Genomic DNA, 243,793 nt, shown 5'->3' with positions numbered 1-243,793 from the left:
CTTATGTCGAAGAAATTGTAAGAACAGAACCGATGCTCCCGTTCGATCGAATTACCATCGTCCTCCAGAAGAGGGAAAGAGAGAGGGGTGTAATTGCTCGAACGGAGGATCCTCTCCTGATCCCGCAGGATGAAATTCGAATCGAGGAACGATCGTTTCTTCAACGTTGATCCCTCTTCGCTGGCCTTCTTCTCTGGTTGCTCCATCTTTCTCCGTTGCTGGCGAAACCACCGGTATCGAGCTATCTATCTTCTTCAGGTTCCAGCTCGGCTCGGTCAGATACACAATATCCCCGATACCTTATCGCCCACATGATTTCTGCCTCGTCTACGTCGAAGAAACACACGTACGTGTTCTTCTTTTTTTCTCTCTCTTTCCGTTTCCATGTGGCCGTACGCGTTCCATCCTTTTCCCACCGGTTAAATCGCTGGAACGTAGCGTGTCGCCTTCTCCGTCGGCTCTCGCTTACCATCTCAATAACACGAATGACTGAATGGCCCCGGAGCCTCGAAATCCCGACGAGATAACCTTTATTGTAATTACAATAAGGCATTATGCGCGCTCGAGATCCACGGGGGTCGGAGGTCACACTCCGGCTGAGGTCTTCACTCGTCCCTCTCCTTTGTCCCCCTTTCCATCTGTCTTCTTCTTTTCTTCCTTTCGGATCCACATGCTCGGATTCGATCGCCGGAAAGATCGCGACGGATCCGACTAATCGCTGGTAATCGATCGACGCTAGAAAAATGATGAAGGAGCGAAACCCACCGAAATCGTTTCACTTATCGCGACGATATCATCGGGAAGGAGTGGCTGCTCGTATGCGCGTATCGCGTTTCATGCCACGGCCATCTTTATATATGCAGACGGGCCACGCGTGGAAGGTCTGCGGTAGGCGACATGTTCACCGGACATGACTTATTGCCTACAAGCGCCACTGTAAATCTCAGCGTTACAACGTCTGCTTCTGCCAGCGAGGCGTAAGGGCGGCAACCGCACACCGGCACACACGGAGATCTTTTCAGAGACCCTGGGGTCCTGTGATCCTGTCCCCCCTCTACCGAACTACTGAAATTAAGCCCAGTTTCAATCAGATTTATCGGAAATTAATTTTAACGAAATTATTACTGTAGATGATCGGTATTTTTATTCCTCTTCTGAAATATTCGCTAGTGAGAAAAAGGTGTACGTGTATCGCGCCAGAGAAGTTCAGCTGGAGATGAGACTCACTCCGTCCTCGGATTAATTAATTAATTTTAACGAAATTATCACCGGTGATAAGAAGAACTGTAGTTGATCGTTATTTTTATTCCTCTTCCGGCGGATGAGTAGCAACGTTTGTGGGAAAGAAAAAGGAACCCCTGAGTGTGCCACAGATTTGACGAAAGTTCGGTTGAAATTACGCGTAAAATTACAGGCTCGACTTCCGGCGCTAGCGGAAACGATCGAAGACGTCGCCCCGTTCTTGAGAAGCAAATTGCAATCAACGATGATTGACAAGTGAAATCGATATAATTTGTAAGCGAATCGATACTCTTCCTTCCATTTTATATCGCTTGCTAATTTTTATTTATTTATGAGGTCTTTGAGGATCTTAAAATTGAAACTGTGGGTTACCCTAATCGTCGACTGATTTCAGGTCGCCTCACAATAGAATCCTAATTGAATTAGAAGATTCGTAGGATTTTCGAGGCGGGCCCAACAGGTTAACCCGCTATTTACTCGCAACCCTTCATTTCGAATGAAGATTCAGAAGCACCCTTCGTGATCCTGTTTGTTTGGCAAACGATAAAATGATTCCTTGCTCTGCTGTTTCTTTCACCTTGATAATTGTGTGTGAAATTTTTTAATTTAACAATGTATGCAGCAGGATTATTCGAGGAAGACACCACCATTTATCGTCTCATCATCTACTTTTATCTTATATACATACTTCCGCTTTCTTTCCTCGCTAATGAAGATTTATTACATTATCCCCAGCAACGCTTTTATTTGCCAGACAAGTTAATCTCGACGGTATCGCGGTAAAAACTGTAGGAAGATAGAATTTTTATTTCTTGCGGAGAGGAAACGGTGTTGAATCGCTGGATTACTTCATGAAATTACTGGAAGTAGAACGAAATTTCCCCGGAACTTTTCACTGCCGCTTCTACCGCTAAGAAGCTTTAGAATACTTAATTATTTTGTGAAAATCAATGACTCCTATCGAGGACCGAAGAGGATCGAGGAGATAAAAACGAAAAAAGGAGTCAGGTTGGAAGGAATCAGGAAATTCTTGAATCTTTAATTTTGACACACCTCGGGTATACCTGCCGTCAAATTGACATCCACCGTCACGAGAACCGGCAATTTCACAACGATTCGCACTCGCGAGGATTCGTCTTCACGTGCAACGGATGACCGTCCACGAAAAAGTTCCAAGAGAGACGGTCCGAGGAAAAGGTGTAGAAGAAAGAAGAAGAAATGTATGTCGCGTGACGGAAGAACCTGTGATCGCGGGCACACACATACGTGTATTTGCATTTCAACTATGTGAGATGATGCAGAAATCTACCAGAGGTATCGAACACGCTTAGTTTCTTTCATTAAAAAATTATTTTGCAGAGTACAATTGAATATACGGTATAATATTTATTACATTCAGTAAGCGCACATTTTTTAAAGAACAGACGTACCTTTTTACAAATAGAGGCTGTTGGTTCTGACAGCAACACTCTTGTAGCTAGTGCAAGAAATATCTTTTGTTTGCGCAATCCGCTAATGAATTTGACACGTTGCTACTCATACATGAGACATTGCCATAAAATATGATCGACGTATTGTGATTCGTGTCCGCATTCGCAGCCTGGATTTTCAATTATCTTGACTCGAGCCAAAGGAGAAGCAAGGTGGTAATCGACATGTATTGATAGTAGTGATAATTTCTCGTGATAGATTTTTCCCAGAGTGCCATGGTATTATTTCAGCAGAGTGGGACACAAGCAAAATATTGTAGTGGTATACAATTCTCTAATCCAATTAGGAATAAATAAAAATAAACAAATACTTTCAAATAAATTTATTTTCATTCAATATAATTATCGCAATATTTTAATTAATTAATTAATATTAACTACAATAATTAAATGCAAAATACTGATTTTCGATGTCTTCGACTCCAATGTTTTAAATCTAGCTTATGTCCTACTCTGCCGAAATAATACCAATAATTGCGTTCGCGTTTATCCTGGCCGACTTTTCGACCATGGATGGTCCAGGATCTACCGAAGCTTTGAAATGCATCCAAAAGTCGTTTAATCTGATTCGTATAACAGAGACAGGATCCGAAACGCGTTCATTGGTCTACCGATGCGTGTCCCACGCGAGCCGTGACGATTTTCGTGAATCGAGAGAACGGTGTACACACAGGTAGAACAACAGCATCTGAGGATGTAGCAATTACGTCTGGGACTGGTTGCCACAGATGGACGAGACCGCAGCCACGAAACGCCCCTTGCGTTACACATATGTTACAAGTTCCCTTCTGTCCCTCTTCCCTTTCCCTCTTCCCCCTCCTTACCTCTTTGCCGTTCATTCCTTCCTGACCGAATTAATGTTCCTACGGTCAGCACGAAAGACGTTCCTGTGGGAACAGAGAGACGCTGCTTTGTCGGCGTTCATCATCCTCCTTGGCGAACGACGCGACCGCTCGGTTGACGAACAGAGAGACTACGGAGAGAGACTGCAGAATGGAGAGGATCAACTTGGCGAACGCGCTAGAGTTAATGAAGACGAGTTTGGTAACGAGCAAGATGAAGTAGACGGGATTAGATTAACCCTTTTCCGAAGTTCAACGTCGAGGTACGTCGGTCGACGGTAAATATCGTTCCTCCTTGTTCAACGACCGCGAAATCAATTCTGAATCAAACGTAACAATACGAGATGATTATCTGAATTTCTGAAACGTTTCGTCCTGGCTGATTAAATAATTAAAGAGTATCCGTGATTTTCTTCAATTGCGGCACAATTTCATCCGAATGGTGAATTAAAAATAACGAGTGGAACGAATGTCGAAGACGATGCGCATTATGCAAAAATATAGCCTTATTACAAGGAAATTACCGTTTCCAAGTATTGGCAATTTGAACCGAAGGCAAAAGGAAGTTACCGGTCGAAGAGAAACGAAAAAACGAGGTAAGAAGAAACCGGAATGTTTTTTGTCTTTTCACAGAACGTTGCCCAAAATGTTACAATCTCTCACGCGAGCCATTCTTTACCAGGAACTACGTGAACGAAGTGATAAATAACTCTGCTACCAGCAGTTTTGTACATCTCCAAGAATGGTACCAGATGAGAAAAAGAAAAACAGTCGCTGCAACATGAATGTCAAAATTGTTTCCAGGTATAAATTCCCAATTGCATCCAATCTCGATTCAATTAGGATCAATTATAATAATCTAAATTGTCCGAGGTATCATAGATTGAAATTAATTTGAATATTCCTACTGCAATTCGTTCCAGTTTCCCCACTGTCGTGTACAGAAGATGATGGTTGGATAACGGTGACCCTGAAGACAGCGAGTAACCCCGTAGCCGTGAACCTTGCTTTCTCGTGTGCCGTTGACAATAGAAAAGTACGATCGTCTCGCGGGGTTCTGCACGCGATGACCTCCGCACTTCCTGAGGACACTCGAAGAGGAAACAACGTCCTAACGGGAGCGTGGCCCCGCTGCTTTCTGTTCGAAGCATTCTTCACCCTTTTGTTCCACCTAGTTTCGCCTAACTTAGAAGACCTAGACGAAATCGGACACGCGAAAGAGTAAAACGATAAAACCGCAAAGAACCGACGAGTTCGAAACCACTGCGGTTGATTATATCAACTTTCCTCTCCATTCAGAGGTGATCCAGACTCGAGCTACTGCTTGCGAGAATTCTGACGCCCCGCGGTCCATCTGGCGGAGCTCGGTGGAACTATCTCCGCTCGAAAACGCTGCCATTCATCCCCGGGGTCGATGAAAGGGATGAGACAACAGTCACGTGCATCCCGACCGGCACGATCGCGAGATTACAGGCCACTCTTTCAGGGCTGACTTCGATGTAAATCAATCTGCCAGAGTTCCCCGAGGGTCTCGTTTAAAATCGTCGGTTTGAAAAGTAAACGGACATCGATACGAGGTGTCGGACGTTCCTAAGAAAATTTATCTTCTTGTTGCTCTCGTGCGATAGCCAAGTACCGCGTTCTCGGAGTTCGGGAACAAAAAGGGAAGGAAACGAGGGAAGAAATGGCGAGACTACCGTTCGCTTGTGCATCGATCAGAAGACGACAAAATCGAGCCGCCTGCATTTATTGAAAATTACTCCTCGCGTGCGAGCTCTACGAAAATGAGGGTGAGGAGGTGTTCGATCCAGCGTCTAGCCCTCGCGATTATGCTACTATGCGGAGATGAGAAGATGACTAGCGGTTTGTCCCCAAAGTTTATTGTAACACTGACTTCGTACCATCTCCCTTTGTCTAAAAGTCTCATTTTTTTTTTTTTAGGCGACGCGATTATTATGTGACCGCATTGGTCAATAACGCGCGACTATCTAAAATGCGTACCCGCTCATCATCTTCTCATCTCTGCATAGTAATTACACGGCACTAACGAATTAAAATTGTATGAATTTAATAACAGAAGTCCCGAAAGTTATGGTATCCAATTTGAAAAATATTATTTCCAGATAAGACGTATCTCATGGTCGAATAACCATCGGAACGAGCATTCAACGAGACAGGATGAAAGGGAACACGAAATGTGATCACTTAACGTTGCAAGCCATCCAATTTTCCACTTTTAATTCGGACGATGGTCAACGTGTTTCGTCGCATGCCCTGAAGACTCGTGGTAGAAAGGGGAATGTTAACCACCAATTGTACCATTCTTCTTTTCGTTTCTACGTTTTCCGCCTTGATTAACAGCTTTTATGCACTGACCACGTTTATTGCGGTGGTCACTTCAAAGCGACGATTCGTCTGGAACGAATGATCAAAGTCCTCTAATTATTCTTCATATTTCTAATTATCGAATTCCTGTGCCGTTATAAAACAGATTATTTTTTGAAAATTGTGCCTCTTGTTTGGAAAATATTTCTGTGTTTCGAAAAGGAGCTAATACCAGAGATTAAGGGAACTAACGTGCCAAGTTTTGCACATTTGCCAAATTCGAAATTCGCGGAGGAAGAGGGCGATGCTTTAGGCGATCGTGTCTCCGTGGAAGAGTATCGGCATATGCGGCTCGCGTGCATCGATGCAACCGTAGGATCGCAGTAACAGGTGCAGATGCAGAGGAAACGATCGTTAGCCCGACAGCCCGCGGTGCATGTGCGCCTATTATAATTTCTCTCGTAATTAGTCTTCCTCTCTCTTCTTCTCTACGTTTCTCGTACGCGTATTCGGTCGTACCTATTATTTCTTTCGTCGCACGCATGGCCCGACGAACATGTGCCATTCCTCGTCGTTCGCGTTCCCCGACGCTATCTTCGCCGGCGATAACCAACGCGACCTTGAACTTCCATCCAAGATTGTCATTACGTTTCCTCGTGGCTCGCATAATGTTCCCGAATAATTAATCTCCGCAATTCTAACAATTCCCACACGCGTTTCTATTGCAACTCTGCTCCGAATCGCTGTTTACGATGCAACAAATTCGCTAGGCTGTTAACATCATTGATAGGCTGATTGTTTACGCTTGCAACTATTATCATTGCAGAGGTGGAATTTATCGGAAGCGAATATGGAAAACAATGAACGAAATCTACGATGCAGTAACTCGGTGAGAATCGTGGAATTTATGGATCTTGAACGATAAATCATTGGATCTATTAATGATTGCTACAATGGAAACGGGATAATTATGGGTTAATAGGAGATTCTGTACTTTTCTACTTTTTTTTTTTATTTTTTAAATTAACCCTCGAACGACGGTGGTCCAGTCAATGGTGACCCAGAAATTTCCACCATTGGTCACCGTTGATTACCGTGACAGAACGTGTTAAAGCATCGGAACGCGACGGGAACACCCAGGAATGATTAATGAGAACTGAGTAGATGTAAAATTCGATAACGTTTTTTTAAGTAAACGAATGACCATCGCGAAACGGTGCGATGTTGAAATTATGGAACAGATCCAAGACTCCGTGCTGCATATCCGAGAAACCGTCTTGCCAAGGGATTTCACCGAGGGTTGGCTGTTTGCGCCTCTCGACAAATAAGGGGAAGTCGTTATCCCCTAGATGGGAGGAGTAATTAACTGCTTCTACCTCCTTTCTGTCCGCTCCACCTCTCAGCCAGCATCCTTCCTTTCCGGCTTCGGCTTCTACTCGAAGGAGCAGACTTAAGGAGACCCGCTTAGGCTTTCACGGGGTCGTGTCTTCATTATTCACGCTAATCTGCTTTCGCCTCTTGCTTCTGCCGCCTCGATCTTCACCCCCTTACTCCTCCGCTCCGCGACTTCTCCCTTGGTTATAGTTTATAATTTATTAGCGACAATTATACTAATGGAAAACCCTTCCAGCCGGTCTTGAGAACTTACAAAAGTGTACGAATTCTTAGATCGAAAATAGCGAACTTAAATGAAATTTTGAAAAATTGTGATCGTGTAAGATTCGTGTTTCCAATTTTGATTAGAGACCATCTTCGAAAGGAACCCCACGGTGTTCGCCAAATTATGATGAATTGTTTTCTCCGTTAACCGGCAATGCCGACAAACAGCCGACCAGAGTACCCCCACTGAGATAATCTTTCAGCAATTTTGGACCACTGATTGATCATCAGAATCTATCAGAGGTTTCGTGTGAAAAAAAAATCGAAATCGAATTTCTATTCTACTTTAGGATGGAGAACAATTGAAGCTAAGGGATGAATACGTTTAAGTAATTAAAGGTACGAGTTAAATAAATTCTTCAGCGATTTTCTATGCTAAAAAAATAACGTTTAAGTTGATGCTTCTTTTACAAGAATATTTACTAACTGATAACTATTCACAAATATAACATGTACTTTTGTATGTAGTTACTACACCACAATGACACATTCGTTTAGTACCGATCGATGAAACGATCCAAAGACATGTGTTGCATCGGTAAATTTTTATGAAGTACAGTTGCATACGTTACGGTTAAATTACATAACATATGGGACATTTACAAAAAAATTGCTATATATGATATCGCGATCTGTACAAAATGTAGATATAAACGTAAGCTGCAATAGTAATTATAAAATGCCTGTAGAAGTGAACGTAAACGCGTTAATTGCTTACTAGATTACATGAATGCTCAAGTTAAGGTAGCGAGCCAATTATTGTTAATTAATCTCGTAATGAAAAATCACGGGAAAACACTAAAGGAAAATGCTCTCCTCTTCCTGTAAAGCAAACAAGATGAACAGTATCTAGCAATAAGAGGCGCCTTTCATTTATATTATACCATAAAACTGAAATGGGAGAAGCAGATTTTAAGTATAAAGTAAATCGTTACAAAATTTCTTGCGCGAGAAAGAATACACCCGCACGTGGAAAAATTAAACTGAAATATGAATATTATGAAACGTTATATATTCCTTGTATGCAACACATTCAGATATCTCCCTAAAGTACCATTTCTTGTACACCAACATAGCATACATTATAATATAAATGCACAATTTATGAATACAATGTTCATGCCGATTTACGCCTTTATTGTGGTAAGTTTAGCAAAAAGTTTTGACCCGGTGGCAAATAGGCTACTTGACGCGATCTAGATAGATTATGAGCGATGTCTTCTGCAGCCTCGATTCTTCTTAGCTCGACAAGACCATCACCAGCTTCGCCAAGGGATTTTGCTATTAAACTAGCTGCCTGTGCATCACCCTCTGCACTGATAATTGCTGCCTTTTTATGCTGTTCAGCCTTTTCTACCAAGAAACGTGCTTTCTCTGCTTCTTGTTGTGCTACCTGTTTCATTTCTACAGCCTGGGTGAACTCTTTTCCAAAGGTTAAATGAGTCTAAAATAAAATAATTACTCAGGATAAGTTACAAAGGATTGTATTAGAAATTGAAAGTAATTATAATATACTTACAATCGAGATATCGTCTAAAATCAGCCCGAACTGTTCAGCTCTTTCTGTTAAATCTTCCCTAACTTTCTGAGAGACAATCTCCCTCTGTGTAATTAATTCTCCTGCATCAAATTGGGCAACTACTGCTTTTAATACTTCATTAGTAATTGACGGCAATACTCTTTCATCATAATCTATACCGAGAATGGTATAGATTTTTGGCAGAGAATCTGGTATAGGTCTAAAGAGAATACGAAGTGTGATATTTACATTTTGCAGATCTTTACTTCCGGTAACAACTGGAACGTTTCTTGGTCTAGATCTGATATCAAATAAAATTGGTTTTTGCACCCATGGAATGAAAAAGTGTGTTCCTTCTCCTACAACTTGATTCTTTATACCAGTAAATCGATCAAAAATAACAGCTCTGTGACCTCCATCAACTGAAACATTAAATCACAAATAATTATAAGTCAAATTGAACTTTGATCCCTTAAACCTTCTATGATTAAAAAAATGATATACTAACCATTGTACAAGGCACTGTGAATAACACTTCCAGTCATAGCCATACCTAAGCCAAATGTACCCAGTCGATTTAGAAATTGTGCCATCTTTTAACTGGATATTTGAGAAAGAAAAATGATAATTAAAATGTATTCTGATGCGTTGTTATATTAACATAGATATAATTCTAACCTAGAAACTTAAACAACTGGAACTTGAATTTAAATCAAAGAAATCGCACACTTTATTTTTCCTAGATAACAAAATAGAAAGCTACTAAAAATACATAAGTGTAGAGTCAACATTAATATAAACAATTTAAATGTTTTAAACTTTTTGAAATGTCCGGCCGGTTGAAACCTCAACTGATTCTACGTACAAGACATGATTCTAGCAAAGTTAACAATCTGTAACATTAAACTAATAAAATAAAATTAGTATAATTTATACTGACACAATGATTCCTTACGTAATAAATTGTGTCTTTGAAATATTCACTTTTCTTCTCGCGTGGTGTACGAATATCGATAAAAGCAAAATGGAGGCCAACCCCAACAGTGACTATAGATAGAGGAAGAATGGACATATCACTGTACTCAAAAGGTCCTGGTTTTGGGGTTTCCAGAGACCCCGTATACAGAGTACCGTTGGTACGATAATTATGCCTGCTTATCAGTCCCTCTACTACCGCACCCCGGACCGACAGCAGTAAAGATCCAATTTTTACACCCATTAGTTTTATCTTTTTAGAAATCAGCCGAAATCAGCGAAATTATTAGAATAATTGTTTAAACTACTTGTATTTTAAACAGACTGTCATAAATTAAGAATTTTTTTGATTCGCTCTCAGCGTCACCTGTACAAAATCAGCAGAAACTACTCGACAACGTATCGACGGTCGGAAAACTGATTCACAAGCTGGCAATTTACCAACTATCGGGAAACCAAATGATAAGTTGGCAATTTACCGACTGTTGGAAGACTAATCAATAAGTTCGCAATTTTCTGACTGTCGTAGAATCCTTTGATAATTCGGCAACTTATCGATTGCTGGAAGAACAGCAGCAAGTCGGCAGCTTTCCGACTACCGGAATATTCATCGATAGTGGTAAACAATATCTTTACAAACCTGCATTCCTTACATCCCTGCAACCTTTACATCTCTAAAAATCTGTACACCTCTGCATTCCTTACATCCCTGCAACCCTTATGTCCGTGCATGCCTTAGATCCCTGCACCCCTTACGTCCCTGCACCCCTTACGTCCCTACATCCTTTACACCTCTACATCCTTTACACCTCTACATCCTTTACACCTCTACATCCTTTACACCTCTACATCCTTTACACCTCTACATCCTTTACACCTCTATATCCTTTACACCTCTACATCCTTTACACCTCTACATCCTTTACATCTCTACATCCCTTATATCCCGACATCTCTTATGAACCTCACCCGAGGTCGATAAATCGAGAGGAATTTAGTTTCCATTTTCAACACCAGAGGGCGCTGATTCGACGTCGAAACTTTAGTTCACATTTTTGCCGCTAGAGGGCCAAAATTTTTGCGTGATTTAGTTCCTTTTTCTGCCCCCAGAGGGCGCTGATCAGACATCGAAAATTTAGTTCACATTTTTGCCGCTAGAGGGCCAAAATTTTTGCGTGATTTAGTTCCTTTTTCTGCCCCCAGAGGGCGCTGATCAGACATCGAAAATTTAGTTCGCATTTTTGCCGCTAGAGGGCCAAAATTTTTGCATGATTTAGTTCCTTTTTTCACTTCCAGAGGGCGCTGATCAGACATCGAAAATTTAGTTCGCATTTTTGCCGCTAGAGGGCCAAAATTTTTGCATGATTTAGTTCCTTTTTTCACTTCCAGAGGGCGCTGACTCGACGTCGAAAATTTAGTTCACATTTTTGCCGCCAGAGGGCCAAAATTTTTGCGTGATTTAGTTCCTTTTTCTGCCCCCAGAGGGCGCTGATCAGACATCGAAAATTTAGTTCGCATTTTTGCCGCTAGAGGGCCAAAATGTTTGCGAGATATATATCTTTTTTTTGCCGCCAGAGGGCGCTGATCCGACGTGAAAATACATGTTAGGTGTTGGAATATATTTGGCTACAGAGGTGTAAGAGTTGCAGCGATGTAAAGGATGCATGCATATAAGGGTAGTGGGGCTATAAGGAATGCAGAGGTGTAAAGGATGCAGTGATGTTAAGGGTTGCTGCGACGTAAGGAGTGCAGAAATGTAAGGGATGCAGGGATGTAAGTGATACGTGGATGTAAGGGTTGTATGGATGTAAAGGATGCAGAAATGTAAGGGGTGTAGAAATATATGGTTAGGATCCGTAAGGCCCTCAAGGAGAAAAAGTATAATAAATAACTGGGAAGGATGAGCCGAGGCCTATGGAGAAAGATAAAGTAAGAAATAAAAGAATAGTAAGGCGAGGCACATAGGAGGGATAAAATCATTCAGTTCATCCCCCTTATTAGTGTATTCTGTGAACTAAGAAGATAAATACTGTGTATGTTTAAAAGGTAGATCCGCCCCCGTCGGCGGTCGCTATCAGACTGACAATGAGAAGGTTTCTCCTCGTTCTTGGTCGAATGGTTGACAAACATGCCTGATTAGCTGTAAGGTGCAAGAGTACCCGGAGCCCCCATTCTTTGATATCGAAACAATCTGCTATTACCATCAACGCGCGTTAGACTGTTGCAGTACGAAGTGTTTTATATTTTTATACTAGCAAAGAGCAGAAGGCGTTCGTTTTCGAGGCATGAATTCAAGACCGCAAAGGCACGTCCAGTTTTGTTAAATCTGTAGTCACTACCTCGCTGCAGCAGGAAATCAAAGAAAGAGTAACTTGGATATCACTCTTCAGGAAGTGAATTCAAATGTGTTTCGTATTCGATAAAAAATACAGCTTGTGAAATGTATATAAATGCTTTATTGTTACAAATAAATAGTTACAGTACAATATATAAATGTTGTTGCTTTAATTTCAATAGATTTTAAACATATTCACAATCCAAAACAAAAGGGTTTAAAGAAGAGATAAATATGTTCCATAAACAAATTTTATTCTTCGTCTCCACATGTAGTATGTTTAATTATTTATTTATATGACATTATGGAAATGTATTAGAGTGTATTAAAATGATTAAAAAGAAAAAAAATTAAACGCCCCCGGGTGGGCTCGAACCACCAACCTTTCGGTTAACAGCCGAACGCGCTAGCCCATTGCGCCACGGAGGCGTACGTGAGTCGCATTCTCTCGAACAGTCAAAAGTCGAGTAACAAAGTTTATTTTTTAAATATCCTAAATTTATTTAAAATTCCATTTAATAGTATAAAAAACATTCTAATTTTATTTTTTAAGAACCTCAAATATATTTAAAACCCCACCTGATTGTATAAAAAACATTAAAAGATTTATAATTATCAACTAGAGGTACAGATAGAGGTACGGTATTTAATATAATCAAAGATTACTGAAAATAAATCTATCTTTCTTTACTTCATTTCTTTACACCATCATTGTACATACATAAACCTAAGAAAAAAGTTCTCTTATTTGATAATAGTAATAAACACCTGCAGACTGCAGTTAACTTCCGCCAGATATGCTTTCTAAGATGAAGAGTCTAATCGAATGATTTAACGCTGATTCGTTTATAGCTGCGCAGCTGTGTGTAGCGGTGGAAGCACGGAATGATATGTGCCATTCATGGAACCGCACCGACCGACAATTTGACCCTGAAGATAGGTACCAAGAAAAACTGTTACGCTGGTTGGTGTATGCGCAACCATCAGTGGTACACGTTGCGATTGAACTATCAGGTGTTTGTAATTGTTCGTCAACCTGTGAAAAACAAGAATTATTATTATTTATATGTTACCACTATGTACCGTGTTATAAAAAATTTTTATATAATAAACGTACTTCATTGCGAACGATTCTGGTTGATTCTCTGGTACCATTACACCTCTCTCCTGATCCACGACTTTTTGATCTACAGTGACCACTATTCCCGAATCAGTATTAGCGATTTCCATTTCGTGTTCACCAACGAAGATCTTCACGTCCATCTTAGAATTCCTCACCAATTTTGTGGTAACAGCGAAACTCTTTTCTATGTGATTACCGACCAACAGTGTCCACGTGTCAGATGCATCGGATAAAATCGTGCCATTATCAAAGGTAAGGAGGACTTTCGGTAGGATGGTGCACATCTCTGTAAAAATCATTAAAATTGTTTTCAACGACATTTTAAGGTACCTTAATCCTTTGACTACGGCGGAATTTGAGACGTACCAGCCGTACCAAACGATAGGAATTTAGTCGCAAAATTTTTCATTAGGCATGCATTTTTGAGAAAGTAGATTGAAATAATCAAAACACTGAATTCCACTACATTAAACCAATATAAGAGTTCAAACTAGTTAAGCGCCCATAGGTGCCTACAGTATCGCAAACGCAAATTTACTAAGCGCCTTTGAGCGCCAATAGTAGTCAAAGAGTTAATCATTTCTTACGAAGTAATTAAAAGCTTACTGATTTGATTGTTGAGGTATTTGTACAAAGCTGGAGTAGAGAAATGGGTGTTAACCATCAACCCGTTCCAGACTGGATGACCCCATGGTAATTGGGTTAAATGGCGTTGTTCTTGATCGGGTGTGATCAATGCTACATTGAGGGAATCTGACAGGACTGGAAATTCTAAGACAAAGTTCAAGTTTCTAGAATCCAATTGGTGCAAGGAAACGATACTGTGCATGTCGTGAAGCAAATGTAATATGGCTGGTAGTTGTGCCTAAATAACGAACAACAATTATTACTTGTGTAGTTTATGTGAAGAAATAAAAGAAGAAATAAAAATCGATATCTACCTTCTTGGATGTTATTTCTACCAGATATTTCCTTAAAGTAGAATGCATTATGGCTTCGTGTACGCATTCCCAAGTCTTAGGAACATATGTACCCTCAGGATTTAATAACGGATTAGTGATATGTTTCACGCAGCTACCATTTAGTTTATCATTTTGCATTTGTTTCCTCTGCTCTTCGGACAGTTCACCTTTCACAAATATCATAAGGTCCATATCATCGTGCACGCATTTGTCGTCTTTCGTTTGTCCCATGCTGAGCTTCACCTTCGTATAAACTTCCTTCTTGAAACTATCAATTTTTAATATGTCTGATTCGATGACTGGATAATCCGTTTGTCCATCGATGCATATCTAAAGGAACAGTAGATGTTAGAAAAATATTACATATCACCAGAGCCCATAACTAAGCCGCGCAGGTTGGAAGATGGTGGGGGAACGGAGCGAGCTCTCCGCTAATCGCGTTCCACTTCGTTTGGGAGTATCGCCAATCAGGGCGAAGATGCGCACGAAAGAACGAAAACTGGTCTTTTCGTAGTTATGGACTGTGGTGACGGCAGGTCGTGTTAATAGAAGGAAAAATAGAACGAAGCGGTTTAATTTCATCCGGACTTCAGTTTCAAACCTTGAGAGCAGTCTTGTCTGGTCGTCCGCTGCGAGTGATTACAGCTTTCATAGTGTTGTTCACGTGTCCTTGATTCATTCTTATATTAAGATTCGCGTCCCATCGTATTCGTTCGTTGTTACTGGCTGGTTTAGCGTCCATGGTTCCACGAACGTCGATTCTCTGGCTATTTACAACGTGCATCTTATCAGTCTCGAAATTCTGAACGCTAATTTTGCCAGTTAAATCAACCTGGTTGTACAAGAAGAAACAATAAAGATAAAATAATATCCATACCTATGTTCTGTGTAATAATTACTTCTTTAACTTACAGCTGAAGTAGGATAGACGATACTTGGCTCAACTTTAATCAGATTCGAGCAGGTTGCATCCTGTGAGTTGATCATATTGTTTGTCATCACCTGACGGGTTGCCATCATCATTTGCATCATCATCGTTTGCACCTTCATATTCCTGCACCATAAACACGATTATCATTACCCTATCCCTTCATAGAATTTCTTTAAAATACCTACATGGTATTCTTGTTCCAGAATACTTCTTGCCATTCGCTGATGGGTGGAACAGGAGTGAGGTTGTTCTCGCAATGGTATACCACCATGGTGCACTGAAGACCAGTGTCCTGGGAATCCATAATGTTCTTGTACGTTTTCTTGTCGACATTGTTGGTAATGACTTCGTATTGTTGGCACTTGGGACAACTATTCACCAGAGCGTTTGTCTCGTCATCGGTGACTGTCACGAAGCTCTTCGCTGAAGTCAACATTCCAGCGATAGAGAATTCTGTGGTGGGCAATCTTGGCAGTGTTACTTTCACGCTGTTCGTTTCTGGGTAGTAAGAAACGCTCATGTCAATCGGTAGAACAAAATCGAGGGCCGCTGTTTTACGAACAGAGTGCCAAACATCGGCGATGGGGTTGTAGAGGGACATAGCGTGTTCACCGTGCTTCCAGGCTGTGTATTTCATTTGCAATTTCAAGTTGACAGCGCTCGATTGTTCCGATAAAACAGCGTGGACCTTTAGGGAATCGACCCAGGGCATTTTCGTGAACAAAACAGTTGGCATTCCGAGATCGGTGGGTACGTGCATCTCGAAATGAGTGTCGTAAGTAACCTGCTCCCAATTGAAGTTATCCAGATGCTTGTTGACCAGACTCTTCCAGTCTTTCAATGCGTCCAGCATCTTCTTCCAGTCCGCCTTGTCGGCATGGAAGGTTGTAACAACGTTGTTGTTCAATGTTAAGAGCATGCATATGTCGATGTTATTGTTAACAGGTACAGTAGTGGCTGCCTCGGACAACATTTTCTTCACGTTTTCGTTGGTAATTACGTCTACAGCTTGTCCGAGCACATCTTTCTTTATTTCTCTTATGATTTCGGATAAGCCTCCGACGTGCCAGTGGATCTATGATGAAGAAACGAAGATAAATAATGTACATAGGGTAAAGTAGGGTAAGTTCGCAAATGGGGCAAGAGCATATACCGATTATTTTTGTTATAATTTGAGCGAAATTTTCATAGATAATATGTAGTAATCTGTTAAGCGTTAATATGAGCCAGAGTAGCTGACATTTTGTACAATTTCCTATCAAACTAAAAAGAGTATAGCAGGATAAGATGGTCAAAAGTGCCCTTGAGGCGATTTTACTTCGCAATGCACGTTACCACCTTCACCATGCTATTGCTGTGTTATAATTAGAGCATTTAACTATGTATATCAGTGTCAAATAAAAATTATTTGGTTTACTGTCGTTCTCGAAATGTAAAACATGAAACACTGAAAGAAAATTTTATATCATTATTAAGGAAGTAATAATTAAAAAACAGCTTCTCAGAATCTGCATAATGAAACTCATAACGAACATTTAAAAATTCTTTGTTTCTTCTTTACAAGGAAAATTAAGGTCCTACTTAATATGAATTAAACAGTAATAACTGTGCAATGCGTTTGATACCGACAGATTGAAAATGCATAGGTTTAAATTCCAACTTTGCAAAAATCAATCTGCACTTGCTCCACTTTACCTTAATTATGATTAAATTAGAATAATGGAATCAAGATACTCACTCCCCATTTGTTAGTAGGTTTGCGACCAAAAATCGAGAACTGCTCGAACGAACCGATTTCCGGAAGTCCTGTCATTGTGTTGAGAATCAAAGAGGTCTTCCAAGCTTCGCCATACCCGAATTTCTCATCTACATAATCGAAATGGAGTTTGGTGGACAGTGGACCAGGCACGTGCCTCGTTCTTGTGAATTTTAACATTTTCTTAGCCATTTCACGAACTGGCATCAGACAAGGGTCCACCGATTCGGCGATTCCCTTGATGGTGCTCATATGGTAGTTGTACAGGTGTTCGTTCTTCTCGTGCACCATGAACCAGTACATGTTCATGAAACGCGCGGTGTAAGGGAAATGATGCATCAACACGTCGTAGGCAACGATTCTGAGCTCAACCGGAAGTTTGACATTGGCAAGGACCGGCCAGAGTAAATTGTGAGCGCGTTCCGGAAGATAGGTGATCACTTTCTTGACAGCGAAAATGGCTTGCAGACGAATTTGATAACCCTGACCGATTTGGACCTCGCCTTTCACGATCGGTTCCAAACGTTTCAAGATATCCTTTAGACAGACGTTCTTCATCGCCATCATGTACACCGTCTTCATCTCCTGCGATTGCTCATCTATGAAATTATCGTTAAACATTCGAAAGGTCCATCAACCTTCTATCGTTTGATGAAATAAGAAATGCAGCTACCTTCGATATGATCCATGAAATCATCCAACCATTTGTTCACAAGTGGATGCTTCACTTCGCCCTCTTCGTGCTTGAAGGTCTTGTGTATCAAGGTAGCAAAGCATAATATGCCAGCCTTTTTAACTTCAAGGGAGTCTGAAAGACGGAGGAGAGGTTCCATCTGCAAAAGCAGATCTTGGGAAGGATGCTTCACGTGCATTGGAAGAACAGCCAGCATCGCGATGGCTTTTTGGGCTGAGATCATGTTCCTACGGATTACGTTTCGCACGAAGTAGCAGGAAGCTGTGGTTCCTACGTTCGGCACTGCTCCCAGGAAAATGTTTCTGTAAAAAAATATTTATGTCAGGACGATATTGGATACATCAGTATAGATATTACGTACTTCATCGTGGTTTGTTTGCTACCGGTGGCATCCTGAAATTCACTGAATATTTGCTCAAAGGACTGCACGTTTAAGAATCTCATCAGATGCAAGATCCTGTTGATTGTTTGACCGTATTTCCAGTCTGCGGGTTTCTCTTTAATCTGATTCTCTTTTAAATAATCGGCAGCTTCGTCCAACATCTTTTTGACTTTGGGAACAATTTGGTCCGGGTTCACGACGTGTCTACCGTGAGTTACATCTGTGTCAGCTCCTGGGACGTACTCTGACTTGGGTTCAGAGTAGGTGAAATTATGAATAATTGAAGCTTCGTTTAAATTGTCTGACAGTAACTGAACGTTGCTCTCCGGAACAACATCCTCAAGGATGAACGTTTGACTGCAAGGAATAAGTGCTTATTTAAATATAAAATAATCACACATAAAATGGTTGCAAATTTGAAACCCTTCTATTACTTTGACATAATGAAATGACCCTCGGAGTGGGACTGGAACGGTATGTACTGAATGCTTCCATGAGCAATTAATTTTTTAATGAGGATCGCGTTGCCTTGGTTCTCGATTTCGAAGTTTCGTTTGCTGACACTGGTCGTGCCACTCTTTATGAAACAAAACAATTATTTTAACGTTAGTACAAATAATTTATCGAAAAACAATATTATAAATACCTCCTCTGGTAAATGGCATTTCTCCGTCTCGTCATGGCTATGCTTAAGATGAACGAAATTCGTGCAGTTCTCCGGCTCGTGCATCTTCGTGACCATGAAGACATTTTGCGCTGTATCCTCATCGTATTTCGGACTCACGCTGTAAGCTACCTGACAGCTGCCATGGATGGTGTTCTAGTGGTAACAACCAAAGAGAACATTAACCAAAATCCAAGGATGTTCCCATCAGTCGTTACCTACCTCCTTACTGATGAAACTGTGCGGCACCATCGGGCTGGTCATTTGGATGTTGACCAGATCCAACTGCATCGCGGATGCAATGGCCTTTTTGATGTTCACCGACCATGTGCTCTCGTTGTCCTTCACTTTTATACCTTGCAGCTGAAAATCATTTATATAAAAACGATCTTTCTAATTCATTCTCAAGATGACTTTCGATTTTAAGGTACTTACACGTGCGTTTTCGTCATAGACGATCATGAAAGGATTCTGGATATCTTTAGCAGCATCCGGAATGGGTGAAACACTGCTGACAGTGTCGAAGTGCATCACACGTCCATTGTACAGACCATGCTTCACATCGGTCATGGCGACGAGGTAAGCGTTCTTCAGGGTTGGATCATTGCTGTGCTTCACTGTAAGACGACACTCGATGCCGAATTGGGACGCGGAATCAGCCGGGTGCAAGGCACCCGCCTTCATGTCGGCATTGTACTTGTACACCACCGCTTTTCCACGAGGAAACTGGGCTGCAATGATTATTTAATGAAGTTGCTATCACAACAGCATTTTTGGGATCATCTAATGTTTCATTTATCCAATTACCTGGCACGGCGACAGCCGCCGCTATAATTCCCAATAGCACTGAAAAATAAGAGATTCTTTATCGTATTGTACATTTTGGATTTGAATTATAATTTTCGTTTTGAGAATGGAAGAAAGGCGAGACTGAATTTCCTTTCCTCTTGCCACTTACCGATTAGGGTATTCATCATGTAACCCCTTGAAGACAGACTGGTAGCTGTACGGACCAGCATCCTCCTTTTATAAGGCGAGCAACCGGGTAAATACCGGTAGAAGAAGAAAGTGCAAGTGTATCGATAACCCCTCACCAAAGGGTGTTATGAACTGGCTGTACCGGTGTAATCAATGCAAAAGATAACCCGTTCGACCATCGTCGCAAACTTACTTTTACTACGTGAATGGAATATAAAAATACCTGACAGCTTGCACTTTTCTCATCTTTTTTTAATAGCTGATAATTCGAAAGATTCGAAAGCATAATCGTGTTCTGTTCACTACGTTTTCATTCTTTTTCTCTTCGCTAATAAATTTAACAGCAGCGTACCGAATTTGCATAAAATACCGAGCGAAAGTGCATAGTAGTTTCAATGATGTTACAACGAGAGTATTATAACAAACGGTTCTGCGTATGAACTTTACTGCAATTCTCATTAAAATAATCTTCTTTTCGATAACACTGCAGTCCGATCAATTGTTCTATCGTTCGATCATGACCTTACAATATAATCAATAAGTCGGCTTTATTATTAATTTCTCTACAATAAAAAAGTGTGACAGAGTGATTGGAAACTTTCCTCGCGATTGCTTTTGTACATATAAATTATTGTGTTGCAAGCATTGTTGATTAACGGGTTTAATTAACTTTATCGTAAACGTTCAGAAAAAGCAACGAATCGGGAACGATTGCATGTTTACCATCATTCGCAACGATCAACGTTAATGTACAAACGCATCTTTGCAACGATAACATTATTCAACATAAACAAATTAAAGTTATTTATATATTACCTACATCCCATTCGCGTGGACGTCCATTGAAATTCGATCAAATCGAATTTTTTATTTTCACCGATAAAGGAAGTATAAGCAAATGTTATAAATTATTGCATCATTTTGTAAAACTGATAAACATATGAATATTTATAAGTCAAGGTTTACTAATTATACAAAAGTTAATTAATCGTCCAGCTGTATTTTCATTCAATAATTGAAAACAATAAGCTCGTTCTATAAATTACAATTAGAATCCAAAATGAGGAAATTACGTAGATACAATAATAAACATTGTATGTATATTTAGATTATTAAACTGAAAACAGGGTCCATCGACTATCATCCGAATATGTTTTTAACGTTAATTTGATAATGACAAGAATATTTGCTGGGTCAACATGCTGACCGTGTTTTTCAGTGATACTTAATCATTTATTAAATAAAATACACAGTAATTACTATAAATATATATAGAAATAAATTAATACTGTTTCCCCCGGAACATCATTGAGTATTTTTCATAAAATATTCTTTTAATTTTTCCAGCGCTTTGCTTCGATGAGAAATTTGATTCTTCACTTCTTTTGGTAATTCTGCATAAGTTTTGTCGTTGTCCAGGGGTTGGAAACAGGGGTCCCAACCAAAGTCTCGTGGTCCTCGAGGACTCACGATGGTTCCTTGAGTTCGACCCTGAAACAATATTACCGGATCTTCCGGTTCTCCATTGCAATAAGCGAAGGTGCAAACCGCCTCCGCTGATTTATCTTCCCAACCGTGTAACATTTGGTAAAGACCTTCTGGTCCTAGTTTTTCTAAGAACCATTTGATGTAAGGTCCAGGCAAACCTTTCATCGAATTAAAACACAAACATGTGTCTTCGATGATTATTGGGCCTTTTATTAAATTAGCTGCTGCTTTACATTTGTTTCGACAAATATCATCGATTTCTCCCTGATATTCTGGAAGATCAATCTTTTGGCTGGTGATTTCTCGTGGAAAATTCTTCCCCAAGATGGCCACGAATTCCTCCAGCTTCTTTGCGTTTCCGGTTACAAACACTATTGGTTTCGACATACTATAACAAAATTTGATTGTATTGTTAAAAAGTTAATAAATGTAGATTTGAGAATTCTTTAAGAATTTCTTCTAAAAATGGAATATCATTGAAGATCTCGCGCCATTTTCTTTGTAATGTAAGTTGGCAAGCCTGCTGCAGGCAGCAGCGTGTAAAGAACATGGAAGATGTTGACGTTTCCTCAAATAAAATCAATTAAATTATTCTTAAAAAATGTATATACACCCATTTTATTCTTATCAGCGCTGTATTTACCAGAACTAATTGGAAAACTTCAATGATCTTAATCAAAAATACCTTTCAATGATTTCAGCAAGCGGTAGGTTCACTTGCGGAACAACGTGTTTACTCGGCAGTGCTGCAAACTTTAAATTCCTATCCAACTTAAAAGGAAAATTATTTGTATAATTGTTTAAATTAAACTTAAGTCTTTATCTTTTTAATATCACTCTTCAAAATATAAAAATAAGGGAAGGGATTTCATGATGATCATGCAGAAGAATATGTTAGACTTTAAGTCCGTTGGAAAAATATTCTAACAATTATACTATAATTTATTAAGCTTTGTAGATATCATTATCAACTTTTGCTTCTTTTTTTCAAATAAATATATGATTTATAAAATTTTTCATTATTGTTTACTTTCATACGTTTTAAAGGGTCTTTCATGAATGACTATGGAATGACTCGGATGTTGTTTCTGCTGCAGCTACGTTCATTGGGGAGAGTGAAAGAATCTGCTCAAAAATGCCGAGTCAAGAGGTTGTAACTACGAAAGTAGTGGTTCACCCTTTGGTTTTACTAAGCGTGGTGGACCATTTTAATCGCATGGGAAAAATTGGTAATCAAAAAAGAGTTGTAGGTGTTCTTTTGGGATGCTGGAGAGCCAAAGGTGTCTTAGACGTGTCAAACAGTTTTGCAGGTTAGAATCACTATGCCACTTTCTATCGCTTCCTTTTCAAATTACTGTACTTTCCAGTACGAAATTCTTGAATTAAATAAAAACTTTGATTTAATCATTATTATTTCTTATTTACAGTGCCCTTTGATGAGGATGATAAGGATAAAAGTGTGTGGTTTCTTGATCATGATTACTTAGAAAATATGTATGGAATGTTTAAAAAAGTTAATGGTAAGCACTACTGAATCTGATAAACTGAATTAAATAAATGAAACTTGGTTTTAACATTTGATCTCATTTTAGCCCGTGAGAAAGTGGTAGGATGGTATCACACTGGACCTAAACTACATCAAAATGATGTTGCAATTAATGAACTCATTAGAAGATATTGTCCTAACTCAGTTTTGGTCATCATTGATGCCAAACCTAAGGACCTTGGTCTTCCAACAGAAGCATATCAAGCAGTCGAAGAAGTTCATGATGTAAGAATCATGGTTTGCCTAACATGCTATTGATTTTTGGATCCTGTATTATAATCATCATGGTATTGTTTATAGGATGGTTCACCAACATCAAAAACTTTTGAGCATATCCCTAGTGAAATTGGTGCGGAGGAAGCAGAGGAAGTAGGTGTAGAACATTTACTGAGGGATATTAAGGATACCACTGTTGGTACTTTAAGTCAGAGAATTACAAACCAGTTACTTGGTTTGAAAGGTCTACATGAACAAATTAGGGAAATTAGAGATTATTTGCTTCAAGTCGGTAGTGGTAAATTGCCCATAAATCATCAAATTGTATATCAACTTCAGGACATTTTTAACTTACTACCTGATATGACACAATCTAGTTTTGTCGATTCGCTGTACGTGAAAACAAACGATCAAATGTTAGTCGTATATCTCGCGGCGCTCGTTAGATCAATAGTGGCTTTACATAATTTGATTAATAATAAATTAACAAACCGTGATGCTGAAAAAAAGGAAACAGATAAGAAAGAGACGAAAAAAGATGAGAAGAAAGAAGAGGAGAAAAAGGATGAGAAAGAAAAGGCAAAAGCTAAAAGTCAGTGAATAAAGTGAAATTAAGACTTATTTGTGTGATTGAGACTGTTAATCTTGCAAAAGTTCACGAAACTTATAAAGTTTGTTTATACATGTACAAATGTATTTTGTGCTATCAGATGGTCTGCATTTCAAGTTAACACCAAAAAAAAAAAGAAATAAACACTGATAATCTTATTCTCAATGTGTTCCAACACAGTAAGAGTTTAAAAAAGGTACATTAGATGAAGGGTATGATAGTGGGAATGCAGTTACAATATTTCCATATATACCGCAGTTCACAAGAGTCCATAACTGCGACGCGCAGGTTGGAAGATGGTGGGGGAATGCAGCGAGCTCTCTGCTAATCGCTTTCCTCTTCGTTTAGGAGTATCGCCAATCAGGGCGAAGATGCGCACTGGAGATGCGCGAAGAACGAAAATTGGTCTTTTCGCAGTTATGGACTCTGGTGAACTGCGGTATATAAAGATCTATTTAGTAAACACATTACAGAATTATCACAAATTTTAGTGTAAAGTAATTTTTACATGGCATAACATAGTGATTGTGTTTACTGATAATCGTTCCCTCCTATCGTTAGGAATGAGCAACTGCTTCAAACTGCCCGTAACTTTTATATAATGTATCGTCATCGATAATAATTTGGTGATTTTTATCTAAATCAAGCATTGTTCAGTAATCATTCACGGTTCACTTGAATGTATCAAAATTTTCTAAAGAACATCGAGGATACCACATAAGATTCTCAATAACGTATACATTTTTAGATATTACAGACATATTTTCTAAAGAACTTAAGCTTTCATAAATAATACACTACGTTATTAATAAAAACAACAAAAAACTCGATCATTGAATTCATGATTTTATTTATTTTTCATTGCCACACGAAGGATCTATGAAAATCAAAATTAATTGCACCTTATTGATCGTGCATTTCTTTGTAATTTACGGATATTTGGGTGCAGTGGGAGCTTTTTTTAGTTAAGGGGAAGTTTAAGATGAGAAATCAATCGCCATTTGCTTTTGGTTTGGGGAGAATTTAGAGAAAACCCTAGGAGAGACGAGAAGAGCCTAATCTACGACCTCTTGTCTTCACCTAAGGAAGATATGTGCAAACAAGGCAAATGGCGAAATACTTCTTCCTCTACACTTCTGTTTAACTAAAAAAATCCTAAATTGCACATTAATTTGCAAACTTGTTCTAATCAATAGATCACTTGACTCATCTTCCATGAAGTACTTACAGAATGCCTTAGTTCTTCTTTCTAAAAAATGAATGGAGTAAGAAGAATTTAAGTATTACTTATTTAATAAATTAATTGTTGAAAACACTTAATCATCCATGTTTTTTCTTTTATACTACAGTGTACAAAATAAGACACATTTGACCCAATAAAGTCCATCGACGCGCACTTGTCTTCGCACCTTCGCTGTAAGCAATACCTACAAAGGGTTCTAAATTCGTGTCATTGTAATGCTGAAAGTACCAATTGAACGAATTGTCTTCGATGACTTCAGCATTTTCGTTTGAAGATCCGTCTTTCTCGATGTTCTTCTCTTCGTCTTTCACGTTTCGTTGAACAGCTTCAGCCACGGACTTCTGTTTCTCGTCTTCAGCCGAGAGACCGATACGTGGCGAAGGAACCTTCGTGATCGTTGGCCTACCTAATGGACGCAAATTTGGTACTGAAGAAGGTACCTGACCTCCTGGAACCAGAAACGCTGAAAGAGCTGATGCTTCTGTTTCTCGGGGCAACTGAGACGTCGAAGATTTCTTTTTATTCTCTAAGAAGGATGAATGAAAAGGTGATCGTTCTGTTACAACGCTACTAGAATCATCTGTATTTGTACCTATAGATTCGTTTCGAGGATCTATGGTGGAAGTTTCTTGCAATTCAACTGCCTCAGAGTCCCAAAACCTACTTTTCTCATTTTTCATCACATTTGTGGATGATTCTATAACCAAATCATCTTTCGTAGTCTCCAGCATGGTTCCAGGGGTGGTCCACACTATTCTACTCGCGACTTCTTGCGACTTCTCTTCCACTTTAATTGATTTTTTGTTCGCCTCTGAAGGGTCATCATCATGAATCTCTAAAGACGCTGTTGTTTCGTTCGCTTCTTGAGGAGATTCATCAGCTGCAGTGCTGGAATCTAACGTTCTCGTTGAATTTATGGAAGAAGTACTGTAGAAGAAAATTAAACCATAGTTACATGCCTTATAATCTCTAAAGAGTCATTTTCCATTCATTTACCTGCTTTTTTTAACTCCAGGCATTTGCCATCGAGAATCAGGCTGATTGGCTGCCACCGTGGACAATTCTTCCCTCTCTTTAATTTCCACCTTGGGTTTGTTTGTCCTAGGATGAGTCCTTTCAACCTTCACCACAGTACCATTTCCATTTTTCCATCGCTTCCGCTCCTCCTGCGTGATATTAGAATTCTGACCTCTCAAACTTTCATTTTTATTAACCTGTCTCTCGTAAGTTAATCTTGGATCAGGGATCGGCACGAAACCACCCTGTCCTCGAGGCAGAGGAACAAAACCACCCCTGTGGATCTCTGGTTCCGTGGGTGGAAACGTTCTATACCGTCCTCTTCCGGGTCTTTCGGAATTCTTCCTCTCCGATTTCCTCCCCGAATTTCCCCAAAGGTTAAAATTCAAACTAGGCAAAGGCACACCGAAGAAGGTGAAACCGGAACTGCTAGGGGAAGGAGGCATCAGAGGGTTCTTCTTTATTGGAATGGTACCGTTCGTTTGTAACTGAACTTTCTCTGTTGTTTGGGTCATTTGTACAATTTCTGGTGGTATAGTAATCGCGGTTTGCGTGGACGTTGATATATTCATCGTTTCTTCAGGATACTCGTCGAGGTAATCAAAATCCTGAGGGTTGGGAGGATTCTCCACGGATGGCTCTTTTAGGTTCAAGCGAAGGGGTACCATTTCTGTTGCTCCATATACTGAGAATGTTTTTATTAATTATTTTAAGTATTAAGAATGTACTGATTAAAGATTTTTTTACTTACTGGAAGAGGAAACAGGGTAAGGTGCAGAATCGATCAGCTCAGCCTCGCAGCCAGGGTGAATCGGATCGATCTGTCGTTCTCTTTGACAATCCTGGCGAGACAATCGAATTTCTTTGAACAAAGATCCATCGGCACACCTTGGACCCTCGGAGGATGCCTGCTGCAACCACCCTCGCAACCACAACATTCCGCAAGAGCACGAAAGTGGATTTCCTTTTTGCGAATAGAGTTAAAATTAATTAACTGAGTGTTACACTTACTTATTAATGAAACTTTGCCAGCTTGTAGAACGCGCCTATACCCCCTTTGGGGGGCAGACGGCTAATTGTTTAAAAGATATTAATAATTACAGTTAGTTACTCCTTACATACTGAAGTATGACAAACTCACACACACAACTCGCAATCTAGAGATCCACGGTTCAAATCCTTGGTTCCCAACACTGTTTTTTTTTTAATGATAATTTGTCTCTTTTTGAATAATTATTACCTAAAAATTATCATGAGAAAAAAAAACCGGAAACCCAGGATTTGAACCGAGGACCTTTAGATTGCGAGTCATGTCTTTAACCACGGAGCAGATCCGTGACTTGCGATTTAAAGGTCCTTGGTTCCCAAAAAAATTTTTTTTATGACAATTTTTATGTAATAGTTATTCAAAAAGAGACAAATTATCATTAAAAAAAAAAAGAAATGTTCGGAATCAAGGATTTGAACCGTGGATTTCTAGATTGCGAGTTGTATGTGTGAGTCTGTCATACTTCTCAATGTAAGTAGTAACTAACTTTAATTATTAATATCTTTTAAACAATTAGTCGTCTGCCCACAAAACGGGGTATAGGCGTGTTCAGCTCGACGAGCTCTACAAGCTGGCAAAGTTTCATTAATAAGTGAGTTTAACACTTGGGTAGTTCTCCTTATGAGAAAAATTAAGAAATGTTTCGTTCCTCCTGTTTTAAATTTTCTAAAAGAAAGTGAAATTGATTACCGTCGATGTCCAAAACAGCGATGTTCGATCGCAATCTTTTGAACGCCGTTTCCGATACGGAAGCCATTCGATTGCTTCTCAAACTGAGAACCCGAAGTCTTGGCATCTGATCGAAAGGCGAGCCTTGAATGGCGCAGATCCGATTGTTGTCCATCTGGGATAAAAACGAGGGAAACCCATATGTAAAACGATCCGCTATCTTCTTAATTAACGATGCAGCTGTACGAATAATTGCTCTGCTAGCATAACGAGTGGCCTCGCACCACGGTTCGTGGAGAAGTTTCACTCTCGACGAGAAAGTATTCCTCGTTATTACTAAATACCATCCCCCCCACCGCGGTCTGTTTCATTTTTTCGTTCCACGTTTGCGTTTAATGCGATCATTACGAAAAACAGACTTTTTATTCTTCCATTCGGTTTCATTTTCAAAAATAAAATAATTAATAAAATATCCATCAATCAAAATTTCGATTTCATTTACTTAACAACTCATTTAGCAATTATTTTACTCACTTTCAATTCAACCAACCACTCCATGGATGCCAAACTATTACTGGACACCCTGGACAGTCTATTGTTGCTCAAATCCAGAACCTCCAAGGAACGCAAGCTCTCGAGTCCCACGTAATCCAACGCTGGCAAGTGATTGTGACTCAGATTCAGGAAGAGAAGGTGAGGCACGTTAATGAATGCGTTGCTCGCAATTTCCTGGATCCGATTTTCCTGAATTTCCGCGCTTTGAAGTAATGGTAGCTCGGTGAAAGCCCCGCTAGGAATTATCTGTACATTTCCAAGAATCGTACACGTTTGACCATTTAAAAAATAAAAACTAACGAACAGAACTACCTGTAATCGGTTCTTTCCGAGTCGAATGGCTTGAAGTTCCGGTAGAGCTCTGATAGCATTCCTCTCGATGATTCTCAAGTCATTATTTTCGAGATCGATCAGCGTTAATCGTGGCAAACCATCGAACGCACCCTCCCGTAGCTCGCGGATACGATTCCTCACGAGTTTCAGTTCGAGCAAGGCCGACAAGCTGCTCAGCGTTTCCGGCGACAGGATGTTCAGCTTGTTGAAGCTCAGGTCTAGTACCTGAAGAGCTGTTAAGCCGTGCAACGATCCGGGTAACTCGGTCAAAGTGTTGTGCGACGCGTACAGTTCACGAAGGTCCCTGCAATTAACGTCGTTTCCTACATTTGACAACGCGTCGTTAACAGAAACAATGATTTCCGATCTGTCGTAATCGTGTCATCTAAAGAGATCGATAAACCTGGTACCCTTAATTCTCTGCTAAGCGACATTTAAACGACGACAATTTTATTTTCAGTTCTTGTAAATTTTCACAAAATCACCGACACGCCAGAATGGTAGAAGGGGACATTCAACGCGAGCCAGGGACTTTCTAGGTACCATTTTCTGGTGATGCAATCAAATAACAACGAGTGAAACTTCTTTTCTACTTGCGTGCTAATGTATGAAAAAGAGCTCTTCTTAAACTTTCAAAACAATATATTCAACGAATATTCCTTACCTGGTGTTGGAAAATGTCACGTGAGGTATCTGGGCAAGATTATTCCTACTGAGATCCAGCCTCTGCAATCTAACGTTTTCCTGAAAGATATCCGGTCGGAGAACCTCCAAACGATTGCCCCGCAGACTTAAATCCATCAACGATCTAAGTGGTTTGAAGCTTCTTCCATGAATAGTCACCAGTCTGTTGTACTTCAGATCCAATTGTTCCAATCTGGACAATCCATCGAACGCTCCATCCTCCAGAATTCGCAGAGAGTTATAACCAAAGTTCAATTTCCTCAGATTTGGTAAATCGGCCAGGCTACCCGGTGGTATCCTCTCGATTCCATTCGCGCTGAGATCCAACGATCTTAGAACGGGTAGATCAAGATCTTGAGAGGATAGAGCTGGTAGAACTACTATACGATTCATAGGCATGTATAAATGTTCTATGTTTCTTGGTAGACCAGGGACTATCTCCAACATTCGGTTCCAACCAACGTCCAACTCGTAGAGATTGTTCAAATGATGGAACGTTAGGGGATGAAGAACGGAGAGCGCGTTTCCGGAAAGGTTCACGTGCTCCAGGGCTGGAGTAGCCAGGAAGGAATCAGGTTCTATGAGACCAACCGCGTTTCCGCTTAGATCTAAGCGTCTCAGACTTGGGAGGTTGGCTAAGAGACGAGGTTCTACGTGGCGGAAGTAATTCTCTGATAGATCCAGGCCCTGGAATGGCGAAACCGAAAGGGTGAAACTGGGGCGTTTTCCCTTAAAAAGCATCGGAGTACTTACTTTCAATGCTGGCAAGTTCCAGAACGGCGCCTCCAATAAATTCGACAAAGAATTATTCTTCAATCTGAGTTCCCTAAGAGCGGGCATCGCGGTGAAGGTCTCCCTCTGCAGAAAGGCTACTCTGTTGTGATCAAGGTGAAGCCTCTCCAAAGTGAGATGACCCCTGAGCGCTCCGAATGGTATCTCCTCGATTTGATTGTAACTAACGTCGAGGAATTTCAACCTGGGCAGAGCTTCCATTATGGATCTCAGCTCAGCCACGTGACTGAGGTCGTTGTTAATCAACCACATCTCCTCCAGGCTGTTTCCAGGTCTGCGAGGGAAAAATTCCGGATGCACACGGTGTATTAGATTGTGATTAAGATCCAGGGTCTTCAAGGCTGGCATTCTTTGAAACGCTCCGGCGAACACCTCGGTGATATGATTCCTCGACAAATAGAGACGAGTCAGGACCGGTAGATCCATGAAGGCTCCTTCGTTCAGGCGATTGATACGATTTCGATCGAGCCGTATCATCGAAAGCGAAGGCAGATCCACGCAGGCTCGACCGATCATTCCAGCATCCACTATCGAGTTCCCGACCACAGAAATTTCCTTCAGTTCCGGGAGATCTATGAACGCTCGAGGATGAACCCAATGGACACCGCAGTCGGTGATATTAATCAATTCTAACCGAGGTAGCGCCCTGAAGAGACCCGCCTCCAGACGTATCAGACGTGGACTGCCAAACACATGAAGCTGTTCCAAACCGGGCAAATCCCGAAAATTTCTTGGCGCCAACTCCAGCAGAGCTGGGGAATTAATCTGCAGGTAACGAAGTTTCGGAAGCCCAGAGAATTTCGGCAGTTTCTTCATCACTCTGCTCTGCAAGGTAACAGCCTCGAGACCTTGAAGGTTCTCCAGGCTGTCTATCGGCAGGGAGCGTAAATCTGGTTCCACGATGAATAATTCTAACAGGGAATCGTGGAGACCTTCTAACCATCCGGGGGACACCCTTTCCAGACGATTATTCCGGAGCATCAGACGAAGAACGCGCAAAGTGGCGAAGACTTTGCCAGGTAGACTAGGTAGATTATTGTTCTCCAGGATCAATTCGTCTACAGGTCGATCCAGATAATGGCTCACTGCTTTTAAACCTTCGAGGACTTTTGGTAACTCGCTATGACTGCACCTAATAGAAGAGACTTGAAATCAGTGTTTGAGGTCTTTGACTTTTTTTGAAATTGGAGACACTTGCCATATTTGAATCTCCATGTCACGAGTGGAACATCTGCAAGGTAGAATCCTCTCCTGAGCAGGACAACCGTACTCTGAACTAAGCTGGCTGCTGGTACCAATTGGAAACAGTACCAGAAACCAGCTGGTCAAGAGGAGGCCTCCAACCCCCACTGATTCAACCATCGCGCATTTGGACCTTGGTCTAAGACCTCGAACACCTGTTCTCCATTTTCTGCAACAATTATTTCATCTACAAATTACACGTACGAGATGTGTTTCAATTTGTAAAGCATGTGTCAGTTTAATTATGAACGTGGGTATTAGATGTTGAAGTCCTTGCATATTATGGTGTTTCTTTGAGTAAACCATGAAGACACGTGTATCTACGTGATGGTTACACGTCACGGTCGTAGACGACAAAATTAATGCTTCGTACCGTAAGCTAAAGACCGCTAGGACAATTTTCCCCGTAATAATTACCGTCGCCTGAGGCTTCGAGGCTCGATGAAAGCTTCATGTATGAATTTCAAGTAACCGTATGAATTGTTGATTCATTTTGAAATTTTGAAACACGAAGTATCAGACGAAGCCAAGTGAAATGAATCAGCGAAGAAGAGGAAAGTCTTTTTTTACTCTATCAGATAGAACGAAAACAAAGGTGTTCCTCGGAGGATGGTGTCACGGGTGACCACGTGTGTTTCGTAACCCATCTTCCGTAAGTAAGAACAATCGGACTGGCCTGGAAATTCAGTCGAACATAAAGAATGTCGATATCCTGTAATCGTTAATGAAAGAAATTTAATAGAATCTTACGCGTGTATTGCTCTAAAGTGTACACGTTTAAGGGGACGCATCGAAATCAAGGAATACAGGTCGCTGCACTCACGTGACTGCATTTGCATCGCGTTGAACCAGTTTGCTCGATTGTTAGCAAATCGTTCAGTGAACTTTCAAATTGGCCTATTCGATTCTGTTCGAAATCAAAACGGATCTTTGCGTGATTCCAGACTATTCTATAAAAGGATCGACATAATCGTTTGTGCGTGCACATTTGTTAACTGCAGTTTTCACAATGTGCACAGGTGCAGCGATGTTTCTATTGTGTCCACCGTCGATCGTATTTAATTTCAATAAAAAACGATACACGTACTCTTTTCTATAAAATCTACCCCGAATTTAATTGCACGAAATTATGCAACTATGAATTTGCATTTGGGTTGGAAAGTAACACCTTCACTTCTATAAAATTTTATAAAACTTAGAATTCTATTTCACTAAATTGGAAAAATTTGTTGCAATATTTTTAGATTATTTTTCCATCCACCCTTGATGAGTAAAAGGGTTGATGATACTTTTTTATACAACAAAGTCACCAATACCTTCATGTGTTTTATGCCTCGTTGACAGTTTCCACTTAGTCTTGGATCAAAATGAAACACCACAATGTTTATCCACAAAAATCGAGCAACAATTCGTCACGCCAAGAATGTTGGTCGAAGGAAACGATAAAGAGACCGTGTTCTCGTTTACGAGCACTCACTGGCTAAATACACGAAGAAGTTTTATGGCAAAGCGTGCCGATGCGCAAAGTCGCGAGGGAAGAAGATGACTGTGGCGTGGGTGATGGCGAGCGGGACGAAAAAAGGATTGCGAAGTGCTGTGTCCAACCACCGTGAACACACGCTTCCAGGAAATTCTTCCCTTTCCACCGAATCTATCCGTTCAAATAAATCGGCGACGATGACAGATTTTTAACTCGAGAAATTCCTTTGGAACGCAAAATTTCTAGAAAAGGAGGTTTTTAATATATCAACCCTGGAATGGCGAGGGTTGAAGAACTCGTGGTATTTTTTTCGACTACTCTAATTCGATTACCCTAATTAAAGATTTTAAGTGAAATTAGTATTTCTAAGAATCAAAAGAAATGTTGGGAAACTATCAAAAATTGCAGGGCAAATATTTAACTATGATCCTAGACGAGGAATAAAAATCTAGTTTTGAAATCTATCGGTTCAAAAATAGTAAATTCAATGCGATAAAATATTTTAATTAGCTCTCAAAAGAACTAAAAAAACCTTAAAGACTAGCCAAAGACATATTAAAATAAATTAAGTGAATGGATAAGAAACAGCAATTTATGTTAAATGAATATGGACAAAATTGTTTAATTAAGAGTCTATGTAAAGGTTGAAATTCTTGAATATAGTTTACTCTAATATGTTGTATTAAACACATACAGTGTAACAACAAAAATCTTGGTTTTTAAGTATAAGATTAGTATGTGAATTACCAGACCTATGTGCAGGTGCATTTACCTCTATAGGATAAAAGTTGTATCGGATATAAACGCTTATATCCTCATGTAACATTTTTGGTATAATAAATTTAAATTAAAAAAACGGAGTATAATAATTGCACCCCCTACAATGTAAAATATTTTCACTTTGGAATCAAATTTCACCTGCACCACTGTTCTTCGACTTACATCGATGATGACGATTTCCATCATTTTTCCAAGAACGTGCAGTTAAATATGTTCCAGTCCAGATGACACGAGTTCCGTCTCTCGTTATCCGCTTTTTTCGAGATGCAGAAAACGCGCATTAGACAACGAACGGTACTAACAAAATGCCAACTTGTTACACCTCGGAAAGGCTAATTAAACCGCGAAGAGAAAAAAGAAGAAAACGCGTGTAATCGTTGCAAGATTATGAACCAACAAAGAGGAAAATTTTTAATCTTTAATTTATACATCAGCTTGTGTTATTTGGATCTTGTTGTTTCTCATAGCCAAGGCAAAATGTCAATAACAGGTTTCATAGTCAGGGCAAAGTACTGGATTAAAGATAAAAAAAAAAGTTTTATCAATTAATATTCATACCCAAAAGATTCTATAAATTTTGCATACACGTTTAATCATATGAATAATAAATGTCACCTTTCTCTACAAAAATAGTACCCAAATAACGGTATAAAAACGGGCGATTCAATCCATTGAAACAATAATTTTTCATATTACACCATACAGTGAAACAGGTTTCGAGTTTCTGTGATAGCGATGCAAACGAATAGAAATTTTCTCCGAAATTAAAATACCATCGCATGGATCTACACGTGTTCGTTACAGACAGATTCATCATTAAGTTGAAGGTCCTGCATTTATTCCCGCACATACACAAGACGGAGAGGAAATCTGTGTTGTAACTGGTTTTCAGAATCATTCTATACCACCATACTATAATATCCTAGAATAATGTCAGGCTATACCAGTTGTTTATCGACGCTGTGGCGTGAAAGGACCGATTGATTTTTCCATCGATCCACGACAAACGATCGCGATCTTTCTCTGCAATATTTCCATTCGAAAATTTCCATAAATCAATTTTAAATAATCGAAATTTTAAATAACTTTCAAAGCAAAGTGCCATTATTTCTCTTTATTGAAATTTTGTACTGTTCTAATTAAAGATGTGGTGTAAAAATATTCCTCAAATTTCGCGACGATGTTCGAGAAGCATTTTAAAAAATTACTATATGACGAACGAACGTTCTTGCCAGGAAACAATGGAAAATGGCAAGAGATCACCGAGGATACTTATCACGGGTAAGCGCATACACTTTCGAAAAATTGGATAGAATTTCTTTTTCTGAAACTACTTATATATTTCTGTTTTCTCAAGTTATTATCCTATTAACGATAAATAAACACGATCTTTTCCTAGTTACTTAACATGAGAATGTAATATTCATTATTTTCCTGGCTTAACTAAAAAACATATCTGTGATTATTCAATGAATAATTATCAGTTATTTAATCATCAATAGCACGTGTTTATATTGTAATGATCTTCTTGCAAGGTGGTCTTGGACAATTGGGTACCGAGTGCGCGAAACTCCTTCGAAAAAACTATGGAAACGAAAATGTGATACTTTCTGATATAATTAAACCGACCGAAGAAAGTCCATCCAATGGACCTTTCATTTTTGCGGATATTCTTGATTTCAAGGGTCTCCAAAAAATCGTGGTCAATTATAGAATCGATTGGCTGATCCACTTCAGTGCTCTACTTAGTGCTGTTGGTGAACAGAACGTTCCTCTTGCTGTGAGGGTCAACATAGAAGGTAAAATAGATTTTAATTAATTAATTAACAGGTTGACTATCATAGCGGATCATCCGAGTAAATTTTTTAATTTTCTTTCTGAAATCACTCTCGAGTGAAACGGAGTATTCTGACGAGTGAATTTGTCGTTAAAATAATTACGTCTTTACCGCCAGTCATGAAAGAAAGTGCGTTAGAGAAAGTGGCTTTCAGTTACCTTTGAAGAAAATGTTGCTGTGAAGACAGTATACAATGTAATTTAAGTAATTTTTTCATCAGGGATGCATAACGTTATTGAATTGGCAAGACAGTATAAATTAAGAATATTTATCCCATCGACGATCGGAGCATTTGGTCCAGATTCACCGAGGAATCCCACCCCTAATGTGACCATTCAACGACCACGAACAATTTATGGTGTTAGTAAAGTACACGCTGAGCTGTTAGGCGAATACTATCATCACAGATTCGGTCTTGATTTCCGGTGTCTCCGATTTCCGGGGGTAATTAGCAACGACCCACCGGGTGGTGGTACCACAGGTATTGTATCACGATTCCTTTAGTGAAATTTTACATCTTCTTGCATTGAAAAATGGAGGTCGTTCCATTGATGATTAGAATAACTGCATAATACCATCGTTCTTCAAGGACAATAGTATTAGTAAATTGTTGATCACGAGCCGTGAGATCGTTTCTTGCGTTTCCCTTAACTCCTGATCCGTAAATCTTCGAGTAACAGCGTGGACAATAAAATAAAAGTTGTATTTTCCTCTCCAGATTATGCAGTCGCTGTTTTCCACGAAGGTTTGCTTAATAAGAAATACGAGTGTTATTTGGAACCTTACACGAGATTGCCGATGATATACATAGAGGACTGTCTGTCCGCGCTTTTTCAATTTTTAAACGCACCAGACGAACAATTGCAGAGAAGAGTTTATAATGTTACTGCGATGAGCTTCACTCCTGAAGAATTGTTCAATGAACTGAAGAAATACGTTCCTGATCTGAAGATCACATACAAACCAGATGGGCGGCAGTATATTGGTCAGTTAATAATACACTATAAAAATATTAATTATGTATGAAATAATATCTTATTGTTTAATCTTTAGCTGATAATTGGCCACAAGTGTTCGATGACAGCGAGGCACGGCGAGATTGGGGATGGAAACACAAATACGATTTAGAAAAAGTTGTGGAATCAATGGTACGCGATGTTAAGACGAACTGTTTTAGTAGACGATCATTAAAAGAAGTCAATAGTTATGTATAATGCAGCAACGCCTAGGAAATAATTCATGTGAATTAGAAAAGTTACAAATATATTATTTATTTTATAATAAAATTATGATCAACAAATATTACGGCAATTAGGTTTTTATAATTTATTCATTTCACATATCTTCCTCCATTAATTCACTGATTTCCTCCATATTTAGATCATCTATTCTTTTAGGTACCGCTTTAGTTATTCTTGTTGGTGTCCCACCCCCTCTTTCTATACTTTTAAATGGTGTCCCACCCCCTCTTTCTATACTTTTAAATGGTGTCCCACCCGTTCTATCTATGCTTCTAGTTGGTGTGCTAAATCTCGATGACTGACTAGCACTCCATGAAGGTGTACCGATAGTTCTTTCCATTTTAGGCGTAGTACTTATTCCGCTTTGGGAAAATCTGTCCTTAGTTTCCGGCTCTGTATAAAGAATGTATTAAAATAATTTATTATATTTTTTAACAGTCAAATATTACGTTACCTGTAGAATCATTCTTAGTCAATATAGCACGACTTTCAGCGAAATATGCATTTGGATGCAGGATAGGTTTGTCTGGCAACTGGTTATGCATAATCTTAAAATAGGTCGCGCATGCGATAGTGTAATGACCAATATTGGCTAACTCGACGATTTCAGTAACGTCTGAAATACAATAGTAATCCTCAATCTTTATATCTTAAAAATAAAATGATATCCATACCTGCTACTGACATTCCATAACTCAACAGTTTGTTTTGCAATGATCCAGAGTCCATGTGTTTATATGGACATCCATGGTATTCACCAGCACCCACTGTAGAACATATAATTTTTGGACACCCAAGTGGAGTGTAGTTTGTCTGTTTGCCTTCTTTGCCATATGTATGCCTTAGTGCGTAAGCATATTGTTTATCAAATTTGTCTGCATCTACTTTCATTGAAAACGCTTTCCTCCAAAATTGCAAAGAATCATCCAATGTCACTCCAATACCTTTCAGAAATAAACCATATTGAATTCGTCCACTATTTTTGAGATGATGGTTAGCGTTGAGTGCTTCGTGTAATATTCTCATACACAAAGGATATGATATTTTTGATAACTGAAAATTATTTAACATTGTACAAATGTTAAACTATACAGGGCACACTAGTTACCTCGTCTAATTTGTCTATAGGTGTAGTGGCTGTGGACCAAACCACGCGTGTCATACCAGAAAAACAACTAGGCAAAGATTTAAGGAAAGATATTAACCTTTCATCATCATACATATTTGAAACACAAAATCTTGCTTGCTGTATAATATAAATATAGCCAAATGAATGAATATTCAAATATTTCTTTGTTACTTAGTGTAGTAGTAACTGAAAACTTACTTCCATACCCTCCATTAAATTTTTCCTAAAATATGAAACAAACAGAGATATCAAATCTGATTGTGGGATAAATGCTGTCCCTTTAGCAATATAAACTTTACGTGATCTAACTAGATCAACAACTTTTTGGAAGGGCACTTTATAAAATTCTGTTGTATCAATATTTGAATTCTTAAATGTAGATGAACGAAGTTCTTCCCGAATTTCGTCTTTTTCTTGTTGTGTAATCTTAACAAATCAAAAAATAAAAGAAAGAAAAATAAGTATAAACTCAATGAACACCTAACTTGTATTCTGCTTTATTGATTTTATTTCTTACTTGTTCACAGTCTATATTATGCATAGTAAGTAATTTTTCTACTCCTTCTTTATCTAATGAACTAAATCTCAACTTAAAAAAGTCAACTTCATGATTAATGAACCACATTTGACGATCTGAATCTTGGCAGCATGATAATCTCAATACAAAATGTGATATGTGATCCTTTTTCCTATACTGTAAATCTGTTTCTTCAGATGATTTGCATCCCTTTGCATATAAAAGATGCGCAAAATACTTAAGTCCATCTTTCATTAAAGCTGCATTTAAATGTTGTTTACGTTCATCCAATGTTTTAAACTCTTGTTTTAAGGCAATGCTTTCAAGATGCTGTAAAACTATAAAATACTATTATAACTTCAACAAATGGGTTAGCTATCCATAACGCAACAATTCAATCATTATGTTCCAAACTACTTACGCTTTAATCTCTCCATACCCAATTGCTGAAACTCTATGAATGGGATTTCCCCTGATGGAGGGAAATTATACATTTGCAAATCATGTTGATAAACATCTTGTAAATCCTTGATTTCAACATTAACTGTATAACGCCGTCTTTTAGTATATTCCATATTGTCTAAAATGAAATACAATTCCTCTTTTCCATATATTCCAAAATTTCACATTCATATGCAATACTTTTAAAGCAGTTTGTAGGAGAAGAATAAGAAAAACAATCATGGTTAATAAAACGAAAGAAATAAGTCATACTTACTTGATTAATTATGTTTTACTTGCTGTATGTGTTCACTCTTAGTGCTTCTGAAAACTTAAAACATTTGCTAAGCAGCCATTACTTCATTACCGGTTTCCCGCGCTTTTATTCCCGCCTTTTTTTTTAAAACATCGTTCGATATATTACGAGAAATGCGATAGATGCTACCACGCAAATACATTATAAATTATCGGAATTTCAAATGGTTGAAAATAAAAAAATACATTGTTCATTTATTAAACATTAGTATACGTTGTTTCATTTACACAGCAAAATTGCACAAGATTATGCATCAAAAAACATTGTATATTACTACATAAATAGATCATAGATTAGACTTTTTATTTAACGAAGTTATGTAGACATTTTTCACTTGTAAAGGAGCTAAATGACCATCTGTACTATCAAAATTTTGAACGAATAGTTCCTTTACTTGAAGATTAAAAAATTCCATCCTGTTTTTTGTTGGTGATATTTCTCTAAATTCACGAATAGTGATATCACTTTTATTAATAATTTGTTCGTCGATTAAACTAACATCCTTAGGGTACATCGAGTCTCCTGGTAAAACATGCACTTTTCCATCCTGCAACTCCACCTTCACCTAATAACACGCACAATTTGTTTAAATTATTCAGAATTCAGACAAGTGTATAGTATTACATACCGGCAAATTCAGAAGTACTCCTATTTTACTTCGATCGATAGCGAAATCTAACAAATTGTCTATACTTTCAAATTTCGCTATCCTTGCAATTTCATATTGTTGCGGAGGTGGCAACAAAATACCCGAAGAAAATAAGAAACTTCCTGGCACATCCCACTGAATTATACATAAAATATTAATGATATGCTCCAGATTATTTTATCGATCCGTTGATATAATAAAACTTTACTTTCGAATCCACCATTTCCGTCGCTTCTGGAACAGCGTTAGGCACGCTTGGTAAACAGGCTAAATAGAAAACTGTGTCGTATCGTCTTCTAGTATAATAAGTTGGTGTTAACCAATTGCTCCATTCGTAAAGAGCCCATAAATCTGGATAGCAATGAAAGTTTTCGCATAACGAGTAAAATTCTGTTGCATCGTTGTGCACCTTTGTTTGCCAATTGTCCAATTCATTCTCAGAAACTGATAGTATGAAAAATGTGCACGTTTAATGATTTATCAAATGTCCTTCGTTTTAGGAAAAATAAATGTACAAGAATTAATCAAATGATAAAATTACTTTTAACGTGTTGTGCCCAATCAGGGTAAGCATTATCTTCTCTTGATTGCTTGCAGATTAATACGCCACATTCTTCGAAGGTTTCACGAATTGCAGTAATGCGCAATGAAATTTCTCTTGGCAATTCGTTTGGTCCTGATTTAAAAATAGAAGGACGCATACTTGTGGTTGGTTTTAAAGACGTGAAACTATTAACATCGAAACCGAAGGCAGAGAAAAGATCGTGCCATTTCAAATCAGCGTCTGAGGGATCCACCACGCCACCAGGGAATACATAAGTATTTGGCATAAACTTGGAATTTTGATGACGTTTTAAACACAACAAATTGTAATTATACTGAAACTGAATGTTATTTTGTAAGTTTCTCTTGAATATTTTAGAAAAAGCTGAATGATTTTTCGTAGCAAATGAAATTTAAATTTTCGCGCGTTTTGTAGATTGCGATCGATGATACGATATTCGTAATATCATTAGAATCAATTAAGTTTAGGTGTTTGATGATTATTTTTATTTGCTATAAACAGTAATAAATGTTTATATGATTTTGGTATACATAACATATGTTGAATAAAAGGCATAAATTATGTGATACTTACATTTGAGGGTAAGGAGGAATTAATGTACTTTTGTGTATGACGAGCTGCTAAGATTAAACTAGCAGATTCTCTCCAAACTTTCATATTTATTATTAAGCAAACCTGTTTAATTTAAAATAATATTCACAAATTTGTATATATTAATTAAGGTTATGGTCCCATAAATAAAACTGTTCCTAACCTAATACAATTGTAACATTTGGTTTTTAACCTAACTAAATAAACTATATACGTAATAGGAATTGAATGTTGACGTGACATCAAATAACGATTATCGATAGCATTCGACTTTTGATAAGTTGAAAATTAAAAAAATTCAAAATTAATAATAAGTTTTTTAAAGTTATGTCTTTGTGGTAGGTATTTAACAAGCTTTATTGAACTAGGACAACTTTTTCAATTCTGTACATGAATTTACACTGAAAGTAATAGTGCAATGTTTGTCTAAAAGTAAGATACTATACATAGTTTATATACATAATTACAGTTATATTAATAAATTATGTGAGTGACACAATGTGAGAAGCTATGCCATGTAAAATATTTTAATTTATTGAAAAGTCTATGTCATGTTTCTTTTTTATTTTTATCCTCTTTACCAGTTGCTGCATTCATCAGTTCATATAACTGATACACTTGTTCATCTCTGAACTTATCAAGATCTTCTTGTTTTAAGTCTTGACCTAAAGGTTTAGCTGTATGTGGTCCTTTTATGCCAAGCTGTTTGGCAAGCATTACTGCATAATCCTATAGGGAAATAATAAATACTAAAGTTTAGATACAAAAAAGATCATGACCTTGTTAGAATTAACCTCATGCGGAAGTTGAATGAAAGTTAACCTAAACTTCCTAAAGAAAAGTTTCAACAAAATAACTAAAATTACTTACTGTCCACTCATTTAGAAATGTTAATGCTGCAACCTCGTCACAGTTTTTATGTCTTCTAAATTCATCACGAACATAACTATTTCCTAAAGGTTGAATTTCAACCGGTAAACCACGATGTAACCTCAAAATTGTTTTGTATAATATTCTAACGCGTTGTGTGTGAGAAAAAGTGGGCATAATTTATTAGTTGAAACTATGTACGCATATCAAAAAATTATTAGTATTTAATATTTTTTACTACGATAATTTATTTTCAAGTTCAATGCGGTACATTTGGATTCAGTAGTATCAGTACCAATCTTTGAGTACACCCTCGAGCAAGTTCGCAGACCCTCTAGAGGAAATGGTGGTCTAAGCCAGTGGAGGAGAAGGTGTCCCCTCCATTGAGTATGATACATATATGGTATGATACCTTGAGCCAGCAGGCATTATGCCTAATTCACAGAAGACACTTTTGTATTCTAGAAAGAACAAAATTTTCTCAAATAGGGTGAAAACAGAAGGGTAAAAGGTAACCAATGTTCCCAGAATACGTCACCCTCACAGATGACAGAGGCGCGAAATGCACCCCAATTAAACACCCCAATTTGAGGCGAAAAAGGGGTACGTAAACGTACCTCGCCTGCCCTTACAGGGAAATCATTAGATAGATAAATAAACAATAAGTCGCTAAAGCAAGTCGGTTCGTTAATTAATTAGTAAAATGAATAATGAGTTCGATTCGATAGTCGGTTGTCAAATCGGATTAGATCGGATCGGATAAACTACCTGCCTATCTATTGCTATATTTAAAACCATTCTTTTCAATATTAGCAAAATAAATGAAAAGAATGTTTCAATTTAAAAAGCGATTTCGGTATCAAAGTAATTAGTTCGAACAATTAAAGATATTCATGCTTATTACTTTGACTTTGAATTCTGCTCATCGCGAAATACCTTCTTCTACGTACAAAAAAGAGAAAATGTATTCTGTAATCAGAGGTTCATCTGACTTCTCTACATTTTTAACTGGAATTATGTACATGTAAACATTATTCACAAGAAAACCTTAGTCTGAACTAATAAATATAACACGGAAAAACAATTTGCACGATTATCATTGTATAAAAATGATACAATGATATTCGAGAGTCACTATATTCGTTCAGAAGATATAAATTACAACCAGCCTCCATGTCGTTTTGGACTACTCGTCCCACGACGTGGTGGGGACCGGAGGAACTATAAAGCATGCGACTCACTGATCGTTGACTTGCACCACTGCGCTCGCAATATCCCTCAGTGAACCATGGTTGATCCATGATTGACCTATTGATCAGTAGCTCGTCTCAGAAATGGCAATCCTCCCGTTGGTCAAAGCATCCTTCTGAAACAAAAGAAAATCACGATTCTTGTACGTGTTCAAATTCATATAAATATGCAATAAACAAATATTTATAACTCTGCAAATTTAAAAATTCGCATAAAACACAATAATACATTTGAAAAAGTATAGAAAAACATTTAGGGAACCTTGGAAAAGCACAGCAAGACACATAAGGAACTATTCCATTAAGTACACTAGTAAATCCGTATAAACATGCCAAAACGCACGGAGAACCATACCATAAAACACCATAAAGCTCATGCGTATACATTCTAAAACACATGGGGGACCACACCATAGGACATACTCATGCACTTGTATAAAAATGCTAAAACACTTGGAGACTACACCATAAAACCCACTAATAAATCCGTATAAATATTCCAAAATGCATGGAAAACACCATAGGCATACACAGTAACAATATGGTAACACATATATGACCATATGCACGAACACCCTGGTTGCGAACACGTACCTGTATTTGACAGGTAGAGTCGTACCCCTCGGCAGTTGTTATAAGACTGATTTGATTTGATCTTGATCGAGGACGAGCAGTTTACAAGGGTGCCTGATGAACCATGACGCTCCGCTTCACCGCCGTCACGGCAGGATACCTCCACTCTAATTTGATAATTATTTTATTAAAATTTATTTATAAAATTTATGAACTAAATTATTGTTACATCTATTAATATTTATTATTTTTTTACATTTTCGCGTGGATATACTGCAAAATTTTCTAATATTACTGTTATTAAAATTTATTTTACTACAATTTTTACTTTTGTAATAATTTATTGTTTAAATTATTACTATATCTATTAAAATTTATTACTCTTTCAGATTTGCGTTTAAATATATTGCAATATTCCTAAAAATTATTATTATTGAATACTGTTTCACTACAATTTCTAATTTCATACTAATTTATTATTTAAACTATTGCTATATCTATTGAAATTTATTATTTTTACACATTTTCGCATGGATATATTGCAAGTTTTTTTATTTAAATCATTATTATTGAAATGTATATATTTATATTAAAATTCATCATTTTCATATTTCTTATTATAAAGGGGGTAGGAATACGTTAAAAAACCGTTTTTCTATATAATTTAATTTGTGAAAGCATAATAAATATGTTATCGATCGATAACTATATCTGTACAAGAACAATAGACGCGTAACATTTCATACATTTTATCATCTGCAACGAATATAAAACTACAACTGTACAATTTATGAATAAATAACATCGCGATAGATTTTATTACAGTGAAATTTAATGTAAAGCTATTTAGGAAGGATTGTACTGTCCCGTACACGTTATCGTGTACGATTATTTCATTTTCATTTTCTACAGAAAATGTAGAAGAAAAGCCTTGTTACATCTTCGAAAACAGATGTTTGCTTGATTAGTCTAATTATACCCGGCATAAAAAAAAAGGAAAATAGAAGAAGAAATTTACCACTAAGTACTACGATAAGCGTGTCGTTGATCGACGCGATGTAACATGAATTATGATCGAGTGCTTTTTTTCTAAATCGCTTCGAAGGTATAAAAAAAAATGGACGTACGATTGAAGGTATTTCATGGTTTTGTGAATTCGAAGCAACTACGAACTGGAATTAACGTGAGAATTTTAAAATACTTTCTGTCGGTTAATCGTTCCCCTCAGTCATCTTATGTGATTACAGCAGCAATAGGCAATTTTGCCCACGAGGGGTAATGATGGATAGTCAATTACTCAACTTCTCAATTTGATATTTCTTAATTTTCAAATCTTCAAATTACCAAATTACCCACGAGCTTCTCAGTGAGCACTTTATCTGCCCATCACTGATTCATAATTGTTAACTAGACAACGATGATAGTTTAACGCTTACAGAGGGCACAGAGTGTCTGAATTTTAATTGGTCAAACACTAGGAACATATTCTTTGGATAAATAAAAAGAGAAAACAAAAAGAAAAAAAAAATGCTTTACTAGAAAAATCATATAAAGTATGAAAACGTCCTTAGAATAATGAGCAACGAAAGTGGTCAAAGTCTCGACATCCATAATAAATACGAAAATAAATAAATCGTCTTGTTAATAAACTAATTATAATGGAACGAAAGAATATCGTTTTTTTGACCATTGGCATTAAAATTCAGGCAACCTGTAGTTACACAGGTACAAATTCGTGTGACCAATAGATTTACAAATTTTCAACAATATTTAAACATATTTAAACAAATTTTCACGAAATTTTTCTATTATAATCACATCTATTCATCACTGTGTTTATAATCTAATTTCTAATGATTATCATTGAATATCTTTTTCTATCATTTTCTAATTAAAAGTATAAATATTTCAAGCAACTTCGACGTGACTAGGATGTTTTTCAAAATTATTAGAATTTTGGAATTCTGGAACGGTCAAATCTTAAAATCTTCGATTGATAAGGGTTCCAGTCCGTTTCTTTTTGGAAGGGGGGCAAGCTCACCCTGCGCCCTACCTAGTCACGCCGATATCAAACAACGAGAATAGAATATATTTTGATAAATTTTATACAAACATCAACATGTATAATCGTGTTTTAAAAGTAGATTGGCCACTCTGACATGTACCCCATTAATAACATACATATATATCTAAGAAATCTTTAGTAGTTTATACAAAGACGTAGAATGTTATTGCACCTAAAGAAATAGACTAATCATCCCTCTCATCACGAGCCACGTTTCTAACTATAAATAAAAATAAATTGCTTTCAGTACGAAGCCCGCGACAAGAGAATATTCTGATACGTTAATTGTATTTTACAAAAAGTAGTCTCGATCAGAGTTTCTCTGGTTAAATTAATAAATAATCGCTAGGTGTGATCTTGTATATAATATAGTAACCGTTTTGTTGCATTTCATTAGGATTCTAGCGAGGATCTAGAAACTGGATTCCCAGCTTTCTTCTTCTTCTACTTCTTCTTCTTCTTCTTCTTGTTCTTCTTCTTCTTCTTCTTCTTCTAAATTGCTAAGTAATAGGTATATTGCGTAAAAGGCGGGTCAAAAAATATATTATATCGTGTATACATATATACTTGGAACTGGAAGGGCGACTAGTCGGACCCTTTATCTTCATTAACTATGTTCCCGGCGATTTTGAAACGTGTTTGAATAAAATATATACGTCTCTATACAAATGTCATGGTTACGTGAACATTGGTGCTCCGTGTAAAAATATTGCTCTTGTTTTTTATTCTTTTGATTCGTCTGAAAATGCGCGAACTTATTCTCGATACGATTGCCTGGAAAGTCTTCTGATTTAATTGTTTTCAAACAGTCACCGATCTTTTCGTGTACTGCAATACTCTTATAAATGACTGTACGTGAACAGAAAAAATGCTACTTGTGAAATTTTGCGCGGAAACGAAGTTTGTCAGTCGTAATTGAAGCAGCCTTTCTTTTATTTCTCTTTGTCGCAACCTCGATGGAAATTTCTACATTAAATAAGAAAATACTTTATTCATTATTCTTTATCTATTGAAATTATCTCAAATTCTTTATAACTATGAAAAAAAAAAAATATTTCTTCTCTGTTGAAATTTTTCCAGAGATTTCCATCGTTGTCGCATCGATAACTTAATTCTTCTATATATAATATATGCGTGTATGTATCAGTCTCAAAAGTGGATTGAGCGAAAATCTACGGAATCAGTTCATCTCCATACTCGCACCGGTATATTTTCGCTTATTGCAACTGATATCGTATCGTGTTCATCACTGGTACTTATGATTTGTCTGTAGCTTCGTTTAATCGTCAACTTAATCGGCAGGATTTTAATCTTCACGTGAACAAAAAGTTTAACGATGCCTGAAGTTCCTCTCGAGGAACCGGGATATACCAGATCGTACTTGGAATCATGTTATCCTCTGATCAATCATGGCTGATCGATTAAACGCTCGACTTTCTGTACGACCATTTCGCATATTTTCCAAATATGCCCTCGGCGCGCCTGTAGAAGTGCACCACTGATTTCTGTCGCGAAATCATTAGCGGTTGGTGCTGTCAAAGTATCGAGACATCCTCCGAATGCCTCTGTTTCGACAGCATAGCGTTCCTCTCTTCCATTTGAATATTTCCAGGATCTTTACGTCCTTTTCCAGGATAATCGAAGCTGGCTGATACACCAGGTTGAATGTTCACGTATCTGTGCGCCTGTTCTTCGTTCTTCTGCAAATTTTGCAGTGCTATTCCCGACGACGAATTTTCCGAATTCATCAATAAAGGTTTCGTACTGTCCAGATCGGAGGTCGCGTCACCTAATAGCGAGTCTTGGTTCTGTTTATCGTCCTGGCAGTTTATGTCGAGCAGAGGAGGATTGGGCATCTCCGAAGGACTGGAGATCGACGTGGAGGATCGAGTAGTCTGAGCATTAGGTGGCCAGGGCAAAGAGAATTTCCGGAAGTTCTCTGTTAATTGCATATCGAGCTGTCCGGTGTGCTCCATCTGCACGCTGGCCAAAGGAACGTCTAAACACGGGGATATTATTCGGGGATTCGTGGCTAGGAAATCGACGATCTCGGGGGCGGTTGGCCTCTTCGTATGGTCCACCCTCCAGCAAGAATATATCATATTTTCTCTGTAACATGTAACTTTTCTATTATTATTCTGAAAATTTAGTATAAGATTTATCAATTAGTTATAGTGGAAATCAAGCCTACAGTTGGCACTTCACTCCTTTAGGAACAGCCAGCGAGTTTCCATTCTTCACATGAGTAAGCACCTCGTTGTTGCTCATCCCCTGGAATGGGAAACTGCCGAAAGTGATAATCTCATAAAGTAGAACACCATAGGACCAGACATCCGAGGCTGGAGTGAAGATTCCTAGACCTAGAGATTCTGGTGCCATCCATCTCACTGGCAACATACCTGGAAGAACATTATAAATTGTATATAGTGTGATCCGTTTACTACAGTTGCGAAAACTATACAATTTATAATTTCATACCTTTTCTATTAAATTTGTAATAATCGTTTTCGTACATCGGCCTGGTCATACCGAAGTCACCGAGCTTCACCACACGGTGAGCATTCACCAAACAGTTTCTAGAGGCAACGTCTCTGAAAAATGAAAAAGAAAAAATCGGTTAATAATATTAGAATCATTGAAATTATGAACGAGGAAGTTATTGATAATATGAAACATATTAAATTGATAGAAAGTATACAACACAAGTTCCTGCGTTATGCACCCTATCGTCCTATGTCTATAATTTGTCATAATTAGCGAAACTGAATTTAATGATATTAGAAAAAAGGCGAATTAGTTTCTCTAATTAATCCTCATGTGCCTTTCGTAAGTCTCACACCACACTCTTTTTCGGTCGACACTCACCGCACTCAAAGGCAAATTTAATGGCATTAATCGCTGTTATACTACTGACAACTCTTTTTGTCAAGCCGTCGATTTTTTTGGCAACACCTTGTATAATTTCAGAAAATCCGTTACTAATGTCCAGAATCGTTAATTACTAATGTATATCAAAGGATATGATATTCCTTTGTAATAAAATAAAAAATATTGTTCAACTTACCTATGAACATACTTCATTTGAGCCAGGTAACTGAGCGCCCTGGCCACGTCCAACGCCATCGCGGTCAATTTTTTATTCGAAATTTCGTCCGAATCTTCGTAACCATGATTATTAACAAGATGCCTTCGAGCGAGAAGATACGTCTTCAGATCACCATACAGCATAAATTCCATGACGGTTAACACAGGCTCGCCCTTGATACACACCCCCAACAATTTAATGATGTTCTTATGTTCGAATCTCTTCATTACTTCAACTTCGCTAAGGAAATCTAATTTCTCGTCGGTGGAACTTCCAACTTTCAGTGTTTTCACAGCCACAGCGAGCCACCCTTTTTCAGCGAAGTACGCCTCACCACCGTAGACGGTACCGAATGCACCCTCCCCTAATTTTCGGTTAATCACTACACTCTTTCGGGGTATTTCCCACTTGTCCAAATCAGAAGTGTCAGCGTGTGCGAAATCCAAGCCCAATGATTTGATGTACTTCTCGTGAAGACGTACTTTCTGTTCGTATCTGAACAAAATAAATTTAAAACATATTGAAATCGCATATAAAATCAAAGGATGGTACAATCATTGCGAAATGTACTCACTTTCTTTTAATGATGAAGAATCCAATGATCAAAATAACGCCGAGTAAACCGAAGCCTAGGAAATTAACTATAACAAAAGCGACTTCACAGGATACGTTCAAGAAATCAGCGAATCCGGCTATCACGCATCGTTGGGGTGGTTCTAAACCATCGTCGGGCATTGTCTTCGACAGCCACGTGAAGGCGGACACGTTCAAGTCCAATCTACCACCGACCACTTCGTGTTTCGTTTCTGATACATTTGGGTAGAAATTACCGACCAGTCGGGTTTCGTTGTTGACGAACTGGACAATATTGATCACCGAGTATCTTGAAGGACCACCGAAGAATTTGATCCTCCCTGACACCTGAAACCAGTGTTTTATTTTCCTGTATACGATAATAGATATCCTGTGATTTTCTTTTTATTGATCATCACAGTAGAAGTAGTAATGAATAGTCAGACTGTTGAATAGATTTTAATAAACGAGGCAGAGTTTGAAATCAATTTAATAAACAAAGATGTTAGGATAGGTTTTAATGAAGCTGGGTGATATTAAGGTAGATTCTGATAAGGAAGGACAAATTTAATTATCAAAGATGCTGTTTGGAACAAATTTTAATAAAAATAGGTGATGTTAGAGCAGTTTTTTCTTAAAATAAGTAAGGATAAAATAAAAATTAATTGAAGAATGATGTTGTGTGGATAGATTTTAATAAAGGTGGGTGATATAAGGATAAATTTAAATAAAGAAAGCTGAGGATAGGATAAATTTAATTATCAAAGATGTTCTAAGGGCAGATTTTAATAAAGATATTATAGTAACTGCTCCTTAAAATAAGTAAGGATAAAATAAAAATTAACTAAAGAATTATGAAATGTGGGTAGATTTTAATAAACGTAGGTAATATGATTCAATAAAAAAAGGCTAAGTTTAAAATAATTTTAATAAATGGAGATGTTGTTAGGATAGGTTTTAATGAAGGTAGGTATCATGAGGGTTAATTATGATAAGGAAGGCTCGGACACCGGATAATATTAATCATTAGGGATACTAAGCACTAATTTTTTAATTTCAAAGTCCGGTTTTGGTACATTTTTCTACGTACCCCATAGAAATCCGTCGCGCCAATGATGTCCGTCAATCTATTGATAGTCTGACTACTATGAAGATCAAAGACGTAGCTCTGATTCTCCTTAAGAAGCCTATCCATCGCGTAAGCGTACGTCCACATGGCATCGTAGGCGAAACCAGCGTAATTCGAAGGTGGTTGACGTTTCTTCTGACAATATTGCTCGTAACGATCGCGCCATTGTCTTACAGTTATTCCTTGTTGCATAATGTCGTCGTCCGGAGCGAAATACGCGTGCGACAGACCTAGGTGACCGTTTATAGCTTTGCTCATTTCGAACGTAGTACATGGCACCTGTTCCCCTTGTTGATTGTATTGATCGGTGTCGTACCATTCCGGGCGAAGCCAAAGAGGCAGGAACCAAACGTACCCCTTCAACGATTAAAAGTGAAATATATTTTTGTAATAAAATTAATTTTGCATTGAAATTGACACAAAATAAATTTTATATTAAGATTAATACAAAATAAATTTTATATTGAAATTTAATATCGTTATTTTTTTATTGGTACCTGAACAGCAGTCATTTCTAATCTGTACGCCTCGCACATCACTTGCCGAGCTACTTGATCATACACATCAGCGATGATGATTTTTGCCCTTTTCTGCTTCAAATCTTGCAGGTACTGTAAAGTAGAATGTTCCCTCATTAGGTCTGTCAAACGTATATCGTCGAGTTTTTAGCGACACGTGAGCATATGAAATTGACTCGCATTTGCATAAAGATAGAAATCATCATACTTTTTCACGGCCCACGTTGCATGCCTGACGTTTGTCTATCGATATTTATAGACTTTTCCTTTACTAGTTTACGCATGTTTCGTTGCATCCGTTATAAATAATGTTTACCACGTTGAGTGCTACGAGGATCATTAATGACACGTGCGAGAAATTTTATGTAAATGAATAATTACAAGAAATTGAAATAGAATTTATAAATAGCACTGTTATAGTAAGTGTGTAGAAGAACTAAGTAAAAATTAAAATTAAAAAATTATTAGTACAACAATGTTTAAATTTTTTTTAATCACCATGGAATTCAACGTGTCAATATTATTCAGAAAATTAAAAAATGAATTGCCTCCACATAGGGTAACCCATAACGTTACCCTATATTATTACAATCTATTTTCCATAATTCCCGAGTCTCTAATATCTATAATCTAAAACACCTCACGTGCAATTTATTCATCAAAATGAATAATTCATTGTTACAACGATTATTGACGTTGCACTTAATCAATAACGGTACACTGCTAATTAAGTAGACAATGCGTATTCGAAAGTGCAGAGATATGAAACCGACGTCAGTGAAACGAGTATCGATGGGAACATCATCAGTAATATCAACGTAACCCAAATTCATTTACCTTAGTCATCACATCAGCCTCCCGTTCTCTTGGGAATTTAGCATTCGCCACGAACACGATCCCATTGTCCCTTAACATGTCTTGCATGTAGGATATGTACTCCGTGTATTTCTGTCCGTCCTCCGTCAACGACGCCACTCGTCGCCATCCTAGTTTCTTCAACAGCTGCAGATAAACATGTTTGTACTGCTTGTTTTCGCCGATCGTACGGAAGAAGTACGGGTATTTCGTGCGATCGTTGAAGCTGGATCCTTCAGCGCTATAGCTGATGACGACCGTCTTGTAGTGCTTCGAAACTCCAACGAGTGGTTCCACGGTTTCCGAGCAAGCTGGTCCCAAGACACCGACCAATTTCTCGTACTGATTGTGAACTATGTAATCGATGAAGGACCTCATCACCATGTCCGATTTGCATTGACCGTCGCTAGCCAACAGGGTCAGATTGTAATCCCTGAGGACCGTGTTGTTCACGTTGATCGCTTCCTTCGCCATTCTGGCTGCGATCAGGATCGATTTACCAGAATAAAACGCCTCGTTCATGGGGAATATCCCACCCACGAAGAGAATATTTTTGTCGGCATTGTTCGGCATCCATACGTCCAGGGTGTAGTTCAAATTGTCCCTCAACCAATCGCACGCAATTTCCTCTTCGTCCATGCTTCCTGACAATTTGTTGTAACGATTGATCAGGTCCTCGTACATCTCGCCTGTGAACCTAGCGTGATTGATCGCCTCGAAGGCGAGCTTCGCGATGTACTCTAGCCTGGCCCAGACTAATTTCGTCAGCCTGTTGGATTCGTATTTGCAACCGACTTCGGTGGTTTTACTGCTGCAGCGGGGGAATTCGATGGTTGTGAAGTCGCGCTCGTTGGGTATCACGCTGCTCGGTGTCCAGTGCAAGATCACCAGAGATCTGGGGAATGAAAGGGGTATAGGTGAGGTGGAGCCTAGAGATTGGGGGAGCAGAAGGAGTCGTCGAGACTTGATGGGAGAATTTTAGAATTTTAGAATTTTAGAATTTTAGAATCTTAGAAGCTTAGAATCTTAGAATCTTAGAATCTTAAAATCTTAGAATCTTAGAATCTTAGAATCTTAGAATCTTAGAATCTTAGAATCGCAGGATCTTAGAATCTTAGAATTCAAGAATTTTAGAATCTTACAATTAGAATTTTAGAATCTTACAATTAGAATTTTAGAATCTTAGAATCTCAGAATTTTTGAATCTCAGAATCTTAGAATCTCAGAATCTCAGAATCTCAGAATCTCAGAATCTTAGAATCCTAGAATCTTAGAATCTTAGAATCTTAGAATCTTAGAATCTTAGAATCTTAAAAACTTAGAATCTTAGAATGTTAGAATCCAAGAATTTTAGAATTTTAGAATTTTAGAATTTTAGAATTTTAGAATCTTAGAATCTTAGAATCTTAGAATCTTAGAATCTTAGAATCTTAGAATCTTAGAATCTTAGAATCTTAGAATCTTAGAATCTTAGAATCTTAGAATCTTAGAATCTTAGAATCTTAGAATCTTAGAATCTTAGAATCACAGAGTCTTAGAATCTTTGAATTCTAAAACTTTAAAGTGGCCACTTTCCATTTTAAGAGGGAATATTATTCATAGATAAAAAATAGATTAAACTAATATACCTATTCGCATATGGCACCGTCGAGTATTCCCTGATCAACGTTTCAGTCAGATGCTTCAGGTTCGGTCCGACCCAAATTACTTTTACATATAAATTTAACTCGTCGATATGTTCTCTCACATAGTCAGTTACATTTGGATAACTGGTCAATAGCAGAGCACAAGGTTGACCCTGACATCGTTCCGGAACATACATTCCTTGCTGACAGTACGTTTCCTTGCAGTAATAAGTTCTGTTGACTGGATTCACGGTGAAATTCTTGATTTTATTTAACGTGATTTCATCGACATCGAATCGAGCCACTGTCTCTCGTCTGGCGAAGGTTATCCAACTGTCACCGAGCCTGGATAACGATTCGGGAACGAACCAACCGAAATGACCTGGCGGTGCAATGGAACCGCATTCCTTCACGTCGTTCGAGTTTAACAATGGCATCGTGTCCAACTGTGGCGGGACCCATACCTCCATGTTCACCATTGACATTGGGAGTCTAGTGCACCAAATTAGCAATTTATTTTCGTGCCTTCCTTTTTTATATTCTAACGAAAACGGTGTTGTTTGTAAAACCGCGTAAAAGTTAAATATAATTTTTGAATTTTGAAATTTAAAAATCATCTGTCAGTAGAAATATCATCAATTACAGAATATTTCAAATTTCCAGCCTTTAATCTTAAAAGATCTCGAGATACATTATATATCAATTTGTATGCAAATCCATCGAACTGTGATTCGCAACATCCACGTATAAAAAGAAACGTTGCTTCATACTTTTTCGAGCTGAATCTTATTTCATCGCGTAGCAATATCGTGTAATTAATATTAGATAGAATTTTAAAATTTTACATTCTCTGTCCAGTGAAAGAGACGCCATCGGTCAACCTCCTGAAAGTGTCGCTCGCATTGAATTCATCTTCGACTTCAAAGACGGACACTCCTGTGTAACCGAGCACTTCCGTCAAGAAGATTTTCATTATTATCGTGGATAGCCTCTGCGTCACTCTATCGGAAACCTCGAAATTAATGCTCAATGATTGTCCGTCCATCTGGACCACCCTCTTCGGATTGACCTCTGTTGAAATGAATCGTGCAAGTTTCAATTGATCTTTCCAAGATTGATTGACCTTTCTCGGTAAGGATGTAGGCAGAAGGTTTGTCTTTAATTAAGTGATGATTGATTTACCTTCGAGCTTCGTTAGGCAACGGTTCGACATTACGATATTTGCGATGATCAACAGGACCAACACACCAAATATAGACCCAGCTCTCAGCATCTTGATTTTCTTCTCCTGAAAGATAAACAAAAATTTGTTACTATCGAAGAAGAATCCCTTATTGAATTATTTTTAATACAAATATATATTCTCCTGCTAGCTGGCAAAGTTTTATTTCTTTTTATTCAAACAGAGTCAAGTGCACCTGTATCCTACAAACATTCACTCATTTTTCTGTAGAACGAAACCTGAGATAAGTCTGAGCCTTATCTGTTGTACCACTAATATGACACCTTCAGAAGCACAAGTTGACGTTCTTATCGTCAAATGGTACATGATATAAACTCTATCACCTAATTAGTAATAATATCTGAATTTCTTTTTTAATTATTATTTACAGAGATATCAATATCGATTGGAAGTCGTAGGTACCTAACGACCGTGCGTCGCCGACTCTCCGGAGGGATCCCTGGTACCAGCAGGTAAGCATGATGCAAAGAGTAAATTGACAAACAGAAAAGTTTCTAATTAGGGAATTGGATTTTGGTTTCAATGAAACTTTGTCGAATATAAAAATAGAACGGATGGTGAAATAAGAGTCATAAGGAGAAACTTTGTCGAAAGGAGATTTCCTCAGCCAGTTTAGACAGGTGGGGTGCGCGTCGACGGAGGAAGGTGACGACGACGACGTCGGGAAATATTTGCGCGCTAGCTAACGCGATTGTTTACAACGACGAACAGAAACAGCGCGACGACGAAGGTGACAAGAAGCAATGATCGCCGCGAGTTATTCTTAGCAAACGGCAGGCGCTTTGACTTTTCAACCCAAGTGTCTCGTGGGCGAATGAACTGCGCCGTTTCTGCTGATCACCTCGTGATCCGATTCCCTTGCTCACTTTTATTTTCGATCGAAGCTGGCCAGCTGCGGAATCGTATACTGGTTTCTTGCGAACGCGACTACGCTGACTAACGCGTCTTTCACAGAATCTGTGCATACTTATCGTCGCCAGTAACAAATTTATGTTTCACAATTACATTAAAGCGACACTTGCAAGGAAGGTTTTCTAGGTGTCCGCCTCCGATTGTTTTGATTTTTGGGAAAGATATTTTCGCCCGTTTTCATATTTAGGGGGTGAAACAACCACCTAAAGTTTCGGGTACAATAGGCTATCTCGAAAGCTAGATAGAAGAAAACTTTTGAAGGAAAAGTTTCATGGTTTTTTATGAACATATAACAGCTGGCCATAAATTTGGTAAAATATGATTTCTTTATAACAAAAAATTGGTTTATAACATTATTTTAAAAGCAATCACCACTTACATAATAACAAAAAAGAACATAAATCTTTTTCTGAATCCATTAATATATTATATACTACGTTTGCCTCTTAAATTTTGCATATTTTAATATTATATATGCATCGTGCACATACGCCGGGTCGCGGTCATACCAGATACAATAACGTACGGTTAATATCTTTCTTGTAACGATTTTTTCTTGCAAACAACATATTTGACCAGCTACATTTTATTTATTTCTTTCTCTTGTTTTTATCACACTACAATCTATATGTATATCAAATGACCAACGATGTTCTGTCGGCCGAGCATGAGTCATATCATGTAACTCAAAATCGATATTAACGCCATGAAAAAGTGATATTTATTACACACTTAACAAACAGTAGACAATTAATCATATGTATGTAACGTGTGTAAACGTTTTGTGTATGAAATAAAAATTAAGTTAATAACACTTATCATTTCTCTTTTATTTCATTTTATTTCTTAATTTATTTTTTCACTTTTTTCCCATTGTTTTATCACATCATTATAACGTGATAACATATGGTGTGTAATTAATGATATGCATTGATAACTTTTTTTTTATTATGATTAAGATACACAATATTGCACCTGACGCATATGTGCGTCCTTAGCAGTCAAAGGGTTAATTAACCCCTTGCCCTACAACATGGCGTTGCAGTCATGTGTCAAAATTGCTTGATACTTTCAGTGTGTTTGAATTTTGAGTTTTATTCTAATTATAATTTGCTTGGTCAGTCAAGGATGCATATTTCATTTTTCTTTATTTATTTTAAAATCAAAGCAACGAATAGTTAACTCTGACTGACGTAACTACCGAAAAAATCATTGGCGAAAGGGTTAATCTGCCCATCACTGCCTGAAGCGTAAAATGAGTGATTCAAAGAGCAAATTTCAATTTACAAACATCATCGTATAATAAAATCATTCTGAAATAGGTCAACGGGCTATCAAGATGAAAGTAAGTCGCCTGGCCGTGGAAACTAGCTAGTCATCGTCTGTTTTAGGCATTTGGCGTGGTATCATACAGTAAATTCGTCAGCGATGATGACGATAGTTCTTCTAGTTTGTGCGTCATTCAGCTGCGCTATCGTTCGGATAATCGAATCATTTACGTGTTGCGAATAATTGGTAGCGTCAGCAGGCGAGTTCACGGTTACTGACAGAGCAGTTCTATCGAGTTTTACATTCTCCCGAAAATCACCAGTTAATTATAGAGTTTAATCTTCGTGTCGTTTCATTGGTCGCAAAATTTCAGACCACAGAGAACTGATTGTTCGCGAACGTTCTTTTCTCTGGTCGTAATGTCATTTAATTCCGATGCTGGAAATGAAGTTCCTAGCATAGTTCTCACATCTTGGAACGAATAAATCTAGCTTACGGATAATGCTTCGCAAAATTTTAGAATCTCGGACTCTTAGAATTCTAGAATTTGAAAATGGTGAAATTTAATAAGCTATCTGAAAATTTGATAAGTGTGTGAAGAGCAGTTGCGAATCATTCGCCTCGCTAATCACGCCGATAAACCAAGTTTCACGACCTTATGCATCTCTGCTTGTCGTGTTTTACCTTTAATTGCGTATGTATTAAGGAATATTGATTTTCCTGTTCTAATAAATGTCCCCAACGGAGGTATCGTGGCGTGCAATGTTGCTCCATTTCGAGAAATTAAAACGTAAGAGCTTGAACTTAATTTATATAAATTGTAAATTTGAAAACTGTTTAATAATTAAGACGTAAGAGCTTGAACTTAATTTATATTAATTAAAACCAAATTCGGAAGTTGAAAAATTTGCAAATTTAAAAAGTGTTTCATTGTAAATTTGAAAAGTTTTCATAACTAAGACGTAAGAGCTTGAATTTAATTTATATTAATTAAAGCAAAATTTGGAAGTTGAAAAATTTGTAAATTTGAAAAGTTTTCATAACTAAGACGTAAGAGCTTGAATTTAATTTATATTAATTAAAGCAAAATTTGGAAGTTGAAAAATTTGCAAATTTGAAAAGTGTTTCATATTCAAACATTCGATCCAAAAAGCCTTGATCAATTTTGGTGAATGAGCTGTCCAAATTTTAATTCACAATCTCAAGGAGATTAATCGGAAAAGGAAGAGTCATCGTCAACATTCTCTGGAAATCATTTAGATCGTGGAATTCGTCGATGTAACGCACGCCACTGAACCCGATCGTGTATGTACATATTCCGAATAAGCTCGATAACCAGGCTGAACAGTGTACTTGACAGCGATACCGCAATTTATCGGAACTAGCACAGATATTTTCATCGGCGTTGCGTCACGCGTAGACCATTATGGAGGAATGAACGAGGAGAAACTGATCGTTCCGAGGTGGGCGACAAATGACGCATGAGAAGACATTGATCGCGATTTACTTCCAGCAATGAAACCTACCTGACCTACGACCTGTGTCATCGTCGATGAATAAAACATTACGGGAGACCAGTTGTCGATTAAAATAATTCGATTAACCTTTATCGGAACCGCCAGGACCTGCATCTTATTTTCGTTTTACTTTGAGATTTTCTTCTTCGCTATAAAAACACAGAATTTAATTAGCTTATCTGTCATCGTTGATAAGGATTTATTAACCCTTTTGCTATCATTGGCGAGGATTAACCATTTTGCTTTCATGGGCGCTCCAGAAATTCGTTCCCCACCCTGTGCTCTAAGCAAGGGGTGGCCAATTTCATTATACATATGATCAATTATTTTTTAAAAAATATTTTCTCTCTCGACGGCTGACGCGGTAGGCGAATTGTTGAATACTAAAGGAGCCATGGCCATTTGTTTCTATAAGTTGCGTTTGTGCCTTAAAACCGTCTCGAAAAATCGTTTCGCAATCGACTTTTTGGCCATTCCTGCTCTAAACTTCTTTAGTTTCCTAAATGCAACTTCCGCCACCACAGCAAATATTCGACATTGCTGAATACTATTGAATTTTTCGACGTAATTCCATGAATGGTTTCTTAAGATATATTTATACACGTGAGAATGAAAAGAATAAAATGTCGTGTCGTTCAATGTGGATACCGAAGTCGCCTCTTGTCCCGTCTATTTCTAGAGCGAAAGCAGATCTCGGAGAAAGAAGCAACATTCCGATGCTCTTATGCGAAGACATTCTCCTACGCAGAGAATAAATTAGGTACATCCATTATTACAATTTTAGCACGCACCTGTGTGATGCGAAATGTTGATTGAATCGATGAATTAATGAACTGAACTCCTAGAAATGTTACGTATTAATAATAGAAATGACATTACTAATCTCGGTTCTATATATTACAATATTTTTCCTCTATGCATTTTTGATAAATGATCAAATTTATTATACTTGGATCTCGAAAGTTAGAAAACAGGAAAGAAAGAAGGAAAGTGAAATTATTTTTCAACGCTCGGGAATTCTTTCTGTGTTGAAAACAACTTTGATAGAATCACAACATTCTGACTTGATTTTACGCGCGAGATGTTCCGAGAAAGCGGCATACACGCTGCCCTTACGCGATTACCGCGAAGAAACTCCGTCTGGAAGGAAAAAATTATTGGTACGTAGTAAATTATGGGCAAAGTTTACAAAGATATCGTGGAACTGTAAGTGAAAATCACATGTGTAACCGTGGAAGGTTCATCAGTGCCATTGGCCTTTTATTCCACGATGGCGCCAACCATCGCGTTCAGTATTCGTTTGGCCTTGCTTGCCTCGTTGATAGCGTGGAAAAACACACTCGTGCAAAAACACGCTCGATTGCATACGAATGAATTTACGCACGATGAACACGCGTGTTGAATTTGGCACCGTTTCGAATCGGAGATCATCCGTTTTGCTGTTAACACGTTATGGAGACGAACCGAGGGTGATTCCTGCACTGGAATCGAGGATAAATCAATTTTTTTATTTGTTATCAAATATTTGAAAAATTGGGGATGAAACCCTTTCATTTCATTGATTAAACAACCCTTCTGAATCCCCTTGAATTAACAACCCTCGTCTCTTTCAAGTAATACCAGAGAGGGTTGAAACATTTAATTAGAGGAAGATTTGGGAATTTAAATATTCTTTGATGTGGATCGATGATGGAGTATTTTTAGAATAAAGAAGTAATGAAAAATAAGAATTTTAACAAGAACATCATCTTCTATAAAATTACAATAATTAATCACAGTGTTCTGAACAATCTTCGTTATTGAATTCATAATTTGCCAAAAACCCTCGTCTCTTTGAAATAATACCAGAGAGGGTTGAAACATTTAATTAAGGACAGATTTTGGAATTTAAATATTCTTTGATGTAGATTGATGATGAAATATTTTTGCAATAAGAAAGTAATGAAAAATAAGAATTTTAACAAGAACATCCTCTTCTATAAAATTATAATAATTAATCACAGTGTTTTGAACAATCTTCATTATTGAATTCATAATTTGCCAAAAACCCTCGTCTCTTTGAAATAATACCAGAGAGGGTTGAAACATTTAATTAGGGGCAGATTTTGGAATTTAAATATTCTTTGATTAAGTATCTTTCGAATAAGGAAGTAGTAGAAAATGAGAATTCTCTTTTATGAAATTACAAAAATTAACCACAGTGTTTTGAACAATCTGCATTATTGAATTTCTGATGTGCTAAATTGTGTATCTTTTAACAAACAACGGTATCCATCAACTCAGCTTTCGATCGACGTCGCTGTTCAAATATAATGAAATCAAGATAAGGAAAGTGAGAAGAAGCAGAGGAAGGAAAGCAACTGCAAAACAGTCTTATCAATTGTTTTTCCCGACAACACGGAAATGCAATTCGTTACTGTTTATTGCGGCCGATAACCGGTGATATCGGTGATGAACAGAGACGAAATTTATTTCACCGATCGCTTGGAAACGATGACCCGTGTTAAATGGATAAGGCACTTGCGATCGAAAGCATTCGACCGCTTTGTTGCACGTTAATGACAGATGCCAATATCTACCTCGACACAATGACATGATAATGGTAATCTCTTCCATGTGAACGAGCAGATATCTGTTTAATCGAATCAGGGGTCAACCAGCCGTTCGGAGGCGGTTTGCATCATCAGGGGTTGCATGCGACACGAGCGACTAATAAATCGTCAATTGAATATTTTATAAAATAAAACGCCAATTTAATTTCCTATTGCCTGAAAAAATATTTTTATTTCCGCAGTATATGAATAGTAACATCTTTGGCAGCTACTGCAGGAAATATGGAACAATATAAAATTAGAAACTATTGAAAAACTCATTGCCAAAATCCCGAGAATACATCAACCCGTAACTAAAAGTAAGACAAAGTTGCATACTGTAATAAGAAAAAAACATTCGAAGGTAATCAATCTAAAAAAAATATAGCATGAAATTAAACTGAAAATTAACTTTATCTGTACGATATTACGAGCATGTCGACATACGATTTTGTTTACATTAAATCAATTGCGAAACGCCTGGTTACTTATCAATTGCCTTAATTTGGGTTAGTATATTTTAATCGAAACAAGCGAGATCCGCACAGTCCAATATTACTTAAAGAACATACATACTTATTTGATATCGAAGTATCGATGAACTGATTAACAGCAGTTTATAAGAAGCTATATTATCAATTCTTCGATTCAAAATACATTGCTGTTTAATCGTTTCAATTTATAATAAGAAAAATGATGTCGACTTGGAGGGCCCTGTATATTCGAAGTGATTGATACCTTATCGCTAAATGCAAAACCCTTTAATCCTTTCAATCACCACATTATAATACCGTTCTGAATAATCATTATTTAAAATCTGCATTCTACGATAATACAACGGTCATATTACAAGGCTTTTTGGTACGTTAGGTATCTCAGTGGAGATGACCATATATAGTCAGACGCATCAAGTGGAATTAACCCTTTGTCTACTATGAACGCACATATGCGTCAGATGAAAGCTGTTTATGCTATGAACGTACATATGCGTTGTATATCTTAATCATACTCAAATAAAAATGATCGATGCACGTTACTAATTACACACCATATATTATCAGATTATAATGATGTGATAAGACAATGGAAAAAAAAATGAAAAAATACACTGAGAAATGAAGTAAAATAAAAAAAGAAATATGATAAGTGTTATTGACTTAATTCTTATTTGGTACACACAGAACGTTCAAAACTAAAGTACTCGGCAATCAAAGGGTTAATTAATTTGGCAACCAAATCCACCGCAATATTTTAACAACAATTTACTAAAAATCCTCCGCATTTTAAAGATCAAAGGAGGATTATTATCGATCCCGATCAATCTTCCTATCTACTTACGATTCACATCAACAAAGTCAACGAACCGTTTTTCGTCTGGACCAAGCAACGATACTCTCTCTGTCCAGGGACGCCAGCAACACCCATTCTCCCGTTCCAGCTCAGCTGACGTAATTACACGAAAAATCCCGTGTCGTATAACGAAACAACATTATCGTCTGCCGGTGTATAGAGTACACTCCGACGATAAAACTACGCACGAAACGGCACGGAACGGTTGTCGTTCGTGCCGCTTTGACGTCACGATGACACTTGTTTGCCTGCACGGCAACCGTGTGTGTACATACACGAATCGATAACGATAAACAGCGAACGGTGTGTCTGCTGAAAATAGATCCGACGATTTGTCAATGAAGCAAAGTGGACACACGTTTCGACCACTGGTACTTTCGCGAATGTTGTTCCTTTTTCGTTGTTCAACATTATTCCACAACACCGTGAGACAATTCCGCGTGAATCGATTCGGTCGCGGACGCACGCGCGAGTTTTCGAACCGGGACCAACCACGGGACACTGTCAATAATCTTGGATTTCTTGCGATCGCATTCTACCAGCTCTCCTCCGCCTCGCGAAAAGCACCGCGGCCAAGGTTAACGCTGATAAATCGATGCGAACCAACCGGAGAAAGTACCGATGAAGAACGTTGTTTTTCGTTCGTCGAACGAGAAACAGAGATACTATACAGTCTGGAGGAGCGTTCGAGGGGCTCATTGACCGGTTAACCTTGCACGACACTTTGAAACCGGGAAAGCTAGACAGGTCGTTTGGAAATTTTTATTGATCTTGAAAATCAAGCTCTATCTATGTGTGGATGTGCAAATAAGGTCTCAACATTTTAACCTTTAGAGAGCCGAGATTTTTCCTTAAAAATGAGGAATTTTATTTGTACAAAAATATTTCGACCCCGTTTGAAATAGAATATCTTATTTAAAATTGGACCAAATGACTTGAGGTCTTTTGAGAAGCAATACAAATTAATTTACTATGATATGTGCTTTTGTTGTTTTAAATAATTACAACTTATCGAAATCGCGATAAAAAGGGTAAAAGGCAATTTTTCAACTTTTTTATCCGCGCCTGTTATGAAAATTTAAAATATGACATTTGTAAATTTAAGTATGTTACGTGCATGCTGAAAATTTCATCGAGACCGATCAATGCACTTAGAAGTTACAAGTAATTAAAATTTTCGAAAATCTTTCATTTGATGAAAGTTTTAGAATACACAATTTATTTGAATCTATAATACGAAAGACATGTTAAATTTTACGGGGTACATTTAACATGTTTACAACATGTTTTTGTTAAATAATGATGGTCCAAGTATTTTTTGTTTACGAAAAAAGGTAGTAGCAAAACACTTAGAAAGAACTGTGTCATAAATTAAGTTCATTATGACATCTGATTTCATCTGTGGAACACTGTTCAGTGATTAACGTTCCGAAGTTAAAATAATTAAGAAAGAAAAAGGAGGGATGATCTCTCAAGGCGCGTCTGACCATACAGGGCAATTTCTACTTAATTTGACTGTCGTGTGGAGATCACCAGTAGCCAGCACTACCAATTTAATATAATTAAATAACTAGAAGAAAAATTTACTTATAAGGCAGTATAGTATTAATAATGTAAAGTAGTGCAGCAATGTCAACATAATATAATTAAATAACTACAAAAAAAATTTACTTATAAGACAGTGTAGTATTAATAATGTAAAGTAGTGCAGCAATGTCAATATGTAAATACACTTTACTCCTCGTGTGTATTATAAAAAAAATGATTTATTATTCGAAATGAAAAATGTATCTGTTTTACTGTTTGTATTTTATTACGTGTATATCTACGTACAAGGTAAAATAATAAATCTTTGCGTTGCACGAATGGACGTAATCGTTTCTGAACTGTTTTTACGACAGCCTATCGATAAACAAGTTTCTGTTCCCGCAATCGAAATCGTACGATATTTAAATACAACTTAACACTTTGCGGACGAACGGTGTTTACGATAAGCGTGCTTTTACTAACCACGTCCATCGGCTCGAGTCTAGACGCCGGTTTACCACTTTTGACAAAAAATATATTGAACGACTAGGAGCAGAAGAATCCACTGTGTCATGTATAAATCTCGGGTCAAACGTCGTTTAATGGTTCAGCCTAGACTCGCAATCAGATGAAAGCATGAAATACTGAATAGTCTCTTGAAGAAATAAAATTGAAATGTCATCGTGATAATTGACACTTTTAACCCTTCGTTGCATGATAAATCAATGTGCGAAATGAAGTTGCAAGTTTGTCGACAATATAAGAATCATTATGTAAACAGTTATTTCTATTTCAAGGCAAATTAATTCAACATTCCTGTTCGAGCTATTCGTTACACACTTCCCTGAATTTTGGGTTCAATTACCCAAACTTTTTTTTTTTAACCAGATATACTTCACAGAGACTCGATAAGAGTGTTAAAATCCGTCGTCCACGATGGTATCGTACAATTTTAGCACGCTTACTTGTCGTTAACTATCCAAATAACTCCTTTCTATAGATTATCTCCAAAATGAAACGTGATTGTACAAGTGTCAAATAGAAAGATAACGAATATGTCAGTGGACTTTCGAAATTTATCCAATAGAATCCATAAGTGTATTTACAGGATCAGCTTACCTTGAGTATTAAAAAATTTCGGATAAAATAGAAAAACGCAAAGTTGCTAAAATCTTCGGGTGTCAGGAGTGAAATAATGTATTCAAGGAATGCCTCGTCAAACCGATATTTACAAATTCAGCTACCGAAAGGGGCGGTGCTAGTGATGTCACGATACGTTACGAAAATATTAATGAAAAGTAATAATAACCTTCTTGTTTGTCTGAAACGTTTTCAGCGATAAACGCCGACCCGTGCACGCGCGTTCTATATCGCCAGATAACTGTTTGCAGGGGAACACTGTCGCAAATGTATATATTAGAAGGTTAACGTTTTTTTTGTTCCAACTTATTGATCAGAGCCACCCACGCAGTCTGATAAGCTCTACTAAAAACCAGATAGAATCGTTTCGCCCTTTTACCGACCTTTATCTCGTTACTCGGTAAGTCACGCGTACATCCTCGCTATGGTAACGTGTTATTGTGACATTCCGATTAACCCTTTCCCAGAATATTTTCTTTTACTCACGGCTAGTTATTTGTAAGCATGTTTTATACAAATGAAAAAACGTTCGAATGTAATAAATAACTTTTCAACGAATCGAAGAATATCCTTTTGACGTTGAATTACGTCTATGGACTTCTGTTTGTGAAAAAATTATTTTGCTGTTCAGCTGAATAGGAAATTATGTATTATAGAGGTATTCAAAGCTGTACTGGTTTAAAAAATTGGTGATGACGGTATTTGGAGAGTGGATGGAGAGTGGATGGAGAGTGGATGGACAGCGGATGGGCAGCGGATGGAAAGTGTTCTACAGTATACCGATAAATAAAACTCTTTAACACAGGTTCGTCTAACTGTGCTACGAATAAAAAAGGAAATACGAGAAACTGAAACAATAACGAATTCCGATCGCGTTATTGCATTCCACGCAGTACGAGGTTTCAAAGAATCACATAGTGCGCAGTGTGGAAACAGAAATTTTTCTTGTTAAAAACACACACGCTGAAAGTTCCACGAAACTTCATAAAAATCTTCCAACAGCATGGACAAACAGTTGTCCGGTCGTAATCCGTCCGAGGAAAACAGTGGATATCTCCTCGGACAGGAAGAACGACGCAAGAGAAAATTGTCTTTCAAATCTCTGGTAATTAAAAGACGTATTTATACACTGCAATCACGACCCTCGGGAACAGAGAATGCTGCACTCACAAAGGTGCCCATCCACCATGGCAATGAAATCAAGGCTCTTCGAATAACTGCACCTTATTCAACGGAATTGCAGCGGCGAGCCGTCTGTCCTGTAAACAAGTTTCATATTCATGCTAATGTCACGTGGTATTCTGCGTGGCGACTATATATACCTTGTGTACTCTGCTCGATTTCCTACACGGTTGCCAGGAAAACAGGGAAAATACAATCTCGTTCGCAACTGCTTTACGAGGCATAGTTGCATTGAAATGTCGTGGGTGTTACCGGTGAACCACATTCGTCAGTGATGTTAATGGGAATTACCCGATGGCTATGTGAACATTTTATTGAATATTCAAAAGAAAAAACTGAGATCATCTGATGTTATTGGCAATATGTATTGGCGTAATTTGGATCTTCCTTTTGGGGGTAGGCCCGCCCTCCTAGTTACGTCAATGGTAATGTAATACATTAAAAAAAATGGAAATTAGTGAACTGCGTCTTCATTTTATTAGATAATCAAACGAGGAAAATTGAACAGAAATTCTACTTATCACTAATGTTATGTCAGTAGCATGACATAATAAATTAAAGACACTATCACGAGTGTCACTGATCGTTGCAATAAAATTTTATCAAATGGAAAATGAAGTTTCAAATATTTTCACTTCGACGTCATAGCTCTGGATCTCTAAAATCATTCCCATAGTTGATGCGTCATCGTTACATGATGATTGCTACGTAGTACGAAGATATTTCCGATCGTTTACGAAAAACAGCCTTGAATTCGGCCAACTCACCGTGATGCTAATTCAAAGCGCGTAAATATAATTAGAACCATTGCTTGCGAGATACGCGCTACACTTTACACGATTTACACACCTCTATATAACAGATCTGATTATTTTTCTCGAAGAATATAAAGAGCAGTTACGATACGATTTACGGGTGCGCGAGTTACATTATCGCTTGTGTAATTCATGTGCAAGTGCTTCGCAAATATATAGACTTAAGGTGGAAAGAAATGTCCTTTGATATTTACTTTTGGTCTTGGGAGACCAAGACCAGACCTCTGGGGAACTTAATACTAGAACAACCAAACCAGTCAAAATAATTGGTTTCAAGTTTCTTATTGTAATTTATAAATTTCATCGAGGTATTTTATTGAATTGTATGTTGGCTTTGTCGAAATAGAGAACGGATGTAAAAACAGGCATTTTTGGGCAAAGTATGATATATCCGACTTATTTTATTACATAAACTTTTCTCAGGTATTGTGCGCAATACCTAGGCATTATATAGAATGACAAATGCTGTTTAGGCAAAGTATTAAAAGAGAGTTTGCGAGATGTTAGCGTCAGCATGTTAGCGGTAGCATGGATTTATGATGGGGACTTGGATTGCGCGAGATCTTGAAAGAGGGTGAATGAGACTAAATAGCCCTGGTGACCCAGGATGGCTGATGACCACGTTGGGTCCCCCAACTATCAGATATCGAAGGATTGCTTGCTTGAATGAAGAGTGTTTAGAGAAGACAAGCGACCCGACTTCCATTTTGATAAAGAACGAGAACTTTGTTCCCAAGGGATCTGGCCATGGAAGAGGAAAGGACTGTGATGAACCCCATACTAAAGAGAGCATCTTCTAACATATATGAAAAAGAAAGAAACACAAAATAAGGGATAGGACTTTTTTATTAAGGAAAACAAGAGAAAATAAAATATAAACCTATTTGTTGCAACAAGGAAGGAAAAAATTGAATTTAGAAGAGCACTTAATTATGTTTTTCATTAAAAAGTAGAACTTAAAAAGAGAATCATGAAAAGAAAATACTAAGTGACATTAGAAACGCCATTAGCGAAAGTATTTTGGCACTGCATAGAATGCATACAACCCCTGCTTTTCATATTAAATTATGTTTTATTCTATTCAACTCTACATTATTTTGTGCATCAAACGTGGGTAGTTCTAGTGTTAAAAAAAGCCTAGGGAGAATCTGGGAAGAGCTTAACCTAGAACCCTCTGTCCCACACTTAAAGTGCCTAAGGAGAGCCTAGGAGGAGCCTAAGAATAAATCTGAAAGAATCTATGAATAACCTAATCTAGAACCTCCTGTCCACCTAGAAGAAGCCTCTATTGCCCGAAAGTGTACATACTCAACCCAATCTCGTTAAAAGACTTCTCGACCCAACTCCTGAGCACCCTTCCCTTCAGGTTCTCGGAGCGCGTGAACATGGATGCCAGACTATCTGACCGATCGCGAGGTGTCAAGGCCAGGCATAGACTATAGTTCTCAGTGCGCAGGTGGGTGGGTGTAAGTCATCGACCCGCTTCGTGCACACGTCTGCAATAAGCCAGACCCGTCTACTCGCCTGTTTGCTTCGATGCGCGTATCAGAGCTCGGATAGGAAGACAGGTCGAGGAGACGTCACAGAGGTAAACGTCCGTAGCAACTGGTTAAGGTGATCGCTCGATTATGGCGAACACCACCGTCGAAAACGATGCGAGTGACGCAATGGCGTCGCGAAGAAATATTTGGCATGCGTCGCGGAGAGCTCGCCTCTGCTTTGCTCGTGTAGCAACGATGCGGAATAAGGTAACGGGATAAATAGATGAATAAGATACGCAGTACAACGGCTCGACTATGGTAGTACACGTGGAGGTAAACATTATTTGCGTCGAAATGTTGGAGTACGAAGGCCGCGGACGGTTTCTGCTATTCGCACGAGCGAACGGAAGATTTATGCCCGCAAGCAGTAAACTCGCCGGACTCGATAAGCCGTCTGTCTCTCAGTTCCGAGCAAAAGACCGATAACAATGTGTTTGTCAGGAAAATGACTGTTTTTCTTCTTTTGTTTTATCACCGGCACCGATCGTCTGCTGCGGTATGCAGTCGTTTCATTGTACAGTATCGAGCAAAGCAATATGCTAACAAATGTTTTTCATTTGAATAAAAGAAGGGAATTCGACTGGCAACAATAACATCAAACCCAATACTTTTCATTGTTATTTATAGAAACGTGTTTTCTATCTCGAGAATAAAAGGAACTTGAACCTGTTACCTTTCGCTTTTTTAAATGGCCGCGGAACGTCGGTATTCGATGAATGTAAAATAACCGATCTACGATTTACAAAATATCTTCTTTCCTCGGATACGTTTATAAACAAAATTAAGGAGGTAAAGATGACGAATGATTTTCAGTGTAAGCGTGTTTAAAGGCAAAATGTCGATAATAAAGCGCGCAAAAAAGAAACGTCAAATGGAACGATAATTGCGATGGTCGGTACCAATTTAACGATCATCGTTTTGCGCCCGGTCACGTCACGTTAATGAACAATTCTGACGAACGCTCGTGCCAACTATAGTAACGACGCGTGGCTATAAAAAGTACGCTTCTTCGGCGTCGTAATCAGCCAGCTAAAACGCGTGCGACGTCCCTGACACGCGAGTCTCTCAATCTACGACGAAAGTGACTCTTCTACTAGTCTTGCGCGTGTAGATGTCCTATACGTATTCACGAATCGGATCTACGACCTGCAAGCCAGTTCGAGTTGCACCATCGAGGTACAGCTTGCACTTTCGACGCTTGAAAACAACGTGTTTAGCAGCTGATTTGAACTTCTGTGTCATTCGGTCATCGTGTCGTTCTTTACTTATGATTAGGGGTTGAAGGAATCTATCAACTATACTTTGAACTTTGAGATTAATACTAGAATTACCAACGTTTGATGTAGACTTATTTTTCAGTTGAAAATAATGTAGAAAATTAAATGGATAAATGATAAAACATAATTTATTGTGTACGATCATTCTTTATCCCGACAATAGCCAATATGGATTTTAACAAAAATACCTTCATAAAATTTATAATTCAAAATGAAAAATTCAAAACTCAATTTTGACTAATTTCGAAAAATACTCTAGTATTAATAGATTGATTATTATAGGATCATAACTGATTTTCATTTTATGGTAATACCTTAATAAAATTTATAATTTAAAATAAAAAACTCAAAACTCGATTTTGACTGGTTTGATAATTCTAATATTAATAATTTAACTAAATACTAAAAGTTCATTAATAATTGACGTTGCATAATTAATTTCTTGCAATTCATTTTATGGTAATTATTAGTTGACATCATTAATACTCAATAACAGACCGGTATACTTTCATGATATAAAAGTGGATCAAAATCGAAAGGGACCAAGGCCTTTTTCTTACCGAGTCGATCGAACACTGTCTGATCACATCACGCCCCTTTCTACTTTTATCCTCCAGTCTGATCCCATTTCCATCGAAAGCAATTCATTCTACGTAACATCTCCAATCTTACTCATTCTACTGTTATTGCATCAGGCTGGCTATGTAATCAGTAGATAGAGAATCTTTATGTAAATATATACAGAGTGGACCATTTAAATGTACCCCTTGAAATAGTATAATTTCGTCCTGTCATAGGACTGATTAATTACAGATATAAAATAAATTAAGCTCTTTTATTAGACACTTTTTCCAAAACAATACGTTAGCTTACATGTTTTCAAAATTGTCACGCATGAGAACGAGGGAAATACGTAATGTGTTCCCGCTTGCCAATTCCCGAGTATATATACCGGGAATGACAGAAGGGAAGGGAGCATGACTATTCGGGTGAACTTTACCCTGGATAAGTAAAGACAGATGACTAGTGTCATCGCAAATAGTATGATTTGCGTTTGGCCAGTGACAATGTTAGGGAACGGAGTCCACAGTCCTAAGGACTTTTTCTATGAAATCATAAATAGTCCATCCTGCATATTTTTTTCTTTAACCCTTTGTTTTATAATATCGAATCACACTCGTGACGCAATTTACAGTTTAAATGCATCACAATTGACTGGTATTTTTATTATGATTGAATTTTCAGTTTAATTATGATTAAAATTTGTCCAATCAAGGATTGTTGAATGCCACCTATGCTTGATATTTCAATTTTCCTTATTTGTTTTAAAATTCAAGAAATGAATAGTTAACCCTAACTGACGTAAACTACAAACAAAATTATAGAAGGGATTAAGTTAACTTGAAAGTATTTCATTTCGCATGTTTCATACATGACACGTGATTTTGCAATGCTTTTCATAGATCATAAATGCATAAACATCCGCAGTCAATGTAATCAGACAAGAATATTGCGATTCGGGAAAATAGTTTTCCGGAAAACAGATCGTTTAATGAAAAATGACTTGCGTTTTCCAGCTTATTTGCCAATCTAGATAAATAACGCGTATCAATGATACTGTGCTTATCTGTAGCACGAGAACCAACGAACCATATAGCAACAACAAGATTCGAGTATAAATTTTCATTCTGAACATGGTTGCGAGAGTATTGCAAGAATGAACGAAATAATAGGGAGATTTTAGTAGGTCATGTAACCTGTATATTTCAATGAGTCGAAAAACATTTTTGGACCGATGAAAGCGTTGAATAAAATCTACTGGTTGCGCAACCGAACATGTTCACAAAGGAAACATTATTCAGGGAACCCTCGAGAAATATCTCCTGCTAAATTCACTGACTTCTGATGGTTTACATAATGATTGAAAAATCTAGCAGATGTCAAACTCACCCCTTGTCAGGTTACGAGTTATCTACCCTCGGTTGTTAAATATCACATTATTCAATTTTGCTAAAATGACTACTATAGCAAATTGAAATGAGGGTATTCCAAATGAATGATAAAATATTAATGTTATAGCTTGGGTATACAACTTCCCTTATGTCAAACTCAATGCTTAAATATAAAATTATTAAGAACACAGACGTTTATTTTACATCGATAATGAATATCATGTTTTTTAAAAAGTCAATGTATTTAAATTTCGCGATTGGAATAAATTATTTCAAAATGTGAAACAATGTAACATGTTTCCAGTTTTATAAATATTTATACAAGGTTCACATAGTATTTTTCTATCCTGATTGTAGAATAATAATACGTAGAATATAGCTGAATATGTATGTAGTTTTTCATATTTCATTAGGTCACTGCGACACAAAAATAACAGTATTAAATTGTGAATTCTGCGACGAGAGGAGTGCGAATATTTTTTTCTAATTTACTTGAAATTGGTAAAAATGGCTCACGCGATATTTTTCTATCCTGATTGTAGAATATAATACTAGAACATAGCTGAATATATGTGTAGTTTTTCATATTCTATCAGATCACTGTGACCCGAAAACAAAGGAATTAAATTGAAGATCCTGCGGCAAGAGGGATGCGAATCTTTTTTTAACCCTTAGCTGGCACTGTGAGATATGAGACCCTAGCTAATTCAGCTTTTTTCCTTTTTGGCTAAAATTCGTCTCTTCATATCTCCAAATAAATACCTTTATTGAAACCACGACTTTTGTACTATTTTTTCCCTTGAAATGTTCGATCTCAAGAGTTTTCAGCTAAAATTTTAGCTGTTTATATAAAAATTTGCAAAATTTATGAATTTTTTTGTGAAAACTGTCATTTTTTCTATTTTTCTACATTTTTCAATTTCTTTCATAAGTAATATTTAATTTTACTAAAATTAACTATGAAATATGTTAAAACAACTTTCAAAGATTATCTAGGAATTTTTTCAAGTTAAAATAATGAATAGCTTATTCGCAGGAAATATTTTAATGGTCAGGGTCTTAAGCGTCCTAGTGTGCCAGCCATGTTATTCTAGTGAAATGTGCCAGCTAAGGATAATTTACTTGAACCTCTTTAGACGTAAGGTTCTTAATTCATGGCGCCTGTATGATGAATTATTAAATACCAAAGTAAAGAGGATTGGTTTAACGAGGTATACGTTACTCTGGCGCCTGCGAAACGAACGTTTACAGTGGCTCCGATTCATTTCCGGCTACCGTAGCTGTCTTCCTGGCGGGGAATTCTTCGTCAAAAAATAGCACCGTCAAATAACCGTCATCGTCATTATCCACTAGTGAGTCATTGAACGCGACGAAAAAGGACACGGCTGGTGAACTAGCTCCAAAAAGTCTACAGCTAAAAACTAGCTCTAGATTAGAAGAATATCAATGATCCTTAAGCTGGCGACGAGGTACACAGATACAATGACCGATGCAGCTGCTGTCTGATCGATTCCTGTAAATGTATCACTTTCCGACAAACCAGTTTATGTAAATAGACGTACAGGCAACGTAATTCTTTGGAAAATCCAACCGTGACGTAACGCACGTTGCAACAGATAAACCGACTACTGATTTCCTTCCTGCTGAAGCGGAATTTCAATGAGAACGGATGTCTTTCAACGAAATAAAGACAGGAATTGCAACAAAGTTGCTAGATTAGAGATAATAAATACTTAGTCTTTGACAGCTTGATTACTATGCTGAAATTGTTGAAAATTTCATTTTAAAAGCTTAGAAAAGAATTTAAAATGAAACTCGTTGGAATTCTAACAAGTGCAAATTCCATGTTCTCTAGAAGTATGACTAGAGCCGTATGAAAATTCCAAGTATAACCGTTGATCATACGGAAAATGATTCACCAGAGATCTAAGAACGCGCTGATACCGTAATCAGTAAAAATCGGTTGCAACCATTGCCACTATGTAGTACGTGAAATGAAGTAACTTTCCGCGAAACGGACTATTTACGCCAAATAGATTCGACGAATTAATTACACAATATTCAGTCTCGAGAAACGTCAATAATCTCGTCCAAGCTCGTCAGAGCACAACCAAACATCGTCAAAATCCTATTTGAGACACGTTCGTGATACAATTCTGTTATTCCCTGTATGTTTGTAAACATGACAAATATCTTACATAATTGTCCAGTTAAATGTCATTAAAACAACAAAACATTAGATTCTCCCTTATATGACCTAATTAGGAAACGAAAGATTCCAATAAACAGAGACAAAAACACTCTGTTAAGCTTCTTGGAAGGGAAAAGAAGTTAATAGCGTTTCAATGGAAATCCCAGAGGAAAAAACATGGCGCCTCTAATGTCGGATGTCAACGACAGAACTGCTAAGCAGACACCGCGAGTTAAGGCTGTCTCACGAACAAACAAGTCTCTTTTTTTTCTGCAAATCATTGACTGCACCGGTGCAGTTTACTTGTACCCGTTGCCGAGCACCGTGACAATGACTATCGCAGGCAAGGTCGACCGATTGGAGTCGAGAAACGGTGAAGAAAACGGTAGGAGGGGAGAGCCAGGCAAGGTCGTGAGGACTGATAGAACAGGAAGGAGTAGATTCTTGACTATCGAATTTTATTCTTGACACGAGTCCGCATTCTCAGCTAGAAAATATGGTTTATTTTTACGGTTGGGCACACCGTGTGAAAGTTTCACCCGTTGAATACCTCGGGGGCCATTATCAGACGAAAACGCTACTCATTTAGGGGACGGAGTGGTACCCATTCGAGTAACTAGGATTTTTCATAGGACGGACCAGGGACTTTAATTTTATTAACAGTGTCGAGTGCTTAATATTTTGCATTTTGCATTAAAATTTGAAAATTTTATAATTTTAGAGTAGTAAGAGAGTCCAGTAGAAATTTTTTTGTCAGCTTCTTTTCAAGAGAACTTCATTTGTTTGATGAAAAGGCACACGAACAATCTGCGAATCGTGCAGGTAGGTCAACACGAATATCTGATCCGCTGGTATTTCGCGGAGACGAGCCACGCGTCACGGTTATGGGACGAAAATATTTATTCGCACGGGAGATACAGACGACGAAGGCTAACTTTCAAAACAGCTTTGTCTCGATCGTGGAACAAATAACCCGAGCATTGTTCGAGTCAACGACAAGGAATCTTATCGATCATCTGCGAAATGAGCAGCGTTTTCGTCTGATAACACGATGTTTCGCAATCAATCGAGCTTCTGCCTTGCAATGTTTATGAAAACTGCACACACTCGGTAAAACGATGCAATTATTCTCAACGAGGATGTACGTCGAATAACACTGTCTATTGGAGCAATCTTTGAGACCATAAATTCTCGTTAACTCGTCGCACCGACGGTGATAGTTACATAAATATATAACTTCCCCGCTGTATACGACTAATGAAAGTTAAATTTTCTATTTAGAATTCAAACCCGTCTGTACTTACTTCATTTCATAGAAATTGTAGTTTAAACCGATATCCCGTTCGTCCTCCGGCTTATATCTTGTACGAGGAATCCCATGAAACAGTTAAGAACACTTGGTGCGGCATAGCGCACGTTTCTCTATGCATATATAGTCACGTACAACACCTACGGTTTTGTCCGCGTCGAGCAAAGAGAAGACATCGTAACAACGATGAGAGTCAATGGAACTTCAGATTTCTTTTCCCCAGTCTTCCATATTTGAGACATTTCATATTCACTGACACCGTGTTTCAGCCTTTTCTGCACGGTTTATCTAATCGCTCCAGCCTGGTCGGTTATTTTTCTAGGTCACCAGAAAACGTTACATAAAACTAGTCTTCTTCGTGTCGCGTATACCGATGAAAGGGGTTGAAGAAACGCGCGGACCCTTTAACGGACGCGCGTTCGAACGACGTCGCGCGACCTCTTTTCCTCCGCGGCAACTTTCATCGAATACGCGTTCGATTTCTTTCGCGTTGGTTAATTGATAAAAATGCGAAATTCGGTTAAACGACGGTACGAACAACAATCGACATACATCTTCACCGTACGACCGTTGGCGCAACACTGAACAACTGCGTATCGGTCGTAACTAACGGCGCCTCGGAGCGCGCGATGAGTCGCGCAGCCGCGTGATCGCCTACACGACAAATCGGCCGCCTGTTTGCCGCCAGAATTAGACAAAAGAATCGAGCTCGATCATTTAAAAAGCTGATTGGGTTAACAGGGGGTTCAATTTCTCGGGGTCGCGGATCTTTGTTGCGTACTTAACTGCATTTTCGCGATGTCTCTTCTTGTTAGGAGACGCGATGGCGAACCGGAAGCGCGTTGGCGAGTGATAAGGATTAAAAAGAAGCATCCCTTTATACGATTCCCGCGGAAACAAGGGGCTGCACTGCGGCTGTGTTTAAAACAGAATACCTCATTTACATTTATATAAAAAAGTTGAAAAATTACGTTTCAATATTTTTTTTCATGATTTCAATAAATTGTAATTTTTTAAAATGATAAAAACACATATCTTAGTATAGCATCTCAAAAAACCACAAGTCATTTGGTCCAATTTTAAGTGAGGTATTCTACTTTAAATAGTGTTTAAATACTTTTGTGGCCCACTGCATGAAGGGAGATTGTAGGGTCACGTGCAACTTGGACTTCCCTTATGTAAGGGCAAGCGAGGATAGGGAGCTTCGATGAATTGCCCTAGGATTATCACTAAATTACCATAAGTTCTCTCTACGTACACATACGCTTAGCCAAAAGAAACTTACATTGCACCTGTATATTCTATGAGAGATAAACTAAAATTTCCATTAGGTAATGTTGGATTCTTACTAATAATAATTCGTCAGGTAGTGGGCAAAAATGAATTGCGTTATGTATGAGAAACACTGCTTTTAGTCAAAATAATATAATAGACTGGATGCCATCGGAACCATAGGCCTGGAACTCTTTGTACCTAAGGGTTTGGGTGATAGACTGGATGCAGTCCTGGTCTCTTTTTTTTTAACACTAGAACAACTGACGATTAATGCACACCTATTTTTAAGTGGAAAATAATGTAGAAAATTAAATAGTGATTATTTCATTCTAAATGAAATTTGTTTACACTTTTCGACATCACAAAGTTAATTATCGAGGTTGAACCGTTGTCGTTTGCGCAGCGACTCCGATAAAAGAACATTTAGATCAAGAACGCGTTTATCGTTTAGCCAGCTATCACTTTGACGCTTTAGTGTTACCAAAATGTTTTTATCTGCATGGTGATTATGCATGACGATTTCCTGGGTCTCGGTCAGTGTATTAGAACATCCCATAAACTGTTACCATGCAATCACGTACCTGATTTCATGGTAACGTATAATGAGGCTACTAGATTCCTTTGGATCACAAATGTACAGATTTATATATAAGCGAAGGAAAAAGTGGCCAAGAAGTGTTACAGGTATTTGCGCATGGACACATCAAGCGGGGCTTTTCGCAAGACTATCTAAAGAATCGATAAGAAATATATGCGCCACGCAAAATCCGTAACATTGTAAATATTTCTTAGTTCACTCTTGCATGGCCTCGCATTTTAACGAGTTCAATAAGAATTGGAGCAGTATCAAAAGGTACACGATGATGCCACCTACGACCTGCAAAAAAGTTTTGTTCTAATTTAATTGAATGAAGAGGAATTTAAACTAAAGCTTTTGTTCTCAGCTATACTGTACAGGGCAAATTTAGGGCAATCTTACATCTGCAAGAAGCGACGCGTTTATATCGATCATTCTCGCTGAAAACGTAGTGTCACAGTGTAGTAATTGCAGCGAGAAAAGTTCCAGCTGCAATTTAACAGAATTTATAAGCATCTTTTAAAGATTCAATGAATTTGTAGCTTACCTCACGTTTCACCGATAAATCGGTTGCCTCGCTAAGGGCATCGTGAAGAGTAGTGCGGATCTGTTTAGCTTTATTAGTCGCCGTTTCACACGCCCAAATCATCGCAACAAATTGAAGAAAATGATATATGGCAGAAGGAATATAGGGCCAGTACCAAAATTCTAGACTTTTCCAGCCATGGTCCCCACCGTTGATCCGTAATAAAGTAAAGTAGAAATTAAAAGTAACAATAGTAAAAGTCGTGAGAACTGTTACTACGAGTTGCGTGATAAATATTTTGTTCAGTAATTGTAGAATATCGGTGACCTGCAGGTGTTTAGCCTCTAAATTCTTTAATTTCATCAGCAACGAGGCAGTCGTCTGTTTGTAACGCAGAAATATCCTGGTGGCGGGTTTTCGAAATTTATCAAGATCTTCGTTGATTTTCACGAAGCATGCTTTTAAAACGCACGCCGAGTTAATGTAGAACATGTCCATGATGAAGTTCACCAACACCATGAAGAGGGTGGCAAAATTTCTCACTGTCATAAACGTATATCCACTTTTAACGCAATTGAACACGTGACTTGAGAGAAGTAAAAATACAAAAATATCCTTTGAATGAACGAATTTCGCCATGTCGTTGAAGTCCTTTGGTGCCACCATGGAGGACGCCTCCGTGAGCTCCTGAAGAAAGCGCAATATCGCTTTATATTGACCGTACGTTAACAAGACAGAACTTCCAGCCATAATGAGATAAAAATTCTGATGCAGCTTTTTTGGTAGAGTATTGAATACCGATGAGGTGAAATTAATTCCATATATCATATAGAATAACACGATGAGGAACGTGGCCAAAATGGCCATTGAATAAACGACACGAATTCTTGAAAAGGTATATCCTGAAGAAACACATTTGAAAGGAAAAATTCCGAATATATTTGCGATGAAATGGCAAGGATACATCAGCGAAGCAAAATCCGTTGCGTGAAATAGTTTCCATTTCTTGTTCTCTAATTCCGTTATCTTCCAAGCTTCAGACATTGTTCTTTCGAACCTTGGAAAGTGACAGCAGAAAAAATTTGATATTATTCACGAAAATTATCTGTAGGACTGACTAATAGAAAAAAACTTCGTTATTAAACTGAGCAGACTGCTCATGTTTTCAATAAGCTCGAGATACTGATGTTTAATCACCGATCTAGGATGCTTGAACGAGTCTCTTGATATTAAAAAATTGCATGATATTAGAAAATAAATTGCAATACGATAATGCATAACGTGAATATATAACTTATTGCAATAGTGTGCTTTTAGTATGATTAAAACAGGTGCTGTAAGATGATAATTTATGCCAGGCTCTTCGTCAATCGACCATAATTGTTTCTTCAATATTCAGTTAAACATCATTACATTAGAGCTTTTTCTCAACAGGGCGTTACAAGCAGATATTGTACCAATAGTACCACATAAGTGGAAATAGAGCACACTATCTGCAAGAAAAAAAAATCAAAGAATTAAATGACAAATTTGAATTACAAATTAAATGAATTTACCTTTGTCAAAATGGTTGCGTCAATCGGTAGACCCATCGCCGAGAAGGTGCTATCGCACTGTAGCGCTTGCAAAGAGAATAATTCCAACTACGGAGGTGCAAATTAATAAATTCATCCATTAAAATTAATGAGATTTTATTTATAATTATTTCGATCATTTCATCTTACCTCGATCGTCGTCTGTTTATCAAAAGTATTCACGACGATTCGGTGAACATTAGAACCAATCTGCTGGGCTTGGCTCTTAGTTGTTTCGGTGGTCCAAATAATCACAATCAAATTGAAAGTATAATGTATAATATACATATTAGTATCGGAAAACCATACGGTAACGATATCCTCTTGAGTAAAAAGTACCACATAATGATACACATTAAACGTGAGGTCAATGAAGGTCATTATAAGCGATCCGATATTTTGAACATTATACGTCTCGTTAATCGACCGGACAGCAGCAGTGATTTTTAAATGTTGTTTTCTAAGATTTCTCAGTTGTTTGAGCAACTCAGGATTTTCCTGCGGTTGATATACTCTGCTGAAAAGATGCGGCTCTTCGTTGATCACCATTTCGTTCAGTTTTACCAAGGAATTATTTATTTGTTCGAAACAAGCTTTCAACACGTACACGTTGTTCACGTACAAAGAGTTTGCCGCTACCATCAAGAAAAACACGTAACAACAGGTGCAGCCAACTATGTATCCAAATACCTTCACAGTGAATATAAAATCCAGAATAAATGGGATCAAAAGCAACACGTCCTTCGCGTACACTAGTTTGGCTAATTTGCGAATGGTTTTCGGTGGCAGCAGAGTAGCAACATTTTCCACTTTCTCAATCATTCGTACCGTAGAATGATTTGAAATGTAGCCACATATAACGATCATGGGACTCAAGAACAAAATGAAATTGCAGTGTAAAATCAGGGACTCGTCGATTTCCATAACGTAATTAACATTGTATATGGCAAATACCATACAAATGCTGAAGATGATCACCAAGATCGCGGAACATGAGAAACGGTATTTTGATATGTATCTCGATGAGACAATTTTAAAATGCAAAAATCCAATGCACATATTAACGAAAATACAATAACGCATTAATGTTCTGTAGTTTGTTACGTTGAAAAATGTCCATGTTTCGTTTTTATCTTTGATCTTCTTTTCACCGAGTTTTAGTACTTGGTTGAACATTTGCAGAACGTTTCTTGAAGTAGTATATAAAGTACCTTCTTCTTGGAAGCTGTACCTTTTACTGGTGAAGAAGCAGTAATAAAGTTAGAATAGTGACATTTAATCATTTTTATGCAAATCTAGTTGAAGCATCAAAGAACGAAAAGAAAATATCATCCACTAATGGAAGATGGTTTTAGTACTTCCGTTAAGTATTCAAAGTGATGGTGCATGCGATACATTGCATCAAGAAATTGTTGGGAACAATAGTTGCATTATCTTGATTAAAATCAATCGATAAAGTTAATACAAAGTAAACTATTTTATCGATTCTATCTACCCTTGTCTGGTGTTTATATCAACATTTTACTGGGTCATTTTGACTCCTTTCATAGTTCGGATGTTAAGTCGATAACAGACTTTCTGTCGTGCATGTATGGATTTTTCCTCCATTTTGTGTACGAATTCTAAAACGTTCCGACGTCTTTCTGTGCCAAGGAATAAAACAAAGTTATAAGAAAATTCAGAGTGTTTACTATTTATTCCAATCCATTTCCAATAGATAGTTTCCCTAATTTTTATTTTGAATGTGTATACTACCAGCCTTCGCGTGATAACGAACTTATAAATAAGTTTACAAAATTCCTTCATTTGTCTATAATAGGCGCCAACAGCTTTATCTGGCAGTTACAATGTATCATATTCCTTTGTATAAGTCCAATTATTCTAAACAACTGTTCGCACGAAGTGATTCATGTTTGTAACAAACAGCCCTATTAAATGAACACCTACAATAACAATGTGTAATTGTTTTATGGTATTAATGGTGTCGATACGTGATAGTATTTAGTTGAACGTAATCGTTACCTCTGCCTATTATTGACGGTCGCGAAATTAACCTTGAGGAGAATAGATTGACTCGACTCCACCCTGTTCATACGAACGTAAACGACATTTCTCCTTGAAGAGATCACCTTTGCCTACCCTAGTAAACGAGATTCCCGATTCAAATTGAATTGATCAGTTCAACTGTGTGAACTCCGGCCACGAAAACAAGATATTTTACGACCCACGTATTTCGTTACGGTGAAAAACAATGCTAATCATCCCAGACGACCATGCGGAAAGTATGAACTTTCTATGTGTATATCAAACATTTCAGTGTCGATTATAACGACGATGACTGGGATCAAAATGACTATGGAAGAACCATCTTCAAAGGATTAATTGTTACAATTACAAGATAAGAACAGTCAATCCCTGAATCCGCATTTGTGTTCCAAGATCTACCATAGATAATAAAGTAATAAGTTCAACTTCAGACAAATGTAATAGCGAAGAATGATGCTTCTGTGCCTTGTTAATGACGCCAAACTTTTAAATATTGTAATTTCTAATTAAGAGTTTTACGTAGATTTTCTCTTAATATGACCCCTGTGTACGACGATCAAAGAAACTTGTACTCGTTTCCAAGAATCGCACCATCCTTTATTGCGTTGCCTCGATGTCGATAATGTTGGTACATCGATAACAAAAGATTCGACGAAAAATTACGTTGAAATTTCGAATAACAGTCCTCGGCACACGCAATCATCTTGTTCTTCTAGAAAGCAACAACGATAATAATCGGCTGTTGAAAATGGTCCGTTGTCATTAGCTCAGCGACTCCGATAAATTTAGAAAATTTAGATGAAAAACGCGTTTATCGCTTAGACAGCAATCAGTTTAACGCTTTAGTGCAACTAAAATGCTTTTATCTGCACGATGATTATGCATGGCGATTTCTTGGGTCTTGTTCAGTGTATTAGATCATCCCATAAACTGGCATCCCGTAATCTCGTATCTGATCTCATGGTAACGTACAATGTAACTGCTAGATTCCCTTGCATCGCAACTGTACAGATTTACATATAAGCGAAGGAAAAAGTGGCCAAGAAGTGTTACAGGTGTTTGCACATGAACACATCAAACTGTGCTTTTCGCAAGACTGCCGAAAGAATCGATAAGAAACACATGCGTCACGCAGAATCACGTAACTCTAAATATTTCTTCGTTCACTCTTGCATGAACACGCATGCGACCCACTGCAATAAGAATTGGAGCAGTATTAAGAGATACAGGGCGATGCCACCCACGATCTGCAAAAAATTTTTATTCTAATTTAATTGAAATAGGAGGAATTTAAACTAAAGCGTTTAGCCTCAGCTTTGCCTCTTTCACTATATACTCTACAGGACAAAAGGGCAATCTTACCTCTGCAAGAAGCGACGCGTTCATATCGATCATTTTCGCTGAAAACGTCGTGTCACAGTGCAGTAATTGCAGCGAGAAAAGTTCCAGCTGCAATTTAGTAGAATTTATAAGCAACTTTTGAAGGTCCGATGAATTCATTTCTTACCTCGCGTTTCACCGACAAATCAATCGCCTCGCTAAGGGCATCGTGAAGAGTAGTGCGGATTTGTTTAGCTTTATTAGTCGCCGTTTGACACGCCCAAATCATCGTAGCAAATTTAAGAAAATGATATATGGCAGAAGGAATGTAGGGCCAGTACCAAAATTGTAGATATTTCAGGCCTCTTTCCCCACCTTGGACCCATAATAAAGCAAAGTATAGATTAAATGTAACAATAGTAAAAGTCGTGACAGATGTTACTACGAGTTGCGTGATAAATATTTTGTTTAGTAATTGTAGAACATCGGTGAGATGCAGCTGTTTCCCCTCTAAATTCTTCAATTTCATCAGCAACGAGGCAGTACTTTGTTTGTGGCGCAGAAATGTCTTGGTGACGGGTTTTCGTAATTTATCAAGATCTTCGTTGATTTTCATGAAACATGCTTTTAAAACGCACGCCGAGTTAATGTAGAACATGTCCATGATGAAGTTCACCAATATCATGAATAGAGTGGTAAAATTTCTCACTGTCATAACCGTATATCCACTTTTAACGCAATTGAACACGTGACCTGAGAGAAATAAAAATACAAAAATATCCTTTGAATGAACGAATTTCGCCATGTCGTTGAAGTCCTTTGGTGCCACCATGGAGGACGCCTCCGTGAGCTCCTGAAGAAAGCGCAATATGGCTTTATATTGACCGTACGTTAACAAGACAGTACTTCCAGCCATAATGAGAAAAAAAATCTGATCCATTTTTTTTATTAGAGTATTGTATACTGATGAGGTGAAATAAACTTCATGTCCCACATAGAATATCGGGATCTGGATCGCGACCAAAACGATCATTGAATAAATGACACGAATTCTTGAAAAGGTATATCCTGAAGAGTCACATTTGGAAGGAAAAATTCCGAATATGTTTGCGATGAAATGGCAAGGGTACATCAGCGAAACGAAATCCGTGGCGTGAAATAGTTTCCATTTTTTGTTCTCCTTTAATTCTGTTATCTTCCAAGCTTCAGACATCGTCCTTTCGCAACTTGGAAAGTTACTGCGGAAAAAATTTGACGTTACTCACGAAAATTGTCTGTCTAACAGACTAATAGAAACAAACTTTGCTATAAAAGTAGAAAGACTGCTTACGTTTTCAATAAACTTGAGATACTGATGTTTAATCATCGATGTAGGACGCTTGAACGATTACACGATAGCAAAATGCAATACGATAATGCATACCATCAATAAATCATTTGTCGCAAGGTTTGCTCTTAGCATGATTAAAAATGGTGCTGTACGATCATAATATACTCCAGGCTCTTCGCCATAATTGTTTCTTCAACAGTCAATTAAAAATCATTACATTTGAGCTTCTTCTCAACAGGGCACTGCAAGCAGAGATTGTACCAATAGTATCTACTACATAAATGGAAATAGAGAGCGCTATCTGCAAGCAAAAAAAATGAAAGAATTATATGTTAAATTCGAATTACAAATTAAATGAATTTACCTTTGTCAAAATGGATGCATGCATCGGAAGATCCATCGCCGAGAAGCTGCTGTAGCACTGCAGCAGTTGCGAAGAGATTAATTCCAACTACGGGGGTGCAAATTAATAAAGTTATCCATTAAAATTAATGAGATTTTATTCATAATTTTCCACCATTTCACCGTTTTAAATCTTACAAATATTTTCATAACTATTAAAAATTCACAATCACAAACTTTCAGGACTATCTGTATGGGGCTAGGAAAAATTATTTTATACTTTTTAGTCTGTCTTAGAAACGTGGTATGTTAAAAAATTGTTGTTATTTAAATAATTATTTGAACCCATATTCAATAGATAGTTTCCCTAATTTTTATTTTGAATGTGTATACTACCAGCCTTTACATGAAATAAATTTATAAATTTCCTTCTTTTATCTACGATAGGCGCCAATAGTTTTATCTAGCAGTTACAATATACCATACTCCATTCAATGAGCTCAATTATTCGCCCAAAGTGGTTCATGTTTGTAACACACAGCCGTGTTAAGTGGACACCTACGATATCAATGTGGAATTGCTTTATGGTATTAATGGTGCCGATATATGATAGTATTTGGTTGAAAGTAATTGCTACCTCCGCGCATTATCGGAGGTCGCGACATTAACCTTGAGGAAAATAGATTGTCTCGACACCACCCTGTTCATACGAACGTAAACGACATTTCTCCTTGAAGAGATTACCTTTGCCTACTCTAGTAAACGAGATTCCCGATTCAAATTGAATTGATCTGTTCAGCTGTGTGAACCCCGGCCATGAAAATAAGATATTTTACGACCTACGTATTGCGTTACGATGAAAAACAACGCGTTCACTGTACCAATCATCACAGACGACCATACGAAAAGAATGTACTTTCTATGTGTATATCGAACATTTCAATGTCGATTATAACGACATTTACTGATACCAAAATGACTATGGAAGAACCATCTTCTAAGGATTAACTGTTACAATTACAAGATAAGAACAGCCGATCCCTGAATCCGCGGTTCTGTGTTCCAAGATCTACCATAGATAATAAAATAATAAGTTCAACGTTAGATAAATGAAATAGCGAACAATTCTGCTTCTATGTCTTGCTAATGACGCCAGACATTTAAATATTTTAGTTTTTAATTTAGAGTTTTACTTCGCTTTTCTCTTACTAAGACCTCTGCGTACGAGGAACAAGGAAACCCGTCGATAATGTTGGTACATCGCTAACAAACGATTCGACGAAAAATTACGTGGCAATTTAGTATGACAGTCTTCGTCATACGCAATCATCCTGTTCTTCCAGGAAGCAACAGTGATATTCGGCTGTTGAAAATGGTCCGTAGTCGTTAGCGCAGCGACTCCGATTTGGGGACATTTAGATGAAAAATGCCTTTATCGCTTAGCCAGCTATCACCTTGACGCTTTAGTGTGACCAAAATGTTTTTATCTGGATGGTGATTATGCATGACGATTTCTTGACTCTAGTTCAGTGTCTTAGATCATCCCATAAACTGGCATCCCGTAATCGCGTACCTGATCTCATGGTAACGTACAATCTAACTGCTAGATTCCTTTGCATCGGAATTGTACAGATTTATATATAAGCGAAGAAAAAGGTGGCCGAAAAGGGTTACAGGTGTTTGCACACGGACACAACAAACGGTGCTTTTCGCAAGATTGCCGAAAGAATCGATAAGAATCACATGCGTCACGCAGAATCACATAATTATTTCTTCGTTCACTCTTGCTTGGCCTCACATACTTTCGGGTTCATGAAGAATTGGAGCAGTATCAAAAGGTACATGGCGATGCCACCCACGATCTGTAAAAAAGTTTTATTTTAATTTAATTGAAATGGGAGGAATTTAAACTAAAGCTTTTGCACCCTTCACTATATTCGGTACAGGGCAAATTTAGGACAATCTTACCTCTGCAAGAAGTGATGCATTGATATCGATTATTTTCGCTGAAAACGTCGTGTCACAGTGCAGTAATTGCAGCGAGAAAAGCTCCAGCTGCAATTTAATAGAATTTATAAGAAACTTCTGAAGGACCGATGAATATATTTCTTACCTCGCGTTTCACCGACAAATCGGTCGCCCCGCTAAGGGCACCGTGAAGAGTAAGGCGGATTTGTTCAGCTTTGTTAGTCGCCGTTTCACACGCCCAAATCATCGTAGCAAATTTAAGAAAATAATATACGATAGAAGGAATATAGGGCCAGTACCAAAACAGTGGATATTTGCTAGCTTTTTCCCCACCGTTGACCGGTATTAAAGAAAAGTACAAGTTGAAAGTAACAATAGTAAATGTCGTGACAGTTGTTACTACGAGTTGTGTGATAAATATTTTGTTCAGTAATTGTACGATATCGGTGACCTGCAGGTGTTTAGCCTCTAATTTCTTCAATTTAATCAGCAACGAGGCAGTACTTTGTTTGTGGCGCAGAAATGTCCTGGTGACGGGTTTTCGATATTTATCAAGATCTTCGTCGATTTTCATGAAGCATGCTTTTAAAACGCACGTCGAGTTAATGTAGAACATGTCCATGATAAAATTCACCAACATCATGAAAAGAGCGGTAAAATTTAGCACTGTTACAAACGTGTATCCACTTTTAACACAATTGAACACGTGACTTGAGAGAAGTAAAAATACAAAAATATCCTTTGAATGAACGAATTTCGCCATGTCGTTGAAGTCCTTTGGTGCGACCATGGAGGACGCCTCCATGAGCTCCTGAAGAAAGCGCAGTATCGCTTTATATTGAACGTACGTTAACAAGATAGCACTTCCAGCCATGATGAAATACAAATTGCGATGCAGTATTTTTGGTACAGTATTAGATACCGATTGGTTGACATTAATTTTATATCCTATATAGAATATGAATATCAGGAACGTGGCCAAGATGATCATTGAATAAATGACACGAATTCTTGAGAATGTATATCCGGAAGAGACACATTTGAAAGGAAATATTCCGAATATATTTGCGATGAAATGGCAAGGATACATCAGCGAAACAAAATCCGTGGCGTGAAATAGTTTCCATTCCTTGTTCTCCTTTAATTCTGTTATCTTCCAAGCTTCAGACATCGTTCTTTCGCAACTTGGAAAGTGACAGCGGCAAAAATTTTATGTTCCTCACGAAAATTGTCTGACGGAGAGACTGATAGAAAAAAACTTCGTTATAAAAGTGGACAGCAGACTATTTATCTTTTCAATAAACTCGAGATACTAATATTTGATCATTGGTGTAGGACGCTTGAACGATTCTCTTGAGATTAGAAAATTGCATGATAATTAAAAACAAATTGCACTACGATAATATATAACGTGAATGCATAACTTCTTGCCCAGTTTGCTTTTAGCTTGATTAAAAATGGTGCTGTAAGTTCATAATTTATTCCAGGCTCTTCTCCAATCGACTATAATTGTTTCTTCAACATTCAATTAAAAATCATTACATTATAGCTTCTTCTCAACAGGGCGTTACAAGCAGAGATTGTACCAATAGTACTACATAAGTGGAAATAGAACACAATATCTACAAGAAAAAAAAATGAAATAATTAAATATTAAATTCGAATTGCAAATTAAATGGATTTACCTTTGTCAAAATGGTTGCGTTCATCGGGAGACCCATTGCCGAGAAGGTGCTGTCACACTGCAGTACTTGCAACGAGAATAATTCCAACTACGGTGGTGCAAATTAATAAATTCATCCATTAAAATTAATGACATTTTATTCATAATTATTTCGATCGTTTCACCTTACCTCGATCGTCGTCTGTTTATCAAAAGTATTCGCGACGATTCGGTGAACATTAGAACCAATCTTTCGTGCTTGGTTCGTAGTCCTCTCGGTGGTCCAAACAATCACAGTCAAATTGAAAGTATAATATATAATATATATATTAATTCCGGAATACCATACGGTAACGATATCCTCTTGAGTAAAAAGTACCACATAATGATACACATTAAACGTTATGTTAATGAAGTGCATCGCAAGCGATCCGATATTTTGAATATTATACGTCTCGTTAATTAACCGGACAGCAGCAGTGATCTTTAAATGTTGTTTTCTAAGATTTCTCAGTTGTTTGAGCAATTCAGGATTTTCCTGCGGTTGATATACTCTGCTGAAAAGATGCGGCTCTTCGTTGATCACCGTTTCATTCAGTTTTACCAAGGAATCATTTATTTCTTCAAAACAAGCTTTCAACACGTACACATTGTTCACGTACAAAGCGTTTGCCGCTACCATCGACAAAAACACGTAACAACAGGTGCAGCCAATTATATATCCAATTCCCTTCAGACCGGTTAGAAAAAACAGACTAATTGGGATGAAAAGCAACGAGTCCTTCGCGTACACTAGTTCGGCTATTTTGCGAATGGTTTTCGATGGCAGCATTGTCGCCACATTTTCCACTTTCTCAATCATTCGTACGGTTGAATGATTTGAAATGTAACCAGATATAACGATCATAGGACTCAAAAACAAAATGAAATTGCAGTGTAAAATCACGCGCACTTCGATTTTAATAACGTAACTAACATTGTATATGGCTGACACCATACAAATGCTGAAAATGATTATCAAGATCGCGGAAAATGTGAAACCGGATTTTCTCGATGAGACAATTTTAAAACGCAAAAATCCTACGCACATATTTATGAAAATACAATAACGCATTAATGTTCTGTAGTTTGTTACATTGAAAAATGTCCATGTTTCCTTTTCATCATTGATTTTCTTTTCACTAAGTTTTGGTACTTGGTTCAACATTTGGAGAACGTTTCTTCACGTAGGATGTAACGTACTTTCTTCTTCAAAGCTGTATCTTTTACTGGCGAAAAAAGAGTAATAAAGTTATAGTGACATTTAATCATTTTTCTGCAAATCTAGTTGAAACATCAAAGAATGAAAAGAGAATATCATCCACTAATAGAAAATGGTTTTAGTACTTCCGCTAAGTATTCAAAGTGATGGTGCATGCGATACATTGCATCAAGAAATTGTTGGGAATAATAGTTGCATTATCTTGATTAATATCAATCGATAAAGTTAATACGAAGTAAACTATTTTATCGATTCTATCTACCCTTGTCTGATGTTTATATCAACATTTACTGGGAAGTATTATTAGAAATACTTGAAGAAATATTTTTGAAATACGTATTCATAGTTTGAAATATTATTAGAAGATTTGCAATTTTTATTTTCATTATTGTTCATTATTTTTATCCATCAGGTAATGTTGGATTGTTATTAATAATAATTCGTAAGGTAGTGAGCACAAATGAATTGTGTTATATATGTGAAGCACTGGTTTTAGTCAAGATAATGTAATAGACCAGATGTCATCGAACCCATAGGCCTTCAACGGCTAGTACCGAAGAGTCTGGGTGATAGACTGGGTGCCACCCTGATATCTTTTCTTTCTTAACACTGGAACTACCGACGTTTGATACACACCTATTTTTAAGTTAAAAATAACGTACAAAATTAAATGGGTGTCATTATATACCAAATCGATCACTTTTTAAGATCACCATCGGCGATTTCATTCTAAACTGGCATCCCGTAATTGCGTACCTGATCTCATGGTAACGTACGATCTAACTGCTCGATTCTTTTGCATCGGAATTGTACAGATCATTGTGGCATGAAATAGTTTCCATTTTGTTGTTCTCCTTTAATTCTGTTATCTTCCAAGCTTCAGACATCGTTCTTTCGCAGTTTGGAAAGTTACAGCAGAAAAAATTAGATGTTACTAACGAAAGTTGTCTGACGGACAGAATGATAGAAAAAAACTTCGTTATAAAAGTGCACAGCAGACTAATTATCTTTTCAATAAATTAAGAGATAATAATGTTTAATCATTGATGTAGAGCGCTTGAACGATTCTCTTGATATTAGAAAATTGCATGATATTAGAAAATAAATTGCAATACGATAATGCATAACGTGAATATATAACTTATTGCATAGTGTGCTTTTAGCATGATTAAAACTGGTGCTGTAAGTTGATAATTTATGCCAGGCTCTTCGTCAATCGACCATAATTGTTTCTTCAATATTCAGTTAAAAATCATTACATTAGAGCTTTTTCTCAACAGGGAGTTACAAGCAGAGATTGTACCAATAGTACTACATAGGTGGAAATAGAGCATACTATCTGCAAGAAAAAGAAATGAACGAATTAAATGTTGAATTAGAATTGCCAATTCCATGAATTTACCTTTGTCAAAATGGTTGCGTCCATCGGGAGACCCATCGCCGAGAAGGTGCTGTCACACTGCAGTACTTGCAAAGAGAATAATTCCAACTACGGAGGTGCAATTAATAAATTCATCCATTAAAATTAATGAGATTTTATTTATAATTTTTCTATCATTTCACCTTACCTCGATCGTCGTCTGTTTGTCAAAAGTATTCACGACGATTCGGTGAACATTAGAACCAATCTGCTGGGCTTGACTCTTAGTCGTCTCGGTGGTCCAAGCAATCAAAATCAAATTGAAAGTATAATATATAATATACAAATTAATATCGGAAAACCATACGGTAACGATATCCTCTTGAGTAAAAAGTACCACATAATGATACACATTAAACGTGATGTCAATGAAGGTCATTATAAGCGATCCGATATTTTGAACATTATACGTCTCGTTAATCGACCGGACAGCAGCAGTGATTTTTAAATGTTGTTTTCTAAGATTTCTCAGTTGTTTGAGTAACTCAGGATTTTCCTGCGGTTGATATACTCTGCTGAAAAGATGCGGCTCTTCGTTGATCACCATTTCGTTCAGTTTTACCAAGGAATCATTTATTTTTTCGAAACAAGCTTTCAACACGTACACGTTGTTCACGTACAAAGAGTTTGCCGCTACCATCGACAATAACACGTAACAACAGGTGCAGCCAATTATATATCGTAATCTGATCACACTGCGCGCGAAATACAGAATAAATGGGATGAAAATCAACACGTCCTTCGCGTACACTAGTTTGGCTAATTTGCGAATGGTTTTCGGTGGCAGCAGAGTAGCAACATTTTCCACTTTCTCAATCATTCGTACCGTAGAGTGATTTGAAATGTAGCCACGAATAACGATCATGGGACTCAAGAACAAAATGAAATTGCAGTGTAAAATCAGGGACTCGTCGATTTCAATAACGTAATTAACATTGTATATGGCTAATACCATACAAATACTGAAAATGATCACCAAGATCGCGGAAAATGAGAAACGGTATTTTGATATGTATCTCGATGAGACAATTTTAAAACACAAGAATCCAATGCACATATTTACGAAAATACAATAACGCATTAACGTTCTGTAGTTTGTTACGTTGAAAAATGTCCATGTTTCGTTTTTATCTTTGATCTTCTTTTCACCGAGTTTTGGTTCTTGGTTGAACATTTGGAGAACGTTTCTTGAAGTAGTATATAAAGTACCTTCTTCTTGGAGGCTGTACCTTTTACTGGTGAAGAAGGAGTAATAAAGTTTGAATAGTGACATTTAATCATTTTTATGCAAATCTAGATGAAGCGTCAAGAAACGAAAAGGAAATATAATCCACTAATGGAAGAGTTTTAGAAAACTTCTGTTAAGTCTTCGGTGATAATGCATGCGATACATTGCATCAAGAAATTGTTGGGAATAATAGTCGCATTATCTTGATTAAAATGAATCGATAAAGTTAATACGAAGTAAACTATTTTATCAATTCTATCTACCCTTGTCTGGTATTTATATCAACATTTACTAGCAAGTAATATTAGAAATACTTGAAGAAATATTTTTGAAATACGTATTCATAATTTGAAATATTATTAGAAGATTTGCAATTTTTATTTTCATTATTGTTCATTATTATTATCCATTACGTAATGTTGGATTGTTATTAATAATAATTCGTCAGGTAGTGAGCACAAATGAATTGTGTTATGTATGTGAAGCACTGCTTTTAGTCAAGATAATATAATAGACATAATGTCATCGGACCCATAGGCCTTCAAGGGTTTATACCGAAGGGTCTGAGTGATAGAGTGGGTGCCACCCTGATGTCTTTTTTTTCTTAACACTGGAACTACCGACGTTTGATGCACACCTATTTTTAAGTTAAAAATAATATACAAAATTAAATGGGTGTCTTTATATGCTAAATCGATCACTTTTTGACATCACCATCGGCGATTTCGTTCTAAATGAAATTTGATTACATTTTTCGACATCACAAAGTTAATTATCGAGGTTGAAAAAATTATTTTATAATACCTCAATCCTTTTTGAATAAAACAAAAACAGATGTAGCTCGATTGGACAACCTGTTCCACAGTTAAAAATTTGTAAATGAAGCCCGTTTTCGCCAAAATGGGCAAAAATTACAAACTTCGAAGGCCTGTAATTTTTAAACAAATTCTACCCCGGCAAAATGATGGCTTACCCCCCCCCCCCCCCCCCCCCCCTTCTGATTTCACATGGGCTACAACATATTTCATTTAGAATAAAATCGCCGATGGGAACGTCAAAAATTCTTTATCTCGACAATAGCCAACGTACATTTTAACAAAAATACCTCGATAAAATTTAGAATTTAAAATAAAAATATTGGAGCCAGTCATATGACTGCTTTGATAGTTCTAGTTTTTAGCGGATAACAGACTTTCTGTCGTGCCCTTATGGATTTTTTCTCCACTTTGGATACGAACTCTAAAACGTTCTGTGCTAAGGAATAAATCAAAGTTCTGAAAGAATTCACTGTGTTTACTATTTATTACCGCATCTTTATTAACTCGCATTCTTGTCTGTCTGTTTGTCTATTCGGAACAAATTTTACAACTGATTTTAAACTAACTTCCCGATGAGCTAGAAACTTGAAATTTTATACATAGGTCAGAACTGGATAACAGTGCAATGTTCCGTACGGAACAAACTGAAACAAACTTGAAATTTACCACATGTTTCTGTCATAATCTCGTCAAAATGTTTACAATCCGTTGAAAAATTTCACACACACAAGACTCAAAAGCAGAAAATAATTATTGTATTCAAATAAAAAAAAAAATTTTAATATTCCACGTTTTTAAGACGGACTAAAAAGTATCAAATATTTTTTCCTAGTCCCATACAAATTCCTAACCCCATACAAATAGTCCTGAAAATTTGTAATTTTTAATATTTAATAGCTATGAAAATACTTGTAAGATTTAAAACGAAATACGTTGGGACCACTTCAGTGTAACCAAAATGTTTTTTCTGCACGGTGATTATGCATGACGATTTCCTGAGTCTCGTTCAGTGTATTAGATCATCCCATAAACTGGCATCCCGTAATCTCGTACCTGATTTCATGGTAACGTACAATAAAACTGCTACAGATTTATATATAAGCCAAAGAAAAAGTGGCCAAAAAGTGTTACAGGTATTTGCGCATGGACACATCAAGCGGTGCTTTTCGCTAGACTTCCTAAAGAATCGATAAGAAATACATGCGCCACGCAGAATCACGTAACATTGTAAATATTTCTTATAGTTTACTCTTCCATGGCCTCGCATACTAACGAGTGCAATAAGAATTGGAACAGTATCAAACTGTATACGGTGCTACCTCTCACGACCTGCAATAAAGTTTTATTCTAATTTAATTGAATGGGAAGAATTTAAACTAAAGCTTTTGCCCTCAGTTTGCCACTTTCACTATATACTGTACTGCGTAAATTTAGGGCAATCTTACCTGTGCAAGAAGCGACGCGTTCATATCGAACATTTTCGTTGAAAACGCAGTGTCGCAGTGTAGTAATTGCAGCGAGAAAAGCTCCAGCTGCAATTTAATAGAACTTATATGCATCTTTTGAAGATTCGATGGATTTGTAGCTTACCTCGCGTTTCACCGACAAATCGGTCGCCTCGCTAAGGGCATCGTGAAGAGTAGTGCGGATTTTTTCAGCTTTACTAGTCGCCATTTGGCATGTCCAAATTATCGTAACGAATTTAAGAAAATTATATACGATAGGAGGAATATAGGGCCAGTACCAAAAGGTTAAATTTTTCTGACCTACTTCCCCACCGTTGAACCGTAAAAAACAAAAGTACAAATCAAAAGTAAGAACAGTGAAAATCTTGGTCGTTGTAACTACGAGTTGCGTGATAAATATTTTATTCAGTAATTGTAGAATATCCGTGACATACAGCTGTTTCGCCTCTAAATTTTTCAATTTCATCAGCAACGAGGCAGTCGTCTGTTTGTGACGCAGAAATGTCCTGGTGGCGGGTTTTCGAAATTTATCAAGATCTTCGTTAATTTTCATGAAGCATGCTTTTAAAACGCACGCCGAGTTAATGTAGAACATGTCCATGATAAAATTCACCAACATCATGAAAAGAGCGGTAAAATTTAGCACTGTTACAAACGTGTATCCACTTTTAACGCAATTGAAGATGTGACTTAAGAGAAATAAAAATACAAAAATATCCTTTGAATGAACGAATTTCGCCATGTCGTTGAAGTCCTTTGGTGCCACCATGGAGGACGCCTCCGTGAGCTCCTGAAGAAAGCGTAGTATCGCTTTATATTGACCGTACGTTAACAAGACAGCGCTTTCAGCCATGATAAGATACAAACTGTGATACAGTTTTTTTGGTAGATTATTGGATAGCGATGCGGTGTAATTACTTTGATATCCTGTATAGAATACCAGAATCAGAAACGTGGCGAAAATGATCATTGAATAAATGACACGACTTCTCGAAAACGTATATCCTGAAGAGTCACATTTGAAAGGAAAAATTCCGAATATATTTGCGATGAAATGGCAAGGATACATCAACGAAACGAAATCCGTTGCGTGAAATAGTTTCCATTTCTTCTTCTCTAATTCCGTTATCTTCCAAGCTTCAGACATCGTTCTTTCGCAACTTGGAAAATGACAGCAGAAAAAATTTGATATTATTCACGAAAATTGTCTGTAGGACTGACTAATAGAAAAAAACTTCGTTATAAAACTGAGCAGACTGCTCATGTTTTCAATAAACTCGAGATACTGATGTTTAATCATCGATCTAGGACGCTTGAACGATTCTCTTGATATTAAAAAATTGCATGATATTAGAAAATAAATTGCAATACGATAATGCATAACGTGAATATATAACTGATTGCATAGTGTGCTTTTAGTATGATTAAAACAGGTGCTGAAAGTTGATAATTTATGCCAGGTTCTTCGTCAATCGACCATAATTGTTTCTTCAATATTCACTTAAAAATCATTACATTAGAGCTTTTTCTCAACAGGGCGTTACAAGCAGAGATTGTACCAATAGTACCACATAAGTGGAAATAGAGCCCACTATCTGCAAGAAAAAAAAATCAAAGAATTAAATGACAAATTTGAATTACAAATTAAATGGATTTACCTTTGTCAAAATGGTTGCGTCAATCGGGAGACCCATCGCCGAGAAGGTGCTTTGGCACTGTAGCGCTTGCAAAGAGAATAATTCCAACTACGGAGGTATAAATTAATAAATTCAAATTAATGAGATTTTATTTATAATTTTTCCATCATTTCACCTTACCTCGATCGTCGTCTGTTTATCAAAAGTATTCACGACGATTCGGTGAACATTACAACCAATCTGCTGGGCTTGGCTCTTAGTCGTCTCGGTGGTCAAAACAATCAAAATCAAATTGAAAGTATAATGTATAATATACATATTAATATTGGAAAACCATACGGTAACGATATCCTCTTGAGTAAAAAGTACCACATAATGATACACATTAAACGTGAGGTCAATGAAGGTCATTACAAGCGATCCGATATTTTGAACATTATACGTCTCGTTAATCGACCGGACAGCAGCAGTGATTTTTAAATGTTGTTTTCTAAGATTTCTCAGTTGTTTGAGCAACTCAGGATTTTCCTGCGATTGATATACTCTGCTGAACAGATGCGGCTCTTCGTTGATCACCGTTTCGTTCAGTTTCACCAAGGAATCATTTATTTTTTCGAAACAAGCTTTCAACACGTACACATTGTTCACGTACAAAGAGTTTGCCGCTACCATCGAGAAAAACACATAACTACAGGTGCAGCCAACTATGTATCCAGATCCCTTCACAGTGATTAGAAAACCCAGAATAGATGGGATGAATAACAACACATCCTTCGCGTACACTAGTTTGGCTAATTTGCGAATGGTTTTCGGTGGCAGCAGAGTAGCCACATTTTCCACTTTCTCAATCATTCGTACCGTAGAATGATTTGAAATGTAGCCACATATAACGATCATGGGACTCAAGAAAAAAATGAAATTGCTGTGTAAAATCACAGACTCGTCGATTTCCATAACGTAATTAACTTTGTATATGGCTAATACCATACAAATGCTGAAGATGATCACCAAGATCGCGGAAAATGAGAAACGGTATTTTGATATGTATCTCGATGAGACAATTTTAAAATGCAAAAATCCAATGCACATATTTACGAAAATACAATAACGCATTAATGTTCTGTAGTTTGTTACGTTGAAAAATGTCCATGTTTCGTTTTTATCTTTGATCTTCTTTTCACCGAGTTTTGGTACTTGGTTGAACATTTGCAGAACGTTTCTTGAAGTAGTATATAAAGTACCTTCTTCTTGGAGGCTGTACCTTTTACTGGTGAAGAAGCAGTAGTAAAGTTAGAATAGTGACATTTAATCATTTTTATGCAAATCTAGTTGAAGCATCAATGAACGAAAAGAAAATATCATCCACTAATGGAAGATGGTTTTAGTACTTCCGCTAAGTATTCAAAGTGATGGTGCATGCGATACATTGCATCAAGAAATTGTTGGGAATAATAGTTGCATTATCTTGATTAAAATGAATCGATAAAGTTAATACGATGTAAACTATTTTATTGATTCTGTCTACCCTTATCTGGTATTTATATCAACATTTACCGGGAAGTATTATTAGAAATACTTGAAGAAATATTTTTTGAAATACGTATTCGTAATTTGATATATTATTAGAAGATTTGCAATTTTTATTTCCATTATTTTTATCAAGTTATATAGTAACGTTTTTGTAGTTACAGACATATAGATAATGACGACAAATTGGGTTAAAATAATATTTGTTGCTTGTAAGAAGTGTTAAAAATTCCTTTTCAAAGTTATACACTATCGCTATTTGACGTCAATGAGTACTATGCGTAGCTTATTTTATCAACTTCCTGTGCTTACTGTTGTTAATAGATATTATGTTTTTTAACCGCGATATCGCAGTTTGTCATTGAAATTTTTCTTCTATTAAATAAAACAACCATTTCGAAAGGGTTAAGGTGTCAGCAGTATTGACGACGCAATAAAATGTTTTATTAAGATCGCCTGCAAGAGTAATCAATTTCTATAAATTAGAAGCAAAAATATATAAACTTCAATACGGAAGTCAATTTATTTTAACTGGATAAATAATTATAATAATGTAATGATTTTAAAACCATATGATTACTAATGCTTACTAATGATTACTAATGATTACTTATTTATGGCTTAAATATATTTAATATTTTATTTTATATGGGAAACAACCATAACATTTTTTATGTATTCTATACATTTACATATTTTCTTCTTTTTAAATAAAAATTATCGCGTAAAATTATTAATTCTAAGGCACATCTAGAAACGTATATGTTTCTGGCGAAGAGATAATGCTGAATAGGTTAGGTATCTTTGCCGCCAACACGCGCCTATTGGTGCTTATGCAATTAGTAGTATGACTGACTAATACGTGAGACTGTTTGAACTGATATAATTTTAAATGTGATAGCTACGTAGCTTTTGTATGACACCGACTGAAAGTAGTTTATAATGATTACTTATCATTAAATATTTATTCCCGCATCGGCAAACCGACGCGGTGTGAATGGTTAGTGCGCCAACTTCGGTGCAACTCAGTACAAACAACATCATGAACAAAAACAGTATTAATAAAGGAATAATTTCTTATATGTATTTAGAAAATTTCGTGTAAGTATTATTCTAAAATATTTGATTGATCATTTCAGTATATGTAAAATGCTTATTTTGTTACAGAACTTATAATAGCGTTTCTCTAAAACCTGGGAGAAATTTAAATGTAATTATTGGACCTAATGGTACTGGTAAATCTACAATTGTTTGTGCCATTGTTCTTGGATTAGGTGGTAAACCTACTACCATTGGGCGTGCAACTCATGTAGCAGAATATGTTAAAGCAGGATGTGAACAAGCAAAGATTGAAATACATCTTACAAATGGACAGAAGGATGACATTGTCATTTGTAGACAATTTAATATACAGGGGAAATCTTTGTGGTTATTAAATGGAAATTCTTCAAACATTAAAGAAATACAAAATCTAACAAAGACTTTAGATATTCAGGTATTAATATTAATATTATGTCAATTTCATCTAAAATTCTTCATTTCTTATTTTATATTTAGGTGGATAATCTTTGTCAATTTCTTCCACAAGACAAAGTTCAAGATTTTTCTAAAATGAATGCACAAGAATTATTAGAAAATACAGAAAGATCAGTGGGTGATCCTATAATACTTGAACATCATACAAATTTAATAAACTATAGATCAGAACATAAACAGTTGGAGTCACAGATTACAAGTAAAAAACGATTATTAGAATCAAAATCTCAGATATACGAAGGACTAAAAGAAAGTGTTAGCAGTATAAAAGAAAGGAAATTAATAAAGAAAAAAATTATATCTTTGAAGCAGAAAAAGGCATGGATGATATATGAACACAAACGTACAGAACTGATTCAGGTAAAACATAAAATAAAATTCATTACTTTTAAATATTAAAGTTCTTTAAATGTACATTGTTCTTGCAGTTAAAAAGCAAAATGACAGCTGCACGTAAAAAAGTAGTATCTTTAGAATCAGAGATAAAACCTATTAATGATTTAATAGAAAAACTAAAATCAAAAATTCACTCACTTCAGATCTCTCAGACAGATGTTGTAAGTTTATATGTTTTAAATTACAAAATAATATATAACATGCATTTTGAGCACCCTGTAACTATTTTATATTTCAGAATAATAAAGTGAAAATTAAGACTTCGAAGATGAAAGGAATGTTGAATGATATTTTGGAATTCGAGAATGGTATTAAAGAATACGAAACTGCATGCAAACACAGAATTCAAGTAGAAGAAGCACGGGATCATGATATTGATGTGGTTAAGCAACAAAAAAATAAACTTGAGGATGATTTGTCTTTGATATTAAAGGGCATTGGGTCTGAGGACACCTTAATGAAACAGCAAAAAGAAATATCGTCTAATATAGAAAAGCATAGGAGTATCATTGCCATGCTAACAAGTAAACATTCCGCGTTAAGACAACAAGAGGAAAGTATGAATCTAGACATCAGAGCTCAGGAAACGGAACTACAACTTCTTAATATTGATGCTAAACGATTGCAATTATTAAGGGAGAGATCATTGGATACCTATAAAGCGGTACATTGGTTAAGAGACAACCGCGATAAGTTTTCTGGGATAATACACGAACCGATATTGCTCAATATAAATGTAAAAGATGCTTCATACGCAAAATACTTAGAAAATACTATTCCATATCGCGATTTAATCGCGTTCGTTTGCGAAAACAAGAAAGACATGAATTTATTATTACATTTCTTAAGAGGCGAACAGAAATTACAAGTAAATGCTGTACATTCTGATCCCACGAAACATGTTTCCATGGAGCCAAATGTTCCTTTAGAACATATTAAACAGTTCGGTTTTACTCATTATTTAGCGTCACTGATTGAAACACCGAGCACTATTATGAAATATTTAGTGACTATGTATAATTTAAATAATATACCCGTAGGAACAAATCTTGTTGATGATAATATTGATTCTATACCCCATAATATACGTTACTATTTCAGTCGTAAGTAAACCGTGTACTAGTTCAATTAATTGGTTAATTAATTGAATTACTTATATGTGTGTGTATATATATATATACTCTTTTTTTTCAGGAAATAATTCGTATTCAGTCAGTAGATCTAAATACACAGGGGAGAAATCTACTACAATGCGATCAGTTTCAAGCAATGGAATATTATCTATTGTATTAGATAAATCTAAGTTATCAAACATTGAACAAAAGTTTGTTCAAAATTTAACACATCAAATAGTATTATAGCTGTAAATAGTTTATAATAAAAGTATGATTTTAGGTTGACAAGATTAAAGAAAGAAAAAGTTAATGCACTTAATAAAATGAAAGAAATTGAAGAACAAATGTGTGAAGAGAATAAAAAATTAGATGAGCAGAGAGCTAGTAGAAATAAGATTCAACAGGATTACCAACAAGTACAAGCTTTGAAATCTAGAATATCTATGGTGGAGAAAAAAATTGAAAGTTTAGAAAATGAACGTACCAGTATTGATAAAATAAAAGAGCTTTTTACTAATAAAATTAAGGTTTGTTTATTATCATTTCACGTTGTTATTGTTATACGTATTGCATGTAAGCAATATCTTTTGATGTACTTTTCAGGATGTTTTGAACAAACAACTAAAAATGTATAGAACATACAATAAAGAGTTCGAGGAATATTATAAATACACTACAGAAAATGAACAAACCGAGTTAGTATTAAAACTACAAAATAGATCACTGAGAATGAAAATAAATGATTCTCAGGATATGAGAGACAAACTTAAGGTAGAAGAGGAGAAAGTACGACAAATTAGTTTAGAATTGAATCCAATGAAAAATGAAACAGAAAGGGTTTACAACGAAGCATTGCAAACTACTAATGGCATTAGTCCTACAGATGGAGGGTTTGCCTCTCTGGATAAGATTTTCAGTAAATTGCCACCAACCATTGAAGAACTTAATAATGAACTTAATATCGCGCAAGCAAAAGTTTTTTGTATGGGAAACAATATAGATGGTGAAAACGTTAGCATCATAAACAAGACTATAGATTATAAATTAATACTATTTATTCGCAGATATTTAACTTTTTTAATTGTAGATATTACGCGAATACGAAGATATTGAAAAAACCATCGTAGACTTGAAGGAATTCATTCAGAAAGAAACACAACATTTAGAAACACTTCAACAGAGGATGAATATGTTGCGAGAAGAATGGCTAAAACCTCTTTCGAGCATTGTTGACAAGATTAATTCAAACTTTAGCTCATATTTTTCGGCAATGAATTGCGCTGGCGAAGTTACGTTGGCTCAACCAGAAAATAACGTAAGATATTGTGAAATAGAGATAGAAATGTCTATTGATAGATTTCCAGTAGGTGAAATGTTGAGTTATAATAAAAGTAATTTGTGTTTATAGATGGATTTTGATCAGTATGGCTTAAAAATCAAAGTAAAGTTTAGGGATACTGATCAATTACATGAATTGACAAGACATCATCAAAGTGGTGGAGAAAGAGCAGTGACCACTGCTATTTATATGATTTCACTTCAAGAACTTACTAGAGTACCTTTCCGATGCGTAGATGAAATTAATCAGGTACCTTTAACACTGTTGATTTTCACCTAGCACCACGTTAGTGTTAATGATTATAATTTACTGATTTCATAAATTTTCATTCTTATTTCAGGGTATGGATGCAGTAAACGAAAGGCGAGTATTTGATTTACTCGCACGAATGACTGGAAGACCAAATAGTTCTCAATATTTTTTGCTTACTCCAAAAGTTAGTATATTGTCTTTTTTTTCTAGATACAATGCTAATTAATTTACTAATAACATTGAATCTATTTTTTATTTAGCTGCTACCTAACTTACAATATTCTAAAACAGTGACTGTGCATTGTGTATTTAATGGACCATTTATGATTAACCATACACAATTCAATACCGAAGATTATTGCAAACATGTTGTTAAAACGTTGGAAAAAGAGAATATTATTGATGATTAACTATCATTGTTCTCCTCAGGATATATTTATAATGTTGCATAATTTTAGAGTATGTAAATCAGAGTTATACAATTATTCATAGTTCATATATTTTTACAGAACGTTTAATATGATATAATTATACGAAAAAGAAAATATATTTTGTGAATACTTTGTCATAGAAGCATATGAATTTTACTTCTTCTTTCCTTTCTTCTTTTTCTTCTGAGCTTCCGGCCAAGGAAATCCTCTGCATTTTAATACATCCATGATATTGTGACAAGTGTAGTAAGCATTTTCCATGGCTTCTTCATTGAAGATGTCCATAGTGAATTTTGTTTTTCCACCACTTTTTCTTGATTTTTTTGCACCTTTACTTTTCCCGCCATTATTATTTTTACCATTTTTACTCTTTTTCCCGTTCTTACCGTTATTTTTCATGGGTTTCTTCTTATTTTTACCCCTCATTTCTTTTTATTTGAATAACAAGTAATTCATAAAGAGGAGAACTTGTAGTTCTTATATCATCGAACTTATTGTATGTGTAAGTCGTTACTATGTACTCGGTTATTTCAATAACGGTTGCCACGATTTCTGTTACATCAATAACCATATTTTTATAACTAATCTACATATGTGCATAATTACTTTTGTTTTGCAAAATGACGCGATATTTCCCTTGAAATTGAATTTAAGTTCAAAGTCCCAATTTTTCCACAATCCCCACATTCATTATCGATCGAAACGAATAATCTCCACTGCTCTTTCTAGAAACACTTCACACTTTTATAAATAACATTCCTATAACACAATGATAAATCGCCAAAAGATGGGTTACCGTGTGCTGTTGGCAACAAATAAGCGGATAAAAAGATGAGTGGACTTAAAAATACAGAAAGAGTGTGAGATTTAAAAGTACGGACAAGCATGAGAACAGTCGATAATGTTCGTTGGGCATAAAAGGACAGAAATGTTCCTAAAATACGCCGCCCTCATTTGGAGGTGAAGGATGCGAAACGCATCTGTTAACGTCCAAAGTCTGGGAAACAATTTATGTTGTTGTAATTGAACGAACCGAACTAAGTGTCTTTCTATTTATGAACACGAAACAACATTAAGTAGGAATAACGACCGACTGGCGCGATGGTTTTTGAATACGGTAACGGAAGTCATTTTCGCATCAATCGACTATCGAAGTATATCGATCCCATGAATAAATCGAACGACCTTGACCTCAACAACGTATCAAATATTCTCGTGAAGTGATCCAGTGAAATTAAGAGGTTAATGACACGTGGACAGCATATTTCGTGACTTTTTCGTGAAACATCTATAATCTTGAAAACCTTCGAACGTGCTTCTACTTCAAAACCGGAAATATTTCTCTGTACAATTCGACTCTTGATAATAAAGAAAAAAATGTTGAAACATAACTCTAGAATTATTCCTTGAAATACAAGGTAGTCAATCTAGCGCTACATGTAATTGACAAGTTAGAAAGAAGAGAAGAAAGGTGGACGTATATATACGTCCTATAATGGTTAGCGGATTCTGAATACCAGTAAATGCGAACTGGCCCCACGGCAGTGTTTCATGGCCTGCATTCGAGCTGTGTCTCTCACTGCATTTATACTCAGTACAGAATCGTCCAAGTTTCATTTCTGTTCGTGTTCTTAGCCGTGCTTTAATTTGTATCGGAGCTTCGAGCGGAGCGGACAGATGGAGGTTCCGCGAACTTAACTATTGATAGGCACGCGCAAATCGACCGTCAAGAAGTGCCGGTAAAACAAATGCGAAATAGTCGCATACAGTCCTTGCCGCGAGAATCACGTTCTCTTCGTATCAGCAAATCAGAAACCTTCGAGCGTATATACTCGTTGCTTCGTGCGATTCAACGCGAACAGTCGAACTTTCTTTTCAGAGCGTCGGTACGTCGACGTAAAATATCCAACGAAAATAGAATTTTTGTGACATAACATATAGCGAAGGGAGAAAAAAAATGTCTACGGCATTGTTAGCCGTATTTGCCGTGATCCTGTGCATCCTGTTCAGGATATTAAACGTAAACAGTTCGCCGCAGAAGCCATTGATCATTTGTCAGGATCAATCGTTTCTCACGACTATTCTTAAAATTGCACCTGTCATAGGAGAACCGTAAGTTATCCATCATTATATACATATATATATATATATATATACATGTTTTGAATGTATAAATATATTTCTTGTTCTATGGTGTCTGGAGATACCAAAGAATGTGAGGTTAGGTGCATTCCAGGACGCCGGATATTTTTCGTATGCGTCTACAGACACGTTCTCTTTTGTAGGATACAGACATGGCAGATTCTCTTCGATGCTTAATGATTAACTCGCGTTACGATACATCTACGATGACATTGTTTCGAAAACGTTTTATCCGATCAATATCGAAAATTCGCGAAGGGTGTCAGTAACAGACGTTACTTTTGATGAACGTTTAGCACGGGTGTGATCTAGTTTTCACTAATAGACAATGACCCTATCAATCGTTCTAATCGCGTCACGAGGAACGTAACAACGTATTATAACGTATTTGAAATTATCAGCCATCCGCGATTTTATCATGTAGCTCGTGCAATATATTTTTGAAAATAATTTTCAAGGCCCAGTAGTGGGGGCTGATAAACCTTACATGACCAATTATGGCTTAATTATAATATAGATTATATTTCAATTATTTCACAGATTGTCCTACAACTTAGATTGTTAGTAACAGGTGTTTGCAGCATGATGCTTGCCAAAAGAAATATTTTGATATTTTAAGTGAGGTTTGAAAAATGTTTTTCAAGAATTAGAACAATAAAATATGATCTATTTTCCTAAGATATTTTAATTACTCCCAAAAAAGTTTCTTTAAAAATAAGCTGTGGCATAACTCCTTAATTAGCTACACTTTACGTACACATTACGTTAATCATTGGTTTAAAATTACGTTCAGACTTGCCGAAGGTTCTCGGACCATCATCGTCTCCCATGGATCCAATTTGTCTTTTCGTTACCATCTGATATCCCTCGGAATGTTCAAAAATAAACATAGCAATTTGTATTTATTTTTGTTTTATAATTACGAGAAGATGTGATACAATAAAAATTTGAATGTGATACGTCGTATGGAAATGAATAATTGAAATTAAGATTGAAATGAGGTTAATGCAATTAAAAGTAAATCTTTAAATAACCCTTACGAGAAAAATTACACAGCGAATGTTTCTTCCATTTTGAGTATTGCATAATGAGTTTGGTTCTGATCTTGGCTATGACCTCACTGTAACAAATGCCTTGGTGCGGCTGCATCACACTTATCGGAAGATTGTGACTAATACGTTATCTTCCAACGTGGCAAAAATTTATCTAGAGCCATGGTGATTCACCAGCTATCGGTTATAAATTTTTCATAAGAATTTCGAAAGAGTGGAATAATTGAAAAATGGAACCATCCAATGATTCAGATATTGCTAATCCTCGTGATGAAGAAAGAATTTTCTAGTATCTCCTGTAACAGTATCTTTAATTATTAATTGATAAATTAGAAATATCGGACAGCTTATCAAACGATAAAGTTGTTTGATTAAATGGTTGTTCGATCTTTTCGGATTAAAAAAAAAGAGATTGATAGGAATGCAATTTTGAAATGGCAAAACATGTTCTGTAAACAGTATATATTATACACTGGAGTTTTGAAATTGTGGAATTTTAGAATCTTACAATTTAAGGGCTCCCTACACCCCTACCTAGTTACGCCCCTGTATGTTGGGTCAGCAAAGGGTTAATTATTCATACGACCGCATCAAACAGTACACAACGTTCTCAAAATTGATAGTACCATTATTCCAAGGTATTTTGATTTTTTGGCAAGATTTTATTAAATTAAATATGATGTACTCTCGAATAGACAAGATAACATTTTAACACTTTTAATGATATATTATTTTGTCGCGAGTAAATGTAAATAAATACTCGGGGTCATTGATATGTAAGTACACAAGATAAGGTCACTTTTTTAAATCCAACTACGTATTCGTTTCGACGACCCCAAAGGAAAAAAGAAGAAAATTATAAATGATTAACGAGACATTTCGCGTGCTACTTCGTTCACCGTCGTACGTCTTGTTTTACATATTTATAGATATCCGAACCATTAAACAGCTTTAGAATCCTTATTATTAATGCTTTTAAAGAAATACCATTACTCGGGTAATAGTCTTTGTTGATTCAAAGTGTTAAGGTGGAAAGAAGAAGTATCGAATATTATTCTTATGAATAATAATTAATAAAGTCATTCGTTTGTTACTTCTTTCCCGATGAAAATCAAATATTTCATACATTTTACATAAATGTAAATTAATAACCTCTGCTGATTGAATAGAGATGCCTTTCGCGGTATTATTAATGCCATACTAATCGATACCAAGCAATAGCCTAGCTATTCAGTCAGTGTATCTCCATGGAAAAGACTTCCTGTACTTTATCGAGTGATCGCGTTTCCTAGCAATCTCGTTGCTTTCGCTTTTACTTCCGTGTCAATAATGAAGTCCAATTTTCGCAACATAGTCGTGAAATCATTCTTGCAACTTATTCTTTAATCGTTCCACAACGACGGTCGAGTTAATCGTAACACAGACCTATGGAACAGTTCATCGATTGAAATTGGACGTTTGAATTTCTTCTTAGCCTTCTTTCTTATTAATAATTCATACCTCGCTTGCTTTCATCCTGCCAAGCAAAGCGAAGTTTGCTTTTCCCGAGCACCGTTTACACTGACCAGTACGCATCATTCATTATTCACAATACAATTTTCTACGTTCTACGATAACAATGTTATCGTTTAATTTTGATTTCCTGCCTCGCGAACCACGTTATCGTAACGCGACGTAAAAAGAAAAACTGCAAGCTTGCATCATCGATTATACTTCAACCGTGATTTTGAATGCTTGTAAAACGCTTGAAAAACAATAAATTTTTTTATGGTTGAAGGAAAAGGTGACGAGAAACTTGTATAACAGTAATTATTAATTGAATGGAGTAAGAAGAAATTGATTCCTCTAGCAAGCTTTCTAATTAAATATTAATTACCGCTCTTATGGTTGCAATTTTGCTTCTGTGTATCATTAAGAGTTTCTCTATGACAATTTACCATAAGTGATCATTTTACTTGGAACGGTTAATTTCACAGAGGGTAGATCTACGCCCTCAAGTCACAACGAATTAACCCTTTGAGGACGATCGACGCATATGTGTGTTTAAACTTAATCGTCACAGTGATTTGTAATTTTGTACGTATTGCGTTATATTTTTGATACAAAATATAACTATAAGAAATATTAAACAGCTTTAGAATCCTTATTATTAATGTTTTTAAAGAAATACAATTACTCGGGTAATAGTCTTTATCGAATATTCTTATGAATAATAATTAATGAAGTAATTAAAGCTGTAAGTGTAGATAGTAAAAATTTATAATATATTCTTTCAAGGATGTAATTATTACTCCTTTTATTTTAAATTAATAATACTATCTGCAAGCTTACGAATGCTCTGTCCTCAAAGGGTTAAAAGACAACTTTTTACAATGTACCAGTTAAAGGAAACTTTAATCACTTATAATGGTGATTTCACCTTCTTCGTCGAGAAACTGTTGCAAGTGAAATTCGCTTCATGCGTGACTTCGTAAATTTCATTTACGTCGTATCACAGCTATAAGACGAGTATTTTGTAATTACAAAAAGAAAAAAGAATTATCAATTAATTCACAAAACATCAGCTTGGTCTGTGGTCCTCAAGATCAAGGTTACATTCTGATTCATCGATAAACTCGTCTATTCGTAAGAAGCATTGGTTTAGTGACCGCTAACATATTGGATAGTGAATAACGAACCTCGATATAAATGTGTACATGTGTAAACTAGAAAAAGAAAGTTTAATTATTTTTCGCGAATCGCAGATACCGTAAAATAACGGACAAATAAAGTGCGATACGAAGAATTTAGAACAATAGCTACTTTCGTACAATCGAATATTGTAATGTTACATTTTGACCCACTTTCGTGTTTCTACCCTGAAGCCTTTGATTTCATGCTTAGCGTGTTAGCATGGCTCGGGTTCTATGTAACAAGTTCAAGGGTATCGAGATATTTCCGTCGTCTTAAAATGTTGGAATAAACAGAATTTTACATCAAAATTCAAAGAAATTATGATTTTTAACCGACTTCGAAGAAGGTTACTCAATTCGATCAGTATTTTTTGTTTGTTTGGTGTTATGTAGTGACACCAGGGTAACCCCTTCTGATTCACAAGAATTGGTTAAATTGCTCTGTAATTTAACCAATGAATAATATTCATACCCCAAGCGCGTGCACTTCATATTATGTACACATTGGTGACCTGATTTATTTCTCGTGAAACTTGGAAACAAATTTATCATTCATGGTGAAAAACGCTGATGACCCATGTAAATGAATTACAGGTAGAAATTCTATGACTTTGCACCTGGTTTACTTCTCTCCAACGAGGAAGTAAACAGTCCTTCTTAAAGATCCCTCATCATCTCGTAACATAGTTTATTTACCTATTTTCGACGTCCATAAATCTTTTCATGGAAATCATTCAAAGGAACATGGTTTTCTACCCCCGTGCTACTAACACCAGATATTTTACGAGTACTTGAATTTATATCTTTGTTGCTCCACTGATCCACTGGGAGCCATTGTACGCTTAATAATCTTTGCCTGGTGAAGTTGAGTCTGAAGATACAGGGCAGTCGTAAATTAAAACGTGGATGATTTGTAAATTTCATATTTAGACTTTACAACCGCGCTATATCTGTGCAAACTGTAAACGAGCAAAAATCGCGATATTCCCGCGATGAAAGAAGAAACAGACTTTCACATAATTTTTCTCTGGAAGTACAGTAGATCTGTGAACTTCGATGTAGAACTGGTTCGACGAGCGAAAAACAAAATTATACTTTGTACTAACAGTTACTTCGTGAAAGAAATTTTACTACTCTCCGTTAATGAGTACCCGCTTCATTAATTATCGTGAACTCGAAGATAATAATTTACGACCGGTTTCTCTAACTATGTGGGTTACCTGGTCCTCAAAATGAAAAATCTTTTACTTAAAATAAAAAACGGATTTGGTTTCTTATAGGACACCATAAAATAAGTACATTATAATATGATGCACCTGCAGACTGGTTATATTGTACGCGACCAATTTGGAGTCTGTGATATTCAAGGATGTAACGATACTTGTTCACACATTTCAGGTATAAACCAACAAGGTTATGGGGTTTCAGTGGCCACGTACAAACCATCGTTCACAGTGTTATTGGACGCGTCCGTTGCCCTTGGCCGATTGGTGAACGAGTGTACATCGCACTTCCGGATGAGACCACTCTCACCTACGATCTTTATCAGCCTCTAACCAACGATTACGAAGGTCAGTTCTTTTTTGCATTCGTGTAAAATTAAATGATTGTTTCATTTAAAATATCAATTTTGTATTGATCAGGTGAGATATCTATTAATTAATAGAGAGAAGAATACAAAAATTGATGATAATGCAATAAAGATTAAACGTGGAAAACACGAGTATATAGTCAATAAAATTAATGCACTCTGATAAACACGATATCCATTATTCTGATCTAATCATTTGAGCATTTGATGCAGCTTTTAATTAATAACGATTGTAGATAAAAATTTCTGCAATAAATTATATCCTACAATGTTAGAAATATTTTAAACGTAAAATACTTCGAAGTTGTCCGTTGTAATGTATGGAATCAATTTCAACGAATAATTTACACGCTGCTATACCCACTGGTTATCTTTAAAAACGTGGAACAATGGAACAGATAATTCTTTAAAAGATTCTAGAAAATTCCAAAGAAGTCGAATGATTAAAAAATATTGTTTAACTGCAGTATTTTGCATTTGAATGATTCTGATATAAAAAAATTATATTCTTTCGCTCTCTATTCATCGCGAATGGACTTGTAACATATTGTAAATGGTGCGATAAAAATTCACCGAACGTCTGACGATATTATTTACCATTCATTTCGATACAGATGATGTCACGATTGCCATTTGTCCTGGGATCTGCAACAGTTCTGAAAGTGTTTACATAAGAACCTTCGTACACTTTGTGCAATGCCATGGGTATAGATGTGCAGTACTTAATTACGTCGGTGTTCTGTCCAGTGTAAAAGTTACTGCGCCACGAATTTTTACATATGGTAAGTGAAATATGTACGTTTAAATCGTTCTGTTTACAGAATATTCGATCGTAATCCTGGGAATTGTTACAACCGATAATTTGATAGTTCAGTTACAGTTCACGGTGCCTCGTGGAGTTCATGGTTTTCGAGCGTAAACAGTAACACCCTGGAGATTGTCTTTATCGTTTGATAATAAAAACAAAATTATTTCTTTTAGACGATTATTGCAATTTTGTGGGTTGCACTGCAAAAGCCTGCATCGGATGCAGGATCTTAGTTCCCTCCAAAATTGGTCCCCTTATCATTCTCAGATTCTAAAATCTTCTTGTAAAATCTATGGTCCACTTTAGGAAAAAATCCTAGCTGCGTTTTCTATAACAAAGAAAAACAGCATAGCTTGACCTAGCTTTTAATGATTTCTAAAAGGACACCGCTTACGCACGAAAGTCATGAATAATATTAACTTGAAGAACCTAGGTCATGACACTCTCAAGGATCTCGTGTTGCCGTATAATCGGCGAGGCGTTAATTGAATTTGTAATTGAACATTGGCTCGGCGTAAATTTTACAGGACACACCGACGATTACCACACGATGATACAGAGTTTGGTGGAAAAGCATCCGAACACAAAAATAATTTGCATTGGATTTAGCTTGGGCGGTAATCTCGTCACTAAGTATTTAGGGGAACGAGGATCGAATAAAATATCCAACATAATCGGTGGCATATCTATTTGCCAAGGATATAATGCCCTTGAGTAAGTACTCATTAATTTTCATAGAATAAAACACCTATAGTATCTGTGATTCATTGACTTCTTTTTCTTTTTATAGAGGTACAAAGTTCCTACTCAACTGGCAAAACTTCAGACGCTTCTATCTCTACATTATGTCGGAATCGGTGAAGAATATTATTTTAAAGCATAAGAATATTTTGTTGTCGGATGAAGTTAAACAAAAGTACAATTTAAATGAACGGGATATCATTTCCGCTGCTACGTTACCGGAACTCGATGAAGCTTACACGAGGAAGGCGAGGAATAATATAATAACCGTATATCCCCCTAAATGCACCCATGAAACTTATGTATTAATTCAAAATATCGTTATGTAGGTACATAACTTTAGATCTGTAAAGGAAATGTACAAATGGAGTAGCTGCCTTTTCTATTTGGATAACGTTACTACACCCATGGTATTCATCAACGCGTTGGATGACCCCATTGTACCTGAAATGTTGTTAGAGCCCATAAAGGAACATGCGAGTAGGTATAAATTATTCCTCTAAATAGCACATGATGGTGCAGAATATACTGTTCAAAATTTGATAATTAAATCATAGCCCTCATTCATTAAAAGTTACTAAATTATTAATGTCTCTTTTTCAGAAAACCACCCTAATACGGTGTACATAGAATTAGCTCATGGTGGACATCTAGGATTCTACGAAGGTGGTCTTCTCTATCCAAACCCCATCACATGGTTAGACCGTACATTGGTCTCCCTCGTTGGGTCTCTGACGTTAGCGCACGCAGATAAATCACTGAAAGCCTCTTAACCTGATTTCACTTCATCGTCATAATTACTTCCTAAGTAAAACGTTCAGCCGTCAATCGGTGTGGTACATGATCTACAGTCTTGTTATAAGATCTTGATCATGGTTCGAATACCAAGAAAGTGACTACACGATAAATATGAGATTCTAGTGTAGATCGTCTCAGGATTCGTGAGACGGTGTACATTGTAATCGCGGATTTAAGCAAAGAGAAAATAGATTGAACGGTGGACAATATTTCATGAAGCTGTCTCGACAAAATTCATAGTTTTGACGAATGAACCGGAGAGAATCATCTTTACACAACAAAAACACTTCGACGATGATTTATTTATCTTATGTCCTGATCATTGACGCTTTTCACTCAGGGATCTTTGATAGGGCAATTTGATAAGGGAATGCTGGAATGTAGAAGTTATAGAAAAATCGTAAAGAAAAACTGGACTAATTGATCGGTTTAAAAAACGATAGGAATTCCCGTTTCTTCTTTACAGACTGAGAAAAATTGAAAGATGATTGACCTTTTAACGAGAAGACGTCTTATTAAATTAATGAAATACCATACTTACAGTATTTCTACTGCTATTAATAGCATAAAATGATTTATAATTAAATTTTCTTTTTAAATTTAATTTTATGAACCATGATGTATTATTAATAGCAATGAAGATTGTAAGTTACAAATTTAAAAAAGCGGAAAAGAGAACATAGAATTCGTTCTCTCCAGAAAAATTATGTTTACATATCCTGTGTTCAATGATATAGGACAAGCATTAATTCATATTTAATTTATTGTGTGAGTAGAACAGTAGCACTGACTTTGTTAACATGGAAAGCATATACATAAAGAATATATTTTTTCTACGGTTATATTACTTAGCATATGTAAATTTTGTTCATCTTCTTTCAAATCAATTAAATTTAATATATATTTCGACATATATACATATTGATTGATTGATTGATTGATTGATTGATTGATTGAGTATGTATATGTATATTTCCTTGTTAATGAAGTTCATACACAAAGCATTTAAAGTTGAAATGAAGTTAATTTATATTTTGCTTCAAGCTGACTCAAGCGATACCACAATGAGTTATTTGTACAACATTATCTCTCTAATATAACATTGATGTTTTCAAAAATCAGAAAATTTAAGACTTTGTTTCACTTTTAATCATTGTGACAAAAGATACAAAATGTTGTGGTCCAATTACAATATTATTATTAAACTCATTAAGTGGTTTCCATACAATCGATGTGACTTAATTGTAACGATAAGATAAATCATCGAAACATCCCAAATACTTTGAAACGTAATCTAGCTTTCTATGAATATTGTTCAATGATCGCGTACGAATATCCCCCATGAAAATGCATATAAAGACAATAATATCGCAACTATACGTTTTCTTTTTGCAACGAACAGTTACTTAATATTTTAGTTATCGAATTTAAGTTATTTATTCGTAGGGTAAATTCTGCGTAGGTGCAACTAATAGTTAGTTAAGTTTCCCTGGATAACGATCGTCTCGTTATCAATCAGCATATTTTCAGACTGTCGTATATTTAGCATTGTATATAAAGTTACGAACAATTTATATGTGTGGTAACTTACGGATATTTATATATTAATGTACAATGTAAGAGAAGAACGGAATTAAACGAATGATTGGAAACGACAGAAAAGAATTTACTACACGCGCACATTACAAAGTTTTGTGAATTTAGACAACTTTTTGTACCAATTTTCTTTGCAGTACTACTGTCGTTTAGGATGCTTGTTTTTGAATGACAGAAAATGTATTTATTTCTATTCTATCGACCAATAATTTGACTTGATATATGAACAAGTATAGAAAATCTATACTTAAACGTGTACCCCATAATGTATGTTTGTGTAAACATGAGGTGCTTAAAGCAGAAAGTGCCTTAGATTCAGTTCTGCTATCACATTCATCGGAAATCAAACATCTGTTTGAATCATAGTTTGTAAAATTATTTTTTCATTGATTGTACGCAACTGATAGATTAGAAATAGATTGTTGTTGTAAGCATTTTTGTATTCTATCCAATGAAGGGTTTGTTACTTCCAAGCAATTGTATTTTGTAACAAATAAGTTGTCTGCACTGAAAATAAATTTTCTCCTTGGATGGGTACATGAACAATTATGTTTGTATCATTAAAAGAAACATCCTTTGTTGAGACGTGAAGCGTTCGACATTAAAATATGGAAACGTTTAATATTAATGGAAGAAATGGATATAGCGGTATGTATTCGTAATTATAATATGCTTAAATATCAGTTAAACATCCTTACGATATTTTCGGTTATTGACGCAGATGAAGTGATTAACACTGTGTACATAACTGGAGGATATTCACCATGCGAGGAACATGTGGCGTTGAAGACAAACAGGACAAAAATAGTTGAACCTTTTTTACAGCTTATCGTCGGTTAAGCACAAAATCATTCTTAAAACCTACGAAAACCCCTCTATAATTTAAACAAAAATGGATAAATTCTAAATCGAACTATCTGTAAATAAAAATGTAACTGGGATGAGTCACCTTAACTTTGCCAAACATATTTATTTTTATCAAAATGAGACTCTACAAGAAACGACCAAGGATTGCCTAATTATACCAATTCGTACATGCTTTCAATTCTTTGAAACAAATTATGCAGTGCTCCCTGGGAATTTGGAATATCAAGTGGAAAGAACAAAATAATAATATACACACAATCTTTGGTGTAACTGGAATGAGTCACCTTAACTTTGCCAAACATATTTACTTTTATCAAAATGACAGAAGAAAAGACCAAAGATTGCCTAATTATACCAATGGGTACATATGCTTTCAATTCTTCGAAACAAATTACACACTGCTCCCTGGAAATTCGGTGTACCAAATGGAAAGAAGTAGCGTTGTAATGATAGCGTTGAAGTGTCAAGCCTTATATTACCGACATATGCTTGCTAACAAGAAATCACGAGAATCAGTCAGTAGAGTGCAAACACTCGAAGTGAATGGATCGAATAGGCGAGCTGTAGTCTGTGTCAAAACGTCAACAAGGAACAGCATTCATCGAACGTGCAGAGATCATGAAGCAATTAATATTCTCCTTGATAACGTTGCTCGTTTCAGCGCACGTGAACTCGTTACCTTTAGGGAATTACAAAGCCCTTCGGGAGGAGATACTAGAGTACGAGCAACGGCTGATGATAGGGTCCAATTTGAACTTGAACGATGTCGAAAAGCAGGCCAACAAGATCTTAATGAAAGCGAAGAGGGAAGAATTGGACGCTGGTTCGTTCTACGCTCTTTCTAGATTCTCTCCAATTAAATATGCAATCGTGAACGTCTAAGAAACCAGTTTAATAAGTAACACGTGCTACTCGATTCGTCGTTACGTTATGTTGTAAGTAGAGGTGGGATTGAAGTATATCGTAGGTTCGAATCTGATGGATTAGTTTTGAATATGTATAATTATTTGAAAATAAGAAAGTCAGTTATCTTCTACGTTTATCAAAGTATTCAAAAGGTTTGAGTTTCCTCTACTAGTATCTCTAATTCAGATGTTATCTTGTAAACAATTCTTTAATCTCAGCTCTTCAGACGAAATCTTATCTATGAATAAAAGAAGAATCGTGTGAAATAATGATTTACGATTCCACGATTTCTTTTGTCTTTCACTATTTTCATTGTCAAGAATCGTACTTGAGCCCAGATTTCGCAAACCGGACACGTTTCTCCTCTCCAGTCTGCATTCCTCTTTTCTTACAAATTCTTGCAGGCTTCAAGGAGCCGCAGCTGTTCGCCCCTGCACAAAACTTCATGTCGGCGAGGAAGTACATTGATCGATCGAAAGTCTTCCAATTGCTTCGTCTGATGCCGAAGGGTGCAGTGTTGCACGCTCACGATACAGCCATCGTCAGTGCCGATTACATCTATCATAACATCACCTTCCGGGACGATCTGTACATCTGCGGCAACGGTAGTAACATCCGGTTACACTTCTTCCGGGAACCGGATCAGACATGCGACTGGGAGCTGCTGAAGAAGGTGCGAGAGGATCCGATCCGAGGCTCCGGTGTCAATAATATGATCATGAAGAAGATGTCGATGATTTGTTCCGATCCTGAGCGAGCCTACCCGAATGTGGATAAAGCGTGGTCCAAGTTCTTGGACATCTTCAAATTCGTCGATCCTTTGTTAACGTATAGACCTGTTTATGAAGATCACTTCCTCGAAGCTCTCAGACAGCTTCACGAGGACAATGTGATGTATCTTGAGTTTAGATCCACCTTGCCAACTTTGTACGATTTCGAGGGTACGGATTATCAACCCGAAGATCTGGTTGGCATCTACAAGAATCTTACCCAAAGGCTAGTAATCATTCGTTATTCATTTTCCTGCAATGTTCATCGTTAATTCTTCAGAATTCTTCATTTTCTTCATTATAAAATTCAGTAAGGATCATCCATGCCTCGTACAACAAATGTATAGCTGAGGAGATCAGGATTTATCAAGGTTTATCCTTTATTCAGATTCAAGGAAGAACATCCGGATTTCGTTGGAGCGAAATTGATTTATGCGCCCAGTCGATCCGGTAATCTGACGGATGCAAAGCAATACATGAAGATCTTGAAAAGGCTGCGGGAATTGTATCCGAATTTCGTGGCTGGGTTCGATCTAGTCGGTCAGGAAGACAAAGGCCATACTCTCGAGTATTTCGCGGAGATAATAAAGAACGCCGAGGATCGAGATATAAATTTCTTCTTCCACGCGGGAGAAACGAAGTGGTTGGGTTCGTCGACCGACGAGAATCTTGTTGATGCTATTTTGTTCAATTCTCGACGCATTGGTCATGGGTAAGTAAAAGTCTGTTTCATTTAATGATGAAAAATTTTGAAAAGGGCTACTATCGTTTAACTTTTTAAATTAAATTTCTAATATGTTGCCTAATTATTTGAATTGTCTCTTTCTAAGTGACGTAAGTCAACTTTTCTTCGTACTATATTTAAAAAAATTAAATATCGTTCGAGTGAGTACCGCTTATGTAACAAGCAGATATCTAACATTTTAATCTTAAATACATAGGTTCAAGTTTAGAATATGGGATACGTCCCCTGATGACGTCACCTATATATTTTTGTAACTTATCACACAAGGTGGTCATATATGTAGACTATAAGTGCCACAAATTTTTTTTTAAACGTCACAATACTTTTTTGTAAAAAGTAAAATTCCAGCCTTTTCTCATCTGTCCCGCTTAAGAGGGGGGCGCCTTGTATTGTAAATAATAGAGAGAGTCCTGGGGGACACATTGGTGGTGATTTCATTTGTAGGAGGCGTGGGAGTCGGGAGTTATGGGAGGTCAAAGATCAGGACATTCAAAATTTGTGAATTTGTGTAGACAATGAATTAGACCAAGATAAGATTAGATCAAGATAAATGACTAATTTCTTTTTATAAATGTATAGCTTAATACTGAATTCCTTAAAAATAGCAACATCTATGATTTATTAAAATTATTAAAATTTAATTTGAGACGAATCTGCTTACCAAGCATGCTCGTTTATATCTTGAATTTATCAAATTTTCATTATAGGTTTGCGTTGTCCTATCACCCTTTCCTCATGGAAATGATCAAGCGAATGGACATCGCCATAGAAGTGAACCCTATCTCCAATCAAGTCCTGAAGCTCGTAGACGATATGAGAAATCACCCTGCTAAGATCCTATTCGCCGAAGGATATCCGGTAGTGATATCAAATGACGATCCCGGCTTCTGGGATGCAGAGGCGCTCTCTTACGACTTCTACCAGGCCTTCATGGCACTGATGTCCGCCCATTCCGATCTAAAAGCTCTCAAACAATTGGCCATGAATTCCATTTCTTACAGCAGCATGACTGATGCTGAAAAGAAGGATGCATTTGCTATTTGGGAAAAGAAATGGGACACCTTTGTGGATTCTGTGGCCAATAACAAACTCTAGGACTATAAATAGATAATTTGCTACTTATACATGGAGAATAATTCAAATGGTATTGACTGCAGAGTGTACAAATGACTTGATAGGTATTTAATGAGATACAATTAATAGTAATATTGTGACTGGACTGTGGATATCTAGGAATTCATGGTTATAATTTACATAAATATTCGCAGTCTAATTATAACAATTATTTCTCGTGACTTCTGCATTTAAAAATTAAATACTTTCTATAATGCATTTCAAAATTTATATAATTTATGCGTTTAAGTTTATGAATAAACCAAATTAATTAAAATACGTATAGCGTTTTAGCAAATAGATAGTAATTGCTTCGACGCTAAAGCTTACATTGAATTGACATAATTCTAAATTGTTCCAAATAGTATCTCCATAGCGCGTCAATGGCTTGTAATTATATTCGCACGTTATACGTGGTACATTCATATTCTGAAACTGAATCATAACAATAACTGCCAATAACGAATTGATAACAAAACCGGTTCCCGGTATAATTTCTTCCATTCAAGGATACAACGTGATTTATCTGGAAGTCGTTTTTCGCGAGCATGTCTCATACGCTTGATTTAATTTCATTTAAAATCCCTTTTCTTCCGTTCGCGCGACCGTGTAATTAAATCGTCGCCTGTAGACAGCCTACTGAAAGCCATTCAATACGCACCTTTTTGTTGTTTGTATACAAAAGAAAAAGAAGAAAATAACGAATAGAATTACCGCTTAATGAGGGGGTGTGAATATACGTGAAAATTAACCGACTACAAAAGGGCGCGATACCCAAGCGTCTGATTTGGTCCAACAAAAAGGAATGCTATTACTTTGAAAATGATGTTACCAGCACCATCTAACAGTGTGCTGCTGAATTGTAATAAAAAATTGATAATGAGTTACCCTGATTCCGCAGGTGAGTATTATATCTTTATTTCTTTCGAGGCATTTTAAGGCCATTGTTTGAGGCATCTTATCTATGCAGCACTTCTAACAAGTTCAGGAAGTTAACTATTACACAGGAAACGCGTAAGTAAGCTTTGAACTCTTTAAACTTCGTTAATAGCGGTAATTTACCACTAGGTGGCTATAGGGTGCCAAACATTGAGGCCGAACTCCGAATACCGCGTCGGTATAACAACCCACGTTTCATTGGAAATTAGGTCGAACAGAAACTGATTTAAGCGCCACCTCAGTTTTTGCATGCAACTAACGGCATGCTATACTATACGTCTCGAATAAATCGTCTCGATATTCGTGGATATACTATACAAATTATGATGAATGTCCTCGATATCATCGAGGACCGCAAAGTCCAACTCCATTTTGTACTTTTTTAAAAATAATTTACCACAATTAATCAAAATAAATTGTTCAACAATGCACAATAACACCTTCAAACGCGTGCTTAAGTCCTCAATATCGTCGACTTAAAAACATAACCTCAATGAAGCCAAATAAGAACTCCTTTTCTACAAATAAGGCGAACTTATTCGACTATGAATTCATAAGAGCTTAAGACTTTCTTAAGCATCGACTGTGAATCTACAGCGATAAGCATTTACTTTCCTAAGCAAATGCTTAAGCATATGCTTAAGACGTTGCTTATTCGGCGACTGTGAATCTAGCGGATTAAGACCAGCTTAGAAATAAGTTGCGACTCTGAATACCGGCCTATGTTACTCTTCGCATACACCATGCATTCATTATTACTAATTTTCTTTCCGTAAAATTGTATTTGCAATGTGGTACAGTTCAGAATCTCAAAGGCATAGTTCCTGAAAAAAATATAACAGAGATTAAATACAAAAAAAAGCATAAACGCAGCCAATTCGCTCGTATTATTTGTTGCATAATTAATAAATGTACCATAGAAATAATGATACAGTTATTAATTAGTCATCAAATAATAACGATTGCCCAGGTCTCACCACGAGGAGGTTGCTGCGGGTTGGAGACCCGCCCTACCTCATCCCATCCACCCTCCATTTATGCAAATTTTTATTTTTATTCAATAACATCATCCTCTCCTCTTGATGTACATTTGCAAAACGTTTCGACTGTTGTGCAAACGAACAACAAAAGGAGCATTATCTCTATTCACTACCTGACTACTTATATTTTTCTTTCTTAATCCTATCTTGCAATCTTTTCATTCTGATTATAGATCTGTAATTAGTAATATGCAATTGCATATTTGTCTTACATCTAAATACTAAGAATACGAGCGCTCGTATAATGATAAAAATTCACTTAAATCTAAAATTTCCTTATTAAAGACTGCAGTGTTTAAACTTAATTATATACTTATTCGATTACTTAACCTTAGGGTCCTTAACATATAATTGTCCTACCTAACCATTAACTTACAACTTGTCTCTATAAAAATCTAAAGGGATATAAACAAACACCTATAATAAATTTGTTGATTTGGTTGTCCTTACTACAATATTTCCTGAAACAAACTAAAAAGGATTAAACATAGTTTAAAAAAAAAATTGATATTGCCTTAACCATAGACTTACAACCTGCCTATACATATAGAAATCTAAAGAGATATAAACAAATACCTGTAATAAATTTGTTGGTTCGATGATTCTTACCAAAATATACACACATAACTAGACACAATTTTAAATCATTTTTACATCACTTTAGTTAATTGAATACCTTAACTTCATACTTCCTATAAAGATATTTCTCTGCAACAGAAACTGATTAATTGAATCCAGATAAAAACAAAAAAAATTAATAGTTGGAAAGAAGATATATTAGTAACAATAAAATTTTACAAAAATCAGAGTAGTTGTTAATAATTCAAAATCAATTTGATACGAAATATGAATTAAAAGCAAACTTCAGTACCAAAATAAAGAGAAAAAGATTTAGAAAAATATATATTTGAGTAAAGTGATTTGAATTAAAAATATTAATTATTTCATATTTCATTGTATTTAATATTCGTTCATTTCGCGACAAATAGTACACAATATTTTGATTAAAACAACTGTCTTTTACTGCAATATACATACAATCATGACTCTATTTAACTTTATTGCATTATATTATTTAATACACCTATCAATGCAAATTTATTGTAAATGGAAAAACTGGAAAGAAAATCGCGAGTGGACTTTGCTTTACAGGAAATGAATTTGAAAATTTATAAAAGTAATTTAATTAACTTTTCCATAAGCTTGAAATGAAACATCGCGATCAGAAATTAAAACTGAACAACTCGAATAACAATCATCCGCTACTTTTGTTTAATTAAAGTGGAATTAAAATTTAATAAGCTATTTCAAATGAACAAATATTCCTTGAAATAATTTATCACCAATCATCACAAAATAAAATGAATTTCCATTTCAAATAAAACTTCGAATAAAGTTCGATTTAAAGCTTTATCGTATTTAATAATATTCTGAAAATATTAAATTCATATATTATTTAACAGTATTTCCAACAACTGAATGCTCAAAATTTTTAAAATTAAAAAAAGAGAAGATAAAAGAATGGGGGCGTGGCAGAGGGAGGGAGGGTACAGGGGAACCTGAAAAGAAAAGTTTGACTGCCCATAAGAGCAATCCCTAAGCAAACCCTATAAAACAAACCGAAATCACACGCAACACTAATTTCAAAATTGCAAACATTCTGAACTATGACAAAACACCGGCTGGCAACGAAGGGTCTCACGCCCCCTAGTCTTACGCCAGACGCTACATACCACCCACCCCGCCTGGACGTCGTAACGCCAGGACAGAGTGCACCCCTTCGCTAAGAGCGCTACCCGCCCGTCCAACACGTTGCATCCAACGGTGTCAGATTGACGGACGCCCATAGTATAGACAAAAGGACTACAGTTTAGAATATGGTAACATATTTTTATATGTTCCGTATTCTAAAACTGCGCCTGCAAAGGCCTAGTAATGCATGGGTATATCTCCCAGAGATGGTGTTCACGGTCTCAGGCCGCGGAATCCTTAAAAGGACTCCCACCGAATGTGAGTCATAGTTACTTCCACTAATTTAATAACAATCGCGAATTCATTCGCAACACTAATTTCATTAATTATATAATATGTACAAAAGCGTACGCGTGAAGACTGTTCCATTATGCGCAACACTAAGCTGAAAAAAAGAAAAAAAGAAAAAACGCGAACTGTAACGCAACACTACTCAAATCTACCGAATTTTGTAAGACGCAACACTAATCTAAAAAAGGGGTATAGCCAATCCAAGGCTGTATCACGGCAGCTGGTCCATAGCTGCCTTATGGACCATGGCAACTTCACTGGATCGTTTTTGGGCATTTCCAATGCAAAACGCGAATATTCATTACCGCAACACTAATTAGCAGGGAACTCTATAAACTAATGCAAAGCAATCGCGTACTTATAAGTCGCAACACTGGGAAACAATCGCGCTAATGTCATTCGCAACACTATCCTTAACAGACATGCAATTAAAATACAGAAAAGGGGGATTCTCAAACCGTGAATTTTTTACTCGCAACACTAATTTCATTAATTATATAATATGCACAAAAGCGTACGCGTACAGGCTGCTCCATTATGCGCAACACTAAGCTGAAACAAAGAAAAAAAGAGAAAACGCGAACTGTAACGCAACACTACTCAAATCTACCGAATTTTGTAAGACGCAACACTAATCTAAAAAAGGGGTACAGCCAATCTAAGGCTGTATCACGGCAGCTGGTCCATAGCTGCCTTATGGATCATGGCAACTCCACTGGATCGTGTCTGGGCATTTCATCATATATCGCAACTCTAATGCAAAACGCGAATATTCATTACCGCAACACTAATTAGCAGGGAACTCTATAAACTAATGCAAAGCAGTCACGTATTTATAAGTCGCAACACTGGGAAACAATCGCGCTAATGTCATTCGCAACGCTATCTTTAACAGACATGCAATTAAAATGCAAAAAAGGGGGATTTTCAAACCGTGAATCTTTTACTCGCAACACTAAAGCAATGAACATTAAAAAGCAAAACTCTCAAAAATCTTAAAGCAATCAACATTGAAAAGTTAAATTCTATTTTAAAGCAATGCAAGAAAGAAACGCGATATTTAAAGTTCGCAACACTAAATGAAAATCGCGATAATCATGCATACGCAACATTAAATTGAACAGTGATCGATATTCATTCGCAACACTAAATTGAACCGTGGTCAATATTCGCAACACTAAATTGAAAACGCGATTTGCCCAAAATCATGGGGGTCACGGGCCCCCTCTTCTCCTGAAATTACAAAACTACAACTACAGGCAAGCACAGTGACAAAGTAGTAACGATAATGATTTCCCATCCTTTTTCGCAAAAGGATGCAAAATCATTAGTAGTTCCCCTCTTGAAAGACAGTTTGTCGGGGCGCTTCGGCATGTAGCCTCTTCTTTCTTCGGGCGGTCCACCCACCTGAAACTTATATCTAAAGCTCGAGACTTGCAAATTCGCAAAACAAAAAAAAAAGCAATCAACAAAAAAGTAAAATCGCGAAACTCTAATTGACACGTGGACGAAAAAGGACTTTATATAAGTCGTTGTTCGTGCACACGTGCCATGCTCGAGCAGAACTTGTGCGTTTCGTGCCATCGCGATCGCGTATGACGACTTATGAAGTCGCCAAAAATTTGAAAAATTGTACAGATAGATTCGAAGGCGAACGGCATACTCCGTTCGTATCGATCGTATCGTCAATTCTTCAAATATATTCCAGGTACAGGTTGATCACGCGAAATCACGCCTACCCGACCAAGAGACTGTGACAACCTGACCCGGCCTTACCTACTTACAATCTATCACACACACCAGAAGGTATACTACCTACCTACCTAACGCTATATTTAAAAAAGGCAAAATCACATTCTCACAAAAATTCATTCCACGACCCCCATACACTCCACCCGGGCGCAGAGCCTACACTAGGGAGAACGTCCCGGGACGCCTCCGTCACCCGAGTTTCATCTCACATCACACTCTAAGGTACGTACCATTTTTCACTGAAATCGTCTGGCAAGGCTAGCAATCATTGCGTATAATGATAATTACAAAATTTAATTAACTACTTTGATATAGAATATTTCATAGTAATGGTAATAATCATGGTAATAGTAATGATAACAATAATATTTGGTTTATACGTTCATCGTACATCTTGTTGAATAAAATATTATTTCAAATTAAAAGTAAATAAAAAAGTTATTAAACCGACGCAATCCCACAGCCTAAAAACACTCACACCATATGTGGAAATTACGTCGTGCACGATATACTAACACAATGCCAGCCGCTTATTAATTATTATTCTTATGAACTAGGTCATCGTGCCCATTGCCTCTACCCATCCAAGTAGCACCTGGGCACGTGAATGGGCTTTGGCAATAAACACGGAAGGGGTTAAATCTGAAAATCCTGATCTACAAACATGATTAATATATAAACATCTAACGGGCTAATATTTCACTATTTTAATAAAAGTGACTCGACTTTGTAAATATAAAGTTTTAAGAATAAATACTGAAAACGAAAATAGAGCAACTATGACGCAAACATGGTGCACTGCTAATACCAGCTGGCAACGAAGGGTCTCACGCCTCCTAGTCTTACGCCAGACGCTACATACCACCCACCCCGCCTGGACGTCGTAACGCCAGGACAGAGTGCACCCCTTCGCTAAGAGCGCTACCCGCCCGTCCAACACGTTGCATCCAACGGTGTCAGATTGACGGACGCCCATAGTATAGACAAAAGGACGACAGTTTAGAATATGGTAACATATTTTCATATGTTCCGTATTCTAAAACTGCGCCTGCAAAGGCCTAGTAATGCATGGGTATATCTCCCAGAGATGGTGTTCACGGTCTTATGCCGCGGAATCCTTGTAACTAATTTGATTAAATAAATAAAATATTGGATTGAGTTTAAAAACCAAAAGGATTCCCACCGAATACTAGTCAGTGCATTGTCATATTTACTCTCGCGCTGGTAATTTTAAGAAATGCAAAATTCTAATAAAAAAGAATGTAATGTCTCTAATTATGAATTCTTTTGCAATGAAACAAGAATTTATTGTGAAAATTAATCAAACATCCTCGGGCGACTCCCTCCTCAGAGTAAATTTTCAACAATACGCAAAATGTGTTGAAATAGATCACTCTGACTTGGAAATCTACCCGTCACGAATTGTCTTCTTGCACATAAATTGTTCATTTTTTCATGAACGTGTAAATAAGTTAAACTTCGCTATTGAATGAATGAAATTTTAAAAAATTCTCAAATTATATTTGAATGTATAATGTACAAAATGTAATTAAATCAATATAATAGCATCATTAATATGTATATCCAGAATACATATTACATAATACTATCAATATTATATTGCTTTGAACCATCGCAATAATTAAATCAGATAGTATTTGACTTCTATATTAGAGACAAACTAAATAAAATTGTTTCGGTATTAAAATATTCTAATTCCACAGTTAAGAACATTTAAAAGCATTCATATATTTCATAAATATCTATTTGAATATGTGGAATTGAAATGATATTAAAACGCGGAGTACAAGAAGACCTAGCCTAAACTAAATGAAATAAAACAATAAAAATGTTACTACTCATGGGTATAATCATACCCATGGTCACTATGCTTGCCAAGCAGGTATACAACTAGTAGCCCGTGTCGATTCGGACCATTCGTCCTACGACATGTTTGGGCACCAGAGGAACCATAAAACATGCGACTCACCGTTCGCAGATATACTCTTCTTCCGACAGTCAAGTAGGAGGATGGACAACACCAGGTAGGAGGCTGCGTTGTAGAAGATTCATCTGTAACAAAAAAAGAAGAATTACGATTAATTTTGAAAATTATCGATTATTATTCTAATAAAATTATATATGAAATTGAATTTTATAAAATATTAACAATTAAAAAGAAATCTCAATTATCAAGTGTTGAAATTGAAAATTATTCTATTTTAATAAAAATCAATTAAGTGACGTACCAAGACGGAAGTCGTGAAGAAAGCCATCATCAGGATATCCAGGAACTCGGCAAAATAAAAAAAGTCATCTGTAACAAAACGAAAAAGAATCACGGTTAATTTTGCAAATTATCAATTTTTATTCTAATAAAATTATACATGAAATTGAATTTTATAAAATATTAGCAATAGCAATTGAAAAGAACTCTCAATTATTAAGTGTTGAAATTGTAAATTATTCTATTTGAATTAAAATTAATTAAATAAAGTAATAAGATACCTACACTCTTTCCTCATGGAGCAACGCCCAAGACTCCTCTTCAGTGGTGCACTGACTCTAATACCGGATATATCGAGCAATTAAAAAACAAAATTAAAAATAAAAATAAAGATATGAAATACTAGTAACGCGCCCGTGAATAATTTCCGGCGAACAATTGTAGTGACTCTACTTTCACGATGAAAAAGGAAAAAGCAGAGCCGCGATACTCTAGAAAATATTTTATAATACGCAGCAAACACTGACTCTACTTTCGCGTGATTCCTAATTGTACAAACGCAACTCTATTCAGGGTCAGTTCACCCTAGACAAAATCAAAACATTGAAGGTATGTTCGTACAAACACTGACTCTACCGACCGCCTTGCGCGCGGCCACAACAATTCCTGGAAGAAAAGATTAGTGAGGAGGTTGGGGATGGGTGGAAATATACAAAACAAAATCAACATTCTTCTTATTGAACGTTCGTTAAGGAAATACTGTTATGTGTAAATGGAAATATCTATGAACACGAATATTATTGAAGTTGAATATTGATCCTAGATTATCTCGTAATAACGAAATGTATTAAATAATTGTTGATAATTATTCCAATGAATATTACAAGGATAAAAAATCATTGTTAAATACATATAATAAACTATTTTATTAAAGTAGTGAATTTTTGTTGTTAAGATTGTAAGCATATTAAAAATTGTTGGAAATTCTATTACGTAGTAATTTATAAATTATCTAATTCTTTTCAATAAGCAAAATCCAATAATTAATCATGCTTAAACAGCATGTGATTTAAAAACGTGATTCTATTTTAATTTAAACTTGCACCAAAAGCTGGATATCATAATACAATTACTACGTCTTAACAAAAATAGATTGTTTAAAATATTTAATAATTACAGAAGAGAAGCAATCATTTGCAGTAGAAAACGAGTTATTTCAATTTTGTTCTAATTTAAAACACATATATTAAATTATTACACGAAATTATTTAATAAAATGAAAAATAATGATCCCTTTTGTATTAATCGATAAAGAGAAATTTCTTTGATCTTTATTTCCTTGACCTTGGTACCAATTAATTATTAAAAATGCTTACAATTAACAACGACCCAACAAAAAAAAAAAAAAATAAATATTAATAATTGATTACAATAAATGAAAATGTTACCAATTCTTTATGAAATTATTGCAAACCAATATCAAATATCATGGCGTCGTTTCGATATCAACCAAATATCTGCAACAAATAAGAAATACAAATTTACGTAAATAAAACTTAAACAACAGCAATAAAATTATGATTAACAAACGATCGAATTTGATAATTTATGCAAAATATTTGAATAGATATGCTGTGCGTACCTATTATGTACTACCGGCACGTAAGAAAGGACGTACTCAACACGTCTTACCCTCTCGACGTTCACGAGACAAATGACGAGACCTTCCTGCTCCTCGAGCACCAATCGGTAACATTCGGTAACATTCGGTATCGTTCGGTACCGGCAGACACCGGCCGATACCGAAGCAGCCAAACGAACAGATTTTATGATGCTCAAGGAAGAACGTTATTGAAATCTCTTGTTAAAATCAACACGTGGTAGTAAATTTTAATAATTTAAAACAGTAAATCGCGGGTAACAGTACTAAAAACATTCAATAATGTTTAAGAAATGAACGATATAATAGATTCTGTAGTTCCAACCTCATTGTGAATTCGCGACAAGAGCAAGAATTTTCAACTCACGTATTTTTGAACAAAAAGCCGAATTAATGTCAAAGATCAAGAATGTAGACTTCTCTTCGATGTTTCTTTCTGTTTTTTGTACTTTTAACACCCGATTGGCAATTTAATTTAATATTTGAAGATAATTTAATCTTACCTGTTGCAGACACGTGAAAGAAGGACGAAGCTTCGGAGAGGACTAATGCACTACGCCACACACCGCGCACCTCACCCTTCAACAACGAATCTGATTGGTCGAAATGGGAGAACGACATAATGGACGACCAATCACAGTCATTGGTAGAAGTTTCAAGTTGCTTCGAAACTTTAATACTAAAATAAGGGAAAGATTCCTTGAAAATTATCAACGCCATATTGGAATAAGGTTAAGATTGCTTTTTTCAACTTAAAGCACCGAAATATAGGAAAGAAGATAGAAAAATACATAAGATATTAGTGGTATTTAATAAATTATCATTATAAAAGCAGAATAAATGAGAAATATGTTATTTTAATTCGTATCTGTATCGACAAAATAGGGTATAAATTTTCAGCTTACGCATTTCTGAAGATAATGTGTCAAAAATCATGACTCCGGTCTTCTCTTCAATTTTGCCTTCTGTTTTTTGTATTTTTGATACCTAATACACAATTTAATATAATATTTTAATAGTGTCGAAGCCGCGTCACATACAGGATCTGCGAATGATCGCGCGGTCAAGCACAAAAAACGAATGAACTGCGCCCTACAGAAAAATTGAGGAACTAAATATGTGGTCTGTTTTACCTTTTTGACGTCTTTCGCGAGTGAATAATAAACGAAATCATAGTTCTTACTACTTTTCTAAACGAAGGCTCGTTTTGCTCTATTCGACCCAAAGAATGTTGGTTTGGTGTCCATTTGGACATATGATTCGTAAAAATGTTTATATTACGAATAAATTAACGCAGGTGAGTGCTATCCGCCATTTTCCTGATCGTAGACAAACACCAATTTCAATATTTTATAACTTTTTGACGATTTGGGTAATATAAGGACCAGACTAACATTCTTTAGGGCCTTCTGAACACGTCTCTCAAATTTCTTTGCAATCTTTTCAGTAATGACGACGTAATTTGAGAACTCGTTTCTGGGGATTTTTCTAAGGACTGTCAGTAATGTTTCCAACACTTGCATCACTTTAATAGTTGTTTTCAGTTATATTTTAAATGGTTACTACCGCAAAATTTGTTTGACACTTCATTCCTGATAGCGCCATATGTATTCCTTACATGACACGTCTACAAAAGCAGACGAATGTGAATCGAACACAAGAAATATTTCTGATAAAAACCCATGAAATGTTTTTTTAGCGACCTTTTATCGAAGTACTGTACTATAATAAGATATCTATAATAACGAATTAATAATAAGGAGGGTGATAGAGACATTTTTTAAATGAGGCTACAAAATTGACACGTCATTGATAAAACACCAATCATAAAGAGAATTTAAAGGATACTACCAATCGTCTCACCGGTTATACGGTCGACCGCGGTCAATCTACTTTCAACATTCGAAATGAAGATGGCTGCCGAGGTGAGGTGGCTTTTCATTTTTCACGTATTTTCTTTAATATGTACGATCTTCGGTGAGATACCTAATCGGAAATTCGAATACAAATACTCATTTAAGCCACCTTATCTTGCACAAAAAGATGGAAGTGTGCCTTTCTGGGAATACGGGGGAAGTAAGTAAATTTAAAACCTAACCAATATCTCGCACTGTATAACACTTCCGTATGTTATTTCTAATGTTCGGCTTTTTGAATATTTAAATGCAATGCATCATTATTTGCCTTTTAAAATGCAATTCTTATCAAATTTCTTAACTGCAGATATTTTTTACACACGAAAATGATATTATTTGGCAAAACAGATGTTTTTATTTACATTTGAAGTTTCTATTTAGTTAGTCTTAAAACTGAAAATAAAATAAAGTAATTATAATCACCTATCTGAATGAGTAAATTGAATTTTATTTTTCAGTATTAAATATTCTGATACATATGAGCTTATTATTGTTTTCATGATTTCTTTTATTATTATATTTTAAATTGCTAATAATTTTTTAATATTTTGATACACAGAAAAGTATTGTTTTTGTTTTAGATGCAATTGCTAGTGCAGAAAATGTAAGAGTGGCTCCATCTTTAAGAAGTCAGAAAGGTATATAAAATATAATTATGGTTACATTATATGAATCTTTATATTATCAGTAAAGACGAAAGAATGTATTTAATATAAATTCTACTTTGAATGTCTTGGAATGTTTATCTGTATTAAATGAAGACTTAAAATGATGTTTAGGTGCTATTTGGGTCAAGCAACCTGTTAACTTTCGCTGGTGGGAGGTTGAATTGATATTTAGAGTAACAGGAAGGGGCAGAATTGGAGCAGATGGTTTAGCATTGTGGTATACTAGTTCAAAGGGTGCTTACAATGGTACTGTTTTTGGTAGCTCTGACCAGTGGAATGGTCTTGGTATCTTTTTTGATTCCTTTGATAATGACAATAAACACAACAACCCCTACATAATGGCAGTTCTCAATGATGGCACAAAGACCTTTGATCATACCAAGTGAATTACATTTCTGACTATTTTTAATGAAGTAACAATTAAATTTTCAATAAATGAACCTTTGTCTTCATTTTTATACAGTGATGGTACAACACAGTTATCTGCAGGCTGTCTACGAGATTTTCGTAATAAACCGTTTGCTACAAGAGCAAAAATAGAGTACTATCAGAATACTTTAACTGTGCGTATATTTTTTAGTTTGTTTTTTTTATACTAATAAATGTATCTTAATATTTTTATTCAATATGTAATTAAAGGTATTATTCCACAACGGTATGACGAACAACGAGCAAGATTATGAAATGTGCTTCCGAGTGGAAAATGCTGTACTACCGGAAGGAGGATACTTCGGTGTTTCTGCTGCTACTGGTATTTATAATCCAACACAGTAATTAAAACAATATTTTTTTGTGCTACAGTTGTTCTTCTAATGTAATATTTATTCAAGGTGGTTTGGCTGATGATCATGATGTTTCGCATTTCTTAACGCATTCGCTATTTGTTCCCGGAGATTCGAAGCCAGATGATCGGAAAGCATTCTTACAAGAACAACAAAAGCTTAGTCAAGAATATTTGGATTATCAGAAGAAATTGGAACAGCAAAAAGAGGAATACCGGAGGTGAACAAATCATTTGGGACTATAAAATTATATATAAACACAAATTATAATTATTTCATTTTATTTTGTAGAGAACATCCGGACGAACATCGCGAGAAAGAAGAATTCGAAGAATATTTTGAAACTGACAATCAAAGGGAGTTGCGACAAATTTTCGCCGGTCAAAGCCAAATGTTTGATGCGTTACGCGAGCTTAATAGAAAATTAGATGAGATACTTGGGAGACAAGAACGATCTCTCAGTTTGATATCTCAGCTTCAAGTGGGAGGTGAGATTTCATTTTCGATATAAACGCATACGCCAGAAAAACAAATATTTTATAGGTTATATTTATGGTTAGGTGTTGCAACCGGGGGTCAACCAGGACAAGTTCAACTGGTTGATACTATACGTCGACAAGAAGTTGACAATATGTTAAGCAATCAGAATAATTTAATAAATACAGCGAAAGAGATGCAATCTACGATAAACGAACTATATTCCAAGACTGATCTCGTTCTTAATAATCAGGCCCGAGCCCCAACTGCACAGGTGTTTATAAATACCTAATTTTATTTATTATTTTCTGCAACGTATTTTACGGAAAGTATTCATTCAGGTCCAGCCAATGGGATATGATTATCATTCTCTAGTTTCGGAAATGCGAGATGGAATTAATACGTTAAAAAGAGATATAGGACAAGCAAATGCTAAATTAAACAGCGGCGGAGGAGACTGTCCTGCAACGAATTGTTTGACGACAACAATGTTTTTGCTCTTTGTCGCAATTCAGATGATCATTCTTTTAGGTTATAGCATGTATCGGTAAGCATTTCCTTCGGTCTGTTATTATAAATAATAGAACGTTTTAAAATGTTTATTGATTTTGTTTACAGGGACAATAAAGAAGCCCAGGCAAAGAAATTATATTAATAATATTGTTTCTGATTCTACAGCGCAAAAGTAAGGGGGTACAAAAACAAATTTCTGTTTTTGCATACTGACTCGATATTTTTATCACTTGTTAATGGTATTCGTAAAGTGTGCATTTTGCTGAACATTTGTACAATAAATACATTCTTCATCCATGATAAACCTACACCATAACACGATAGAGAGTTACAATTACTCTCCAAGTAATTATTGATAATGCTCAGCTTGGTATAATTCAATAATTTTACTATTTCTTCAAAAGTGTGATATTTCACAATACAAACCAGAGAGCATAGATGTATAAAGATGGCAGAAAGTACATGTAAATTGAAACTGAACAATCTAATTTTATAAGAGATCGTTCAGTGATTTTCAAAATGGAACGAACATTATCGTAATTCGTTTAGATGGTTGTGTATAATATATATATATATATAGAATGTTTTGTGCCACGCGCACATCAATTTTTTTTACTAGTTTTGTTTATAATACTTATGTTTTTTTTTATATATTGATTTATCGACAAGCGTTGTAAAATGTATAGAATTTTGTATTGGAAATTGGCATATCAAATACTAAAAGCCGATAACTTTTCTTTTTTCTGAGAAGATTCTATTATTCTTACAAGATAGGCATCAATCGGGTACTACATTCCCTTAGGCGAATGATCGTATTTTAGGTACGAATCGCGTTTCAAACGTGACAGACAGATTGTCGCATGCAACTGGGTCAAATTGTAACTTTTAAAAGTTAAGAGATAGACAATATAAAATGGTGTCGAATGGAACATCGGCTTCAGAAATGGAGGTGTTGGTCATCTACACTTTTTTAAACATTGGTCTTTCCCTAAAATATCTTTTGAACTAATCAATTTTCGACCTAAGTACCTAATATACAGTTCCGCTTAAAAAATGAAATCAACCTTGAAATCTTTGGAACACCTCGACTTCCGGTGTTTCATTCAGCACCATTTACTTTTCTTCATGACACTTCTTTTATCTTTTTTATTATTTAAAAGTTATGGTGTAGCCTAGTTGCATGGAATACCATGTATAATCTTAAATATAAGGAATCATGGATATGGCTCTATTGAATTCGAAACATCAATCACTACCTATGTTTTATTCTTGTATGTTGTGCAAAAGTGACGTTAAACAGATGATGCTGAACGATGAGAATGTTTCACTAAGTGAATACGTACTTTACAAGCGTATACATACAGTGTATTAGATAGCAACGTAGGAAGGAGCTCGAACAATCCGGAAGCTCGGTATTCTTCAACCTTATTGCATTTGTAAAAGTTTATCGAAGATTATAAATGTATGATAAAATATATCTGATAATAAAACCACTTATGAAAACACCCCAATCAGATTTCAACACATTTAGCTCGATATGATTTTTCGAAGTCTACCATTGGACATAACGCCAAATGATAGTTTTCTTTTTTAATTTTTTATTCAATTTTTGAAGAAATAAAACTGGTTAAAGTAGTATCAGTTAAAAAATGATAATAAAGTATAGAGAAATTTGTATCCTGTTGCTATTTTATAACAAATATCGTATGGTATTTTATGAGAAAATAAAAAGTAATAATAAAAACTAAATTTATCGAAGAATATAGAGTGTTATGCTTGTAAAATGGAGCAGTGTAGAACAGTGGAGCATTCTGACTAAAAATAAAACTGATGACTAATTAGAATCGTCTAACTCAAGTTACATTCTGGGTGGATATCAGCATAAAGTATGCAATACTTTTCTATTGAACATACAATTTTTGATAGAACAATATAATATTATAATTTTTTATCGAAGCATTGTCCAATATAGAATGGAGACCTTAATTAATTGTGCATTATATTATCTACAAATTATTAGTGTAAATCTAAAAAGCTATACATTTATTTCTTATTTTTCTAAAAGTTTTTGTCCAGTTGAAAACACAAAAGTAGATTAACTGGAAAATATTTCTGTTATATCCTAAAGAATAGCAGTATTTTGGACAATTGAACAGCCGAAAATCGTGAACTGTCGTCGACGAAAGTTACGATTTATAAGCTTAAATGTCCCATCTCTTATTCAGTCAAGGATGCTAGTGCACTTTGTAACAATCAGAGTTAAACGAGGCGAGGAAGAGAAAACGGGTCGTGGTTAAATCTTGCGAATAATTCAATAAACGTTGAAGTGGTTTTGTTTTCGGAAAATCTGAGGAACCGATGCGCGTCTGCAATGCGACAAATGTCGGATCTTCACTCGTTACTAGACACTTATATAAATCCATATCCACTTATATAAAGGAAAATAAATATTTTGTATTATTTTTCTAGCAAATAATTAGTAAGTAGAGTTTTAACAATTTTTGATGAAAAATGGCTGTAAAATTATATTTTAAATCATTGTACTATATTGATAAAGAAAAATTGGTCACTTTAGGCATGCAATTATATTCATGGCATAATCTTTTCATTTTCCAATTTAAATTTTCCATTTCATTGCATAACAATATAATATTATATTAAATTCACGATTAGGTCACTATTAGCGCCCTTGACAATCAACGTGTTAGAATAGGGCTTCCATTTTTCTCGTCGAAATTGGAATTCTGAAATGAACCGAAATAAAATTTCCAAGGTTTTCCGATTGCAAAATAACATCGTTGGCAGTAAACATTATACGTCCAAGGAAACGCAATAGGGGGTGGGGTAAAATAAAAATTGGAAATTCGGCGTATTTTAGTCAGGTCGTCCATTTCTCAGAACGTTTCACCCCTAACAGGATGTACCAACCCCTTTGGCGAACACCCGACCAATAAGAGCGTTTGTCTAGTAGCGCAGAATCCGTAGAATTCAACCCTTATTGCAGCAAACAGCCTTGATTGGCGGCGTGCGAACCAATCAAAACCCGCCTGGTATTGATCCCAGGGGTTGAATTGTTCAAACTTTTTTATCGGCAAAGTTGTAAAGTGTTTTATGGCCGACGCAGAACTGCGCCAACGTTATCCTACGACCGTGAGTTATTAAAATTGTCGGGGACGATTCGATGTTTTCGCAAATTAATGGAGAGGTTTCGCGAAAATGACCGCCAGTATGGTTATTATCATTTTTCATCTACAAATATTCAGTAAACTTCGTTTCTCAAAGGATCTTCTATAATTGGACGCTATTTTGCAACAAAAATTCTGAACTATTTTAATATAAATCTCTTTTTAAACCAACAAAGAACATTTTTTTCTATATTTTCATTCAAATTGATTGCATTTTAATTGAAACAAGCTAAGAAAATAATATACATAATATTGTATTTTGCAAGAATCTAGGTAAAATTTAAAAAATGATAATAATATAAAATAAATTTTATGATATTTTCTTGAAAAAACTTCCATGTTTTCGAAGCGTAAGATTATTTTCGTAACAAAGTGGATATGAATCGGAAGGGTGAAAGTTAAAAAAACAGTTCACCTTGGAATAACAATTTAGAGAAAAAATTAACACCACTTTACTGTGTAAGCAAAAGTTACCCTTGCTGTGATATAATGGCATAGAACCTCTGTTAGCATGGTAAAATCTGAAAGAAGAAAGAAAGGGAGAATCGTAAAAATGATTAAAGAATCCCAATCAGGAGGAGAAATATTAATTTATATTGAATACACTATTAAATTGGTTAATCAAAAAATATTCTTAACAAGTCCACTCTATTTTTTGTGCTCATATAAAATCAATTAGGTAAAGTGTATTAAACAATACATTACCATAGATAAAAATATTACTAAAATTTCAATTGTATCAGTAAAGCTCATTTAAATTTCATTTTTCTTCTTCTCTTTCTGTTTACAAAAACTCATTCCAATAAATCAGAGACTCACTTTTGCGTGTCCAATCATCGATAGTGCGACTTGCAGGACTATGACAAATCGAAATATTATATTCAATCGTGCGTGTACATCTGCAAGGGTCATTGGCGTAACTAAGACTTTTATCTGGGGTGGATCTGATCCCTTGACTTTGTTAACAGTGTTAGGTGTTAAATTTTGTTAATTCTATCTTAATATTTTAGAAACTTGAAATTTTGGAATTCTGAAATTTCAGAAATGTTGAAACTTTTGAAAATTCTGAAATTTAAGAATCTTTGACCATATTTTCGGGGGTCTTGGCCCCTCTCTTTTTACGCCAATGACGAGAATAGGGGCGGTTATCTTCTAATAGATTCATATAAATATGTACAACGAAAGCAGAGTGTAAATGTGGACCAATACCCGTTGAACAGGATTTATGTAACGGGTCTCATAGAGGAGAATGATTTAGGATCGACGGGGATGTAATTCTACGAGCGATTTGGTTGATCGAATCGCTGAAATGGGTACATCGATACGATTGATTAAAAGTTCGCCGCACTTTTGGGGTGACCCGATTGAAAGTCATATTCGAGGGGGTTCTACTGCATTTTGTCAGGATCGTGTTATCGGGTCTTCTTGGGTCAGGATCAACCCCTATGAACATCCCCCAAGATTTTATTCATATACCACTTGGTTTAGCTGGGTATTGACGATTAACCCACGATTTGTTAAATTAACAAATTTGTCGAGTAATTTTGATGAATAAAAATGACACAGTAGTACAATTAGAGGGATGTAGAAGAGAGCAGTCTAAAAATCTTTTTCTTTTCTATAAACAATTTAAATGATTTTATCTAAAATAAAAAATTGATGATGACATTGTAAGTTTTCTCCATCCCTCAAAGGAAAAAACGTTTGTATAGCAAAGACAAAAAGTTGTCCTCCCTCGGAACAGGAAGTTAGATGGCATTCTGCTCGTCAAGCTCCACCGAGCAAGGAACAATAAGAATTTATTACTGAAAAAGGAGCACCACGAATGATGACATTTATAATCTTTCGCGAGGAGCATAGATCAACGATGTTTTTGCTCGGCTTACAGGGGTGTCTCGACAGTGAATTCGATTTTAATTATTATTAATTGTTTCTCGTCACAGAGAGGGGTTTTCTCCTTTGCATAACGCTTGTGATCGTTAACTAGTGGTAAAAAAAAATAATTGTATTGTTTTGTGATATTAACCCGACTAAAAATTTTAGGGGCGAGGGGGTAAGGTGGCAAAACCCCTAGGGCTGTCCTGGCATCAACGATAACTTAAAAATCTCAATACACCTCAAATGGAAACACGATACCATTTCACAATTCAATCATAACAGATTATTGATATTCTGTTTCAGATGGATGAACGAGTTCCATGTCGTCGGAAATGAAAAAAATGAAAAGAAAGGAGAATCGATCACTTAAGAGAAGAGTATCGAGGCACTTAAGCAGTAATCTGTCGAGGAGAGTCCTCTTTATTTAGCTGTATCAAGGGTGGTTTGTGTACACTGGCAGAGCAACCCTTATAGGGCGTATCCTGTACAGTTCGCCGCAAGGGTAAGTAACCTTTGTCTCTCGTGAACAACCGATTCTCTCTATGGGGGGCTTCCACGAGAATTTCGCCGCTCGTAGATGGACGCAGGGCACTCAGAATGGTCAGTTTATGTGGTTTCTGGATATTTATGGGGTGCAGGAACGAGCGAGGGTAGCGCGTCACCACGAGCCGGCTATATATCGTACAAATTGGACGCGGAACTCGTGAAAATGCGAGGAAATGGCGTGATTGAATTTCCGTCATTCGTATACCTTTCGTCTGTCGAATATTTGAACTATCGTGGTAGATTTAATGGATGTGAAAAGATATATCGTTGGGTCTTATTCTTGAAGAACATTTGAATTCCTTTTTTGTGGACAGTGAACTGCTATTTCTACAGTGGGTGATCAAATTATTAGTGCCACTCGAATAAATTGATGATTTTACATAAATATCATTAATTCTTAAATGAAAACCGAGTTAAACGGAGTTTTTGTTATTTTTTTATGATGTATTGATACTTGTAAAATTATGATACACAGTTGAAAAAAGTGAAAATTCCTGACTGGCATAGATATTCTTCGGACCTCAACCCCATAGAAAATTTGTGGAAATATTTATTATTAAATATTATTATTTACTCAAACACGAAAAACCCATTTTTCATACCATGGCTCTAACAATTTGATCACCCACTGTATAATAAAAACATTACAAAATTAACAAATTTGTTTAAAATGAAATTTAAAAAATTGTTTGTCGCTATTGAAAAATATAAAATGTTAGCACAAAGTTTGCATTGGTGAATTATCTATATGAAACCATGCATGCTCGTTGCATTATGGTGCACTGTACGCGATCAGTTGTAATTTAATATTCGCACCCCGTGAACGCGTTCATTACTTAAGTCCACACCCGGTACGATGCATCCCTTCGGTCGTATATCCATGATCATTCTACCAGAGCTAATGCACCGTGAGGCCAAATGTTCGATGCGATTTAAATGCTGGGGGTAGTTAAGTACCCCGTCTACGGTAGTTAACACCCTCGATACGTGGAGAACTTCTTTCTCCCCATTGCCTCTGGAGGCTTGTTAACCCGTGTTTTATTCGAAATATACGTTTCATATTATTTCTTTACTTCCTTTCATACAATTTGTTTAATTATTTCTATAAAATATTTGATCATTTTAAGTTCTCCTCAAAGAATCAATGGGTCACTAGGGGAATTCGTCGCGATAAAACGTTTGACACTTTGCATCACACAAGGGTGTTAATTTAACAAGCCAAATTACGAGAGACACGTGCGCCAATTCAAGTTTATAATTTTAATGGGGCGCAAAGAAACGACTCGACAATTCTCGCTGATTTAATTAACCCCAGGGGTTCTATTTCGTGTATCGTTTCTAGCGACATCCTCGCGATAGGTCGAGACAATGGTGAGAGAAATAATAAACTAGGAGATTTAAATTAGGTTACGAATTTTCAAATATTTTATTTATTACCTATTATAATTACAAATCCAAAAATTACAAATTAAAAAAGTTTTATTAACCTGGGTGTGTTTGCACCCTTTTACACAGAGGGGAAATTAACAATCATCTAATGAAACTTTGAATTAGAGAAGATTGATTAGGTATCAAAGAAGTGAAATATTCATGTCGTCCACGAAGGAAAAAGATTCGAATTAATTACCTATCGACGTGATTTTTCTTCGTCCCCATGAAAACTCGAGGGAGAGAATCTTCACGGTTCTCCAGTTTTACGTAGCTCATGGGGGTGCCCCGGCGGGCTTCCGGTATCCGGTTCCGGCTGGCAATTTTTATGCTACCGAGTCGAGGGTACAGGGAACGATGATTCTACGGAATCTGAAAAGTCGGTGGTGCGTAAACGACGACCGTACACCAAAAGGGAGAACGAATTCGCGAAGGGAAGAAACAGTTATTCCGCAGACTAGGGAGCGAAGCCGGTGATACGTCGTCACATCCGCTTGGACGAATCACGACGTGCCATTTGTCAGCGAAACGCACGTGACGTTCGGACGGGCTTTTTCCGGAAACTTGCCATTTGTAGGCGAAAGTAACGGGAGACTTTCGCTGGATGCATCCGCCGGAAGTCCATGGGCTAATCGTTGAATGGAAAATTGTATTCGTTTAATCAACACGTGGCAATCTATGGGATTATATTTCAAATACAGTTCATTGGTTTCATATGAACTTAGGTTGAATAAGAAACAGTGAAACAATCCTTATTTATTTATAAGCCGTAATTCTTTCTGTTGACACAAAGATTCCTGTGACATTCAACAACACGAAAGGATTAAATGTTGGCAAGAGTAGAAAGAGGAATAATGTAATACGTGGTCGAGGGAAAAGTTGGCAAAGTCGTGCGAAGGGATGTCCTTCGTGTTCTCCTCTATGGATTCATCTCTATTCTAGATTCAGATGATTTATGATCAGGATGACTGCAAGTTGTGGACATAAATCCGGGAATAAATTCATTTTTCTGAAAGGTTTCGATCTTTCCCAACCACTATTATTCGTGATATTCAAATGGGATACAACTTGGCGTTATACAAGATGGAGAACAAATCTTTCTAGGGAAAAAGCTTTCTTGGAAAGGATCCATTCGTATTGTTTTATTTGTTTTTTTATTGTTTTATCTAGAAATAAAAGCAGGAGGGTGTGATAAAATTATAAATTGGAGAAACTGCTATAATATTAAAATTGAACAACCGATAATATTCGGGCAACAAAATTCATTCGTATTTAGATGTTTCTACGTCATTTAGTTTACGATTCTCTCATCGTCGAAAGAAAGGGAATGTATATACATCACGAGCCCCTGAAAGAGTACAATAGGACGAGCCCTTGCGAGTGCAGTCGAGGATGATTTGACAAATTCACGATCGTATAAATGGGGGATGGTGCACTGAGAGCAAGAGTGAAGCGTGTGCGGCTATCGAAATCACCATAAAAACTCACCCATGTCTAAGCATTCAACGGTGAATCGTAAATTCGCGAAGAATTAATGCATAGAACGATCTTCTTCGAATTCTATCCTCCCTAAGAGAGGGTATGATTTATGATATGAGATTTTCGAGCTTTTAATAGCAGACCATTTTAATAATTTTAATATCTTATTGCTTTATTCTTCCTTTGTTGTATTTTATGGTTTTCCGTATTGGAATTGTATAGAATATAATAATAATAATTTAAAATGATCTCATAATAAAAATCAATAGAATGGAGGTAAAAACAAATTAGACGAGATATCTCAATCTAATTTTCCCAAGAGAATTGCCCCAAAGACAAATAATTAGAATTATCTTTGCGATGATAACCATAACGCCAGACAATGACAATGAAAGAGTTAGCAGGCAAAGGGTGGATTGGTCGTGTGCTTTCGGTACGTATCCCGGGGAATGGAAGTCAGTTGGAATTGACAGGAACTGGGAGAGCCCGGGACATTGGCTCCAGACCCCCTGGCGCCGTCGCGACGCTTCCCAGCTTTTGGCAAAACACATCCTATCCCGGAGCGGGCGCCTAGTTTTTTTTATGACCAACGCCGGAGCGACCCCCGATTCCAGACTCCCGAAGATCCCCATAAAATCTCTTTTCCTTCTCAGGATGCCTTCGAATTCTCCGTATCTAGCTGCATCCTTCTCTTCTAAGATTGCTTCTCTTGCTTGCAAACAATAGAATCCTTCTGATAGCGTGGAAAGGACTCTGCTCCTGGAATGAGGTCCAGCACGTATCGATCTAAGAGATTAATTCCAAAGTATTCCTGGATGGAGTTTACTGGCTTCGTTTATATAAATTAGTGGAAATTTAATTTGTGTTAGAAAGTGGTGGAGTGATAGCAAAATTGCAAAATTTCTAAAGGGTCAGGCCCACTCCAGAACAAAAATTCTAGTTACACCAATTTACGGTAGTTTCCAGGTTCAGCCTTGGGCCTAGGAAAACTAGGCGGCCGTCTAGGGACCCCTAGGTCCAGGGTCCCTATAAGACGATTTTGCGTCTAAGAATGTTTACTTGAACAATAATCGATGTAAATGCAAATCTAAATTAGTTATACTAGCTTTAATGTTAATTTTATAAATTTTATTTGAGGTACTTTCTTTATGTCATATATGTGAAGGGGCCTCTTTTCGGAGCTCGCCTCGGTCCCCCGAAATCTCAAGGCTGGCCCTGGTAGTTTCATCGTCGATTTAAAGAAATTCCACCATTTTATGCCCGAATACAGAAGAGACAAGGTTAAAACGCAACCGTGATAAGCAAACGTTTCGAATGGTTGACTCATTCTTACGACCTCCACGTATCCACCTCGAGAGATATCAATCTGATTCGGTAGTCGATAAAATTTCTCCGAGATGTATGTAATGGTGAAACTTTCTAGGATGCAGGAGCTGGATTCGTGAACAACGAATAGGACAAAGGGGGCGATAAAGTTGTCTGGGAAGAAAGAAGGGAAATTGTTGGAAGGAGGTTCTTCATCAGGGGGTTGCTTCTATATTTATTGCCGTTCAAGGGGTGGAGCAATGGCAGTATCTCTGCGTTTGCTCCGAAAATGAGTTGTTGGGAGATCGGCTGACAAATGATCAACTGATTCATTCGTGAATCGACCAGTCATCTGGAGAGGTTCATCTTGATAGGATGTTCAATTTGACTAATTTCACGATTTTACTGATAAGAAGCAATTAACAATATTTGTTGTCTTGCTTCAAAAATTCTTTAATGATCCTACTTGATTACCCTTTCTACTTTATTTACTCAAATGGTCTCCAAAAATTCAATTCAACTTTTAATTCAATGATAAATTCATTGATTAAAATATGAATTTTAAAGAATTTGTGCAACATTAGCATAAAAATGTTCTCTTGATGTAATCCACTGTTTTATTTTGCATTAAAAGAATATTTTAATGAAAAATACAGTGTTATCAGTGTAACAAATGCAATGCTCGCTCCATCTTGAAGTTCCCAAAGGAAACGAATGATAAGGCAGGACAGAGCTGACATTTCCCGCTGGAGGGAAAGCTTTTTCCTCTTACGGTAAAAAAGCCGAAATGAATGAAAATTGAATTGCAACCACAGTTCTGGCAACCGTCCAACCGGAACTCTTCCCTTTGACGCTAGAAGCGCGAGATTTATCTCGTCCTGTCCACTTTTGAATCGATACTTGTTTGGCCTCCTTTCCGAAACCGCTTTTTAAATCAATTAATATGACTTTTAAAATAATTTTCATTGAAATAGATGACACTCCAGTCACCAAATATGAATGACATATATAGTACTCAAAGTTCTACATGATAGCATTTTAATTCAAGAATTTTCAAACATACATCGAACCAGCTAATGCTATTGAACTTTCCCTACGGTTTTTAAAAGTCACATAAGCAAATGCCGGTTTGTCCTCGTCACGTTGAAATGCAGGTCGTGCCCACGTATCGTTCATTCGGTATATCGAGCATCGCCCACGCTTCGCGGTTTATGCACAGGTGCATTCTGTTCGGTGACAACGTAGGAAAAACACCCACGTCTGTTATGAACGATCGACGACGCCTTTTTTTTCTACCTCCGACGCGTTAGGAATTTCAGGAACGCGCAAACTATATCCTGTAATACCATTGATTGTTTCGCAAACTTGTCCGTTTCCGCAGGTGATCTCCATTAACTGTTTAATATTTTAATTATAAACCAAAACATTTTCTCTAATCGTCTCATTCGCTATTCACATCCTTGTTACAAGGAAATTTACGACCGCTTCCTGTGAACGATGATAAATACCGGAAGGGCGACGCGTGTTACACTTTTCCGTATAACTCACTGTTGAATTTCATCGTAACATTATATAATTACTTGACCCCCTTAGATGGAGACAGTATTTTTAAGAAGTTGTGTGGAGAAAGTACAAGTTATGAAGAAATCATGAAGGCAAGTGCTTGAGAAGTGGCGCTTTCAGAAGCTTAAATGTGGATTTAAAATGACGCATAATCATTTATCTTCCTCGAGTGCAACTGAAACGTGTGATGATAACTGCATCTCAAGAATTGTATTTAATGGAGACAATTGGGATTAGCGCGACTGTGAATTAATTCAGGATATTATTAGTTCTTGAAGGTGTATGATCTTGAATTATTGAGACTTTATATTGATTATTTAAAGGCATATTTGAAGGAAGATTATATATTTAAGTTAACTTCGCTTGAGGCAAACATTCTATAATTCGACGTTAAAGTATAACGAAAGTCATCGCTTAAAAACGAAGATGCTATAAACGATGTAAATCATGAATAACGCAACAACAAAAAACGTGATGTCATCGATGTGTTCACACTCTTCACAGAATAATATTCATAGATTTCGCGGCCATCGTATTACTCAATCTCCGGCTCAAAAACGAACTAAAAACGGAAAAGAACCAATACGGTGTTCCGTTTCCGTTTCCGTTTTCGAACATCTCTGGCGAATTTTTAATCTCACATCATCGAGCGTACCGTAGAATTACTTACATCATTGCGTACTATGAAACACACGGTTCTGAATGGAGACTGGCATGACCAAATTTGGTGCGGTCTCGATTCCATGCACGTCGCTCCAAGTATTTCGATGCTTTCGGAGAACTTCTCAAACCCAAATGCAATCTTACCTTATCCCCGTTCAGTTTTGAAAATCTCAATAATTTTCAACTACTACAAGGAGTACGTTTTAAATTGGTTGCTTTGGATTGTTAAATTTCGAACAATTTGGGAAGCGGGACACATAAAGGTCCTCCTTTATGTTTTTTGTCGCCCGCTGACTGGGATCTTCTTATTTTTAGAGGAAAGTCTGTTTATTTGGATTAGTTATTTGCATGAAGGCAGGGAAGTAGGTAGCGAAACGAGCTCCTGAGACTATTATCGATTATTGCTAATGGATTTCAAAATTAAAAGATTAATCACTAAATAATAATGTGCTGTACGTTTTTAATACTAAAACAATTGGAGGTAAATGTGTATGTATTTTTAAATTGAAAATAAATTTGAAAGGATGAATGAATAAATAGTGGGAAATAAATTAAGATACATAATTATTCTTTATCTCGACAAAAGTCAGTGATGAAAGCACTCAGACATGATACAAGGAGGTATAGTTATCTAATGTAAATGGATTTGTAATTACTGATGAATATTATAAACTATTTGAAACAAAAATATTTAACTAGTAACAACTTATATAGATTTTTACAAAAAGCATGACAAACTTCCATTTAAATTAAAATTGCAAGCACTAAATATAAAAATTCTTTAAACTCAGAATAAAGGCTATAACCTTGCATTAATTCTTTCACTGTGTATCAATAGAATATTAAATATTATAATAAAAATAATTGAAAAGAAGTTAAATAAGAAATAACGCAAAAATTTGTTGATTACAGCAGAGAAGGGAACTCAAGGCGCCTCAACTTTTGCGGCGCGCGCCGTCACTGACCTTGAACGAGAGGAACGCTCGAAACTGAAACGTCGGAGTCGGAAGAGTGTTGTCGGACGTGTGGTTGTGGCCGAAGTGACAAATTGATTTTGTGCAACGAAACAGGACTCCTTTTCTATCTATGGATATTTTTCAAGGTGAGTAGAACGAAACCACAATCAGATAATATCTCTTGTAGTGCCGGTTGGCGATGGTGTCGGCGGTTCTATTGATTTTTCCACGATATCCGACAGATGGGCGTGCTGCCCTCGTTTAGACCTTTCCAATCGTTCCTGTCCGTTTTCTTCTTGATAAAGCTCATCTATTCGATTATTTTATCAATTATTTAATCTTGCTGGTTATGTGCGGGGTGTGTATGACCATATATGTCCGAGAGTCGGTGCGGATTACGAGCGAGCTAACCTCAAAAACGAGGGGGTTAGGACCACCCAACGGGTGTCTCCCGAAATAGAGATGATTCACAACATCGTCGACGATTGACAGTTCGTGCTTCTGTGCATCAACTTTTCGTCTCGTTCGTTTCACGTTTCTCTGATCAGTTATCATAAATTTTCCGTTTGTTTGCACGTTCTCGTGTGCTCTATCTCTGTCTCTCCTGATAGTGTGCTCCTCTCGTCTCTCGTTTCTCTTGCGTTTCGTTAAATGCGCGACGTGCCAAAACAATAGGACCGGAGAAAATCAATAGGCAGGCTGTAAGAGGTTAAATAGGGAAACCCATCTGCTACCACCGTGGTGCACGAGACTTTATTAAGTTTCTGCGTTTGGTTAACTTCATATGGGAATTAAACAAAATTTACAACAGTTTTTGTTTCATCACTCGATATGGTTTTCTTTCTTGTGTTTCGTTAATCTGGATTCGTTGTTTATTTTCTGTTTCATCGTGCTCATTTCTTGGTATATTATAGGGAATTTCGTTCTCAGTACTGTGCTTTAATTGTTGCTAATGAATTTCTTTTTGGAACGTTATTTAGAAAAACATATGCTTTATGTTCTTTTAATAGTGTTATTAAAAGTTTAATGTATCGTACAGCAGTGATCAATTTAATCCAGTTTTTTAATTGATATCTGGGTTGGTTTATAGTGATTTTTTATACGAAGCTAGTGACTTATTAGACTTTGATAGTTATTCAAGTTTGATGATTAAATTAATTAATTTTCCATCATTTAAAAAATTTGTTTGACTGGTCTGTGGACATTTCGCATTATTATTATTATTATTATTTTTACAATATACTCTAAGTATACAGATGCATATTGAAATAGTAAAGAAATTGTTTATTTATTTGAAAAATTTATAATTTCTTGCCTGTCCTTTTTTTTGGAACACCCTGTAGATGATGGAAAATTATAAGATGCAATTCTTGATGCATTTCCTTTATATACCGGGTGTTCAAAAATAAAAATTTTTGCATATTCCTAAGAATACAAAATCTTAATATCATTTCAGGATATAAACCATTAAAAATTGAATGTTCTGCGATGGAAAATACTGAGCTATACATTGATTTATTTATTGTGGATTTCAAAGAAGAAATAGCTGTTTTGTATTAGGAGTATTAATGAAATTATTAAATAGTCTTCTTTTATTAGGGATACAGGGAAACAAAATAAAAATAGGGGTTTGTTAGACGATTTTAAAGTTTTTCCATGAATTGTTTGTGAAGTAGCCGCGGATTTCGAGTTCTTAATTCGCGTGGTGCGTGACCGATGCTCGGCTGCAGATTTATTTCCGTGGAATTGAGCCAGACTCACAATTTAATTACCGTGATCCACTTGGAGTCTGTTGAGAAGCCGGCTTTAAGGCTTCATTGAATTTATCCGAAGTGACGATCTTTATTTTCCAATCGGCGCGTATAAAAAGAGGTAGCGGAAGCGGAAGAAAGCATCGAATTATCCCATAGTACGTTTTAAACGAAGATTTTTTGCTCCAGATATCAAGTAATTGAAATAAATTGCTTGTTCGTTTGCATCGTAATAGTTATCTACATTTTTAGCACCGCTCGTTTTTAAGCATGTTTAACACGTTTCGTGTTTGTGGGTCACTGATGATCCTTTCTCGCGTTTCTCGTAAACAGAGCTTTAATTAACTTCAGTTGTAAACAGAAGTTTAATCGCAGGAATTTTAAGTTTAATTCGATGAAATGATTTAATTTTATCATTAATACTGTTTATCGATTCTTGAATATGTACTGTCATTGAGATTTGCGTGGTATCATTCATAAATTAAGAATTATCCATGCGAGCAATTATGGTAACCTGATTATCCTAATTGACTATTCATTTGCTTTATCTTGTATCATTGATCAATTTAATTTTTCTGTATTCATTGAAATATAATTTTATACAATATTTAACTAAACTATATGAATTTCTTCTGGAATTTACTGATATTAAAACCAGTTGGAAATAAATTTTTCTTAATTTGATAACAAAAATTGAATTTTTGTTATTTCAAGTGCAAATGATTAAACGCATTCCATTTTATAGCTGTTAATTAAAATAGCGTTGGGAGTAAAATGTTGAAACATGACACTGTTTTAGAGTCTACAGTTCTACAGGGTCAATGCATTCGTGAATTACATAACAGCTCTGTTACTGATCATTTCATTAGTTAGTGTCCTCGTTATTAACAAGCAGGTTAAGAAAATGATATTGAACTTTCATCAGAACAATTCACGTGCAATTGATTTGAAATATTTAATTGAAAAGAAAAAAATGAATGAACAATCGACTGCAATATCGTGTATAACAAATAAAAAAATTCATATCACATGTACAAATCAAATAAATATGACAAAATCAATTCAGTTCATATCAATTGAACTGAAAATTTTCAAAAATGTATCTTCAATTAATTCAAAGCAATGAGAAGTTTAGTGGTACTAAAAGTTTCGCAGAGCGTTTTGCATTCAAGTATTCTTGATTTGTTTTACCGGTGTTATCTCAGTTATCTCGTTCCTCGTAACATCACGTTATTTTTATCAGCGTTCTTGTTACATTATATTATATTGTTTTATTTTTACATTCCTTACACGTTCAGGGGAAGCAGGACTTCTCAGAATCTTAATTTTGAAGATATTAATATCAAAAGTAATTTAGAAAGAAAAATATGAATTTCAATTGTTAAATGTTATAAAATTTAGTATGAATAATAAATAAATATCAGTTCAAATTCTTATAGGGTCGAACCCCATATACATATATGGGAATCTCTCCCCTACATTGGCAGTTTTCCCTGTGATGTCTAAGGGGAAAGATGAGAATCGTGAATGTACCTATAATTTGATTGCTAAACACTTGCAATCCCTTTTTCTTCTATTTATTATAAATATAATATTGCTGTATCAAATTGTTGTACAATTTAAAAATTGGCTACTTTGAAAATAAAAATTGTAAATATCGATAAAGATTGAGTTGCATGTTTTTATAATTTGAAAAGGAGAGGGACTTTCAACATATGTCGTGAAATATTTCCCTGCTTTTTACGTGAAAGGTCAGAAGCAATTTCGAATAATCATACAATTTCATGGTCATTTGCTTCTATCTTCTCCACATCAGATTTGTTTTCCTTTCTGCGGCTACGTTTTTCTTCAAGGAAACAAACGACTTCGTTATGGGATTATTTTGATGATTGGAGTGAATGATACTGAAACAGACTGAACATCCGAAACCAGTTACATACAAAATATGTTTAATATAAAGCTGAAATAATTTAATACTTTTGTATCAATAGATTTATTTACAGTCAGTTCATTCGATCTTATGAGAACAGCGCTTTTCAGTTACTCGATTTCTAAGAGCGAGCTATTTTCGAACAGAGCCAGTAATAATCGGCGGAAAAAAAGTGACGAGTAAAGTTATGTAAAGAGGTGACATCATTTCCGCAAAAAGAATAGCTAACGGAATAAACTCGTGGATAAAGAACTTATTTCTCGAAATTCATAGTTGAATTTATTTTTATTTTCATAATTCAAACTTCACAGCTTAACCATCGGACGGCGGACCATGGAGAGAATCCTGTATTCAAGGGTTAATACTTTTCATAATTACCAAGAGTATTACTTTTATCGTAGTAGCATCTTTAGTAACGATATACAGCTTACTCAGAAGGCAATTTAATGGAACAATCGTCAGCTTTTAAATAAGATTCTTCCAGGTCCACGTAATGTAGCAGAAAAACCGACGAAGCATACTGTTATCCTGTGCATTGAACAACATTCTGTATTCCTTATAACAGCGTCTATACTCTTTAAATACTGTAGAGTACCAGTAACCCACGTGGCGCGAAAACGGATATTGAATTATAATATTTCAATCTCCTTGTCAATTTATTTTCGTTTCGCTTTTATTTCGTACACTGGTAGTCGTCTGATATTTCATGTTTGCCGTCGATTTTTTCCATTTCTGCTGGACAAATTGCCCTGGGCCCTTCTTCATAAAAGTTATAAGCCTTCATTTTTATGTGACAGAAACAGTGATCGAAATTCGTAGGCTGAGATTTAAATAAATTTCTATTATTCAATATATGATGATATTGAAACAGCAGATTTTCACAATTATTGTAAAATAGACACATTTATCATTTTGAATAATGAAAATTCTTTTAATTCATCATATTCAATTCATCACAGTATTCATTTAAACTCTATATTTGCTTTATTATCACTCCTCGCATTGTATCCATTTATTTAGTCTCGTATTTTTCTCTCATTAAATTCTTGAGCGCAGAAAACGTAATTAGAAAACAAAGAATGGTGGATTTAGCAAATTGTTATAATTATTTGATTATCGAAATTGTTTCTTATGGTTAGCAACATTTATACGTTTCAATAGTTGCTCACCTGTTCCATTCGTCTTATCTCAATTTTCTTCGCAGCCTGTTCATCCCCACGGTCCATCCGACCGTCACATTTAATCCAAGATCACCCTTGTTTGCGCAGTTTTAGGTTACAACGCATCTAATGGATTATCCGTACATTCAGCCCGAGTACCTTCCAACCTCGTGTCATTGATTCAATGGACGGCCCTGTGCTGCACATAAAAATAACAATGATTCTGTGTTTGCTCAACTTATTAGACGATTTTACCGCGGATGAGATCAGGATGGAAGCGTTTCAGCTGATGTTTCAATTATACGTGAAAACCATATTTTAGTCGTCCTGATTTTTTCATATTTTCATAAATTTATACCATTCTCACTGAAACTGACTCCTCAGTTCGTAATATCGTATCTAATTATATTTATAGTGTTTAATTAATTTTTCATAGATTTCACAAGTATATTAATCCTTCCATCCCTTATTTATTTATCTCGAGTTTAAAATTATCCAGGGTTAAGTATCCTTATATAGGGCGCATATAATACCTCAAGCGAAGGGGTTAAAATCTTTGTCTAGATCAAATTGAAGGCCCGTTTCGAAAAGCAGAATCCACGGATGAAGTTGCAGCCGAGATCGTCTATTGATCGTCGTTGGAAGCCGACCATTAATCGCAAAATTTCGCGGAAACGCGCAAGACATTTGCCAAGAGGGGTGATTCGGGGTCGATGAAACGAGACGCGTGCTGATTGATCGGATTTACACCCGTTATGATTTTCGGTAACGTCGCTACGTGTGCGACAAGCCCGTTATAAGATTACGCATTACGAGTAGTTTGCTCCAATTTTATTAGTTGTCTCTTTCTCTTCTCTCCTTTTTTTTTTTACGACTCTCTAAGAGGAGGACCTTTCTATCGACTGCACATTGTTGGCTTGGCGTTTTACAAGCTTTCTCGTTACACGTGGAAATCGTGGACTACCAACGATAAATAACACCTCGTCCTGCTGGAAGCGGGTTTATCGCTGAATAAATAGGGTGGAGTAAATTATTGCAAATAGACGAGATTGTGAGTACTCGTTGTGGAAAAAAGAGGGAATGGAGGGAATAATGGAAATATTAGGCTGGCAAAGTTAATTCGCAACCTCTTGGAATATTTTCCTTTTAAATCAGCTAAATTTTATTGCAGAGAAATGAAAAATTTCGTACAAACATGGTAAAAGGTTAATTAACCCTTAGGTGGTCAAGACTTAATAGAGTTAATTTTAAAATTCTTTGCCATTTTCATTTTATAAATTCTATAATACCCCTTTAGATATTACTTTCCCAACATATAAAAGTCCTCTATTAAATTTGACTGTCTAATTTTAGTCAAAGAATTCTTCCATGCATTTCATAGATCTGGGTCAGTATTGACCCAGCATCCACCACCCAACGCTCGAAACTCTAAGTCTCAGTAACACATCCTTCCATATTTACAAATAAAATTAAAGATTTCATGATAAACAGTATTACAGAAGTTGCACTTTTAACAATAACAAAAATACGTCCCAACAATAAAACATTGTATCAAATTCATTCTGGCACAACGTTTCAGTTCAAAGATGCACCTATCAAATGCAAGCACGAGCGATTAAGTCCAGTATGCAAAAAATTCGTAAGGGTTAGTCTGTCTGCCACACCCCTAGGTCCAAGGAGTACCTTGACGGTGACCTTCGTGGGGGTAGCATTCTGTACTCGATGTTCTCCAGACCCCGGTACGAGTTCTACGGAATATAGAGAAAGAAGATAGGGCAGAAGGAAGGAAGGAAGCGAGTATGCACGTGTGTATGTGAGAAATAGAATCTCGAGCTCTCATCGTGACCACGTAGTTACGTGTATGTGAATATCGTAGATGAGGGTGAACGACGTAGAAAGTTTCGATGTGTTGGTATATGGAGCCAACATCACCGGAGCGTCTCGGCGTTGAAGGCGCCAAAGCGTCGCGGCGCCACCCCCGGCGCCCGCCATAACGCCGCCAGCACCCACCTCCCTTCGCTCTCTACAACTTCTCTCTCTCCTCTTTCTCGTGTCTCTTCTCTTGCTCTCCTCCCTTTATTCTTTTTTTTTTTCTTTTCTTTAAGCTCTTGTCTCTGTTTTCCTTTATTTTATTCCCTGGTCGATTTTTTATTTTTAAGGTAGCTTTTTTGTTTTTAGTTTATTTGCTCTTTTGGTGCTTTTCAAAATTAATTAATGAAATAATTATATACAATATGAAGACACTTCTAATGTGGTTACTTTTGGCAGTTTTCAGAAGGACCTGAGGAACGAGCTGCAACTGTTGCTGCAGACATACACAGAGGAACAAGAGTACCACGACATAAGACAGAAGAACCAACGATAAGCTGTAAGTAAACTATTAATTATATACAATTTCTTGCGCTTCACTTCACATTGTATGGTAAACTTTGATAGGATTTTATCCAGAAGTGCCTGCGAACTGTTAACACAATTTAAACTTGACCACGAAACTTATTTACAAGACAGGATTCGATTTGCAAATCGCTGGAGATTCTCTTTCGTCAGTATCCTCGTAAAAACTGCCCTTCTGTCCACTCGTTCTCTCTTCGTTCTTCCCGTCGGCCTATGAGTCAGACGAATCGTGAAAGTGTCTACCACTACCCCTGTGGTGTCATAAACTTACCCCTCCGTTATCCAACCACGTTTGGTCCACGAAATTTATCCTTATTCCACGAGACATCCAGCTCCTCGCTCAATATGGAATACTTTCTGGCCCATAAGCCCGGAAACGCGATACTTAATTGCGACAAATACGGCTCGTAAAATTTGAATAGGCATCCGACGATTGAGAAAGGGGTTGATAGGGACGTGCACCTTCTCGACGAGCGAATTGAATTTTCCCTCGCGTGGACAGGGCGCACGCAGGTTCTGCAGGGTGTTTTATATGATAAATTTAGTTTTTCGCGGGAAATCGAAATTCGGACCGGTGCAGCTGGCTGAAGGGTGAAATTTGGGAGGATCATCGACGAGCGCAGTTTCGCGAAATTAAATTCTTCGGAGAAATTGAAATTTCGACCGAAAATGGGAGAATGTTATTTGAAATCTGGTAGTATATTTATAGGTAGTATTTAATTGCTTCTTGATTTAGGGAATTTTTGGGAATTTATTTTTAAGTGAAAAACATCTGTTTTAATTAAAATTTTTAATTAAAATAAACGCACGTATAAATGGCATACCTACACCTATATTTTTCTCAAAATTATGTAGATAATTAAAAAGGTTTTAATTCTTTTAGGATTATTTTGAATAAAACATGATCACTGGAATGAAATAAAATATACGTAGCTGGTACTTCTTTGAGTAACGTTGATAGAAAGTTTATCAGTGCACTTATCTTCTCATTTAATCATTCGATACACGAATACCATCAAACTGTCCACATGGTACTTTCCATAAATCAGGCAGATCTTCAATGAACCATAGTAAATGGCATCAGAAGTCGAAGATCTGTGCTGACTGATTCTCTGCTATCTCCTCGAATTATCTTTATATCCTTCGGTTTGTGGTTAGTCTATGCGATGCACATCTGTCGAGCTGCAGTTGCATTCATTTTATTATTTTCTATTCAATATTTTTATCCCTGTGAAGTTTTATTTATTACTTGATTTTCGAATAAACAGGATTGGTAATTCGGATCTTAACACGTACACAATTTGACACATTGATTTATCGCGAGATACGAGGACACCACCCAGAATTCGCGAGTCTCGGTGGGGGTCAAACAAGCAGCCAATAGCAATGGTTCAGACATTTTGGCGCCGATGATACGAGATGTTGTACAAAGTCGTCTGCTAACAAACAAGTACCGCGCCATGTCTGATCCATAGAGCATTTCCGGTTCTGTTGACAGCAACCGGAAGTTTGGGTTGCGAGTTTACGTAACCTCCAGACTTTTATCTCCACATTTCATTTCTGTTTTCATGAATTTAAAATTGTAAATTGTTTTATCATTTCATTTATTGAATTTGCAATATTTAATGCCCATATTTCATACCAAAAAATAAGCAATTGATTTTTTTGTACTTGTCGATGGGGGTTGCTTCCCTTAATTCAACAAAGTATGGACTTAAATGAGCATCACTTTTCGGTACCAAAATTTTGCATCGGGAGTCGACCATATGGATTTGGGGCGGGTGGTAAGTTGGATCGACAGGCGCATTGTCAGTGCGATTAATCGAACGATAAGTTCGACCGTATACGAAGAGAGTGATTGACGCTACCACGATAAGGCTTGATGGTTCCAAGAGAGGGACAGTCCAATCGAGAAAATAAGAGAGACGGAAGGAGTGAACAAAAACCGAGAAAAAGGGATATTCGCAGTGGGGTTCTTAGCCTTGTCCCTGAAGAAAACCATCCTGCATGTTCCCTTGCTTCCGCCCTTTCATCTCCCTTACTTCTGCGTCTAACAGTCTAACAGAATCAACCATATCCACCCTCCCTGGGCTCGGCAATTGTTTCGGACCACCTCGTGGTTGTTTTAAAAACGTTTCGATAACCTTCTGTGGCTTTTCATTTTTTGTCACTTGTTCCAGGAAATGAAATTATTTCTCTCTCTTCTGTTTTTATTTTTAATGGAATTTATGAGTTTGATTGTTGCTAATGGAAGTAAACTCGAACTGGTAATTGGTAAAATTTATATCAGAGGGGATAATTCATTTATATTGGTTTTAATTAAAAAATTACGGTTTAAAAATATACATTTTCTTGTGAATTTTGAAGTATTATTATTATGTGAAAGAAGTATATATTACCTGCTATATAATTTATAATAGTTTGAAGTTGTCGCAAGCAAGAGATAAAGCGGTGTTAAAGTCGTTCGCGGAGAGTATTACACCGCTTCACGCTTTAATCTTCTCGACTTCTCTGGAACTAATTCATTTTTCGCCCTGGAAGGGTGAATCATCCCTTGTACCATGACATTTCACTGGTATTCATCCAAACAACTTAAGAAATAAAAGAAAATCCCATAATATATTAACAATGTTTTTAATAATAAAAAGAAAATACTACATTCATCATATTTTACAAAAGTATTTTTACATACCAAATTTTACTGTGTAAGCAGATTTTTGAAAAATTTATTTGTTTAACAAATGTACTAAGAAGTAATCAATTTTTTCAATTATTGTACTACACTTTAAATGCACTTAATACACATAGAATATTGAATATTTTTAAAAGAAAAATCACGTAGTTTCTTGCTAAACAAGCAAAGCTTTGTTATCCCCATGATGTTTTGCAAGCATTCACGGTCAGCTTGCTGACTTCCGAACGAAAGTGCCGTTGCATAAATTGCCTGTACATCTCAATTCACCCCCCGGGATGGTGACCATTCTCTTACACGTCGTGCTCCTGAGTGACACTCTCCCACCCTCGGTAGGCGACCACCCCCCTACGGACTCGCATTACCATCCCTTTGCGTCCCTTCATCTGATAGGGCTCGATTTTCGTCCAACCTTTTGTGCGCTTGCTTGTTTAAATTCGACCCCAGGAAAATTACTGAAATTGTTATGAAAATTTCCTGTCGATTCGTGGCAGAAAGCTTGCTTACATTTGATGACAGATTAATTGGATGAATGATGCATCAGATAAATAATTCTATGGTACTTGATAGTTTACTGTTATTTATTTATTTTTTTTTTAATTTTATTTCCATCGAATTTTTCCAAATATATTTATTTAAAATTTAATTTCCAATAACAGAAAACAAAAAGAACAAAAGAAACGGGAGGATAAAGTGAATATCCAATCAAAAGTAACTAACCACGGTAATTATTGTTATTGAATTATCCTTTTAAACCTTTACCCCTTTGAACCCAGATTTAAGTTTTAATTAATAAAAGAAGAAACAAAGGAAGCAGACATCCGATTACAAATAATTCACGACAACAGTAATTATTAAATTGTATTTGCAAATTTTCCAGCCATTTAAACGAAAATTTAATTTTCAATAAAAGAAACAAAGGAAAGGGAAGGTGGCAATGATAGACAACTACCATTAACTGAAATTTCAACAAACGTGTTTTCCTTTCACGTGTGTGTGCGCCACGATCCCGTAGAGGGGTTGCAGGATACTACTCGGGCTGGTAGGGGTAAAAGGAAAGCTACCACCATAAGGGTGGACCAATCAGAGCGTCGGATCTATGCGGCGGCATCGGCGCATGTGCACCCTTCGGTGGTGACTTTGGTTTGGGTACCGCGCGCAAGGCCGCAGACCTATCACTTCTTTGGCGACAGCCGTCGGGGTAGCATCCTTGTTCTCGTCCTAGTCCTCGTCCTTGCATCATCCCCTCGACACACGAGTAACCAAGTCCGTTCTCTTATTCCTATTTTCAACTGATACTCCATCCTCTTATATCCATTCCTCTCTTCAAATACTCCTTTATTTTTAACCAAACAAAGTTACGTTGATTCTGTATCAAAAGTACAATCGTTCAGTTCATTTTCTTACCCCGGGGTGAATTTTAGATTCATAGTTATTTTTGTTTGTTTTATTGGAAAATTTTTGTAGAATCTTGATTCCTCTCCAGGTAATATAATAATTTCTTCTGTGAAGTTTTTATAGTTTCATTGAAACGTGAATATGGTCAGTTCAGTATATATTTTTTTCTATTTTTGAGTAATGTTATTTTTGTTGAAATATTTTGTTTGGTGTCACGTTTAGTTTGCAATGGGTGCAAAGCTGTCGCGATGGGAATTGTCTGTCGTGCCTTAAATAGCCGTCCAAAATCGAACTGGTGACAATAAGAAACGCTTTCTTTTTCGCCTTCCAAAGAGCCTTAACGAAACTGTGATCTTTTATTCGAAAATTCTCTTCAAAATTTCGAGCTTACTTGGCTTCGTGCCTGACGCACGGAACCGGTTGCCTTAATTCGAGTTTAAGGATCGTTGAAACTTTTATCCCCCTTCCCGTTTTCTCTGCCTCGAATTTTTCACGGAATTTCGACGAAAACCTCGTCCGTCCGTTCCTGTGCCTTCCATCCAAAAACTTCTCGAAACTTCTCTTTCTCTCCTTTACCTTTCGAAATTGAAACGAGTGTCTAAAAAGTATTTGGAAAGTTCCTCGAGACGCTTTGTGACGTTTTCGTTTTGAAAATTCGACGAGTAGCAAAGATCCGCAAGACCTGACGAAACTTCGGAGGAACAAGTGCAACATGCGTCTCGACCGGTGAGTAAGAATCGTCCACGTGTTCAATGCATTCTGTCACATGAAACATGTGTGGTTATTTTGGTAATTTCCTAGTGGAAAATTTTATTCTTTATCTGTTGATATTTATTATTTATTAATGTCTGTTTTATAAGAAATTTGAAATTCTTTATTTAACCCTTGAACAGCGGAGCCTGGGTCAATCGTGACCCGAACTTACAGATACAAAGTTATATTAACAAGTTTGACAATCACTATAAATTTTTGAGAATAAAGATTAAATATTATTCATTTATTTAAGTACAATGTTAATTCAAATTTTTTATTTAATTCAATCATTTCGAATAGTATTTGTGAAAATAAAACTTGACACTGTACAAGGAAAATATAGTGAAATAAAATATAAAATGAAATAAAACCAAGTAATTTTATCCAACTGGATAAACCAAAATTTTTTTACAATCGAAGTATCACGAGGTTTCATCTTTCGCAAAAACAAACCTCCGGAATAGTGATATTAAAAATAAATTTACGCGAACAAGCGAGAGCAAACGAGTCTGTTTTTTTTCCGGGCAGAGAATTGATTGCCGTGAAACAATCAAGATAGGGAACTCAATTATCAAGGGTGAATCGCGACAGTAGATCTCTGAGGTCTCGAAATCAGATAGTATAATGTGAGGGTCAACTTTCCTCTACACCCTTCTGTAGGATCATCCTATAGACAGGGATGGGTGGTAATGACCACAATAGAGGCATTTTCAGAGTATCTTCTTTTTTAACCACAATTAACTCTATTATGTCCCTTTAAATTGATGTGACACAAAATAAAAATAATTTTTTAAAAATATAAGAATTTCATAATGCAATGGGGGAATAAATTATTTTAAATCTTAGAAATAACTTGAAAAGCCTGAAGTGTCATCGAATAAAAGTGTAGGGTTAAATTGTTGTCACGGATAAATCAAAATAGTGGGTCTCCATAGATTCTGTCAACCGAACCCTGTGGTTTTCATAGCCAATTAGTGGCTTTGCGAATCGTAATTACGCGTTGTATTGTGTTCCACTCGAAAAACGGGGGTTGAAAGTATAATTTAGTGGAATTTAGGGGTCGCGAGACAGTTGTCGACGTTAATTCGACGATTATTCAAATTGATCTTATTAATTTTCGTAAAATGCACTTGTTAGGATTTGTAAGAGATTATATAATTATTGAAACGTCTATTTATTTTTCATAATTAAATATTATTGTTATATGGGTGGAAGTTAATTTTTTTACAGTCATAGTTAATACTTTTTATTTAATGCATTTATAAAATAATTTATAAGATCAGTATAATGTTTTTTATATTTTACACTTGATCTGTGTGGTGTAAGAATATTTTCAGAACAATTATATAAAATCACAATCAAGTTTGTCAATTTTCTCAAAAAATGAATTTACACGACTTTCATAATTTTTTAAAAATATGCATTTCATTATTACTAAAAATGACTAAATGTTCACTCAAACAACGATCTTCAAACGTTCTCACGGTTTCTAGTTGAAATTTGTTCCATCTCGCGAATCGTTCCAATTTTCCCTAGCCGGATCCACGGGGGTGTGTTACTGGGCCAGTAGTGCGCAGAAGCCCCGAACACCCCCGATGTGAATTCACCAGAACCCTCCTCTCGTCTCTTACCCCTCCACGCTTATCTCTCTTACTCGCCCCGTTTCACCTTCCTCGTCACCCTACCATCCCCTATGGTACGAGGGGTGGTTCCCCAACAATCCTCTCGGTTACATTCGAGCCTTAACTCGGACCACGACGCATTCAGTTTCTGATCGGCAATGAAACGGTGCTGTTCCTTAATTTCTCGAATAATTCGCTCGATCGGCTTTTTGGTGCGTGTTTGTATCAGCTTCTCGCTCGATATGATACGGTGTATCTGGTTAACCCCTCTGACTCGACGCTTCTCACGACCAATAGATATTGTTGTAACTTCCAAAATAGTTATAATACTGAATTGTGCTTTTTTATTATAACGGAAATATTATTTTATTTAATATGTTGGTTGGTGTAGTGAAACTGGACACGTGGTGTAAGGTATATTGAAATTTTAATTATTAAGGGTGATAGATGTAATAATTATTTACATTTGAAAATGTAAACTTTTTATTTTATATTATTATATAGTGTAATAGTATCACTATTCAAAATAATATTTTTCTGTTCTCTTCTCCCTCAATTATTATATTAATCCTCCCCTATTATATTAAATTTACTGTGTTGGTCACTGATTGCCCTCGCGATATTTATTATAATTAATCTCAATTTCAATAAGTTTTAAAATAATTTTATAAATCAAAGTGTGTGTAACAGTGTCTCAAAGGGGTTAATCCAGCGATTTTCGAGGGTGGTTTTTGTTCGAATTTCGTAAGCTTCGAGGATGGGTTTAACCTATCGCTACCCTGATGGATCCTCAACAGTGATCAGGTGACAAAATGTGTGGTTCGACATCTTTTCATAGAATATTAATCCATTCAATTCGTATTTATTAAAAGTATAATGATAATAAGTAATTATGCTTGTATGTACATGTACAGTGACAAAAGGTGACAGGTTTTTAGTTTTCATTAAATTTGTTTCAAGAAATACAGGGTATCTTTAAATGAACGTCTTCGTTCTCATTCTCATTAAGTAACTCTTGATTAAGGTAAATACATTCAGATATCAAGGGGTTAAGTGAACATCTCGAGTGCAAGCGAATTCTTTATAAAGTAGTCTAGATTTAATGTGTATAATTCTCTTTCATGAAGAAGCAGACATTTTACTTTTAAAATGTTTCAAGTCTGATCACTGATTTTATCACTAATACAGTCTACTGAATTTTAACTTAATATCTTTTTTGTAATAAATTTGTTTACATTTATTTTTAAAAAATTATTTATATATTATTACATATTAAAAAGAATTGAATTACAAAAGACAATAAGGGTTTTCAGTAATTTCATTAATAATGAAACGTGAAATTCTTTCGTATTTGATAAAATAAAAATTTCATGTTTTCAAGACTGTGCAACGAATGCAACAGTTAAGGGAAAGTTGAATATGTGATAAGCTCTCCATTTGTAACTAATGAAACGTAACTGGGACAGATAGAATTACTTTTTTTTCAGTAGAAATATATGAAAAAAAGTGGTAGATAGGGAAAGTTGAACGATTTCACGAGTAGCACATTGTACAAGTGCAACGTGCAATTGCATTCATCTTCTGAATAAAATTTTTTTTACTACAAATCATGAATATTATGTTCTATAGTAAATATATAAATAATTAATACTTCTAATACTAATCACTATTTTAGACTTGAAAAATGGCGCGAGAATATTTAACGAGGATAATGCAGTGTGACTCATTCCGTTTCCATGATAATTCATGGAATATCTCAAAATGGGTGTATCTCAAAAAGTACACTGAATAAAAAAAAAAAGATGAAATGTATGGGATGCTTAAAGTGGGCCAAGGTACATAGTTATAATTTCATTCTCAAGTGACATCTAAAGGCGGTAAAAGTGTTACAAGGTTATTTATTTTATTCAGAATAAAATCTTTTATTCAAACTGACCAATGCATAGTAGGGGACGCGTATTTCAAGCGGGAAAGAAGTTAACCCTAGCTGATTCATTTCATTAGTAAGAGTTAAATAACGTGTTGAAACTGGTGGAAAATTTCTGTCAGGTGGTACGACAAAAGCCACTCGTCACCTGCTGAAATACCACGTGTCTGCTGAATACGATCATTGTTAATGTGAAGGATCACTAACTTCTACCAAAAATTCACGGTTATTACCTCGATTTATACTTACACAAAGAGTGCTCAGTATCTCTGAATGGAAAATCAATACAATACAACTCTATATTATTTTGAGCGAAAGGAAATGGAATTGACTGAGGAAAACAATGGTATATCAATTTCAAGCATTAACGAGCGATTTATTAAGCGTCGAAAACAGTAAGATACCGTTTTGATATTCGGGGAACTATTCTAATTGTAAGTCAGACGAACAATTTCGTGGTGAATCTCTTCCTTATACTCTTCACTCTTCCTTCAGCTCTGCTGCCTTCTAAAAGAGTTGATCGGTTATTCGAGTCGATTGTCAATCGGGAGTTCGTTTAAACCGGTGACAGCGATAAATACGCGAGTGACATTCATGAATCGAGCGACGATTATATTTAACAGGCGGCTGTCAGCGAAACGCTTCGCGGAGAATTCAATTGGATATTACAAAGATCCAACGTGATAGAGGTTGAATCTCTTGTCGCGTCGGGATTTCAGCCGGTTTCATAATTCTACGGAAAATCAACGTGAATTCGTGTTGCACTTTCACGATAATATACCTCTTGTATGAAGCATTTCAAAATTGAAATAGGAATTATGCAATGGAAAGTTAAAAATAATACAAATAATAGTTCAATATTATAATTAAGTCGGAAAGTCAATGAGAATTTCATCCCCCGAGAACAATGAAAGAGAAAAAGAGTTTGAGGGACTATTTTCAAAGACCTTTGAAAGTTTGTATAAGAAACAGTGGCGGGGGGGTTAGGTTTCCCCGGGGGTGTAAGTTAATAAGTCATTGGAACAGCCCGTAACAGGGTTGGTACTTACGGTACTTACGAGGTCATTCTTTAGGGTGTAGTGACAGAGGTGCAAGGGGTGCGGAGAAAAACTGTGTCATCGGTATTGCAAATCGAACTTTAAGGGGTGAAATTGTCTCGATACTGTATTGATAATTACTTGAAAAGAAAGTTTGTCCAGTCTATCATACTTTTGAATGAATAAATTTTTAATGATGGAAAATTATTTTTATTAGATTATTTTATTTAGAAATTCTTTAAAGCATAAACATACTTGAAAATTAATTGAATTTTATTATCCAGTATTATTTTATTTATTATTATATAGCAGATTATTATATAACAATTTTAGATAAGAAAAGGAGAAGCTTATTTTAAATTTTATTTAAAATTGTATAAGGAACATCGATTTTCAAGTAAACGTTTGAAGGAAGCCACAACGAGTTCACTTCCACAAGAAAGAAAATAAAACGTCGATACAAGGCGTGAATCCGGAAAGTGCATTTCCTGAAGGGAAACTTCACACGAGAGATTGTTTCGCTTTTCTCCGCGATCAAAGACCATCGAGATTGCGGAACCACTTACAGCCATTTACTTTCGGCCGCTGCGGTACTTGCCGCGCTTCGTTCCCCGCGATCTCGAGGCGTCGAAAGCAACTCCGTCAGCTTTTTTAACTCCATCGCCGCCTTACGAGCTTCTTTTTTTCCCAAACTCACCCTTCTACCGTTACAGGGATCACCCGACCCTTGTCCCATTCTCGCCACCCTTCGTCACGAACCACCCCGTGGCCAATGACACAGTGACACGAAATAAATTTAAAGAAGCTGAAGATCGATTCGAACGTTGTATCGAGACACTGAAAATTTTTCATTACTGATTTGTAGTTGAGTATTAATTGTGAATTAATGAAATCTTCGATGTCATTTATTTGGAGGCTAATTTCAAAGGTATAATACTATGATAAAATATGCACGAATTTCATGACCATTGGACAAAGTGTTAGGCAGCAAGTTAAACGAGGGTGAAACGTTATTTTTTACGCTTGCTGTATCAACAGCGGGGGTTCCTTGTGATTGGCATGTATGCCAGGATCCATTAAGAGAACTGAGCCGTTGATTACCGAATCTTGTAGAGCGTGCATAATCGTGTCTTCGTTACCTCGTAGCAATCGGCGGACCCTCAATTAGTTCCCGTCAGGCGTCATCAACACGGAAAGAGACTGACGTCTAAATTTAAAGACCACGATCGATTTACTTCCGTTTACTACCTATCTACTCGTACCTTCTATTTATTTCCTTCTTTTTCTTCTACCTCTTCGATGCAATCTTTCTTAATTTTATTAATGGTTAATTGGATCACTTGATTAACACGTCAAGTATCTAATTATTAAGAATAGTAAATTAATTTTTAAATTTCAATTCATCTTTTAAATCAAACCGCAGGAATCTAATAACAAAATTCAGAATACAAAACAGGGGAAGAGAAAATAAAATGGATCAGAAAAATTGAACCCTGAAGAAGAGTAACAAACTGAAGATAATCCAGCATGAACGAACGATAATGAAAGAAATCACCGTCAGAAGTTGATAAAAGAAACAACCATATCGATAAAAGCAAGAAGCAACGAAATCAACGAAAACGAAGGAACGAAAGAAAGTGAAATGGGGTTGGAAAATTAGATAGCAAGGGAGAAAAGCGTGTAATGAAAAGGGAAAGGGAGTAAAATAGAAAATAACAGCAACTAAGACGAAGAGAAACAGAACGAGGCGAGAGAAGAAGGGAAAATGAAAAAAAGTGACGATCTAAGGGAGGGGTTGGTAAGAAGGGAAGGTCTGCGGTGGTTGTGCTTCAGTTTGACACAGTCAGAGACCCTCGTTGCCTGGCAACCTTTAAGGGTGGAAGTTCACATTGGCGTAGGGTGTACTTGCAACGAATTTATGCGCCTGGACCACCCTCGACCTCTAAAAAAAAAAAAAAAGAACGAAACAGTGTATAATTGGCGACTTCTGAGGGCTTATGATATATCGTGTAACATCCCTGTGGATACGTAATGTAACTTGGAAATCTGGTAGACATTTTTCTTTGGGGATACTCGATTAGAGATTGCGGAGGGTTGAATAAAGATAGATTGATTCGTGAGTTGTTTTTTTTCTTTATTTTTTGTTTGTTATTAGAGAATAAGTTGCTTTATAAAATTAAGTGAAATGATCAACTCTTTTCCATCAGGGTGATTTGTTCTCCAAATGTACAGGGATTATTCTTAACTTGTTGATGCAAACGGAGCATGCTGGGACGGTGTTTCACTCCAGCAGGGGGTAAATGAGACGATTCGTTTCCCCGATCGATTTAATTAGCTTCGATCCGGTCACAATTTATTTTGATTAGCCGAAAGCGTGACAGGGTGGGCTCCACCGTTCCGGATCCCACGCTGTACCCTATGGTAAATTCTATAGAAAATGTATCATATCGTACCATACTAGGGAAGATCAATATACATGACGTCAAAAAGGGGAGGATCTGGATTTTATCAGTAGATACTAAAAATCGTTAAATATAAGAAAAAAGTTCTAATAAATATTTGAAAAGAAAAGAAACCAATTTTATTTAATTCATTATATTTTTTTAAATAATTTATAATCTATATTTTTTATTCAAATAAAATAGAGCCAGAAATGATATGAACTGTGAACTCGAGGGTGGAAGCAAGAACTATCTGTTATTTTACGATAATATACAATTACTTGAATGGGAGGATGGTTGCCCATGAACGAGTACAATGCTCCCTTGCAACTTGTTGCACTTGATTCAGCAGTAAACCAGAAATCGCATATCCTCGTAAAGTCTTTTATGCTCTTCGTAATACCGTCGTAATAGAAATCGGTCAATGATCCTGCACTATCTTCTAGTCTATGTATCTTCAAATTGGAGAGGGTGGTTGTCCTTGTGAAATAAATCGACAAATAAATCAAAATTATTGAGTGAATCTTTTGTATAGATATTTTAAAACATGGTAGATAGAAACATTTTTATACGAAAAGTTTTTTTATACCAATTGGAAGACAAATATTGTTACTAGTCAAAATCCTTAAATGGCAGTAGTAAGATCAGTCATAAGTCAGACATGTCAATAGAATTTTGAATAGAAATTGAAATCATTAATCAGTGTTATTTCTACCTTTCAGTAGAGTGATTCCGGTGGTTTTTGTACACGAAGATCACCCAAGGCAGTCGCAATGGCTACCCTATCCTTGCGTATCTCCATCCCGGAGAAAAACGCCACGAAGATGATGCAATTCGACCCAAGCACATCCGTTTACGACGCTTGCCGTATTATCAGAGAGAAACTCGCTGAAGCGGGTAACATGGGCCAACGTAAGCTCCTACTTCCAGCTAAAATATCTACCAACGTTATAGTAACGAACCCACGAATTTGCATTCCTTTTTTTCTTCTTTCTTTCACGTTGAAAATTTATATGAAAACAGCAGGAAAGTTAAATTAGGGTTTCTGTATATTTTTGCCAGAAAATGTTTATAATATATTTTCTTCTTCAAGATTAATCTAATTTGTAATGATCTAGTAATTAAAATGAATAAATTTTAAAATTATGACGAGTACAGTTACGATCATCGATGATTTTCCAAATGCCAATAGCGAAGGACTACGGATTATTCCTTGCCGACGAGGATGTGAAGAAGGGCGTATGGTTGGAGCCAGGCCGAAACCTCGATTATTACATCCTGAGGAACGGCGATCTGCTCGAGTACAGACGTAAACTGCGGACCCTCAGAGTGCGCATGTTGGATGGAACGTTGAAGACGTTGCTAGTGGATGACAGCCAACCCGTCGCCAATCTCATGGTAGTAATTTGTACGAAGATAGGTATCACGAACCACGACGAGTACTCGTTGGTACGTGAGCTAGTCGACGAAGAGACCGAGAATCAAAAGCCGGGCAATTTTGGCACCCTTACCCTGAAGAGGAGGAAAGAGGAGAAAGGCGAACGAGACGCGAAGATGGATCAGTTGAGGAAGAAGCTGAAGACTGATGACGAAGGTGAGTACATTTGATTTGTTTAAATAATTCGTATTTTTTTCTTCTTTTTTATTATTAAAAAATTCCATTTGACTTTCAATATTCCACAGCCTATCATGTTTTTCTTATTATAACAAATATGTTAGTCACTGGTCTAACACGTTGCACTTAAAATATCGGTTTCCATCCGGTAACAAAAGGAGATATTATTTTCTTCTTTCAGTGAATTGGATAGATCCTAGTAAGACGTTACGAGAGCAAGGAATAGACGAGTCAGAAACGGTGCTGCTACGGCGAAAGTTTTTCTTCTCCGATCAAAATATCGACAGCCGAGATCCGGTGCAATTATCTCTTTTATACGTTCAAGCAAGAGATGCAATTCTAGATGGCACGCATCCGGTTACTCAGGAAAAAGCTTGTACTTTCGCTGGGATACAATGCCAGATCCAGTTTGGTGATCACAAGGAGGACAAGCATAAGCCCGGCTTCCTCGAGTAAGTTCTTTCACAAACAAATGTCATTTTTCTTTTCATTACAAGTATCTTATTCTGTCATTTTCATTGTTGTAATAAAATATGATCATCAAGTACATCGGAAGTCAAATTGATCAACTATCCCAATCATCGACTAATCATTTTATCGTTATTTTCTTACAGCCTCAAGGAATTTCTACCGCAGTCTTATTTGAAAGTGAAGGGAATTGAAAAGAAAGTCTTTGCAGAGCACAAGAAACATATTGGTCTCTCTGAATTAGATGCCAAAGTTCTATACACGAAAACAGCAAGGTCCCTAAGCACTTACGGTGTCACGTTCTTTTTGGTTAAAGAGAAAATGAAAGGGAAAAATAAACTGGTGCCTCGTTTGCTTGGTGTCACTAAAGACTCTGTCTTGCGACTCGATGAAAAGACGAAAGAAATATTGAAAACCTGGCCGCTAACTACCGTCCGACGTTGGGGTGCCTCTCCAAACACTTTCACACTTGATTTTGGCGACTATTCCGATCAATATTACAGTGTACAAACCACGGAAGCAGAACAGATTCTTCAATTGATCTCTGGATATATCGATATCATCCTGAAGAAACAGAAAGCTAAAGATCACTTTGGTATTGAAGGTGATGAAGGCTCTACCATGGTCGAGGATAGCGTAGCACCTTTGAAGTGAGTTACTTGTTTATTACTTGTGTTAATTTGTTAATTGGATAGATAACATTTGTTAGGATAATTAGCAGTATTGGTAAATCAAACAGCAGTAGTTAGTCTTGTTTTATTTGTCGAATATTGAGTTTGTATTTAGAGAACAATTCAGGTTCCTTTTTTTTTCGAAGCAAGGTAAAAATGACGGAGGAGTTTTTGAAACAGAGACAGAAAAGTTACATTGAAGCTAAAAAGAGACAAGTGTCTTCAAAGTAAATAATTTTTGTAACAGTATCTTTTAGTATAATTTAAAAACTGTATTTACCTTTAATAATTTTCTGAGCAATTAAGTAACTTAAGTAACAGTTTAATAACTTTGGGATTTTAGATTCTATTAATTAAACTTGGAATTGGTTTAGAATATTATATAAAATATAATGTTTCATTTATTTTCCAGAGCAACAATTATGCAACACGAAACGAGTAACGTTGGCAAAGGAAACGTGGAAGCAGTATCAGTCGCTATACCAGCAGTCATGAGAGCTGGAGGAGATGGTAAGTATTTCAAAGAATCTCCCAAACATATTTTGTGTACCAAAATCAGTGTCTTGTATCATTTATTATCCTTTAGAGTGTTAGTCCTTTGAGAATCTCAAATATAAGTAAAGTAAAGTAAATCAAAGTATCTAAGCTAAACTAAGACACTGTATTTTGGTGTCGTCGCTAAGCCCCAGAACGATCAAAGAAGCTACAGAAACCAAAGAAATCCTTGCACGGCAGAGAAATCCTGTTCGTTGATTTTGTACATACAGTACATATTTTTTTTTTTCTTTGTATTTTTATAATAGTTCTGTACATGTAAATTTCGGCCTCGCTTGTCCGCGAACATTGTATTTTGCTTCGCTCATCCGTGCGATATTCAAAGCTTCTTGTGTCGAGCAATAATCGATCCTGAGGATCGACCCTTGTAAATACCACTTGGATAGTTGCATGATACGATTTGTAGGTGCTCGACCATATGGGACTGGGCACATGGGCGGTGCTCAATATACGACTGTCAGCGGCCAGGTGAACATCGCTCACGCTCCACCGATGGTAAGATCTATCATAAACATAGGATGCTCTTGCTCATGTTGAATTTCAGTATTTTAGCTATTAGAACGTGGTCATGATTATTACTTTTTAGTTACGCTTTATTTGTTTATGACCCTTAAGTATGAAGGAGGTTTCAAGTTAGGATCTCCCTAGGTTCTCCCCAGCTTTCCCTATCAAATATTAAGTGTTTCACCTCAATTTTGATAAAACTTAGATATGATGTGGCATTTAAGACAATATTTAATCAACTTAATCAAAACAATTGTTTCTACAATAAAATATTGATAATTCACATGAACAGGAGTCATCTCGATCGCTTCATTATAGCATTTATTTAGATCGAGCATCTTTAATGGATCGCAGCGAGCATTAACGGTATATTTAAATTATAGAAGATCATTAATCAAATGATTTTGTTGCACGCTAAGGGAAGAGAACTTCGAAAATTACTAATTGACGGTTTAAATTTATTTTCATGCTAGCCGCCTTCTATTGCGGACACAGAGTAGGTACACGATGATAAATCATTTAATTAATTATCATTGGCCAGTATTTATTTGATTCGATTCAATTGTTATAGATAGAGAATACAAAGTTCATTGTAATACGAAGATTTTTTGTAATAAAATATTTGATCATTAATTAAGTGGAATAATCAATGAACTCTGTATCGGAAAAATTGTATTCATCTAGCATACAGCTTTGTTAGACAAATTTACATTTGTTCCAAATTGGATCAATGATCTCCACCTTCTAAAAATTAATTTATTCAAATTCTTTTCTATTTTACTTTCTATTCAAATTTATTAAAAATTCTACATTTTGCGTCTATCCAAACCCAGTTAGTTAGGAACCCACGTCAAGTTCAAACGCCCATCATACAATCAATTTACTTTTAAAAAACAAATACATATAAAACCAGGTGCAACAAACCAAGGTCACATCCGTCCTATCTGAACCACAACGTGCCTTACTATCAACAATCACCGCCGGTCACGAGGTGATCCACATCGCGGAAACCGAGTTATCATGCAAGGCTCCACTTCCGGAATTGGGAACCGATCCGGCCTCTTTGAAATGGATCGAACAGACCATAGACACGCACAAGCAGAACGTAGGTTCACAGATTGCGGCGATGAACGCCGCTACAGCTCAGGTAGTCACCCTGACCTCGGGTCCAGCCGACGATGTAGATCACACAGCGGTGGGTGCAGCGATCACCACGATCGCTACCAACCTTCCAGAAATGACCAAGGGTGTCAGGATGATTGCTGCTCTAATGGAAGATGAGTCTTCCGGGGATAGACTCTTAGATGCAGCCAGGAAGCTCTGCTCTGCGTTCTCTGATTTGCTGAAGGCCACTGAACCTGAAACTAAGGAGGTACGTTCTTTTAGTCCTTTTTATAAAAATGTATCTTTTTTTTTAATTTAACTTTTAAGACTTTGATCTTATAAGAAAAAAAAATCTTAGAAATATATGTACTTTTTTATGCAGCCTTTCTACATAGCGATTTCAGCCTATGAAAAATACGTAAGCACAAGTGTCAGAGAATTTTCTAAATGGCTTCAAATTTTAGAATCATTCATTTTTATAAATGTATTCTGTGTATTTGTATTATATTTTAATTTCAAATTATGTGCACATTATTTTTTGTAAGAATAAAAATTTCAGTCAGCTAATGTTTTTTATCAGCACACTGCAGACTAGTTTTTCTGTTTCTTAAGAATGTTAAATTATCGATTCTAGAATGTCGTGAAACATAGTTGAACTATTGCATTATGTATCACTGCAATTAGGTGTAGTAAAAACTGAGGAAAATGGAGCAAAAAATAGAAAATTGTTTCATGTTTATGTTTTAATAGCTGTTTCGAAAGATTCATTCAATTCATTTTATTCTCGTTGCATCAATGAATATTTCAGTGCTGTTGCAATTGGTCTGTTTTTTTTCATTTTGCAGGAAACCGTTTTTAATGTTTCTTATTTCAATGATATCCACTACACCCCTTTAATTAATTAAAATCTTCTATTCCAGCCAAGACAGAATCTCTTGAACGCTGCGTCTCGCGTTGGCGAGGCCTCTCACCAAGTTCTAACCACCATCGGTGAAGAGAACGATTCAAACCGAGAACTGCAGGATATGTTACTAGCCCTAGCTAAGGCAGTCGCCAACTCCACTGCTGCTTTAGTTCTCAAAGCCAAGAACATCGCAGCCACTTGCGAAGACTCAGCAACCCAAAACCGTGTGATATCAGCCGCCACACAATGTGCCCTAGCCACCTCCCAATTAGTAGCCTGCGCTAAAGTAGTAGCACCGACCCTACACTCTCCAGCCTGTCAAACACAACTGATGAACGCGGTCAGAGAAGTAACAAAAGCAGTAGAAGGTCTGTTGGAAGTATGCAATGAAACATGCGGTGATGAGAATCTATTGAAAGAACTAAACGCTGCTGCCAGTGAAGTGAGCAGGACACTGAATGATTTATTAAATCACATAAAAACCGCCACCAGAGGCGAACGAGCTAAAGAAACCATCCAGGAAGGAGCAGTGGAGACGATATTCGTGGCAACTGACAAGTTGTTCGCCAGCACTGGAGACGCTGGAGAGATGGTTAGGCAGGCAAGAGTTGTGGGCCAGGCAACAGCCCAACTGATCCAGAGCATTAAGGGTGAGGCTGAGAGGCAGACTGATTCAGAACAGCAGAGACGATTGCTAGCTGCTGCAAAGATGCTGGCTGATGCCACTGCCAAGATGGTAGAGGCTGCTAGACAATGCGCCAGTAGCCCACACGACGCGAAGATGCAGGACCAACTACGCCAAGCTGCTGAGGAACTTAGGGTAGCGACAACCGCAGCTGCCACTCCAGCCTTGAGAAGGAAACTCATATGCAGATTGGAGGCCTGCGCCAAACAGGCTGCAGCCACTGCTACCCAGTGCATAGCCGCTTCATCAGGTGCAGCACATCATAATACAAATCCGTCTAGTCAGGAAGAACTAAATGCAGAATGCTTGACAATGGCGCAGCATATACCTAGCCTGGTGGCTGGGGTGAAGGGGACACAGGCTCAGCCAGATAACTCTTCAGCTCAACTGAACTTAATAAATGCTTCTGAACAGTTCCTACAACCTGGTACATCTGTTGTGAAAGCTGCCAGGGCGGTACTACCAACAGTCACCGATCAGGCCTCTGCTATGCAATTGAACAACACTTCTCAGCAGTTAGGTGCTTCTCTGTCTGACCTGAGATCAGCTGTGACCCGTGCCAGGGAAGCTTGCGGTGGTCTGGAATTGGACGCAGCTGAAGAGCTTATTAATAGCCTAAAGGATGAGTTGGGAGAGTTCTATAGAGCAGTTGAGGCTGCCTCTCTGAGACCACTACCTGATGAGACCACAGAATCCACAGCTCTTCGACTAGGCGCTACGTCAAAGAACGTCGGATTCGCAATGGCCCAGCTCTTGTCCGCCGCCAAACAAGGAAACGAGAACTACACCGGAAGCGCAGCAAGAGAAACCGCGTCCGCACTTAAGGATCTAACTTATGCTGTCCGTGGAGTGGCTGCTACATCGAATCAGCCTGATACGCAGAAGAAGGTGCTGATGACTGCTGATGATGTGATTCTTAAGTCTCTGAGACTGGTTAAGGAAGCCAAACGAGCTCTGAAGAGTCCTGATAATCCAGACAATGAAGCCAATTTGGCTGCTGTTGCTAAGGATGTGTCAAATTCATTGAACAAATGTGTATCTTGTTTACCTGGACAAAGGGACGTCGATGAGGCGATCAAGAATATTGAAGACATGACTCAGGTTCTCGGTATGAACGAGTTCCCGCAGACCAACAAGAGTTATGGGTAAGTAGTCCAGTGTTACTGATAAGGAGGCTGTTATCAGGAAGTGCAGTGACACCTTGTTACAGTTTTTAAATCTACTTATCATGCATTGGCACACATAGAATAATTTTCTTTTCCAGGCAATTGCAGAACGACCTGAACAACGCAGCCGCAAACCTAAACGATGCTTCATCAAATGTAGTATCTTCAGTGCGATCCCCAGTACAGTTGGCAAGCTCCTCAAAACAATTCACCAACGCCTTCGGTGATCTGTTAGGCGTAGGAATGGAGATGGCTGGACAGACAACCATTGAAACTCGAAGCCAAATGGTAGTGTCCCTGAAGAACGTGAGCATGACCTCTAGCAAGCTTCTAGTGACCGCCAAATCAGTAGCAGCCGATCCAGGTGCACCAAATGCGAAGAATCAGCTCTCTGCAGCTGCTAGAGCCGTAACAGACTCCATCAACTATCTAGTAGATGTCTGTACCTCTGCTGCCCCTGGCCAGAACGAGTGTGACAACGCCATCAGGAATATCCAGTCGATGAGGTCACTTCTGGACAATCCCAACGAGCCAGTTTCCGAAGCAACTTATTTCGAGTGCCTTGAGACTGTGATGGAAAAGAGCAAGAGCCTGGGTGATGGTATGACAGGTATAGCCAATCACGCAAAGAAGTCTGAACACGAGCAGTTCTCTGTAGCCGTTCGAGGAGTATCTTCATCTATTTGCGGATTGATCGAGGCAGCAGCTCAAGCAGCCTACTTAGCTGGTGTAAGTGATCCTACATCAGTGGCTGGAAAACCAGGTCTAGTAGATCGGGCTCAGTTCCTCAGGGCTGCTCAGGCTATTCACACTGGCTGCCAGAGCCTTGGAAATCCTACCAGCACAGAGCAACAGGTTCTTTCAGCAGCTACTATGATTGCCAAGTACACTAGCGCCCTTTGCAACGCCTGTCGCGAGGCCTCTAACAAAACCAGCAATCCAGTTGCAAAGAAACACTTCGTCCAGTCAGCTAAAGATGTTGCTAACTCCACTTCAGCTTTAGTGAAGGAGATCAAGGCGTTGGATTCGGACTACTCCGAGGCCAACAGGGAGAGGTGTGCAGAGGCTACTAAGCCTCTTTTGGAAGCTGTCGACAATCTCTGTACCTTTGCCAGCTCCCCAGAGTTCGCCAGTCACCCGGCGAAGATATCTATTGCTGCTAGAGCTGCCCAGGAACCAATTACCAGCGCTGGTAAAGCTATCATCGACGGTTCTTGCGCGATGGTGCGGGCTGCGAAGAGTCTGGCGATCAGTCCTAAAGATCCTCCAACCTGGCAGCTGCTAGCTAATCACAGCAAGAGTGTCAGTGATTCTATAAAGTCTTTAGTCGCTTCCATTCGCGACAAGGCACCCGGACAGAAGGAATGTGACGCAGCGATTGAGAAATTATCTGCCAGAATCCGGGAATTGGATGCAGCTTCTCTTAGCGCCGTTTCGCAAGCCCTGTTACCCCGAAGGGAGAACACGGTTCAAGGATTCACTGATCAGATGGAGAGTAGCGCTAGTGAACTTCGCGAGAAGCTGGAGCCTCTTCGAACAGCTGCCAAATATGAAGCTGAAAATGTCGGTCATGCTGTCAGTCAGATTGCTCTATATTGCGAGCCTTTGGTCTCTGGTGCTATCGGTGCTGCCTCCAACATGGTGCACTCCAAGCAACAAATGGTGCTTCTGGATCAAACTAAAACTGTCGCTGAGTCTGCTCTTCAGCTTGTCTGCGTGACCAAAGAGTCTGGTGGCAATCCAAAGGCCATCAACTTGCACGCAGAAGTGGACGAGACTGTGGAATCTATGAAGGACGCGCTTCAGGAACTGCAGAATACTTTGGAGACCATCTCGACGTCCAATGGTATTGTTACTGGACTCATTGATACCATTTCTAGGGCGATGGTTAGACTGGAAGATCACAGAATGTCAACCATCGACACAGTTGATTCTTATGTGGATTATCAGACGAGGATGGTGGAGGCTGCTAAGGAGATAGCTCGACTGGCCCAAGAAATGGTAAGAAGCTTTTTTTATTATTATACAACATTTAATTATTAAATCTAATTATGAAATCTTTTTTTTAGTCCACAAAGTCTAGCACAGACGTGACCAGACTGGCTTCCCTCGCAGTGGACATTTCCCACAAGTACACTCAGCTAGCTCGCGATACATCCGGTGCTTCTGCAGCTGCATCAAACGCCGATGTGTCTTCAAGGCTTCGCACAGGTGTTCAGGAACTCGGTAGAGCCTGTGCCGACATAGTCAGTGCAGCAGGGACCTGCCAGATGTCACCTGGAGATGCTTATGCCCAGAGAGAAGTTGCAGAGCAAAGTAAAATCGTGACAGAGAAGGTGTCTCAGGTGTTGGCAGCTCTTCAAGCTGGCTCCAGAGGCACCCAGGCGTGCATCAACGCAGCGAGCACTGTATCCGGAATCATCGGCGACCTGGACACCACCATCATGTTCGCCACAGCTGGAACTCTTCATGCGGAGAACGAAGGAGACACTTTTGCTGATCATAGAGAGAATATTCTGAAGACTGCCAAGGCTCTTGTTGAAGACACTAAGACTCTGGTAGCTGGAGCAGCATCCTCTCAGGAACAACTAGCAGTCGCAGCACAGAATGCTGTATCAACCATTGTCCAACTAGCTGAAGTTGTTAAATATGGCGCTGCTAGTTTAGGCAGTCAAAATCCAGAGGCTCAGGTGATGCTGATCAATGCTGTGAAGGATGTTGCTTCTGCACTTGGGGATCTGATACATGCTACCAAGGCTGCCAGTGGGAAACCTATCAATGATCCCAGTATGGCGCATCTGAAAGACTCTGCCAAGGTAAGATGATTTGTTTAGTACTCGTTTTTCGTTGCTTTATTCGTGTACGCGTCGATGGACGAGACATGCTGTTAGCTTGGCATTAACTACACCTTGAAGAAGCGCTTGAGTGGAAGACGCCTATAACGGAATGGCAACGTCGAACATCAGGAAGTAGAGCTTTGTTGGAAGACGTGTGACTAATGGGGTGTTTTCTTCGCTTACCAATCGGCCAGAAATTGTATTTTGAAATTTAATTAGGACAATGGCGTCAGTTTGAGAGACACCTAACCTAATTTTTGATTTCTGTTTTTAAAGTGGGAATATTTTTCAAGTTAAATTACAGTCTTATAAAAATCTAATCTTTATTATAGTAAATAATAATTTTAATGAAATTTTCTTAGTGATAAATTACAACTGATGTCTAAAAATGATTTAGAATTCTGGGTAATGGCCATACACTAAATTGCAGGCTGGGAAAAGCTTGATTAAACAAAATTAACCGCAACAAGTAAATTAACCGTCGCAGAAGGGAGAAACGAAGCAGAACTCGTGAGACCCCATGAAGATGCTAACAGTGTCGTAACTAAATCTAAATTTCATGCTTAACCACCAATGAATTTCCTACTGACAATTTTTTTGGGGTGGACTTTAATCGATAAACCGTTTTACTCTAACCGACTAAAAGAAATGAAAAAAGAAAAAAAAAAATGAAGATGTTCTTCAAGATCAGTAAGGCTCGACCAAAAGGCAATTAAAGTCCACCTTGCAATATCTCTCCTTCGTTCGGTGTTTTCATCTTCTCTATCGTCTGTGTGTGACACTACACTCAAGATTTGTGTTCCTTTGAATAGAAACAGTAGCCTGTCGAAGCCGTTGTTTGCGGACAGAATCTTCGGCTTTTGTTTTTATGCTTGTTGAGAATTGACACGCGTAGTGAAAGAAAGAATAAATTTTGTTGCCACGAAATTGGTGGACTTTAAATGTGAGTTTCATTGACGATTTTGGTCTGGCCGGTCCGGATAGGTGTTTGAACAACAGCTACAACAACAACTGATGCCTCTGAGTGACGTCGGCGGCTCGGAGTCCGAATGGTTCGTGTCCGATCAAGAGGAGGAGCTGATACGTCTGCTCTCAGCCTCAGAGAGCGAACAACCCTCTCAGCGCACTTCCGATTTGCTGTTGCTAATGTAGCCGAGTCCTCCATTCTCTTTTCTTTTTCTTTCACACCTGGGAATATTGATTTTTTACTCAACATCTTTGCATTTTACTCTTTTCGTACAGTTGGTTCTTGGCAATTTGATTGCATGGTTCTACTTTTTTTAGGAAGACTTTTCTTAAATCATGGTAACTCCAATTAACTGCGATAAGATTTTTCAAAATACGGTACCAGAAGGGTAAAAACAAATTTGTTACAGCGATGAATTTTTATAAACAATTCCAACAGTGTCACTGAAAATGATCAAACTATAAAGAGAACTTGGTAACGAATTTCTATGCAAATTTGTACTTTACAGTTCTCTAATTAATCATCCGAGTTACCATTTATCGAAGCATTTATATTTTATATTTAAACAACAATAATCGAGCTAAAAACGTAATAACACGATGCGCTTCTGCTGCATTTATTTAAATAATTCATGCATTTCATTCTCATTATGCAAAGAAATTGTACCGTGCTTGAATCTAGGTATTTAGAATACTTTGTGTACCATATTTCATCTTTCTTTCTTTTTTTTTTCTTAAATAAATGAATCGACAAATTTTTATTATGCTACACCTTTAAACGAATTTATTAATCCATCCGTGGCAAGAATTTTGTTAAACAAAAGCAACCTTAGGTACGTACATTCTACTTGCAAACGTGTGTGCATTAACAATTAATAGCAACGTGCTTAATGCTTCGTTAACTAATTTTTTTTTTAATTATACACAGCGATAGTTATCTATTTTTACACAGGTTTTATTTAATCACGGATGATGCTTAACAATGGTTTTTTGTGAAAAAAAGCATTCTAAATAGTGAGAAGGTGTCAGATATTCAATGAAACTGTCTTGATAAATGAAATAACTAACTATTGTCATCAGAGATTTATGTTATAATAATTCATACCATTTTCTAATGTTATCTGATATTTAACAACAAAATTATTTTAGAATGGCACTAACGTTATAAGCGGGATACATTAACTTTTCGAAATCAAAATTCTCCTGCAGCAGAATCTGAAAAAAGTATACATATATTGTATTAGATTAATCCTGTAACAAATATCGTATGTCGTTCACATTATTTACAGTATTCTAAAGGTCACGTATATTATTTCATTTCTCTTTCAGTAATCTTCGATAAAATTGGTGTAGCATGACAAGTTAATGATTGATTAAACTTCGCAAGACTATTTAATGTGTTCTAAAATTGAAAATTTCGTGACTTTTAGATAAATTCATCTATAACCCTCATTTAATGACGAGTACATCAGAAACTGTATCCAGATTGTTATATGTAATCGTAATAAAGTCTGACTAATAGTATAAGACTTCTTGTTTCTTCATCTTCAGGTGATGGTGACCAACGTAACATCCCTGCTGAAGACAGTAAAAGCTGTGGAGGATGAGCACACACGAGGGACCAGAGCCCTGGAATCTACCATCGAAGCCATAGCCCAGGAAATCCGTGCTCTGAACACCTCAGAATGCCAAAGGCTTAATGTAACCCCTGAAGATCTTGTCCGTTGCACGAAGAGCATCACCATCTCAACTGCAAAAGCAGTGGCTGCTGGGAATAGTTGCAAGCAAGATGACATAATTGCAGCTGCTAATATGGGACGAAAGGCTATCAGTGACATGTTAACGATTTGCAAAGGAGCAGCCTTGAATTGTGCAGAAACAGCTGAACTGAGAGACAGGACTCTTCAGGCTGGCCACGATGTTGCAATTAATTATAGAGAACTGTTGCAAGCTATCCTGCAAATCTCTTCAAGATCTGGTGATGCGAAGCACATGTTGCCACCTATTTCTAGGAAGATTGCTCAGAGTGTGACAGAGTTGGTAGCTGTGGCTGAGTTGTTGAAGGGTAATGACTGGGTGGACCCTGATGACCCAACGGTGATCGCTGAGAACGAGTTGCTGGGTGCTGCTGCCAGTATCGATGCTGCTGCTAAGAAGCTTGCTAGTTTGAGACCAAGGAGAAGCATACAGGTGAGTTCTCAAGGGACAATTGGATTTAACATCTTAAGATCTTTCACTACTTGTTTCGTCATACTTAAGTATCAGTGGAAACTTGATCTGATTTCCGTAAGATATGTTTGATATTCTTGGTTGTTTTATAAATAATCGACCAGGAATCAAACATATTATTACGGCGGTCAGGAAAATCAACAGATTTTCATGGTAAGATTTATATGAGTAAATTGGCTGCAACTGCAAAGCAAGGAACCAGCTATATACTGTTTATCTAATTATTTGCATCGATTATATACCAAACAATCAAGATCAAAGATCATTAAACCGACTTTCTCATTTTCCAGGAAGCTAACGAAGACATGAACTTCGACGAGATGATCCTGGAAGCAGCAAAATCAATCGCAGCAGCAACCTCAGCGCTGATAAAAGCAGCAAGCGCTGCTCAGAGAGAGTTGATAGCGACAGGAAAGGTATCTCGAACACCTCTGACCAGTTCAGATGACGGCCAGTGGTCCGAAGGCTTAATATCTGCCGCAAGAATGGTGGCAGCAGCAACACACAGCCTCGTAGAGTCAGCAAATGCGTTGGTCCAAGGCGTAAGTTCGGAAGAAAAACTGATTTCCAGTGCTAAACAAGTAGCTAGCAGCACAGCCCAGCTGCTGGTTGCTTGCAAAGTGAAGGCAGACCCTGATAGCGACAGCACAAAGAGATTACAAGCTGCTGGCAATGCTGTGAAACGCGCCACGGATAACCTGGTCCGAGCTGCACAACAAGCTATCCAACAGGAGGAAGATAGATCTTTGATCCTCAATCGCAGGATGGTGGGTGGAATCGCGCAGGAGATAAACGCCAGGTCAGAAGTCCTTCGTATCGAAAGGGAACTTGAGGAAGCTAGAGGAAGATTGACAGCAATTCGGCAGGCGAAGTACAAGAACCGTCCAGACCTGGCTACTACCGATACTGAAGCTGAACAGAGTGGCTACGAAAGCTATTCAAGCAGGTATGAGTCCAAAATTTAGTTTTTGATATGGATCCTCTAATCATTTCTATTTTCTCATTCCACTGAATCTTAAGGATAGTACAGTCATCATGTCTAACTACTTAATTTTGTTCCTAGAGTTATAGTTTCACCACGATAAAGTAAAGTCTTATTTTTTTTATAAACCAAGCTGAATTACCTTCCCCACTATGTCGCAACAATCTATTTTATTATTGGATCTAGAAGTTCCAATCTGTAATTCCATCATTCATAAGCCAGAATCCCCAATTTCCCTAACATACAACATTAACCACATTGATAATAGCAGGCAGAACTTGGTCAGTCCCGAGAAAGTCTACTCCACCCAGAGCACCCTGGAGAGGAAGATGAAGGACAGCCAATACAGGTCCAGCATGGAGAACCAATATGGATCATTTGACAGAAAATACAGTATGGAGAATCAGTATGATAAACGATATGGTACAGAGAGTCCATACATTACATCTGACAAAAGGATTGGCATGGATGGTGCAGCCAGCCAATACAGTACTTTAAAGAGCTATGATATGGTGGACAGGTTCTCTGGACACAGTCCCATGAGCACTTTTAAGTCCGAAAAACAAAGTTTTAGTGCTCTCCCACAAAATCAGTCTTTCAGAAACGTGGAGTCCAAATTGATACCTGGTGGACGAATGGAGACAATCACAACAAAGATGTACACGTCCACTCCTGGCAAGACCAGCAGCTCTAACTTTGAGTCCTCAGAGGAGACCAAAGAGTTTGCTACCTCTGGTAACGAGCTGTCCACCTTCAAAGCTATTGACAATGAATCTCTTGAAGAACGCCTGACGAAACAATCGATGATGCATAAGGTCACTGAGAAGAAAACTGTAACCATGACAATGTCTAGCAGACAGGAGTCGAACACCAAGACATTCCGGTTCGAGGAGAAGTAAGTGAATGTTGAAGAAGAATGTTCCTGCTGAAGGAACCGCATACACGTTGTCCTTTGATGCACAAATAGCCTATGGGGCTTCTGGTTGGGTATTTTTAATGTAAGAAAGCTCCCCAACTGATGGAAAGTAGTTGTTACATGTATTTTCATACAAGCTATGGTAATCAGGTAATGTGTAATTAATTAACCTAAAAGAGGTAAACAGGGGAATGTTTAGAACTGAAGGTTATGCTCTTGCTTGAGACTTTTAATTAAATTTTATTGGATAATGTTAACAGGGTTACTATTTGTTGATTCGAAAGGTTAATTGTGTATATTTAAAATGAAATTTGATTTGTATGAATCTTCTTGCTTCAAAACTGTGACATCTAAATATAATGGAAGAATTCTTTTAAAGAGGAAATTGGGACAATTCATCTACTTGAAATGACTGAAATAAGGTTCAAGAGACAAGTTTTGAACATTCCTTGATCATGGATCTAGTAATGGTCATAAAACGGAATTGAAAGATATTGTAAAAGGGTAGCTGAACATTACCGATGTAACAGACTATTTAGCATTTGATAGTAACAATTATTAAAAATTGTACGGATCCCGTTAACAAAGCTATTCATGCTTTTCACTTTGATTGGATAAAATTAAACAAAATGGAAACGACTATGCCAACAATGTCAAAATTACCTTGCTAAACGGAAACGTACGATTAGGTCAATTAAAATGATATTCCTCGTAAGTACAAGTATTAACAAGATAATCAGTTCAATGTGTTAATCTAATTTTCAAATCAATTTTATATGGAGAATCTTCAGAATCATGTTATTACTGTCACCCCATGCACAACAAATTCGTCCCAAATACATAGAAGAATATATTCTAACGCCTTTGTACGATAATTCTATTATAGCGAAGAAGATAGAAGTGTCCTTAGATAGAGATAACTGTGTGCTTTCAAAATTAGACTTGTTAAGAATAATTATCGTCTCTTAAAGATGGACAATAATCGTCCCCTTTGCGAATTGATTAATTCAATGTAATAATCGCAATTATACGCGTTTCTTTAATATTTTTCCACTGACTATTTAAAAATTTTTGATAAAGTATTACATTTTCGTCTTTTGGACAAACTTTTTCTAAAGAAACTACAAGTTTTAGAGTTATAGAATCAACAACATTCTTTTAAAAAATTTTATTCAATTGTTTGTTACACCTTTCAAAGGAATTGCAAGTAATTTCTATTAAATTGTTCATATGTGTCGTCTTCACCCTGAAAGCATCGTGCGCCGCAGATACATGGTACACGTGATTTTTAATTTAGCTCTAATTTATCTTAACTTTAAGTTTAAGACCACGGATTGACAAGAGAAGCAACATATCATTTTATTTTATTAACTTTCCGACACCGTGCGGCCTGCTCCCACGGTGGTGTCTTCGACCCCCCTTTTTAACATTTTTCCCTTTATTTCCCCGGGATTAACATTAATTTTTAAGTGCATCTTTTTATTCTATCTGTTGCTTATACTTTTTTCTTTTATTACCCGCTGTTTATACCATTCGTCATTCGCGGTGGCTCGTTTTCGATGACTTTTTAATTGATCGTTCAGTCATTAACCTCTTTCCATCAAGATTGCCGAATTTTATATAAAAATATTCAGTAAATAAAGAAAACCATGTATCTGGAATAATTTCAAAATAGTTTTTCTTCTAAATGAGCCATTTTAAAAAATGCTGTATAAGAGGCTAATAATTGGACAGAATTATTCCAAGTGATCAATTAGTACAATTATCATTAGTCTTTCGAGGGTAGACGAATTGTAAATAGGTGTTAGATATTTTGCATAAAATTTTCGATGTTCTTGTATAAAATGCAAAAGGTCATTTAGGAAAAATGAAAATTATTAATTAAATGAAAAGTGCCTGAGCCAGATGAGCTGCCGCTTTTTCACGTATTCGTAGCAAACGTAGGATTTTTGAATATTACCAAAAATCAAATGCTTTACTAATGTTCGATAGTGTAATTAAGTGAAAAGAATTTTTTAAAAGTGTACTTCCCTTTATGGGAGAGAAATTGTTTGAAAATTCGAAGAGACACAATTTTTTTATTGTCTAGGCTCTTCTAAGGGGATGCAGATATACAGGGTGTTACAGAATTAGGGATAAGATTAGCATAACATTGATAAAAAATAGAAATAATGTTTTTAATATTTCAAGAAGGAAACAGTTAATTTATAATTTTACAAATCAATAATTCTGGAACAACCTGTGCATACAATGATCCATACATCTGTTTATGTAATTATATAAAAGGGTAACATTTATTTATTTAAAATATACAGTAATGATTTAATGATACATAAAACGAATTATTAAAGTGCAAAATATAAAAATGAAAGTAAGTGAACAGATATGTGGGTCACAATAAATATATAAACAACTGCATTTAGGGTAATATATTTTGAGAACGATCGCCAATCGTGTTTTTATTTTATATACGTCTATCTATAGGTGTGTGCCATGATATATAAATAAAGAAAAATTATACATGATAATTGTATGATAGATTATACTATATATAATATATGTCGTTAACGTATTAAAAAAATGAATATGATAAAGTGGCAAATGCAACGAGAGGATTTTTATAGTTTTTAACACTGTATCATTGTTTTTTTGACAATTCAGATTTATATACAGAATGTTTTTAATCGTTATATTTAGTACAATTGATTAAGCCTTACATGTCTATTATTGTGGAATGTTACAAGTTGTAATATTATATTATTATCATATTATTATTATTATTATTATGAGTATTTACGAATACAATTATTAGCCTTAATTACAATTCAGGTAATAAAGAATTTCTAACATTTCGTTGTTACATCATTTGACATGGTGTAATTCTATTTCTGCGTGAGAATTGTTATTCTTTAAACCTATTTTTTCTTCAATTATTTCTCACTTACTCAAATATTCTTTTAAATAATATGAAGTACTTTAACAATTCGTGAGATTCGAGGTAGTTAAATAGAATGATGCGATTGTCATACACTAAAAAGTCTTAATTATTTCTCTCTTTTTTAATTTTTATGGTTCATCTTCTCTCAAAATTTCCGTCTCCTTAATTTTATTGTTTATTTACGGCTTCGTTCAATGCCTTTGCGATGAACCTTGGAAGAACAAAGGCTGCCTTATGCACTTCATTATCATAATATTTCATGTTCATTTGATCCAATTCTTCGTTACTGAAAATGATCTTTGGTTGCTTGAAATTTGTTTCCTGAAATTAATTGAAGCTTAATCGTGTTCATATTAAATACAATTTAATTAATACGATACAGGAGGTAATATAGAAAGGGTGGCTAATATTAATTAAAATTTAATATTACTCACTGTGCTTAATCCACCCAACACGAAACCGATTTGTCCTGTTGGATAAGTTGGCACGGAAACAATGCCATAAGATGCAACCGGAAACACAGATTTACAGTGCTGTAATGTCTGTGTTACATGGTCCAAATTTGCCCATGCGGTTCCTGCTTGGCTGCAAACGATTCCACCAGGTTTCAATGCAGTCTTCATTAAACTAAAGTATGATTCCTGGAATAAACACTCAGCTGGACCTATGATCAAACATATTTCATTTTGCAAAAAGGAAGTACCTATTAATTGTTAATATAAATTTTAAGAATAAATAAAACAAAAATGTGCTTACCAACAGGATCACTGCTGTCCGTGATAATAACGTCGAACTCTCCCCTGTGCTGCTTTAAAAACTCGAAACCATCCCCCACGTTAAGGGTGACTTTAGGGTGCATCAACCCTACACCCATCGTCGGTAAGTAAGACTTTGAAACTTCCAGTACCTTCTCGTCAATTTCTACTTGAACGATCCTTTCTACTTGAGGATGTTTTGCAGCTTCGCGTGCAACCCCTCCATCTCCACCCCCAACTATTAAAACCTGCCAAAAACATCATTTAAACAAACGTCACGTACCTTGAAGTGGAAAGTACTTGACATTGGTAATATAACAACAATTTTTAGACATTTTAATACACAATTCTTACTGTTTTTGGGTCTGGATGACTGCACAGTGGTAAGAAAGCGATCATCTCCTGGTACGAAAATTCATCCCTCTCTGTGGATTGTATGATACCATCTAAAATTAACGCCCTTCCATGTGATTTCCTGTACGTACACAATCAAAACAAGTTCCACTTAAAATGATGAGACAACTTGCTGGTATTCAGTTCTGTTTTAAGTCTGCATTGATCGTGTCTATAAATATAATCTAAATGGTCTCGTGAATGATAAGCATTTCTGTCTAAACGTCGTAATTATTATCTGTTTTGAAATTTTAAATAATCGTGCGTTGCAAGGGCAAATGATCTATTTTAGAATTTTAAAGAACCACGCGTCTCTAACTTTATCCATTCTGTGTTCAGAAATAAAATTACAGAATTTTCAAATTTCTAAGGAACCTAGGCCACCCTAGAAGAAAAAATCTATCTAAATCAATGATGTTATTTTTTCAATGTCATTAAAAATCGAAGTAATTTCTTCGTCTCACATAGAAAAGGAAAATATGATAGGATAATAATTACGTGTCGAGGACCATCACGTCCTGGTACTGCGACCGTTCACGATAAAGTATCCTGTTAACTTGGAGGGACAACGAGACACCTGGCCATAGATCGTTGATTTCACTGAACCAGCCAGGTTTCATCGCGTCCATTTTTCCTGGTGAGTCGAGCTTCTCCCTCGTTTCGCGATTCAACTGAAAGCAGAGACTGCCGGTCGGTTAATCGTGCCCGAGGAAAATAAAAGTGGCAACTTTTTTATGCGGCCAAACATGTTTCCCTGCAACAAGGACCTCCAGTTCCACTCCTTTCGGTGGTTCGCGTACGGGAAAGACATGGCGAAACTCGTTTGTCACTTGTGTATTCGTGCTGATAGCATCCGGTTAGGTACACATGTTTCATATTTTTCATTTTAGTACATGTGGAATAATACTGTCATTTCATACATTCTAATTAGGGAAAATGCAAAATTAGAAATATATAGAAATTTTGAATGGGTTGGGTGACTGACGTTAATAAAAGAATAAAAATAAAAAAGAAATTTTGTCCCCCCATAAGGGAGGAAGAATTCTTTTCCTAATTAAAATACTCTTATTTTCACGATCTATGTATTATCACGATCATAGTAATGTACCGCGTGCGTAGCGATGAAGAGTTTTAATTATAGAAATTCAGTGAGTAAACAGCTGAGTGAGTTTGAATACCAAATACACGTATAGCACGTGTTTACTCGGTGTTATATCCTCAGAACGTACTAATTACAGTGGGTCTTTAGAATGAAACTAGATACCATTCTAGAAATTTTATAAAAAGACATAATTAATTAGTAGCTCGGTATGGACAGATTTTTGAAATTTAATATTACACAGAATTTTTACAATTTAATATTAAATAATTATTTTAATTTTTCTATTAAATTTAGAAGAAAAAATGAAACAAGTGTTCCCTGAATTAAATCAGAAAAAAATTAAGTTTCATCTAACTTAATTAAAATTAATTCATTAATGTTCATTACCTAAATTGCTAGAAATTTTACAATAATCAGGACTTACAATGACAACACGTGGAACGTCATCCCCTTAAAATAAATCCAATAATCGCTTAACCAAAATGTTACCAGCACGAATGAATATTTTTAAAGAATTAATTCAAACGTAATTCGTTCGTTGACATTGAGAAGGGATAGATCGTAGTTGGAAGAAATGTAGGGCAGAGAAGGTGGATGTTTTTAAGGGAAACGTAATTTTTCCGATGGAAAAAGAAGTCAGAGACACGCGTATACCGTACCGTGAACTGGCGACGAGCCAACGAACAGACCTTCCAAACAGAAGCACGAACAACACTGACGAATGCAAAGTTGACGAGAGTTTACTTGCTAAACGGACGGTGGCCCTTATCGGACCCCGTTACTCTGCTCCCTGATAATGGTAGTTCAACCACGACCAAGATAACGTGCATGTGTTGGATGAGTATTAACGAAATCAAGAACCATGGCTTTGAAAACCCCAAGGAAAATTCGACTTACTTCAAAAATTAAGATATTCTGAGAAATATTAATTTGATAGAACTAGTTTTATTTTTGTATAACTTCGTTTCTTTAAATAAGTGCAGCACTTTTAATTGCATTTAAGTTTAAATGCATTTAAGAAATGCAGATGCACTAAAATTGCATTATCTTATGTAAAGTAAATGCACATTTTTAATATCATATCGTACTATTTTTTTATTCAGAATATTTCAAAGAATGAATTTATATAATAAGAAACTTTGCAGTTCCATTAAGAAACGAAGTGCATCTGCATTTTTTCGGTGCATCGTTGCACTTACAAGAAAAGTGATATCGTAGAAAACCAGATCTTCGTACTCAAATTTCTCGTACACAACTTATTTTTATTTCCAACCCAATGCATGATTCAGTTTGTATAAAGAAAATTTCAGATCATTAAGATATATCTAATCACAGAATGATTAGAAGCATCAGAAATAATGCAATTTTTTATTTTTGAACAATCAGATATAATTCAGTGGAAGAGAAATTTTTATTGATTATAATTAATTTTAAGTACTTTTAATTATTTTTTTTCTAAACATAAGATGCAACTGTTGCAATGACTTTTCTTATTTAATTATGTGAAACACATGTGTTCCATAAATAGTTCCATCACGTTCTTACGAAGACATTTATACTTAATGATAAGAGGATTTCTCAAAGTGGTAAAAATGACTTCCAAAGCAAACATGTTCAACGATAATTTTATCGTACATTCCCTTTCGAACTTGTCTCGCGATATCAGCTTGAATGACAAAAATAGTTTTGATTGGATTATAAGAATGCAGTTGTTAAGTGCAACTGAATTGAATTGAGCAAATGTTGATAAGGCAATCATTGGTGAGATTATAAAAGACTGACCTTGACATCCTTCGTATCTGGTCTGGGTCAAAATATTTAAATGTAAGATATGTAGATGTATCTGATTCAGCGTTTAAAATTAATGACCAATCATGGGAGGATGTATAGGGTGTTCCATTAGAAAATGTCAGCTAATGCATCGCGTACAGTGAATTGCAAAAGTATTCTTATCCTCTCAATTAATTCGCGGACGCCGAGCCATGGGAAGCGCTTTAATTTTCATTTAATTATTTTATGATTAAATAATGTTCATATTAGATTAAATAGAAGTATTTAAAAATATGATATGAACTATTTAACATTACAAATACATAGCAAGCCATCAAAGTATCTTAATTTAATTATTTTAAAACATGTAACTGTGTTACTAATAAAAATAATGATTGAATAGGTATGGAAAAGGAATCAAATTATCCTAAACTTTATTTGCAAATTAAGATTCATGCACTACGAACGATATTCCTAAAATTCAAATTTGAAAATGTGAAACACTTCGCACTGCAACAGTCTAACGCAAGTTGATGGTAATAGCAGATTGCTTCGATTTATTACCAATAACAGACGAAGGCGTCATTATAAAGCCTTTGCGGGCGTCACGTGCTGATTATAAGGTGCATAATTAAATCGCCTATAAGAAGCAATTTAAATTAACAATTTTTTTAATTCGATCCCATCGCCATCTCTACAAAAACGGCGCAAACTACTCGACGAGTTTCCTTAACCTTGCTTAAACTGACAACGTTTTTCCAAACTTATGTTGTATTATAGAGTATTATTTAAAAGAAATCATCCATAATAGATTATCTAATGTTAAATTCATAAATTTTTCTAACTGGTAAATTACAAAATCAAGATATAATGTCGATGCTCGCAGAACGTCGTCAAAAACAGAAGTGGACACTGAACCCTCGAGGAAAGCAGTGGAGCGAGGGTATATTAATATTTGAATTTATTCTTGTTAATTGAATGAAACGTTGCATATTATTAAAATTTATTGTTCATTTTTTAGATGGAGAGAAATTTGGGCAGAAAATGCTGGAGAAAATGGGTTGGACAAGTGGCAAAGGACTCGGAGCAAATGAACAGGGTATGACGGAGCACGTACGCGTGTCTGTTAAAAATGATAAATCAGGTAAGAATGTTTAAATAAAATTAACAAATTATCATTTCAAAGTCGTAACTATATTTCAAATAGATTCCACTGACATACATTGTTTTTAAGGTATTGGTTTCAAACAAGATGCTTTAGAAGAAGCATGGACAGAACATCAAGAGAGCTTTAATGACTTCTTACAAAAGCTTCAGACAGAACAAAGTGAGACTATAGTACAAATAGAAGAAGTTAATACTGAACTAAGTGGAAAGTCATTAGAGTTGAAGTCTAAGCACAGCCGTGCTCGTGTACAGTAAGTATTCTATTTCATTTGTTTATGTAGAATTATTATTAATTAATATTCTTATTAGCTATCAAAAATTCACGAGGGGAAAGGATGTAAATAAGTATAGTTCGAAAGATTTAGCAAATATATTTGGTCAGAAAGAAATAAACATGAATAAGGGATGTAAAGAAACAAATACAGAAGAAGAAAGCTCTGTTGCGATTAATACTCCGGAAAATAACAACGGTGTTATTGTAATAAACGGCGGTAGTATGACCGATTATTTTATGAAAAAGGGTAAAGATATTTCTTTAATGTCTAAACGAAAAAAGAAGCCAGAATCCAATTTGGAAAGTGAACCTGAGTATGCAGGGTTTGGTTTCGCATCGCCCTTCGGCAAAGCGCAATCTCGTAATGAAGAAAATAAAGAAATGAAAAATTCAAGTAATTATGCTTTTGAAAATCCTTGCATGGAACTAAATAGCCCTGAGAATATTTCAAATTCCACCGAGGTTGGATCCCTCAAAAAAAGAAAGTCTATTGATGAGACTGAACCAAGTTTAAATCAGAGTATTAAAAAATTTAAAGATGATAATGTAAGTAGCGTACAGTACGAAAATGGTATTGTAAATGCTGCCTTGAATCTGGATTCTCAATCAGAGGATGTTTATAATGGACAAGAATTTGAAGTATCTAGGGTACAGTTCGGTCTTGCAAACTCGGCCTTAGATTTAAGCGATGAAGTTGAAAAGAAAAGGGTAACATTTAACGATCACGTGGAATACAGTACTGATTCTATAAAGAAAAAGAAAGGCCGAACAAAATTGGATAAATTTGAAGTTGAGAACAAGAAAGCCAAGAAGAAGAAGAAGAAGAAACAGGAAGATGTTAAAAATTCTGTATCATTTGGCTTTACTAATGAAGCTTTAGACGCTGAAGACAAACCTGAGGAGATAAATGACAATGAAATCAATGAACGTAAAAGTAAGAAATCTAAAAAAAGGAAAGAAAGTCGTCGATCTAATTTGGAAACAATAGTAGAAGCACCAGAAGAAGATAAAGAAATTTATGAAGAGGGGATAGAAAATAAAAATATTAATACAGATGAAAATATATTGGAGATTCAGGAAAATGTGTCGCATAAGAAATCAAAGAAGAAAAAGCGAAAAGAAGAAGTGAAAGAAATTAGCACCGATGATAGAACGAATGTAGAAGAAATTATAGAAACAAATTTACAGCCTGAGAAAGGGGAATGTGAACTCCAAAAAGATCAGGGCAATATTTCTAAAGAAAAGAAGAAGTCGAAGAAGAAGAAAAAGGAACGTGTCGACCCAGATATCCAACATGAAGATGTCTCTGAAACTAATATAAAAGCTAGTGATGAAATAGGCGACGATAACGAAAAAACGGAAGAAGAAGCTGTAAAAGTTAAAAAGAATAAAAAGAAAAAGAAGGATGCAAGTGTGATGGATTCTAATATAGAAGTAGAAAATGTAGAAAAAGAGAAAGAAAATATGGATAATATACATGAAAATACGTTCGAAGCAGAGAAAGAAAAAGAAACGAATTCCATAGATGAAGCTACTATAAATGAAGCTGTAGATAATAATAATTTTACACACAGTACAGGGTTTACACAGAGGAATCATGTATATCAAAAAAATCCTGCAGAAAAAAATACATCTGCAAGAGATAGAAATAATAAAAATAATAAAACGTTTAAAACTGTATCTAGTCCTTGGCGCGAGAAAACTACAATGTCAAAGAAAATATTAAGATCTCTTTTTTATAGGACTTCTGAAGCTCAATTCCCAGGCGCTAATATGTCTGAAATAAAGGGGTATGGAGTAAATATACAGTAAATTTATAAAATACTCGATATATTTCCAGCGTTTTATATATGTATATATAATCTGAATCATAATTTTGTATAATTATATACAATGCTTTAAACGATATTTATTATTAAATAATAATCTATATTCTGTAAGAACACAGAATCCTTTTATTTATTTTTTTCCGAGTGAAAGATCCGTTGTAAACATTGAAGGTAATAAAATGTGTTTACAACTTCAATGTTGTAATTATTTCTCGAAGTATATTTACATAGTTAAACAATGGCGAACAATGGTCACCATTACATAATAACATTAAGCAAGATTATCTTCTATTTTTTGAATTTCTTTTATTTCTGAAAACTTATTTTTAATCTTGTTCACGTTTTCTATTTCTTCATCACTTAATTCAACCACACGATTGGGTATACATGTATTTTCTATTGAAATAATAGAATAACCCAAACTCATCAATCGAGTTTTAGTCTTGTCAGGGAAAAGGAACTCGCTTCTGAACTACAACAGCAATAATCCATGATAAAGATTTTCTCATGGAAACTAAAAAAATGATGAGTTCATTATCACTACCTTATAATATGTTTTATCATTATCTTTTAATTCCTCTACATCCTCTGCTTCAGCTTCTATTGCATCTTCCATTGCTTGATCATAATTACAATCTTTTATGGCTGTGATATAACTTGCACAGTCAAACATTGATAATGCTGAATCTACATTTTGAGCACTGTGTATATGCATTTTATACAAGGATATTTTAATAAATTTGTATCAAGTAATAAATTTTAAAAGGCCAAATGCATACTTACTTAAATTTTTTGTATATAGTTCTCAGATTTATTCTTACAGCAGGATAATTATTAGATGCAATATGGAGGATTAATGTACATCCTGGGGGAATTCGAACAGGTACTATATGGGTTTGAGCAGCTTGCTCAGGATTCCTTATTTTTTCTAGAAATGAATTTAAAGTGCTAGTTGGCATGTTAGCTTTTTTTTGCTTCATCAATTAAATTTGCTAATCTAGAGTTCTTTATTGGATCTACTTCACCAACTTCTGTAAATTTTAAATTTTATTGTTAGATACAAAGTAAATACAATTTATTTAAAATGTCATATACACGTAGACAGTTTAACTTATTATACTTTTTTTGTTGTGTTTGATATCTATTACCTTTTACTGCAATCATCATCTTAGAAATTATAGATTTGAACACTTTTGATCTTGCAGCATCTTGTTCTTGTTTAGTATGTTTAATATTTTGCCATTTGCTATGCCCTGCATATTTTCTCGTTTCATTAATAACAAAATTCTTATGTATACAGTAAAATAAAGTGTTTATTCGATGTCTCATTATAAAAGCTATCAACTATTAGATAGGTTCAATAGGTTATAATCTATAAGTTTATATATAATGGAACGAGTTTTGTCTTTTTTGAGACGGTGATGCCATCTAACGATACGTGTACGGTGCTAACTCTAAAATTGGTCAATGCACTGACAAGAAGCTGCCATCCTATAAAGTGATTGTTTTTTCAACTTAATTAAGATTATTTATTTGCGAGTTAAAATTTCCATCCACTCTTCAATTCCCGTGCTTCGGCTATTCTTATTATATTTGTTAATACATTACAGGTAAATGTCTCTACATATTTGAAACAATACTTTGTCAAATATTTTTTAGCAGAATCAGTGCAGTGTAAAGTGTTATTAAAGTAATATTTTCCTTTATTTATTACATAATTACAATAATATAAAAGATAATACGAGATGGGTGTTACTAAAAAAATACATTATTCGAATTTTTCTTTGGTATTTATCATATCAACGTTTCCATTACGATTAGGATTAAAGTTTCGAAGCAATTCAAAACTTCTACCAACGGCTGTGATTGGTCGTCCATCATGGCGTTCTCCCATTTCGACCAATCAGGTTCGTTGTTAAAGGGCGAGGTACGCGGAGTGTGGTGCAGTGCATCAGTCCTTTTCGAAGCTTCGTCCGTTTGGCACGTGTCTGCAACAGGTAAGATTAAATTATCTTCAAATACTAAATTAAATTGTCTTTCGAGTGTTGAAACTACCAAAAACAGAAAGAATAGTCGAAGAGAAACCTAGATTCCTGATTTTTGACATTAGTCCGGCGTTTCCCTCAAAAATACGTGAGCTCAAAATTTTTGCTCTTGCCGCGAATTCACAATGAGATTGGAACAGCAGAATCTGAATTATTTGCCCTTTATATCAATAATTTCTTCAACATTATTGCATTTCTTCATGTTTTTATTACATTTCTTCCGTAATTTATTGTTATAAATTGTTATAATTAATCTCCCCGTTGTTGACTATTCTGCCGACATAGATGTGAATTAAAATATTATTTTCCTCATTTATTCTGTTTTTATATCGATAATTTCTTAAATACCATTGATATCTTATGTTATTTTCTACTTTATTTTCTCTATTTTGGTGTTTTAAGTTGAGAAAAGTAATCTTAACTTTATTTCAATATGGCGTCGATAATCTTTAATACCTTCTAGCGGGAAATTCAAATGTCTTACTTCTTCTAGCCATGATTCAAGTATTCTGAAGTATATGTATATGTGAAAAACTGTTTTCTATTTTATTACAGAATTACATTCGAATGAAGAATAAAATATCATAAGAGGACTATTAAATGAATCTTCCATAAAATAAACGTAAGTTTTATTATGAGACTACTAGTAGTATCTCGCCGGTGTCGCTTAAATTAAAAGTTCGCTTTTTGACCGCTAGGTGTTTTCACTTATTACAGTTTCGATCATAGCTAAAAGATGGCGTTACAGTGAAAGCGAAAGCCTCCGCGAAAGACCGGGAATTCATTTATTAATTAATCACAACACATTACCTACATCTTCTTAAATTTATTACACTAGATATTTGTTTATAACTTTTATTTAAGATATGCTTTTAAATATTCAAGTCATCATAAAATATCCCAAGATCTTACAAATTATTTCAAATTACATTAGAAAGATAAATGATAGAAATAATATAAATAACAAAGTTATGAATTGTTCTGAAGGAACTAAATACGTCGCATTGATTTTGTTTCGCGGATTTAATTAAACGTCCTTTGATCGAATTTAAATAAAAGAGTTAAAATCGAGGGTCGTTTCGTACAAGTCCAATAATCATGAACGCTTTAGAAATATCGACATGCACGGTCAGAGAGGAAGAAAACAGATAATAGCGCGGGAGGAGAAATCTCACTCCCACATGAACGATTTATTTCGTTGATAAGGAAGCAGCAACTTCCGGAACTACTATTTTGTATGTGTCAATTCTTCCTGTCTCGTCGATTGCATGGAAAGCCATTTCTGAATTTCTTTCTTGACATTTCTATTCGGAGACAATTTTCAAGGTGCCTTTTCGAACAGTTCATAGCATTTTAATAAAATAATATGATTTATAAATATTTCTAGGAAATAACATTCAATATTCTTGTTAAAATGATAAAATTATATTCTACACCTTTATATAAATTATTGATATATTTGTTCGATTGTTTCAGGGTCACGTTCAACCTGTTAACCACGCCGATCGTGCCCTTCCTTTAAGTCAACCAAAATAACGTCCAAGTATCGTCGAAGTAGCAGCAGAAGTTTCAGTCTGGAATTTCTCGGTTATTCCCAGGACGAATCCCGATTCCAACGGATATCGAGACCCAGAGGAATCAAGGCGGAAGTAGCGAGAGAACAAGGAGTCAGAGGGTGAGTGGCTAAGCATTATCGTCGGTTACGTAGCTATATCCTGTAACGCACGAACGACTCTAAAATTGCGCTCACCTCTTGCGTCCTTCCGCTTCTACCTTCTCGAGCACTCGAGCAACATCGTGAACCATTCAATCTTAAACCATCGTCTGCGCCGTCCTTTTTTTCAGACAGTCATTTCGTACAATACAATAGCAATTTCCGTTTGACAAATCGGTAAAGTCTGGATTATCCTTCGTAGCAAAAACAAGTTGTAACTTGGAGAAGAAAATGTTTCGTTTCGAAATTCTTGGAAGTTGAATATTTTTGCTTATCTTTGACGTTCATCCGCTTATGATGATTGCGTACAGTGTACACGGAGATACACGTAAGATTTTGTCTCGAGGACACACACATTTAAGTTTGTACAAAATATTTTTCTCCGTTTTTGTCATCTTTGTCTTAGAACGATCTGTAAAACTACTGGGTTATACAGGAACGGGATGTTCGAAAAATAGGGAGGGAAAAGTTTCGGAACACGAACGAAGCAGGGTCACGGGGTAATATTTCCGTGAAAAATCGAATCGATGATCCGTGAACGTATTTCGTTCCTTGTGAAACGGGATACGGGTGGAAAAAGATAGAGAGAGGGACACCCAAGGGATCGGAAAAGCCCGTAGGAATCGCGTAGTCAGGGGTTTCCATACCGATGCATAAATATTGAATGGCACGGTTCGTCGAGTTTTCAAAAACTCGCAGTTATCCTCCTCAGTGAATCCTGCGAACTTTATCATTCGAAATAAAAGGATAATCATGGCTTAACTTCCGCGCGATTCGCCTTCAAATTTGTAGCTCGCGATAAAGTTATCTAAAGAATTATAGCATCGAATAAATGTAGGACGTGATTTCGCGAAAGAATTATTAAAATATCTACAAATGGAGCGTTATGAGTGATGACAATTCGAAATAGAACATCAAATAATCTCGTTAAAACAGCACGGAAATGACTCTTCATCTATTGTTATCGCTATTCTCTTTTCCTGGTGTCCCGTGTTATCTTAACTAAGAAACTTTATATCCGCTCCAATGTCTGTTCTATTCGCTGTTATTGAAAGCAAAAACGACAAACGTTTAAAAAAAGAGAAAAGAAAAAAAGCCATCGGTGTAGTTCAGGGCACGTCGTAAAACCAATTCGGTATGTTACACAAAATCGTTGTGTATTTTCCGTTAACAGTAGATTCCATGATAAAACATTCGAATCTCTCTAATCTCCCGCGTATCCGGTTGAAAATATCCGACTGATGAAAATGGAGGTAGACAGCGATAAAAATATTTTATGATACCGCGTTTCGTTTTACCGCACCGCATTCGAATACCAACCGACTTTTTATCGTGGACTTTTCATTTTCGACGTGGTGATTTTAAGCCGCTCCTTTGCGCGATTTATTTGTACTCTTTTGTAAGTACAAAAGCTAACTTCGTCAACGGCGGCATTCAAATTGATGCAGCTCGGCTATGATACATCGCGCTGTTAATTTACCCTTTGCGTGATAGAGACAGACAAGGGTTGCGAGGGAGAGAGGGAAATAAACCCCGTTAAGCCTATGAATGCTCGCCGAACGCCGATAACAGAATTACTGCTAAGGGCTGTTTACACCAGGGCTACTGCAACCGCGTCAGGCACGGCTAATTGTTTTAACCGGCCGTACTTAACTAACGTGGCTCAATAAGACCCGGATTTATGGACTCACCTATGGGGGTCATGGTGCAATCACGGTTTTAACGAACGTGTCACGATAACGTTGGACGGTGTTGCAAATAAAAATCAAAGACACGTTCTGTGCAAACTTTAGAGGAAAGGGTGCTATTTGGGGCTGTGTTTCCGAATGGCCCCCCCAAAATTGAAAACTCAGGTTTGGTGTATAACTTAAATTGAATACAAGAAACCGATTAAAGTTAGTTTCAGAGCTAGATGTCTTACCGTTTTCGAGATATCATGGTAAGGTTAGGCTAGGTTAGATTAGGTTCCGTGTATGCGCAGTATCGAATAGCGCATGCGTAGTCTCAAAATTGTACAAAAATTTCTTACACCGATATCTCAAAAACGGTCAGACATTGAGCTCTGAAACCAATTTTAATCAGTTTCTGGTAGTCAATTTAGGTTATATACCGAACCTAAGTTCTCAATTTTGGCCCCTTGAATAATTTTTATATCCTTTTATTATAGATAACTTTATCAATTTACTTCCATTTTAAACAAATTATGAATAAGATTCTTTGAGAGAATATAAAATTGGAGCTTGGAGTAGGAGGACAGATTACCACTCTGTCTTTTGCAATCTTTGACCCAGGTGATAAGTAAAAAGGGTAAAAATATAATGAAATGAGAAGTACATCTGAAGTATGGCTCAATTCACACTGATCATTAAAACTCGTAATCTTCTGTGCATACGACCGAACAATCTCGTCCACGTCGCACGATTGAATTAATGACGTCGTTAATGCGCAATTCAACAATAACGCGCATCGATCGTCGTGGAAATGCAATTATAGAGAGTGGTAGGTAGGCAGGTGGCAAGTAATCGGTGTGCAACTACCGATGAGTTGAAAAACGCAAAGGTAAGATTGGATCTGGACGTTGCGCCTCGAGTTGCGAGTTGGACGCTCGTAACTCGTATTCAACGAGACGAATAAAAATTGTACAATCGATAGCATCGACCGTAAATCGCAACATTCAGGTATTAAATAGTGAATGTTACGACTATTTCTTGCTGGATTCCCTAGAATCTTTATTTACTTCTGAACTTTCCAGTGAGAGTGTAAAATATTTCTAATTATTGATCCAAGTTCTTCTGAAATATTAACTGGTCAGACGAATGATAAATTGATCTTCTTTTATAAATAGACCAGGTTTCGTGGCTTTAATCAACTGGGTTCGTTAAAATTGCAAATAGTTTGCAGTCGGTCATTAATGAAAAGCCCGAGTTACAGACGGTAGTTACAAATTTCTAGAATTTCTAATCACAAGATAACGTTCAGTTGATTTTGCAAAATTAATTTTATAGAAAATACAACCAAGGATATGATAACAAATTTTCTTTATTTCATGCCCTGAGAATTATTTGCACAAAATTTCAATTGTTTCACGCCTTCGAGTTTTATCAAGGTACACAACCCCGTCAGTTTCTTGATTTTGAGGTTTTCAGCAAACGCTGACGTAGCAACTAGAGTAGCTTTAACTTTGAGGGCCTTCGATATCGCAATGGTGGGTCTTTGATTACGGAAGCAGTCTAGCAAATACATCTGTCTTTCTCTGTTCTGCTTCGGTAACGTTGCGTCTTCCTTCGCCGCAGCCTGTATATCTACTTTGAAAGACCACATCATAGGTGGCCAGGTCTCGGGGTTCGGCTTAATCACGACCCTGCAGCACGAGGTTATCCTAATTTCGTAGTGATTAAACGTTGCTGGCTTGTACCGGCACCAGGAGACGCGATACCCTCTAAAATTGAAGCTTCTTGCAAAATCGACTGTTCTAACTTGAAATTTTCCGAAATTAGAACACGATCTTGCCAGCGATAGCCTAGGGAATAATTCCTGATACGAATTTACAATTTCAAATTTATTCGAATGCATTAAAATTCGCTCCAGGTTAAAGATATAAAAACTCAGTATCTCATTAAAAACTCGTTATATCTTGTCTGACCGCAATTAATTTGTCGTCAGTATCCTCTATATATAGACTCAGACATCTACTTAATACCGAGCTACCAACTAGAGTACTCGGCGAGATCCTATATTATTCAAGCTGGTTATTGCAATTCTAGTTCTCTTCGGGTGAACGAAGAAACGAAAGCTCGTCGTAGAACGAGCGAATCGATCTTCCAGCGAGGTCAGAGCTCGCCTCGATATACCCTTACGTCGAAAGTCACGCCGTCAGAACGTGTACCTAATTAAAAGTTCGTACCACTTCCCTAGAACCTGGTGGCACGGTGTTACACCTATCGGCTGTCGTGTTCAAGCTAGTTTCCACGAAGAATTGTCATTCATTTTGCATCTAGATTTTATCCCCCAACCCGTATTTAAGATTGAAAATCTTGATAACAGTATTGGCTACAGTATTTCTGACTTTCTGTCACTTTCGTACAGGCCAAACGGTAAGAGTTATCGAGAAAATTCTTGCGCCATTGTCTTTAGTGGGTTAAAATCTGAACGAATGATCGAAGATCATTTTTTTTGCCATTTCCGGTCCGACCGGAAATGGCCGAAAAAGGATTGGCTCTAAAGCGAATCTCGCTCTAGTTCACTTTAGCTTGTTCCCCTGGTAGTTTCAAATATTTCTCAGCAACGAATAGTCTTGACGAATTTACCAATTTTTGGTATTGAATCGAAAAGGGCAATTTCGTTTCAGGGCAATTTCAATTTGTAAATTGTACATGTCACAAGGGATCCGTGATGTTTGACCGGGGCTTTTGAATTATAAAAATGACAGAGGTAGAAATATACGGGTCACGTATTCAGTGTCGTGTCGAGGCCATTCGGAACCTTTCTTCTTTCGATTTCACGTAGGAGCTTATTTCAGTTGAGAATAATACGAAGAACGTAACGAACCAGTTGGCCACGAAATGCGAGAGTCGTGCTCTTTTGAAAAATTGAAGGGTAATGCTTTATAAGGTAACAGCCAATGCATTCCCCTTCTCCTCTTATCCCACCCCTTTGCTTACTCCTTTCTTCATCCCTGTAGACTCTGAAAATCGGGTTTGCAATACAATGAGGGCTTTCAGGGGTAGCGTGCAATGTTGGCACTTGCCAACCGAACGATAAAGTTTCCTCTGAATTTCCCGCAACGCCCCTGGCAGGAGACGAGTTTACGTGGATTTGCTCCAATCAGAGTTTGTTACGTACACACACGGCGCGTAGTTACCAATGAAAATAACCGAATACGATGACGATTTCTGTAGCACCGAAACCTTACAAGGAGAGGGCCCTAAGTGTGACGCTGACTTTTTGATGAGTTTCTGCACAATGATAGAGCTTGAAAAACTGAAGCTAATGATACCCGGTTTTGGGCGTAGACGGTTATTAGTTTACGAGATATTTAATGTTAAAGTTATTACTATGCCTCAGACTATAAGCAGGGTAATAAATTTAACATTAAATATCTCGTAAACTAATAACCGTCTACGTCCAAAACCGGGTATCATTAGCTTCAGTTTTGCAAGCTCTATCATTGTGCAAAAGTTCATCAAAAAGTCAGCGTCACACTTGGAGCCCTCTCCTTGTAAGGTTTTGGTGTTACAAAAATCGTCATCGTACTCGGTTATTTATTACTATACCTCAGACTATAAGCAGGGTAATAAATTTAACATTAAATATCTCGTAAACTAATAACCGTCTACGTTCAAAACCGGGTATCATTAGCTTCAGTTTTGCAAGCTCTATCATTGTGCAAAAGCTCATCAAAAAGTCAACGTCACACCTGGTGTTAGCACCCTCTCCTTGTTAACTGACAATGAGTACCAAATTCTTACCCTAAACCCCTACTCAGTCAGCTATTATCATCTACATGTTACATTTTGGCCCTTTAAAATTATTTGTGATAATACTGATTCATTACGTAATTATAAAGTATATTTAATAAGGGGAAAAATTTCATTCAGAAGGAACATTTTGCAAAACAGTGTATATTGTTTGAATAATCTGTATTAGTTTCACAAAGAACAATAAACGGATTTCACAGCTGTACGATATCTCCAGTTCAGTTGTTTAAACAACAAATCCGATTAAATACCGAGAGCGAGGATTATGCATAGAACACGTACTCGTTCATTTGCATATGAATAACATTTGTAAACGATACACAACTGCTTTGAATATAATGAAGTTTACAATTCTAACGTGACCAATAGATTGCAAATTCCAGGATTTTCGTCGATAATTAATTTCCGTGAATATAATGTGATTTAATTGAATATAAAAATTTTTTATTCGGTAACAAGTTGTTCCAGTAGCAATTTCAAGAAAGTTCTTGAAAAAAGAACTTCATTCTCGTCGTGACAAGTTCGTAAAACTGTTTCTCAAAGCTATTACAACATTTCCCAACAAATTTCCCATGGAACTCAAAGGGCCGTGCCCTTCTGCTCGTCGATTTCGTTCGCAATCGGCAAACTTCTTCCGGCCACGGAATTAAATCACGAATCGCTCTGGACTGCAGTTGGAACAGAAAGTTCGAAGACCGAAAGAAATAACCTGGGAAGTACGGTGTAGCTTTGCCGCGTAATGTTAGCTGCGAACGATGCGAAAACTTGTACATCCTTGGCCACGGGGCTTTACTTTGAATTTCAATGCCCGATCCTTTGGGAATCACAAACGTTTCCGCGAAGACTAACCACTTTGACCGACGTTTCATTTTCCCGAGGGACATCTGTTCATCGTTGAACTTAAATCCTCCTCCTTTATACGCGCGTAATCCTTTGAATACGCATGAAAACGATGCCTGATCCGTTGAAAAGAGCTGCGCAGCTCAGCCGTGTGATTAAAACGCGTGCAACGTTTAAAGGCACGAATTATAATGGTAAATCATTTCTGACCTTATTTTTTTACCGTGGAAAGTTTCTATGGTTGGAAAGGTTCTTGTAAAAAAAACTGACATTAACACGTTGATCGCTATAGTGAAAATGAATATTTCTTATAATTATTAAAAATAGGAATGGCTCATTTTTTAAATTTCAAATGTCAAGCTTTTAATTTGCTGCTCTGCATTATTAATATAATAGCAATACTGTTTAAAATAATATTTTTCTACTGTTTTCTTTTAATTATTCGAACCTCGCGGCATTCAACGTATTGAAGTAATAATTAGGAATGGAAAAAAATGAGAAACTAGAAAATTGTTTTATAGGAAAATAATTGTTAAATGAGAGTGATTGATAACACTTTTATTAATCATTGAAAGCGCTACATATCGCAATACATTTTTCATAAAACTTTCAGTTGTATCGGAGGGAACAATTACTATTAGAATAACTTTCGTCACGAATTGGCTCGTGTAATTACAGAATTTACTTAGCTTGCACGGGTTGGTCCCAACGGATTTCAATATCTCACTCGGTCTTCCTTTCATTTTAGTAATCCCTTTTTTTCGTTTGTATAAGGAAATAAGAAACTAAAGGCAGAATTGAAGGCAACCGGTCGATCGTAGAGCGCAAATTGGACGTAATATTCGTGTATACACTTGAGTAACATTTATAATAGGATAAGCTATATAATAATTGGCACTTTAAACTAAAGATAGATCTTATATAATCAGATAAATGTGAAAATTGATTAGAAAGGTCAAAGGAAAAAAAAAAATAGAAAAATATATTGCAAAAAGAAGTAAAATGGTTGCAGGGATTAATAATTGGCACACTGGGCAGGGTGACGGAAGTATCAATAATAGAACTTAATTAAAAATGCCAAAATTAGTATAGCTTATCCTATATTTGGAAGCAACAATCAGGGCCGGCCCTGGGCTTAGGCAGACTAGGTGGCCACCTATGGCCCCCAAGGTCCAGGGATCCCATAAGACGATTTTTCGTTTACTTGAATATTAATCGATGTAAATGCGAATCTAAATTAGCTATACAAGCTTTAATGTTAATTTTATAAATTTTATTTGAGGTATATTTTTTATGTCATATATATGAACCCTCGGTCTCCGAAATCTGAGGGCCGGCCCTGGTAACAATTTACTTTCAATAATTCGTCTTCGACGTATCTTTTGATTCGTTATAGACACCGTTAAGGAACATCAACGTTCAGCGTACAATTAAGCAAGGCCCTTTCTAATTATATGTGTACAGTCAACAATCTAATTATTCCTCCTTTGGGATGAATTAAATTTGTACACACGATACATAGGCGAATACGGTGTAACTTCTCCGTCGCTGTCACCTTCGTCTCCCGTGGGATCATCTCTGTCCGGTTTCGAGGATCGATATATTTGACTTTTCTCGTACAATGGCACTGAAAGAAACGTGAAGTTTATTTTCATCGATTCGATTGAAATTTCCTGGTAAATAAACGTGAAACAACATTGTTGGGTTGCAGTATCGTGAAACGTATATCGAAGGTAAAAGATACTATCCGTATCTTTTTATTTTGTATCGATGACAATCTTGATATTTCTATCGAATGTGTGCACAAAATCGTGAAATTAATCTTCTTCGAATACAGAATTCTATCATGTTTCATATCACTACAGTATCTGAATATGTAGAATTTTTGAGGTACCATGTTCTAAAGGAATCATTTTTATTTTGTATCGATGATAATCTTGATATTTCTATCGAATGTTTGCACAAAATCGTGAAATTAATCTTCTTCGAATACAGAATTCTATCATGTTTCATATCACTACAGTATCTGAATATGTAGAATTTTTGAGGTACCATGTTCTAAAGGAATCATTTTTATTTTGTATCGATGATAATCTTGATATTTCTATCGAATGTTTGCACAAAATCGTGAAATTAATCTTCTTCGAATACAGAATTCTATCATGTTTCATATCACTACAGTATCTGAATATGTAGAATTTTTGAGGTACCATTTTCTAAATGAATCATTTTTATTTTTAGGTACTTTAATTGCAGTATTATTTTAGAAACACAACTTTTATTTGTTCCAATTGAAACATAAATATTCGAACACTTTCCTGACCAATTATATAAAAAACAAAACGTGTTCGTGTATTCCAGTTTCGGTTGAAACTGTTGATTACAGAAGGACAGGTGGAATATCCTGACAGAGCTTTCCAACTGTCCAGGAATATTTACATTCTCGGGAGAATAATGTAAATCGTCGACTAGTACTTTTCGCAAATACTCGTAATTAACATGTACCAACAGTAACGCCATTCTATACGTACGAGACAAACTCGGTTTTGCAGTTCTCTCTCTGTCCGCGTTTTTCAGCGAAGACGTGTCGTTGCCGTATTCATCCGTAGCCATTGTACGCAATGGTTGAAACTGCGAATCCTCCGTCACGTTGCCCGTTTTTTGCGGTGTCTCGTAAGTTTGAATCGGTATAGTGCCGATTACTATAGTCGTGCGTAGCTTCAAATTCTTCTGAAACATTCTGTAGTACCACTCGCTCACGTCTACGCAGGCTTCGACCTTTTGATTAAAATAAATATTACACGTAACGATAGGAAATTAATGATCTGGTAATTTAATTAATTAACAACGGTGAGCTGTGCAATTCTATTCTAATTCTAATATTTTTATAAATAAGACTTTTGCAATTATTAGAAAAAGGGTGTAAAACGTGTGCAAGACAAATCAGTGTGAATTTTTCTGAACTCAAGTAATCAAGCAATTATAATTGTAATTAATTCGGGTCCTTGGGTGCAGCTAAATTTAAAACAGTCTCACTTTAAGCGTATACAGAACGTCGATGATGTTGCAGTGGATCATCCCTGTGGGTGGTACTGCAGGAACGTCAAAAGTGACGTCGTACGTGTCAGAATTTCTACTAACAGGCTGTTCTACTTCAACTACGATCTCTTTGTGCTTACGAGACTTTTCCGAGGAATGATAAGTCACCACCTAAGAAAATACGGACCATTTAGAAATACCGACAACAGGGATTCGTTAAAAAGAAACCTATTCGGAGCATGACCCAGAAAGTTTTACCGCATCATGCTGCGTCTTCTCCGCGAAGATCTCGAAATTTTAATCTTCGTAAGATCTAACAAACTACGAAAACATTTTGGGACATGCCAGGATACCTAACGATAAAGAGAATCATGCAAACTTTCTATCTTTTAAATCCTCATAAAAATGGAGTTACTTTTTTCAAAACGATTCTGATTTTCTTAAGTACGACTGTGGATTGGTTGTCCATGTTTATCCTTATGGGTATAGTTTGACCAGGAACGTAACCGTGTACCGGAAGTATCATGGACATACTGAGAGCTTCCGTCTGACCCATGTATACCTTAGATTGTTGAACGCTTATAGGCAACTGAAAGGATCGTTAATTTCGTATGAATTTATCGAAGGCAGGAAGATTAAAATGGCAAAAAAAGGAATCACGCTATGAAAGCAATATCGTCGTTAGATTTCTACTCACAGGAGCGAGGCGATCTCGATTAAGGTCAAGAATGGGCGCCACCGTGAATGGAATAATATTGGTGGAAAACCGATAAATGGTCGTTACGTCCAACAATGCCCTAATCGAGTACCGTACACGTCCGTATCGGCCCTCGAAACTGCACGGCAGATTCTCCGGAAGCGTCAGGCTGAACGGATAGACGCCGCCAGTTATCATAGACTTTTCTTTGCCATCTAACCGTGACGAGAATATCTGTTAATCCGACATTCGGCTTTCGTGTAGTAATCGCCGGTTAACTCGTATGTACTTACCACCGACGAGATAAGTTTCCACGTGAAGGTAATTCTCGAACGCCGAAAACTTACGTCGTATGCCGGCTGATCGATCCGTGAAATACACCTGAGCCTCACCTTTGCATTTAAGCCTAATTCCTAAGGTGTGAAAAAGGTGTAAGCTTACGGAAAATCGATTGATTTTAAATCACACTCGATTTAAGGAGGGAACCTGGTTTAGGACGCCGATATTGGGCAATTTTTTTTTTTAATTTTAAATCATAGTAATTAATTTAAGAACTTTTTAGCTGTTTTATTCGGGATAAAAACTTATAAAACAAATTTTTTTTATTAGAATATAATCATGTTATATAATAGAAATATCGTTCACTGCGTACACGATGGCGGCCATTCTTTTTATTTGAAACATATAAACCAAAGAAATTTTTAAATTTTACTAACTTACCTTCTATTTGAACTAAAAAAAATATTAAAAAGTCGAAAATTGACAAATTTATTCAATATTGAAGAAAAATTCCATTTTTTACTCACAAAATTGAACGATGATTTGCAAAAAAATAGTTGTTTAACATAACTTTTTATACAGTGTTTTTAGTTTAAATAGAAGCTATACTAATAAGCTTTAAAATAAGCCCCGGTTCATTAAAATCCGTTGATTAGAATTTGTTTAATCACGTTTAAATTTTTCTTAAAACACACCTGCCTCGTGTCTTCGAATTTCGACCTGAAACTTTGGCAAAATATTTTCAAATGTGCCTACTATCGATTAATACGACTTCCAAAAAATCGATTTTTTTCACCCTCTAAACCAGGTCCCTCCTTAATAGCTTTCGAGCCGTTTAAATATATTTCTAGACGCATTTCTTTTATTTTTATTTTCTCTACAATGTTTATCGCAATACCAAAATCACGCGGTATATGGCCCGGTTGCGTGTGCATGGCGATAATAAACTTTTTAGGTCACCCGTTATGCAACACGATCGATGGTACGTTTCGCAGGCGTTCGACTCGAACAGAAGAGGGATTTTTGTGATTGCGATGCGACAGCAGGAGTAAACATCGCGAGAATAAATATAAAGTTGCTCGTGCCTCGTTACAACAAGCCAATCTAATATCTCCTCGATTTTCCGTGTCGCTGTTGTTTCCGAACAGCCAAGAGATAGCACGGTACAATACTCTGATTGTGACCGAGTGAAACTTAAAACCAATCGTCCTGTCGCGGAAAATTTATCCGGTAGTATAATTCGTGTTTCGCGAGTAATTGAGCAATTTCATTTGCGCAATTATTTTCTGCGCTATCATTAAAGTATAAAGATTCTCATTAACGAGAAGCTTACCCAAAGCGTTCATAGGTTCGTCCAAATCTAGATGAACATTTCCCGAAATGTGCTGTCCACTGTAATAAACCTGCTGAGGATGATCGAACACGATGTCGATGCGTTGAAATCCCATGCTAATCGCAAGAAAGAGTCTCGATAAAACGATTCTATCGTTGACAACTTGATCTTATACCTTTTCGATAAGGTTGCAACGATCGATTGATCGGCTTCAGTATCCTTCGCCTCCTCCATCCTGTGACACGTGTACAGGGATCCTCTGAAGCAACTTCGAACGCATCCAAATGTCCGGTGAAATTTACGAAGACACTTTTATAGACACCGTTATCATCGCGTTTATCGTAGATACAAATCACAGAAATATAAAGGACACACCTTCGATACGATTACACTTTCCGTTCACGAGCGTGTCACACGTCACATCCAGGGCAACCTTCATCCCCGACGAATGGTTCCGAATTGTCTGAAGGGAATTCGGAATTGCACGCGAAGATGCGATCGAGGAAGAAGTGGAGCGTACATGCCCAGTTATCTTGTCTAGGACGAAGTGAGATGTTTGTTGACAAGATACCAAAATTGCAGCGGACTCCTGGAAGCGTGGTCGACGCATGCGTCAGTCGGTTCGCCAATATCGGTGGCGACATTCTGTCGTGTTAGTGGAGAACAACCTTTGCTCTTTCACCTCCTCTGGCCCGGATAATCGAAGGACTCTCGTTCAGGCTGGGAACCCTTCCTCACAGGTGGATGCATGCCGCAGTGGCGTAACTCGGAATTAAGGACGGGCAGCGCGTAATAAGGGCGCCCGTATCGACCAATTGAGAATCACCAGGGGTAACTCGCACCGTTTAAATTTTGCCGCATCGCTGACACTTTTCTGCTGTCAGTGATGCGCTCCTATCTCCCCCGCGGAGATATCGCGCGAAAAACTGCCAAGTGCTGACTCCATTGTATTCCAGCTCGATGGTACCTAGTTAAAAAGATCCGGGGATTCTTTCGATCGATCAACAGTGTATTCTTCGAGGTGTGCCTTTCTTTTTTTCGTTTTCAGTAGCTTATTCGAAGAAAGATATAATCTCAAACTTAGCAGAGAACAGAGTTGTTCAGTTACCATTCTGAAAAGTTTACTATCTCCGCTAATGATGGAACATCGTATTTACAGAGAAAAAACTTCTGCTTCGGAAAGTGTACTAAAAGTTTTTTAGTTACGAAAGGTTTTTAATCCTTTAACTGTGGGTGTGGTATATAAACATGTTAATTTTTGGTAATATCAAATAGCAGCTATGGCTTGTATACCACTAAAATAAAAATAAAATAAATCTTTTAAAATAGAATATCACTTTAGTAATATAATTTAAAATTAGAATGTAATCGGCTGTGCTAAAAGTACCTGCAGTTAAAGGGTTAACGTTGAAGTACCGACAGAGGGTATAGTGAAATTTCACGCCATATAAGAGAGACATTTTTATTGATATAATGTGGAGAAAAATTCGAGGGCCTTGTTAAAAATTGCGACGCGAACTGAATTTATGACACGACCGTGACCTCTTCGTCGAAATTCGCGTTAAGAATTTACATATTCTCCCATCTCCTTATTTCAATGTAATTTTCCTCTATCCTGCTCTTTTTTCCCGTTAGTTTTACATAAATGGGAGAAATTTGAAATTCCACCGTTGAGAGGCGGAAAGACATCTCTGAAAATCCCTTTGACTTCCTTTCCTCGGGATCCTAATTAATGCATCGTAAATTCGAGCGAACTTTGTACCTTTGGACAAGGACTATGATATCGCGGTATAATTTTCCAAATTAAGAACGCGTGCAGTGTGTCTGCACTGCACATCTGCAAGCCGTATGCAGAAAATTCGTGCGAGACGTGTTGAAAATTCAGGAAACCGGCCAAAAGATCCTCATTAACGTTCTCTCTACTTTCGGTTGTAGACTTTCAAACAAGATCTTGTGATCTGGCTATGATACTCTATTCAATTCTTTAGAACTAGAAGTAATTCAACTTTCAAACAAAGATTCTCAGCTTGTACGTTGCGATCTACGTAAGGGTTGTCGCGTTTGTTCCAATTGCAATTATTTTTAGACTTTGATGAAATATCCTTGCACCGGATGTCCAGAACATTCACTTTCACAGCGAAAGTACCGCGAGTGACAGTGCATAACCGACTGTGTACTTTAAACAGGAAATTAAACCGCGACTACTAATTGCGAAACGCGCCAACTAGCACATAAACCCATATAATTATCGGTATGTTCTTGCGGTTACCGTTGATCAACGTATAAAGTTTCATGCGTAAAATAGCCTTCCTTTTTTAATATTTTCCTAATCATTTGATCATTACAGTAAACGAAGTTTTTCTAGAAGACTTACTTAACACGTTGGCTACCGTATGAGTCATCGATGATTAATATTTCGAATTATATTATCAAATTAGAAGCTTAAATTTAGAAATTAACACGTTGAACGTCATAAGGGTCACCGGTGATCGGCCCCGAAACTTACACACGCCTAAATAATTAAAAGAAAACAATAGAGAAAAATTATTTTAAGTAATATTGTTAAGGTACAAATAACGTGAAATGGCAAATAGAAAATTAATTATTACTATTCTTAGTAATTAGAGCTTTAATTTCACTGTGGCGTTCAACGTGTTAATCGACTTAATTTGTAATAATAATTTTTTTAAGCGTCTAAAGATACATAGTGCCATTTTTACTATGCTAGTCTATCTACCAACGGGAACTAGGCTTTAGGGTTGCAAGCTAACAGAGCTTGTGATTAAAAAAGAAAAAAAGGGATAAAAGAAGGTGGTTCGGTGTAAATTCAACTCGTTACGCACGAATGGCCCCGTAACGTCATCGAGTACCTTCTTGCACCCGGTATCTGGCTTGTATCTATGTAGCATGGTAACCAGATATTCCGGAGAATTAATTACATACGGTCTAGCAACGACCGGTATAACCGCGATAGAGGCGACTTTAATTAGCGATCTCGCTCTCGACATTTCTTTTCGAAGACGGTAAATCAAGCTCGGTAGGCTCCTCGTCTTACACGTAACAAGAAAATTTCACAATAATGCACGGTCATCGATCGTCGGCTACTATCATTTGAATGGATCGTAAAGGGTTGGGAGGGACTTCCATTTGCCGACGTATCGTACACATCGCAATAACTCTTCCACTTTCTGCTTCGCTCATTGTGCACCGTTAAAGAAACCGCAGCGAACGAATGCGCTCTGATTCTAGATCGAATTTCAACCGGCTCGTGTACACGTTGATTTAATGCGAGTGCGAATCTCAGGTATTCGATGTACCAGCCTATCCCGTCCAACGTTGTTACACACTCTGTAACACAAGATAGTGGGACGTGATATCTCTGTGAAAACGAATTCTTCCTAAAAAAATTTATACCCACGAAGTGGTTTATGCAATTGGGACGTGTTTAATTTTAAATCTGGTAAGAGATAAAAGAGAAAAATTCATTTTCTGCATAAGTGCAACGGTGAGGCTGAAAAATGCAAATGCACTGAAATTGCATATATTTTTTTTTTGCACTCGTATTAATTCTTTGGAATATTTAAAAAATTTGAAAGTATGATGTTTCGTACAAAAATTTGAATATATTATTTTTCATTCTTCACACATTTTACCAATTTAAAAGTAGATAATATTCAACGCCGGTGGTTCTAGTATTAACTATGCATTTCGATTTACATATTTTATTCGTTCTAATACTGGCTCAAAGGTATCGCCGCTTTTTCGTCTAATGACAAAAATCCCTTTGATGTTCACGTTCGTTATACATTCGCTTTGTATTCGACGAATCCTCTCAAATGTCCCTTATCAACTGTTACGGAGGAAGATGATGTTAATCCTGGCTAATATTGCCTAGTCTCGTCACGATAGATATTTCAGTCTAAAGGTAAAGCTTCCATCTCGTATTATTAATGCGAACGTGATGGTCAAAGTACCGGTAATAGGAAATTCTCGTTGGATATATCTTCATGGGATTAAAATGGAATTACCCATTCCTCCGGTAACGATTGATCCCAAAGCATCGATAAAATGTGCATAAAATATTTCAATAAGGAAATATCATTCTCGTCTGCTAGCATCAATGCATGTTTACGATTCATTCATTGAAATTGTATGTCTGTTTTTCAAATTTTATTCTGGAAATCATCCAAAGACATTACATCTATCATTTACTGATAGTCTTCCTTAGTAGTTTTCATTTTATGATTTGACTTATCTTCTGGAAGGAGTTCAATCCATTTTTACTTTACCAGTTCCGTAAGAAACGATGTACTTTATTTTGTCGACTAAGGGTTGAAGTTTGATAAATTCTTGAGAAAAACAAGTGGAAAGGACGATTGATTGTCTTACAAACCGTAAGTGGAACAAGATCTCAAATAAAAACTGAATCAATAGATACTCGAGGAGAGACCATTAACCAAAGAAATAGATCATTGTTATTGTTTGATTGAGAAGTATCAGCAAAATATTCTGTTCCCAACGGAACCTTTATTGAGAACCAGGAATGTGTTAATCAACATTATTTACCCTCTAACAACCTTCTTCACCTTCCGTCATTAATCAATCTCTGCAATGATGAACGAAAAAGTTTATTCATAATTGCACATCGATCATTTTCCTATGAATCCTTTTCCAATGAATCATTTTCCATGGGAAGACGAGGATAAGAGGTCATCGCACATGATATCATAAGTTGCTTCGATTTTCTTACGTGCACTCACGACCTTCGATTTTTTTTTTTCTTTCTTTATCAGAACCGAACGCTTCTTGGACACTCTGGATGGGGTGTAGTCAGGGCACAGGGGTGATTTATGGCTTTAGAGCAGGAAGAGGTCCTTCGGGATAGGAGGTAGGGTAAAACAAGAAACACGAGCTAGGGTAATAATAGTTTCTTGCAGTTCCACGGCAGTGGACACGGGGAAAGGGTAATCCCGGTGTCACCATAAATTCCAATGATAATAATTACCGCGCCTCTTCACCCGCCTCTTTCTCTGACAAGCCTTACGACTATGCTCGCGTTGTGGCATAATTTTTGTCCGTGTGCAACAATGTGTATCAGAACGGAAACTGAATGTTTTGTTGTAATTGCTCTGTGGGGGGACGTTTTTCCTGTGGTTGGATTAAATGATTAGAGAAGAAGCAGTGGTTTTAACGAGCAAGTTATTTAATATCATTGAAAAAAAATTCAGAGTGAAAATCTGCATCGGTTGGTACATTCAAAAATGCAGGCTTCCAGGAAAATGCAACCGATGCACCGATGCACAAAAATGCATACACTTAAATCCAGCGCATGCTATGGTGTTTTTCAATCAACCTGCAAATTACATAATCAATATTTCTTTAAACGAAGTATACCCTTTCGAAGGGTCGACGTAGAGATAATAATAATGCAGAACGACCCACTTTAATCTAAAATTGGACGTATATCCGCAAGCATTTAAATACCGAAGGGATTAAAGCAGGTGGACACAATGAATAAAATAGAATTCTATTAAAAACTAGTATGTAGAAAGAACAATTTTATTATACTTAAACAAATTCTCCTCGTTCATTCAAAAAAAAAAAAATATTTACAACCAACAAATACAAGCTAGACTGATACAAAAGAACTCAAAATAGAAATCTAGCTGTATGTTTTTTTTGAAAAAAACTTTTGAAAAGCTACAAAATTTCGAGTATTTTTGATTCGCCTCGTTGTACCAACGTAACAACCACAAATCAATGCATCCTGGCGGAAACGTAAATTACGTTTCGAAGGGACGAAACGTTCTAATTCGGTCAGGCCTCTCTGCTCTGCGCCGAGGTTCGCGGTACAGCTGGTAAATGGAGTTAGTTTCCGGAATACCTGGATGCTTCACGCACTAACGAGTTCCTGATGTTCCACGTGCCGCAATCTCGGACCACAGCTTCGTTAGACGGAGATAAAGGGTTGCAGCAACCGACTGCAGCGATCGTCTGGAAATTACACCTAAGTGCCACTTCAGAGTCCGTCAGAAATTGTGCACCCTTGTTAATTCCCCGACAAACATACGTGTCCTTGCTTTATCGAATTCTGAGCATCGTCATTTGGTTCTTCGAATTCGAACGCGCTACCATGCAATTTGATAAACGACAATATTCATCAAGAAAGGAATGAAATGTAACAAGTTCTACAGATGCTTTCGTGAAAACAGAGTTCGATACATTTATTGAATGACATGAGATGCGTATTATTGTTCATTGAAGAACACTCGGTACCTACATACGTCTCTGAATGTCCTATTACTAATACATGAAGATTACGCGCTATTGTCTCGGTCTAATAGCTGCATGTTGACACAATTAATAATACGTCACCCGTGCTAGAACGTGTTGGGTGGCTGTCAGCGATGTTCCACGGTGCATCAGTTGCCTGGTTACCCTGTAAACTACATTACCTGATTAAACTAAAGATCGACGTGCGAGGGTTGTAACAGTTTAGGATTGAATGTCATGTTCAGTCGGGCATGTCTGTTAAAGTTTGTGACATTATAATGATGGTTAGCTGTCAGGGCCGGCCCTGAGATTTCGGGGGTCCGAGGCGAACTCCGAGTATCTCAAATAAAATTTATAAAATTAACATTAAAGCTTGTATAACTAATTTAGAATTGCATTTACATCGATTAATATTCAAGTAAACGCAAAATCGTATTATGGGGGCCCTGGATCTTGGGGGGCCCTAGGCGACCGCCTAGTCTGCTTAGGCCCAGGGCCGGCCCTGTTAGCTGTATTAATTTTTATGGCAATTAGCCATTAATGATGGTCTCGTGTAGCCACTTTGCGTCATCAAAACTGCATCTAATGCACCTATTGCAACGAGTTCGTTTCATCAGGTTCGCCCAAAACCAATAACACTTCAAAGGATCCCAGTGCTTCTGACACTAATGGCCAACGATCAGGATTCACTGACTTATCCGAACGCACCGGTAACGAGAGAGAAAGCGATGGAAAATTTATGCACCATCTATACGGGATTGTAAGGTTGGAAGTGGTGCTCAAGAGACGGCAAATAAATTTCATGCCGAGGAGAGAAGCGAATACAAAGTTGGCCGGTACTAGTTTCACGGGACGATAGTTCCGCGAGTAAAAGCATGTCGTATTTAAGGGATATACGTATATATGCGACTCTGTGTCCACAACGAAACCATCAGAAACTCGGTCAAGAAGCATCGAGGAAAACACTCGGTTACGCTCGCGTTGTGAAACGAGCTTGAGTAGGAGAGAAGTGGGTACTTTAGACTCGTTTAGGTTCCTCAACGTTGCTCCCTTGCTCGTAATATCCCTCCACGTCACTAGGATATCCACGCGAAGTCGTAACGGTGAGCTTTCGTGCAGAGTACCATCTTATTTTTCGACCGTGATCGTACGCTTCATTAAATTTATTCGAGTATCCCCGCGGATTTTAAAACAATTTTTTCCGCGAGCAGCTTTCAGAAAACAAACAGGGCAAACCTAGCGCGAATCGTCAACGATATTTTCACTAGCATTACTATCGTAAACGTAATTGAAGTCTGCATCGCAATATATTAATTAAAGTTGAACGATTTCCATTTGCCACGGTTATCAGTGCAGAAATGCTATTTTCAACTTCTACCACATTATTCTACAAACGAAGTACAGAGAACATGATGCACGTTACAATTGTCCCAAGTAATTATCTCGTTCCATTCGTGTGCCAACGAGCGAGGGTGTACACGGGGTCGGGGTGTTAACGAACCGGACAATGAGTAGTCACGGTTCGTTAGATACTCAACAACCAAATAATTAGCAAGTCCATTTGGATTCCCATGTGTCTAGATTTTGGACACCACGGTCGCGCCTTTGTCACTCGTCATTTTACTTGTTTATATCTTGCCTTATCGCCTTTTCCTTCGACGCGACGATTTTACACGACACTGATAACGGTTATATCCGTCTTATTGGCGAAGAGATACGGTTGACTTGCATTGTGCTGCGGAATAAAAGTATTGCCAACAGTGTAATATTCACGCAACAATAGGCGCACAAAGAGAGCCAAGAACGATAATAGTTTACAGAAATATCGAGGTAACAGCCTGTGAATCGAGTAAAATTGAAAAGAGTATTGTAGATTTACGGTTTCTTTCTGTTGGTAATTGTATTTACAGTATATTTGAAAATTTCTAGCATCCGTAAAGTCTCTATGAAGGGAAATTTAATGAAAAATTGAATCTGTACCGCGATGCTGATGATGAAAGATTTTTCTAAGAAAGCATTTAATAGAAGTTCGGAACATCGTTTGCTCGCAGGCTATAAAGAGTTTAAAATAGAGGTATTAAACAAAATGCTGACGCGTCGAGGAAGTGACGTACACCCGGAGGCAGAAGATTCGAGGATGAGGGAGAAGCAGGTGTGGGTTTATGCAAGACAAGCATTTCGCTGCATAATTTCAGTCTTAAAGTGCACTTTATTAAAATAACAACCATGGGAAACAAAGTTAAGTCAACCGGGATAGGTTGATCTGAAAGCTCTTCGTTTAATATAAAGAAACATACTATCCTATTATATTCTATCAAATATAAAAATATAGGAACTATTATTATTTATTTTATAACCCATAACTTTTTGAACATTTAAATATAAATTATATCACAATTATTATCACTGTTTAACAGTTATATGTTTTATTTTCTTTGGTATGAGGGTAAATATTGAGAAGCACCTGGAACAAAAATGATAAAAGTTTGTTAGAAAATTAAATAAGTAAAAAACAATCACGTAGAAAAAGGCCCTTACCTTTATTTCAATATTCTTTCCTCTGGAATTCTTGATATTTTTAAAATATTTTGTATTGATCGAAATCGATAGCATCCAAAAAATCCCTGTGTAATTGAGTCGCTACAGGCACAGTGATGTTTCTGTCCAATTTTAGATTCAATTGTTCTTCCAAATTAAATGGAAATTTCGAAACGTTTTCTTTGTTCCCTCTATTAAATCGTTTATATTTTTTTGCTCGATTACAACGGACCGAGGGTGTATTTTCTTCGGCTTGCTTTTCCGCAAGATCCACTTGTACATCGCAATTATTATTCCGTTCGCGCAGAGGTATTTCGCATTTCTGCACCACGTCGCTTCTAAATCGGTGCAGAATAAGCTTCTTCGTTGGCAATTTTAACGAGATCGATGACGAACTAGATACTTTCGTCTGATAATTACTTACACCATCCTCGGACAACTCTTTTTCCACGTTTTGCGTAGAGGAGATTGCAATTTTCACGCTTTGATTTTGTTTCTTAGATCTATTATCACGTTTGGTTACGTTCGAAGGTGATTTCGAACAGGGTAATATTTTCAAATAGGATTCGAGTCTCTGATCGGTTAAAAAGTTCATCAGAGGTATATCTTCAAAATCACTGCATGTACCCAAATACCTCAGAGTCAATTTTGACTTCAACTTTCTCGTCAATCTCTGATCAATGATGGAAATTTTATTTGAGAATTGTTGCTTCAGCTGCAACTTCCACGAATTAGAGATCTGTGTATCGGTGATATGATGATCGAACGATTCGTTGGTAATTTTGTATTTATTTCTTGATGTCATCCTGTACAATCTCGTGTGTGGGTGCGTTTGCTCGCAGTGTACGTAATAATCACCTTTGTTGAAGAACTGTATCCCTGAAATTTCAATAGCAGAGGCTTGTTACATTTTATGTCCTCTTCGACGCAAAATGATTGAGTCTTCGACTGATTATTGATCTATCGCACAGAGTGAAAAGAAATCGCGCGAGAAAATTGATACCCGAACATCAGGACTGTTATTTCACGATACTCTAAAAGGAAAGAGCGGACCCTTTTATCTTACGAACGAGATAAACAATAACAGCGATTCCCGATCCTTCGGATCTGGATGGTTCGGGGTTTGTTCAGATTGTGATGGAATATTCGCAGGCATTTCGAAAATATTAAATATTTTATTTTATACAATATATATATAAATTTATTTTATTAAATTAAAAATTTAATTTAATAAAATGAAGAGCTAATTTCACCGTTGTAAAAATAAAAAATCGTGCCTCGAATTGGAATATTTATAGAATACTTAAATAATCGACAAAGAAATCCGACATTTTTAAAAATAAAATTGTAAAATAGTAAGGAAATGAATAATTACCGCAACAAACGTGTAGCCTCAAATTCCAATGTATCCTCTCTTGATGACGCATCACGTTATAATTACGATTACTTTCGTATTTGCATTCGGAGCAGGTGTAAGTCCTTCTATTCTTCGAGACTCGTTTCCGTGTACACGTGTTATTTTTATCCTGCATACTGAAATTGCGTATCGATTATTCCCTGATGCGTGGAAAATTCCACTGATTTCCGTGGAAGATTCGAGGATTTTACGACGACGTAATTTCATTCGTTTCCGTAAAACACACATGATACGAAACAACACGTAAGAATCACATGAATCTTCCAAACAACAGACACAGAATCGTAAAAATTCGACATCTTAAAAGTTCCTTTTCCCACGGAACATCCTGACTCCATTATTTCATACACCACAAAATGACATTGCATAAAAATTCACTAATTATCAATATTACCAATATCCTAAGCAAATGATATTTTTTGTACAAGTTTATCACGCGAATGCAATTAAACTAAAACGAACAAAGGCGATTTTCTACGACGGTTACCGGTTGAATTTTCTAATTATTAGAAATGGAGGATATACGATAATGATCCTTACATTTTTTCACAATTACTCCCTTTGTATATTCGCATTATTTGGAATGGTAACTCGAAATTAGTAGGTTCACCGCTTGATTCGTTAATTCTATTCTGCTGAAATCTCGTCGATGCTCTCCGTACGCGTTTTGACGACTAACTGAGGCGGTGGTAAGAAAGTTCAAAGGGAAGGATCACGTTTGACACTATCGAAACCGAACGCACGTGCGGTCGGAAGACGAGATCTATGTTTCTCCTTCGCGGCGTGCGAGCTTTGTTCCACTTGGCTTAAAATAAATGATCCTCGAGAGTTCTTTGTTTTCTTTGTCTGCGAGAAATAGTAAACAAACTGTCAGGATTATTTTATTATTTTTCATTTCGATAGTCTGTCCTTAGATTGCGAATGAAAATAGATAAGGATTATTACTTTGTAACTTAATGATAATTAACTATCATTATTATAGCAAGAATGATGATAATCAAATGGATTGAAATAGAAAATTTATTATCAGAACACGCTGTATGCAAGATAATTAAATTTTGTATTGTCAGTAATAGTTAGCATTAATTTTCTACATATTTGCATTTTCGATAATACCAAATTTTCGATTATCCCGAATGCACATACCCGAAACACTTTCAATGTCGTTGAACCAAGAGATGCCATGCATTTTAAGCGGTGTCTATCTGCCATGCCGGGAAGTCACAAGGAACGAATTTCGATAGGTCAACACGAACCTTGAATAATAATCAGCGTTAATTGCAGACGTGCGTAATACCCTCGTGCTTTATACATACTGCTGTGTTTCGTGAAAATCGTAAATGAAACCAGTTTATTTTTATTGTCTTTTAAGTAGTGCAAAAGAAAACATTCAGAAATTATCTTCTTGCAAGTCGAATACAAAGGAACCCTCTGTATTTAATTAATTCAAAAAATAATATCCACTAATAGAATGAAAAATTTAGATCTCAGGGGAAATTGAAAGTGTCACATTACTGGAAAACTCGATTGCATTACAAAAGTTGTCCGACTACAGACTTCCATAACTTTGTTAAAATTTATTTAAAACTATCGCGATAAAAAGTGGATTAAACCTTCTACTTTCGCACTGCTCTGGTCGGTTTCATTTAAGTCAAGAACGATAACGCTTTTTTCGCGTGTTTGAACTCTTTCAACGTTGTACATTTTCGCAATTAAAGGGCAACGGGACAATGTTGGCAAATCAGGTTACATGGTAGTAGTTGCATTTACAAGGTGTATGCAATGCTTGAACACGTACCGTACCGTGACTCGTAGTCGAGTAACTGGTAAAAAATGTGTACTGTTCGATCTCGAGAGAAATACAGTAGTTCTGGGTAAGAGAAGCCTGCAACCGGCCACTGAACTCACGACCTCGAGAGTCAAATACTTCTCGAAGACGCGATACAAGTCGCCAAGATGTATCCTTCTCGTAAAAACTGGACCCTGAAGCAGCCTTGCTAGTTGCAACGTAGCCTTGCATGGTAACTTGCAATCGCAGAGATCTTGGAAAATTTAAACCACTCTTTCCTACTCATGGTATACCTTGGATTTCATCAATTCTCAATTTTATCGTTTGCAAAATGACTTTGCTTCGTTGATTATTTTCTAAGAAAGAGAAAACTAGATAATTGCTAGTAAAGTTTAATTTATATTTTGAAATTATCGAAGGGATGCTTCCAAACTTTGTTTTCATTTTAATTTGTATTCCGATTCCTTCTAGCCAACACTCCCTGAATATGAAATTTTGAATAATTTAATTCTATAATATTCCATTAATTTATTCTGACATTTTTCGTATTTGAGAAAGAAGGTAGGAGAAGCGACGAGGATAACGTTAGTATTCTATACCGTATTTTTTGCGGTTTCGGAATGAAGAATTTTCTTACAAGTCGAGGTACAATTATCTGTAGCCTTTTCCGTGTAACATTTATCAAGTGGCCAACGAGAAGCGTCTGATTTCCCAGGTGAGTTTACGGTATCTGGAAACGGGTACAGATGCACGGATATATTGCAGGTACCCTTGAAAATATATTTCTCTTTGCTGGGGAATCGATATCATTGTTGCATTCTTGTTCCCTCGACATTGTTTTTGCATAGGTTCACGCTTTCATGGGATTTCTAATAACCCGTTAAGTTTCAGAACGTATCAGTTCGTGTGTCAGGTTGATGCACAAAGTCTAGTTCACACTTACGTGTAGCGAGGTACAGTGGATCACAAAATTATTCGCTCACCGTTTAAAACAGAATACCTCATTTAAAATTGGAGTAAATGACTTGAGGTTTCTCGAGAAGCTATACAAATTAATTTACTATGATTTTGTTGTTTTAAAAAATTATAATTTGTTGAAGTCGTGAAAAAAAATAGTGAAGACTATTTAAAAAAGTTACCAGTAATTTTTTAAAACGACAAAAGCACATATCTTAGTAAATTAATTTGTATAGTTTCTCGAGAAACCTCAAGTCGTTTGGTCCAATTTTAAATCAGGTATTTTGTTCTAAACGGTGTGCGAATAATTTTGCGACTCACTGTATATTAAAATCAAAATTATTCTGGTAATTTTCTTAAAGAATTTTTAATTTCATTCAAATGAATGGAAACGTGAATTTGAGAAATTAAAGAAACGAAATGAAATTCTTATAAAATATTCAGTACCTTTTTATCGTAGCTCATAGAAGAAGAAAATGTAAAAATGTGAAGTTGCGGGTTGGTAACGAAATATAATGGTACTTTCATGACCATATTTTAGAATTAAAATCTCCCCCATATCTCTTAAGGATATATCCATGCTTCTAGAACTTCCATCCTTGTTTCGAACCCTTGGGATTACACTGCAAAACCTTCTGCTGCTTTTCAGAAGAATCTACTTACAAAGCCCTTACTATGAATTATTAATTACTCCGTGTTAATAATTCATTCTCCAGAAGTACGAAATACGTGTCTCGAATAAAATTTGTATTACAGATCTTCGTACAAATTGTATCATCTATTTAATTTTTATATTTCTCACGTCTTCCTGTTAAGCCAGTTCAAATTTTCGATGTTTCTTTTTAAAGTCTCTTAGATTTTAAAATAGGTAAAAATGGAAGGTAATCTCGGTTGAAACGTATGATGGAAACGCGAACAAATAATTGAAAAAGTGAAATGTATCACCGGAAGGGGGGGTGGAAACGACAAAGTTACAAGGAATATTCATTGGCGCACGCAAATCGTTCCTGCTCATTTTACTCGTAGCGGGTAGCGCAGGGAAGCGGGCTAACCGCGGGAAAGGCAAGAGGAAAAGAATTATTATGCGAAAAGTTCGTGCTCCTCGTTTCTTCCCTGATGGACGATTAAAACTTCCACCGTCGAATTTACAAATTCCTTCGGGGGCTTCGCTGGCGGAGGCATTAGTTCGCCTCGTCTCGCCTAGCGAACTTAACCGAGTCCTACCATTACCGACCCCGAATTAGAATTTAAATCTGCGGAACGGCTCGCTCGTAATGGCTCGATTTCTTTCGTCACGGTTACGCGGCCGGTTAACCGCCGCGGGACACTCGGCGAAACGCCTTCTCTTCCTTAAAACCGTGTACCTATCGGAAAATTGCAAATTTAAATTCCCTGGTAATTGGATCGGAACCACGCGTTAATCCTTCAACGACGTCCAGGATGTTCGTAAAATTTCGCGACACAGACTGTGAAACGTATGAACGTGTAAATATTTAAGCGGCTTACGGTTCAACCAGTTTTCACGGCGGTAATTGGTTTATCCGGAAGATTAATAGCGGTCGAGGCGAGAGATTCTGGCCGGAAGAAACAAGGTCAGGTATTATATAATCCTGCTTGTTTTGTATTAACACAGGCACAAAGACTGGATGAGGGTAAATTTGTCAACGAGGATTTTACGGTTCAATTTGATTTGTTTGACGATGGGTTTGAAGGGTATTGTTGATGACTAGCGATATTTATCCTTTCCACCTCCGCTGGTATTCATTAACCCAAAAAAGAAAAAAATACATTGCAATCAAATAACAATTTTAATTTCATTTCTGTTACAGATAACGTCAGCTGAAACATATCATCAAAGTACAAAAGAAAAGTACTATTTAAAAACCATCAGCACACTCGGCACTTTTACCGCTTAACAAGAAAGTAATACTATTTTTAAATCGCCTGGTTAAGAAGGCGATGACTTGTAGATCAACTGCACATTCGTAAAAAAAATTAACTCGGTCACGAAAGGGTTAAAGCGTTTAAAATGAAATTCGCGGTGCGAACGCATTCGGTCTCGGGCGCATGCGCGGCGATCGATTCGGAAGCGTTCGCGAGGGTTCGCGTTTGATCGTGACGTCGAGTCGCGGAGTGGGGATGCGTCGGTCGAAAGGGAGAGATATCGTAGTCGCACTCCGATGGAGGAGCCGTGAGGAGGGACGAAGAGGGTGCGGAGTCCGCGTGTCGTTGACAGTAGCGGCGGCCAGCAGGCGGAATCAAGCGTCGCTCGACAGTCGAAGCCGGTCTCTCGGCGTGCGAGTATCGAAAGTATCGCGAGGTCTCGTATCGTTATTTCGCCTCGTTACGCGGACTTGTCATCTGTCAACGACGCTTCTCCTACGTTCAATCGGTTCGCTCGCGTTCCCGTGCGTTTTTCCGTTGTGCCGTGCTAACGAGCACCGAAGCTCACCCTGTTGTGCGTTCGTTCGTGTCGTGCTCGTTCGCCAACGACGTTTCCGCTCGCGTGTGTCCAGTGTGCAGAGTGTGTTGGATGCCACGGCGGAAGCGTTGCCGTCGAGATTGCAGCGAGGACGTTCCCCTTGGCCGATTACTTCTTAGGTAAGTCGATTTTGCTTCTTACCACCGTCTATACCGGTCTTAACATTTACATTTTAATCTTTAATCACTCCGTATTGCAATTAATTGTATTAGGTAAGGGTGCATTTTTTGGTACTTCTGGTACCGGTGCGATGTTTCATTTAAAAGACTTTGAAAATGAATCTAGGTTGCGTGTATTAACCTCTTGTCACATGACATCCAGATATATTCGTGCTATAGAGTACGGTGCAAATATGAGTAACACGACTCATACTCGAGGTATAGCTAGTAGCCTGTTATTTACATATTTTTGATTTTTTTGAATTTCTATCATTTTCTAAATTTCTGTTTTCAATTATCTGTCAGATAAAACTAGTATGAAGTATGCTTAATATTATAAATAATATAGAAATATTATTTTGAATAGTGTTAATATTACACTAATGTATGGTAGCAAACTGAAAACTTAAATTTAGATATTAATTTTTATTTAACACTCAATTCATACATTAACTCCAATTTGAAAACTGGTAATTTTTCTACGTATATTACTATTCCCTTGTAATTTAAAGTTCCAACGTGTTAATTGTTTACGTTCGAATCGGAGCGTCTTTGGAGGGAATGCAACGCGGTGGTCTTCGTTTAAATACAACACGATTTCACGGTGAGCGTTTATCGGCTCCGGTCCACGGACAATGTGACCGCAGTTATCGTCGTCCAACAATTTGTTTATGTCTCGTTTGTGTAACTACACACGTACATGAAAGCAGGGTAAGATACTCGTGGCTCGCAATCAGTAGACAGCCGGAACATACATCGTACATACATACAATCTCTTCGGCAAGGTTATGGTCTAACTGATCAAGTCGAAGTTTCGTTCAAGCTCTGTCGTTTCGTTTGATTAAAAGCTTGATCAACTGCGACGAACAACCCGTGTGCCTGGCGAATAACCCAGTTACCACTTGAACGAGGCACGCTACGCGCGACCTACATAAACAGGTGCACTTGCAAGAAGATGTCGCGACTTTGATCTCTGCTTTCTCAATGGGACTCGATTCGCAGGGGATGTACAAACATGCAGGGGAATATTAGCCGCAACTGGTCACTCGTTTTTCCAAGGGTTTTCCAAAGGGATGCTTAAGTTATTTTTTATGAGAGGAGTGGGATCCATTTTTGAATAAATTTCAGAATGGCCCCCCCAAAATTGAGAACTCAGGTTAGGTATATAACCTAAATTGACTACAAGAATCTCTTACCGTTTTTGAGATATCGTGGTAAGAAATTTTTGTACAATTTTGGGACGTATGCGCTATTCGGTACTGCGCATGCGCTATTCGATACTGAGCATGCGCTATTCGATACTGCGCATACACGGAACCTAACCCAACCTTACATCCAGCTCTGAAACCAACTTTAATCAGTTTCTTGTAGTCAATTTAGGTTAATACCGAACCTGAGTTCTCAATTTTGGGGGGGCCATTCGGAAACACAGCCCTATTGTTTTTTATTAATATTATGAACCGGCAGAGAAATGGAGCACAGAAGCTAAAGCCTCCCTGTATGTAACATGCCCCGATTATTCCATTTATCCAACCACTAAATTTTCCGACGATTTCATTTGACGAAAAATCAATACGCGATTCTTAACACGGTCGCCGATGGTCATCCTGATAACTGTTGGAAATTCGAATGGATCGTAGGAACGTTTCAGGTATCCGGTGACAAACGGTGGATCGTTCGAATGTAAGCGAAGAGCCGGTGATTACACGGGTCTCGCGTATCCTGTAACGAGCCTTCGTAGCCGTAGTCCGGGTCGCTTCTGGTCTGTTGATATTCGCGCGGTTCGTTTTAGCATTTTAAACGCGTTGCTGGCTCGTTCCGCCACGAAATTCGCACCGGTCTGTCTCACTCGAGATTTCAGACTTGCTAATATGGCGTCGATAAAGGCGATTAAAAGCAGCCCGGGTAATCGGCAGGAAATGATATTCTGCTCGTTTTATAACGCGTTTTCTACTGCCGTTTCCACCATCGGCTCTGTTCTTGTTGATATAACGTTACTCCATCGCGTTGGACCGTGTTATTTGCTTGACGATTTGAATTCATTTCGCGTCAAGTCGCCGACGTGATCGGAGAATGTATTAGACCGCGTCTGGCCTCCCTTGTACTCATATTTGCCCAGTTGTTTCTTTTCACGACTTCGTTAGATGGATACATATACGTTAGGCTCGGTGGTACCACACGATCGCTTTGCCGTTTGTACGAAAAATTCGTCTCGGGCTTGTTTCGAAAACGGAGAACACAGAAAATGGAGTGTTTAGATAACAGCGTACAGGCTGGTATTCAGATGATAGGAATTCGGATGATAGCCCTCGTATCGCGAACGAAACGTTTTCATGCAGCCTGGTCACGCAGTTAAATTCGTGTTGAATTCTACCGAGCTTGCTATACGATTATACCGGTATAATCAAATGGACGCGGTGTTTCCGTTTCAAAAGTACAGGGAACCGTCAGGTTGTAAGAAGGATCATTCGACTAATGATACGTTCGTATGATAGGAATTTCGATAATGATCCTGTTATCGGGCAACATTTTAAGTTGCTTTAATTCGACGATTAAACGCCAATCAAGCGATAACTAGTAGCCAGGAGCTACGGTAATACCGTTTCCTGGTATTGGCCGATTCTGATTCAATGGAAAATTATGAACGAACCGCTTGTACTACGAATCGTACGATCTGCACGATGATTACATCCATGTAAAACGTCTACGCGTATGCTTGAATACGTGCATGTGACGTTTAACAGTGTGTACATACTATTATCAATATTACGGTATCCTCGGTTTTTTTTTTTAACTGCACATGATTATAAAACTTCGCCTGTTAACCGGTCATAGTTCTTGTCGCAGCATGCAACGACATCGTAATTATATGGTAATTTATCTCGGTCTTTCCTTGCATTTTTTTCCTTCTCTTTCCATCCTTCTAGCTTTCCTTTTGCTTTCATTCTGTGCGTGGCATGATGTACAGTGTCTGCATATTCTGCTTTCTTGAAATTACTTTATTCGAAAGTATGCACTGTTGGCTGAATGTATGGCACCATCTTGTTCAATATTAAATTTTATAATATAATTCATTTTTCACAAAATTTAGCCCGGTTATATCTTGAATTAAATTTCAAGTAAAAATGAAGAAAAAACTTGAATTATGTAGAAAGATAAAAATTTGCTGTTTCATTGAAATTTTGGTCACATAATGACTCAACATGCGTGTTTAATCTAATCTAAATTATACTGCGAAGCGTACTCTTTTCGAAGTATAATAGTTTGCTTGCACTTTGAAATATGTAAATAGCTCGATGTTAGCTGGTTGTTCATTTATCCTGTACCATTAGCTGTTATCGTGGTACTTTGAATACCTTAGGCTTAATAACTTCCCCGTAGAAAAAAAAAATACACGGTCGTCTATGGTGCAACAAGATTGATTCACCTGAACGGTCCACAATTCATTAAAGTCGGTGTAGGGACGCCAGCGTCGCAGATTACTTCCACTCCATTTAGATCGTGGCATATTAATTTGTGCTTTTGATTGATGTTTTTCTTGCGGACTTGGACATGGGAAATTAATAAACGCGATTACAGTGAACGTGGCCAGCGATACTTTTCTCAGAATTTTCTCATAATTAAGATAATTTCAAAAGGGATCGACGATTTCTTAAAATATTTCAAAATTTATTTTCCATCCGAATTACGAATTAATCGTATTTTTCGCATTTCGATTCTTTCTCGCTCCTAGCGTTAACGAGTTTTTATTAACGCGAAACGTTTTAATTGACGGGGCTTAAACTTTCGATAAATATACAATTGAAATTCGGCGATGATTTCATTGGAACGCACCGTTAGCAATTTTCCACGGTCGAAATTTTTTCAGTGAAAACACGCCGGGAGCAAACATTCGTCAAGCATTTCACGGGGGGGAAAAAAATAAAAAAATATTTGCAACGGATGGATTCGATTTGCGATAAAAAATGACACGGTTGAATAATCTCCGCTCTGCCTGTTTGTCTGTCTGGCCTGCCCTCGTTGCATGTGTTTCTTTCTTTGGCTGCGTTCAAATGGACCATGCGACCATTTAATTAATTCAAGTGGATCTGTCCGCGTTACGGGTTTAAAAGAATCGCGAATATCGCTGAAAGCACACGCATTTCACCGATGATGATAGATGCAGCCTGACACGTTCATCGAATTAGTTTTTGATGTATCGAGCAACGATGACATCCCTGATGCGATTTTTATTGACGTTTCAGATTCAGTGTTATTGATAGATTGTTACCTGTCAAATAAGATTTCATGACATAAAAGTAGCACAAAATACCACTTACGAAGCATCAAATTAAAACTTAAGAGGTATACGTTTAGAAGGCTGCAAAAAAAGCGATTCTTGAAAACTTTTTTTTGACGAAATGGAATTGTATATCGATATTTATTCATCGCGAATTAATGGCGGATCTCCGGAGACGTGTTTTAGAAAAGTTTTGCGGCGAGCAGCATAACTGAACAGAAACTTATATAAAATCAAAAATTCCAAAAGATTTCATTAGTATATAACAATGACTAGTGCTTAATCGTTCGGTTCTGGAAAATATTGATTAGAAATAAAATGGCAGCTCATTAAAGCAATAGTTTCGATTTTTACCTCACAAAGTTGTTCTTTTCTTATCAATAAAAAAAAGAACTACGTATTCAAAACCTAAATTCTTCGATTAAGCAGGATTGTCTTTAAACTTTCAAAGAATATTCTTCTAAACGCTAGTTTTCAAAAAATATCATTTTTGGAAAATCGATTTTTTGAAAATGCTAAACGTAAAATTTTTAATCAGTACCTGATAAATGGTCATTCGGTGGACTGCAAAATCGTATAGAAGTGTTTTTTGCGCGAACAAGTAGAAACTCGATAAAGCAATTCACTGTTAAATGAGACATCAGAAAAAGTTCAATTAATATTTCTATCAACGTACGTATGGATTGAAGGGGCGGGTTTGTTTGGTCGGATAAAAAGACGAGTAGGACGGTTTCGATGTAATCAAGGAGGTCAGACTCGGGCCAGCGACTGGTTCCATTCAACTTTCGAAATGAAGCGCAATGCATCTTTAATTAAATCTCTGGCGTTCGAGGCTCGAAATTTATTCCGTGCATTCCAATCCCTGTTGTAGTTGAACTGTCCTCGTCCGTTCCTCTTTCTTCGACAACCCATCCCTACCATCACGTTCGTCTTTGGATTTTTTCCAAGCTCGTGCTACAAATTTTAAGCGACGTGTCTGGTGGACGGTCGAGATTTCAAAGCTCTCTAGCGAGCTGTAGCCACCTCGTTTTCCCTTATTTTCGTCCGTACGTGTCCACCTGCTCGTTGCAGTTTCTCCTGATATCGGGGCTGAGGTTTCCACGAATTCGTTGCACTTTTCTTCAACGCGACGATTAAACGAACCCGAACGTCTTTCGTGAACTTCTCCACCAGCCGTTTATGTAATAAACTTCGAAACTTTAAGCTTTAAATTGATATTATGTAATTATAATTTTACGACACTTTTATGCTGTTACACTTCGAAGTTTTAATATCGCCTTATTGCAAATATTACTTTTGAAACACGATAATAGAAATGAAACGTAATTAATAATAAAAGCTCTAATGAACCGTTCTATCTTTTTTATCCTGAAAATGATTTTCCTGTCCCGGGAGATATGACCGGCCAGTGGGGAAAAAGAGCATCCGTAATATATAGAGTGCGTCAGGCAGAAGATTTAAATTTTAAATGGCATACCGTAAATACATACCGTTGCATGTGCACGCACACACGTTCTGTCAGTCGGGTTCGGGTCGGATAGCTGTAATTCGCTGTTTCCCCACGCCTCCTGATCGAACCGTCCTTTTTACCGTCCGATCGAACCACTAGATATTTGCCCAAGCAGACATCTCGCGCTGTTTCGATGTCCCCTCTGGATATATTGCTCATGGAATTATTAGAAGCCTGAACGAAATGGTTGGTTATACGAAGCTCCATTTACTTGGCTCGCCCGTTTTTTCTCATTTTTCTCGATATTCAAAAGAAATACGAGGAATCCGCTCGAAGAGCAATGTCGAACGTACACCGACTGATTCAAAAACGATTTCAAATTTGATATATCCTCGGGCTATTTGTGCTTGGATTAGAGCCGCGATTCCTTTGTTATTTTTAACATATTTGAGGAAATTGTCATCGAGTTTATGGAAATAAACTGGGAGATAAAATTATGGGAGAATTATGGGAAATAAAGTAGTGAAGTATTTATATAAAAATATGGCTAAAAGATTATTCTACATTTTGCAATCTTGTTTCTTAACTTAAATTGTTTGTATAATAATTTTTGAAGAGTCTATGTTGAAATACCGAAAGCAATCGCTCGTCTCTGTATTTGTAAAGTGCTTCAATTAACACAATTATTGTATGTAACTGCAGTATTGTTTGGTTGCAAAGCGAAGAAATAAAATGCAACTGGTAGAAATAAAAAACATAAGTACATTCGCTAATTGGAAAGCTTCGAGAGCTAGGTAAACAACTTTACATTCTAAAGAGGGAGAAACAAGAGTGTAAGAGAAAGTTTCATTAAAAAAAAATTATTAAAGGGGTTAATTAAGAGCACTGGATACGTAAGATACTCTAATGAAATAAACAAACGAGTAATATTTTGGATATAGAACAGGGTCTTTCATCACTTTCATTTACCAGTCACTTTTTCCTACTAGAAACAACAGAATAATTACACTGTAAAATTAAACGAAGCGTTTCACTTTGTCCCGTATCACCAACGCGCATTGTATTCAAATTAGCTTAACAGGGCGCATCGATCAAACGACAAATCCTAATTACGGATATCACGATCGCTGTCGAACAAAAATTTCAATCTCGATTATCTGGATTCATTGCACTCGGACTCGCACGTGCATCAGTTACGACGACCCATTAATTAACGTAAATGCGAACAGCTCGCGGTGGACAGAAGGTCTCTTTGTCCGCGGTTTCCGGCCCCATCAGCTCCGCATCGATCCGCAGGATAAGGCTTGGTTCAAACTAGCAATCCTTATCACTTAACATTCCACCAGTTCCTTTCGATTTCATCAAACATTCTCTATGAAAAATTTTCCAAATTTTATTCATAATTCATACGAATAATGCAATTCACACCAGTTAATTACGTTTGTCATCGAGAAGATCGCTGAATCACCAAAGGATGATACTCGGTTTCGACAAATTACCATGACAGTTGTCGCTCATTCGAAGCAGGCCTAAACATCGCTTTCCACGTAGCTACGCCGGTGCTGATCGATTTGTTCTTCGGTGTAAATGCGGCTTAACGGAGGTTGCTTACGGTTCTGAGCGAACCCCATCCGGTTGCATAGCGACTTGCAGGCAAACATGTGGTTAGACCGGTTGACTCAGACAGGTCGGTTTGCTTCTCTCCATCGGCCCTTTCTCTCCTCTCCTTTACCATCTCTCGTTGAGATACCTTCTTCCTCTCTTTACGGTGAATCTATCCGGTGTATCTCGGCAGCATCCTCCCGCGGCGTTATGACTTCGTACATTCGATCATGCTGCAACTGCACCGGTTGCAACCGTGAGAACACAAAGCGAGCATCGGAATGATGCTTATCTATGATGGCTGTTCAGTGATTTATTTTTGATTGATTTATTCCTTTCATCCGATATTAAGTTTTGATAATCCTCTTTAGATTCTTATTTCGTTATCATACTACTGGTAAGAGAAATTTAAAAGGAAATTAAAAAATTATGATTGGTATGCAATCAGTGATCGAACGTACGGAGTGACTTAATCAGGATGAGCTGTAATTCTTGATTTCCTGGATGGTAGGAAAAAGTGGCTGGTTTAATAAAATTCATTTTCTGCATTCAGGTATTTTGTCGGTGCATTTATGCACCGGAAAATGGTAGTTACGTGTTGTTTTTATTCACGTGATCTTTTATTAAAATTCATACCGTCGCTTCAGTTTCTTTCAAAGGTGGGGGATTTAAGGCAGCCTCCTGTGGCGCTGTGTCACAGTTAATGAAGTCAATAAAAGTTTAATTGAATTTCATTTAATTAAATTTCATGAAAACTGGTTTAATGAAATTCAATTCGGTGCATCGAGCATTTTTATCGCGGATGCACCAGGAAGATGCACTTTACTTTGTCGTTTACTTTCTTCGTTTCAATTTTAAAGAGCCTTCCATTGAAATCCATAGAGTTTCTTGAAATTTTCAACAATATCGCGATGGAGGATGGATTGCGGGTGCCGAGGGCTGACGCCTCGATTGAATATCCGACGTTTCGAGGAAAGCAAGCAACATGGATGCTCCAGGGACAGAAACATCCACAAGGGGTTATGGAAATGTGGAAATGCACGCATATCGAATGCGAGCATGGTGAAATCGAAAAGCTGAGACTGTCGAGCTGGACGCCGCTTTCGCGAAGAACCGCGAGGGAATATTTTTCCGATTTCTTCCCTTTAACCGCACTACTCTCGACTCACGCGTTAATAATTGAAAGGGAAATCGGAGAGATCCTTCCGCAGAGTTGCCGAGAGCTTTTTACCGCGGTTATCCTTTGATATTCTCAAAGTTTTTATCGAAAAACGGGGTTCTTGTTCTTTATGAAAAATTTATTACTTCTGGTGTATTTCATCAATTTTTCAAGTAACAGAAACGGATGACATGAAATTTTTAGATGTTTGAAATATAGTGGCCCGCAAAAGTATTCGGATACCATTTAGAGCAGAATACCTTTTTTGAAATTGGATCAAATGACTTGAGGTTTTTTGAGAAGTTATACAAATTACGGAATACGTTCTTAGATGAAATTTTAATTACACACATAACTTTCGTAGATTCATTTATAGGCTCACATAAAAAAGTTGAAAAATTACCCTTCACTATTATCTTTCATGACTTCAACAAATTGTAATTTTTTAAAACGACAAAAGCACATATCTTAGTAAATTTGTATAACTTCTGAAAAAACCTTAAGTCATTTGGTCCAATTTTAACACTAGGTTTACGGGACCCGTCATTTTGCCGGATTTCGGACTTCATTTATGCAATCCTATCAAATTTAATTAACTTATATTGAGTCCGTTAAGTTCGTAATTGTTTTTAAATTAAATTAATCATTTTTTTTAAAAGAAAATACGTGGTTTCCCCTTTACTCGTCAATTTGACGGGTGTCCGTAAACCTAGTGTTAGGAGGTATTCTGTTTTAAACGGTGTCCGAATACTTTTTCGACCCACTGTATATAAAATATTTGTAAATAAAATTACTCTTCGTTCGGAACCAAACAATCAAGGATTATGCAAAACGTGCAATTATAGAAACGAACGGAAACGTGATATTAGCTGGATGTTATTGCGGATTTCCCTGTTAATACGCTAAATTTAATGGTAATTTCCCGCCGGATCATTAAGATATGCCGCGATACAGTTGAAATAAAAATGGTATCGAGGCAGAACTGGATCCGTAGAAAAGGGAAAGGAATATTTTATCGGCGCAAAGTTTCGTGATCGTAAACGTCACGTGAAGCCACGGATAATTTCACGTTGCGTTGAAATTCATTCGGGTCGGTGTAAAACGGGTGCGTGGAAAGGAGTAAATACTAGCTGTGGTCACATGTAAAACGCGATCTCCAACACGAAGGAAATAAAGCCACCGGCAGAAAAGTAAAACCAGTCACGTAATATCTGGCTACCGCTTGCTTAAGCCCCGTTTTTCACCTTAATACATATTTCGTGTCTCTGAAACGCTTTCCATACAATATTTACCGTAAACCGTGTCGATCTAACCGGAGTTACATTTCGTTTAAAAAGAAAATTCATTTTTTATTTCAACCCGACGGAAATTGAGAAATCGAACGAACCCGATGACGTATCCGTGATCGTTTCACGTCGGATTTCCGCCAGATATCAACGAAATAAATTGTCTGTGCTCGTCGTTTTCCCTCTTTCGAACCGTGCGTGCAGCGTACCTCGTGATTACACGCGTCGCGACTCCGTTTTGTAATTGTAACCGCGTCGTTTTAACCGAACTCTGCAACATCGTTCGTTCCCTGTTCCCGTATGAATTTCAGCCCCGCTGAATAAAAGCTCGGGGGGATTTATTATCGAGATTTTCGGCGTCGATAATATAATAGTCCCGCGGCATGCACGCGTTCCTCGTTAAACAATATTGCTGCCGGCTTGATGAAACAGCGAGCTCGATGCATCGGGACGAGTTTTTACGTTTTTAATGACTCGACCGCGCCAAGTACTCGGGGAATAACGTGTTTCTGGATAATTCAGGTGAACGAAGCTACGTGTGGGAGACGCGTGGCGCATGTTTAATGAGGAGATACTTCCAGTGGATGTCTGAACCGCGTCGCGGATGAAAGTGATAAGATATTGCTGGTGCATTGTGCAGATTAAAGAGGAAATCTTGATTTCACTGTCTCGGATTGGAGACTCACAAAGGAAAGTTGATCATACGGTTCGTCAGATTTATATTTCCAAGCTGCTTTTAATTTTTACAATGCAGGTAGATCTGTGATATTATCCTCTTCTCTGAAGTCTGTTTAAAATAACTAGTTACTCGGGTCTTTTTTTGAGAAGAGTAGAGATACTGTAATTACATTCATGGAACAATGATTATATGCCTGTTATGATTAATATACTGTTTGAATTTCTACGTGGCATGAATCGAATCTGTTTTACGAGTTGGCGTTACGCTTCCGTAAGTAGGTTATCGACCGTATCGGCTGTAAAGATACAGTTTTCAACATGTTTCACCTCACCTACGTGAGTCTTCGTTCAAATATAAATTGAGTATATTATTCCAATAATCATTTGAACATCTGCAAACAGATCTAAAATAAATTATGTTAACACTATCAGATATTCCTAATTATGATGCTTAACATTTCACGCCATTGTTCTTTTTCTTTCTTTTATCAACGTAGAAACATTTAATTACATTAGTAATTGCCATCAAAATGTTAATTAAATTGTTTCCGACGAAACGTGCTAACGGTAACGTTAATGAATTTCTTTTTGAACCGTGTTATCGTTAGATTCTAATCTAACGTTATATTACAATCCAGGGGTGCAAAATAATTTAGCCTCGCTACGTTTGTCTGCGATAATTCGTATTTGCGGATAAACAAGAGGTAAACCGTTTTAACGTTATCGATGTTAATATTTGCATGGGCACACAAATATCGTATGTATATGAATATCTGTGGCTAATATCGTATGCTGGCCGAGAAACTCGTTAAAAAGGTTTTATCGAAATCACCAGGATAATTAGCGACTTTCCTGTGCTCGAGATAAATTTGAATAATGCACGAGATAATTGAAATCAACGATAGTGCAAATTTGGAAGGTAAACAGCGAAAATCTTTTACAAAATTTCCTCGGTGGATTCTAAAATGATTATTTGCACCAGTAATTTTCTTTACATGACTCTTGCAATTTTACATTTCTTTTTCATTTTTTTTCTTCTATACATTTGCATAAGCATCCGCAGCTCATTAGACTGTTATTTTCCAAGAGAACGAAACAAAGATGGTGAATTTTATGCAACCGAATGGCATTCTCTGATCGTAAGTATGTCGTACGTCAGATTCCATGTAATTTCTATCCCTGTATATGTACGATGGTCGCAACAGCATCCACCCGAGTACAAGTATCCATATACGTTTTATTAGAGCCGAACGGAACATACGTAGTTTGGTTCTCGAGGATTTACCGGTTCTGGAAATGTTGAAGAGACCCAAACAAGGTAGAGCAACCTTTGGCAAGGTAGCTATTAGAATTGCCTTGGCAATTTCGTACGACTGCTCTTCCAGTACTTAGTATTTCCTTTTTGATGTGTCTAATTGATTTCCAATTAATTCTAATTAATTTAAAGCTTAAAATTTCATAAAAATGACCATGCAAGTCGTTCGTAAGCTATAAAAGCTGTTGCCCGAGTCAGCATAGACTCTTATGATTGTCAGATTTGCAGATTTTTTCAACATCAGAGAACTTTTTAGACTCTTAGGGTTCCAAGTTATATAATTTCCATGGAAAACAATTAATTGTAATTAATTAAAACATAAAAAACTCGGCTTTCTTTCAGAGTAAATTCGCTTTTTTCAAAATTTTGGCGCATGTATTCTATACCCAGTACAATAACACATATTTTTATCAGAATTTTTCGCCTACCAGTTTTCACGAAAACAATTTTTGAACTTTTTAGTGTAGGCGTTTAGTGGTGGGCGAAAGGGTTTCGTCTCCCCGGACGCCTTTAGTTCGGGCCGGGGAGCGCTAGGTGGCGGCGAGATGACAGTGTGTTCTCGCTGGTGGTCCTCTGACATGCCCCACTGACGAGTCTGACAGACGATCCCGAGATGAAACGCCTTTTTCTCCCCTCTCCTACACCAAAAATTGAATTTTGCAATTCTGACGTCAGAATCGTAATCAGCGACTTCAGAAACCCTTTGATAACCTTCGATTTCGGTAATTTGTTCGGAATAGAAATGTGCCCCTCAAAGGGTTAAACCATCCATTTGCCAGTTTCAACTGGAAAAGAGCGATTTCGTAGAAAGGTTGGTGACCTGCGGTGTGTAGGAGTGATGATACCTCTTCACCCACTGCTCTCAGTCTCTAATGATCATTGTCCGCTTCCCGTTACCAATATCCTTATTATCGGTCAACCGCTTCTCTATCCGCAACGCGTTGTGTACGCGGCCATACCAAATCCCATTATAATTACTAATGTGTTTGCCCGCAACTGACTTTAATTGCTAGCCTGCTCTTCGATAGCCTCGTTTATCTCCACGATTGCGATCATGTGTGCCCGATGAACCTTCCGCATGCATTCATGCGCGTTAATTTAACGTTGCTCTTTAAGAAGAATGGCGATTGTAATTCTTCCATAACCTTTCACGGTCCAGGCGTGCAAACAGGTTCAAGGAAATCGTGTTATTTGAAAATTTTACGAACTTCCGACTGGGATAATGGAATAAATACGTACGAGCTGAATATTCGCGAAATTAAATTAAATATCGCGGTACGAAAGGTTCATTTTTCGTCGTAATTGAATGGTACGGTGTAGAGAGAGAAGGATGTTTAAGTGACTTGGTGACCCGACGGAACATTGACTTTCTTAAGATCCCGGAAAACTCAAAACTACGAACTGCTGCGGGCGTATTCGAGCGGAATGCCGAAGAAATGGGGGATCGGTGGGTGAAAATTAGCTCGTTGCTGCGCGTTGCAACATACCTTGCGCGGTGAACTTGGCAGAGTCGGCTTAACGACCGAGCCACGATTTTCTGCGATCGTATCACTAATTGACGTGTAATTAATTCGAAGCGCCAGTGGGTGAAACCCGCGTTATTTTCATCTTAATGGAGGAAACTTTTTCGATTTAGCTTCTTTCTGCATTTCGAATATTTTCTATATTTCTATATTTTTCCCTTAGTTTTTGGTTGATATAGAGATTTTGTAGAATGAATAATATTCTTTATTTCTGTACAAAGATTCACAGTAAGCAACAGAGTATCGATTTGGTAACAAAGGCGAGGAAGAAGCGAAGGGAAAAAAGGAGAAAGAAATTGTATTTACCGTAGGATTTTTCTTTTTCACACGTTGTTGAACAGGGATCAATGTTTACAGACGAAGCGTAGGAAGAGCGTAAACTGTTCTCAAATAGAAAGAGCATAATCGTAGAGAAGAGTCACGGTTCTTTGTAGACGTCGTTGTTGTCGGTACACTCGTTGTTAATGCGGGAAATCCAATTTTCTCTTGGCAGAAAGTCGAGTTTTGTAGCCTTTCAACTTCTCTTTTTTTCCCTTCGATTCTTCTTTTCGTAGGGCGTTTCTTTGGTTCGGAATTCAATTCCGAACCGTTAAACTTTTGTCATTTCAAGAGGGTGAGAGTTAAACGTTCTCAAAGCAAGTAGGATTAGGATTGATTCGATCACGTTTAGATCCTTACCGATTTTACGAGCTGCTAGCCCGATAAATTCCTTGGTTTATGGATCATTTCTTTCGAATTAACGAATGTACGTTCCATCTGCTTTATTCCCCTTTTTTATCGCCTTTGAGTCTGAAACTGCTTTCGTTGAATTCTAAGCATCAAACTTTGTTAAAATTCTAACACGTCCTTTCCACTTCTGTGTCCTTCGATTTTTCATTTCAACGATTCTTCAAAATAAACATCCATAGAATTATTTATAAAACGAATTGATTTACATTGATGTAATCTATGTCGACACAAGTGGCTGCAATTTCTTTTATTTAAATTCGATGTAACATTTAGTTACACAAGAGGCTCTAATGGATATGTAGAAATTGTTCAAACAAATTTCCAGATAAGTGAACGTTTGTCGCAATATTTCACACTTGACAAAAGCAAATAACACCGTTTTAACACAGGTAATATTAAAAATATTGTGTTTGATTTATTTAATCTTTACCATCATTGAATTGCAACTCGGCCCACTCGGGTCAAATGTGCTCTGGTAATAGCATACCACGGTGATTATCTTGGAAGAAAAGTAAAGGGAACGGCTGATAATAACGCTATATTATCTGGTTGTACAATGGAACACGCGAACGATGTACCGTACATGGATGCAAAATTTTAGCTTTCGTCGACGGAAGGAGAGTTAGAGAGGAAGTGTGAGTAGAGTAGAAGAGGAGTGAATTCACATTCCATCTACGTCCCTCGTTTCCTGTCCCTGTCCGAACTCAGAAAGTTTTCCCGTTGTAACAGCTGCGACCCGCCAGAGAGAAGCGGTTTTAATTGGGTCCGTAGCATTTGCACGTAGAAACCGTACCTTAAGGTACACGTCTGTAATTGCTACGAATGGACCTATGAAGCTCTGGCCCCTTTCGAACAGACGCAACTCCAGTGAATGGCTATTTCGTTCCTTTGTTTCATAATGAAAAATTACATCCGTTTGATATTTTTCACTATTTCTGTATCGTTTGTTACTTTAAGGGTAATTTTCAAGATTTCGTTTTTGCCTAATGTCCTAATAAATGTTTACTATGAAGTGAAATATACCATCGAAAGTAGCGTTAAGATTTTTTTTAAAGTAAAGTGTTAAAGTGCTACTTGAGGTGGCCACATCTTTCAAACTGCTTATTTGAAATCAAAACCAAAGAAGATTGAGTTAGCATATTGTATTGTTAAGGGCCTGAACGAAGGATTTTTAATTCCGTTGAAAAATCTTTTTTTATCGCAAAGAAAACAAAATTCGACCACTTCAAAAACCGGATTTTTCAAAATTTCGCAAAACCCTTCGTTCAGGCCCTTAACAATACATTATACTAACTCAATCTTCTTTGGTTTTGATTTCTAGGAAAAGAGCTGTATTTCCCTCATTATTTAACATTTTTAAAAAAATCTTAAAACTACTTTAAAACATGTATTTATCGATGGTATATTTCACTTTATAGTAAATATTTATTAGAACGGCAAAAAAACATCTTGAAAATTGCGTAACCCTTTGACAAAGTAGAGTTCGTGTATTTTTATCCAATCAAACGCTGGGTAATTTCTTGTGCTCGATAATTCCCGTTCCTTAGAAATGTATGCCTTCAGAGCTCCGAATGCAGGGAATTACAGAGCTTCTTCTGTAATAGTAACAGATTATTCCTCCACCTGCCACATTTATTTCCTAACCTTTGGCGCAGTGAATCAGGCACCATTAAACTTCCTTTCACGTTGATGAACTCGTTCCATGGCAATCAAAATGAAGAAGCAGCAGAATCGCCGTAAGTTACAGGGAAAGGTTCGAAACGATCGAGATTCCACGTCTGACCGGAATTCGCAAACCAGGTTAATCGATCTTGTCCTTGTTCCGCAGCGTCCTGCTCGTACATCCACTATCGCGAGAAGAAAAATAAACGTTAACGTCATTACGTTACAATTGCAACTCATTATACGAGGAAGCTGTTGCACGTTCAACTTCCACGGTTCCTGGATTCTCTGTAGTCGGTAAGATTATGTTTCTGGAAATGTTCACCGCAACTTTCCCTGATATAAATCATCGCCGCTTGTACATATGCTAGCTGAATGTTACTTACTACACGGAAAACTTTCTACTGTTAATTATCCTCGTCTTATTATCGCTTCTACAGTCACAAATATTCCGTTACGTGAGTCGACTTAATTGTACACACTGCCTCTTCTGTTTCTATTAATTACTCGCTCGAGTTCAGAGTCTTATTGTTAGAATTTCTGCAAAAAGTAAAATCCTATGATCTCATATCTGAAATTGAAAGCATTATCGTGCGACGATGGTGGTTAGGGTCATTAACGTACCGACTTGAAGTGTTAACATTGCTCAGATTGTTTCTGAATTCCTCCTAATTTTATTCTCTAAGAAAATGATTAAATTCCGCGAATCGTTGTTCGCACCATCACGATCGTCGCAATTTCTATCCAGGTGCGAGGCCGTCGCCATGTATGGGGGCAAACACGTTTCTGCTTTCGCGGTGATACGATGCAATCCGGTACCATACGATAATGGTAATTAATCAGGTTAATAGATGCTCTTAATTCCGAGCTGTGTCGCCAGCTGGTACAAGTAGCTGCTATTAAAGTGATCAGCGAAATACGAAATCTGGGACAGGAAGCTGCGAAACCGATCATCATAGACAATAACTCTGTCGTTAAAAGTTGCCATTCGAATTTTCTACCGTAACGCATTGTACGTTTCGAACATATTTTGGGTTCAATTCGTTTTGCATATTCTAAATAGGTCGAGTAAATTGCTTGTGAAAATTTCGATGTTAGAATTTCCAATCGGACGCGAATTGAAAACTCGAGTGAAAGCGGAGATAAGTTTATCTGAGAAGTTCGCGAAAGATATCCTGATCGACGATTCACTTGAAAACTGTATTAATCTCGAAGTTGCGAAGCACGAATCGCTTCGTCGATATTAGCGATGTTAACATTCGACAATCATACGCAACGATCCTCGAGTTCTCCACTTCGTCGAAGGATGCGGATGAGCGCGTTCGCTCGTCGAATAGGTTCCCTTTGAACGCGGTGCATTCTCTGCCCCGGTGTTACGCGACGAACGTCATATTGCACACAGGTTAATATTCTCTCGTTCTCGTTCTCTCTTGCTCGCCATATTTCCTGTCTAATGCTACGATGATCGATGGTCATTTTGTTCTGACAAGTTCGATCGAGTTTCGGCTCGTAGGCGTGATCATGAACGAAGTTAATTGAGCCACATCGGGGAGCCTCGCTCGCTGTATCGTGTTACTTTAACCCTTTACCGTGTGTGACATATATGGAGCACGCGACATTTTCATTTATTTTTCGCGCAGTGAAAATGATCGAAAATAAAAATAGTTTTATTTTGATGTTTAAACTGTATCGAAATCGTTGAACACGGAATAGCGAATAGAAAGTTTGTTGAAAATTTATTAGGTGGTTATTGGAACATTGACCGAACCCGCGAAGCTTGGCAAAATTTAACGTTTACGGTAAAAATTTAAAACCAGTTCTGGGAGTTATATTGTACCGTTTAGCGATCGGGAAATTGGGATTTTATTAAATTTATAATATTTCGGTCTCATTTCCTCCACGTTTTATTCCATTGTTTAATATTTATTTGATTGCTGTTTTGGTTATTAACACGTTTGCAGCTGGTTGTTTTCTCATTTTCTAAAGCTGCGCATCGAATACGATAAAATTGAATACCTGGTAGAATATTATACAATTCTGATATTTATTTATTTATTTATTTACTTTCTTAAACGGGTGAAACCCTTTTTATTTCATTAAAATAAAATCTCCAATCTATTCTATTGTTGAAAGATGTCAACGATTGCTATGATGTAACAATACCATGAACTACTGACATTTCTATACTAGGTGAAAGGTTAACGTGAAAAGGTGCATTCTAATCGTATTCCCCTTGTCGTGTCCCCTTGATGTTCTTCAAACGTTTGTAACTTCTTCCTCGATGCATTCCATTCCATTCTATTTGTCGACGTGTGTCAAAGAAGTGTGTATGGACAAGTTATTGGAAAGTCGATTGCAATTACATGCACGTTGTTGATCAATTGAAACTTTCACCGTTTGAAAAGTTGCAAAATTATGCGCGTCATTAGAGCAGAATGTCCTATTATCTGCTTTCATTTAAATTCGAATTTCTAATTAAATTCTGAAAACGTGCGAGTTGCTGGGAAGGTAAGAATTTTTATTCATTAGTAAATAGTATTCGACAGAAAAAGGATGTTCGAAGGAAACTAGGCGTAGGCAATTTTCAGTCGCGTGTTTTCATGTTTCGGTATCTTCGATCGGTGATAAGTACGGCGATAAGAACGAGTTTCTTAGTTACTTTATACTTAGTTTCTCTAACCTAATTTGTTAGACTCCAAGGTGGGGAGTGACCTATTAAGGGTCAAATTATTTTTATAAAACTATTGAAATGATGTTAATAAAATTTGCACGAATTCCAAATGGTAATTAATGCTAAGTAGTAGAAAGTTTTAACTTTGGTTCTGTATATTATTTTGCTGGTATAATTTTGTATAGAGCAATTCTTTAAGAAAATAATTTAGAAATTGAAGTAGGATATATAATAGAACAAAAGCATTCTCGACAATAGTTAGTTCTCCCAGGATTATAATTTTGATCGATTCACAGGTAAGATTTGTACCCATGTTAATTACAGAGTTAATTGCTTCCTGGTGACGGTTTAAAATAGCGTTTCCGTGGTGTTTTATCAAAACGCGACGGAACCGTCGTATCAATTACTTTTTTTCTAGGTCGTACACGACGAGCTACTTCATTCATATGCAAAGATAAAGAGCGTGTAAGTTCACGCGACAACTGAGAGAGTTGGTCGATGGCCTACGAAGGCCGCCTACTTACCTTTTGATTCTTACCTAGCCAAACCGATTACGTGCTCGACCGAACCGTACATTTTCTCGCATAATTTCCTTCACCGACGTGCAGATCCTCTGCTCGAAGGTTTTTTCAAGCGATTTTCAAGAGAACGGGAAGGGTAAGCGGAAAGGTCGCGTCGATTAACCCATTTGAGCTCTCGTTAGAAGATGATTCTCAGTAATTTCTTTTTTTTATTATTTCATTGTCAATTATCATATTCTCAAATCGTGGTTGAAACGTTCTAAGAAGTTTCAGTGAATGTTCTCAAAATTCTTAACAAGTATGCACTCGAATGAAACTGGTCAGGAATGGAGGATGAACAGGAGAGCAAGGTAGAACGGTGATTAGAAACTCCGGTTCCAGACAGATACGATCTTCTCGATCCTCGAAACACGCCATGGTCAAAATCTTGGAAGTTTTACCTGTAACTTTTCCTGAATTAGCTAAAGAATTCTGTTCCTCGTTGTTCAGAGTAAACGTTTCATACTAAAGTTGATTTTCAACGGGGAAGTTGGTGGACTGACTGATTTATAGCATCTCTTATTGAATGCAACCTTGGAAGGCTGTCGAATTCAAATGAAAAATGAATCTTTAGAAAGTTCTTAAACTTCACTTCAAGACTAACAAACAGAGGAGTATTTAGCAAGATTTAGCGAGAATAATTTAAGACTTAAGAGTGTCCGATTTTAATTCATTTAACTCGATCTTAGATTACAATTTTTAGACCACCCTGTATAATAAAAAGATCCTTCTAACCAGTGTCCAAGAATATTCATAATTCATGAACGCTCCCCCGCTTATTCTTTGTCCTCTTATGTTAGTTCATCTTCTTTCTTTTTATTCAATTCACCTTGATCGGTTCGTGTTCAGCAAACTTCCTCCCTCGTTAGGAGGATCAGTCGATTAAGCATCATCGTTCAACAGGCTGAAACTTCATTTCAAGGTTATTAGGCTGATATAGCGTGTAAGTGCGGCCCTGTTCAGCCCTGTCCTCTTCTTCTTATTCTACAGAATGAACCGTGCTTTGTGTTCGAAGGGAGATTTAAGGTCTTCCTTGGAATTCTTGTGCGTTTGTGTTGGTGGGATGATGTTGGGTCGACCCTGTGGGTCCTAGTGATGGGACCAATCCCATCGTAACTTTCAGTTCTAGATTTCATTAAATTTTAGTGGGCGATATAGGGGAGTCCGCCCTTAAACGCCATCCCTGGATAAGAAGCAGGGTAAACCATAGAAAAAAAAAAAATAAAATAAAATTTAGGTCTGGAAATTAACTTGATACTTGGAATTAAATTAGTACCTTCAGTTCTGAATTTCAAGATTTACTTAATACACTACTCATAATTAAATTTTTAGATATTTTAATCGATTAAGAATCAATTGCACTTGTTCACTTATTTCCATCACTAATACCTGTCGGACTTGCTGACGGTCACAGAATCACGCAGTTTTCATATACGTGAGTTTGTAAGCCACAAATGCATCTAGAAAGGGGGACGAAACGTTAGCTGGTTAATAAGGGTTATTAGCTTCAATATTATTCGTAGATTGCTTTTTGCTGAACGCACTAATTGCACGACGAAAGGTTAGCACTAAACGTTATCTTTCGTTACGACTCCTACAGTTTCAGCTGCTAGGTAGCCTTTAGTCTGTCCTCGTGTAGGAAGGATGCTTATTAAACGTTTGCACTTTTTAGAATTTGTTCATAATGAATGGTTAGCGTTACGTAAATGTATGATGTTCCTGTAACGTTGTTGTGTTTCGCTTTGATTTTTCCTTTCCTCGTTTTCCTTTGTTTTTCAACTTAAAATTAACATTTTAAAGTGTAATTTGATTTCCTCGTTATTTATTTATGAGGAACACTTTGAAAATAAATCTTAAGTACAAGCTCACGAGTCCATGAACGCTTCCTGTTATTTATAAATTGTAATTGAATGAAAATTAATGAAAGGTTTCTTTAAACGTTTGGAAAGGTACCTCGAGATTTACGAGGATCTTAAAACGGAAATAATTGCACGACATTATCCTACATCCCGTGTATTGTGCAAAAAGTGAAAATCGTTGCCGGGAATTGCTTTAGCGTTGCATTATGTAAAAGAACAAACCAGAACAAGGAGAGAGATAAAGTTTAACGCTGTTCGACGATCATTAAATTCATCCCTTAAATCCGAAGCTACGGTGAAACTGACGAGGATAATTGTGAGTTTCGACAGTAATTGCCAGGTTAATGAAACTAGGCGGAGGGTAAATTGAAAACTTTCCTCGGGACATAGAAATTCACAATAAAAACACAGGGAACGTAGATTTTCACATGAACTCCGCCGTTCAGCCCGGAGCGTCGAATAGGACCGGACGTGGCAGGACGGATTCCGAAAAATTAGCCTCGATCGTTGCGGCTGAAAGAAACGGGACGAGAGTTTATGTTATCGACGATGAGCGCATGGATAATAAATCGAGAGGGATTTCAATGGTTTAACGATCACGCGACTTGGTACGTTCGAAGCGGCAGGATCGAAGAATTTATGTCGGTAGCGCGAGTCGCATCGCGTCGCTGAATTTCGGATCCAACTTTACGGCTCCGTCGAAATGGGAACGATCGTTGAAAGAATCGTTCGCGTGGAAACGCCATCGAGCCGAATTATCAAAGATTTAACCGGTATTCCTTTTTTATTTCAACCGTATCCTGTCAAAGGATGCGCCGAATGAAAGCTATGTCCATTACCTTGTATCAATTTATGCGATCCTTCTTGTCCGGAATTCATGGAGTTCCTTTGACGAGGAATCTTCATTCACCGACAATAGGAGAGGCGAAAGGCTTTTTTACGAATAATGAAATTACTCGTGTCGCGAAATGGACCCTTTCATTTTGAATCTCGGTGGTGAATTGTAAAGGGTGTTCCATTTAAGCTGATTTCGCTCGAGTGACTTTGAAATTATTAGTCTTTTGTGCAACGTAAACATTTAACCACTTTGATCTATTGGCAGTCGTTTAAATGGCACCTCGACAGCGATGCCTCGCGAACGATCGCAAACACGTTTCCAGACGCAAAGTAACGGCAATCCAGGTAAATCGCTGGCTGTAATTTACGCGACACCCGTTTAAACTGAGCCGAATTCACCCCTGGCACGCACACTGTAGACGTTTACGCGTGCAGACGATGATTCGTTTCTTTTCCACGAAAACGAGAGAAAGGTTTGGAGGAGCAGGAGATCCGAGCGCAGGAACCGGGTGGAAAGGAGTTGCAAAGCGGGGAGAATGCGAGATTGAGACACCGGAAACGGAAACCATTAATGGCGTTCGCGGCGAGTACCCGTGAAGTGGATGAAGCTAGATAGACGCACGAAGAGGAACGGAGAGAGAGAGAGAGAAAATGAGAGTGAAGGAAAAATGAGCGGGTGTACAGGATATGAAACGAGAGAGAAAGAAGGGTGGTCGTAGGAGAAAATCGCGAGTCAAGGGACGAGGGGGGATAGAAGAGTTGCACAATGCCATTGTGAATTCGTAACCATGCTTTCTGCCCTCCCTTCATGCGCTCCTTCTGCATCGCCGAGCCGTCTTCTACCCCTATCCTGGCCAACTCGCCAGAACACCACCCGGAAAGACCCTTAACGCCTGTCGACTCGCATGGATTTAACGTTTTTAATTCTTAAGCACAGGGCACTCTTCTTTGGCCACTTCTCACTTTTGGAGGGTTCGAGAATGAAAATTTTTGAAGACACCCCCTTCTTAAGGGGTGAAATTCAGAACCACTGATGCGATTCTGTGGTTGCTGCTTATGAAGGTTTTGGGTGGTCTGGTAGATTATTTTTTAATTTTATATTCAATTATTTTCAGTT

General features: G+C 36.8%; 28 protein-coding genes, 1 long non-coding RNA gene and 1 other non-coding gene across 42 annotated transcripts in view; 9 read left to right on the top strand and 21 right to left on the bottom strand.

Moving 5' to 3' along the window:
- Positions 1–7,960: 7,960 nt before the first annotated feature.
- LOC114876812 (protein l(2)37Cc) lies at positions 7,961–10,119 on the bottom strand. 3 transcript variants are annotated; one of them, XM_029188649.2, is made up of 4 exons: positions 10,033–10,119; positions 9,586–9,677; positions 9,078–9,499; positions 7,961–9,002 (listed from the first exon to the last, which is right to left on the bottom strand). In XM_029188649.2, exons 2-4 carry the CDS (start codon positions 9,668–9,670, stop codon positions 8,694–8,696), a joined length of 816 nt encoding a protein of 271 aa, XP_029044482.1. In that variant the 5' UTR covers positions 9,671–9,677; positions 10,033–10,119; the 3' UTR covers positions 7,961–8,693. The 3 variants fall into 3 exon arrangements, with proteins under 3 accessions (XP_029044482.1, XP_029044481.1, XP_029044483.1); XM_029188648.2 differs by having other exon boundaries at positions 10,018–10,113; XM_029188650.2 differs by lacking the exon at positions 10,033–10,119 and adding an exon at positions 9,756–9,979.
- Positions 10,120–12,720: 2,601 nt separating this feature from the next.
- LOC114876824 (vitellogenin-5-like) lies at positions 12,721–20,275 on the bottom strand. The gene is made up of 16 exons (XM_029188666.2): positions 19,858–20,275; positions 19,707–19,745; positions 19,335–19,630; positions 19,122–19,262; positions 18,882–19,055; positions 18,670–18,812; positions 18,215–18,592; positions 17,833–18,155; positions 17,142–17,758; positions 15,589–16,478; positions 15,385–15,526; positions 15,074–15,304; positions 14,452–14,802; positions 14,117–14,375; positions 13,505–13,796; positions 12,721–13,423 (listed from the first exon to the last, which is right to left on the bottom strand). The coding sequence occupies exons 1-16, from the start codon at positions 19,916–19,918 to the stop codon at positions 13,234–13,236; spliced, it is 4,527 nt and encodes a 1,508-aa protein (XP_029044499.2). The 5' UTR covers positions 19,919–20,275; the 3' UTR covers positions 12,721–13,233.
- Trnan-guu lies at positions 12,743–12,816 on the bottom strand. Its single transcript has one exon. It is a non-coding gene; the product is annotated as a tRNA-Asn (tRNA).
- Positions 20,276–20,911: 636 nt separating the features above from the next.
- LOC114876823 (inosine triphosphate pyrophosphatase) lies at positions 20,912–22,108 on the bottom strand. The gene is made up of 2 exons (XM_029188665.2): positions 22,051–22,108; positions 20,912–21,753 (listed from the first exon to the last, which is right to left on the bottom strand). The coding sequence occupies exon 2, from the start codon at positions 21,750–21,752 to the stop codon at positions 21,183–21,185; it is 570 nt and encodes a 189-aa protein (XP_029044498.2). The 5' UTR covers position 21,753; positions 22,051–22,108; the 3' UTR covers positions 20,912–21,182.
- A 327-nt stretch (positions 22,109–22,435) lies between these two features.
- Positions 22,436–23,939, top strand: LOC114876822 (26S proteasome non-ATPase regulatory subunit 7). The gene is made up of 4 exons (XM_029188664.2): positions 22,436–22,675; positions 22,793–22,885; positions 22,958–23,136; positions 23,212–23,939. The coding sequence occupies exons 1-4, from the start codon at positions 22,501–22,503 to the stop codon at positions 23,725–23,727; spliced, it is 963 nt and encodes a 320-aa protein (XP_029044497.1). The 5' UTR covers positions 22,436–22,500; the 3' UTR covers positions 23,728–23,939.
- Positions 23,940–24,105: 166 nt separating this feature from the next.
- Positions 24,106–33,821, bottom strand: LOC114876821 (protein artichoke). Its single transcript, XM_046288632.1, has 10 exons — positions 33,743–33,821; positions 31,277–31,489; positions 30,040–31,210; positions 29,267–29,973; positions 28,582–28,906; positions 28,249–28,515; positions 27,736–27,889; positions 26,749–26,961; positions 25,977–26,682; positions 24,106–25,907 (listed from the first exon to the last, which is right to left on the bottom strand). Exons 2-10 carry the CDS (start codon positions 31,438–31,440, stop codon positions 25,076–25,078), a joined length of 4,539 nt encoding a protein of 1,512 aa, XP_046144588.1. The 5' UTR covers positions 31,441–31,489; positions 33,743–33,821; the 3' UTR covers positions 24,106–25,075.
- Positions 33,822–34,518: 697 nt separating this feature from the next.
- Positions 34,519–36,718, top strand: LOC114876819 (L-threonine 3-dehydrogenase, mitochondrial). The gene is made up of 5 exons (XM_029188661.2): positions 34,519–34,861; positions 35,116–35,379; positions 35,638–35,898; positions 36,136–36,402; positions 36,471–36,718. The coding sequence occupies exons 1-5, from the start codon at positions 34,726–34,728 to the stop codon at positions 36,629–36,631; spliced, it is 1,089 nt and encodes a 362-aa protein (XP_029044494.1). The 5' UTR covers positions 34,519–34,725; the 3' UTR covers positions 36,632–36,718.
- Positions 36,664–39,131, bottom strand: LOC114876817 (DNA primase large subunit-like). The gene is made up of 8 exons (XM_029188657.2): positions 39,023–39,131; positions 38,726–38,884; positions 38,305–38,642; positions 37,986–38,213; positions 37,767–37,904; positions 37,333–37,711; positions 37,113–37,274; positions 36,664–37,051 (listed from the first exon to the last, which is right to left on the bottom strand). The coding sequence occupies exons 2-8, from the start codon at positions 38,877–38,879 to the stop codon at positions 36,753–36,755; spliced, it is 1,698 nt and encodes a 565-aa protein (XP_029044490.1). The 5' UTR covers positions 38,880–38,884; positions 39,023–39,131; the 3' UTR covers positions 36,664–36,752.
- Positions 39,132–39,228: 97 nt separating this feature from the next.
- LOC114876818 (acyl-coenzyme A diphosphatase NUDT19-like) lies at positions 39,229–41,118 on the bottom strand. Its single transcript, XM_029188660.2, has 6 exons — positions 41,030–41,118; positions 40,849–40,950; positions 40,252–40,594; positions 39,919–40,154; positions 39,690–39,845; positions 39,229–39,626 (listed from the first exon to the last, which is right to left on the bottom strand). Exons 2-6 carry the CDS (start codon positions 40,930–40,932, stop codon positions 39,348–39,350), a joined length of 1,098 nt encoding a protein of 365 aa, XP_029044493.1. The 5' UTR covers positions 40,933–40,950; positions 41,030–41,118; the 3' UTR covers positions 39,229–39,347.
- Positions 41,119–41,198: 80 nt separating this feature from the next.
- On the bottom strand, positions 41,199–41,919 carry LOC114876820 (succinate dehydrogenase assembly factor 3, mitochondrial). Its single transcript, XM_029188662.2, has 2 exons — positions 41,737–41,919; positions 41,199–41,595 (listed from the first exon to the last, which is right to left on the bottom strand). Exons 1-2 carry the CDS (start codon positions 41,911–41,913, stop codon positions 41,416–41,418), a joined length of 357 nt encoding a protein of 118 aa, XP_029044495.1. The 5' UTR covers positions 41,914–41,919; the 3' UTR covers positions 41,199–41,415.
- A 2,288-nt stretch (positions 41,920–44,207) lies between these two features.
- Positions 44,208–75,818, bottom strand: LOC114876813 (receptor-type guanylate cyclase gcy-4-like). Its single transcript, XM_029188653.2, has 12 exons — positions 75,221–75,818; positions 54,592–54,697; positions 54,255–54,480; positions 53,413–53,901; positions 51,767–52,679; positions 50,909–51,022; positions 50,373–50,768; positions 49,284–49,630; positions 48,689–49,204; positions 48,103–48,215; positions 47,816–48,023; positions 44,208–47,733 (listed from the first exon to the last, which is right to left on the bottom strand). Exons 2-12 carry the CDS (start codon positions 54,680–54,682, stop codon positions 47,160–47,162), a joined length of 3,987 nt encoding a protein of 1,328 aa, XP_029044486.2. The 5' UTR covers positions 54,683–54,697; positions 75,221–75,818; the 3' UTR covers positions 44,208–47,159.
- A 6,568-nt stretch (positions 75,819–82,386) lies between these two features.
- On the bottom strand, positions 82,387–83,459 carry LOC114876831. Its single transcript, XM_029188679.2, has 3 exons — positions 82,731–83,459; positions 82,586–82,672; positions 82,387–82,470 (listed from the first exon to the last, which is right to left on the bottom strand). The coding sequence occupies exons 1-3, from the start codon at positions 83,457–83,459 to the stop codon at positions 82,387–82,389; spliced, it is 900 nt and encodes a 299-aa protein (XP_029044512.2).
- A 2,818-nt stretch (positions 83,460–86,277) lies between these two features.
- LOC123988471 lies at positions 86,278–87,057 on the bottom strand. The gene has a single exon (XM_046288713.1). The coding sequence runs from the start codon at positions 87,055–87,057 to the stop codon at positions 86,278–86,280; it is 780 nt and encodes a 259-aa protein (XP_046144669.1).
- A 682-nt stretch (positions 87,058–87,739) lies between these two features.
- LOC114876830 (putative gustatory receptor 28b) lies at positions 87,740–88,528 on the bottom strand. The gene is made up of 3 exons (XM_029188678.2): positions 88,037–88,528; positions 87,869–87,955; positions 87,740–87,805 (listed from the first exon to the last, which is right to left on the bottom strand). The coding sequence occupies exons 1-3, from the start codon at positions 88,526–88,528 to the stop codon at positions 87,740–87,742; spliced, it is 645 nt and encodes a 214-aa protein (XP_029044511.2).
- Positions 88,529–90,380: 1,852 nt separating this feature from the next.
- Positions 90,381–92,079, bottom strand: LOC114876816. The gene is made up of 3 exons (XM_029188656.2): positions 90,676–92,079; positions 90,510–90,596; positions 90,381–90,446 (listed from the first exon to the last, which is right to left on the bottom strand). The coding sequence occupies exons 1-3, from the start codon at positions 91,798–91,800 to the stop codon at positions 90,381–90,383; spliced, it is 1,278 nt and encodes a 425-aa protein (XP_029044489.2). The 5' UTR covers positions 91,801–92,079.
- Positions 92,080–92,841: 762 nt separating this feature from the next.
- On the bottom strand, positions 92,842–95,295 carry LOC123987618. Its single transcript, XM_046288766.1, has 3 exons — positions 94,164–95,295; positions 94,019–94,105; positions 92,842–93,902 (listed from the first exon to the last, which is right to left on the bottom strand). The coding sequence occupies exons 1-3, from the start codon at positions 95,184–95,186 to the stop codon at positions 93,819–93,821; spliced, it is 1,194 nt and encodes a 397-aa protein (XP_046144722.1). The 5' UTR covers positions 95,187–95,295; the 3' UTR covers positions 92,842–93,818.
- Positions 95,296–95,430: 135 nt separating this feature from the next.
- LOC114876842 lies at positions 95,431–109,530 on the bottom strand. 2 transcript variants are annotated; one of them, XM_029188712.2, is made up of 5 exons: positions 106,967–109,530; positions 105,455–106,891; positions 95,857–96,943; positions 95,698–95,784; positions 95,431–95,634 (listed from the first exon to the last, which is right to left on the bottom strand). In XM_029188712.2, exons 3-5 carry the CDS (start codon positions 96,880–96,882, stop codon positions 95,569–95,571), a joined length of 1,179 nt encoding a protein of 392 aa, XP_029044545.2. In that variant the 5' UTR covers positions 96,883–96,943; positions 105,455–106,891; positions 106,967–109,530; the 3' UTR covers positions 95,431–95,568. The 2 variants fall into 2 exon arrangements, with proteins under 2 accessions (XP_029044545.2, XP_029044544.2); XM_029188711.2 differs by having other exon boundaries at positions 105,455–109,530.
- On the top strand, positions 97,991–102,414 carry LOC114876839 (structural maintenance of chromosomes protein 5). The gene is made up of 12 exons (XM_029188706.2): positions 97,991–98,304; positions 98,371–98,698; positions 98,761–99,099; positions 99,168–99,296; positions 99,374–100,238; positions 100,330–100,459; positions 100,531–100,777; positions 100,854–101,261; positions 101,338–101,565; positions 101,659–101,838; positions 101,930–102,025; positions 102,102–102,414. The coding sequence occupies exons 1-12, from the start codon at positions 98,201–98,203 to the stop codon at positions 102,249–102,251; spliced, it is 3,204 nt and encodes a 1,067-aa protein (XP_029044539.2). The 5' UTR covers positions 97,991–98,200; the 3' UTR covers positions 102,252–102,414.
- On the bottom strand, positions 102,424–103,728 carry LOC114876843 (small lysine-rich protein 1). Its single transcript, XM_029188713.2, has one exon. The coding sequence runs from the start codon at positions 102,696–102,698 to the stop codon at positions 102,426–102,428; it is 273 nt and encodes a 90-aa protein (XP_029044546.1). The 5' UTR covers positions 102,699–103,728; the 3' UTR covers positions 102,424–102,425.
- On the top strand, positions 103,936–114,218 carry LOC114876841 (abhydrolase domain-containing protein 2). Its single transcript, XM_029188709.2, has 7 exons — positions 103,936–104,384; positions 109,537–109,709; positions 110,344–110,511; positions 111,065–111,251; positions 111,328–111,526; positions 111,608–111,758; positions 111,882–114,218. The coding sequence occupies exons 1-7, from the start codon at positions 104,230–104,232 to the stop codon at positions 112,049–112,051; spliced, it is 1,203 nt and encodes a 400-aa protein (XP_029044542.1). The 5' UTR covers positions 103,936–104,229; the 3' UTR covers positions 112,052–114,218.
- Positions 114,219–115,047: 829 nt separating this feature from the next.
- On the top strand, positions 115,048–118,352 carry LOC114876840 (adenosine deaminase 2-A-like). The gene is made up of 4 exons (XM_029188708.2): positions 115,048–115,362; positions 115,850–116,441; positions 116,604–116,927; positions 117,668–118,352. The coding sequence occupies exons 1-4, from the start codon at positions 115,158–115,160 to the stop codon at positions 118,053–118,055; spliced, it is 1,509 nt and encodes a 502-aa protein (XP_029044541.2). The 5' UTR covers positions 115,048–115,157; the 3' UTR covers positions 118,056–118,352.
- A 7,478-nt stretch (positions 118,353–125,830) lies between these two features.
- LOC123988457 lies at positions 125,831–126,788 on the bottom strand. Its single transcript, XR_006830087.1, has 3 exons — positions 126,360–126,788; positions 126,097–126,164; positions 125,831–125,920 (listed from the first exon to the last, which is right to left on the bottom strand). It is a non-coding gene; the product is annotated as an uncharacterized LOC123988457 (long non-coding RNA).
- A 2,806-nt stretch (positions 126,789–129,594) lies between these two features.
- On the top strand, positions 129,595–133,601 carry LOC114875911 (protein ERGIC-53). Its single transcript, XM_029186752.2, has 10 exons — positions 129,595–129,810; positions 130,232–130,288; positions 130,430–130,700; positions 130,782–130,881; positions 130,958–131,069; positions 131,149–131,320; positions 131,392–131,588; positions 131,661–131,851; positions 131,919–132,124; positions 132,196–133,601. Exons 1-10 carry the CDS (start codon positions 129,642–129,644, stop codon positions 132,230–132,232), a joined length of 1,512 nt encoding a protein of 503 aa, XP_029042585.1. The 5' UTR covers positions 129,595–129,641; the 3' UTR covers positions 132,233–133,601.
- An 11,442-nt stretch (positions 133,602–145,043) lies between these two features.
- LOC114875915 (talin-1) lies at positions 145,044–182,649 on the top strand. Of its 4 annotated transcripts, none has more exons than XM_029186760.2 (15): positions 145,047–145,239; positions 152,203–152,302; positions 164,924–165,110; positions 165,391–165,792; positions 165,995–166,265; positions 166,428–166,931; positions 167,365–167,462; positions 167,914–168,002; positions 168,925–169,383; positions 170,036–171,849; positions 171,969–173,871; positions 173,940–174,686; positions 177,225–177,863; positions 178,193–178,848; positions 179,153–182,649. In XM_029186760.2, exons 3-15 carry the CDS (start codon positions 164,972–164,974, stop codon positions 179,781–179,783), a joined length of 8,352 nt encoding a protein of 2,783 aa, XP_029042593.2. In that variant the 5' UTR covers positions 145,047–145,239; positions 152,203–152,302; positions 164,924–164,971; the 3' UTR covers positions 179,784–182,649. The 4 variants fall into 4 exon arrangements, with proteins under 4 accessions (XP_029042596.2, XP_029042593.2, XP_029042595.2 ...); XM_029186762.2 differs by having other exon boundaries at positions 164,921–165,110; positions 179,156–182,649; XM_029186759.2 differs by having other exon boundaries at positions 164,921–165,110.
- On the bottom strand, positions 182,442–185,766 carry LOC114875917 (spermidine synthase). Of its 3 annotated transcripts, none has more exons than XM_029186765.2 (6): positions 185,648–185,766; positions 184,385–184,557; positions 183,848–183,968; positions 183,495–183,741; positions 183,173–183,402; positions 182,442–183,059 (listed from the first exon to the last, which is right to left on the bottom strand). In XM_029186765.2, the coding sequence occupies exons 2-6, from the start codon at positions 184,513–184,515 to the stop codon at positions 182,907–182,909; spliced, it is 882 nt and encodes a 293-aa protein (XP_029042598.1). In that variant the 5' UTR covers positions 184,516–184,557; positions 185,648–185,766; the 3' UTR covers positions 182,442–182,906. The 3 variants fall into 3 exon arrangements, with proteins under 3 accessions (XP_029042598.1, XP_029042600.1, XP_029042599.1); XM_029186767.2 differs by lacking the exon at positions 185,648–185,766 and adding an exon at positions 185,413–185,641; XM_029186766.2 differs by lacking the exon at positions 185,648–185,766 and adding an exon at positions 184,654–185,190.
- Positions 185,767–187,448: 1,682 nt separating this feature from the next.
- On the top strand, positions 187,449–190,225 carry LOC114875916 (TNF receptor-associated factor family protein DDB_G0272098-like). The gene is made up of 4 exons (XM_029186764.2): positions 187,449–187,701; positions 187,780–187,902; positions 187,993–188,176; positions 188,235–190,225. The coding sequence occupies exons 1-4, from the start codon at positions 187,629–187,631 to the stop codon at positions 190,009–190,011; spliced, it is 2,157 nt and encodes a 718-aa protein (XP_029042597.2). The 5' UTR covers positions 187,449–187,628; the 3' UTR covers positions 190,012–190,225.
- Positions 190,226–190,283: 58 nt separating this feature from the next.
- Positions 190,284–191,519, bottom strand: LOC114875918 (translational activator of cytochrome c oxidase 1). The gene is given in 5 exon segments (XM_029186768.2): positions 190,284–190,500; positions 190,573–190,729; positions 190,812–190,999; positions 191,001–191,059; positions 191,177–191,519. Coding segments are annotated over 5 exon segments (786 nt in total). The 5' UTR covers positions 191,358–191,519; the 3' UTR covers positions 190,284–190,299.
- Positions 191,520–200,686: 9,167 nt separating this feature from the next.
- On the bottom strand, positions 200,687–206,038 carry LOC114875901 (arrestin domain-containing protein 17-like). 2 transcript variants are annotated; one of them, XM_029186734.2, is made up of 8 exons: positions 205,628–206,038; positions 205,453–205,568; positions 204,134–204,253; positions 203,841–204,055; positions 203,559–203,732; positions 203,141–203,314; positions 202,636–202,882; positions 200,687–201,731 (listed from the first exon to the last, which is right to left on the bottom strand). In XM_029186734.2, exons 1-8 carry the CDS (start codon positions 205,684–205,686, stop codon positions 201,577–201,579), a joined length of 1,260 nt encoding a protein of 419 aa, XP_029042567.1. In that variant the 5' UTR covers positions 205,687–206,038; the 3' UTR covers positions 200,687–201,576. The 2 variants fall into 2 exon arrangements, with proteins under 2 accessions (XP_029042567.1, XP_029042568.1); XM_029186735.2 differs by lacking the exon at positions 203,141–203,314.
- An 8,265-nt stretch (positions 206,039–214,303) lies between these two features.
- Positions 214,304–215,795, bottom strand: LOC114875908. Its single transcript, XM_029186744.2, has 2 exons — positions 215,639–215,795; positions 214,304–215,142 (listed from the first exon to the last, which is right to left on the bottom strand). Exons 1-2 carry the CDS (start codon positions 215,793–215,795, stop codon positions 214,304–214,306), a joined length of 996 nt encoding a protein of 331 aa, XP_029042577.2.
- A 4,725-nt stretch (positions 215,796–220,520) lies between these two features.
- The window catches only part of LOC114875900 (putative polypeptide N-acetylgalactosaminyltransferase 9), a 183,463-nt gene continuing 160,190 nt past the window's right edge, over positions 220,521–243,793 (top strand). For all 4 annotated transcript variants that reach the window (XM_029186731.2, XM_029186728.2, XM_029186730.2 and 1 more), the window contains exon 1: positions 220,521–221,027. The gene's annotated coding sequence lies outside the window, so the exon portion shown is untranslated. The remainder of the gene's footprint in view (positions 221,028–243,793) is intronic.

This window comes from Osmia bicornis, chromosome 14 (assembly GCF_907164935.1).
Source record: "Osmia bicornis bicornis chromosome 14, iOsmBic2.1, whole genome shotgun sequence".
Classification (NCBI taxonomy): domain Eukaryota; kingdom Metazoa; phylum Arthropoda; class Insecta; order Hymenoptera; family Megachilidae; genus Osmia; species Osmia bicornis.
The sequence above is the reverse complement of the archived record's forward strand: the minus strand, read 5'-3'. Positions and strand labels throughout refer to the sequence as shown.

What these genes read in the sequence shown, in the direction of transcription:
- LOC114876812 (XM_029188649.2), bottom strand. Translation starts at nt 9,670, where the DNA reads ATGGCACAATTTCTAAATCGACTGGGTACATTTGGCTTAGGTATGGCT. An exon ending in TCACAGTGCCTTGTACAATG is followed by an intron (nt 9,500 to 9,585) that starts GTTAGTATATCA and finishes TTAATGTTTCAG; the next exon opens with TTGATGGAGGTCACAGAGCT. An exon ending in TTTTAGACGATATCTCGATT is followed by an intron (nt 9,003 to 9,077) that starts GTAAGTATATTA and finishes ATTTTATTTTAG; the next exon opens with ACTCATTTAACCTTTGGAAA.
- LOC114876824 (XM_029188666.2), bottom strand. Translation starts at nt 19,918, where the DNA reads ATGCTGGTCCGTACAGCTACCAGTCTGTCTTCAAGGGGTTACATGATG. An exon ending in TTCTGGAACAAGAATACCAT is followed by an intron (nt 15,527 to 15,588) that starts GTAGGTATTTTA and finishes TTTATGGTGCAG; the next exon opens with GAATATGAAGGTGCAAACGA. An exon ending in CAGACAAGACTGCTCTCAAG is followed by an intron (nt 14,803 to 15,073) that starts GTTTGAAACTGA and finishes CTGTTCCTTTAG; the next exon opens with ATATGCATCGATGGACAAAC.
- LOC114876823 (XM_029188665.2), bottom strand. Translation starts at nt 21,752, where the DNA reads ATGTCGAAACCAATAGTGTTTGTAACCGGAAACGCAAAGAAGCTGGAG.
- LOC114876822 (XM_029188664.2), top strand. Translation starts at nt 22,501, where the DNA reads ATGCCGAGTCAAGAGGTTGTAACTACGAAAGTAGTGGTTCACCCTTTG. An exon ending in CGTGTCAAACAGTTTTGCAG is followed by an intron (nt 22,676 to 22,792) that starts GTTAGAATCACT and finishes TCTTATTTACAG; the next exon opens with TGCCCTTTGATGAGGATGAT. An exon ending in AATGTTTAAAAAAGTTAATG is followed by an intron (nt 22,886 to 22,957) that starts GTAAGCACTACT and finishes ATCTCATTTTAG; the next exon opens with CCCGTGAGAAAGTGGTAGGA.
- LOC114876821 (XM_046288632.1), bottom strand. Translation starts at nt 31,440, where the DNA reads ATGGTTGAATCAGTGGGGGTTGGAGGCCTCCTCTTGACCAGCTGGTTT. An exon ending in AGTGGTTGGTTGAATTGAAA is followed by an intron (nt 27,890 to 28,248) that starts GTGAGTAAAATA and finishes TTTTTATCCCAG; the next exon opens with ATGGACAACAATCGGATCTG. An exon ending in CGCTGTTTTGGACATCGACG is followed by an intron (nt 26,962 to 27,735) that starts GTAATCAATTTC and finishes ATTCGCAAAAAG; the next exon opens with GAAATCCACTTTCGTGCTCT.
- LOC114876819 (XM_029188661.2), top strand. Translation starts at nt 34,726, where the DNA reads ATGTGGTGTAAAAATATTCCTCAAATTTCGCGACGATGTTCGAGAAGC. An exon ending in ACCGAGGATACTTATCACGG is followed by an intron (nt 34,862 to 35,115) that starts GTAAGCGCATAC and finishes TCTTCTTGCAAG; the next exon opens with GTGGTCTTGGACAATTGGGT. An exon ending in AGATGGGCGGCAGTATATTG is followed by an intron (nt 36,403 to 36,470) that starts GTCAGTTAATAA and finishes TTTAATCTTTAG; the next exon opens with CTGATAATTGGCCACAAGTG.
- LOC114876817 (XM_029188657.2), bottom strand. Translation starts at nt 38,879, where the DNA reads ATGGAATATACTAAAAGACGGCGTTATACAGTTAATGTTGAAATCAAG. An exon ending in GGGTATGGAGAGATTAAAGC is followed by an intron (nt 38,643 to 38,725) that starts GTAAGTAGTTTG and finishes AGTATTTTATAG; the next exon opens with TTTTACAGCATCTTGAAAGC. An exon ending in ATTTAATGGAGGGTATGGAA is followed by an intron (nt 37,905 to 37,985) that starts GTAAGTTTTCAG and finishes TATATTATACAG; the next exon opens with CAAGCAAGATTTTGTGTTTC.
- LOC114876818 (XM_029188660.2), bottom strand. Translation starts at nt 40,932, where the DNA reads ATGAAAGTTTGGAGAGAATCTGCTAGTTTAATCTTAGCAGCTCGTCAT. An exon ending in CGGAAATGGTGGATTCGAAA is followed by an intron (nt 39,846 to 39,918) that starts GTAAAGTTTTAT and finishes TGTATAATTCAG; the next exon opens with TGGGATGTGCCAGGAAGTTT. An exon ending in GAGTACTTCTGAATTTGCCG is followed by an intron (nt 39,627 to 39,689) that starts GTATGTAATACT and finishes GCGTGTTATTAG; the next exon opens with GTGAAGGTGGAGTTGCAGGA.
- LOC114876820 (XM_029188662.2), bottom strand. Translation starts at nt 41,913, where the DNA reads ATGCCCACTTTTTCTCACACACAACGCGTTAGAATATTATACAAAACA. An exon ending in CATTTCTAAATGAGTGGACA is followed by an intron (nt 41,596 to 41,736) that starts GTAAGTAATTTT and finishes ATTTCCCTATAG; the next exon opens with GATTATGCAGTAATGCTTGC.
- LOC114876813 (XM_029188653.2), bottom strand. Translation starts at nt 54,682, where the DNA reads ATGCTGAGAGCTGGGTCTATATTTGGTGTGTTGGTCCTGTTGATCATC. An exon ending in TTGCCTAACGAAGCTCGAAG is followed by an intron (nt 54,481 to 54,591) that starts GTAAATCAATCA and finishes TCATTTCAACAG; the next exon opens with AGGTCAATCCGAAGAGGGTG. An exon ending in TTCTTCATCATTAAAAGAAA is followed by an intron (nt 49,205 to 49,283) that starts GTGAGTACATTT and finishes TATTTTGTTCAG; the next exon opens with ATACGAACAGAAAGTACGTC.
- LOC114876831 (XM_029188679.2), bottom strand. Translation starts at nt 83,459, where the DNA reads ATGGCTGGAAGTACTGTCTTGTTAACGTACGGTCAATATAAAGCCATA. An exon ending in ATTTGTCGGTGAAACGCGAG is followed by an intron (nt 82,673 to 82,730) that starts GTAAGAAATGAA and finishes ACTAAATTGCAG; the next exon opens with CTGGAACTTTTCTCGCTGCA. An exon ending in ACGCGTCGCTTCTTGCAGAG is followed by an intron (nt 82,471 to 82,585) that starts GTAAGATTGCCC and finishes AATTTTTTGCAG; the next exon opens with ATCGTGGGTGGCATCGCCCT.
- LOC123988471 (XM_046288713.1), bottom strand. Translation starts at nt 87,057, where the DNA reads ATGGCTGGAAGTGCTATCTTGTTAACGTACGTTCAATATAAAGCGATA.
- LOC114876830 (XM_029188678.2), bottom strand. Translation starts at nt 88,528, where the DNA reads ATGGTAGCGGCAAACGCTTTGTACGTGAACAATGTGTACGTGTTGAAA. An exon ending in ATAAACAGACGACGATCGAG is followed by an intron (nt 87,956 to 88,036) that starts GTAAGGTGAAAC and finishes GCACCACCGTAG; the next exon opens with TTGGAATTATTCTCGTTGCA. An exon ending in ACGCAACCATTTTGACAAAG is followed by an intron (nt 87,806 to 87,868) that starts GTAAATCCATTT and finishes TTTTTCTTGTAG; the next exon opens with ATATTGTGTTCTATTTCCAC.
- LOC114876816 (XM_029188656.2), bottom strand. Translation starts at nt 91,800, where the DNA reads ATGTCACTATTCAAACTTTATTACTCCTTCTTCACCAGTAAAAGGTAC. An exon ending in ACAAACAGACGACGATCGAG is followed by an intron (nt 90,597 to 90,675) that starts GTAAGGTGAAAT and finishes GCACCTCCGTAG; the next exon opens with TTGGAATTATTCTCTTTGCA. An exon ending in ACGCAACCATTTTGACAAAG is followed by an intron (nt 90,447 to 90,509) that starts GTAAATTCATGG and finishes TTTTTCTTGCAG; the next exon opens with ATAGTATGCTCTATTTCCAC.
- LOC123987618 (XM_046288766.1), bottom strand. Translation starts at nt 95,186, where the DNA reads ATGTCTGAAGCTTGGAAGATAACGGAATTAGAGAAGAAGAAATGGAAA. An exon ending in ATTTGTCGGTGAAACGCGAG is followed by an intron (nt 94,106 to 94,163) that starts GTAAGCTACAAA and finishes ATTAAATTGCAG; the next exon opens with CTGGAGCTTTTCTCGCTGCA. An exon ending in ACGCGTCGCTTCTTGCACAG is followed by an intron (nt 93,903 to 94,018) that starts GTAAGATTGCCC and finishes ACTTTATTGCAG; the next exon opens with GTCGTGAGAGGTAGCACCGT.
- LOC114876842 (XM_029188711.2), bottom strand. Translation starts at nt 96,882, where the DNA reads ATGTTCAACCAAGTACCAAAACTCGGTGAAAAGAAGATCAAAGATAAA. An exon ending in ATAAACAGACGACGATCGAG is followed by an intron (nt 95,785 to 95,856) that starts GTAAGGTGAAAT and finishes ATACCTCCGTAG; the next exon opens with TTGGAATTATTCTCTTTGCA. An exon ending in ACGCAACCATTTTGACAAAG is followed by an intron (nt 95,635 to 95,697) that starts GTAAATCCATTT and finishes TTTTTCTTGCAG; the next exon opens with ATAGTGGGCTCTATTTCCAC.
- LOC114876839 (XM_029188706.2), top strand. Translation starts at nt 98,201, where the DNA reads ATGGTTAGTGCGCCAACTTCGGTGCAACTCAGTACAAACAACATCATG. An exon ending in TATACGTTACTATTTCAGTC is followed by an intron (nt 100,239 to 100,329) that starts GTAAGTAAACCG and finishes CTTTTTTTTCAG; the next exon opens with GAAATAATTCGTATTCAGTC. An exon ending in TTTTTACTAATAAAATTAAG is followed by an intron (nt 100,778 to 100,853) that starts GTTTGTTTATTA and finishes TGTACTTTTCAG; the next exon opens with GATGTTTTGAACAAACAACT.
- LOC114876843 (XM_029188713.2), bottom strand. Translation starts at nt 102,698, where the DNA reads ATGAGGGGTAAAAATAAGAAGAAACCCATGAAAAATAACGGTAAGAAC.
- LOC114876841 (XM_029188709.2), top strand. Translation starts at nt 104,230, where the DNA reads ATGTCTACGGCATTGTTAGCCGTATTTGCCGTGATCCTGTGCATCCTG. An exon ending in GCCACGAATTTTTACATATG is followed by an intron (nt 110,512 to 111,064) that starts GTAAGTGAAATA and finishes TAAATTTTACAG; the next exon opens with GACACACCGACGATTACCAC. An exon ending in CAAGGATATAATGCCCTTGA is followed by an intron (nt 111,252 to 111,327) that starts GTAAGTACTCAT and finishes TTCTTTTTATAG; the next exon opens with AGGTACAAAGTTCCTACTCA.
- LOC114876840 (XM_029188708.2), top strand. Translation starts at nt 115,158, where the DNA reads ATGAAGCAATTAATATTCTCCTTGATAACGTTGCTCGTTTCAGCGCAC. An exon ending in GAGGGAAGAATTGGACGCTG is followed by an intron (nt 115,363 to 115,849) that starts GTTCGTTCTACG and finishes AAATTCTTGCAG; the next exon opens with GCTTCAAGGAGCCGCAGCTG. An exon ending in TACAAGAATCTTACCCAAAG is followed by an intron (nt 116,442 to 116,603) that starts GCTAGTAATCAT and finishes TCCTTTATTCAG; the next exon opens with ATTCAAGGAAGAACATCCGG.
- LOC114875911 (XM_029186752.2), top strand. Translation starts at nt 129,642, where the DNA reads ATGAAGATGGCTGCCGAGGTGAGGTGGCTTTTCATTTTTCACGTATTT. An exon ending in ACTATCAGAATACTTTAACT is followed by an intron (nt 130,882 to 130,957) that starts GTGCGTATATTT and finishes ATGTAATTAAAG; the next exon opens with GTATTATTCCACAACGGTAT. An exon ending in TTAGGTTATAGCATGTATCG is followed by an intron (nt 132,125 to 132,195) that starts GTAAGCATTTCC and finishes TTTTGTTTACAG; the next exon opens with GGACAATAAAGAAGCCCAGG.
- LOC114875915 (XM_029186760.2), top strand. Translation starts at nt 164,972, where the DNA reads ATGGCTACCCTATCCTTGCGTATCTCCATCCCGGAGAAAAACGCCACG. An exon ending in GCTGAAGACTGATGACGAAG is followed by an intron (nt 165,793 to 165,994) that starts GTGAGTACATTT and finishes TTCTTCTTTCAG; the next exon opens with TGAATTGGATAGATCCTAGT. An exon ending in CAGACCAACAAGAGTTATGG is followed by an intron (nt 171,850 to 171,968) that starts GTAAGTAGTCCA and finishes TTTCTTTTCCAG; the next exon opens with GCAATTGCAGAACGACCTGA.
- LOC114875917 (XM_029186765.2), bottom strand. Translation starts at nt 184,515, where the DNA reads ATGGACGCGATGAAACCTGGCTGGTTCAGTGAAATCAACGATCTATGG. An exon ending in GACGTGATGGTCCTCGACAC is followed by an intron (nt 183,969 to 184,384) that starts GTAATTATTATC and finishes GTGTACGTACAG; the next exon opens with GAAATCACATGGAAGGGCGT. An exon ending in GGACAGCAGTGATCCTGTTG is followed by an intron (nt 183,403 to 183,494) that starts GTAAGCACATTT and finishes GTTTGATCATAG; the next exon opens with GTCCAGCTGAGTGTTTATTC.
- LOC114875916 (XM_029186764.2), top strand. Translation starts at nt 187,629, where the DNA reads ATGTCGATGCTCGCAGAACGTCGTCAAAAACAGAAGTGGACACTGAAC. An exon ending in AGGAAAGCAGTGGAGCGAGG is followed by an intron (nt 187,702 to 187,779) that starts GTATATTAATAT and finishes TTCATTTTTTAG; the next exon opens with ATGGAGAGAAATTTGGGCAG. An exon ending in TGTTAAAAATGATAAATCAG is followed by an intron (nt 187,903 to 187,992) that starts GTAAGAATGTTT and finishes ATTGTTTTTAAG; the next exon opens with GTATTGGTTTCAAACAAGAT.
- LOC114875901 (XM_029186734.2), bottom strand. Translation starts at nt 205,686, where the DNA reads ATGGAGGAGGCGAAGGATACTGAAGCCGATCAATCGATCGTTGCAACC. An exon ending in CGAACCTATGAACGCTTTGG is followed by an intron (nt 204,254 to 205,452) that starts GTAAGCTTCTCG and finishes TTCACACCTTAG; the next exon opens with GAATTAGGCTTAAATGCAAA. An exon ending in ATCGAGATCGCCTCGCTCCT is followed by an intron (nt 203,733 to 203,840) that starts GTGAGTAGAAAT and finishes CGATCCTTTCAG; the next exon opens with TTGCCTATAAGCGTTCAACA.
- LOC114875908 (XM_029186744.2), bottom strand. Translation starts at nt 215,795, where the DNA reads ATGCAGGATAAAAATAACACGTGTACACGGAAACGAGTCTCGAAGAAT. An exon ending in GAGGCTACACGTTTGTTGCG is followed by an intron (nt 215,143 to 215,638) that starts GTAATTATTCAT and finishes TTGAAATTTCAG; the next exon opens with GGATACAGTTCTTCAACAAA.